At 42.9% G+C, this 288,358-nt stretch overlaps 1 protein-coding gene, 1 long non-coding RNA gene and 1 pseudogene across 4 annotated transcripts; 2 read left to right on the forward strand and 1 right to left on the reverse strand.

Moving 5' to 3' along the window:
• Positions 1-33,918: 33,918 nt before the first annotated feature.
• LOC111764436 (uncharacterized) lies at positions 33,919-160,725 on the reverse strand. 3 transcript variants are annotated; one of them, XR_011645833.1, is made up of 7 exons: positions 160,137-160,351; positions 159,605-159,691; positions 91,407-91,478; positions 66,415-66,596; positions 41,114-41,257; positions 40,585-40,737; positions 33,919-38,719 (listed from the first exon to the last, which is right to left on the reverse strand). It is a non-coding gene; the product is annotated as an uncharacterized lncRNA (long non-coding RNA). The 3 variants fall into 3 exon arrangements; XR_011645835.1 differs by lacking the exons at positions 91,407-91,478; positions 160,137-160,351 and adding an exon at positions 160,623-160,725; XR_011645834.1 differs by lacking the exon at positions 91,407-91,478 and having other exon boundaries at positions 160,189-160,363.
• A 41,912-nt stretch (positions 160,726-202,637) lies between these two features.
• On the forward strand, positions 202,638-202,790 carry LOC111764438 (U1 spliceosomal RNA; annotated as a pseudogene).
• Positions 202,791-237,133: 34,343 nt separating this feature from the next.
• On the forward strand, positions 237,134-251,142 carry RGCC (regulator of cell cycle). Its single transcript, XM_004459738.3, has 5 exons — positions 237,134-237,422; positions 237,905-238,090; positions 247,300-247,407; positions 249,464-249,526; positions 250,757-251,142. The coding sequence occupies exons 1-5, from the start codon at positions 237,374-237,376 to the stop codon at positions 250,762-250,764; spliced, it is 414 nt and encodes a 137-aa protein (XP_004459795.2). The 5' UTR covers positions 237,134-237,373; the 3' UTR covers positions 250,765-251,142.
• The last annotated feature ends 37,216 nt before the right edge of the window (positions 251,143-288,358 follow it).

The raw sequence follows: 288,358 nt of genomic DNA on the forward strand, positions 1-288,358 counted from the left end.
TGCTCTAGGGATTATACTTTAGCCTGCCAAATTTACTAATCAGTAGCTGAAGCTGGTATCCAGTCTTATCTTCCTACCCATTTTTGGGAAGTGGAGCTTCCAATTCTGGCTGCAGAATAGCTCCCGAGGTGGCTTGTGTCTCCAGGGGAGGATGGGCACCAGCCTCCAGGGCATGGGGTGCTCTACTTCTGAATCTTCTCTGCAGATGGGCAATCTCCTTCCTTCCATTCTTTCAAGGATGTTGCAGAATGCTCTTCTGGCTTCCTGGTGCACCCGAACAGGTGCTTTAGCTAGCGCTGTGTGATTACTAACTGCCCTGTGGCAGGAGCTGACTCTAGGAGCTCCTTACTCTGCTGCCATCTTGCTAGTTGTCCTTGAATTTTGGATATTTTATATATGGTTCTAAAGTTTCCTTTTACATTTTGTTGTTGTTTATGTTTCTTTGTTGAGAACTATCTTTTCTTTCATTCCAAGAGGATTTACCTTTCTCATTGAGCAGAGACTGATTTGTCGCATAATTCCTCCTGTGGTTCATTTGGGACTGTATTGGCTGATTGTTTTTTTCCCCTGAAGAATAGATGAGATTTTTTTAGTTTTTTTAATGTTGTGTTGTATAATTTAGGATGATATCTTGGTTGCGTGTGCTTATTATATAGTTAGAGACTTCTGAAAGATTGTTTTAGCTAGTTGGTGCCTTGCTATTCCATATGTATTTGAGTATCAACTTTTTCCATTCCTAAAAAAGGTTGCAGAGATTTTGGTAGGTATTGCATTTAATCTGTATATCACTTCAGATAGTACTGATATTGTAAGAATATTAAATCTGAAACAAGGACACGATATCTTGCCATTTATTTAGATCATCTTTAATTAATTAAAATTAATTAGGTCATAATTCAGGTCAAAATTAAGTGCTTTGCAGTTTTCAGTGTATGTCATTCATCTCTTTACTTAAATTTATTGTCAGGTATTTTATTCTTTTAGAGGCTATCGTGAATGGAAGTTTATAAAGATATTTTTTATTTTTTCAAATGTACTTAGGTTACAGAAAACGTTACACAAAAAATATGTGATTTCCAAATGCCCCCTTCCACACACCTCCCACCCTTCCCACATTAACAACTTCTTTCATTGATGTCATACATTCATTGCAATTGATGAACACATTTGGTGCATTGCCATGAAGCATGGATTATAGTTTACATTCTTTCTACTCACTCTCACTCAATTCTTTAGGATATATAGTGGACTGTATCTGTTTTTGCAGTGTCAGTAAAGACAATTCCATGTTCCAAAAATGCCCCCATATTATACCTCTTTTTCCCTTTCTCTGCCTTCAGCACCTCCAGCAGCCACTGTCTCCACATCAATGATATAATTTCTTCCATTGCTGGGATACCAGTAAGTCTATAGTAGAGTATTAGTAAGTCCACTCTCATCCATATTTTATTCCCCAATCCTGAGAATTCTGGGATGGGGATACCCACTCCACCTCTAATTGAGAGGAGGCTTCAATCCCATATGGCTGATGGATGGGACTCTCTTGCTTTCCATTGTAGACTCTTTCAGTTCCTTGGTATGGTGGTTTCCATCCCCACCTCCTTGTTAGTTATCCTGGGTGACACCAGTGACCTGCAGAGTAGGTGTTGCAGCTACTGGAATTGATGTTTAATGCCCATTTCAGAGAGTTCTTTCCTGGTATGGAAAAACAAAACTGATTTTTTTAGTGTTTATCTTATACCCTGCAACTTTTCTGAATTTATTTCCTCTAGTAGATTTCTTGTGGATTTTTTGGGATTTTCAATATGAATGATCATATCATCTGAGAATAGTGGTAGTTTTTGATTTCTGATTTGAATGCCTTTCTCTTTTTTTGATAACCCTGGCTAGAACTTCCGGTTTAATTTTGAATAGAAGTGGTAACAGTGGGCATCCTAGTCTTGTTCCTGGCCTCAGGTTTCATTCTTTCATTTCAAGCTTTCCTTGTTTCTCACATCAACTATGATGTTAGCTGTGAGTTTTTTGTATTTCCAATGTTGTGGTTGTTACCTTTCATTCCTATTTTTCTGAGCAATTTTATTATGAAATCATGGTAGATTTCATCAGAAGCCTTCTCTGTGCTATTGAAGTGATCATAGATTTTCCTCTCCATTCTTTTAATGTGGTGTTACTATAGTGACTGATTTTCTTAGGTTGGCTCACCACTGCATTCTGGGGATAAGTCACCCTTGGCCATGGGGTATAATCCTTATACTGTATGTAGTTTGATTTGATTTGCCAGTGCTCTGTTGGGAGTTTTTGCTTCTATATTCATATGGAAGTTGTTCTTTGTTTTCTTTTGATGAGTCTATCTGGTTTGGGTATCAGAACAATAGTAGCCTTATGGAATGAGTTTGGAAGAATTCCTACCTCTTCAGTTTTTTGGAAGAGTTTGGGAAGGATTGGCATTAATTCTTGTTTGACTGTTTGGTACAATTCTCCCTGAAGCCATCTGGACTTTGACCTTTCCTTGATGGGAGGTTTTTGATTATTTATTCACCCTCTTTGCTTTTATAGGTCTGTTAAGATCTTTTATATCTTCTTGAGTCAGAGCAGGATATTTTTATGTTTTAGGAATTTGTTCATGTCTTCTCGATTATCTAGTTTATTGACATATGAATGTTCACAGCATTCTCTTATAACCCTTTTAATTTCTGCCAGATGAGTGTTAATGTTCCCACTTTCGTTCCTTAAATAGTTATTTGCATCTTCTCTCATTTCTCTTTGTTTGTCTGGATAAAGGTTTGTCAATTTTATTCATCTTTTAAAGAACCAAATTTTGGTTTCATTGATCCTCTTAGTTGTTCTTCTGTGCTTTATCTCCCTTGTCTCCTTTCTAATCTTTATTATTTCCTTCCTTCTACTAATGTTAGGTTTAGTTTTCTATTATTTCCTCAAGATATGAAGTTAGGTAATTGATTAAATATCATTCTTCCTTAATGTAAGAATTTATAGTTATAAGTTTCCCAATGAGTCGTGCCTTGCTCCTTTCCATAGTTTTTTGGACTTTTTTTTTTCTTTTTCTCTAAGAATTTTCTGGTTTTGTTTTTAGGTGGATTTCAGAAAATTATCCCATTGTTTATTTTAAAATGGGTCATATAGTTTCTACTTAATTGTACAATTCCAGTTTTCTTTTTGTTGATTTTTATATAAATCCATTGGATTAGGAAAGGATTTTTTGTGATTTCTATCTTTTAATTTTTATTGTCTTGTGCCCTAACAGGTGTTCTATCCTGGAAATGATCCAGAAGATTTAGAAGAATGTGTAATCTACTTTTGTTTAGTGGTGTTCTATATATTTGTTTCTATATATTTGTTTATAGTATTGTTCACATCCTCAGTTTTCATTCTGAAACTCTGTCTTGATGCTTGACTCATTCTTTTTTTTAAAAGATTTATTTTATTTTTCTCCTCTTCTCCTCCACTGTCTGCTCTCTGTGTCTATTAGTGGTGTGTATTTTTGTGTCTGCTTACATTCTTGTCAGGCGGCACCGGGAGTCTGTGTTTCTTTTGATTGCATCATCTTGCTGCATCAGGTCTCCCTCGTGTGTGGTGGCACTCCTGGGTGGGCTGCGTTTTTCATGTGGGGTGGCTCTCCTTGAGGGGTGCACTCCTTGCACATGGGGTACCCCTACAGGAGGGACAGCCCTGCGTGGCATGTCACTCCTTACCCATGGCAGCACTGCACATGGGCCAGCTCACCACGTGGGCTGGAGGCCCTGGTTACAGAACTCTGTACCTCCTATATGGTAGGCAGATGCTCTATCAGTTAAGGCACATTCGCTTCCCTGATTGGTTCTTGAAAGTGGTGTTTTGAAGCCTCCAACTATTATTGTATAACATTTCTTCTTTCAGTTTGCCAAGCTTTCATGTATTTTGTGTTTCTGTGCATATATGTTGTTTATTGCTATACCTTCTGGTGGATTGACCCTTTTCTTAATATATAGTGTTGTCCATTTTCTTCTATTGTAGTTTTGGACTACAACATATTTTATTCTGGTAGTAGTTTAATCACCCCTGCTCTCTTCTAGTTACTCTTAGTATGTAATATTTTTTTTTCCTCTAAACTTTCAAACTATTTGTTTCTTTGGATCTAAAATGAGTATCTTTAAAATAACATAGGTGTTTGAAGTATTTTTTAAATATTTATTTTTATTTATTCTCTCCCCTTCCACCCCAGCTCCAGTTGACTTCTCTCTATGTTCGTTCCCTGTGTGTTTCTCTGTATCTGCTTCTATTCTTGTCAGTGATACCGGGAATCTGTGTCTCTTTTTTGTTGTTGTAGTTGTGTCTTCTTGCTGCATCAGCTCTTGGTGTGTGCAGTGCCACTCCTGGGCAGGCTGGACTTCCTTTCATGCTGGGCGGCTCTCCGTACAGGGTGTACTTCTTGCACATGGGGCTCCCCTATGCAGGGGACACCCCTGTGTGGCACAACAACTCCTTGTGCACATCAGCACTGCATGTAGGCCAGCTCCACATGGGTCAAAGAGGCCCTGGGTTTGAACCATGGACCTCCCATGTGGTAGGCAGACGCTCTATCCATTGAGCCAAGTCTGCTTCTCTGAAGTATTTTTAAAATACATTCTGCCAATATGTGTATTTCGATTGGTGAATTTAATCTATTTATTTTTTATTTTTTAAAAGATACTTAGATTACATAAATGATGTATAAAAACATAGGGGATTTCTGTATGCCCCATTCCCTACACCTCCTAAATTTTCTGACATTAACATCCTTCATCAGTGTGGTACTTTCATTTCAATTGATGAACACATTTTGGAGCATTGCCTCTTATCATGGATTATAGTTTACATTGTAATTTATATTCTCTCCCACACAATTTTATAGTTATGGGAAGATATATAATGGCCTGTATCTGTCATTGTTATGTCATTCAGGGCAATTCCTAAGTCCCAAGAATGCCCCCATATTACATCTGTTTTTCCCTCTCCTTTCCCTCAGAACCTCTAATGGCCACTGCCTTCACATCAATGATATAAATCTTCCATTGCTAGAATCACAATAAGTCTTTAGTAGGATACCAGTAAGTCTACTCTAGTCCATAGTTCATTCCCCCAGTGCTGAGGATTCTGGAATCGTGATGCTCATTCCAACTCTAATTGAGAGGGGGCTTTGCTCCCGTAGAGCAAGATGCATGAGAATATCTTGCTTACAGTTGTAGACTCTTTATGTTTCTTGGGATGGTTGTTGTGCCATCAACCCATCATTATTGTGCCATCATTTCCTAGTTAGTTGTGCTGGGTGAGTCCAATGAACTGTTGAGATTCAAAGCCCAGCTGGGACATGGACAGTCCAAAGACTGAAGTCTCTTGGATGTACACCTTATAATCTATTTATTTTGAGGCAAGTACTTTGAAAAGCAGGATTTATTTCGGCATTTTAAATTCATTCCTTATACATATTGTACTTTTCCCCCCTTATTTCCTCCATTCCTGCCTTCTTTTGTGTATAGTTGATCTTTTGTAGTGAAACAGTTTTTTCCCATTCTTATTTCTTTTTCTGTATATATTTTAGATATTTTATTTGTAGGGTTATGTTGGAGTTTATATTTAATGTCACAAATTGATAAGAATCCTCTTTGAATTGACTTGAACTTACCTTCAGTTTCAACAGTAATACTAAGAAACTAAAGGGAAGCAGATTTGGCCAAATGGTTAGGGTGTCTGCCTACCACATGGGAGGTCCAAGGTTCAAATCCAGGGCCTCCTGACCTGTGTGATGAGCTGGCCTGCACACAGTGCTGATGCATGCAAGGAGTGCTGTGACACACAGGGGTATCTGCCACATAGGGGAGCCCCATGGGCAAGGAGTGCACCTTGAAAGGAGAGCCAGCCACCCAGTGTGAAAAAAGTGAAGCCTGCCCAGGAATGGTGTCACATACATGGTGAGCTAACACAGCAAGATGACACAACAAAAAGAGACACAGATTCTGGGTGCTGCTGAAAAGAATACAAGCAGACACAGAGCACACAGTGAATGGACACAAAAAGCAGACAACTGGGGGAGGTGGGGAAGGAGAGGGAAATAAATTTTAAAAAATAAAAAAGGTAAACTAAAGTTAATTGTTAGATAAAATACTTTTAAACAAAATTAATTCAGAAATGAATTACATTTTAAGACATATAACTGAAAATGCCTTTAAAACTATTCATCCTGAAAATATATGTACATTTAATGGTAATGACTAGATTTTGGCAAGATGATGGCAGTTGTTCCATTTTAGAAAAATAACTTACTATAGGGTTAAAAAGCAATAATCAGATGTAGAATGAAAAGGACAGGTATAATAGAGACAGTGAGAACAAAGACCTATATTTAAGAGTGGGAAAATATGGAACCAGGAAATACCCAGAATTAAGCTGCCATATATTTGACCATTTTACAGAAACTACAGGAGAGACAGCCCTATGTGGTAGGGAAAGCTATTCTGAAATATAATACTGCCTACAAAAATTCAAGGGAAAAAAATCATATAAAATGACCAATAGAAAAAATACTCATGTCAATTGACATACAAAGGTAATAGAGAGCAAAAAAAAAAAAGGAATAAATGCAGAGTAACAGCATATAACAAAACGAAAAATCTTCATTTTGGTGTCCTTTATGGTGCAGTTTTTCAGAAAACAAGGCATAAGGCATTAAGAAAATGAAGCAAGATATGAAAAGACATCAGATAAGAAATGAAAAATGAAGGGACAAAAATGTGGAAAGAATATGGAAAAAAAAAGGAAAAATCATTTCAAAATGTAATGCAAGCTAGAAGAATCACAGTGAATGACAATGCCTCATAAGAAATAGAAATTGATGAGAAAAAATATTCCAGAAAAATAAAAAATTTTTGAAAGATTTGAGAAAAAGTGTCAAAAGCTCATGATAGGTATAGAAGAGCTAATATGTGAATAACTGCAGTGCATGAAAAGACAAAACCAAAGCAGAGACCTGAAACAAATTTAAAGGTATCATTTTTGTCTGTAAATAGAAGGAATGCTTTGAAGCTTCTTATTAAAAGTATATACTGGGAAACGGACTTGGCCCAGTGGTTAGGGCATCCGTCTACCACATGGGAGGTCTGTGGTTCAAACCCTGGGCCTCCTTGACCTGTGTGGAGCTGGCCCATGCGCAGTGCTGATGCGCACAAGGAGTGCCCTGCCATGCAAGGGTGTCCCCGCGTAGATGAGCCCCACACACAAGGAGTGCGCTCCGTAAGGAGAGCCACCCAGCGTGAAAGAAAGTGCAGCCTGCCCAGGAATGGGGCTGCCCACACGGAGAGCTGACACAGCCAGATGACGCAACAAAAAGAAACAGATTCCCGTGCCACTGACAACAACAGAAGTGGACAAAGAAACAAGACGCAGCAAATAGACACAGAGAACAGACAACTGGGGTGGGAGGGGAGAAAAATAAATAAATAAATCTTTTTTAAAAAGAATATACTGAGCAATGAATGAGAATAATATAATAACAATATATAGTCTAGTAGAATTAATAAGCTTTACAGAAAAAGAAACATCTTTTGTGCATTTAGCACAATAGATAGAAAATTAGATCCTCATCAAGGTTTTTGAAGATAATACATTGTGTCAGAAGAAAATGCTCCCATTTATTTTATACCCACAAAATTGATTTGCAAGTTTAAAAGACATGGAAGTCCAAGTTATACAATTAGGCCCTGGGTAATATTGTTCCCACATTCCCTTCCAGCTGAGTGAACAGAGTTCCGTAAAGGTAGTGTTTAGAAAGACACTGGCCTGAGGACAGATGCTAAGTATTACATTCACACTTGTTCCACTATGACTAAATGAGGGTTGTATGAGAGAGGGAGTGTCTTTGGTGAAAGCTGCTAGGGAGACAGACATAGAATAATTCAGGAAGTTCTAACTCTGTTTAGGGTGTATGATAAATGTTAAGAAAACTTGTAGGAGATAAATATTGTTTAATATAACAATACCTAACATTAAAAGTAAAGTCTCTTTCTAAACATCACTCTAAATCTATCAAACACAAAACCAGACTTTCACTAAATCAGCTGATTAGAGAATGGGTATAAGGGGTTGAGTACTGAGGCGTCTCTATTTCACTGGAATTATGCCTTTCAGTGTGCAAACACCAGCTCCTCTGAGGCTCCAACAAAGACCTTCAGTTCATGCATGGTCTTCGTAGCTGTTGATACTAGGATCTGGAACACAAACACAAGTTCCAGAATCTGGAAAGGCGCAGAGATGAATGGCAGAGGAAGCTGTACACGGTGACCGTGCACGCACCTACAGTGTCTTTCCCAAATTAAGGAGCCATTGAATGGATGGCCGAGCAACTTAGGGGCTTTCATGAAAAGGGTTTCTGCCCCCTGGGTAGAAGTTTACAGGGCATCTTTACCTCCTGTGCCTATTTTTACCAGCTAGTTCCTAGCTCCACTTGCATGTTCACATAACATGTTAATCGCAGTTACCTAGTGTTCCCCTCTGTTTTGCTGACTTTCCTGAAATGCCAAAAAGAAAGCTAGAAAAGCAGTGGATTGCATATGCTGTTGTTTCCCTTCCCCTCTTCTTCTGACCTGCTCCACATTTCTTCTTCTTTCTCTTCATCTCTTTTTTCTTCCCAAGTCTCTTATCTTGAATAATTTCCATAATAATTTTGGTTCCAGAATAATTTCTGAAACCAGACTTCTTCTGGAACAGTGTCAACAGCTGGGAGAGGGAGGGAAGAAAACATTTATGCATGTCCAAGTGACCCAGTACAGGAAAACACTTATGTGGCTGAGGAAAGTTTACAGGGAGGGGGCTGGTAGAGTTTGGGGGACAGGGCTGACCAGCCTCACTGGAGCTGTGGGTTCTGAGAGGAGCAGGGAGCCCTGGGCCCTGTGGTCCAGAGACTCTGTGCTGGGCCTGGTTCATTCCAGGAGACCAGGTCAGCAGGAGTGTGAGAGCCAGTGTGTGGAAGAAGCCAGGCAGTAGCCCCTCCACACAAGTCCTCCAGAAAGCCTGCCAGGCCTTGGGAAGTATTGAGGGGCAGCTGGACAGCAATCCCTCTCAACTGAGAACAAGTTCAGGTTTTATTCCTAATCCTTGGATTTGGGTTCTGGGTGTAGAGTGGAGGCTAGAAGTGTGTTCAAGGATATGCATCCCACTGCCCCTCTCCAGGACCCACACTCACACCCCCTCCCCTGCCCCCGCATTCCCAAGCACACCACTCAGACTTGCACACAGACAGTCCCCAGTCCCTGTACACAGAGTCCATGCCACCTAAGGGAACACTGATGCTTATAAGAATTAGTTCTTTACCTGGAAAATCTCTTTCTTTAACCATACCCCAATCCTCATTTCTTCCACGATATGGAAATGGAATGACTCTCCAGACAAAGCCAGGAAGAATGCTCTGATTTTCGTATGCAGATATTTCCTCAAGAGTGAGTGCTTCCAGAATATGTGCTGTTTTTGCTTCCACTTAGCATCATTCCCAATTACAGAAATGAAAACTCCATATTGGATCATGCAGTGTAGCGTTTGCTCAGGTACTTTGTTCCCTTGGTGCTTTAGAAGAACAGATGGGAAATGGTGGTGAAGTCAAAGGCCCTATAAGCAAGTGGAGGGACATCTGTGGCAGAGCACATGCTTTGCTTGAACATCAATCTCTCAAGTTCATTTTGCTTTGCAATTACAAATTCTTAATTTTGACCCCTACTGTGGAGTTTATAATGTGCTGCCTCTTGTGGATGCCCTTTTAAAGAAGAGGTCAGTTTGAAGAGGACCCCACTCGACACTTTCCTCTCCTGGGAAATTGTATATATTGAATATATTATACATAATTAGATTTCCTTATCTGAAGTCAGTGGAAAGAGAAAGAAACAAAAAAGGTAATATTTATATCTTAGACAAGGAATAGTGACCTCACCTCAGCATTAGAGGGGCCACCTCATCTTCTTGGTCTTTGGGAATCTCCACTATCATTTATTCCTTGGGAGCTTGGAGGACACAGAGTATCTGTGAGCACATTGGTGTTTAACCATGAATTACTGAGGGAGTATTCTGGCCTTGGGCAGGAGGGTAGAGTGGAGTTTGTGGACTAACAAGTACAGTCTGAGCTGCTGCTGGGCCATCCTTTTTACTGTAAAAAGAATAGAAACAACAGTAGAAGAAAAGAATGTAGTTAATGGCAACCTAAAGTAACTTGTAATAATCAGCCTACAAGTGGTTCTAAAATTCAATGACAAGTTCCCATGGTGCCTCCCATTTGTTCTGTATCTCACCTCAATTTCCAAAATTGCCAGTGTCCTCTTGATATCTTCCAGATCATTTCAAGCTCCATGGAGACACAAATGCTGACCCTGCAGATACCATATGTGCTATAGGAATTTCCCTAATGAATAATGACTTTGAATATCTTTTCATGTCCTTATTGGTAATTAATATAGCCTCTGGAGAATTATCTGTTCAAGTCCTTTGTCCATTTTTAGTTGGGTTGTTTTTCTTTTTGTTGTTGAGTTGTAGGTGTTCTTTTATACATACTGGCTATTTAAACCCATCCTGGAAGTAAGATTTGCATCTATTTCTGTGGGTTCTTTTCACTTTCTTGATAATGTCCTTGAATGACAAAACGTTTGACTTCTGATGAAGTTCAGTTCTATTTTTTGTCATTGGTGCACATAGAATTCTGTACCTCAGTTTTTCCACCTGAGGAGGAGGATAGTAAATCAACCATGACATTTGTCTATGAATGACATAATGTATGTAAAGTGTGTAGTGTAGATGCTCAGGAATGTTAATTAAAGGTCCAGTGTCTTGCCTGAGATCTCACAACTTCATATGACTCAGAGCTGGATTCACACCTGGGAGCAGAAACTCCAAGGTCAGTGCCCCATCCATGAAGCACAGCTGCTGTGCCAGTAAATGACCACTTTATTTTAATCCTTTCATAAATTGAAGTGTCTGTCAGAAATGATGTAGAGGGATGTGAGCCAGTGCCCTTATGGGGAAAACTGATGATAGGGTGGAAGGGTGTAGCTGTACAGTGGATGGGCATGACGGTGGTGCAGTGAGGCTATTGTGATGGGTGGTGCTGCTCTGCGAGGGGGTAGGGTGGGGGTGGGTTGCACTGTCCATGGAACAGATGAATGCTGGGGATTAGTTGTGTAGTGAATGGGTGTGACAGCAGTGCAGTGATGCTGTTGGGTTGGGTGGTGCTGGTTTGTGAGGGGTTGGGGAGGGGAGGGTGGGTTGGACTGTACATGGAACTGGGGGGAGGGTTGGGGGAGGGAGCAGGTGAACATGAGATTTGTGGGTATGTGGTTGAAACGACAACATTGAGAATGTTATTCTGGCAACTATGGAAGGGAGAGTTATTGGTTTAGGGTGTTGGGTGTGGGGAGCATGCAGGACAGGGCCCACCTGAGGCAGGCTTCTAGGGAGTGTGTGAGTGTTCATCCCATGTAGTATGTATTATCAGAGGGTGGAGACCCACATAATGAGAGGGAAGGGGTGGCCTCCTGGGGAGTCCTGCTGTGTTCTCAAATAGAGTGGCAGGAGTCTCTTGAGATGGCAGGCAGTGCTTAAATGGGAGGACAGGCCAGTATATGGAGCCCTCAGTGTTGTTGTAAGCAATTATGAATCTCCTTCTTTAAGGAGTGAAGCATGATGCTTGCTCAGGTCCCAAGGGGAGGGGAGAGAGGAATAAAATAGGTGGAAAACGGGGCATTTTTAGGGTGATGGAATTGTTCCACATGGTCTTTTTACTGTGATGGATACAGGCCTTGTTAAATGTCATCAAAATTTATAAAAGTGTAGGGTCCAAATTATAAACCATAATGTAAATCATTGACCGTGGTTAGTAGCAATGCTTCAGTATTTGTACATCAGTTGTAAAAAATGTACCATCCACATGTAAAATGTTATTGATAGGGGAAACAGGAAAAGGGGGAGGATATTGGGTATATGGGAATACCTAATATTCTCCACATGGCATTTCTATAACCTCAAGATTCTCTGAAGATACAATGAAGAAAATAAGACCCTAGGGGAATAAATGGAAGAAAATGTCACTGTACATACAAGACAACAGATCTTACAGTGAAGGAAGGCATAATGAAAAAATTTTTCAATTTTTTTCAATTTTTAAAAAATTGTTATTTGTTATTTTTTAAACTATCATTTCATTTTCTTATTAATTGTGTTTGGTTATTTCATTGGCTTCATTTTTTGAGGAAATGTTGGATCTAAGAAAGGCTCCAGCTGTGGCAGGGGAGGATCATTGGTGTGGGGTGTCAGTGATGGGGGATTCATGGGAAGAGGTTCACCTGGGGCATGTATGTGAGGCGTGTGGTCAGATGTTCATGGGCATTGTCACAGTGGGTGAAGAATCACACAATAACCGAGAGAACATTAAATTTCCAGTTCTGCCACATTCCCTAATGGGGCAGCAAGAATCCCCTGAGTATAGGGGCAGTGACTAGTAAAAGAGGATGGGCCACTGATGGGCCCTTGATATTGATGACTGTACTTATGAACCTTCGCTTTTGAAATTGAAACTGAGCTTAGTGTTATAGGCTGCCTAAGAGTTACCCCCCGAGAGCCTCCTTGTTGCTCAGGTATGGCCTCTCTCTAAGCCAAACTCAACATATAAATGCACTGTCTTCCCCCTGGCATGGGCCATAATGCCCAGGGATGAGGCTCCCTTACACCGAGGGATTACTGCCAAGCACCAAGTAGCAATGCAACTGGAAAAAGACATTGCCCGAAAGGGGGAAAGAGTAAAGACAAATGAGTTTATATGGTTAAGAGACTTCAAAGTGAGTGGGGAGATCATTCTAGAGGTTACACTTCTGCACATCCTAGTAGGATCTGATTGACTGCCACAGTAACTAATTGCCTCAAATAGCTGGGTTCCTGAGAGCTCTGGAGGCATCCAGACACTATAGGCTGGGTCTTCATCTGAGGAGTTGGCACTCCGCCATTTGGTCCTTCTTTGGAATTTATGCTCCCCAGTGTGAGAGGGTTGGACTCGGTTGTGGTTTTCAAACACATGGCTCTTCTGCCAATTGTATTTGAACCTATAGTTAGTAATAGAATTGATAGGTTTATGTCCAAGAGACATAGTTTTGCACTTTCTATGTGCCAGTTGGGCTCTGAAGCTCAAGAGATTTGCAACACCTACTCTCCTGTTCATTGGACTCACCAAGGACATGTGACAAGGAGATGAGAATGGACAACAGCCATCCCAAATAACAGACAGAGTCTGCAACTAGAAGATAGTCCCATCCGGCTACCCCTTGGGATCTAAGCCTCCTCTCAATTAGAGACAGACTGGGAATCACCATTCCAGAATCCTCACAATTGGGGAATGAATGATGGAGTACAGGAGACTTACTGTTATTCTGTTACAGACTTACTGTGATTCTAGTAATGGGAGAACTTTTATCATTGATGAGGAAGCAGTGGCCACCAGAGGTTCTGAGGGGAAGGAGAGGGAAAAATAGGTGTAATAAGGGGCCTTTTCAGAACACTGGAATTGTGCTCAATGATGTTGTAGTGTCAGGTACAAGCCTTTATATATCTTGTCATAACTTATAAAATTGTATGGGAGAGAATTTAAACTATAAACTAGGATCCCCACTTAGTGGCAGTGCTCCAACATGTGGTCATCAATTGTAATGAATGTACCACACTAATGAGGGATGTTGTTAATGTGGGCAAGTGTGAGAAGGGAAGGGAGTGGGGCATTTGGGAACTGGGAAAGGGAAAGATTTTCCTGAGCCCTTTAACCTTCCCAGCCCCTTGGGCCTTCTCTTTGCCAGAGCTCTGAGTGAGGGGCTTTCACTTTTTTTGGTCTTCATTCATTTTTCTAATATTACATTAAAAAAATATGAGGTCCCCATATACCCCTCACCCCCCTCACCCCACTCCTCACCCCATAAGCAACATTCTCCTTCATCATCATGAGACTTTCATTGCATTTGGTGAATACATCTCTGAGCATCGTTGCACCTCATGGTCAGTGGTTTGCATCATAGCCTACACTCTCCCACGTTCCATCCAGTGGGCCATGGGAGAACATACAATGTTCAGTAATTGTCCCTGCAGAACCACCCAGGACAGCTCCAAGTCCTGAAAATGCCTCCCCTTCACAACCAATCCAAGGTCCACAGGATGGAGGAATAGAATATGGATTAGAGTGGACTTACTGTTATTCTATTCATGAACTATCATGATTAGTAATCAAAGAAAATGTGGCATTGGTGTGGATAAAGTAGCCATGGTGGCTGCTGGGTGTGGGGAATGGGAGGAAGAGAGGAGATGAGAGCTGTGGCAGATTAAAACAGTCATCTAGGCTGTGGAATTAAAAACAGTTTGTCCTGTGGCTCCCCAATTTAAACCTTTCAATAGCCTTAAAATAAGGGTGGTTAATAATCCTATTAATGAATTTCAGGAAACAAATGAAAAGTCCTTGAAAGCTATGGAAGATCTTTTCTAAATTATGATTGAAACAAATTAAACAACTGTAATATATTCCAGAACCTAGTATTAGTATGCTTTTAAGATTACTCACAGTTTTAGAATTTTCTTAAACAAGAGAAGTTTTAAACCTTTTGTAAAGGAAGGAGAAAGAACATTCCTGGAATAAACTATAATGATTTCAATTTTATTTAACTTAGATGTAATCTCCCTACATGTATAGAATGCCAATTAAATAAATTAATATTATATTTATTGTCTTTAAGACAATGAAATTCTAAATTCATGTTTAATGGAATTAAGTTAAACGGAGGAAATGTGGAACTGCCCTCTCTTCAATGAATAAAGTAAACTTCATTGGCTGCTAATTGTAATTTTTAAAAAAGATTTATTTATTCCCCCCACCTTTTTGTTTTTGCACTCACATGTGCTTCCCATGTCTTTTCTTTAAGAGGCTCTGGGAACCGGTCCCAGAACCTCCGATGTGGGAGAGAGGCATTCACTTTCACAAGCCGCCTCATCTCTCCAGTCTGCTGCATCTCTCAGTGTCTCTCCTCTGTGTCTCACTTTGTTCTGTCACCTTGCTGCACCAGCTGTATGCAGCATGGGCTGTCAGCTCTCTGCCATGTGGGCCATCAGCTCTCCATGTCAACGGGCTTTCAGCTCTACAGTGCTCAGGCCAGTTTCCCTTTACCAGGAGACCTGGGTATTGAAGCTGTGGCTTCCAATATGGTAGATGGGAGCCTGGTCATTTGAGCTACATATGCATCCCTATTTGTAATTTAATAAGCCTATTTTAATGTGAAGTATCCATTCCATGTGGTTAAGGTAAATTATATGGAGTTTGGAAAAGCATCTTCTAAACTGAAGCATTTAAGTGACTAATTCCAGGAAACCATTATTAATTAGAACTGTACACTGATATTAATAATGGAGGGTAACTTCATAGCAGGGAAACCTATCAGAGGCCACCTCAATCTGCATGTTAAAGTGGTGGTATGGAAAGATAATCTTGATTGCTTTGGGAACCCTTAGTTGTCATAAAATACTGGAGAAAGTAGTTTCTCCTATACTGCTAAAGTATAGCAGTACCTGTTCATTTACATAACTTGGCAAAAGTAATATCATTTAACATGTTCTATATTATATTGGAAATATTTAGAAAGTATATAAAGATCAACAATACTGAAGTCTATCTCTTTTAAACTCTCTTGTGCATCCAAACCTGTCTGAAATACCCTGCATATTGCCTCTCCACTTGAGTTGTTGGCCAAGTTGGTCACTGACCTCTACAAAATACAGGTTTCTACCAGATCTCTGGTTGTGCTCCTGAAGTGGATGAAGAGTACATTGCAGCTTCAGACTCCTGCAGCTGCCAGTGACAAATTGATAATGGCCAGATGGACAACGGACATTGCCTCCATAGTGGCTCTGTTTCATAGGGACAAGGGGCACTGTGCACCAGACACATGAAACACTGGAGCCTTACCTTCCTAGTCTCTCTAGGAGCAACAGTGCTGCAGCACGCTGGCTGTGTGAAGGACTTACCATGTGGAGCAACAGTGATCAGAGTACTGTGAGTAGAAGTTAAATACAATTGGCATTATGGCGTGCTCCCATGGAGAGATAACATGTATGGTATTGCAAACCTGGAGCTTAGATCTATTAACTGCAGCTCAAAGAGGAGTTTGTGCATTGATTCATGCATTGATTAGTATTAAGTACTTACCTACATATTGATGAATATGATAATATCTCTTCAATTCTAGATCATATGCAGAAGGGTTTTGAGCATGTTAAAAATCTTGGTAAACGTAATTCATTTTATAAGTAGGTAAGGAATGTAGCTGTAAGGCAAACGAACGGCTCTCTTAAGTACCATCTTTATTTTCTTTGCCATGTGCTTGTCTTGCTGCCTATACTGTCTCTGTGAGTTTCTGTCTAGGGCAGTCCCTCTTCACATCTCCCCTAGCTGTCCAAAGCATAACCACTGCTGTAGGAACTGGGATTGAAGTTCACACTGAAACCTAGTAGGTCTACTACAATCTCTCCCTAGAGTTAACCAGCAGCATAAAAGAATTCAAGGAAGAATGCTGTTTCCATCAAGTTTGGGAGGAAGCAGCCTCTGAAGGTACCTGGCCTTTCTCACTCTTGTGGTCTAGTATGTCATGACTGCACCCCTTTTTCGGTCTTTTTGCCACCATCTTCTTTATCTCTTTATTGGGGCCATGGATTTTTAAAATTTGAATTAAGTTTATCTCTATGAATCAATGCCTTATTAACCATGTGGGGATTTCATCCAGTTCCAACCAGGATGCGGACCCATCTTCCCTCAAACACAATAGAAGAGCGAGAGAGGTTCATGCCCTGTCAGGCAGGGACTACTGCCCTAACCAGCAGGAAGCAACTACAGAAGAATGACCTTGGCCCCTCAGCACCCCTTTAAGAATAATGGCATGAACTCTCTGAGGAAGTTGAGACAGTTGAGCACAGGGAAATGAGGAGATGAGCCCCAACATGGTGAACAGACTATGTGGCCATGAGACCCTACTGAGTCCTTGACCTTGACTTTCAGGTTCCAGTTGGGACTCTTTCCTGGGCTGAGGGGAGGCCCTGCATATTCCAAAGAGTACTCAACTTTGGCCCCCGTTATTGGTGGGATAACCAATAGCAGCTTGGGCCCCTGCCGTTGGCATTAGTAAGGGGAGGAAAAATTAATAGCTTTGAAGGCTACCACACAAGCCAGAACCCACTTTCTCTGCGTAGAAGAGCCGACACCAGTATTGGTGCTTATTTCCATCCTCTCCATTTCTCAGCAAGTTCTCTTCTTTCTCCCATTTCTAAATAAAATCTTTTTCCTGGCCTAACTAAAAAAGAAAGAAAAAAAGAAAAAAGAGATATTCCACAATAGATGTTATAGATGCAGCTGTGAATAGGGTTTAGTGACTTCTGCAAATGACAGTCCACTTAGCAGCAGAATGTCCCCAGGGTACAGGAAGCCTGGATGTGCAATTCTGAAATCCCAGAATGTTACCCCTTTAGTAGGAGACCAACATTTTCATGGTTTCAATCCACACAATTCTGAGTAATGTACATGTTTTCAAGATGCTCAGTAAGAGAATCAAGGTATCTTGTGGCTGGCAGGATTTTTATGTGTAGATGGAAAAATTTAAAATATCAGTAAACAAAATTACATCTATTCTTTCTTGCTAGAGGTTATTTCAAAAATTAAGTGTTTAAATACAGTATGCACAAAAGTTACTGACGAGTTTTTGGACCATGTGATAGAGATAAGTTACTTTGGCAGATCTTTTGTATGCCTGATAATAGGATAACCAATTGTTGGTAAAATTGTAGGTCCTATTAAAATGACTCTGAACCTTTATGACTGGGAATGTATAGCACTAGAAATAAAGTTTTAAAAAAATCCAAAAATAACTGCCACCACTAAAACCCAACTAAAAGGCTAAGTAGAAAGAAAACTGAAATTCAAGTGCCTCATATGAATGATAAGAGACATTGAAAAGGCAGCACTAAAATATAATGAGAAACTAAAATTTAATTGTAATAGTCAAATACTCATAAATATAAAGTTAAGTTCAGAAATAAAATGTATTTGAAGACATGTAATTGAAAGCACCTGTAAAGATAATTAATTCTGAAAATATATACACATTTAAAGGTAGTACTAGACAAGATGGCAAATGTTCCCTTCCAAAATAAGAGTTTAAATAAGGGGTAATAATAATCAGATGGAGAAAGAAACTAGAGGACAGGTGCAGTGGAGAAAAGGAGTGTGAAGACCCATACTTAAGAGGATATGAAAAGATCTTGCTGGGGAAGGGGGGAAAAGAGTTTGATGTTGGCTATATGGGAGTCCCCTCTATTGTATATGTGACTTTACTGTGATCTAAAATTTTTTAAAGACAAAAAAAAAAAAAAAAAAGGGTGTAGGCACCAAGGAAGGAATGAAAGAGATTGCCTTGCCACTGTACATATCAATACCTGTTACAGTGATGAAAGGCAAATATCAAAACCAAAGTTTTATGATATTTTTCAGTTTTTAGTACCCCTGTTTTTACTTTATTTCAGTTTTTCTAAATTAATATGAATTTTGTTTCTAATCTTGAAACCTCTATTTCATTTTCGTACTGATCAAATTTGGCAATATATTATGCTTCATTTTGGAAGAAGTTTTGAATCACAGTGGGGTTCAATGATGGCAGGGGAGGAACACTGGTGTGGGGTGTCATTGATGGGGGGCACATGGTTGGGAGGGAGTTCTTCTGGGCATGTATATAGGGTATATAAAAATGTTTGGATATTCGTTGGGTATTGTCATAGTAGGTAGAGTTACAAACAACAACTGAGGGAGTGCTGAGTTCCCAGCTAGGGGAGCTCTGTCACATTCCCCAGCAGAACAGCAACAGTCCCCCTAGGGCATGGGCAAAGACCAGTGAAGAAGGATGGTCCAATGATGGGCCCTTGGTACTGATGACTATGCTTATGAGCCTCTGCGCTTGAAATTCCAACTAGGCCTAGAGCTGCAGGGTGCATAAGAGTTACTCCTGAGAGCCTCCTTGTTGCTTAAATGTGGCCTCTCTCTAAGCCAAACTCAGCATGTAAATGTACCTTGTCCCCAGCATGGGACATGACTCATGGGGATGAGCCTTCCTTGCACTGAGAAATTACTCTCAATCAGCAGCTGATGATGCAACTAGAAAAAGGCCTTGAATAAAGGGGGGAAATGGTAAAGATATGAGTTTATATGGGTAAGAGACTTAAAAATGAGTCAGGAGGTCATCAGAGGGGTTGCGCTTATGCACACCTCAGCAGGATCCCAGAGACAGCTAAAGTAGATAACAGCCCCAGGTAGTGGTGCTCCTGAGGGCTACAGAGGCACACATGTTCTACAGTCATGGCAGATGGCTCTGGTGTTCAATGCCTTGCCAGTGGACCCTACTTTGGAATTTGTGCCCCCGACTGTGATGGAGTTGGACTCACATGTGACCTCTCTACACATGCCTCATCTGTCACTTTTGCTGAACCCAGAGTTGGTGTATACTCAGTAGACTTGAATCTCTGGGCTGTCCATGTGCCAGCTGGGCCCTGAGTCTCAGCAGAGTTGTGGAACCTTACTCTCTGGTTTGTTGGACTTACCCAGATCAGCTAACAGGGAGGTGAGGATGGTGAACCACCACACCAGGGAACCAAGAGAATCTACAACTGCAAGCAGGAGAATTGCATCTGTCAGCCTTGTGGGACCTAAGCCCCCTCTCGATTTAGAGGTGGAGTGGACATCACTATCCCAGGGTCCACAGGATGGTGAAAAAAATATGGATTAGTGTGGACTTACTGGTATTCTACTGTAGAACAGTTGTGACTCTAGCAATGGAAGAAATGGTATCATTGATATGGAGACAGTGTAGAGGGGAGTTGCTGAGTACAGGGAGAGGGTGGAAGCGGTGTGATATGGGGGCATTTTCAGGACTTGGAGTTGTCCTGAATGATATTGCAGGGACAGATGCAGGACATTATATATCCTGCCATATCCCACTGAATGGACTGGGGGAGAGTGTAATCTTCAATGTAAACTACAATCCAGGCGGTATCGCAGTGCTCCAAGATGTATTCCCCAATGCAGTGAATGTGTCCCTGATGAAAGAGGTTGTTGATGTGGGAGGAGTGTGGTTGGGTGGGGTGTGGCATAATCAGAACCTCTTATTTTTTAAAAATTTTTATTTATTTACCCCCCCCCCCAAGTTGTCTGTTCTCTGTGTCTATTTGCTGCATCTTCTTTGTCCACTTCTGTTGTTGTCAGTGGCACAGGATTCTGTGTTTCTTTTTGTTGCATCATCATTTTTTGTCAGCTCTCCATGTATGCAGCACCATTCCTGGGCAGGCTGCACTTTTTTTTCACACTGGGCGGCTCTCCTTATGGGGTGCAGTCCTTGCTTGTCCGAAACCAGCGGGGGCAAGTCCAGGGCCCTGTGGGAAGAAGCAGGGGTAGGGACAGGAGTCGAGAGAAGAATGGAGGCAAGACAGAGTTCTGATCAAGCCTCATTTATTGGGGGTAGAACATGGGAATTTATACTGAGGGAAGGGAGCGTGTCCATAGGTGGTAGGCTGGTTTCGCGGGTGGCAGACGTCCAAGGAGGGGATTGGCTGAAAGTTCGTGCCGGGTCTGCAGAGTTTCACACCTTGCGCATGTGTGCTTGCTGTGGTCACCAGAGTTGTGGCGGGAAGGGGAGAACAAAGAAACAAGGAGGAAGAAGAAGAAGGAAATGGCAGGGCAGGGCTGTAGTAGTTATGAGATTCGCCATGTTGTTGGAGGCTGTAAATAGATTTCACAGCGGGTGGCTCCCCACACTTGCTCTTAGGGCTCCCCTATGCGGGGGAGACCCCTGTGTGGCATGGCACTCCTTCTGTGCATCAGCACTGCACATAGGCCAGCTCCACATGGGTCAAGGAGGCCTGGGGTTTGAACCGTGATCCTCCCAATGGTAGATGGATGCCCTAACCACTGGGCCAAGTCCGCTGCCCTCTTATTTTTTTTTAATTTTTAAATTTTTATTTGAAAATTTTTTTGAAGATACATAGATCACAATAAATGTTACATTAAAATATATAAGTGGCTCCCTTGTCTGAGGGACCATAGATATTGTGAGAATCATTTAAAGAAACTTCTGGTTGTAAAGGTGCACAATTCAAAATGAGTGGAGTAACTGTGAAGGTTAGGCTAATGTGTCAACTCGGCCAGGTAATTGTGCCCAGTTGTTTGGCCAAACAAGCACTGAGCTAGTTGTAATACAAGGACATTTATGGACTTTAGTCACCAGTGACTTTACTGCATAGATGGCTGATTGCATCTCCGTCAATCAAGGAGATTGTCATCAGCAATGAGTAGTGCTTTATCCAGTCAGCTGAATACCTTAAAAGAGGAAATGATTCCTGCATCCCGGGACAATTTCCCAGGTCCTGTTTGGACAACCACCGTCTCCCAGAAACTCGTCAAGAACCTTCATTGGACTTTCATCAGAGCCCTTGGTTTGCAGCCTGCCTGTGGAACCTGGACATGTGCATCCCCACAGTCATGTGAGAGACTCTTAGAAAATCTCTTACTATTGACAGATATCTCCTATTGATTCTGTTTCCCTAGAGAACCCTAATAGAGTAACTATGACTATCAAAAAGATGTCAGAATATTGAATTGTTACGTAGACTCACAGGTATTTTCAGTCTAAAATATGGTATATGTACTCTCAGATAATTGGATGTTAAGTGAAGGATTATTTCTAGAAACTGGTCAGAATTATGTTGAAGGAATACATTTTCTTCCACTATTTTCAGAAACAGAGAAACATTTTAAGAGAAAATATGCGTCCCCAAACTCCCAGAGCCATTTTTTCCCACATTTTTATTATGTAGTGCATTAAACTCATAAAATGTTGAACTTGAGGCAAGTTCCCTACATCAATTTTCCCATGAAAACTCTTTAAGGAAGACAATATTCAAGAAACATTCTAATCAATGCTATCCCAGTCAATATTTTTTATTATTTAAGCAAAATATTTTAAATTGTAATATACTAATTTGTTAAATTTTATTTCTTAAAGAATTATTTTTGTCATTTCTGTGTTTAGTTTTCATATCTAAGGATGAAACTTTTGAAATGTTCTTTGATCTTATCTGCCACAGTGACTTTAGTTCATAGTCTGTGATTCTTCTTAGACTTAAGTCTTCATGGTCCTACCATAACTATTTTTACCAGGATAAAGTAGAATGGTAGATCTAGTAACACATGATCTGACTTCTTTTTTATTTTTTTATTTTTTTATTTATTATTATTATTTTTTAAAGATTTATTTATTTTTATTTAATTTCCCCCCCCTCCCCTGGTTGTCTGTTCTTGGTGTCTATTTGCTGCGTCTTGTTTCTTTGTCCGCTTCTGTTGTTTCTTTGTCCACTTCTGTTGTCGTCAGCGGCACGGGAAGTGTGGGCGGCGCCATTCCTGGGCAGGCTGCTCTTTCTTTTCATGCTGGGCGGCTCTCCTCACGGGCGCACTCCTTGCGCGTGGGGCTCCCCCACGCGGGGGACACCCTTACGTGGCACGGCACTCCTTGCGCGCATCAGCACTGCACATGGGCCAGCTCCACACAGGTCAAGGAGGCCCGGGGTTTGAACCGCGGACCTCCCATATGGTAGACGGACGCCCTAACCACTGGGCCAAAGTCCGTTTCCCATGATCTGACTTCTAAACTTTTAAAATTGTGAATAGTTTTAAGTAGATTTATCTTTTACTGAATTCATTTTACATACAACAAATGGTCCAATTATTTTTGGTCACAGTTGGCACTTACAAGTATCTATAAGCTCTTTGTATGATGGTTTTCCATGGTATAAGCTTTTACTCATATATAAATATATCTCTGGCTTTGGAGAAAGGTGTGAGTCAGCAGTGGGACCAAAGAAAATGCCTCAAGCAGTTTAAACCACTGCTTGGTGTCATTTTGAAGTGACTTTGTACAAATCAAGCCTGTAGTCCTGGAATGTGGATGAGAGTTTCATAGGAACAAAAGGGATAAATCCTTTGCCTTTAGTAAGTTTTAATAAGGAAATTTCTTTGGACACCAAGTACCTTTCAGTATATAATGCTCACTGCTACTATAAATACCTATTTTTATATCACACTAAGACAACAATTTACTAAGAATAACATTTTCTAGTAAATGTTTTAAATACTTAATTGGGAAAAATGGCTAGATATGAGTCCTTCAAAGGTCTGCATATATCTTTTTATTTTTACCCCATTAATATTGGATTGTTCTATGTAATTCTTTATGTGTATGTCTCAGATGTACCTGGTTCATTTGGTATCATTAGAGGAGTGATGTACATTTGTTTTTTTTTTATATTTTAACTTTTACTCATGTTAGACATGTAGCATCAGGGTACCCAAATCCACATACATAGGTCATAAAATATTTAAAAATAAATAAATTCTTTCCAGTGAATGATATACACATCAGTTGTTTATGTTTATTTGTAACTCTTCATACAATGTGGGTTGAATACTTCAATTTCTATTTGTGATGCTTTGCATTTCTGATTGTTCAAGAGCATTCATTTTAGTCTATTTTAATCTGAGCTCTGCAAGCAGTTACCCCATTCAAAAGCAAGCCTCTCACTTGTCTTGAGAAGCACTGGAGAGAAACTTGAATGAAAAGGAAGACATGATTGTAAATTTGGAATGCTGGGATAGTATTTAGGGCCTGGTCCTAAATTTATTGCATGACTGTGAGCAACTCTCAACCTATAGGACAGCCAGACATTTTGCTTTTGCTTTTAAAATATTATATATAAGTGTGTGAAATGTAACTAGAGCTGAGTGAGGCAATAGGAGATAGTCAGATAAAGCTCTAGTGGTTTCTCTCCATACATTGGAAAGGATATTGGGAAAGAAGGAATCAGGTTAGCTCTTAAATGGTGTGGGATGTAGTGACATCACATGGAATCTATAGTCCATCTCTTGCAGTATCCGTGAAGACACTCCAGTTCTAATAGGAGAAATTGGGTTATACAGGCAGGCAGGATGGGGAGCTTCCCTCCTTCTCTGACTTCTATATGAACACAGGAGGCAAGTGTCACCAGACAGCCTGCCTCAGAACAGGCAGCAGAGTACACTGCTAGGGCTGGAGAGAAGAGTGAGCTCTTGTCAGTGTGCAGCCTTCTCAGTAGGGACAGGCTGCTGAGAGTTTAGGAATTCTTTCCAGGATTAGAAATGGAAAAAAAACAGATATAGTTGTTGTTTTGTCCTGTCACTAAGAAACTTTAAAAATTTTTAACTTGAGTGGTGGAACTTCCGCACAGATGACAATTATCAAATTTGGTATCCAAATTTTGGATGGGCAACCCCCATCCAAAAAAACCCAAAGAGAGTATATACAACTTCAAGCAAGACAATTCCTTCTATCTGCTGAATAAGATCTAAACCCCCTTTCACTCTTAAGCAGAGTCGATGTCACCCCCAATACCTCAAGACTGAGGGATAAACAAAGTGGGGAGTGCAACCATGGGCCACTGTAGATTTACTGCTCTTGTAGTTATTAGCATGTGTAACCGAAGAACTTGTAAAATCGATATAAAATAGTAGTTATCAAAGGTCATGAGAGGAGGAGTAGGGAAGAATAGATGGAACATGAAATTGCTTTAGCTGAAGCAGTTTTGTTAGTGTGGGTGCAGTGTCTCTAAAGGAGCTCCCAGATAGCCTTTTGACCTACACCCCATGGAGCCACCTGTTTGCCATTTCCTTCCTGGTGGGGAAATGCTTAACCCTGGTAGGATGGCATGTGGGTTTGCCAGTCAACCCCAGGATATGAGTGGGACAGGTTTTGGAATAAGGGCTAGGAAGAGACCCTGGGTTAAGCATGCCTTTCATTAACTACTTAGAAAATGAAGTTGACCAGGACCTTTTAACATGTTCAGTATCCCTCTGCATATGATCTAGAACAGAAATGTCTTGATATAATCATTAGGCATATAGGTACTGTGCTCATTACCAATTAATGCACCAACTAATGCATAAGTTTCTTTTTGAGTGCCAATTAAGAGGTCTAAGCTCCAGGTTTGCAATACCATACATGTTCTCTCTCCATGGGAGGAGGTCATAGTGTCAATTGCGTTTAGGTTCTACTTACATGACTCTGGTAATCATTGCTCCACTTGGTATGCCCTTCATCCAGCCAGCATGATGCAGCACCATTGACCCTAGAGAAGAGCTAGGAAGGCAGGCTCCAGTATTCCACCAGCCTGGTGCATAGTGCCCTTCAGCACCATGACACCGTGCCAGTCTGGAGGTGATATCATTGTACATCTCGCCATTTTGAGCCATCGTCAGCTGCAGCAAGAGTCTCAAACTCTCTCCCACTTTTCTCCATTAAGAAAATCTTTGATTAGTGTGGTACAGTGGTTCCAATTGTTGAACACATATTGAAGCATTGCTACTGAGTATGGACTATAGTTTACATTCTGTTCGACACAACTTTATAGGTTATGACAAAATGTGTAGAAGGCTGTATCTGTCATTGCAGTGTTATGCAGGACAATTCCAGTGTCCCAAAAATGCACCCATGTTGAACCTATTCTTCTCTTTCCCTCCCCCTTAGAACCTCTCATGGCCACTGCCTTTACAATGATCAAAGTAATTCCATTGCTAGAATAAAATAGCAATAAGTCTTTAATTGTATACTACTAAGTCTACTTTAGCCCATTGTTCACTCCCCAATCTAAGGGTTTGGGGATGGTGATGCCCACTCTTGTTTCTAATTGAGAGGGGCTTAGATCCCATGGGGCAGATGGATGGAACCATCTTGCTTGCAGATGCACACACTCTCTGTTCCTTGGGATGGGTGTTGTCCATCGTCATCTCCTTGTTAGTTGTCCTGGGTGAGTCCAGTGAACTGGCGAGTAGGTGTTGCAACTCTGCTTAGATTCAGGGCTCAGCCAGCACATGAACAGATCAAAGATTTAAGTCTCTGGAACATGTATTTAAAAGTATAGTGCTAATTTTAGTTTTATATTTTCAAAGAAATCCTTTAATTCTGAATTAGTGATATATTTTATTATCACACCCTTCTTTTGGTATAGTTGAAGGACCACACTTCTCTTATTCTATGTAATGTGATTTTTGTGGATGGTGTTTTGTTTTGTTTTGTTTTGGATGCTCAGAATGAGTTTAGAGGACCTGGAATTTTTCTTTTGGAAAACTTGTGGTAGAAGAAATTAGTATCCCTTGTCTACAATATTGAGCCTTAATATGATCCAGTCAATCTTTCTACATGCACTTGTAAGTTTTGGTCATCCATTTATCTATATCGACCTACATAATTTTTTTGGTGAAAATATTCCGTCGTTCTAATGAACTAAGAAGAGTCAAAACAGTGATTCAAAATCTCGTGTTTCTTCTTACTCTATCACATTGTTTCTCAAAGTGATTAGAAAGTCACAGACTTTCAAAGTCATAAAAAGCCTCTTCCACTGCTATGGCATAGATTCTTCCTGAATCGTTGCTTTCTCTTGATTTCTGCAGCCCCATTGTTCAGATCCTCTTGGACCCTTATTTCACCCTCCTTTACACTTCCTCCATATTCTCAGTTTAATATTAGTGGTTAAGGTTTTTTACTTTTGCTTTTTACCCCCTCCAGTCTTTTTCCCTTTGCAGACCTCTTATTTACCCACATTTACTTGTGCTTTGTATACACTTACCCGCAAGTCTGTAACATAAGCATTGGTTTTTTATCAATTTGTTTGAATCCAGCATCCACCCTTTTACTTTGGTAGCTTTTACATGAATGTCCCCTCCTTGGGTCTGATGTGTCTAAAAAGTAATTTCTTATCTTTCTGTGAAACCAACTGCTCTCTTGGAACTGATCTTGAATCTCACCTGGGATTGGAAACTCATATGTCATCCTTCACCTTATGCCCACCTTAAGAAATGCAGCATTTGCTTGAGTTCTGCAAATTCTGTCCTTTTAAAAAATTTTAGTACCACTTCATTGCCCCATGTATTAAGAGGTATTTATCTTTGCCTTCAAGATTTTTTTATTAGAGAGGTTGTAGATTTCCAGAAAGATGCAAAAGTGTTCCCATTTCCTGCCTCCATTTTAAACATTTTACATTAGTGTGGTACCTTTGTTACAATCAATGAGTAAATATTATTATCATTGTACTATTTTTTATAACCTTATTTCAAATTCAGAAAATTGTAACAGGAAAATGCAGCTCAACAAGTTATGGATTCATTCCTCCTAAAAAGTTCTTTCTCATCTTTATCTGCTCTAATTGCAAATTCTAACTCAGTTGTTCCTGTAGTGATCATAAAGATACAGAGATTAGTTACATGTCATAATTATGCAGTATTAATGAAAAAATAATGAAGAGAAAAACTGCTTAGTCCTATTCAGATTTCATAAAACCTGTTGCATATTCACAATGTCGTGTTACCATCACACTGTACATTAACAAAAGTAAGTGATCTTTTCACTTTCCAGTTTCTTCCTTCTTCAGTCTGTAACAGTTCTATTCAGTGTGGGCCATTTCCTCCTCATGACTTTCTTTAGTTAGTAGCTTTATCTGTGCATATTGGATCAAGTCCAAACAGACCTCCTTGGGCTTTTTCCTATTGTTTTGCAACTTGATTATTATAATCAAGCCTCCACTCCTTTAGTGGATATAAGACCGGTAGCAGATTCCAACATGCAATTAGAAAAACCCAAAACACCAGGGCTTTTCCCCAGTTTTTCTCCAGGACATTAGGACTCAAACCTATAAATAGCCCTTCCTATTAAAATCAAGCCTCCATTCCTTCAGTGGATGTGAGACCAGTACCAGATTCTAACATGCAGTTAGACAAACCCAAAACACCAGGGCTTTTTCCCAGTTTTTCTCCTTTTTCCAGACCTAGAGAGAATGGCTTCCCCCCAATTTTCTGGGGCTACTAGGGTTCTTTCGGGAGGTGATCAGCCTCCTCCTCCTAGCAATTAAAGCTAGGGCATTCCAGTCTGTGCTCAGCTGGGGAGTCTTACCTTCTTCCATGTTTGGAGTTCTCTTTCATTCTCAGAATCCTTCTCTTCAAACCTTCCATTGCCCTTGATTTTCATTGGGAAGATTCCGGTGGAGCCCACATCTTTTCTGGATTAAATTTAATCCAGGGGCGCCCAGACTTGGGGTTCACCCGAGTCCTCCCGGCTTCCTTGGGGAATTGGAAGGGGCAGCAAACTGCTACTATCTCTGGCCTTTGTTTGCAATCCTGGACAAGCCTCCATAAATGTTGTAGAATTTGAGAGAGGTTCAATTATTTGTGCATAGAGAGGCCAGGACTCAGGAATGATTTTGAGAAGGAAAAATGGTTTACTGACAGCCGACCGGACTCAGGAGCTTTCTGTTTTAATCCCAAGCCTGGAACAAGACTTTCGAGTTTCTTTTATACAGAGAGGAAAGTTTAAGTGGTCCCTTTGTTTCAGTTCTCAATAGGCTTGAATTAGCATATATATCTTCCACATCTTAGGTAAGCTTTTAGCATGGACTTCATACATTCTAGATAAGCCTTTAGCATATTTGGTTTGCGTTTCCCCTGAATATTTAGTTTATAGGCCTTGCATTGTTAAACTGTTTCCTGTGACTGGAGTCGTTGTCAGGGTCACCAAGGGCAGGACTGCAGCCTCTTACCGTTTCACACCCAAAAGTCAGACAGCTTAGGTCATCTCTGAAGAGACAAAGAGCCTCCCACCCATAGCCCACATCAACATCAAAGTATTGTTGTTGAGTTAGGATGTTGAATATAAGCCCCCTGTATCCACAAAACAATCACCTGAAAAATATACAGAGAAAGAATTGAGAAGGGACTAAAAATGGTTCACTTCATAAATCAGTATGAAAGTAGGCAATAATGAAAGAATTGAGGTATCAAAAAGATTGAAGACTTACAAAGCCAAGTGGCATAGCGATATTATACTTCAGAGAAGCTTTTAAGAATCATGTAGGAATTACCATTCTCTCCCATGAGGTGTCAGTGCCATGTGTACCTCCCAGACACCACCACCACGCTGAGTAAGAGGGAGACAGAGCACAGATTGCTGACTTGAAGAAAGGGTAGAAGACTTGCTTTCTTCATGCACAGCTTCACTCTCTACTTGTAAAGACAGGAAAAAGGAGGTCTTCCAGTGAGTTTTCTGGCTTGTGGAAGGGAGACAGCTACAACAGAGAACGTGGGCAAAACTGAAAGTAAGAAATGAAAGTAGGATGAAAGCAATCTTTCCCTCAGCATTATAGATGCCAATAATGTACCTTATTGTGCTTTAAGCAACAGAACATTTTCAGAGAGAACCATGCTATCACTTGAGTTGTAGATCACTTTGAGTCAGAGCGTATAGAGTTACAGAAAAAGAAATGGATATTTCCAATGTAGATATTCTGAGCTCTTTCAAAGCCAGATATCATTAAGGTTTTCAAACTAGAAATGTAGATGCCACTGTGGCATTGTAGGTTATAATTTCTGATAAGGAACTAGGAAGAGATAGAACCCACATAAACCCACAGTTCTGTGGGATCCTCTATAATTTTGTGACAAGTGTAGAGTGTTTCTGAGACCAGAAAGTGAGGAGAACCCCCCAAGAATGGCCACAGCCTGGATTCACCCATTTCTTGGATGACCTCACATGGAGCCATTGTGCAGGACCTGCTGGCCCCATAGAAGGCCCTGCAGCTGAGGCTCACGGTCCGCTTACCCAGGAAGCTGTTTTTGATGACCTGTGGGCTAGGACTGCTCTTCACTGGTTTATTATTTTTTTTATTCATTTTTAAAAAATATTACATTAAAAAAATATGAGGTCCCCATTCACCTCCACCACCCCCACCCCACCACTCCCCCCAGAGCAACACTCTCCCCCATCATCATGACACATCCATTACATTTGGTGAGTACATCTCTGGGCATCGCTGCACCTCATGGTCAATGGTCCACATCACAGCCCATACTCTCCCATGTTCCATCCAGTGGGCCCTGGGAGGATCTACAATATCCGGTAACTGTCCCTGTAGCACTCCCCAGGACAACACCAAGTCTCCAAAATGCCTCCACATCTGATCTCCTCCTCCCATTCCCTGCACCCAGCAGCCACCATGGCCACTTTTTCCACACCAATGCCACATTTTCTCGATTACTAACCACAATAGTTCATGAATAGAATATCAGTAAGTCCACTTGAACCCTTACTGTATTCCTCCTTCCTGTGGACCTTGGATTGGTTGTGGCCATGCCACATCTATGTCGAGTGGGGGCTTAGATTCCACATGGATACTGGATGCAATCCTCCTGCTTTCAGTTGTAGGCACTCTAGGCTCCACGGTGTGGTGGTTGACATTCTTCAACTCCACGTTAGCTGAGTGGGGTAAGTCCAATAAATCAGAGTGTAGGAACTGAAGTCTGTTGAGATTCAGGGCCTGGCTGTCATATTGTCAGTCCAGAGATTCAGATCCCCTAGATATATCTTAAACCCCAGCACCAACTACAATTCCAGTAAAGTAACAGGAAAGGCTTGTGAAAAGAGCTCACATCTGAGTCCAGCTCCATCACGCAGAAACAAAAACTCCAAAGAAGGGCCAACTGACATGGCAGTGAGCTCCATCTGCCTTGGCCATAAAACCTGTCGGTCTCTTTAGCCCTCAAAAGAACCAATACCTGGGGTTGTATCTACTTTATCTGTCTCTGAGACTCTGCTCAGGTGTGCATAAGGGCAATCCTTCTGACAACCTCCAGACTCTTTTTTAGAGACTCATAACCATATAAATTCATTTGTCCTTTCCATTTCCCCCTTAATTTAGGTCAAACAGCATTTTTAACTCCTGTTATTATATGTAGACAGGGATATTCTGGTGGTCCGCGTTGAACCTTTAATTCAAGGTCATTTTCTAGTTATGTCATCAGCTGGTACTTAGTAGTGATCCCTTGGCACCAGGGAGGCTCATCCCTGGGTGTCATGTCCCATGCTGGGGGGAAGGCAGTGCATTTACATGCCGAGTTTGGCTTCAAGACTGGCCACATTTGAGTAACATGGAGGCTGTCAGGAGGGAACTCCTAGGCACAGTGCTGCTCTAGGCCTTGTTCTTATTTCAGGTGTATAGGCTCACAAGCATAGTCATTAATATCAGGGCCTCACTGTTGGACCCTCATTCCTTCCTGGTCCTTACCATTGCACCTGGGGGACTGCCGCTGCCCCCCTAGGGACCATGACAGAGCCCCCCCCCCCGGCCAGGAACCCAGTACCCCCCCCAGCTGTTGTTTTTGTTTCCACTATGAGTATATCCAAACGTTTCCATGCACCCTGGACACATGCCCTGTATAACTCCCTGTCAACCATATATCCCATACCAGTATTCCTCTGCTGCCACTATTGAACCAATCTGTGATTCAAAACTTCCTGAAAAGTGAAGCCCAATATAATGTCAGGTTCGCTTACTAGTAAAATGGAATATAGCGATGAGTTTAAAGGTTAGATATAGAATACATATTGATTTGGAAAAATTCTACATCCTTTTTCTTTTCTTTTTTTCCTAATTATTGAGCTTCTCTTCACAAGAGCCTTAGATCACAGTAATTCATATAAACAATATACAGTACTCCCACATATCCATTATAAAACCTTTTCCCTTCCACAGCGATAATCTTTTAACTTATTCATATCATATTTACTGAAACTGATGTACAGATATTGAGACAATAGCTTTCAAAGAAGGTAACATTTGTGTTTACATTGTGGTTTATATTCAGGCTATACAGTTTTCTAAATTTTTTAGTTATCCTATGTCTTACATTATGATTTACATTAGTCTGTTGTCCCCTATATGTTTTTGGTGTAATATTACATGTTTTATACCCATCCTTGTGTACTCTTGTGAAACACTTCTTTTGCCCTCACATTTGCTTTGGTTCCATCTATTCAATATCTATTTCCCCCTCCCCTTGGGGCCCACAGTGACAGTCAATCTTCATTTCTTGAGGAGCCATGTTCAGAGATACTTGCAACAGTGTTGAGGGCTTGACTTGCTCAACTGCCCTAATGCCCTGGGAGCCACCATTTCTCTTGAGAGATACAGTTCCCTCTATTTGATGGCATTAGTCCTCCGCAGGATGTGGGTATACCTTTACTCTCATTATATGGGTCTCTACCCAATGGTATAACCCACTCTGGCAAAGTGAGCATTCACATATTCCCTCAGAGTCTGTCCTACATCAGATTATCCCCTTTGAGTATCTTAAACAGGTAATTTTCCTAATTATATTTTGAAAATGTTTTCTTAGCATTATACTCTCAACCAACACCTGACAATCTCCTATGTTTGTGTGTTGCCCCACCCTCCCCCCAATTTCCTGGGCAATGTTACCCATCCGCCCATCCCTAGCCCCCCACAATCCCACAAAGCCCCACCCAAAAGTAACCCTATGCCATTTTATCCTTTCCTTTTACATATACTTACCTCCAGCTTATCATAGATTTCACCCATGTAGATGTCAGCTTACATCCTTCCTCTACCCCCCAATTCCCTGTAAGCCTACCTTCCAGTCACTAGCTCTCTGAGGCAGCTTGGTTTACTTATTTCATATCATTGAGGTCATGTCGTATTTGTCCTTCAATGCCTGGGTTGCTTCACTCAAAATAAGGTTCTCAGGATTCACCCATGTTATCACGTGTGTTTGTAGTGTATTTGTTCTTAAAGCCGAGTAGTATTCCATTGTATGCATATACCACATTTTATTGATCCACTCATCTGTTGATGGGTATTTGGGTTGATTCCAACTTTTGGCAACAGTGAACAATGCTGCTATGAACATTGGTGTGCATATATTGGTTTGTGTCCTTGTTTGCAGTTCTGCTGGGTATATACCCAGCAGTGGAATTGCTGGGTCATATGGCAAATCTATGGTTAATTTTTTGAGAAACCGCCAAACTGTCCTCCAAAATGGTTGGATCCTTCTGCATTCCCACTTGAGGGCTTATGAGGAGACCCACCTCAAGAACAACCGGTTCATGAGAGCAGTAGGTAAGTTTGCCTTTTCTGTGATTATTTTAGCACTGCCTTGAGGACTGAGGAGGAGTCCCAACTTGAGTCCCAACTCAAGAAAGACGGGTTCCTAAAAAAGGAGTCTCACCTCAAGAATGACCAGTTCCTGAGAATAGTAGGTAAGTGTGCCTTTTCTGACTTTAGCACAGCCTTGAGGGCTGAGGAGACCCACCTCAAAAACAACAGGTTCCTGGGAACAATAGGTAAGGGTGCCTTTTCTGTGATTTTTTTAGCACTACCTTGAGGGCTAAGGAGGAGACCCACCTGAAGAACGAGGGGTTCCTGAGGACAGTAGGTAAATGTGCCCTTTCTGTGATTATTCCAGCACTGCCTTGAGGGTTAAGGAGGAGACCCATCTCAAGAACTATCGGTTCCTGAGAACAATAGGTTAAGGGTGCCTTTTCTGTGATTAATTTAGCACAACCTTGAGGGCTTATGAGGAGACCCACCTCAAGAACTATCGGTTCCTGAGAACAATAGGTAAGGGTGCCTTTTCTGTGATTAATTTAGCACAACCTTGAGGGCTTATTGCAGCGGCTTGCTCGGTCAGTAGAGGTGGGGTCTGTCTGCGGACGAGGGGTCGGTCCAGCTCGGGACGAGGGGTCGGTCCGGCAGCAGACGACGGGTCGGTCTCACAGGGGTTGCGCGGTTCAGCTGACGGGGTCGCCCGGCAAAGCCGCCAAAGAAGGGGTTGCCTGGAGAAGCAGGCGACGAACTGGGGACAAGGGAGGCCAGGCCCTTGTCAGGGGCTCTCAGGACTGGAGGGCGCACGGCAGAAGAACTACCGCGGAGACAAGGTAAACACACAAGTCCACTTTATTGAGGGAGAGGCAACAGTTTTATAGGGGCTGGGGAAGGCTGATTGGTCGAAGCCACGCCCTGTTCTGATTGGTTGCCGGAGAAAGGTCAGTGGGCGGTACTGGACAGGGGAGGGGTGGTGATTAGGGATTGGCTGTTGCTGTTGCTGGGGGAAGTGGCAGGGTTTAGTGATTGGTGGCTGCTGTTGCTGGGGTAGAGGGCAGACTTGGGTTTCCCGCCCACGCCTGGCTGTTGCTGCTGTTGGGGGGAGGGAAAAGGGCAGACTGGATTTTTCCGCCCTGCGCCTGCGCAGGGAGAAAGAAGAAGAAGGGTGCCGCCCCACAGGCACCGTGTGGCGCCATCCGGGAGGAGGGGCGGCCGCGGAAGCATGGCTGCCGAGAAGGGGAGACCCGAGGGCACTCTGTGCCCATGCCGAGCTCCCTTCAGGGGTGGCGGTGAGTCCGACCAGCCACCCTATTATGGGGGCAGGGGCTTGGCCTGCCGTGGCTGCTCCCCCGCCAGGCCAGCAAACCACACTTCAGCCGAGGGGTGACCGCAGCTTATGAGGAGACCCACCTCAAGAACTATCGGTTCCTGAGGACAGTAGGTAAGTCTGCCTTTTCTGTGATTATTTCAGCACTGCCTTGAGGGCTAAGGAGGAGACCCACCTCAAGAACTATAGGTTCCTGAGAACAATAGGTAAGGGTGCCTTTTCTGTGATTAATTTAGCACGACCTTGAGGGCTTATGAGGAGACCCACCTCAAGAAAGAACCGGTTTGTGAGAGCAGTAGGTAAGTGTGCCTTTTCTGTGATTATTTCAGCACTGCCTTGAGTGCTGAGGAGGAGTCCCAACTCAGGAAAGATGGGTTCCTGAAAAAGGAGTCTCACCTCAAGAATGACCAGTTCTTGAGAATACTAGGTAAGTGTGCCTTTTCTTTTTTAGCACAGCCTTGAGGGCTGAGGAGATGCACCTCAAAAACAACAGGTTCCTGACAACAGTAGGTAAGGGTGCCTTTTCTGTGATTATTTCAGCACTGCCTTGAGGGGTGAGGAGGAGACCCACCTCAAGAACAATCGGTTCCTGAGAACAATAGATAAGGGTGCCTTTTCTGTGATTAATTTAGCATGCATAACCTTGAGGGCTTATGAGGAGACCCACCTCAAGAACTATCCATTCCTGAGAACAATAGGTAAGGGTGCCTTTTCTGTGATTAATTTGTATGACCTTGAGGGCTTATGAGGAGACCCATCTCAAGAACAACCGGTTCATGAGAGCAGTAGGTAAGTGTGCCTTTTCTGTGATTATTTTAGCACTGCCTTGAGGGCTGAGGAGGAGTCCCACCTCAAGAAAGAGGGGTTCCTGAGAATAGCTAAATTTGCCTTTCTGTGATTATTTTAGCATTGCCTTGAGGGCTGAGGAGACCCGCCTCAAAAATAACGGGTCCTGAGAACAATAGGTAAGGAGGAGACCAACCGGAAGAAGGACCCGTTGCTGAGAACAATAGGTAAGTTTGCCTTTTCTTTGATTTTTTTTTAGCACTGCATGTACTCACGAGCCATGAGGTAGCTGTGAAAATTATACAGAAGCATGACGACCCCAGGTGCCTCTGCATGTGCTTGAGAGAGGTGAGCATAATGAAGAGCTTGAGCCATCCCAACATCACCCGACTCTTTGAAGTCTTTGAGAACACCGAGGAGCTCTATTTCATCATGGAGTACGCCCACGGACGTGATTTCCTTCACTACCTGGTGGCCCATGACCCTCTATTAGAAGCAGAAGCCCAAGCAAAATTTCGCGAAGTCTTATCTGCTGTCTAGTACTGTCAGCCGAAGTTTCTTTCACAAAGAGACTTTAAAGCAGCGAACCTCCTTTTGGATGCTGCTGGGAATGTGAAATTGCAAATTTCGCCTTGAGTAACACATTTGACATCAGCCAGCAGCTGAAAACCCTGTGCGGCACTCCGTGTTATACTGCCCCCGCAAATACTTAAGGGGCACACGTACGATGGGCTGGCCATGGATGTCTGGAGCCTAGGGGTGATTCTGTGCACCATGGTCAGCAGGAAGCACCCTTTTATTGCACAGAACTTCAAGCTCCTGCAGGAGCTAGTGCTCAGCAGGGAGGTATGCATCCCAGACCACCTGTCTGTGGACTGTAGGCATCTCCTCAAAAAGTGCCTGACAGTGGATCCCTGTAAGAGGTCAAGCCTTCCAGACATAATGACTGACCTGTGGTCAATACCTGTAATGAGCACACAGAATTGAGGCCATATGTGGAGCCCCTCCCAGCTTGCCAGGACCCCCACCAAACAGTAGCAATGGTAGCCATGGGCTACAAAGAGGAGGAGATACAGGCATCCTTGCAAGATGGTAGATATCATGAGATCATGGCCATCTATCTCTTGCTGGGCCACAGCAGATGGGAGCAGGAGACCTCCACCAGTGCCCCGCAGACCCAGACCCCTGCCAGGCCAGGAGTGGGTGAAGCCCACCTCTGTGCCCTCTCACCAGAGCCTGCCCCCTGCCCCGGTCCACCCGGCTGCATCCTCTCCTGCAGAGGACTAGCCTCAACCAGGCCTTCATGGATAAGGCTGGGAGAGCCAGCGCATGCCTGAGACAGGAGCCTCCAAGACGTCGGCTTCCTCCACAGGGCCCCTGGCCCTGCCTCATGTGCACCTACAGACCCGGATGGCCTGGGTGAAGCCCAGCCAGGCCGCCAAGCCCTGCCCCAAGGAGTGTCATCAGGAGGGTCCCCTGCTTGTCCCTGTGGTCACTGCCTCCTCCCACATCAGCAGCGGTAGGGAAGGAGGCTCTGAAGGAAGAACTTATCTGTCTGCTGTTGGCATGGGTGAAGCCATCCCCAGGGGAACACCCCAAGTCAGGAGTGAGCAGCAGAACTTGCCCTGCAGGGGGCGGCCCACCTCCCCTCCCCCCGACAGACAGGGCCAGCCAAGTACTTGGAGGAGATTCTGGACTTTCCTGAAGCATCACCTGTGCCTAGGGTGCACCTACAAGGAGCAGCACCAGGGAAGGAACAACCAAGTGGGCCCTCAGGGGGCCCTGCCATGGTCACAGGACCCAGAGTGGAGGATGAAGGTCACGATCTCCCTGGAGCCACAAGAGATAATGGGGGAGATCTGCCGGGTGCTTGATGCACTTGGCTGCGAGTGGGACCTGACGGGGCCCCATGGGCTGCTGTGCGTGTGTGGCACGCCGGGCCAGGAGGACTTCCTCCAGTGGAGGGTAGAGGTGTGCAGGCTGCCACATTGGGGCCTCCATGGCATGCAGGTCAAAAGGGTGTCTGGGAGCTCCAGGGCCTTTACAGACTTTGTGGCCAGACTAACAAAGCTGCTTCAGGTTTAAAGCGCTCCCAGGCTCCTGCTGGGAGACCAGGGGAGGGGGGTAGGTCCTCACTGCCCAGGCGACCATTACCCACACCCCCAGGCAGAACCCCAGAGGCTGCTGGTTGTGCCCTGGGCCTGCTCCCCTCTCCTGTCCCTCTCCCAGCCTGGTGGTGAGGCCCAGGGACTTCCCCTTGACCCCGCATATCCTGGGAGCCTGATAAAGCAGAAGCTCCTTAGGTACTGATAATGTTCTGCATGCTGTGGAGGTGCTGGGGTCCTCCTCACTGGACCCCCACTGCGAGCCCGCTGTGGCCTCTGCACACCCCCATCCTGCCCTATGTACATCCCCCAGTCCCATGTGGCTGTTGAGGTCCCACTCATGGCTGTGGGTGATTGTGTCTTGTATCTCCTCCGTGGCTCCATGGGGCTCCTGGTCTCCGTCCTCCATGGTAAGTTTACTGAGTGGACCATGGTTTCTCCCCTCGGTATTTGCTGAGGTTCAATGACCTCCTTCTGGCAAATTTGACCTCATATCTTCACTTAACCTTGAACAGGTTTCCTTTGGGTGTGTTCTGGTCTGGCTGTTGCTAGAACAGGAGGCTGGGGACACAATGCAGGGAAAATTTCCCTAGGTGCCTTGCTCCTGGAGCTGCAGTATGTGGACAGAGCTCTCTTGGACTTAGCTTGGCAAGATGTTTTGTTTTTGGACTCCATCTGTGCTGCTGCTGTGGGGTGGCGAGGCCACGAGGTCATGCTGCAGGGTTCCTGGTTCTTGGCCTCTCCATTGAGCATCTGTGGGGCCCAGTCCAGAGAGCCTGAGGGCTTTGGCCAGCTGTGCTTGAGCTGTCTTTGATTCCTGGTGCTGGCCATTGAGTCTGGGAGATGGCAGCAAAATAAGAAGTCCATTGTGAACCTGAAAGTAAAAAGCACATGGAGATGCTCCCACCTCTGGTGGTGAGAAGCAGAGGCAGTGACCAAAATGGAAACCATGGGAAGAGTCCAGGTTGCTCTCACTAGACTTTCGGTGGAGGAACAAGCTCATGCGCCACACGGAGCCGGAAAGGACAGTGGGAAGATGAGCAGGTGTGGACACAGCAGCTGTAGTTGGACCTGAACAACAGTTTCAGTTGCTGGGCACGAGTGCCACGTGTGCTGGAGGGCTTAGGGCGTGGAGGACGGAGGTCTGCAGTGCTGGGCGGGTCTCGGCAGGTCCACCTGCAGAGGAGATCCTCATCCACAAGGCCTTCCAAGCATCGGCTCCTAAGATCCAGGGGCTTCAGCTTCCAAAGGTGAAGGGAACCATCTGGGGGCCCAGAGGAGTGGCCTGCAGAGCCTCGCTGCCAGGGGGCCACTCGCCCCACCCACACTGCTGCAGAGACTGGCCTGTGTCCCCTGGGGCCCTGCACCCCTCTCCTGCCTTCTCCATCTTCCTCTTTGTAGGAGAGTGGAGTTCATCCTGGAGAAATAAAGAGAATTCAAATGAGAGCAGAGTCTGTTTACTCAAAGCTTACCCAAGAAGAGGGTCGATACCATCTCTAGTTTGGGCAGAGACCCCCAGGTAGGCAGGAGCATGGGAAGCATCACAGGGAGCAGCGAGAAGGCTCAGGGGGGCTCCCGATGCAGGTGGTGGGCGGTGAAGCTGGGGCGGCCACCTGAGAGGCATCTTATGTGACTGTTTGGGGAACTCATTTGGCTTCCCCTGGTAGGTCCTTCTTTGGGAGAATGGGTGACTTCCGCAGGGTGAACACAGGGAGGCTGGGTGTCATTGGCAAAATTCCTCCCCTCCGGGGCCTGATGCTTACAGAGGTTTTGGGGTCTCTCAGTTCTTTCCCTGCCCAGCAATTCCCTCTCCCACCCTGTCCTCTACAATGGTTCAAGGAAGTGGAGGAGGGGGAGATGCACCAGGGCTCTCTCACAAAACTGGCAGCACAGGGGGCTCCCTCTAAGGACAATAATATGCGTGACAAAAAATAAAATTCTGAGGTCCCCTTTCTCTGCAGCTCCAAGCAGGAAGTGGACACTGCATCCCTGGAGTCCTGCCCTGGTGATGGCATTCCCTGGTAGCCCTTGCAAAGCCCCCTTGGGCTTCTACACTCTCCTCCCTCCTTCCTCTCAAGCAAACCATCCCGTGGCCTGTCCCTCACCTCAGGACCCTGGGACCCATGCCTGGGCATCTGTACACCTGGCCTGGTGCAGATATGAGCAGGTGGGGCCAGCAGCTGCTCTAGGATGCAGAGGTGAGAGTGAGGGGTGCTGGTGACCCCCTGCACTGAACGCTGTCCCCTTCCCCAAGTCGGGCATGTCCTTCCGCAAGCTGCTGTAGGGTCCTGTCCTCCAAAGAGCCTGTGCTCCCACCTCCCCCAGCCCTCCAGGTGGAAAGAGGTGCTGCCCCAGGCCTGGAGAGAGCAGGGGCTGCAGGCTGCTGGGCCCCCAGTCCCCAGGAGGCTGCCCCGGGGGTCCTCTCCCTGGTGAGGGGACACAGGCTTCTCCCTCCAGGAGAGCCTCTGTGCAACAGCGCCCACCTGCTGCTGCTCTTCCCTCGGGGTGCCCTTGCTGTGATCCATGAAGCTCCTGTCACAGTGACTGCCCCCTCCCCACCTCCCTGGGCCGTCCCTCTGCTTCCTGCCTTCCCTCATGGACAGCGAGGTCCTGCCGTGGCTGAGGAAGAGGCGGGACCACGGGGCTCCAGCCTTCTCTCCTCAAGGCCCTTTCGGGAGCAGGTGTTTATGGGCACTTGGTAGACAGTACGTCCTGATTCATTTCTCCCCTCTACTGAACCTTCGAGATACTGGGGAAGGGGACCATACACAGCAGTGCTCCCACTCTCACCTGGACTGTGCTTTTTGGGAGGGCTTACTTATACATTTATGGAATCATGATGAATCCACAGTCACTCACCATTTTCCACCTCCCCTGGTCTCATTCCAGGTTCTAAGGATAGTCAAGACCTTGGGAATGTACAGGTGGCCTTGCCAATACTATCCCTCCTCTCCTACTCCCCTCTTGGGCCACCCCTCCCTCTCTTCTACTTTTTGTGATGACCTGAGGGTCCAGAAAGGCACAGCACTGCTCAAGAAGAGGTGAGGGCCAGCGGGACCCCAACAAGTTAGACCCTTCCTGTCCAGCTTCCCATCGTGCACTAGCTTCTCTGAGCAAATAAACCCCAAATCAGAATTTTGTGGGAGGAAAAACCATGGGGAGCATAGCAGGTTTTCACCAATAACTGACACAATGTGATGTATGTTTTAAGGGGATCCCTGCTTATAGAAAGTGGTGGGGGACAAGGGCAGAAGGAGGTGGAAACTGGGAACATTGCCATACCCAGGGTTGCTCGACTGGCCCCGTGTCACAGAAGCAGCGTGGAGCTGAGTGTGCACTGCTACCAGCTGCCCGACAATGCAGCTCCAGCAGGGCCCTCTGCCCCCCAGGTCAGGAAGGTCACACACTCTCTTCTTTCTATGCCTTCTCCCGACCCTGTTTCCAGGTAAGACCAGAAGATAAATTCAGAGAGGAGTCATGCCACAGCCCATGGAGCAATTCATCTGGTGAGGACCCCCACCCCACCCCACTAAGCACAAGACTCTATGGCTGTGCACAACACACCCCTCTGTGGAGATAGACACCATGCCCACCCATCACCACAGCTGCCCTGGGGATCGTCGGAATGAAGGGCCCAGGTCCCCAGCTGTCTGACTCCATGGATTCTGCTTCTGTGGCTGCATCTGATCATCGAATGCCCCTCACTGGGAGGAGTCTAGGAAGCAGGTGCCTGGCACTTTCAACCCCCATTTAGGTGAGGCATTCTCTGCCTCCCACTGTGGGCAACAAAGTTGGGAGATCCCAAACCTGCCTGGCCTTGCAGAGGCTGAGCAGCCGACATGTCACAGTGCCCGGAGGAGAAGTCTATCAGAGCAGAAGCAGTGAACGTCCTTTGATTATAAAATGAACAGTGTCTTCCTTTCGTGGCTCTAATCTATACTAACAGAAGGAAGTTCTGAAAGAAAAATAAGAAGTATTCCATTCTTTCATTCTGTGAATTAGCCTCCTGAGGGAACTATGAAAGACTATGATTAAAAAACTGTGATTTAAAAAAGCACTTGTTTAGATGCTTGTTTAAGAAATACTGTTAAAAGCATGATCAAATTTATGATAAACTGTAACCATATATACTTATATGCATACAGAGAAATTCATATATACATGTATGCATATTTGTAATGAGAAAGAATGAGGAAATGATAAAACCCCAAAAATATCATGACACCCTTATTTTATCAAATTGTACTTTGAGCTGAACTAAGTCTTAGAAATCACAGGTATTCAAAAAATTTAATTACCTTTTAGGTTACAGTTAGTTTATGATAAGTTTCTGTCATTCATGTTTGCATGGAATAAAAACCTATATGGGGGAAGTGGACTTGGCCCAGTGGTTAGGGCATCCGTCTACCACATGGGAGGTCCATGGTTCAAACCCCAGGCCTCCTTGACCCGTGTGGAGCTGGCCCATGCACAGTGCTGATGTGCGCAAGGAGTGCCATGCCACGCAGGGGTGTCCCCATGTAGGGGAGCCCCATGAACAAGGAGTGAGCCCCGTAAGGAGAGCCACCCAGCGCGAAAGAAAGTGCAGCCTGCCCAGGAATGGTGCCACACATACACGGAGAGCTGACACAGCAAAGATGACACAACAAAAAGAGACACAGATTCCCGGTGCCACTGATAAGGATAGAAGTGGTCACAGAAGAACAGACAGTAAATGGACACAGAGAGCAGACAAATGGGGGGGGGGAAGAGGAGAGAAATCTTTTTTAAAAACTATATGAATATGATTGGCACTTAATATCTGTTGGTTCTATGTTTTGAATTATACACTAAAATGTATATAGGTGAGGATATATATAAGTACAATAAGAGGGAAATGTCTGATAAAAACAAATGATTTTTGATTCAACTTTCTAATCTGCTGACAAAAGGTAAAAAAAGAAAAAATCTACATTTAAAAATTCACCTTGGTTTTGAAGGTTTACTTTTCTTCTAGTGTGTATGTGGGGCACAACCATGTTTGACAAAAACAAGATATACTTCTACTGTATGTGGAAAAATCATTTTTTAAGTTTAGTTAAGGCTGGTTCTATTCATTCCTTGAAAGTATACTTGGTTTGACAAAAAGTTAATGTTACTTGTAAAAGAAAGATCTTAAAAGTTAAGCAAATTTAATTTTTGTTTTTAAAGACTGTATTTATTTCTCCCCATCCCCTCATTGTTTGCACTTGCTGTATGCTGTTTTTAGGAGGCACCCAGAAGAACCCAGGACTGCTGACATGGGAGGGAGATGCGTAATCACTTAAGCCCCCTGCGTGCCCTGCCCTGTCATTTCTCTCATTATGTTTTTTCTTCTTGGTCTCTTGGGTCATCTTGTTGCATCAGGTTACCGCCCCTGCCCATCATACCAGCTCGCTGTCCTCTTTAGAATGCACTGGGAATCAAATCACCTAAGCCACATCTCTTCCCTTAACTAAATTTAAATATGAGGGCAAAAAATAAAGAAAATTATATATGGAATTACAAAATATTTTACAAGCATAAAATTTAGGCTCCACTAGGAATCTGAGTCCAGTGCTCTTTCCTCAATACACAACATATACACACAATATTATCCTCTAAGGGTTCTAGAACATTAGATTCAACAAGATATGAACACTAATGTAAGAATTTTATGAAACACTTCCCAAAAATCACTGAGAAATGAACATTGACATTTACCTCTGTTTTCTCACATAACTTAAATGATGATAAAGTGATTAATTTAAAGGACTGAACCACAAGGATCAACAGTGAGACAAGGAAAACAGAATAATAAAATATTGAAAGTAAAGTGTGGATTTAGGTCTAGTAACTTGTTAGGAAAAGTAGAGAACCCTAATCTGAGGCAGCAGTGGCAGAAGGACAGGCCCGCTCACCCGCTCATTTATGCTCTCATCCCTGCAGGGCTCAGCACTGCAGACATCAGAGACCTTGTGGTGGAACAGGTGTGGAAAAAGGCAGGTCAGGAGAGGGGGAGTCTGGAAAGAATGGTCAGGAGCCCATAGCTCCTGCCCACTGCAGAGGACTGGGCTTTACATTCCAGAGATGTGGATTCAGTGAAGCAGGCAGGGACCGGATGCCTCCCTGCCTGGCTGCTGGGCAATGTCTTAGCAGAGGTCCACCAGGAAATGGGTGAGAGGCTGGGCAAGACATTCGTCTACACCGGGTCATCATGCAGGGAGCAGGCACACCACACAGGTCAAAGGCACAGTGCAGGCAGAGGTGAGAATGGCTGCACAGCAGTCTCCACGCTCCAGGTCAAAACCAGCAAAGGCTTTAAATCTTTTTTAAAAAATGAAAGAACAGATGATTCAGAAGGCAGAAGAGCTGAAATCAGACAGACAAAAGAACACAGAGAAAAGAATGGAAGAACTGGAGCAAGAGCTCAAAAAATTGAATAACACAAAATGCAACAACATACATGCCATGGCTGTTCCAGAAGAAGAATATAAGGGAAAAGGAGCAGAAAGAGTATTTGAGGGAATAAGACCTGAAAATTTCCCAACTCTCATGAAAGAAATGAACTTACGTGTCCAGAAAGCACAGTGTACCCAATAAGAATAGATGTGAATACTTACTTCAAGACACATACTACTCAGCATGTCACATGTCAAAGATGAAGAGAAATTTCCAAGGGCAGCAATGGAGAAGCAAACCACCACATACAAGGTATGCCCAGTAAATTATATATGCAGAAAACTACATGGCAATGCTAAAATAAATCAATGAAGACCTAAACAAATGGAAAGACATTTCACGCTCCTTGGTTGGAAGACTAAATATGATGATGATGTCAATCCTACCCAACCTGATTGCGGTCACCCCTCGGGCTGAAGTGTGGTTTGCTGGCCTGGTGGGGGAGCAGCCGCGGCAGGCCAAGCCGCTGCCCCCATAATAGGGTGGCTGGTCGGACTCACTGCCACCCCTGAAGGGAGCTCAGCATGGGCAGAGTGCCCTCGGGTCTCCCCTTCTCGGCAGCCATGCTTCCGCGGCCGCCCCTCCTCCCGGATGGCACCACACGATGCCTGTGGGGCGGCACCCTTCTTCTTCTTTCTCCCTGCGCAGGCGCAGGGTGGAAAATTCCAGTCTGCCCTTTTCCCCTCCCCCGACAGCAGCAACAGCCAGGCATGGGCGGAAAAATCCAGTCTGCACTTTTCCCTCCCCCCCCCCCCCCCCCCCCCCGACAGCAGCAACAGACAGGCGTGAGTGGGAAACTCAAGTCTGCCCTCTACCCCAGCAACAGCAGCCACCAATCACTAAACCCTGCCACTTCCCCCAGCAACAGCAACAGCCAATCCCTAATCACCACCCCTCCCCCGTCCAGTACCGCCCAATGACCTTTCTCCGGCAACCAATCAGAACAGGGCGTGGCTTCAACCAATCAGCCTTCCCCAGCCCCTATAAAACTGTTGCCTCTCCCTCAATAAAGTTGGACTTGCGTGTTTACCTCGTCTCCGCGGTAGTTCTTCTGCCGTGCGCCCTCCAGTCCTGAGAGCCCCTGACAAGGGCCTGGCCTCCCTTGTCCCCAGTTCGTCGCCTGCTTCTCCAGGCAACCCCTTCGTTGCCAGCTTTGCCGGGCGACCCCGTCAGCCAAACCGCGCAACCCCTGTGAGACCGACCCCTCGTCTGCTGCCGGACCGACCCCTTGTCCCAAGTGGGACCGAGCCCTCGTCCCAAGCGGGACTGACCCCTCGTCCGCAGCCAGACCCCACCTCTACCGACCGAGCAAGCCGCCGCACCTGATCTACAGATTCAATGCAATACCAATCACAATTCCAACAACCTACTTTTACAGAAATAGAAAAGGCAAATACCAAATTCTTTTGGAAGGGAATAGCCAAAAGCATTCTAAAATAGAAGAGCCACGTGGGAGGAATTTCACTGCTTGAAACTGAAACTTATTACAAGGCTAGAGTCTTCAAAGGAGCATGGTTGTGTCATTGATCAGTGGAATAGATTGACAGTCCAGAAGTAAACCCTCACCTCTACAGCCAACTGGTTTTTGACAAACCTACAAAAGCCATGCTAAGGGGACAAAACAGTCTTTTCAACAAACGGTGCTGGGAAAACTTGGATATCCATAACCTGAAGAATGAAAGAGGACTCCTATCTCACTCCCTGTACAAGAATCAACTCAAAATGGATCACAGGCCTAAATATAAAAGCTAGGACCATAAAACTACTAGAAGAAAACGTAGGGCAGCATATTAGAGACCTTGCAGTGGATGCTTTTTCTTGGACCTTGCACCCGAAGCACACACAACAAAAGAAAAAATAGATAAATGGGAACTCCTCAAAATTAAATACTTTTAAACCTCACAGGACTTTGTAGAGAGCATGAAAGGCAACCATGTCAATGGAAGAAAATATTTGGCTATCATGTATCTGATAAGGGCTTAATATCCATGATATAACTCAACAATAAAAAGACAATGCAATTAAGAAATTGGAAAAAGCTTTAATACATATTTGTCCAAAGAGAAAGTATAAATGGATAGCAAAACAAAACAATACATGAAAAAACACTACCAATAGGGAAATGAAAATCAAAACTACAATGAGATATCATTTCACACCTATTAGAATGGCCACTATTAAAAAGACAGGAAAACAAGTGGAGAGGATGTGGAGAGATCGGGACACTGATTTATTCTTGGTGGGAATGTAGAATGGTACAGGCCACTGTGGAGGACTGTTTGCCAGTTCCTAAAGAAGTTGAATTTGCGATGTATCCCAGCAATACCACTACTGGGTATGTAGCCAGAACAACTGAAAGCAGATATTTGCACACCAATGTTCACAGCAGCATTATTCACAATTGCCAAAAGTTGGAAACAACCCAGATGTCATCAACTGATGAATGGATAAACAAACGTGCATTCACATAATGGAATATTATGCAGTGTAAGAATAAATGAATTGGGAGGAATTGTGGGAACAGGCCATTGGATTAGGGAGGTAAGACAGAGCTCTCATTAAAACAATGGGGACAGAGCCAAAAGCTGCCTTGAAGACAGCTTTGGGGTATGGCAGACCAGGACACTGCTTCACAACTCCCAGAAAAGGGGGCAACAGAAAGACAAAGAAGCCCAAACAACACACTGTGAGTTATTAAACCTCCCAGCAGCTGAGAAGAGCTCCCTCCCCCACCCCTGAAATATTAAGCAAGGATAAAACTCCTGGTGAATTGCATCTAACTGAGAGGAGAGCAGACGTCTTCCTCCCTGCCAGCTGCTTTGGGTATATAGAGAATGGGAAGGCACTCTGAGTCCTCTAGGAGGGTACTGGAGAGACAAAGAAGCCAAAAGAAAAATGTAAGATGCCCACCCCTGTGGCTGGGCAAACAGCCAAGGTGGAGCCAAGCTTCCTGGGAGGAATAGGGGTCTGGAGTGTGGTAAGTGGTTTCTTGGCCCCCTTTGAATATTGGAAGGGATACCAAATCGACAGGGAGAAGAGAGGGGGATCTTCTCAGGCAGACTGTCATGCCCAGCCACCCAGGTAGAGAGAGGAATTACATTAGAGAGGAGGGAGGAGACAGGTGCCTAATCAGCAGGACTCTGGCTAAAGTGTAAGGAATCAACCCTGCCCAAGGGAAAGGGGACTGACAGCCTTGTGAAAGGCTAACTACCTAAGGAGACAGGTTAGCTCACTGGAAGAAGTCCTACCTTAAATATACGAGGTCCCTGGTTTGAAACCCCAATGCATTACCAGGTATCCAGCTGAAACTTCATGACAGGGATCCTACAGACATTCCTTTTATAGTAGCTTTTCTTGATCACTCTCTCTTTTTATGTTCCTTTTAAATTTTTCCTTATTTAATTCACTATAACCTGGTTCAAAACTTGCAGAGGGCAGACTGCAGGCTAATTTAATGGTGAACACCAGCAGCCTGAGGGGATCTTTAGAGGTTTAAGAGGGAAGGCTGTTTTTCTCTGTTTTTTTTGTTTTTTGTTCTTTTACTTTCTTTCCCCTTTTTGAAATGTGTTGCTGCTGTGTTCTTTCTTGTTTGTTGTGTTTCTCCTTCACTTCCCTGTTTCTTTTTCATTTACTGAATTTTTTTTTAACCCTCACTATTTCTTTTCTCTCCTGCATCTTGCTGTCTTCTGTTTTCTGTTGTTCTTTCATTCCAATTCTTTTTGCTTGGTCTTCAATCTTTCCTGTTTTTCTCTTCTTTTCTGAGTTCTTTCTTTTTTACTTTTTTTATTTCTCTCTTTTGTTCCTTTCCTCTCCTCTCATCCCAGCCTTTGACTTCATCCTACATATTTTTCTCTATTCAGTTACTCATTTCATTGTTTCCATTCTACTTTTTTATTCTTTTTCCTTTGTACTTACTCATATTAATTACTCATTTTCCTAGGTCTTGTATGGTTCCTCTCTTACCTTTTACTATTTTCTATTATTTTTTTCTCTTCCTATCTCTTTCCTTTTCACTGGTCCTATTTTTTTCAAGGGAACATAGACAACAGCAAAGAAAGAGAGTAAGAATGAAATGTCAAAATGAACATAGACAACAGCAAAGAAAGAGAGTAAGAATGAAATGTCAAAATGAAACCTTACAACACACACAAACTACAAAATAAAAACCTAGAGAGGAGAGAGAACCTAATCAACTGAATAAATCCATCAAAATACACAGATGCCTAGATGACAACAAAAACTTAAAAGCCATCATAAGAAACAGGAAGACATGGCCCAGTGAAATGAACAAACTCAAATGCAGGAGGAAATGCAGAAATTGGAACAACAATCGGACATGTCCAAATAAGTATCATGAGCAGCTTAATGAAGGGAAGGAAGAGATTAAGGGTATTAAGAGGACACTGGGAAAACATACTGAAGAAATTGTAAATACATTAAATAGGTTACAGATATGATGGTGATGAATGACATAAGCCAAGCAATCACAAACACACTGGAAGCACATCAGATTTGAACAAGCAGAAGAAATGATCAATGATGTGGAACACAGTATATCTGAAATCAAGCAGATAGTAGAACAGATAGATAAAAAGATAGAAAAAATTCCAGTAGGGGTGTAGGAATTTGAATGACAACATGAAATGCACAAACATATGCATTATAGGCAACCCAGAGAGAGAAGAGGGAAAGGGGACAGAAGGAGTAGTGGAGGAAATGATGGCTGAAAACTTCCCAAATCTATTGAGGGAGACGGATGTACATGTCCAGGAAGTGCAGCGTGCCCCAACTAGTATACATCATAACAGTCCTACTCTAAGACATACACTTGTCAAATTGTCCAATGGTAAAGACAGCGAATATCTAAAGCAGCAAGAGAAAAGAGATCCATCACATACAAGGGAAGCTCAATAAGATGAAGTGCAAATTCTCATCTGAAACCGTGGGAGGCAAGAAGGCAGTAGTATGGCATAGTTAACATGCTAAAAGAAAAAAGCTGTCAGCCAAGAATACTTTAAACAGCAAAGCTGGCATTCAAAAATGAGAGTTCAAAATATTCACAGATCAACAGAAATTAAGACATTATGTCAATAAGAAACCTGCCTTTCAAGAAATACTAAAGGAGTTCTGCAGGTTGAAAGGAAAAAAACAAGAGAGAGAGAGATGGAGGAGAGTGTAAGAGCAATAATTTCTCATTTTAAAGAGAAATAAAAACAATATGTAGCATATATAAACCTAAAGAAAATATGGATAAGGTAAGTAATTCCTTGACAGTAATAAAATTAAACTTGAATGGATTAAATTCACCTGTCAAGAAACACAGATTGGCAGAATGGATAAGGAAATATGGCCTCTCAATACACTGTCTACAAGAAATGCACCTTAGACCCAGGGATGAAAGGAGACTGAAAGTGAATGGTTGGAAAACAATTTTACAAGCTAATAACCAAAGAACAGTGGGAGGAGCTATACTAATATCTGAGAATTAGACTTTAAATGCAAACTATTTTAAGAGACAAAGAAGGACACTATATATTTATAAAAGGGACACTCTATCAAGAACACAGGGACAATTACTGGCCATTGTATGTCCTCCCATGGCCCACTGGATGGAATGTGGGAGAGTGTGAGCTATAATGTGGACCACTGACCATGAGGTGCAACAATGCTCAGAGATGTATTCACCAAATGCAATGAATGTCTCATGATGATAGAGGAGAATGTTACTATGGGGGGTATTATGGGGAACTCATATTTTTTGAATGTAATATTTTAAAAATGAATAAAGACAAAAAAACAAACAAAGAACAATCATAAACATTTAGGTACCTAACCAGAGTGCATCAAAATACATGAGGTAAACACTGGAAAAACTACATGGAGAAATAGATGCCTCTACAATTATAGGGGGATTTTAAAATACACCATTATCACCATTAGACAGAACATCTTGACAGAGAATAAACAAAGACTTTGAATTATACATTAGTGGATCTGTACCCAATACACAATTACAGAACATTACACCCAAATACAGCGAGATATACATTCTTCTCAAGTACACATGGATCATTCTCCAGGCTAGACCACATGCTAGGTCACATAACAACTCTCAATGACTTCAGAAAGATCGAAGTTATACAAAAGCATTTCCCTGACCACAATGGAATGAAGGTGGAAATCAGTTAAGGGCAGAGAACCAGATCAGGCACAAAGATATACATTTTAAATGATATATTCTTAGACAAGCAGTGGGTCAAGGAGGAAATCACAAAAGAAATTAGTAACTACCTTGAAAGAATGAAAATGACAACACAATATATCAAAACCTATGGTTTTGCAGCAAAAGGTGTACCAAGAGGGAAATTCATAGCCATAAATGCCTATATTAAAAAAGAAGAAACCATATGTTGCAAAACAAAAGGAAAAAACCCGAGGTCTGAAAACCAGAGAATGGAGTTTGGACTTGATCCAATAAGCATAGATCAAGCTACCAACTAATGATTTTGGGCTAAAAGGGAAGTCATGAGGAGGAAATGGTCCACACTGAATAGAACTGTTACAGAGTGAAGAAGGAAGAAACTGGAAAGTGAAAAGATCACTTACTTTTGTTAATGTCCAGTGGTGATGGTAACACGACATTGTGAATATAATTAACACCAATGTATTACATATCTAAATGTGGATAAGAAGGGGAAATTTGCGGTGCTATATGTGTTGACAGAATAAAAATTAAAAGTAAACAACCATAAGACTACATAATACAGTGAACCCTAAAGGAAACTATGGACTATAGTTAATAGGACAATTACATAATTCACAATTGCTAAAAGATGGAAAAACCTAGCCATCCATCAATGAATGAACTGATAAACAAAATCTGGTATTTTCATACACGGGAATATTATTCAGAAGTAAGGAAAAATCAGTTGCAGAAGCAAAGACAATGTGGAGGAACATTGAGGATATTAGGTTGAGTAAAAGAACCAGACACAAAAGGGGAAACATTTTATGGCCTCACTAATATGATCTAAATACAATGAGTAGACTTATGGAGTTGGGACTATGAAATGAAGTTTGGTAGGAGATGGAATGTGGATGAAAAGGGGAAGATGATGCTGGGTATATATAGAATGCTTAATCAGGTAAAATGTAAATATATGGTAATGCTTGAACTTGATGGCAACACATTATAATGAATGTAATTAACACTGATGATTTATGAATGAGAATGTGGCCAAAAACAGTGTTTAGGAAAATTAAAGTTAGTTGGATTACAGCTGGAGGATAATATTGGGAATGTAGAACAATGATTTTGGCAGAAGATTGTGGTTAATAAGATAGATACATATTAAGAATGTGCTGATACAATGGAAAAATAGAAATTATTTGGAACTATAATTAAAAACTCCACTGTAATAATTTCCTAGCAAAAGCAAGGTTGATACTACATTAATGCTCAGGGTTTAAAAAAGACAGGAATTTGGTTTTGTGAAATCTGAATAGGACTAAGCAGTTTCTCTCTTCATTATTTTTTCATTAATACTGCATAATTATGACATGTAACTAACCTCTGTATCTTTATGATCACTACAGGAACTGAGTTAGAATTTGCAATTAGAGCAGATAAAGATGAGAAAGAACTTTTTAGGAGGAATGAATCCATAACTTGTTGAGCTGCATTTTCCTGTTACAATTTTCTGAATTTGAAATAAGGTTATAAAAAATAGTACAATGATAATAATATTTACTCATTCATTGTAACAAAGGTACCACACTAATGTAAAATGTTTAAAATGGAGGCAGGAAATGGGAACACTTTTGCATCTTTCTGGAAATCTACAACCTCTCTAATAAAAAAATCTTGAAGGCAAAGATAAATACCTCTTAATACATGGGGCAATGAAGTGGTACTAAAATTTTTTAAAAGGACAGAATTTGCAGAACTCAAGCAAATGCTGCATTTCTTAAGGTGGGCATAAGGTGAAGGATGACATATGAGTTTCCAATCCCAGGTGAGATTCAAGATCAGTTCCAAGAGAGCAGTTGGTTTCACAGAAAGATAAGAAATTACTTTTTAGACACATCAGACCCAAGGAGGGGACATTCATGTAAAAGCTACCAAAGTAAAAGGGTGGATGCTGGATTCAAACAAATTGATAAAAAACCAATGCTTATGTTACAGACTTGCGGGTAAGTGTATACAAAGCACAAGTAAATGTGGGTAAATAAGAGGTCTGCAAAGGGAAAAAGACTGGAGGGGGTAAAAAGCAAAAGTAAAAAACCTTAACCACTAATATTAAACTGAGAATATGGAGGAAGTGTAAAGGAGGGTGAAATAAGGGTCCAAGAGGATCTGAACAATGGGGCTGCAGAAATCAAGAGAAAGCAACGATTCAGGAAGAATCTATGCCATAGCAGTGGAAGAGGCTTTTTATGACTTTGAAAGTCTGTGACTTTCTAATCACTTTGAGAAACAATGTGATAGAGTAAGAAGAAACACGAGATTTTGAATCACTGTTTTGACTCTTCTTAGTTCATTAGAACGACGGAATATTTTCACCAAAAAAATTATGTAGGTCGATATAGATAAATGGATGACCAAAACTTACAAGTGCATGTAGAAAGATTGACTGGATCATATTAAGGCTCAATATTGTAGACAAGGGATACTAATTTCTTCTACCACAAGTTTTCCAAAAGAAAAATTCCAGGTCCTCTAAACTCATTCTGAGCATCCAAAACAAAACAAACACCATCCACAAAAATCACATTACATAGAATAAGAGAAGTGTGGTCCTTCAACTATACCAAAAGAAGGGTGTGATAATAAAATATATCACTAATTCAGAATTAAAAGGATTTCTTTGAAAATATAAAACTAAAATTAGCACTATACTTTTAAATACATGTTCCAGAGACTTAAATCTTTGATCTGTTCATGTGCTGGCTGAGCCCTGAATCTAAGCAGAGTTGCAACACCTACTCGCCAGTTCACTGGACTCACCCAGGACAACTAACAAGGAGATGACGATGGACAACACCCATCCCAAGGAACAGAGTGTGCAACTGCAAGCAAGATGGTTCCATCCATCTGCCCCATGGGATCTAAGCCCCTCTCAATTAGAAACAAGAGTGGGTATCGCCATCCCCAAATCCTCAAGATTGGGGAGTGAACAATGGACTAAAGTAGACTTAATAGTATACAATTAAAGACTTATTACTATTTTATTCTAGCAATGGAATTACTTTGATCATTGTAAAGGCAGCGGCCACCAGAGGTCCTGAGGGGGAGGGAAAGAGAAGAATAGGTTCAACATGGGTGCATTTTAGGGACATTGGAATTGTCCTGTATAACACTGCAATGACAGATACAGCCCTCTACACATTTTGTCATAACCTATAAAGTTGTGTCGAGCAGAATGTAAACTATAGTCCATGCTCAGTAGCAATGCTTCAATATGTGTTCAACAATAGGAACCACTGTACCACACCAATCAAAGATTTTCTTAATGGAGAAAAGTGGGGGAGAGTTTCACACTCTTGCTGCAGCCATTCTACTTTATCTTGGTAAAAATGGATATGGTAGGACCATGAAGACTTAAATTTAAGAAGAATCACAGAACTATGAACTAAAGTCACTGTGGCAGATAAGATCAAAGAACATTTCAAAAATTTTATCCTTGGATATGAAAACTAAACAGAAATGACAAAGAAAATTCTTTAAAAAGTAAGATTTAACATAAATTAGTGTATATTACAACTTTAAAATATTTTGCTTAAATAAAAAATATTGATTGGGATTGCATTGATTAGAATGTTTTTTGAATATTGTCTTCTTTAAAGAGTTTTCATGGGAAAATTGATGTAAGGAACTTGCCTCAATTTCAACGTTTTATGAGTTCAATACACTACACAAAATAAAAATGGGAGTTTTGGGACACGCATTTTCTCTTAAAATGCTTCTCTGTTTCTGAAAATAGTGGAAGAAAATGTATTCCTTCAACATAATTCTGACCAGTTTCTAGAAATAATCCTTCACTTAACATCCAATTATCTGAGAGTACATATACTATATTTTAGACGGAAAATACCTGTGAGTCTACATAACAATTCAATATTCTGACATCTTTCTGATAGTCATGGTTACTCTATTAGTCAGGGTTCTCTAGGGAAACAGAATCAATAGGAGATATGTCAATAGTAAGAGATTTTCTAAGAGTCTCTCACATGACCGTGAGGATGCACAAGTCCAGGTTCCACAGGCAGGCTGCAAACCAAGGGCTCTGATGAAAGTCCAATGAAGGTTCTTGATGAGTTTCCGGGAGACGGTGGTTGTCCAAACAGGACCTGGGAAATTCTCCCAGAATGCTGGAAACACTTCCCCTTTTAAGGTATTCAGCTGACTGGATAAAGCACTACTCATTGCTGATGACAATCTCCTTGACTGACGGAGATGCAATCAGCCATCTACGCAGTAAAGTCATTGGTGACTAAAGTCCATAAATGTCCTTGTATTACAATTAGCCCAGTGCTTGCTTGGCCAAAAACTGGGCACAATTACCTGGTCGAGTTGACACATTAGCCTAACCTTCACAGTTACTCCATTCATTTTTAATTGTGAGCTTTTACAACCAGAAGTTTCTTTCTAATGATTCTCACAATATCTATGGTCCCTCAGACAAGGGAGCCACTTATATATTTTAATGTAACATTTATTGTGATCTATGTATCTTCAAAAAAAATAAAATAAAATAAAAATTTAAAAATTAAAAAAAATAACAGGTTCTGAATACTCCACACCCCACTGTTTCCCACTCCTCCCACATCAACAACCTCTTTCATCATTGTGGCACATTCATTGCATTTGGTAAATACATCTTAGAACACTGCTATACCTCCTGGATTATAGTTTACATTGTAGTTTACACTCTCACCCAGTCCATTCAGTGGGTTATGACAGGATATATAATGTCCTGCATCTGTCCCTGCAATATCATTCAGGACAAATCCAAGTCCTGAAAATGCCGCCATATCACACCGCTTCCTCCCTCTCCCTGTACTCAGCAACTCCCCTCTACAGTCTCCACATCAATGATACCATTTCTTTCATCGCTAGAGTCACAACAGTTCTATAGTAGAATAACAGGAAGTCCACTCTAACCCATATTTTATTCCACCATTCTGTGGACTCTGGGATAGTGATGTACACTCCACCTCTAAATCAAGAGGGGGCTTAGATCCAAAATGGCTGATGAATGTGATTCTCCTGCTGGCAGGTGTAGATATTCTGTCCCCTGGTGTGTTATTTGACCATCGTCACTTACCTGTTAGCTGACCTGGGTAAGTCCAATGAACAAGAGAGTAGGTACTACAACTCTATTGAGGCTCAGGGCCCAGCTGGTACTTAGTCTAGAGATTCAAGTCTTCTGAGCATACACCAACCCCAGCACCAACCACAGGTTCAGTAAAAGTAAGAGAAGAGGCATGTGTGGAGAGGTCACATCTGAGTCCAACTCCGTCACACTCAGTGGCACAAATTCCAAAGTAGGGCCCACTGGCAAGGCACTGAACACCAGAGCCATCTGCCATGACCGTAGAACATGTGTGCCTCTGTAACCCTCAGGAGCACCATTACTTGGGGTTGTATCTTCTTTAGCTGTCTCTGGGATCCTGCTGAGGTGTGCATAAGTGCAACCCCTCTGATGACCTCCCAACTCATTTTGAAGTCTCTTAGTCATATAAACTCATTTGTCTTTACCCTTTCCCCCTTTTATTCAAGATCTTTTTCTAGTTGCATCACCAGCTGCTGCTTGGGAGTAATTCCTTGGCACAAGGAAGGCTCATCCCCATGAGTCATGTCGCATGCTGGGGGCAAGGTAACACATTTACATGCTGAGTTTGGCTGAGAGAGAGGCCACATTTGAGCAACATGGAGGATCTCGGGAGGTAACTCTTATGCACCCTGCAGCTCTAGGCCTAGTTGGAATTTCAAGCGTAGAGGCTCATAAGCATAGTCATCAGTACCAAGGGCCCATCATTGGACCATCCTTCTTCACTGGTCTTTCCCTATGCACTAGGGGGACTGTTGCTGTTCTGCTGGGGAATGTAACAGAGCTCCCCTAGCTGGGAACTCAGCACTCCCTCAGTTGTTGTTTGTAACTCTACCTACTAAGACAATACCCAATGAATACCCACACATTTTTATATACCCTATATACATGCCCAGAACTCCCTCCCAACCATGTGCCCCCATCAATGACACCCCACACCAGTGTTCCTCCTCTGCCACAGTTGAACTCCACTGTGATTCAAAACGTCTTCAAAAATGAAGCCTAATATATTACCAAATTCGATTAGTATGAAAATGAAATAGATTAATAATAGGTTTCAATATTAGAAACAAAATATATACTAATTTAGAAAAACTAAAGTAAAAAATAAATGGGTACCAAAAAATGAAAAATATCATAAACTTTTGGTTTTGATGTTTTGCCTTTTATCGCTGTAACAGATGTTGCCCTATACATACAATGTCAAGGCAATCTCTTCCATTCCTTCCTCTGTGCCTACACAATTTTTTAAATTTTTAATTTTGTCTTTAAAAAATTTAGATCACAGTAAAGTCACATATACAATAGAGGGGACTCCCATATAGCCAACATCAAACCCTTTTCCCCCCTTCCCCAGCAAGATCTTTTCATATCCTCTTAAGTATGGGTCTTCATACTCCTTTTCTCCACTGAACCTGTCCTTCTCTAGTCTCTTTCTCCATCTGATTATTGATTATTGCCCCTTACTTAAACTCTTATTTTGGAAGGGAACAACTGCCATCTTGTCTAGGTAATACCTTTAAATGTGTGTATATTTTCAGAATCAATTATCTTTAAAGGTGTTTTCAATTACATGTATTCAAATCCATTTTATTTCTGAACTTAAGCTTATATTTATGAGCATTTTACTCTTACAATTAAATTTTAGTTTCTCATTGTATTTTATTGCTGCATTTTCAATGATTCTTACCATTCATATGAGGCACTTGATTTCAGTTTTTTTTTTTTTTAAAAGATTTATTTATTTATTTAATTCCCCCCCCCTCCCCTGGTTGTCTGTTCTTGGTGTCTGTTTGCTGCGTCTTGTTTCTTTGTCCACTTCTGTTGTCGTCAGCGGCACAGGAAGTGTGGGCGGCGCCATTCCTGGGCAGGCTGCTCTTTCTTTTCACGCTGGGCGGCTCTCCTCACGGGCGCACTCCTTGCGCGTGGGGCTCCCCCACGCGGGGGACACCCCTGCGTGGCACGGCACTCCTTGCGCGCATCAGCACTGCGCATGGCCAGCTCCACACGGGTCAAGGAGGCCCGGGGCTTGAACCGCGGACCTCCCATGTGGTAGACGGACGCCCTAACCACTGGGCCAAAGTCCGTTTCCCCAGTTTTCTTTTTATTTAGCCTTTTAATTTGGATTTAGTGGTGGCAGTTATTTTTGGATTTTTTAAAAACTTTATTTCCAGTGCTATAGATTCCCAATCATATAGGTTCAGAGTCATTTTAATGGGACCTACAATTTTACCAACAATTGGTTTTCCTATTATCAGACATATAAAAGATCTGCCAAAGTAACTTATGTATATCACATGGTCTAAAAAGTCATCAGTAACTTTTGCGCATACTGTATTTAAACACTTTATTTTAGAAATAACCTCTAGCAAGAAAGAATAGATGTAATTTTGTTTACTGATCATTTAAATTTTTCCATCTACCCATAATAATCCTGCCAGCCACAAGACACCTTGATTCTCTTACTGAGCATCTTGTAAACATGGACATTACTAAGAATTGTGTGGATTGAAACCATGAAAATGTTGGTCTCCTACTAAAGGGGTAACATTCTGGGATTTCAGAATTGCACATCCAGGCTTCCTGTTCCCTGGGGACATTCTGCTGCTAAGTGGACTGTCATTTGCAGAAGTCACTAAACCCTATTCACAGGTGCATCTGTAGCATCTATTGTGGAATCTCTCTTTTTTCTTTCTTTCTTTCTTTTTTAGTTAGGCCAGGAAAAAGATTTTATTCAGTAATGGGAGAAAGAAGAGAACTTGCTGAGAAATGGAGGATGGAAATAAGCACCAGTACTGGTGTCGGCTCTTCTATGCAGAGCAAGTGAGCTCTGGCTTGTGTGGTAGCCTTCAAAGCTATTAATTTTTCCTCCCCTTACTAATGCTAATGACAGGGGCCCAAGCTGCTATTGGTTATCCCACCAATAACGGGGGCCAAAGTTGAGTACTCTTTGGAATATGCAGTGCCTCCCCTCAGCCCAGGAAAGAGTCCCAACTGGAACCTGAAAGTCAAGGTCAAGGACTCAGTAGGGTCTCATGGCCACATAGTCTGTTGGCCATGCTGGGGCTCATCTCCTCATTTTCTTGTACTCAACTGTCTTAACTCCCCCTCAGAGAGTTCATGCCATTATTCTTAAAGGGGTGCTGAGGGGCCAAGGTCATTCTTCTGTAGTTGCTTCCTGCTGGTTAGGGCAGTAGTCCCTGCCTGACAGGGCATGAACCTCTCTCGCTCTTCTATTGTGTTTGAGGGAAGATGGGTCCGCATCCTGGTTGGAACTGGATGAAATCCCCACATGGTTAATAAGGCATTGATTCATAGAGATAAACTTAATTCGAATTTTAAAAATCCATGGTCCCAATAAAGAGATAAAGAAGATGGTGGCAAAAAGACCGAAAAAGGGGTGCAGTCATGACACACTAGACCACAAGAGTGAGAAAGGCCAGGTACCTTCAGAGGCTGCTTCCTCCCAAACTTGATGGAAACAGCATTCTTCCTTGAATTCTTTTATGCTGCTGGTTAACTCTAGGGAGAGATTGTAGTAGACCTACTAGGTTTCGGTATGAACTTCAATCCCAGTTCCTACAGCAGTGGTTATGCTTTGGACAGCTAGGGGAGATGTGAAGAGGGCCTGCCCTAGACAGAAACTCACAGAGACAGTATAGGCAGCAAGACAAGCACATGGCAAAGAAAATAAAGATGGCACTTAAGAGAGCCATTCCTTTATCTTACAGCTACATTCCTTACCTACTTATAAAATGAATTAAGTTTACCAAGATTTTTAACATGTTCAAAACCCTTCTGCATATGATCTAGAATTGAAGAGATATTATCATATTCATCAATATGTAGGTAAGTACTTAATACTAATCAATGCACGAATCAATGCACAAATTCCTCTTTGAGCTGCAGTTAATAGACCTAAGCTCCAGGTTTGCAATACCATACATGTTATCTCTCCATGGGAGCAGGCCATAATGCCAATTGTGCTTAAGTTCTACTCATAGTACTCTGATCATTGTTGCTCCACATGGTAAATCCTTCACACAGCCAGCGTGCTGTAGCACTGTTGATCCTAGAGAGACTAGGAAGGTAAGGCTCCAGTGTTTCATGTGTCTGGTGCACAGTGCCCCTTGTCCCTATGAAACAGAGTCACTATGGAGGCAATGTCCATTGTATATCTCGCCATTATCAATCCATTGTTGGCTACTGCAGGAGTCTGAAGCTGCAATGTACTCTTCATCCACTTCAGGAGCACAACCAGAGATCTGGTAGAAACCTGTATTTTGTAGAGGTCAGTGACCAACTTGGCCAACAACTCAAATGGAGAAGCAACATGCAGGATATTTCAGCCAGGTTTGTATGCACAAGAGAGTTTAAAAGAGATAGACTTCAGTATTGTTGATCTTTATATACTTTCTAAATACTTTCAATATACTATAGAACATATTAAATGACATTACTTTTGCAACATATACGTAAATGAACAGGTATTTTACTTTAGCAGTATAGGAAAAACTACTTTCTCCAGTATTTATGAAAACTAAGGGTTCCCAACGCAATCAAAATGATCTTTCCATACCACCACTTTAACATGCAGATTGAGGTGGTCTCTGACAGGTTTCCCTGTTATGAAGTTACCCTTCATTACTAATATCAATTTACATTTCTAATTAATAATGCTTTCCTGAAATTAGTCATTTAAATGCTTCAGTTTAGAAGATGTTTTTCCATATTCCATATAATTTACCATAACCACATGGAATGGATATTTCACATTAAAACAAGCTTATTAAATTACAATTAGGGAGGCATATGTAGCTGAAGTGACCAGGTTCCCATCTACCAAATAGGAGGCCCCAGCTTCAATTCCCAGGTCTCCTGGTAAAGGCACACTGGCCTGAGCACCTTAGAGCTGAAAGCCCATTGACATGGAGAGCTGACAGCCCATGCTGCGCACAGCTGGTGCAGCAAGGTGACACAACAAAGTGAGACACAGAGGAGAGACACTGAGAGATGCAGCAGACTGGAGAGATGAGGCGGCTTGTGCAATTGAATGCCTCTCTCCCACATCGGAGGTCCTGGGATTGGTTCCTGGAGCCTCTTAAATAAAAGACATGGGAAGCAGATGAAAGTGCAAAAAAAAAAAAAAAAAAGGTGGGGGGAATAAATTGTTTTAAAAAAATTTAAATTAGCAATGAATGAAGTTTACTTTATTCATTAAAGAGAGGGCAGATCTACATTTCCTTCTTTAAACTTAATTCCATTAAACATGAATTTACAATTTCATTGTCTTAAAGACTTAATATATTAATTTACTTAATTGGCATTCTATAAATGTAGGGAGAGTACACCTAAGTTAAATAAAACTCAAGTTTTATTTAATAGTTTATTCCAGGAATGTTCTTTTTCCTTCCTTTACAGAAGGCTTAAAACTTCTATTCTTTAATAAAATTCTAAAACTGTGAATAATCTTTTTTTTGAAGATTTATTTCTCTTTCCTCCTGCCACGCCAGTTGTGTATTCTCTGTGTCTATTTGTTGCGTGTTCTTCTTTGTCCGCTGCTGCTGTCAGCGCCACAGCAATTTGTGTTTCTTTTTGTTGCGTCATCTTCTGTGTCAGCTCTCCGTGTGCGCAGCGCCATTCCTGTGCACGCTGCACATTCTTTCACACTGGGTGACTCTCCTTACAGGGTGCACTCCGTGTGCGTGGGGCTCCTCTACATGGGGGACACCATTGCATGGCAGGGCACTCCTTGCATGCATCAGCACTGCACATTGGCCAGCTCCACACGGGTCAAGGAGGCCCTGGGTTTGAACCGAGGACCTCCCATGTGGTAGATGGACACCCTAACCATTGGGCCAAGTCCGCTTCCAGTTAATAATCTTAAAAGCATATTGAATGTTAGGTTCTGGAATATATTACAATTGTTTAATTTGTTTCAATCATAATTTAGGAAAGATCTTCCATAGCTTTCAAGGACTTTTCATTTGCATCCTGAAATTCATTAATAGGATTATTAACCACTCTTATTTTAAGGCTATTGAAAGGTTTAAATTGGGGAACCACAGGACAAACTGATTTTTAATTCCACAGCCTAGATGATTGTTTTAATCTGCCACACCTAACCCCTCACTCAGAGCTCTGGCAAAGAAAAGGCCCAAGGGGCTGGGAAGGTTAAAGGGCTCAGGAAAACCTTTCCCTTTCCCAATTCCCAAATGCCCCACTCCCTTTCCTTCCCACACTTGCCCACATAAACAAGATCCCTCATTAGTGTGGCACATTCGTTACAACTGATGACCACACATTGGAGCGCTGCCACTAAGTGGGGATCATAGTTTACATTATAGTTTAAATTCTCTCCCATGCAATTTTATAAGTTATGACAAGATATATAAAGGCTTGTACCTGACACTACAACATCACTGAGCACAATTCCAGTGTCCTGAAAAGGCCCCTTATTACACCTATTTTTCCCTCTCCTTCCCCTCAGAATCTCTGGTGGCCACTGCTTCCTCATCAATGATAAAAGTTCTCCCATTACTAGAATTACAATAAGTCTGTAACAGAATAACAGTAGCAGTCTACTGTACTGCATCATTCATTCCCCAATTGTCAGGATTCTGGAATGGTGATTCCCAGTCTGTCTCTTATTGAGAGGAGGCTTAGATCACAAGGGGCAGGCAGATGGGACTATCTTCTAGTTGCAGACTCTGTCTGTTCTTTGGAATGGCTGTTGTCCATTCTCATCTCCTTGGCAGATGTCCTTGGTGAGTCCAATGAACAGGAGAGTAGGTGTTGCAAATCTCTTGGGTTTCGGAGCCCAACTGGCACATAGAAAGCCCAAAACTATATGTCTCCTGGACATAAACCTATCAATTCTATTACTAACTATAGGTTCAAATACAATTGGCAGACGAGCCATGTGTTTGGAAACCACAACTGAGTCCAACCCTGTCACGCTGGGGAGCATAAATTCCAAAGAAGGACCAAATGGCGGGGTGCCAAACTCCTCAGATGTAGACCCTGCCTATAGTGTCTGGATGTTTCCACAGCCCTCAGGAACCCAACTATTTGATGCAATTATTTACTGTGGCAGTCAATCAGATCCTACTAGGACGTTTGTTAGTGTAACCTCTAGAATGATCTCCCCACTCACTTTGAAGTCTCTTAACCATATAAACTCATTTGTCTTTACTCTTTCCCCCTTTCGGGCAATGTCTTTTTCCAGTTGCATTGCTACTTGGTGCTTGGTAGTAATCCCTCGGTGTAAGGGAGCCTCATCCCTGGGCATTATGGCCCATGCCAGGGGGAAGACAGTACATTTATATGTTGAGTTTGGCTAGAGAGAGGCTGCACTTGAGCAACAAGGAGGCTCTCAGGAGGTAACTCTTAGGCAGCCTATAACACTAAGCTCAGTTTCAATTTCAAAAGCGAAGGTTCATAAGTACAGTCATCAATATCAAGGGCCCATCAGTGGCCCATCCTCTTTTACTAGTCACTGCCCCTATACTCAGGGGATTCTTGCTGTCCCATTAGGGAATGTGGCAGAACTGGAAATTTAATGTTCTCTCGGTTATTGTGTGATTCTTCACCCACTGTGACAATGCCCATGAACATCTGACCACACGCCTCACATACATGCCCCAGGTGAACCTCTTCCCATGAATCCCCCATCATTGACACCCCACACCAATGATCCTCCCCTGCCACAGTTGGAACCCTTTTTAGATGCAATATTTCTTCAAAAAAAGAAGCCAATGAAATAACCGAACACAATTAATAAGAAAATAAAATGATAGTTTAAAAAATAACAAATGGGTAGCGGACTTGGCTCAGTGGATAGGGCATCCATCTAACACATAGGAGGTCCATGGTAAAAACTCCAGGACTCCTTGACCCGTGTGGAGCTGGCCCACGAACAGTGCTGATGCGTGCAAGGAGTGTCCTGCCATGTAGGGGAGTCCCCACATAGGGGAGCCCCATGCACAAGGAGTGCACCCAGTAAGGAGAGCCGCCCAGCATGAAAGAAAGTGCAGCCTGCCCAGGAATGGTGCCGCACACACGGAGAGCTGACACAGCAAGATGACACAACAAAAAGAAACACAGATTCCAGTGCTGCTGACAACAACAGAAATGGAAAAAAAGAACATGCAGCAAATGGACACAGAGAACAGACAACTGGGGCACGGGTGGGGGAAGGGGAGAGAAATAAAGAAAATCAATGTAAAAAAAATAAAAAAAATTTTTTAATTGAAAATTAAAAATTAAAAAAAATTTTCATTTTGCCTTTCATCACTATAAGATCTGTTGTCTTGTATGTACAGTGACATTTTCTTCCATTTATTCCCTTAGTGTCTTATTTTCATTGTATCTTCAGAGAATCTTTAGGTTATAGAAAAGCCATCTGGAGAATATTGGGTATTCCCATATACCCAATATCCTCCCCCTTTTCCTGTTTCCCCTATCAATAACATTTTACATGTGGATGGTACATTTGTTACAATTGATGTACAAATATTGAAGCATTGCTACTAACCACAGTCAATGATTTACATTATGGTTTATAATTTGGACCCTACACTTTTATAAATTTTGATGACATTTAACAAGGCCTGTATCCATCACTGTAAGACCATGTGGAACAATTCCATCACCCTAAAATGCCCCGTTTTCCACCTATTTTATTCCTCTCTCCCCTCCCCTTGGGACCTGAGCAAGCATCATGCTTCACTCCTTAAAGAAGGAGATTCATAATTGCTTACAACAACACTGAGGGCTCCATATACTGACCTGTCCTCCCATTTAAGCACTGCCTGCCATCTCAAGAGACTCCTGCCACTCTATTTGAGAACACAGCAGGACTCCCCAGGAGGCCACCCCTTCCCTCTCATTATGTGGGTCTCCACCCTCTGATAACACATACTACATGGGATGAACACTCACACACTCCCTAGAAGCCTGCCTCAGGTGGGCCCTGTCCTGCATGCTCCCCACACCCAACACCCTAAACCAATAACTCTCCCTTCCATATTTGCCAAAATAACATGCTCAATGTTGTCGTTTCAACCACATACCCACAAATCTCATGTTCACCTGCTCCCTCCCCCAACCCTCCCCCCAGTTCCATGTACAGTACAACCCACCCTCCCTTCTCCAACCCCTCACAAACCAGCACCACCCAACCCAACAGCATCACTGCACTGCTGTCACCCCCATTCACTACATGACTAATCCCCCAGAGTTCATCTGTTCCCTCCCCCAACCCTCACCCCAGTTCCATGGATAGTGCAACCCACCCCCACCCTACTCCTCGCAGAGCAGCACCACCCATCACAATAGCCTCACTGCACCACCGTCATGCCCATCCACTGCACAGCTACACCCTTCCACCCTATCATCAGTTTTCCCCATAAGGGCACTGGCTCACATCCCTCTACATCATTTCTGACAGACACTTCAATTTATGAAAGGATTAAAATAAAGTGGTCATTTACTGGCACAGCAGCTGTGCTTCATGGATAGGGCACTGACCTTGGAGTTTCTGCTCCCAGGCGTGAATCCAGCTCTGAGTCATATTAGGTTGTGAGATCTCAGGCAAGATACTGGACCTTTAATTAACCTTCCCCAGCATCTACACTACACACTTTACATACATTAAGTCAATCATAGACAAATGTCATGGTTGATTTACTATCCTCCTCCTCAGGTGGAAAAACTGAGGTACAGAATTCTATGTGCAACAATGACAAAAAATAGAAGTGAACTTCATCAGGAGTCAGAAATTTTGTCCTTCAAAGGACGTTATCAAGAAAGTGAAAAGAACCTACAGAAATAGATGCAAATCTTACTTCCAGGATGGGTTTAAATAGCCAGTATGTATAAAAGAACACCTACAACTCAACAACAAAAAGAAAAACAACCCAATTAAAAATGGACAAAGGACTTGAACAGATAATTCTCCAGAGGACATATTAATTACCAATAAGCATATGAAAAAATATTCAAAGTCATTACTCATTAGGGAAATTCCTATAGAACATATGGTATCGGCAGGGTTAGCATTTGTGTCTCCATAGAGCTTGAAATGATCTGGAAGATGTCAAGAAGACAATGGCAATTTTGGAAATTTAGGTGAGATATAGAACAAATGGGAGGCACCATGGGAACTTGTCATTGAAGTTTAGAAGCATTTGTAGGCTAATTATTACAAGTTACTTTATTATTTTTTTTTTAAAGATTTATTTATTTATTTAATTTCCCCCCCTCCCCCGGTTGTCTGTTCTTGGTGTCTATTTGCTGCGTCTTGTTTCTTTGTCCGCTTCTGTTGTCGTCAGCAGCACGGGAAGTGTGGGCGGCGCCATTCCTGGGCAGGCTGCTCTTTCTTTTCACGCTGGGCGGCTCTCCTCACGGGCGCACTCCTTGCGCGTGGGGCTCCCCCACGCGGGGGACACCCTGAGTGGCAGGGCACTCCTTGCGCGCATCAGCACTGCGCATGGCCAGCTCCACACGGGTCAAGGAGGCCCGGGGTTTGAACCGCGGACCTCCCATATGGTAGACGGACGCCCTAACCACTGGGCCAAAGTCCGTTTCCCACAAGATACTTTAGGTTGTCATTAACTATAATTCTTTTCTTCTATTTTTGTTTCTATTCTTAGAGTAAGAAGGATGGCCCAGCAGCAGCTCACACTGTACTTGTTAATCCACAAACTCCACTCTACCCTCCTGCCCAAGGACAGAATACTCCCTCAGTAATTCATGGCTAAACACCAATGTGCTCACAGATACTCTGTGTCCTCCGAGCTCCCAAGGAATAAATGATAGTGGAGATTCCCAAAGACCAAGAAGATGAGGTGGCCCCTCTAATGCTGAGGTGAGGTCACTATTCCTTGTCTAAGATATAAATATTACCTTTTTTGTTTCTTTCTCTTTCCACTGACTTCAGATAAGGAAATCTATGTATAATAGATAATAGAAGGAAATAATATAATAGAAGGAAATTTATGTATAATATATTCAATATATACAATTTCCCAGGAGAGGAAAGTGTCGACTGGGGTCCTCTTCAAACTGACCCCTTTTTTAAAAGGGCATCCACAAAAGGCAGCACATTATAAACTCCACGGTAGGGGTCTTGACCTCAGCAACCTTTTTTCCTCCACTGATTAAGAATTTTGTAATTGCAAAGCAAAACGGACTTGAGAGATTGATGTTCAAGCAAAGCATGTGCTCTGCCACAGATGTCCCTCCACTGGCTTATAGGGCCTTTGACTTCACCACCGTTTCCCATCTGTTTTTCTAAAGCACCAAGGGAACAAAGTACCTGAGCAAACGCTACACTGCATGATCCAATATGGAGTTTTCACTTCTGTAATTTGGAATGATGCTAAGTGGAAGCAAAAACAGCACATATTCTGGAAGCACTCACTCTTGAGGAAATATCTGCATAAGAAAATCAGAGCATTCTTCCTGGCTTTGTCTGGAGAATCATGCTGTTTCCATATCCTGGAAGAAATGAGGATTGGGGTATGGTTAAAGAAAGAGATTTTCCAGGTAAAGAACTAGTTCTTATAAGCATCAGTGTTCCCTTAGGTGGCGTGGACTCTGTGTACAGGGACTGGGGACTGTCTGTGTGCAAGTCTGAGTGGTGTGCTTGGGAATGCGGGGGCAGGGGAGGGGGTGTGAGTGTGTGTCCTGGAGAGGGGCAGGGGTATGCATATCCTTAAACACACTTCTAGCCTCCACTCTACATCTAGAACCCAAATCCAAGGATTAGGAATAAAACCTGAACTTGCTCTCAATTGAGAGGGATTGCTGTCCATCTGCCCCTCAACACTTCCCGAGGCCTGGCAGGCTTTCTGGAGGACTTGTGTGAAGGAGCTACTGCCTGGCTTCTTCCACACACTGGCTCTCACACTCCTGCTGACCTGGTCTCCTGGAATGAACCAGGCCCACCACAGAGTCTCTGGACCACAGGGCCCAGGGCTCCCTGCTCCTCTCAGAACCCACAGCTCCAGTGAGACAGGTCAGCCCTGTCCCCCAAACTCTACCAGCCCCCTCCCTGTGAACTTTCCTCAGCCACACAAGTGTTTTCCTGTACTGGGTCACTTGGACATGCATAAATGTTTTCTTCCCTCCCTCCCCCAGCTGCCGACACTGTTCCAGAACAAGTCTGGTTCCAGAAATTATTCTGGAACCAGAAATTATTCTGAAAATTATTCAAGAGAAGAGACTTGGGAAGAAAAAAAGAGATGAAGAGAAAGAAGAGAAAATGTGGAGTAGGTCAGAAGAAGAGGAAAGGGAAACAAGAGCATATGCAATCCACTGCTTTTTTAGCTTTTTTTTTTTTGGCATTTCAGGAAATTCAACAAAACAGAGGGGAACACTAGGTAACTGCGATTAACATTTTATGTGAACATGCAAGTGGAGCTAGGAACTAACTGGTAAAAATAGGCACAGGAGGTAAAGATGCCCTGTAAACTTCTACCCAGGGGGCAGAAACCCTTTTCATGAAAGCCCCTAAGTTGCTCGGCCATCCATTCAATGGCTCCTTAATTTGGGAAAGACACTGTAGGTGCGTGCACGGTCACCGTGTACAGCTTCCTCTGCCATTCATCTCTGCGCCTTTCCAGATTCTGGAACTTGTGTTTGTGTTCCAGATCCTAGTATCAACAGCTACGAAGACCATGCATGAACTGAAGGTCTTTGTTGGAGCCTCAGAGGAGCTGGTGTTTGCACACTGAAAGGCATAATTCCAGTGAAATAGAGATGCCTCAGTACTCAACCCCTTATACCCATTCTCTAATCAGCTGATTTAGTGAAAGTCTGGTTTTGTGTTTGATAGATTTAGAGTGATGTTTAGAAAGAGACTTTACTTTTAATGTTAGGTATTGTTATATTAAACAATATTTATCTCCTACAAGTTTTCTTAATATTTATCAAATACCCTAAAGAGAGTTAGAACTTCCTGAATTATCCTATGTCTGTCTCCCTAGCAGCTTTCATCAAAGACACTCCCTCTCTCATACAACCCTCATTTAGTCATAGTGGAACAAGTGTGAATGTAATACTTAGCATCTGTCCTCAGGCCAATGTCTTTCTAAACACTACCTTTACTGACCTCTGTTCACTCAGCTGGAAGGGAATGTGGGAACAGTATTACCCAGGGCCTAATTGTATAATTTGGACTTCCATGTCTTTTAAACTTGCAAATCAATTTTATGGGTATAAAATTAATGGCTGCATTTTCTTCTGACACAATGTATTGTCTTCAAAAACCTTGATGAGGATCTAATTTTCTATCTATTGTGCTAAATGCACAAACAATTTTTCTTTTTCTGTAAAGCCCATCAATTCTACTAGAGTATATATTATTATATTCATTCTCATTCATTGGTCGGTATATACTTTAAATAAGAAGTTTCAAAGCATTCCTTCTATTTACAGACAAAAATGATATCTTTAAATTTGTTTCAGGTCTCTGCTTTGGTTTTGTCTTTTCATGCACTCCATTTATTCACATATTGGCTCTTCTGTACCTATCATGAGCTTTTGACACTTTTTCTCAAATCTTTTAAAATTTTTTTATTTTTCTTGAATATTTTTTCTCTCATCAATTTCTATTTCTTATAAGGCATTATCATTCACTGTGTTTCTTCTAGCTTGCATTACATTTTGAAGTGATATTTCCTTTTCTCCCCCATATTCTTTCCACATTTTTGTCCCTTCATTTTTCATTTCTTATCTGATGTCTTTTCATATCTTGCTTCATTTTCTTAATGACTTATGCCTTGTTTTCTGAAAAACTACACCATAAAGTACACAGAAATGAAGAAGATTTTTCATTTTGTTATACACTGTTACTCTGCATTCATTCCTTTTTTTGCCCTCTATTACCTTTGTATGTCGACTGATGTATTTTTCTATTGGTCATTTTATGTGATTTTTTTTTCCTTCGAATTTTTGTAGGCAGTATTATGATTCAGAATAGCTTTCCCTACCTCATAGGGCTGTCTCTCCTGTAGTTTCTATAAAATGCTCAAATATATGGCAGCTTAATTCTGAGTATTTCCTGGTTCCATATTTTCCCACTCTTAAATATAGGTCTTTGCTCTCCCTGTCTCTATTGTACCTGTCCTATTCATTCTATATCTGATAATTGCTTTTTAACCCTATAGTAAGTTCTTTCTCTAAAATGGAACAACTGCCGTCACCTTGCCAAAATCTAGTCATTACCATTAAATGTGCATATATTTTCAGGATCAATTAGTTTTAAAGGCATTTTCAGTTATATGTCTTAAAATGTAATTCATTCCTGAATTAATTTTGTTTAAAAGTATTTTATCTAACAATTTAGTTTCTCTTTATTTTTTAAAATTTATTTCTCTCTCCTTCTCCGCCTCCCCCAGTTGTCTGCTTTTTGTGTCCATTCACTGTGTGTTCTGTATCCGCTTGTATTCTTTTCAGCAGCACCCAGAATCTGTCTCTCTTTTTGTTGTGTCATCTTGCTGTGTTAACTCGCTGTGTGGGTGACACCATTCCTGGGTAGGCTACACTTTTTTCACACTGGGTGGCTCTCCTTTCAAGGTGCACTCCTTGCCCATGGGGTTCTCCTATGTGGCAGACACTCCTGCATGCCACGGCACTCCTTGCGTGCATCAGCACTGCGTGCAGGCCAGCTCATCACACAGGTCAGGAGGCCCTGGATTTGAACCTTGGACCTCCCATGTGGTAGGCAGACACCCTAACCATTGGGCCAAATCTGCTTCCCTTTAGTTTCTTAGTATTACTGTTGAAACTGAAGGTAAGTTCAAGTCAATTCAAAGAGGATTATTATCAATTTGTGACATGAAATATAAACTCCAACATAACCCTACAAATAAAATATCTTAAAAATATACAGAAAAAGAAATAAAAATGAGGAAAACTGTTTCACTACAAAAGATCAACTATACACAAAGAAGGCAGGAATGGAGGAAATGAGGGGAAAAAAGTACAAAATATATAAGAAATGAATTTAAAATGCTGAAATAAATCCTGCTTTTCAAAGTAATTGCCTCAAAATAAATATATTATAAGGTGTACATCTGAGAGACTCTGGTCTTTGGACTGTCCATGTCCCAGCTGGGCTTTGAATCTCAATAGTTCATTGAACTAACCCAGCACAACTAACTAGGAAATGATGGCACAATAATGATGGGTTGATGGCACGATGACCATCCCAAGAAACATAAAGAGTCTACAACTGTAAGCAAGATATTCTCATGCATCTTGCTCTACGGGAGCAAAGCCCCCTCTCAATTAGAGGTGGAATGAGCATCACGATTCCAGAATCCTCAGTACTGGGGGAATGAACTATGGACTAATGTAGACTTACTAGTATCCTACTATACTTATTGTGATTCTAGCCTTGGAAGATTTATATCATTGATGTGAAGGCAGTGGCCATTAGAGGTTCTGAGGGAAAGGAGAGGGAAAAACAGATGTAATATGGGGGCATTCTTGGGACTTGGGAATTACCCTGAATAACATAGCAGTGACAGATACAGGACATTATATATCTACCCATAACTATAAAATTGTGTGGGAAAGAATATAAATTACAACGTAAACTATAATCCATGATTAGAGGCAATGCTCCGAACTGTGTTCATCAATTGCAATGAGTGTACCACACTGATGAAAGACGTTAATGTCAGAAAATTTAGGAGGTGTAGGGAATGGGGCATACATAAATCCCCTCTGTTTTTATACATCATTTATGTAATCTAAGTATCTTTAAAAAAATAAAAAATAAACAGATTAAACTCACCAATCAAAACATACATATTGGCAGAATGTATTTTAAAAATACTTCAGAGAAGCAGACTTGGCTCAATGGATAGTGCTTCTGCCTACCACATGGAGGTCCACAGTTCAAACATAGGGCCTCTTTGACCCATGTGGAGCTGGCCCTTGTGCAGTGCTGATTTGCACGAGGAGTGCCCTGCCACACTGGGGTGCACAGGGGAGCCCAATGTGCAAGAAGTGCATGCTGTAAGGAGAGCTGCCCAGCATGAAAGAAAGTCCAGCCTGCCCAGGAGTAGCACTGCACACACCAAGACCTGATGAGGCAAGAAGACACAACTACAACAACAAAAAAGAGACACAGATTCCTGGTGTCACTCGCAAGAATAAAAGCAGACACAGAGAAACACACAGGGAATGAACATAGAGAGCAGACAACTGGGGTGGGGGTGGGAGGGGAAATAAATAAAAATTAAAAAAAAACTTCAAACACCTATATTATTTTAAAGACACTCATTTTAGATCCAAAGAAACAAATAGTTTGAAAGTTTTGAGAAAAAAAATATTACATACTAAGAGTAACTTGAACAGAGCATGGGTGACTAAACTACTATCAGAATAAAATAACTTGTAGTCCAAACTACAACAGAAGAAAATGGACAACACTATATATTAAGAAAAAGGTCAGTCTACCAGAAGCTATAGCAATAAAAAACATATATGCACAGAGCGACAAAATATATGGAACACTGGCAAACTGAAAGAAGAAATAGTTATACAATAATAGTTGGAGACTTCAAAACACCAGTTTCAAGAATCAATCAGGGAAGTGGATGTGCCTTAACTGATAGAGCATCTGCCTACCATTTAGGAGGTCCAGGAGTGACATGCCACGCAGGGGTGTCCCTCATGTAGGGGTGTCCCATGTGCAAGGAGTGCATCCCTCAAGGACAGCCACCCCACATGAAAAACGAAGCCTACCCAGGAGTGCCACCACACATGAGGGAGACCTGATGCACCAAGATGATGCAACCAAAAGAGACAAAGATTCCCGGTGCCACCTGACAAGAATGCAAGCAGACACAAAAGTACACCACTAATGGACACAGAGAGCAGACAATGGAGGAGAAGGGGAGAAAAAGAAAATAAATCTTTAAAAAAAAATGAGGGAAACGGACTTTGGCCCAGTGGTTAGGGCATCCGTCTACCACATGGGAGGCCCGTGGTTCAAGCCCCGGGCCTCCTTGACCCGTGTGGAGCTGGCCCATGCACAGTGCTGATGCGCGCAAGGAGTGCCGTGCCACGCAGGGGTGTCCCCCGCGTAGGGAAGCCCCATGCGCAAGGAGTGCACCCATAAGGAGAGCCACCCAGCGCGAAGGAGGGAGCAGCCTGCCGAGGAATGGCACCGCCCACACTTCGCGAGCCGCTGACGACAACAGAAGCGGACAAAGCAAGAAGACGCAGCAAAAAGACACAGAAAACAGACAACCGGGGGAGGGGAGGGGAATTAAATAAATAAATAAAATAAATCTTTAAAAAAAGAAGAATGAGCCAATCATCAAGAAAGTTTCAAAATGGAAACTGAGGATGTGAACAATACTATAAACAAAATGCACCGAACATATATAGAACACCACTCGACAAGAGTAGATAACGCATTCTTCTAAAGTGTCCATGGATCACTTTCCAGGCTAGACCACCTGTTAGGGCACAAGACAATAAAAATTAAAAGATAGAAAGTACACAAAATCCTTTCCTACCACAATGGATTTATATAAAAATCAAGAGAAAGAAAACTGAAATTAAGTAGAAACTATATGACCCATTTAAAAATAACCAATGGGATAATTTTCTGAAATCCACCTACAAAGAAAACCTGAAAATTTTTAGAGAAATTTTTTTTTTAAAAGTCCAAAAAACTATGGAAAGGAGCAAGGCACGACTCACTGGGAAACTTATAACTATAAATTCTTACATTAAGGAAGAATGATATTTAATCAATTACCTAACTTCATATCTTGAGGAAGAGAAAATTAAACCTAACATTAGTAGGAGGAAAGAAATAATAAAGATTAGAAAGGACACAAGGGAGATAAAGCACAGAAGAACAACTGAGAGGATCAATGAAACCAAAATTTGGTTCTTTAAAAGGATGAATAAAATTGACAAACCTTTATCCAGACAAACAAAGAGAAATGAGAGAAGATGCAAATAAATATTTAAGGAATGAAAGTGGGAACATTAACACTCATCTGGCAGAAAGTAAAAGGGTTATAAGAGAATACTATGAACATTCATATATCAATAAACTAGATAATTGAGAAGACATGAACAAATTCCTAAAACATACAAATAACCTGCTCTGACTCAAGAAGATATAAAAGATCTCAACAGACCTATAAAAGCAAAGAGGGTGAATAAATAATCAAAAACTTCCCATCAAGGAAAGGTCAAAGTCCAGATGGCTTCAGGGAGAATTGTACCAAACAGTCAAACAAGAATTAATGCCAATCCTTCCCAAACTCTTCCAAAAAACTGAAGAGGTAGGAATTCTTCCTAACTCATTCCATAAGGCTACTATTGTTCTGATACCCAAACCAGATAGACACATCAAAGGAAAACAAAGAACAACTTCCATATGAATAGAGAAGCAAAAACTCCCAATAGAGCACGGGCAAATCAAATCAAACGACATATAGTATAAGGATTATACCCCATGGCCAAGGATGACTTATCCCCAGAATGCAGTGGTGGGCCAACCTAAGAAAATCAGTCACTATAGTAACACCACATTAAAAGAATGGAGGGAAAATCTATGATCACATCAATAGCACAGAGAAGGCTTCTGATGAAATCTACCACAATTTCATAATAAAATTGCTCAGAAAAATAGGAATGAAAGGTAACCACGACATGGTAAATGCAAAAACTCACAGCTAACATAGTAGTCAATGTGAGAAACAAGGAAAGCTTGCAATGAAAGAATGAAACCTGAGGTCAGGAACAAGACTAGGATGCCCACTGTTACCACTTCTATTCAAAATTAAACTGGAAGTTCTAACCAGGGTTATTAAGCAAAAAAAAGAGAAAGGCATTCAAATCAGAAATCAAAAACAATCACTATTCTCAGATGATATGATCCTTCATATTAAAAATCCCAAAAAATCCACAAGTAATCTATTAGAGGAAATAAATTCAGAAAATTTGCAAGGTATAAGATAAACACTAAAAAATATCAGTTTTGTTTTTCCATACCAGGAAAGAACTCTCTGAAATGGGCATTAAACATCAATTCCAGTAGCTGCAACACCTACTCTGTAGGTCACTGGTGTCACCCAGGATAACTAACAAGGAGGTGGGGATGGAAACCACCATACCAAGAAACCTAGAGTCAACAACTGCAAGCAAGTAAGTCCCATCCATCAGCCATATGGACTGAAGCCTCCTCTCAATTAGAGGTGGAGTAAGTATCCCCATCCCAGAATCCTCAGGATTGGGGAATAAAATATGGACGAGAGTGGACTTACTAATATTCTACTTAAACTTACTGGTATTCCAGGAATGGAAGAAATTATATCACTGATGTGGAGAAGGTGGCTGCTGGAGGTGCTGAAGGCAGAGAAAGGGAAAAAGAGGTGTAATATGGGGGCATTTTTGGAACATGGAATTGTCTATACAGACACTGCAAAAACAGATACAGGCCACTATATATCCTAAAGAATTGAGTGAGAGTGAGTAGAAAGAATTAAACAATAGAAATATAGTAGAAATTATTAAACTATAATCCATGCTTTGTGGCAATGCTCCAAATGTGTTCATCAATTGCAATGAATGCATGACATTAATGAAAGAAGTTGTTAATGTGGGGAAGGGTGGGAGGTGTGTGGAAGGGGGCATTTGGAAATCCCTTATATTTTTTGTGTAACATTTTCTGTAACCTAAGTACATTTGAAACAATAAAAAATATCTTTAAAACATTCCATTCACTATAGCCTCTAAAAGAATAAAATACCTGATAATTTAAATAAAGAGATGAATGATATATACAATGAAAATGGCAAAGCACTTAATTAAATTTCAGCTTAATTATAACCTAATTAATTTTAATTAATTAAAGATGATCTAAATAAATGGCAAGATATCATGTCCTTGTTTCAGATTTAATATTTTTACAAGATCAGTACTATCTGAAGTGATGTACAGATTAAATGCAATACCTACCAAAATCTCTGCAAATTTTTTTTAGGAATGGAAAAAGTTGATCCTCAAATTTTATGGAATAGCAAGGCACCAACTATCCAAAACAATCTTTCAGAAGTCTCTGTATAATAAGCACATGCAACCAAGACATCATCCCAAATTATAAAACATAACATAAAAAGAACTAGAAAAATCTAATCTATTCCACAGGGGGAAAAAACAATCAGCCAATACAGTCCCAAACGAACCACAGAAGGAATTATGTGACAAAGCAGTCTCTGCTCAATGAGAAAGGTAAATCCTCTTGGAATGAAAGAAAAGATAGTTCTCAACAAAGAAACATAAACAACAACAAAATGTAAAAGGAAACTTTAGAACTATATATAAAATATCCAAAATTCAAGGACAACTAGCAAGATGGCAGCAGAGTAAGGAGCTTCTAGAGTCAGCTCCTGCCACAGGGCAGTTAGTAATCACACAGCGCTAGCTAAAGCACCTGTTTGGGTGCGCCAGGAAGCCAGAAGAGCATTCTGCAACATCCTTGAAAGAATGGAAGGAAGGAGACTGCCCATCTGCAGAGAAGATTCAGAAGTAGAGCACCCCATGCCCTGGAGGCTGGTGCCCATCCTCCACTGGAGGCACAAGCCACCTAGGGAGCTATTCTGCAGCCAGAATTGGAAGCTACACTTCCCAAAAATGGATAGGAAGATAAGACTGGACACCAGCTTCAGCTACTGATTAGTAAATTCGGCAGGCTAAAGTATAATCCCTAGAGCAGCTAAAATTTGAACCTATCCAAGTCAGAAGATTTTGGTATCCACCATGTAAACTCCAACCCAGGCATGAGGAAGGCAGATGGACTGAAAATCCCAGTGCTGGTAGGGACCAACTTCTTTCCATCTAGATCAGATTGCAGTTCTAGCCCAAGCCCCAGCCCCACCTCCAGCAGGGAGAAAGTTAGGGGGACTTTTGCCAGCCTCTCTAGAAAAATACAGACCACACCGTGGATGTCAGTAATCATCCTACATTGGTGGTGCAAGCCATCTCAGGAGCTCTTCTGTGGCTGGAACTGCAAGCTCTATTTCCCAAAAACAAGGAAGGAAGAGATGCTTGGCCACCAATTGCAGCTACTAATTAGTAAATTAAGCAGGCTGAAGTACAACCCTAAAAACAGCTAAACTTTTAACATATCCAGGTCAGAAAGAGGCCAGTAGATACCATTTTGACTTTGCCCCCAGCAAGAGATGAAGCTGGGCTACCTGGAAATCACAGTGCGGGTAGAGACCAGCTTCTTTCACTCAGATTAGCCTGCAGGCCTAGCCTAGGCTTCAGCCCCACGCTAGCAGGGAGGAAGCAGGTGGGCCCTGCACCACCCTCTCCAGGTAACTGCAGGTACATTCAGTGAGGAGACTCAATAGTGGAAACTCTACTGGGACAACTATGGTCATTTTGGACATGCATGGCATAGATTACTGCCCATACCTGCAGCTCCATCCCCCCTAGGCAGGGGAGAAAAGGACTTGAGGCTTTATCAGTCACTCTGGGTGACTACAATGGATTTCTCTTCAGAAACCAGGGAGACAATAAAACAGTGGCCCAATATATTTAAGATACTACAAGAGAAAAACTTCCAGCCAAGGATCTTATTACCAGCAAGACTGTCTTTCAAAACTGAGGGTGAGATTAGAATATTCACAGATAAACAGAAACCAAGAGAATTTCTAACCAAGAGACAAGATTTTCAAGACATACTAAAGGGTATGCTAGACCCGGACAAGAAAAGACAGGAATGAGAGGCCTGGAAGAAAGTCTAGAAATGATTATATCAATAAAAGTAACTAAAAGAGGAAAAGAATGGTGAAAATAAAATATGGCAGATAAAACTCAACAAGTCAAGAAAAAACTTAACCAATGATGTAAGGCACTTGTATTCATAAAACTGCAACTCAATGTTAAAAAAAAATAAAAAAAGTTATAAATAACTGAAAGAATATTTCATGCTCATGCATTGGAAGACTAAATATCATTAAGATATCAATTCTACTCAAATTGATATACGGATTCAATGCAAGCCTGATGAAAATTCCACCGGAATTGTTTTTTAATTGAAAACACAATTATCAAATTTATTTGGAAGGGTAAGGGATCCTGAATAACCAGAAACATCTTGAAAAGGAAAAACAAACTCTCACCTCCAGACTTTAAATCACATTTCCTAGCTATAGTGGTTTAAAAAAGGCATGGTACTGCCATAAAGGCAGACACATAGACCAATGGAATCAATTTGATGGTTCAGAAACAGACCCTCACATGTATGGTCAAGCCTTTTTTGACTAGCCTATCAATCCCACACACCACGGGCAGAAGAGTCCATTCAACAAAAGGTGCTGAAAGAACTCGGTATCCATAGCCAAAAGAAGGAAAGAGGACCCCTATCTCACACCTTATCCCAAAATTAACTCAAAATGGACCAAAAACCTAAAAATAAAAGAACCATAAAACTTCTGGAAGAAATTGTAGGAAAGTATCTTCAAGATTTGGTGGTATGTGGTGGATTCTTAAAGAAGATAAGAGGAAGACTGAGATGGACTACAGATGCTTAATGTACATAGAAGTTTTAATTAGCTTTGTGGAAAGTGTGGATGGTACACACAGTGATGGATGGTACACACAGAGTGGATGGTAACACACAGTGATTAAAAGTTAGTTTATAAATGGGGATGTGGCTGAAAATGGTAGTCTAAATATGAAACGCCAGTAGACAGAACACTAAAGAATAATCTAGGAACTGAATAGTACAGTAAACCAAGAAGTGGATGAGAATTGTGTTTGATGGTACAGATGCAAGAGTGTCCCTTGTTAGCTAAAGCAAATGCACATTACTGTAAGGTGGTGGGAATGTGGAGCAGCATGGGAAAAATACAACTGGAGTGACCTATGGACTCTGGTTAGCAGTAATAATATAATATTATTGCATCTATGCCAAAGATATACTGTGCTGATAATGGGGCAGTATGGAAAATGTGTGCCAAATGTACACTATAGTCATGGGAACAATCAGATGATATTAACTTGTCTGTAACATGTTCAGAAAGAGGGGTGTTGTTTGGGAATTCTATACATGTGCCTGATTGTTTTATAAGTTTACAACTTCTGCCATAAAAATATAATTAAAAAATAATAGGGTGGGTTGTGGGAAAAATACACCAAATATAATATAAGGACAATAAGATTTTGACAATAACCTTTCATAATTTGTAAGAAACATCTCATAAAAATGCAAGGTGTTGGTGGAGGGTTGATGTATGGGACCCATGAATGATGTTACACGTTTGCTTTCTAACTTCACAATTGTTACCATACTTATTATTTATGAATGATCATATATAAATGATATAAAGATAGTAATAGAGGATTGGGGGAAATACTTTGGTTAGTAGTGATATTGTGACAATGCTCTTTAATCATTAGTTAAAAATGTTTAAGAATTCAAGGTATTGGTGATAGGGTGAATTATGAGAGTCCTGTAAAGAAAAACAAGGGCCAAGACTTGCCTTAGGTTTTAACAGGATCATTCTGGCAGCTAGGTAAGAGTGGACCACAGTGGCAAGTAAGTCTAAAGGCAGACCAGTTAGGGAGCTATCACAATAGTCCAGGCAAGTGATATGGTGACTTAGACAGAGCAGTAGCAGTTAGGGAAACCAGGTGGTCGGGTTCTACACGTAATTGAAGTAGTTGATGCTGGATTGCTGTGGGGTAAGAAAGCGACACAGTCCCAACTCTAAAAGAGAGAGGAATGAACAAACAGGAGGAATGCAACTATGGGCTAAAGTAGACTATTATTATCCTAATAATGGAAGAACTTGTAACACTGATATCAAGACAGTGGACACAAGAGGTTCTGAGGGGAGGGAGAGGGAAGAACAGGTGTAACATGGGGCATTTTTCAAACACTGGAATAATTTTGCATGATACTGCAATAACAGATACAAGTCATTATACATTTTCTCAAAACATGAAAATGTGCTGTGCAAAGTGTGAAACATAATGCAAGCGATACACCATGCTTAGCAGAAATGCTTCAATATGTGTTCATCCCATGAAACAAATGAACCACACTAATGAAGGATGATGTGCTTCAGGTACCCAGGGTTCAGCTATTGGATCATCTGAACCATTCCTCAACTTTTGACTGTTTTTCTTTAACATTCTCCATTTAATTTTTCAGTCCTTTCAGCTTTTCATCTTCTCTATCTATTTAAGCATTATCTTGTAACCCTATTTCTTAGAGATTATACTTCAGTTTTGAACTGTATTTCCATTTTTCTTATTTCTTCTCATTCACTTTTTGAGTTTTTAAAATTTATATCTTATCATGTATTATTTCATTTTCTTAATACCTGTTCTCTACTTTTCAGAAAGTATATTTCAGTACATAATATAGATCACGGCAAAGAGCTTTCATTCATTTTTTTGTGGATTACTCTGCACTTACTCCTTTTCTCCCTATATTACTTTGATACTTGAAAATAACACTGTTGGATATTTGGACCCGAAGGGTATCAGGAATGAAAGAAAGAGAGAAAAGAGAGGGAAACAAAGAGAGAAAGAAAGAGAGAGAGCTGGGATCAGGAGGTCTGCGAGTAATCACTCCTCAGACAACTTTATTTTCTGTATGTGGCATTATATATACTCCAACTATCAAGGTAACAAGCAGTGTAGATACACATTAACAAGACTCATAAATTAAAGAACTTATCTCAAAGTACAAAGATTTAGTATTCCTTTCAAACTACAAAGTGTGTTTGCTCATATTCTTCCCTGCCCCGGAGAGCTCTATCCTGCTGACTAGAAAGCCTTAATTGTTGCATTCCTATCTTAAAAGCATAGCCATGGCAACAAAACGTCTCCCTTTGTGAGACCACCATGCCTCAGTTTCCAACAAACAATGTTTTTTCTCTTGGTTTTCATATGATTATGAAAATAGCTTTCTAACAACACAGCTCTGTTTCTCTTTCTACATGTTTTATGAAACGTTTTAAAGTATGGAAGCTTTCTTCCTGATATTTTCAGATTCTATACTTCCACCACTCATCCAAAAAGGGTCTTCACTCAATTCATTACTTCTACCGCACCTTTTCTTGTCTACTTTCTCCATCTGACTGCTGAATGTTCCTTTTACATGCACTCCTCTCTTGAGAAACATTACCATGTTGCCATGGTGCATATATGTCTACGGATTTTCTCTATACATGTCTACAGTTTTTCAAAATGAATGATCTTTAAAAGTATATATTTATTCAAAAGCAATATGTATATGTTATTTCAGTAAGTTATACTGTAATTCATTTCTGAATTATCTTGTTTTTGTATATTTAATGTACTGTATTCCTACAATCATTAGATTTTAGTTTCTTATACTTTATGACTACAGTTACTAATTTTCTATTTAGTTTTAAATCAATCTATTTTCATACATATTTGGTGTTAGCAGACTTTAAAGCGTACTACAAAGCTACAGTGGTCAAAACTGCACAAGCTACAGTGGTCAAAATGGCACAAGAACAGACTTAATAACTAATGGAACTGAACTCAGAATTCTGATATAGATCATGGCATATACAATCATTGGATCCTCAGCAAAGCCACCAAGCCCACTCAACTGGGAGGGAATGGCCTCTTCAACAAATGGTGCTTTGAGACTGGATATAAAATCCAAAAGAATATCCATCTCACACCTTATACAGTAACTAACTAAAGATGGATCAAAGATCTAATTATAAGAGCCAAGACCATAAAGACCTTGGAAGGTAAGTAGGGAAGCTTCTGTAGGACCTTGTAATGGGAAATGTCTTCATGAACTTCAAACCCAAAGCATGAGAAACAAAAGAAAAAAATAGATAAATGGGACCTCCTCAAAATTAAAACATTTGCACCTGAAAGGAGTTTGTGACGAAAGTGAAAAGACAGCCTCAACAATGGTAGAATGTATTTCACAACCAAATATCTGATAGGAGCCCAATATCCAGCATATGTAAAGAAATCCTGTATCTGAAAAATAAAAACCCATTTAAAAAATGGACAAGTGATTAGAACAGACACTTCTCCAAAGAAGAAATACAAAAAGCTAAAAAGCATATGAAAAGATGCTCAACATCAGTAGCTATTAGGAAAATGCAAATCAAAACTACAACAAAATACCATCTTACTTCCATTAGACTGGTGGACATTAAAAAAATTAGAGGACTAAGGTGTTCGAGAGGATGCGGAGTAATGGACATCCTCATCTACTGCTGGTGGGAATGTAGAATGGCCCAGCCATTGTGGATGACAGTTTGGGATTTCCTCAAAAAGTAACTGTAGTTCTGGCATATGACCCATCAATTCCCCTGCTGGGTAGATAGCCAGAAGAACTGAAAACGAGGACAAGAACTGATTATGCACAGCAATGTTCACAGCAGCATTATTCACTATTGCCAAAATTGGAATCAACACAAATGCCCATTAAGAGATGAACGGATAATCAAAATGTAGTCTATACATACAGTGGAATATTATTCGACTATAAGAAGTAATATAGTACAACACATGGGATAACATGAATGAATCTGAACTGCCTTCTGTTGAGTGAAGCAAGCCAGGCATTGAAGGACAAATATTACATGACCTCTTTGATAAGAATTAAGCTAAGTGAGCCAACTCAGGGAGCTAGAGTCTGGAAGACAGGTTTACAGAAAATGGAAAGGGAGAGGAAGGTTGTGACTCAATGCCAATAGGAGTGAAATCTATGATAAGGTGTGAGTAGTTGTGCAGTGAAGGGATATGACAGGGGTGTAGGGATACTACTGGGTTGGGTGGTGCAAGCTTGACAGGGAGCTAGGGTAGGGGGGACGGGTTGGATGGTCCATGGAAATGGAGGAAGGGTAGGGAGAGGTAGCAGGTGACCACTGGGGATTGGCAGGTATGTGGTTGAAATTACAATGCTGAGAAAATTGTTTTGGCATCATGACAAGGAAGGGCTACTAGTTTAGGGTTCTGGATGGAGGTACATTTGGGACAGGGCACACCTGGGGCAGTCTTCTAGAGAAGGTGCAAGTGATGACGTTGGCATAGTGTGTTGGATCAGTGGAGGGAGACCCACATAATGAGTGGAAAGGAGTTGAACTCCCATACAGGGCAGTCTTGATATGTTCTCAAACACAGGGGAGGGTGAATCTGGAGAGTATGGGTGGTTCCTAATAGGGGAGGACAGAATACTGGTTCAAGTCATCAGCATTGTTGCAAGTATCTACAAATCTTGCCCTTCAAGGAGTAAAGCCTGGTTGTCACAGTGGGTCTGGAGGGGAGGGAGAGGGAGGAATGGGATCAATGGAAAAGTAGGCATTTTGGGGGCAAAGGAAGTGTTCTGCATGATCTTGCAATGAAGGATATAGGCCATGTTAAATTTCATCAAAAATGTATAAAAGTATATGGTCTAAAATAGAAATCATAATAGAAACCACTGACCATAATTTGCAGCTGTGTTTAATATTTGTACATCAGTTGTAGCAAATATACCATTCACATGTAAAAAAGGTTCTTAACAAGGAAAGGGGAAAAACAGGGGGATGTTGGGTACATGGGAGTCCCCTATATTCTGTATGTGACTTTGCTGTGACCTAAAACTTCTTTGAAGACAAAATGAAAAAAGTAAAATACTGGGGAAGTAATGAGAGAAAATGCACCTGTACATATAGGACAACAGATATTACAGTGATGAAAGGCAAAACTTAAACAATTTTTAAACTATTTTTCATTTTTTAAATATCCCTTTTTTAACCTTATTTTCGGTTTTCTTAAATAATTATGTATTTTATTTCTTATGCTTAAACCTTTTTGCTACTATTTCATTTTCCTATTAGGCAAATTTGAAAATATTCTTGGCCTCATTTTTGAAGAGGTTTTAGATCACAGAAGGGTTACAACTATGGTAGGGGAGGATCACTGGTGTGGGGTGTCCATGATGGGGGATACATGGGAGGAGGTTCACCTAGGGATATATACAAGGTATATAAATATGTTCAAATGTTCATGGGCCACTGGCACAGTGGGTAGAGATTCACACAACTGAAAGAATATTGAAGTGCTATCCTTGGGAGCTCTGCCACATTCTCTAATGCTACAGCAACAATTCCCCAAGGCACAATGACTCGTGAAAAAGGATGGTCCACTCATATACCCTTGAGATTGGTGACTACGCTTATGCACTTTTTGCTCTTAAATTTGGAACTTAGCCTAGTGATGTAGGGCACCTAAGAGTTACTTCCTGAGAGTCTCCATGTTACTCAAATGTGGCCTCTCCCTAAGCCAAACTCAGCATATAAATGCATTACCTTCTCTCCCAATGTGGGACATGACTACTAGGAATGAGCCTCCCTGACACTGAGGGATGAATACCAAGCACCAGCTGATGATGCAACTGGAAAAAGACATTGAACTAAAGGGGGAAAAGGTAAAGATACATCAGTTTAAATGGCTAAGAGGCTTCAAAGAAAGCCAGGAGGCCATCAGAGAGTAACACTTAAAAATGTCTCTGCAGGATCTCATAGATGCCAAAGCAGATACTACCATAAATAGTGGGACACCTAAGGGATCCAGAGACACCCAGCTCATGTGGGAAGATGAGCTTCAGAGATTGATGCCTGGCCACTGGGTCCTCCTTTGGAGTTTGTGCTCCTGAGTGTGACAGAGTTGGGCTCAAATGTGACTTCTCTACACGTCTCTTCTCTCTCTTTTATTTGAACCTATAATTGAAGCTGGAACTGGTAGGTGTACATCCAAAAGACTTGAATCTCTGGACTGTCCATGTGCCAGCTGGGCCCTGAGCCTCAGGGGAATTGTAACACCTACTCTCCAGTTCATGGCCTCAGCCAGGACAAATAAGAGGGAGGTGAGGATGGACAATCACTACACCAAGGAACTCAGAAAGTCTACAACTGCAAGCAAGAAAGTCCCATCTATCAGCCACATGGGATCAAAGTCCCCTCTCAGAGTAGGCATCACCATTCCAGAATCCTCAGGATTGGGGAATAAAATATAGATTAGTGTGGGCTTACTGGTGTTCTACTATAGACTTATTGTGGTTCTATCAATGGAAAAACTATCATCAATATGGAGACAATGGTCACTGGTGGTGCTGAAGTCAGGGAGAGGGAAAAAGAGGTATAATATGGGGGAATTTTCAGGACTTGGAATAGACCTGAATGACACTGCAGTGACAGATACAGGCTGTAGCAGTTTGATATTATGGATGAATTCCAAAAAGAAGTATTAGATTACGTTTGTAAACTGATCTTTTCCTCTGTGCATATTAGATTAGATTGGATTCATAGGTTTACTTGATTAGCTAATTATGTTAGACACTTGTGCCAGAAGGGCATTGAGTCCCCACCCTTTGCTGGGCAAGGGCACACAGATAAAAGGCATGGCAAAGGACAGAGTTAAGTGTTCTTAATGTTGTAGTTTTCATGTTGGCGTTTGATGCTGAAGCTGGAGCTCTGGGAAGCAAGAAACCCTGAACCCAGAGAGAAGGAATACCCTGCAAGGGAAGAAACCCAGTAAGTCTGAACCCTCGCAAACATCGGCAGCCATCGTGCTCCAACATGTGAATATAGACTTTGGTGAGGGAACTAACTTATGCTTTATGGTCTATCTGTAAGCTCCTACCCCAAATAAATACCCTTTGTTAAAAATCAACCAATATCTGGTATTTCACATCATTACCCCTTTGATTAATACACAGGCCATTATATATTCTGCCATAACCTACAGAATTGAGTGCAAAAGAGTGTAAATTGTAATACAAACTATAATCTGTGCATAGTTGTAATGCTTCAAAATCTGTTCATCAATTGTAATGAATGTAGCACACTAGTGCAAGAAATTGGTAATGTTGGGAACAGTGGGAGGTGTAGGGTGTAGGCATATGGGAATCTCATATTTTTTAATGTAACATTTTATGTAATCTAAGGATCTTTTAAAAATCAATTTAAAAAGGACACAAAGGCCTCTGAGCTGACTACCAAGTGGTATGCAGGGATCTACCATCTCCGGGAAGGGGAGAGAGAGGGACACAGCCTAAGGCTGACAGCTTCTGACCTACAGTTCTGGTCTGTTGTGTTCCACCAGCCCTTCAGGCTGAGTGGGACCACACTGTTGTCTATCTTGGGTCACTAAACAGGACTGGAGAAATCCAACATTCTCAATCTCCCTCTCTTATCGCTGGGACTGACTGTTGAGGCTGTATCTTCCCAGGAAACAGGAGAGAGAGGGACAAGATCTAAGGCTGACTTGGCTTTTGACACACAAATTTGGTCTGTTGTGTCCCATGGGTCCTTCCAGGCCAGGCAGACCTTGCCATTGCTTGCCTGGGGAAGCTGCAAGGGAGTAAAGAAATCTCACCCTTTCAAGCTCCTCTATGAAGAGGGACTGATTGTTGAAGATGCAGAAGGGAGTGGAATTATTTCTTACCCAGAAAATGGGAGGGGGCTGACAGAGAAGGCTAGAGACTTTTTTAAATAAGAAAGTTCAAATTACAAGGCTCTTAGCCTCTAGGCAGGACCCTTTCAAATTGATCCAGGCTGTGTTACAGCAAAAACACTCTAAATGGGCAATGAACAGAGAGGGCTGCCAAAGAGTGCCACCTGCTGGCAGAACTAGGTAGTGCATATGAGAAAATTAAAAAGAAATGAGGCATTTTCTGACCTTTATAGCTTTCCTCCCAAGGCCCTAGGAAGTAGGTCTGCAACCCACTACTGGGTGAAGAGCACACCTTTCAGCAACTAACAGGGACAACCCTAATGATCCAGGTTGAATCAAGAATCAAAGAGCAACAGTAACACACAGCCTCCTGCCACTAAATCCCAACAAAAGACAAAGAAATTGAACATCTGAGCAAACTACATACTAATCAGATGCCTAGACTTCAGCAAAAATGTACAAGCCAAAATAAGAAAATGGAAGACACAGCCCAGGAAAAGGAATATATCAAAGTCCCAGAGGAGATGCAGGATTTGAGAGAACTAATTAACGAGATGCGTACCAATTTCCAAAATTAAATTCATGAGTTGATAGACAATATGGCTAAAGAGATGAATGACATCAAAAAGACATTGAGCAAGCAAAAACAGAATTTGAAATGTGGAACAGAAAAGCAACAGAGCTCATGAGAATGAAAGACACAATAGGTGACATCAAAAACACATTAAAGGTCTACAACAATTTCAGGCAGACTTGAAAGGACAGAAGAAAGTATAAGTGATACCAAAGACAGAACAGCTGAAACTGAGAGAAAAGAACAGAGCAGGGAAAACAATGGAAAAAAAAATGAGCAGAGGCTCAGGGAGAAGAATGACAACAGAAAACAAAACAACATACATGTCATGGGACTTCCAGAAGGAGAAGAGAAGGGAAAAGGGTTAAAAAGAATATTTTAGGGAATAGCTAAAAATCTCCCAACGCTCACAAAAGAAATGACCCTACATGTCCAAGAAGCCCACCGTAACCTAATCAGAATAAATCCAAATAGACATAATCCAAAACATATATACATTCAGAATGTCAAATGTCAAAGACAAAGAGAAAATTCTGAGAGCAGCAAGGCAAGCAAACGCTCACATACAAGGGATGCCCAGTAATAGTGCGGATTTCTCATCAGAAACCATGCAGGTGAGAAGACAGTGGTAGGATGCAATTAGGAGACTGAAAGAGAAAAACTGCCAGCCAAGAATTCTGCACCCAGCAAAACTGTCCTCCAAATATGAAGGTGTGTATAAAATATTCACAAACAGAAACTAAGAGAGTTTGTAAAAAAGAATCCAAGTTGCAGGAAATAATAATGAAGTCATAAAGCCTGAAAGAAAGAGACAGAAGAGAGAGGTCCGGAGGAGAGTAGAGAAAAAAGAAGAGCAGAAAGGATAACCAAGAGAAAAAAGACAGACCAAAATATGACATGACACATGAAAAGCAAAGAATAAATTGTAGGAAGTAAACAATGCATTTACAGTCCTATCATCGATTGTTAATGGATTAAACGCACCAAACAAAAGATATAGATTGACAGGATGGATAATAAACACATGAGCCATCCATATGCTGCTTATAAGAGACCCACCTTTGACTCATGGATACAAACCAGCGATAAGTAAAAGGTTGGAAAAAGATACTCCATGCAAATAGCAACCAAAAAAGAGCAGGGATAGCTATACTATTATTGGACAAAACAGACTTGAAGTGAAAAATAGTTATGAGTCAGACAAGGCCATTATATATTAATAAAAAGGACAACCCACCAGGAAGATATATTTATGCACCTAACCAGGGTGCCCCAAAATACATAAGACAAACTCTGTCAAAACTGAAGGGAGAAACAGGCATCTCTACAATAATCACTGGAGGCTCTAATACACCACTCACATCATGAGACAGAACAACTGGACAGAAGATCAACAAGGAAACAGAGAACTTAAAGAACAATAAATGAGCTAGACCTAATAGACACACAGAATGCTGCATCCAAACGCAGCAGGTTATACATTCTTCTCACGTGCCCATGGATCCTTCACCAGGATACACCACATGTAGGGCACACTGCAGGTCTCGATACATATGAAAAGACTGAAGTTATACAAAGCACCTCCTTAGATCATAATGGAACAAAATTGGAAACCAATAATAGACAGGAAAAAGGTAACTTTGCAACTGTGTGGAGTCTAAACAACACACTCTTAAATGATCAGTGGATCAAAGAAGAAATTGCAAGTGAAATCAGTAAATGTATAGACAAATGAAAATGAGAACACAAATTACCAAAACTTACAGGATACAGCAAAGCCAGTCTTGAGAAGAAAATTTATAGTCCTAAATGCCTATATTAAAAAAGAAGAAAGAGCTAAACTCAAAGACTTAACTGAACATCTAGACAAATTGGAAAAAGAACAGCAAACCAATCCTCAAAGCAGGCAGAAGGAAAGAAATAATAAAGATTAGAGCAGAAATAAAAGAAATTGAGAACAACAACAACAAAAAGAAAATAGAGAAAATCAAAACCAAAAGCTGGTCCCTTTGAGAAGATCTGTAAAATGGACAAATTGCTAGCAAGATTAGCAAAGGAGAAAAACAGGCAAATAAATACAATCAGAAATGAAAGGAGGGAGGTAATGACTGACCCCACAGAAATAAAAAGAATCAAAAGACGATATACTATGAGAAACTGTATGCCAACAATGACAACCTAGAAATGGGCAAATTCCTAGAAAGGCACAACCAACCTACACTGACACTACAAGAAATACAAGAATTAACAAACCAACCAACCATCATCAAACACCTCCCAACAAGGAAAAGCTCAGGACCAGATGACTTCAGAGATGAATTCTACCAAGCATTTCAAAAAGAATGAACAACAATCCCATCTAAAGTCTTCCAAAATGATCAAGAGGGAAAATTACCCCACTCTTTTTATGAAGCCAACATCACCCTAATACCGAAGCCAGATAAAGACACTACACGGAAACAAAAGTACGTGCCGGGAAACGGACTTTGGCCCAGTGGTTAGGGTGTCCGTCTACCATATGGGAGGTCCGTGGTTCAAACCCCGGGCCTCCTTAACCCGTGTGGAGCTGGCCATGCGCAGCGCTGATGCGCGCAAGGAGTGCCCTGCCACGCAAGGGTATCCCCCACGCGGGGGAGCCCCACGCGCACTACGCAAGGGTGTCCCCCGCGTGGGGGAGCCCCATGCGCAAGGAGTGCGCCCGTGAGGAGAGCCGCCCAGCATGAAAAAGAAAGAGCAGCCTGCCCAGGAATGGCGCCGCCCACACTTCCCGTGCCACTGACGACAACAGAAGTGGACAAAGAAACAAGACGCAGCAAATAGACACCAAGAACAGACAACCAGGGGAGGGGGGGAAATTAAATAAATAAATAAATCTTTAAAAAAAAAAAAAAAAAAAGGTACATGCCAAACTTTGGTATGGTCTCATGTAATAATATTAGCCACCATTTACAGAATGGTTTCTATGTGTTAGACACTATGCTAATTACTTGACACGTGTAATCTCAGTTTATCCTATAGAGAAGGAAAATGTGATTTAGAGAAATGTAGTGATTTCCTAAGGATGCACCGTGTTACCTTAAGGAGCTGGAATTCAAAATGACGTTTTGAATTTTCAAAGCTCCCTGCTCTTAACCACTCACTATGCTTAAAAAAGTTGCTTATGAAAAACCCAAAGTCAGTCAGCAATTGCTTCCACCTCATTAAAAATTATTCGTAATTGGACTTGTTCAACATTTATTGAGCACTTACTAAATGTCTCATGCCCTGCAAGATTCTACAGATCTGACCACTGCCATCGGGAGGCTCAGAGTCTATCTGGAAAGATAGGAAATAGAAATGCTTTGCTTTGTTTATTGAACGAAGTAGAAAAAGGTGGCATACAAAATAACATTAATGCATTTTAACAAATAGTTTTCAAATCTGTTATACCTTGGAAGCTTTTCTTAACTGTCAGATATAACGACTCTATACACAGGTTCATGGAGGAATTGTGGATGTGAGTATTAAAATAAATGAAGCCAAGAGTTTCCAAAGAATTGAGCAAGTGGAGGACCAAGAATAGAAGAAAATATAAATTTAGGTTACCATGTTTATTATTAAAGGTTGAGTAGCTTTAATTTAGATGTTTACCTAAGCATTTATTTCATCTGAATTCCTCAGTCACATTTGTGATAATAATAAAGTAAATCATATGTTGTTTCCTCAAGGGAGTCATCCGGATTTCCAGCATGAAACAGAGCAACTGTATTTGCACAGCAGGATGTCCCAGAATACTTTAAAACTCACCTAGGAGAGCTAGGCCTTTTAACTATGTAATGTCTCCAACATACAATTAACATTTCTACCCTGAAAGGATCACAAACTAAGAAAGTCTCCTTTAACAAATTCTTTAGTCTTATTTCTCTGACTTCTTGGCATTTGAAACCAATTTAAAGTATTATGATATATTCTTGAATATTTTACAGCAGCCTTCCAATTTTGACTTTTTTTTCTCAATTTTGAAACTTTCTAATAAGCTCTAATGCACTTTGTATTACTACAGTGGTATGTGTAAATCCACACTTCCTGGGTTTAGGATGCTAGCTGTAAGTAGAAAGCCAGCTGTTAAATGTCGTGCCCTGGATCCTAGCATGTGATATGGAAACCAGGGTCAGCATGTCCTAGAAAAGTACTCAGAGCTGCCACAAAATTGTAGCCTTAAAGAAAATCATAGTTTCGGTACCTTAACTTTGGGCCAGTTTGCAATGAAATGGTGTCATATTTTCTCTGTTAAGAAAGCCGCAGATGCTGTATCCTGGCTGCAGGACTTACTACAACTCATTTCCAGTCAATTATGTGTAACTGGTTGCTTTCACCTGTGGAGTTGACTACACCTGAGGAAAACACCTCCATTTCCTGGACACCAGATTTGTGGAACCAGCTTCACTTTGTAGGGGGGCCAGTGTGTCCTCTCAGGGCTCACCCCAACCCGCCATGGTGCTCTCCGGCTCCTCACAGGCCTGGAGCCTGGGGCCTCCTGCTCCCAAGGCGTCTTCCTCCTCGCCCGCGGGGCCCAGGACCTGGGAGGCCCTGGGAGCCCAGGGGGCTCTGCCGGTTTCTCTTGGAGAAGGTGAAGGGCACGAGGGGGGGCCTCCGTCCGGTGCCACCGGAGGGCGCAGCAGAGCCCAAAGACGTGCACTGAGCTCTCCAGGCCCCGAGGGGGCGCTGCTGGGCGAGGCCGAGTAGGGGCCCTTCTGGAGGAGTCGAGCGGCTCTGCGGGGCTGCACGACCACCCGGGCCACGAGGACCGGCCTCTGTGCAGGACCAGGAGCCCAGGACTGTGTCCTCTGCAGCAAGGAAGCGGCTGTGGCGCTGCCAGCAGCTGGGGTGACCCAGGACCACGACCACCCCAGGGAGCAGAGGCTTTGGGGACCAGCCCAGGTGCTCCCAGGCACCAGCTGGCAGCCAGGGCTCCTCCCACTGCAGAGCAGAGGCTCCTCCCTCAGGCACCTTGCGCTCCAGGGCAGCTGCTCTCCCAGCACCCTTACCTTCCCGCAGGCTCATCCTTCCCCGCCCCCCCGCAGCCCTCCCCTCCAGGTGCCCCTGCATCTCTGACCCACCTCCGACCCTTGGAGACATGGACCTCCCAGGAAGGGCCCCCCTCCCCCCTGATCTGTCATCCTTGCCTGCCTGTGCTGGACCCCACGGTTCCTGTCCCCCTTCACTGTGATTGATCACCCTCTTGATGTCCTACAGACCTTATCTCCTTTCATCATGGAGGAAAGTTTAAGCCTTTGCAGAAAAACACTGGTTGTTCCTGAAGATAATTTCTAAAGAACAGATACAGAGAAGAGTTACATTTCACAAGACAATCATTCATTTCATTACCAAACTACCAATTTAATGCAAACCTAAAGCTGATTCCATGAGCGTCTATCCAAAGTACCATTTTATTCTTAGACTTCTACATAGAACGGTCTCAAGTAATGCCCGTGTTGGAGTCAACAGACTAAAAGACTCTGCTTTCCACCAGTCTTTCTTCTGTTTGATCAACCATAAATCAAAGCAAAAATACAGCTCCATAAAAATTACAACACTGACTTTTTTTGGAAATCTTAGTGCTCAGGAAGTGCCAAAAAGTTTTTATGTATTTCACCACATGTATTTGTTAGTTCAGTACAAATATATGATCTCCCAGACTATACTCAAATGCCCATCTCTCAAAAAGGACCTGGTTTTCTCGATTATTTAGACAATTCACTGCCTTCTTCAGGTAGGGAGGTGGAAAAGAGATGACTCCCTTCTGTGCTCCAGGAAAGTCACCCTCCTGTGGTTTATAAAGGATCGCTATCATAGCTGGCAAAATGTGTTCAGTCTGCAAGTACACACGTGCATACACACGTACACAAACACACAGACACAATCACACAGTTAACACTCTCATCAACACTTGACAAAGCAGAAAGCCTAAATACACTCAAAATTGAATTCTTTTTTTTTTTTTCCTTTTTTAAAAGTCAGTTTTATTGCTACATATTAGTAAAGCATACAATCCATCCAAAGTGTACAATCAGTGTTATTTAGTATAATCACTTAGTTGTGCATTCATCAATTCAACCATTTTAGAGCATTTTCATTATTCAAATAATAATAATAAAAAACAAAAAAACAGACCATCAAAACTCATCACCTCTCAATCTCTCTATGCTTCCCCTGCTATACATAGCTGCTATTCTGTTTCTGCCTTTCTAGTTTACTTGTATTTATATTTTGTATAGATTGAGTTAAGCAATATGTACTACCTTGTTTCTACTTCCTTTCTCTTAATATATTTCCTTTTTTAACCCTTACTGGATGCTTATTACTATATACTACTGTCCATAATTTGCTTTGGTTGAAATTTTACCTGATATTAACATCTTTTTTTTTTTTTTTTTTTTTATTAATTTTTTTATTTTTTATTGACTTTGTAATAATATTACATTAAAAATATATATGTGAGGTCCCATTCAACCCCACCCCCCCACCCCCCCTCTCCCCCCCCCAACAACACTCGTTCCCATCATCATGACACATCCATTGGATTTGGTAAGTACATCTTTGGGCACCTCTGCACCTCATATACATTGGTTCACATCATGGCCCATACTCTCCTCTATTCCATCATGTAGGCCCTGTGAGGATTTACAATGTCCGGTGATTACCTCTGAAGCACCATCCAGGGCAGCTCCATGTCCCGAAGACGCCTCCACCTCTCATCTCTTCCTGCCTTTCCCCATACCCTTTGTCCATTATGTCCACTTTTCCCAATCCAATGCCACCTCTTCTATGTGGACACTGGATTGGTTGTGTCCATTGCACCTTTTCAAAATTGAATTCTTAAGGAAAAATGACTTGAATCTAATTTTTAAAAACTTAAGCCTTCAATATTGAATCTACTCCATAAGATCATGTTTCCACTTAAAAAGTAGAAAAGTTAATTCAAGAGAAATGAAACAGAATAATGTGGTGTTTTAGTTTGACATAGAGCTCCCAACGGAAAGTACCAGAAATGGCTTGGCTTTTACAACTCATTTATTAGGGCAAACTCTTACAGTTCTGTGGTTGTGAAATAGCCAAATCAGAGCCATCAGAGACGCTTTCTCCCTAAATTCAGCTCCTGGTGACCCTGGCGCCCTGCCACGTGGAGGGACAAGACAGCAGCAGATCTCTGCCTGGTCCCTGCCTTCGCTCAAGGCTCACCGTTTCCCAGAGCTTGGCTGCGGGTACCAGGCATGTGGCTCATCTCTTCAGCCTTGAGCTGCTCCATGAGCCCCAGCCTCTTGGGGGCTTCAGGCTTCAGCTTCAGCTGCTAGTGATCCTCGAGGCCTCTCTCCCATGGCAGCGGCAAAATGGTGACTTTGTTTCTCTAAGTCTCCTCCCTGTGTCTCCATTTATGTAAGGCCCAGGAAGAGGGGGGAAACCAAACCTGGGTCATGCCTCACTGAGGGAGTCCCATCAAAATGAGCTGATCGAGTGACTTATTCAGGGTGAGAACCAAATCAAAGGCAATCAAAAGGTTTCACCACTTTTTGAATTAAAAAACATAAATTTTGGGGGGGAGTCACCAAATTCAAGCTGTCACATTTGGATATCACTCTCTTACTAAATAAGTTTACAAAAAACTAGAGAAAGCATATGTAGGGAAAATAAGCCAATAGAAGGAAAAATCCTACATTCACGGGCTTGCTCAGCACACTATTATTTCTAAGGAATAGCTCTTGGAAACAATGCAATGTCCAGGACTAGAAGCCTGTTTGACAGGTGGACTTCCACACAGCCCCATGTTTTAAGTGGCATCTTACTGCACACAGGGGCGATAGTCCTTAGTCCAGGGCATCACTGAATCTGCACCTCTGGACAGTAAACCCCAGTCTTCTGCAGTGGGCAGGAGCTATGGGCTGCTAACCATTCTATCCAGACTCCCCCTCTCCTGACCTGCCTTTCTCCTCGCCTGTTCCACCACAGGGTCCCTGATGTCTGCAGTGCTGAGCCCTGCAAGGATGAGAGCATAAATGAGCGGGCCTGTCCTTCTGCCGCTGCTGCCTCAGGTTAGGGTTCTCTACTTTTGCCAACATGTTACTAGTCCTAAGTCCACACTTCACTTTCAATATTTTATTATTGTTTTCCTTGTCTCACTGTTGATCCTTGAGGTTCAGTACTTTAAATTAATCACTTTATCATCATTTAAGTTATGTGAGAAAATAGAGGTAAATGTCAATGTTCATTTCTCAGTGATTATTGGGAAGTGTTGCATAAAATTCTTACATTAATGTTCATATCCTGTTGAATCTAATGTTCTAGAACCCTTAGAGGATAATATTGTGTGTATGTGTTGTGTATTGAGGAAAGAGCACTGGACTCACATTCCTAGTGGAGCCTAAATTTTATGCTTGTAAAATATTTGTAATCCCATATATAATTTTCCTTATTTTTTGACCTCATATTTAAATTTAGTTAAGGGAAGAGATGTGGCTCAGGCAATTGAGATTGCTCCCATCTGCCACATGGGAAGTCTGTGATTTGATTCCCAGTGCATTCTAAAGAGGATAGCGAGCTGGTATGATGGGCAGGGGCAGCGACCTGATGCAACAAGATGACACAAGAGACCAAGAAGAAAAAATATAATGAGACATGACAAGGCAGGACACACAGGGGGCTTAAGTGATTACACATCTCCCTCCCATATCAGCGGTCCTGGGTTCAGTTCCCAGTGCCTCCTAAAAACAGCATACTGCAAGTGCAAACAATGAGAGGGTGGGGAGAAATAAATACAATCTTTAAAAACAAAAATAAAAATTAAATTTGCTTAACTCTTAAGATCTTTTTGCAAGTAACATTAAATTTTTGTCAAACCAAGTGTGCTTTCAAGGAATGAATAGAACCAGCCTTAACTAAACTTAAAAATGATTTTTCCACATACAGTAGAAGTATATCCTCTTTTTGTCAAACATGGTTGTGCCCCACATACACACTAGAAGAAAAGTAAACCTTCAAAACTAAAAGTAAACCTTCAGCCATGGCAGGACCTCGCTGTCCATGAGGGAAGGCAGGAAGGAAGCAGAGGGACGGCCCAGGGAGGTGGGGAGGGGGCAGTCACTGTGACAGGAGCTGCATGGATCACAGCAAGGGCACCCCAAGGGAAGAGCAGCAGCAGGTGGGCGCTGTCACACAGAGGCTCTCCTGGAGGGAGAAGCCTGTGTCCCCTCACCAGGGAGAGGACCCCCGGGGCAGCCTCCTGGGGACTGGGGGCCCAGCAGCCTGCAGCCCCTGCTCTCTCTAGGCCTGGGGCAGCACCTCTTTCCACCTGGAGGGCTGGGGGAGGTGGGAGCACAGGCTCTTTGGAGGACAGACCCTACAGCAGCTTGCGGAAGAACATGCCCAACTTGGGGAAGGGGACAGCATTCAGTGCAGGGGGGGGGGGTCACCAGCACCCCTCACCATCACCTCTGCATCCTAGAGCAGCTGCCGGCCCCACCTGCTCAGATCTGCACCAGGCCAGGTGCACAGATGCCCAGGCATGGGTCCCAGGGTCCTGAGGTGAGGGACAGGCCACGGGATGGTTTGCTTGAGAGGAAGGAGGGAGGAGAGTGTAGAAGCCCAAGGGGGCTTTGCAAGGGCTACCAGGGAATGCCATCACCAGGGCAGGACTCCAGGGATGCAGTGTCCACTTCCTGCTTGGAGCTGCAGAGAAAGGGGACCTCCAGATTTTGTTTTTTATTGTTATGCATATTACTGTCGTTTAGAGGGAGCCCCATGTTGCCAGTTTTCTGAGAGAGACCTGTTGCACCTTCCCTTCCTCCACTTCCTTGGACCACTGTAGAGGACAGGGTGGGAGAGGGAGTTTCTGGGCAGGGAAAGAACTGAGAGACCCCAAAACCTCTGTAAGCATCAGACCCCAGAGGGGAGGAATTTTGCCAATGACACCTAGCCTCCCTGTGTTCACCCTGCGGAAGTCACCCATTCTCCCAAAGAAGGACCTACCAGGGGAAGCCAAATGAATTCCCCAAACAGTCACATAAGATGCCTCTCAGGTGGCCTCCCTCAGCTTCACTGCCCACCACCTGCATCGGGAGCCCCCCTGAGCCTTCTCGCTGCTCACTGTGATGCTTCCCATGCTCCTGCCTACCTGGGGGTCTCTGCCCAAACTAGAGATGGTATCGACCCTCTTCTTGGGCAAGCTTTGAGTAAACAGACACTGCTCTTCATTTGACTTCTCTTTATTTCTCCAGAATGGATTCCACTCTCCTACAAAGAGGAAAAGATGGAGAAGGCAGGAGAGGGGTGCAGGGCCCCAGGGGACACAGGCCAGTCCAGTCTCTGCAGCAGCGTGGGTGGGGCAAGTGGCCCCCTGGCAGCGAGGCTCTGCAGGCCACTCCTCTGGGCCCCCAGATGGTTCCCTTCACCTTTGGAAGCTGAAGCCCCTGGATCTTAGGAGCCGATGCTTGGAAGGCCTTGTGGATGAGGATCTCCTCTGCAGGTGGACCTGCCGAGACCCGCCCAGCACTGCAGACCTCCGTCCTCCACGCCCTAAGCCCTCCAGCACACGTGGCACTCGTGCCCAGCAACTGAAACTGTTGTTCAGGTCCAACTACAGCTGCTGTGTCCACACCTGCTCATCTTCCCACTGTCCTTTCCGGCTCCGTGTGGCGCATGAGCTTGTTCCTCCACCGAAAGTCTAGTGAGAGCAACCTGGACTCTTCCCATGGTTTCCATTTTGGTCACTGCCTCTGCTTCTCACCACCAGAGGTGGGAGCATCTCCATGTGCTTTTTACTTTCAGGTTCACAATGGACTTCTTGCTTTGTTGCCATCTCCCAGACTTACTGGCCAGCACCAGGAATCAAAGACAGCTCAAGCACAGCTGGCCAAAGCCCTCAGGCTCTCTGGACTGGGCCCCACAGATGCTCAATGGAGAGGCCAAGAACCAGGAACCCTGCAGAATGGCCTCGTGGCCTCACCACCCCACAGCAGCAGCACAGACGGAGTCCAAAAACAAACCATCTTCCCAAGCTAAGTCCAAGGGAGCTCTGTCCACATACGGCAGCTCCCACATTTCTCTGCATTGGGTCGCCAGCCTCTTGTTCTAGCAATAACCAGACCAGAACACACCCAAAGGGAGCCTGTTTAAGGTTGAGTGAAGATATGAGCAGGTCAAGTTTGCCAGAAGGAGGTCATTGAACCTCAGCAAATACTGAGGGGAGAAACCACAGTCCACTCAGTAGACTTACCATGGAGGACGGAGACCAGGAGCCCCATGGAGCCACAGAGGAGACACGGGAGACAATCACCCGCAGCCACCAGTGGGACCTCAGCAGCCAAAACATGCTGCTGTGGTGTGTGTCACATGGGGCTGGGGGATGTATGTAGGGCAGGATGGGGGTGTGCAGAGCCCACGGCGGGCTTGCAGTGGGGGTCCAGTGAGAAGGACCCCAGCACCTCCACGGCATGCAGAACATTACCAGTACCTAAGGAGCTTCTGTTTATCAGGCTCCCAGGACATGTGGGGTCAAGAGGTATCCCCTGGGCCTCACCACCAGCCTGGGAGAAGGACAGGAGAGGGGAGCAGGCACAGGGCACAACCAGCAGCCTCTGCCTGGGGTGTGGGCAGTGGTTGCCAGGGCAGTGAGGACCTGCCCCCATTCCCTGGTCTCCTAACAGGCGCCTGGGAGCACTTTAAACCTGAAGCTGCTTTGTGAATCTGGCCACAATGTCTCTAAAGGTCCCAGAGCTCCCAGACACCCTTTTGACCTGCATGCTGTGGAACCCCCGCTGTGGCAGACTGCACATCTCCACCCTCCACTGGAGGAAGTCCTCCTGGCCCAGCATGCCACACATACATGGTGCACAGAATCACCCCCAGGCTCCAGACGTCCACGGCCGGCCCATCGTACGAGTGCCCTTTAAGTATTTCAGGGGCAGTATAACAGGGAGTGCTGCACAGGGTTTTCAGCTACTGGCTGATGTCAAATGTGTTACTCAAGGCGAAATCGGCAATTTCACATTCCCAGCAGCATCCAAAAGGAGGTTCGTTGCTTTCAAGTCTCTGTGGGAAATAAACTTCTGGTGACAGTACTGGACAGCAGATAAGACTTTGCGAAATTTTCCTCGGGCTTCCTCTTCTAATAGAGGGCCATGGGCCACCAGGTAGTGAAAGAGATCACCTCCATGGGCATACTCCATGACGAGGTAGAGCTCCTCGGTGTTCTCAATGACTTCAAAGAGCCGGATGATATGGGATGGCTCAAGCTCTTCATTATGCTCACCTCTCTCGAGCACATGCAGAGGCTTCTTGTGTATCATTTCCATGGCTAAAAGCTTACCTAAGATGTGGAAGATATATATGCTAATTCAAGCCTATTGAGAACTGAAACAAAAGGACCATTTAACCTTTCCTCTCTGCATAAAAGAAACTCAACGAGTCTGGCCGGCCATCAGTAAACCATTTTTCCTTCTCAAAATCATTCCTGAGTCCTGGCCTCTCTATATGCAAATAATTGAACCTCTCTCAAATTCTAGAACGATGTGATAACAACTTAACTGCAACTGTTTATCAGTCAGGGTTTTCTATTCGTGTCCAAATTCCAAAGGGCAGACACTGTGTTTGTGAAGTACAACGGTGTAGTGGAGCCGATGAGATACACACATTATGCAAGTCTGCCATTATTCTTTGCCACCCCATTAGCATGTCGCATTCACAAGATCCCATGAGCACAAAATTACAATGACTCTATTATGGGGGGAAGTTCAGCAAGTCTCTGCTCTAAAAGGCCACACTTTTCTTTCAAACTAGAACTACTTCCAAAGCAGAAGGTAGAAAATGGGCTTCAAAGAAATACAAAACCACCAAGGATTCCTATCAGATCCTTGCTTCCTCCTGTAAGTTAACCTCTTACAGTGAAAATGATGACAAAAGGAAAGGGAGGAAATAGACTTGGCCCAATGAATAGGGCATCTGCCTACCACAACGGAGGTTCACAGTTCAAACCCCAGGCCTCCTTGACCTGTGTGGAGCTGGCCCATGCACAGCGCTGAGGTGCACAAGGAGTGCCCTGTCACGGAGGGGTGTCCCCATCACAGGGGAGCCCCATGCGCAAGGAGTGCACCCTGTAAGGAGAGCCACCCAGCGCGAAAGAAAGTGCAGCCTGCCTAGGAAGGGTGCCGCACACATGGAGAACTGACACAGCAAGATGACACAACAGAAAAAGAAACACAGATTCCTGGTGCTGCTAATAAGGATACAAGTGGTCACAGAAGAACACACAGTGAATGGACACAGAGAGCAGACAACGTGGGGGGGTGTTGGGAGGAAGGAGAGAAATAAATCTTTGAAAAAAAAAGGGAAGGGAAAGATAGGGCAACTAATAGTTCCTGTCCTTCTAGCCCTTCCTGATTAAGCAAAGGGGGAAGTATTGGTTAAATATGTACATATCAAAATGTAAAACAATTTGTGCTTCCAAAGACCTTGTCAAGAAGGTGAAAAGGCAGCCCACTGAATGGGAGAAAATATTTGGAAACCAAATATCCATTAAGGTTTCATTTCAATGCTATATAAAAAGATACTACAACTCAAAAATAAAACAGCAAGGAATCCAATTTAAAAATGGACAAAAGACTTAAATGGTCATTACTTGAAAGAGGAAATACAAATGCAAGAAAGCACATGAAAAAAATGTTCCATATCATGAGCCATTAGGGAAATGCAAATCAAAACTACAATGAGGTACAATCTCACACCTCATAGAATGGCCATTACTAAAAGAGAGAGAAAACAATAAGCGCTGGATAGGATGTGGAGAAATAGGAACACGCCTTCACTGTTGGTGGGATTGTAAAATGGTGCAGCCTCTGTGGGAGACAGTTTGGCAGTTCCTCAGGAAGCTAAATATGCAACTGCCATATGATCCAGCAATTCCTCTACTAAGAATATACCCAGAAGAACTAAAAACTGTGATGCAAACAGACAATTTCCACTGATGTTCATAGCAGCATGATTCCCAATTGCCAAAAGATGGAAACAACCCAAGTGGCCATCAACCAAAGAATGGATAAACGAAATGTCATATATTCATATCATGGAATACTAAGAAGAAATGAACTTGGGAGACATGAAAATATGGATGAAACTTGAGGACATTATAATGAGTAAAATCAGCCAGACACAGAAAGATACGTATTGTATGGTATTACTAATATGAACTAAATATGAAAAATAAACACAGGGAGTTAAAAACTAGAGTATACGTTAACAGGAGATAGGATGGGGGATGACGAGGGGTACTGATGCTTAATGGATGTAGACTTTTAATTAGCTTGCCTATAAAAGTGTGGAAATGGATAGAGTGGATGGTAACACATTATAGAGAGTGTAACTCACACAGCAAGTTTATAAATGGGATTGTGGTTAAAAGGGGGTAGTCTAGGGATGTAAATGTCAATTGAAAGATGTGCAGAGAATAATTAGGGTCTGAAATCATAGTGAACCCAGAGGTAGATGAGGATTGTGGTTAATCATACAAATACAAGAATGTTCTCCTATGAACTAAAGCAAAGGTACATCACAATTATAAAGTGGTAAGAATATGGTGATGCATGGAAAAACACAAAAAATGTAAATTATGGACTATAGTTAGCAATATTGTAATATTCCTGCATCATTGTGAAAGCAGATATTATATCTGGTTCCATAACAGGGGTGGTATGGGAATTTTCTTTTGAACTAGGGAAAATGCTCAAAAATTTACTGAGGTGATGAGTGTACAACTATGTTTTGACAGTGAGAGCCACTGAATGTACATTTTGGATATACTCTTTAAGGGATGGGACTATATTACACAGTGAACCATGTAGTGGAAGGTGGACTGTGGTTAGCACTACAAATATGAGAGAGTTCTCTCACGAACTATAACAAATGTACAATACTAATAGCTTATGCTAATGTGATATATAGAAAAAATATACCAAATGCACACTATGGATCATAGTAGTAAGAATCTGATGAAGTTCCTTCATAATCTATAACAAATACTCCACAACAATGTAAGTTGTTGACAGAGGTGTGATGTATAGAAATTCTGCACATTCATGCCTGATTGTTTTGCAAACTCACAACTTCTCTAATAAAAATATATATATATATGTTAATAAATAAAATAAAAAGAGTTGAGGGAAGCAGATGTGGCTCAAGCAACTGAGTTCTCACCTACCACATGGGAGGTCCTGGGATCGGTTCCTAAAGAAGGCAACCAAGACAGTGAGCTGATGTGATGGGCTGGCTTGGTGAGCTGATGCAACAAGAGACATAATGAGGGCAAACATAATGAGAGACACAACAAAAGTGGGAGTAGAGGTGACTCAAGTGGTTAGGCACATCCCTCCCACACAGGAGGTCCTGGATTCAGTTCCCATGACTCCTGAAAGGAAGATGAGAACAAAATAAACAGACACAGCAAGTGCAAACAAGGGGGTGGGGAGAAATAAATAAAAATAAATCTTTAAAAATAAACAGTTGAGGTAGTTTTGTTTAGATTTCCACTATTCTGGTAAGAACTAAATATATGCACAGTGAAATAGAGCTCTGAACCAAGAATTGTGTAACTTTCGTGATTCCACATACAAGATAAATACTCTTGTATTTGTCTTTATAAGTGACACTGCACAATATAAAGAGCAACAGTACAACTCATGGTAATCAAATTTAAAATTTTTCTTTAGTTAGAATGGTATTAAGTAGTAAGTAAAACATACCATGAAAAGTAGAGATACTGTGGGAGAAGGAAAAAAGCCTTATATTTTAAAATCTTTAATGTCAATTTTTCCTCCTTTTAGAACAACGGTCCTGCTATCACTTTTTACTGGGACCTGCTAATTACATAGGTGGCCTTTGGGTAAATCTGTGGTTTTCAATATATATATAGAGATAGAAATATATAGATGTAAACTTATCCACTTACATATATACATACGGATATAAACATACAGAGTATAAATATTCATATATTCCTTAGCTCTGTCTACTGAGAACTGTAAGCAGTGACAATCCAATAGCACTGAGCTCCCTATCACCTAGATCTTGCTATCTCAATACCAATCTCCACTAAAAGCACACATCCCTTTTAGAAAAATAGCTGGTTCCAGGCTGGGGCAGGGAAAGTACTTCTTGAGCCTTGAACACTTGGTTTTGCCATAAAATAATGAAGGAATTCGGTCAAGAGGACATAGACGACAGTCTGAAGTGGATTCCACTGATCAAATCTGAAACAGTTTGAGAATCAAAATATACAACGATAACCCCTTGCATATTATAGGAATTCATGAATCCATACCAAAAAAAATAAATGAATGGCTAATTTCAAAGTTTGATGAAGAGGAGGATATTTGCATGGTCTCTGTCTTAGTCGGTTAAAGGGGTGCTGATGCAAAATACCAGAAATTGGTTCATTTTTGTAACAGGTATTTATCTGGGGTAGGAGCTTACAGTTACCAGGCCATTAGGCATAAGTCACTTCCCTCACCAAATTCTATTTTCACATGTTGGAGCAAGATGGCTGCCGAAGTCTGCGAGGGTTCAGGCTTCCTGGGTTCCTCTGGGCTCAGCTCCTCTGTTAGCTCCACAAGGTCAGCTATAGACGATGAGGCTCTCTAGGCTTTGCCTCTCTCCCTGGGGCTCCAGCTTCAGCATCAAACTCCAACATCAAAACTCCAACATAAAAGTCCTCAACTCTGTCCTTCGCTATGCCTTTTATCTGTGAGCCCCCACCCACCAAAGGGTGGAGACTCAACACCCTACTGGCACAAGAATTTACATGATTATGTAATCAAGGAAACCTATGAATCCAATATAATCTAATATGCCCAGAGGAAAAGATCGGTTTACAAACATAATCCAATATTCTTTTGGAATTCATCAACAATATCAAACTGCTACAGTCTCAAAATAACTCCCACAAAATTCTTGTTAATTACAAAAAGGAAAAGAATAATGGGGGAGCCTGGCAGACACCTATGCAATCGAATGATGGAAGCAAACATCACCACTAATGGGGCAGGAGGCAATGATAAGAATACAGCACCACTTTGTGATTTTCCTGTCAGAGATGCATACCTTGATCTAATATAAGAAACAGAATCTCAACTCGGGGGGTATTCTCCAAATAGCTGGACTGTATTCTCCAAGGTACCAAGGTCATGGAATTCTAGAAATATTGTGGAACATGAGCAGCTTGAAAGGCACTAAGACCTGACAACTAAATACAACAGACAATGCTCTACTGCATCCTTTTGCTGAAAAGGACATTATTGGAACAATAATGCTGAAACTTGAATGCTTTCAGAATTGCAGATTATTAATTTGACAATGTTTCTTTCCAGATGTTGACTATTTTGGCCATGTATAAAAATGTCCTGATTTGTAGAAAATAGACATTGACAAGTTACTCTTAAATGAGCCTGGATAAATGAAGTCCCTGTACTGAAACTGCATCCTTTATGTCAATTTCACTGTTTCAAAATAGGAATAAAAAAGATTTACAAAATGAGAAAAGCATTAATTTTATTAAATTAACTATTACTGTTCCCATTGAACAAAGCAAAAGAAAGTACAGATGGGGAAGTAGGGTAGTAGTGCTACTTTAATTCTATTCAAAAACCTAAACCAGCTCTGCCTTTTACATAAATCTCAATTTTTAGTTTTGAGTACATTGAAGGGGAAAAAACTGTACACCTACTGCCATCTAATGGTCACAGGGAAGATATTTTTAGGGAAATAGTAAACACATTTTAAAATCTTCTCTGTGCAAACCTTTCTTAAACGGAGACCAGCGGTTTGAGCATATCATAAGATTTTCAACAAAGTGTCAATAATGGGGTGGTATATGGGAATCCTGTAATTTATGAATTATTGTTCTGTAAACCAAACATTTCTCTAGTAAAAAAAAAATTGGGAGTAAGTTCACACATATGAAGATATATCCTATTTTAAGTTTCACCCAGTGAAAGTCTATCAGGAAGCTTGGTTGGTTTTTTGCTTCTTTGCCTTTTGTTTATTTATTTTGGTTTTCTTTGTTTTGGCCACATACCAAGTTATCACAAAAGTAATGGCTTTAAACAACATCCAATTTTCACCCAGTAGGTTCCGTGGGCCAGAAGTCTGGGCAAGCTCAGCTGAATCCTGCGCTCAGGGTCTTACCAGGTAGAAATCCAGGGTCCACAAGGATGTTTTTTTCTGGAGATTCTAGGGAAAGTCCACTTCTAAGGCCATTCAGGAGGCTGGCAAATTCTATTCCTCAAGCTTTCCACATCTCCCTCCCTCTGCAGGGCAGCAGTGGCACCTGGGGTCCTTCTCGTGCTTCCAAGCTCCCTGGCTTCCTCTTTTCCCTGCTTCCCTGCATTAGGAGGCGCAGGTGATTATACTGGCCCTCGCCTCCTCTTTAGAATTTTAGGGCTGCAGCAGTTTAACTGACAACTGCCACTTCCCAACTGCCTGTCCTGCCTCCTGCCTTTCAGTCCACAGCGCCCTGTGTCTACGACCTCTGTCTGTGACCCCACCATGACCTCTACCCCCACTTTTGTTCTTGGCAATCCCCAACCATCTACTTGCTGCCAAATCCAGGGTCAAGTCTGGCCTAGTTCTCCTAATCTGGAGGCACCTGCCACCCTCTGTCACCCCTCCCAAGGCTGAGGCTCCCCTGGGGAAGGATCCACCTCCAGGGCCACTCATGTTACTGGCAGGATTCAGTTTCTACTGAGGGCCTGTGTCCTTTTCTGTTTTCAGGCACTGCCTCTGTTCTATTCTACGTGGGCCTCTGCACAGGGCAGCCCATAACACTGCAGCTTGTTTCCAAGATGAGGGATGGAGGGAGGGAGGGAGAGTAAGAGAAAGAAATAAAGATTGATAGAGACACATACATACAGAACAAAAGAACTAGCAGGACGAAAGTCTCAAATGTTTAAAAATATTGCATATCATGTCTTTGTCCATATTCTATTGATTAGAAGAGCCACTAATTCCTCACAAGGATGTGTATACCAGGAGGCAGAGATCCTTGGAAGCCATTTACTGGCTGCCCATCACATAAACAAAGAGGAGGAACTTAACCTGCTTTAAATGTCATGGGTAGCCACTGAAGTGTTTTAAGCCAGCATGAAGATACCTGCTTTTCATTGAATTTCAAGGCCATCGTGACGTAGACTGGAAAATGAAGCCAACAAGTGAAGTTGCATTCCCAAGATCACATCCACAGAAGCCAAACCTATTCTGGGTTGAACTTCCTGCTGCCTCCCATTCTTTCTTGTAATTCTTCCACCTCTGAGCTCATGTATTAGGTACCTGTGGCAGCATTCTATAAATTTTAGAGACTCTTGCATACACCCCTGCCAAATCCTCTAGGGAGTACATGGTAGAAGATCCTCAAGGTGCAGATGGGAAGGCGGTGGCAGTTTGATATTATTTATGAATTCCAAAAAGAAATATAGAGTATGTTTGTAAACTGGCCTTTTTCCACTGGGCATATAAACCTTTGATTAGAGTAGATTAGGTTCAGCTGAGATATCTGATTGAATTATATTAAGATTAGGGCTCTGATCGAAACATATCATTAGAGTGGGACTCAGCATTGACTCCCAGCCTCCTCGGGCTGATAAGACAGATTCTCAAAGGTAGTGGGCATGCAGGAGAAGATACACAGAGGATCCTGCAGCCCAGGAAAAGAGAGGACTCTGAGAGTTAGCAGCTGAAGAGAACAGAGCAGTAAGCCCAGATAGAAATGAGTTGAGGAAGAGAGGCAAGCCCTATGCCAGCCTCCAGCTGAGATCAGAAGCAGCTGGGACCACGAGCCTGAAGAGGAAGAGGGAGGCTGAGCCCTCACAGACACTGGCAGCCACCCTGCTCCAAAGCGGAGCAGCAGGCTTTGGTGAGAGAAGTAACATTCTCTTTATGGCCTTGTGACTGCAAGCCTCTACCCCAAATAAATGCCCCATAGAAAAGCCAGCAGAGTTCTGGGGCTTGGCCTCAGCACCCCTTTGGCTGATTAATAAAGATGAGGAGACTGGGAAGACCCAAGAGGCCCAGTCACTTTCCAGGGCCACACAACTGGGAGGACGGGAGTGAGGTCTGGCAGAGCTCCACCCCCTCAATACTGGGGTCTTGAACTTCCCAGGCCTTCCACTGCCTGTAGGGATGACTGAGTTGATGTAAGTGTAGGTCTTTCTGGATTTTGGCAGGAGACACCCCAAGATAACACAAGGTGATGCAGGGCAGGGCACTGGAGACCAGGTGGCAGTTGTGATCACCTGGGCACTCTCCCAGTTCTCCCTCCCAGCACGTGTGTGTGGCCTGGAGGATATTGGGTGGTCAGGCTCTGGCAGGAGCAGGTTCTCAGTGGGCTGGGGTCCTGGTGGGCCTCTATGTCCACACCCAGGGCATGGCTGGCAAAGTGGGAAGGGAGTGCTGGGATGGCTTCATCAACAGCTGTCACCTCCTTACCTCAAGGGCTGCATGTCTGTGAAGACAGAGTTCTCTTTCTAATCTGGGGAGATGAACATCATGTGATGGGTAGGCAGGGACTGATGCCTCCAGGCCTGGCTGCTGGGCACTGTCTTAGCAGAGCTCCCCCAGGAAATGGGTGAGAGGCTGGACAAGACAGTTGTCTACACTGGGTCATCATGCAGGGAGCAGGCACAGCACACTGCCCAAAGGGCCAGTGCAGGCAGAGGTGAGAGTAGCTGCACAGCAGTCTCCACACTCCGGGTCAAAACCAGTAAAGGCTTTAAATATTTTTTTTAAAAAAAGAAAGAATAGGTGATTCAGAAGGCAGAATAGAAGAGTTGAAATTAGAGAGACAAAAGAACACAGAGAGAAAAGAATGGAAGCACTAGAGCAAGAGCTCAAAAAACTGAATAACATGAAACACAACAACATACATGCCATGGCTGTTCCAGAAGGAGAACATAAGAGGAAAGGAGCAGAAAGAATATTTGAGGGAATAAGACCTGAAAATTTCCCAACTCTCATGAAAGAAATGAACTTACATGTCCAGAAAGCAGTGTATCCCAATAAGAATAGATGTGAATAGACTTACTCGAAGACACATACTACTCAGCATGTCAAAGATGAAGAGAAATTTCTGAGGGCAGCAATGGAGAAGCAAACCATCACATACAAGGTATGTCCAGTAAGTTATATATGCAGAAAACTACATGGCAGTGCTAAAATAACTCAATGAAGACCTAAACAAATGGAAAGACATTTCACACTCCTGGGTTAGAAGACTAAATATCATGATGATGTCAATCCTACCCAACCTGATCTATAGATTCAATGCAATACTGATCAAAATTCCAACAACCTACTTTTACAGAAATAGAAAAGGCAAATACCAACTTTTTTGGGAAGGGAATATCCAAAAGCACTCTAAAACAGAAGAGCCATATGGGAGGAATTTCACGCTTGACACTGAAACTTACTACAAGGCTACAGTCTTCAAAACACCATGGTATTGTCATCGATCAGTGGAATAGATTGACAGTTCAGAAATAAACCCTCACCTCTACAGTCAACTGGTTTTTGACAAACCTATCAAAGCCATGCTAAGGGGACAAAACAGTCTTCAACAAATGGTGCTGGGAAAACTTGGATATCCATAACCTGAAGAATGAAAGAGGACTCCTGTCTCACCCCCTGTACAAGAATCAACTCAAAATGGATCAAAGGCCTAAATATAAAAGCTAGAACCATAAAACTACTAGAAGAAAATGTAGGGCAGCATATTAGAGACCTTGCAGTGGATGCTTTTTCTTGGCACCGGAAGCACACACAACAAAAGAAAAAATAGATAAATAGGACCACCTCAAAATTAAATACTTTTAAACCTCACAGGACTTTGTAGAGAGCATGAAAGGCAACCACGTCAATGGAAGAAAATATTTGGCTATCACGTATCTGATAAGGGCTTAATATCCATGATATAACTCAACAATAAAAAGACAATGCAATTAAGAAATTGGAAAAAGCTTGAATACATATTTGTCCAAAGAGGAAGTATAAATGGAAAACAAAACAAAACAACACATGAAAAAATAGTCAACAACACTACCAATGGGGAAATGAAAATCAAAACTACAATGTGATAGCATTTCACACCTATTAGAATGGCCACTATTAAAAAGACAGGAAAACAAGTGGAGAGGATGTGGAGAGATCGGGACACTGATTTATTCTTGGTGGGAATGTAGAATGGTACAGGCCACTGTGGAGGACTGTTTGCCAGTTCCTAAAGAAGTTGAATTTGCCATGTATCCCAGCAATACCACTACTGGGTATGTAGCCAGAACAACTGAAAGCAGATATCTGCACACCAATGTTCAAAGCAGCATTATTCACAATTGCCAAAAGTTGGAAACAACCCAGATGTCATCAACTGATGAATGGATAAACAAACTAGTGCATTCACATAATGGAATATTATGCAGCTGTAAGAAGAAATGATTTGGGAGGAATTGTGGGAACAGGCCATTGGATTACGGAGGTAAGACAGAGCTCTCACTAAAACAATGGGGACAGAGCCAAAAGCTGCCTTAAAGACAGCTTTGGGGTATGGCAGACCAGGACACTGCTTCACAACTCCCAGAAAAGGGGGCAACAGAAAGACAAAGAAGCCCAAACAACACACTGTGAGTTATTAAACCTCCCAGCAGCTGAGAAGAGCTCCCTCCCCTACCCCTGAAATATTAAGCAAGGATAAAACTCCTGGTGAATTGCATCTAACTGAGAGGAGAGCAGACGTCTTCCTCCCTGTTAGCTGCTTTGGGTATATAGAGAATGGGAAGGCACTCTGAGTCCTCTAGGAGGGTACTGGAGAGACAAAGAAGCCAAAGGAAAACTGAGATGCTCACCCCTGTGGCTGGGCAAACAGCCGAGGTGGAGCCAACCTTTTGGGAAGAAGAGGGTTCTGGAGTGTGGGAAGTGGTTTCTTGGCAGTGAGTTTGGCCAGCTGAGCCCCCTTTGAATATTGGAAGGGATGCCATATCGACAGGGAGAAGGGAGGGGGATCTTCTCAGGCAGGATGTCATGCCCAGCCACCCAGGTAGAGAGAGGAATTACATTAGAGAGGAGGGAGGAGACAGGTGCCTAATCAGCAGGACTCTGGCTAAACTGCAAGGAATCAACCCTGCCCAAGGGAAAGGGAACAGACAGCCTTGTGAAAGGCTAACTACCTAAGGAGACAGGTTAGCTCACTGGAAGAAGTCCTACCTTAAATATACGAGGTCCCTGTTTTGAAACCCCACTGTGTTACCAGGCACCCAGCTGAAACTTCATGACAGGGATCCTACAGACATTCCTTTTATATTAGCTTTTCTTGGCTCTCTCTAAGTTCCTTTTAAGTTTTTCCTTATTTAATTCACTAAAACCTGGTTTGAAACTTGCAGAGGGCAGACTGCAGGCTTATTTAATGGTGAACACCAGCAGCCTGAAAAGATCCTTAGTGGTTTAAGAGGGAAGGCTGTTTTTCTCTGTTAGTTTTTGTTTTTTGTTCTTTTACTTTCTTCCTTTTTGAAATGTGTTGCTGCTGTGCTGTATCTTGTTTGTTGTGTTTCTCCTCCATTTCCCTGTTTCTTTTTCATTTACTGAGTTTTTTTAACCTACACTTTTCTTTTCTCCCCTGCATCTAGCTGTCTTTTGTTTTCTGTTCTTTCATTCCAATTCTTTTTGTTTGGTCTTCAATTTTTCCTGTTTTTATTTCTCCTTTTTTCTGACTTCTTTCTTATTTACTTTTTTATTTCTCTCTTTTCTTTATTCTTTTCCTCTCCTCTCATCCCAGCCTTTGACTTCATCCTACATATTTTTCTCTCTTCTGTTACTCATTTCATTGTTTCCATTCTACTTTTTCATTCTTTTTCCTCTGTACTTCTTACTGATGTTAATTACTCACTTTCCTAGGTCTTGCATGGTTTCTCTCTTACCTTTTACTATTATTATGACTATTATTCTTTTTCTCTTCCTATCTCTTTCCTTTTCACTGGTCCTATTTTTTTCAAGGGAACATAGACAACAGCAAAGAAAGAGAATAAGAATGAAATGTCAAAGTGAAACCTTACAACACACACACAAACTACAAAATAAAAACCTAGAGAGGAGAGAGAACCTAATCAACTGAATAAATCCATCAAAATACACAGATGCCTAGATGACAACAAAAACTTAAAAGCCATCATAAGAAACAGGAAGACATGGCCCAGTGAAATGAACAAACTAAAATGCAGGAGAGATGCAGAACATGGAACAACAATCAGACATGTCCAAATAAGTATCAAGAGCAGCTTAATGAAGGGAAGGAAGAGATTAAGGGTATTAAGAGGACACTGGGAAAATATACTGAAAAAATTGTAAATACACATTAAATAGATAATGGATATGATGGTGATGAATGACACAACCCAAGAAATCAAAAACACACTGGAAGCACATCAGATTTGAACAAGCAGAAGAAATGACCAATGACGTGGAACATAGTACATCTGAAATGAAGCGGATAGTAGAACAGACAGATAAAAAGATAGAAAAAAATCCAGTAAGGGTGTAGGAATTTGAATGACAACATGAAATGTTCAAACATATGCATTATAGGCATCCCAGAGAGAGAAGAGGAGGGAAAGGACACAGAAGTACTGGAGGAAATGATAGCTGAAAACTTCCCAAACTTATTGAGGGAGATGGATGTACATGTCCAGGAAGTGCAATACATGCCAACTAGTATAAATCATAACAGTCCTACTCTAAGACATACACGTGTCAAATTACCCAATGGTAAAGACAGAGAATACCTAAAGTAGCAAGAGAAAAGAGATCCATCACATACAAGGAAAGCCTGATAAGATGAAGTGCAAATTCTCACCTGAAACCATGGAGGCAAGAAGGCAGTAGTACGGCATAGTTATTAACATGCAAAAAGAAAAAAGCTGTAAGCCAAGAATACTTTAAACAGCAAAGCTGGCATTCAGAAATGAGGGAGAGTTCAAAATATTCACAGATAAACAGAAACTAAGACATTATGTCAATAAGAAACCTGCCTTTCAAGAAATACTAAAGAGAGTTCTGCAGGTTGAAAGGAAAAAACAGGAGAGGGAGAGTTGGAGGAGAGTGTAAGAGCAATAATTTCTCATTTTAAAGAGAAATAAAAATTATATGTAGCATATATAAACCTAAAGAAAATATGGATAATGTAAGTGAATCCTTGACAGTAATAAAATTGAACATGAATGGATTAAACTCACCCATCAAGAGACACAGATTGGCAGAATGGATAAGGAAATATGACTTCTCAATATGCTGTCTACAAGAAATGCACCTCAGACCCAGGGATGAAAGGAGGCTGAAAGTGAATGGTTGGAAAACACTTTTACAAGCAAATAATAGCCAGAAAACAGTGGGAGGAGCTATACTAATATCCAACAATTAGACTTTAAATGCAAATTACTGTAAGAGACAAAGAAGGACACTATGTATTAATAAAAGGGACACTCGATCAAGAACAAAGAACAATCATAAACATTTAGGCACCTAACCAGGGTGCATCAAAATACATGAGGCAAACACTGGAAAAACTAAGTGGAGAAATAGATGCCTCTACAATTAGAGTGGGGGATTTTAATACACCATTATCACCATTAGAGAGAACATCTTGACAGAGAATTAATAAAGAAACAAACACTTTGAATTATACATTAGTGGTTATGGACCCAATTCACAATTACAGAACATTACACACAAATACAGCGGGATATACATTCTTCTCGAGCACACAAGGATCATTCTCCAGGAGAGATCACATGCTACGTCACATAACAACTCTCAATGAATTCAGAAAGACTGAAGTTATACCAAAGCGTTTTCCTGACCACAATGGAATGAAGGTAGAAATCAGTTATGGGCAGAGAACCAGATCAGGCACAAAGACACACATTTTAAATGACACATTCTTAGACAAGCAGTGGGTCAAGAAGGAAATCACAAAAGAAATTAGTAACTACCTTGAAAGAATGAAAATGACAACACAATATATCAAAACCTATGGTTTTGCAGCAAAAGGTATACCAAGAGGGAAATTCATAGCCATAAATGCCTATTAAAAAAGAAGAAACTGTAAGTTGGAAAACAATAGGAAAAAACCCAAGGAGGTCTGAAAACCAGAGAATGGAGTTTGAACTTGATCCAATACACACAGATCAAGCTACTAACTAAAGATTTTGGGCTAAAAGGAAAGTCATGAGGAGGAAATGATCCACACTGAATAGAACTGTTACAGAGTGAAGAAGGAAGAAACTGGAAAAGTGAAAAGATCTTTTACTTTTGTTAATGTACAGTGGTGATGGTAGCATGACATTGTGAATATAATTAACACCACTGTATTACATATCTAAATGTGGATAGAAGGGGATATTTGCGGTGGTATATATGTTGACAGAATGAAAATTAAAAGTAAACAACCATAAAACTACACAATACAGTGAACCCTAAAGGAAATAATAGGCAATAATTAATAGGACAATTATATTATTCACAATTGCTAAAAGATGGAAAAACCTAAGTATCCATCAACCAATGAATTGATAAGCAAAATTTGGTATTTTCATAGAAGGGAATATTATTCAGAAGTAAGAAAAAATCAGTTGGGGAGGCAAGGACAATGTGGAGGAACACATTTTATGGCCTTCCTAATATGATCGAAATACAATGAGTAGACTTACGGAGTTGGGACTATGAAATGAAGTTTGGTGGGAGATGGAATGTGGATGAAAAGGGGAAGATGATGCTGGGTATATATAGAATGCTTAATCAGGTAAAATGCATATATGGTTAATGCTTGAACTTGATGGCAACACATTATAATAAATGTAACAAACACTGATGATTTATGAACAAGAATGTGGCCAAAAACAGTGTCTAGGAAAATTAAGGCTAGTTAGAGGAGAGTAGAAGAATAATATTGGGAATGTAGAACAATGATTTTGGCAGGAGATTGTGATAAACAAGATAGAGGAATGGACTTCTACTACATGTTAAGAAAGTGCTGATACAATGGAAAAATATAAATTATTTGGAACTATAATTAACACCATTGCGATGATTTTCTAGCAAAAGCAAGGTTAATACTACATTAATGCTCAGGATTAAAAAAAGACAGAAGTTTGGTTTTGTGAAATCTGAATAGGACTAAGCAGTTTTTCTCTTCATTATTTTTTCATTAATACTGCATAATTATGACATGTAACTAATCTCTGTATCTTTATGATCACTACAGGAACAACTGAGTTAGAATTTGCAATTAGAGCAGATAAAGATGAGAAAGAACGTTTTAGGAGGAATGTATCCATAACTTGTTGAGCTGCATTTTTCTGTCATATATTTCTGAATTTGAAATAAGGTTATAAAAAATAGTACAATGATAATATTTACTCACTGATTGTAACAAAGGTACCACACTAATGTAAATGTTTAAAATGGGGGCAGGAAATGGGAACACTTTAGGCATCTTTCTGGAAATCTACAACCTCTCTAATAAAAAAATCTTGAAGGCAAAAGATAAATACCTCTTAATACATGGGGCAATGAAGTGGTACTAAGAATTTTAAAAAGGACAGGATTTGCAGAATTCAAGCAAATGCTGCATTTTTTAAGCTGGGGATAAGGTGAAGGATGACAATCCCAGGTGAGATTCAAGATCAGTGCCAAAAGGGCAGTTGGTTTCACAGAAAGATAAGAAATTACTTTTTAGACACATTACATCAGACCCAAGGAGGGGACATTCATGTAAAAGCTACCAAAGAAAAAGGGTGGATGCTGGATTCAAACAAATTGATGAAAAACCAATGCTTATGTTACAGATTTGCGGGTAATTGTATACAAAGCACAAGTAAATGTGGGTAAATAGGAGGTCTGCAAAGGGAAAAAGACTGGAGGGGGTAAAAAGCAAAAGTAAAAAGCCTTAACCACTAATATTAAACTGAGAATATGGAGGAAGTGTAAAGGAGGGAGAAATTAGGGCCCAAGAGGATCGGAACAATGGGGCTGCAGAAATCAAGAGAAAGCAACGATTCAGGAAGAATCTATCTCAGAGCAATAGAAGAGGCTTTTTATGACTTTGAAAGTCTGTGACTTTCTAATCACTTTGAGAAACAATGTGATAGAATAAGAAGAAACATTGGATTTTGAATCACTGTTTTGACATCTTCTTAGTTCATTAGAATGACAGAATATTTTCACCAAAAAAATTCTGTAGGTCAATATAGATAAATGAGTGCATGTAGAAAGATTTACTGGGTCATATCAAGGCTCAATATTGTAGACAAGGGATACTAATTTCTTCTACCACAAGTTTTCCAAAAGAAAAATTCCAAGTCCTCTAAACTTATTCTAAGCATCCAAAACAAAACAAAACACCATCCACAAAAATCACATTACATAGAATAAGAGAAGTGTGGTCCTTCAACTATACCAAAAGAAGGGTGTCACAATAAAATATATCATTAATTCAGAATTAAAAGGATTTCTTTGAAAGTATAAATCTAAAATTAGCAATATACTTTTAAATACATGTTCCAGAGACTTAAATCTTTGGTCTGTTCATGTGCTGGCTGAGCCCTGAATCTCAGCAGAGTTGCAACACCTACTTGCCAGTTCACTGGACTCACCCAGGACAAGGAGATGATGATGGACAACACCCATCCCAAGGAACAGAGAGTGTGTGCAGCTGCAAGCAAGATGGTTCCATCCATCTGCCCCACGGGATCTAAGCCCCTCTCAATTAGAAACAAGAGTGCGCATCACCATCCCCAAATCCTCAAGATTGGGGAGTGAACAATGGACTAAAGTAGACTTAGTAGTATACAATTAAAGACTTATTGCTATTTTATTCTAGCAATGGATTTACTTTGATCATTGTAAAGGCAGTGGCCACCAGAGGTCCTGAGAGGGAGGGAAAGGGAAGAATAGGTTCAACATGGGTGCATTTTCAAGACATTGGAATTGTCCTACATAACACTGCAGTGACAGACACAGACAGCCCTCTACACATTTTGCCATAACCTATAAAGTTGTGTCGAGCAGAATGTAAACTATAGTCCATACTCAGTAGCAATGCTTCAACATGTGTTCAACAATTGGAACCAATGTCCCACACTAATCAAAGATTTTCTTAATGGAGAAAAGTGGGGAGAGTTTCAGACTATTGCTGGAGCCAACGATGACTCAAAATGGAGAGATGTACAATGATATCACCTCCAGACTGGCACAGTGTCATGGTGCTGAAGGACACTATGCACCAGGCTGGTGGAATACTGGAGCTACCTTCCTAGTTCTTCTCTAGGGTCAATGGTGCTGCATCATGCTGGCTGGATGAAGGGCATACCAAGTGGAGCAATGATTACCAGAGACATGTAAGTAGAACTTACACACAATTGGCACTATGGCCTCCTCCCATGGAGAGATAACATCTATGGTATTGCAAACCTGGAGCTTAGATCTATTAATTGCCACTCAAAAAGAAACGTATGCATTAGTTGGTGCATTAATTGGTATTAAGCGCAGTACCTATATGCCTAAAGATTATATCAAGACATTTCTGTTCTAGATCATATGCAGAGGGATACTGAACATGTTAAAAGGTCCTGGTCAATTTCATTTTCTAAGTAGTCAATGAAAGGCATGCTTAACCCAGGTCTCTTCCTAGCCCTTATTCCAAAACCTGTCCCACTCATATCCTGGGGTTGACTGGCAAACCCACATGCCATCCTACCAGGGTTAAGCATTTTCCCACCAGGAAGGAAATGGCAAACAGGTGGCTCCATGGGGTGTAGGTCAAAAGGCTATCTGGGAGCTCCTTTAGAGACACTGCACCCACACTAACAAAACTGCTTCAGCTAAAGCAATTTCATGTTCCATCTATTCTTCCCTACTCCTCCTCTCATGACCTTTGGTAACTACTATTTTATATCGATTTTATAAGTTCTTCAGTTACACATGCTAATAACTACAATAGCAATAAATCTACAGTGGCCCATGGTTGCACTCCCCGCTTGGTTTATCCCTCAGTCTTGAGGTATTGGGGATGACATCGACTCTGCTTAAGAATGAAAGGGGGTTTAGATCTTATTTGGCAGATAGAAGGAATTGTCTTGCTTGGACTTGTATATAATCTCTTTGGGTTTTTTTGGATGGGGGTTGTCCATCCAATATTTGGATACCAAATTTGATAACCGTCATCTATGCAGAAGTTCTACCACCCAAGTTAAAAATTTTTAAAGTTTCTTAGTGACAGGACAAAACAACACCTATATCTGGTTTTTTCCATTTCTAATCCTGGAAAGAATTCCTAAACTCTCAGCAGCCCATTCCTACTGAGAAGGCTGCACACTGACAGATGCTCACTCTGCTCTCCAGCCCTAGCAGTGTACTCTGCTGCCTGTTCTGAGGCAGGCTGTCTGGTGACACTTGCCTCCTGTGTTCATACAGAAGTCAGAGGAGGGAAGCTCCCCATCCTGCCTGCCTGTATAACCCAATTTCTCCTATTAGAACTGGAGTGTCTTCACGGATACTGCAAGAGATGGACTATAGATTCCCCATGTGATGTCACTACATCCCACACCATTTAAGAGCTAACCTGATTCCTTCTTTCCCAATATCCTTTCGATGTATGGAGAGAAACCACTAGAGCTTTATCTTCCTATCTCCTATTGCCTCACTCAGCTCTAGTTACATTTCACACACTTATATAATTATATATAATATTTTACAAGCAAGAGCAAATTGTCTGGCTGTCCTATAGGGTGAGAGTTGCTCACAGTCATGCAGTAAATTTAGGACCAGGCCCTAAATACTATCCCAGCATTCCAAACTTACAATCATGTCTTCCTTTTCATTCAAGTTTCTCTCCAGTGCTTCTCAAGACATGTGAGAGGCTTGCTTTTGAATGAGGTAAGCGCTTGCAGAGCTCTGATGAAAACAGACCAAAACGAATGCTCTTGAACAATCAGAAATGCAAAGAATCACAAAGAGAAATTGAAGTATTCAACCCACATTGTATGAAGAGTTACAAATAAACATAAACAACTGATGTGTATATCATGCACTGGAAGGAATTTATATATTTTCAAATATTTTATGACCTATGTATGCAGATTTGGGTACCCTGATGCTACATGCCTGAGTAAAAGTTAAAATATAAAAAAACAAATGGACATCACTGTCTAATGATACCAAATGAACCAGGCACATCTGAGACAGACACATAAAGAATTACATAGAAAAATCCAAAGTTAATGGGGTAAAAATAAAAAGATATATGCAGACCTTTAAGAGACTTATATCTAGCCATTTTTCCCAATTAAGTATTTAAAACATTTACTAGGAAATAAGTTATTCTTAGTAAACTGTTGTCTTAGTGTGATATAAAAATAGGTATTTATAGTAGCAGTATTATATACTAAAAGGTACTTGGTGTCCAAGGAAATTTCCTTATTAAAACTTATTAAAGGCAAAGGATTTATCCCTTTTGTTCCTATGAAACTCTGGTCCATGTTCCAGGGCTACAGGCTAGATTTGTACAAAGTCACTTCAAAATGACACCAAGCAGTGGTTTAAATTGCTTGAGGCATTTTCTTTGGTCCCACTCCTGACTCATACCTTCCTCCAAAGGCAGAGATGTATTTATATACGAGTAAAAGCTTATACCATGGAAAACCATTATACAAATAGCTTATAGATACTTGTAAGTGCCAACTGTGACCAAAAATAATTGGACCATTTGTAGTATGTAAAATGAATTCAGTAAAAGATAAATCTACTTAAAACTATTCAAAATTTTTAAAAGTTTAGAAGTCAGATCACGTGTTACTAGATCTACCATTCTATTTTATCCTGGTAAAAATAGTTATGGTAGGACCATGAATACTTAAATCTAAGAAAAATCACAGAACTATGAACTAAAGTCACTGTGGCAGATAAGATCAAAGAACATTTCAAAAGTTTTATCCTTAGATATGAAAACTAAACACAGAAATGACAAAAATAGTTCTTTAAGAAATATAATTTAACATAAATTAGTAATATTACAGCTTTAAAATATTTTGCTTAAATAATAAAAAATATTGACCGGGATCGCACTGATTAGAATGTTTCTTGACTATTGTCTTCTCTACAGAGTTTCCATGGGAAAATTGATGTAGGGAACTTGCCTCAATTTCAACATTTTATGAGTTTAACACACTACATAATAAAAAATGTGGGAAAAATGGCTCTGGAAGTTTTGGGACACATATTTTCTCTTAAAATATTTCTGTTTCTGAAAATAGTGGAATAAAATGTATTCCTGCAACATAATTCTGACCAGTTTCTACAAATAATCCTTCACTTAACGTCCAATTATCTGAGAGTACACATACCATGTTTTAGATAGAAAATACCTGTGAGTCTACATAACAATTCAATAGTCTGACATCTTTTTGATAGTCATGGTTACTCTGTTAGTCAGGGTTCTCTAGGGAAACAGAATAAATAGGAAATATCTGTCAATAGGAAGAGATTTTATAAGAGTCTCTCACATGACTGTGGGGATGCACAAGTCCAGGTTCCACAGGCAGGCTGCAAACCAAGGGCTCCGATGAAAGTCCAATGAAGGTTCTTGATGAGTTTCTGGGAGACAGTGGTTGTCCAAACGAGAGCTGGGAAATTGTCCCGGGATACAGGAATCACTTCCCCTCTTAAGGCATTCAGCAGACTGGATAAAGCATTACTCATTGCTGATGACAATCTCCTTGACTGACGGGGATGCAATCAGCCATCTATGCAGTAAAGTCACTAGTGACTAAAGTCCATAAATGTCCTTGTATTACAGCTAGCTCAGTGCTTGCTTGGTCAAACAACTGGGCACAATTACCTGGCCGAGTTGACATATTAGCCTAACCTTCACAGTTACTCCACTCATTCTGAATTGTGCACCTTTACATCCAGAAGTTTCTTTCTAATGATTCTCAACATATATATGGTCCCTCATAAATGGAAGCCACATATATTTTAGTGTAACATTTATTGTGATGTATGTATCTTAAAAAAAAACTCAAATATGAATTTAAAAAAATAAGAGGGCAGCAGAGTTGCCCCAGTGGTTAAGGGCATCCATCTACAACATGGGAGGTCCGCGGTTCAAACCCTGGGCCTCCTTGATCCATGTGGAGCTGGCCCATGCGCAGTGCTGATGCACGCAAGGAGTGCCATGCCACGCGGGGGTGTCCCCTGTGTAGATGAGCCCCACACGAAAGGAGTGCGCCCCGTAAGGAGAGCCACCCAGCACGAAACAAAGTGCAGCCTGCCCAGGAATGGTGCGGCACACACAGAGAGCTGACAGAACAAGATGATGCAACAAAAAGAAACACAGAGTCCTGTGCCACTGACAACAATAGAAGTGAACAAAGAAGATGCAGCAAATAGACACAGAGAACAGACAACCGGCGGGGGGGGGGAAATAAATCTTAAAAAAAAAATAAGAGGTTCTGATTATGCCACACCCCACCCAACCACACTCCTCCCACATCAACAACCTCTTTCATCAGGGACACATTCACTGCATTGGGGAATACATCTTGGAGCACTGCGATACCGCCTGGATTGTAGTTTACATTGAAGATTACACTCTCCCCCAGTCCATTCAGTGGGATATGGCAGGATATATAATGTCCTGCATCTGTCCCTGCAATATCATTCAGGAAAACTCAAGTCCTGAAAATGCCCCCATATCACACTGCTTCCACCCTCTCCCTGTACTCAGCAACTCCCCTCTACACTGTCTCCACATCAATGATACCATTTCTTCCATTGCTAGAGTCACAACTGTTCTACAATAGAATACCAGTAAGTCCACTCTAATCCATATTTTATTCCACCATCCTGTGGACCCTGGGATAGTGATGTCCACTCCACCTCTAAATCGAGAGGGGGCTTAGATCCCACAAGGCTGACAGATGCAATTCTCCTGCTTGCAGTTGTAGACTCTCTCGGTTCCCTGGTGTGGTGGTTCACCATCCTCACCTCCCTGTTAGCTGATCTGGGTAAGTCCAACAAACCGGAGAGTAAGGTGCCACAACTCTGCTGAGACTCAGGGCCCAGCTGGCACATGGACAGTCCAGAGATTCAAGTCTACTGAGTATACACCAACTCTGGGTTCAGCAAAAGTGACAGATGAGGCATGTGTAGAGAGGTCACATGTGAGTCCAACTCCATCACAGTCGGGGGCACAAATTCCAAAGTAGGGCCCACTGGCAAGGCACTGAACTCCAGAGCCATCTGCCATGACCGTAGAACATGTGTGCCTCTGTAGCCCTCAGGAGCACCGCTACCTGGGGCTGTTATCTACTTTAGCTGTCTCTGGGATCCTGCTGAGGTGTGCATAAGCACAACCCCTCTGATGACCTCCTGACTCATTTTGAAGTCTCTTAGCCATATAAACTCATTTGTCTTTACCATTTCCCCCCTTTATTCAAGGCCTTTTTCTAGTTGCATCACCAGCTGCTGCTTGGAGTAATTCCTCAGTGCAAGGAAGGCTCATCCCCAAGAATCATGTCCCACGCTGGGGGCAAGGTAACACATTTACATGCTCAGTTTGGCTTAGAGAGAGGCCACATTTAAGCAACAAGGAGGCTCTCAGGAGTAACTCTTATGCACCCTGAAGCTCTAGGCCTAGTTGGAATTTCAAGCGCAGAGGCTCATAAGCATAGTCATCAGTACCAAGGGCCCATCATTGGGTCATCTTTCTTCACTGGTCTTTGCCCGTGCACTAGGGGGACTGTTGCTGTTCTGCTGGGGAATGTGACAGAGCTCCCCTAGCTGGGAACTCAGCACTCCCTCAGTTGTTGTTTGTAACTCTACCTACTATGACAATACCCAACGAATATCCAAACATTTTTATATACCCTATATACATGCCCAGGAGAACTCCCTCCCAACCATGTGCCCCCCATCAATGACACCCCACACCAGTGTTCCTCCCCTGCCATCAATGAACCCCACTGTGATTCAAAACTTCTTCCAAAATGAAGCATAATATATTGCCAAATTTGATCAGTACAAAAATGAAATAGTAAGAGGTTTCAAGATTAGAAACAAAATTCATATTAATTTAGAAAAACTGAAATAAAGTAAAAAACAGGGGTACTAAAAACTGAAAAATATCATAAACATTTGGTTTTGATGTTTTGCTTTTATCACTGTAATAAGTGTTGCCTTGTAAGTACAGTGGCAAGGCAATCTCTTTCATTCCTGCCTTGGTGCCTATATCCTTTTTTTTTTTTAATTTCTAATTTTGTCTTCAAAAACATTTAGATCACAGTAAAGTCACATACACAATAGAGGGGACTCCCATATAGTCAACATCAAACCCTTTCCCCCCCTTCCCCAGCAACATCTTTTCATATCCTCTTAAGTATGGGTCTTCACACTCCTTTTCTCCACTGCACCTGTCCTTCTCTAGACTCTTTCTCCATCTGATTATTATTGTCCCTTACTTAAACTCTTATTTTGGAAGGGAACATTTGCCCTCTTGTCTAGGTACTACCTTTAAATGTGTATATATTTACAGAATCAATTTTCTTTAAAGGTGCTTTCAATTACATGTCTTCAAATACATTTTATTTCTGAACTTAAGCTTATGAGTATTTGACTCTTACAATTAAATTTTAGGTTCTTATTGTATTTTAGTGCTGCCTTCTCAATGACTTTCATCATTCCTATGAGGCACTTGAATTTCAGTTTACTTTTTATTTAGTCTTTTAGTTTGGTTTTAGTGGTGGCACTTATTTTTAGATTTTTTAAAAACTTTATTTCTAGTGCTATAGATTCCCAGTCATAAAGGTTCAAAGTCATTTTAATAGGACCTACAATTTTACCAACAATTGGTTTTCCTATTTTCGGGTATACAAAAGATCTGCCAAAGTAACTTATCTATATCACATGGTCCAAAAACTCATCCGTAATTTTTGCACATACTGTATTTAAACACTTTATTTTAGAAATAAACTCTAGCAAGAAAGAATAGATGTAATTTTGTTTACTGATATTTTAAATTTTTCCATCTACACATAAAAATCCTGCCAGCCACAAGATACCTTGATTCTCTTACTGAGCATCTTGAAAACATGTACATTACTCAGAATAGTGTGGATTCAAGCCATGAAAATGTTGGTCTCCTACTAAAGGGGTAACATTCTGGGATTTCAGAATTGCACATCCAGGCTTCCTGTACCCTGGGGACATTCTGCCGCTAAGTGGACTGTCATTTGCAGAAGTCACTAAACCCTATCCACAGCTGCATCTATAACATCTATTGTGGAATATCTCTTTTTTCTTTCTTTCTTTCTTTTTTAGTTAGGCCAGGAAAAAGATTTTATTTAGAAATGGGAGAAAGAAGAGAACTTGCTGAGAAATGGAGAGGATGGAAATAAGCACCAGTACTGGTGTCGGCTCTTCTATGCAGAGCAAGTGAGCTCTGGCTTGTGTGCTCACCTTCAATGCTATTAATTTTTCCTCCCCTTACTAATGCCAACGGCAGGGGCCCAAGCTGCTATTGGTTATCCCACCAATAACGGGGGCCAAAGTTGAGTACTCTTTGGAATATGCAGTGCCTCCCCTCAGCCCAGGAAAAGAGTCCCAACTGGAACCTGAAAGTCAAGGTCAAGGACTCAGTAGGGTCTCATGGCCACATAGTCTGTTGGCCATGTTGGGGCTCATCTCCTCATTTCCCTGTACTCAACTGTGTCAACTTCCTCAGAGAGTTCATGCCATTATTCTTAAAGGGGTGCTGAGGGGCCAAGGTCATTCTTCTGTAGTTGCTTCCTGCTGGTTAGGGCAGTAGTCCCTGCCTGACAGGGCATGAACCTCTCTCGCTCTTCTATTGTGTTTGAGGGAAGATGGGTCCGCATCCTGGTTGGAACTGGATGAAATCCCCACATGGTTAATAAGGCATTGATTCATAAGAAATAAACTTAATTCAAATTTTTAAAATCCATGGTCCCAATAAAGAGAAGATGGTGGCAAAAAGACCCAAAAAGGGGTGCAGTCATGACATACTAGACCACAAGAGTGAGAAAGGTCAGGTACCTTTAGAGGCTGCTTCCTCCCAAACTTGATGGAAACAGCATTCTTCCCTGAATTCTTTTATGCTGCTGGTTAACTCTAGGGAGAGACTGTAGTAGACCTACTAGGTTTCGGTATGAACTTCAATCCCAGTTCCTACAGCAGTGGTTATGCTTTGGACAGCTAGAAGAGGTGTGAAGAGGCACTGCCCTAGACAGAAACTCACAGAGACAGTATAGGCAGCAAGACAAGCACATGGCAAAGAAAATAAAGATGGCACTTAAGAGAGCCATTCCTTTATCTTACAGCTACATTCCTTACCTACTTATAAAATGAATTGTTTACCAAGATTTTTAACATGTTCAAAACCCTTCTGCATATGATCTAGAATTGAAGAGATATTATCATATTCATCAGTATGTAGGTAAGTACTTAATACTAATCAATGCACAATTCAATGCACAAATTCCTCTTTGAGCTGCAGTTAATAGATGTAAGCTCCAGATTTGTTATCTCTCCATGGGAGCACGCCATAATGCCAATTGTGTTTAAGTTCTACTCACAGTACTCTGATCACTGTTGCTCCACATGGTAAGTCCTTCACACAGCCAGCGGGCTACAGCACTGTTGATCCTAGAGAGAGACTAGGAAGGTAAGGCTCCAGTGTTTCATGTGTCTGGTGCACAGTGCCCTTTGACACTATGAAACAGAGCCACTATGGAGGCAATGTTCATTGTCCATCTGGCCATTATCAATCCGTCGCTGACTGCTGCAGGAGTCTGAAGCTGCAATGTACTCTTCATTCACTTCAGGAGCATAACCAGAGATGTGGTAGATATCCGTATTTTGTAGAGGTCAGTGACCAACTTGGCCAACAACTCAAATGGAGAGGCAACATGCAGGGTATTTCAGACAGGTTTGGATGCACAAGAGAGTTTAAAAGAGATAGACTTAAGTATTGTTGATCTTTATATACTTTCTAAATACTTCCAATATAATATAGAACATATTAAATGATATTACTTTTGCCAAGTTACGTAAATGAACAGGTATTTTACTTTAGCATTACAGGAGAAACTACTTTCTCCAGTATTTTATGACAACTAAGGGTTCCCAAAGCAATCCAGATTATCTTTCCATACCACCACTTTAACATGCAGATTGAGGTGGCCTCTGATAGGTTTCCCTGCTATGAAGATACCCTCCATTTTTAATATCAATGTACAGTTCTAATTAATAATGGTTTTCTGGAATTAGTCACTTAAATGCTTCAGTTTAGAAGATGCTTTTCCAAACTCCATATAATTTACCATAACCACATGGACTGGATACTTCACATTAAAACAAGCTTATTAAATTACAATTAGGGAGGCCTATGTAGCTCAAATGACCAGGCTCCCATCTACCATATAGGAGGCCCCAGCTTCAATTCCCAGGGCTCCTAGTAAAGCAAACTGGCCTGAGCACTGTAGAGCTGAAAGTCCATTGACATGGAGAGCTGACAGCCCATGCTGCGCACAGCTGGTGCAGCAAGGTGACACGACAAAGTGAGACACAGGAGAGACACTGAGAGATGCAGCAGACTGGAGAGATGAGGCAGCTTGTGAAAGTGAATGCCTCTCTCCCACATCGGAGGTTCTGCGATCGGTTCCCAGAGCCTCTTAAAGAAAAGACACGGGAAGCACATACGAGTGCAAAAACAAAAAGGTGGGGCAAATAAATAAATCTTAAAAAAATTACAATTAGCAGCCAATAAAGCTTACTTTATTCATTGAAGAGAGAACTACATTCCCTCCATTTAACTTAATTCCATTAAACATGAATTTAGAATTTCATTGTCTTAAAGACTTAATAAATATAATATTAATTTATTTAATTGGCATTCTATACATGTAGGGAGATTACATCTAAGTTAAATAAAATTGAAATCATTATAGTTTATTCCAGGAATGTTCTTTTTCCTTCCTTTACAAAAGGTTTAAAACTTCTCTTGTTTAATAAAATTCTAAAACTGTGAATAATCTTAAAAGCATACTGAATACTAGGTTCTAGAACATATTACAATTATTTAATTTGTTTCAATCATAATTTAGAAAAGATCTTCCATAGCTTTCAAGGACTTTTCATTTGCTTCCTCAAATTTGTTAATAGGATTATTAACCCCCCTTATTTTAAGGCTATTGAAAGGTTTAAATTGGGGAACCACAGGACAAACTGATTTTTAATTCCACAGCCTAGATGATTTTAATCTGCCACACCTCTCATCTCTTCTCTTCCCATTCCCCACACCCAGCAGCCACCATGGCTACTTTCTCTACACCAATGCCACATTTTCTTCAATTACTAATCAATCACTATAGCTCATGAATAGAATATCAGTAAGTCCACTCTAATCCATATTCTATTCCTCCATCCTGTGAACCTTGGATTGGTTGTGATGTGGGGGCATTTTCAGGACTTGGAGCTGTCCTGGGTGGTGCTGCAGGGACAATTACTGAACATTGTATGTCCTCCCATGGCCCACTGGATGGAACGTGGAAGAGTGTAGGCTATGATGTGGACCATTGACCATGAGGTGCAACGATGCTCAGAGATGTATTCACCAAATGCAATGAAAGTCTCATGATGATGGAGAAGAATGTTGCTTATGGGGGGAGGAGTGGGGTGTGGGGGTGGGGGGTATATGGGGACCTCATATTTTTTGAATATATTTTTTTAAATGAATAAAGACAAAAAAAATAGAAAAAAAAAATCTGCCACACCTAGCCCCTCACTCAGAAGGCCCAAGGGGCTGGGAAGGTTAAAGGGCTCAGGAAAATCTTTCCCTTTCCCAATTCCCAAATGCCCCACTCCCTTCCCTTCCCACACTTGCCCACATTAACAACATCCCTCATTAGTGTGGTACATTCGTTACAATTGATGATCACATATTGGAGCACTGCCACTAAGTGGGGATTATAGTTTACATTATAGTTTAAATTCTCTCCCATACAATTTTGTAAGTTATGTCAAGACATATAACAGCCTGCACCTGACACTGCAACATCATTAAGCACAATTCCAGTGTCCTGAAAAGGCCCCTTATTACACCTATTTTTTCCTCTCCCTCCCCTCAGAACCTCTGGTGGCCACTGCTTCCTCATCAATGATGAAAGTTCTCCCATTACTAGAATCACAGTAAGACTGTAACAGAATAACAGTAAATCTACTGTAGCCCATCATTCATTCCCCAATTATGAGGATTCCGGAATGGTGATGCCCAGTCTGTCTCTAATTGAGAGGAGGCTTAGATCCCAAGGAGCAGGCAGATGGGACTATCTTCTTCTAGTTGCAGACTGTCTGTTCTTTGGAATGGCTGTTGTCCATTCTCATCTCCTTGGCAGATGTCCTCGGAAATGAACAGGAGAGTAGGTGTTGCAAATCTCTTGAGTTTCAGAGCCCAACTGGCACACAGAAAGCCCAAAATTATGTCTCTTGGACATAAACCTATCAATTCTATTACTAACTATAGGTTCAAATACAATTGGCAGAAAAGCCATGGACTCGAAACCACAATCGAGTCCAACTCTGTCACGCTGGGGAGCATAAATTCCAAAGAAGGACCCAATGGTGGGGTGCCAAACTCCTCAGACGTTGACCCAGCCTATAGTGTCTGGATGCCTCCAGAGCTCTCAGGAACCCAGCTATTTGAGGCAATTAGTTACTGTGGCAGTCAAGCAGATCCTACTAGGACGTGCAGAAGTGTAACCTCTAGAATGATCTCCCCACTCACTTTGAAGTCTCTTAACCATATAAACTCATTTGTCTTTACTCTTTCCCCCTTTCGGGCAATGTCTTTTTCCAGTTGCATTGCTACTTGGTGCTTGGTAGTAATCCCTCCGTGTAAGGGAGCCTCATCCCTGGGCATTATGGCCCATGCCAGGGGGAAGACAGTGCATTTATATGTTGAGTTTGGCTTAGAGAGAGGCCATACCTGAGCAACAAGGAGGCCCTCAGCAGGTAACTCTTAGGCAGCCTATAACACTAAGCTCAGTTTCAATTTCAAAAGCGAAGGTTCATAAGTACAGTCATCAATATCAAGGGCCCATCAGTGGCCCATCCTCTTTTACTAGTCACTGCCCTTATACTCAAGGGATTCTTGCTGTCCCATTAGGGAATGAGGCAGAACTGGAAATTTAATGTTCTCTTGGTTATTGTGTGATTCTTCACCCACTGTGACAATGCCCATGAACATCTGACCACATGCCTCACATACATGCCCCAGGTGAACCTCTTCCCATGAATCCCCCATCACTGACACCCCACACCAATGATCCTCCCCTACCACAGTTGGAGCCTTTCTTAGATCCAACATTTCTTCAAAAAATGAAGCCAATGAAATAACCAAACATAATAAGAAAATGAGATGACAGTTTAAAAAACAAATAACAATTTTTTAAAAATTGAAAAAAATTAAATTTTTTCATTATGCCTTCGATCACTATAAGATCTGTTGTCCTGTATGTACAGTGACATTTTCTTCCATTTATTCCCTTAGTGTCTTATTTTCTTCATTGTATCTTCAGAGAATCTTTAGGTTATAGAAAAGCCATCTGGAGAATATTGGGTATTCCCATATACCCAATATCCTCCCCCTTTTCCTGTTTCCCCTATCAATAACATTTTACATGTGGATGGTACATTTGTTACAACTGATGTACAAATACTGAAGCATTGCTACTAACCACGGTCAATGATTTACATTATGGTTTATAATTTGGACCCTACACTTTTATAAATTTTGATGACATTTAACAAGGCCTGTATCCATCACTGTAAGACCATGTGGAACAATTCCATCACCCCAAAAATGCCCCATTTTCCACCTATTTTATTCCTCTCTCCCCTCCCCATGGGACCTGGCCAAGCATCATGCTTCACTCCTTAAAGAAGGAGATTCATAGTTAGTTACAACAACACTGAGGGTTCCATATACTGACCTGTCCTCCCATTTAAGCACTGCCTGCCATCTCAAGAGACTCCTGCCACTCTATTTGAGAACACAGCAGGATTCCCCAGGAGGCCACCCCTTCCCTCTCATTATGTGGGTCTCCACCCTCTGATAACACATACTACATGGGATGAACACTCACACACTCCCTAGAAGCCTGCCTCGGGTGCACCCTGTCCTGCATGCTCCCCACATCCAACACCCTAAACCAATAACTCTCCCTTCCATAGTTGCCAGAATAACATTCTCAATGTTGTCGTTTCAACCACATACCCACAAATGCCAATGTGTTCACCTGCTCCCTCCCCCAACCCTCCCCCCAGTTCCATGTACAGTACAACCCACCCTCCCCTCCCCAACCCCTCACAAACCACCCAACCCAACAGCATCACTGCACTGCTGTCACACCCATTCACTACACGACTAATCCCCGGAGTTCATCTGTTCCCTCCCCCAACCCTCACCCCAGTTCCATGAACAGTGCAACACACCCCCACCCCACCCCCTCGCAGACCAGCACCACCCATCACAATAGCCTCACTGCACCACCGTCAAGCCCATCCACTGTACAGCTACACCCTTCCACCCTATCATCAGTTTTCCCCATAAGGGTACTGGCTCACATCCCTCTACATCATTTCTGACAGACACTTCAATTTATGAAAGGATTAAAATAAAGTGGTCATTTACTGGCACAGCAGCTGTGCTTCATGGATGGGGCACTGACCTTGGAGTTTCTGCTCCCAGGTGTGAATCCAGCTTTGAGTCATATTAAGTTGTGAGATCTCAGGCAAGACATTGTGCCTTTAATTAACATTCCTGAGCATCTACACTACACACTTTACATACATTATGTCATTCATAGACAAATGTCATGGTTGATTTACTATCCTCCTCCTCAGGTGGAAAAACTGAGGTACAGAATTCTATGTGCAACAATGACAAAAAGTAGAACTGAACTTCATTAGAAGTCAGAAGGTTTGTCATTCAAAGGATGTTATCAAGAAAGTGAAAAAAACCTACAGAAATAGATGCAAATCTTACTTCCAGTATGGGTTTAAATAGCCAGTATGTATAAAAGAACACCTACAACTCAACAACAAAAAGAAAAACAACCCAATTAAAAAAGGGCAAAGGACTTGAACAGATAAATCTCCTGAGGATATATCAAATACCGATAAGCACAGGAAAAGATATTCAAAGTCATTATTCATTAGGTAAATTCCTATAGCACATATGGTATCTGCAGGGTCAGCATTTGTGACTCCATGGAGGTTGAAATGATCTGGAAGATGTCAAGAAGACACTGGCAATTCTGGAAATTTAGGTGAGATACGGAACAAATGGGAGGCACCATGGGAACTTGTCATTGAATTTTAGAACCATTTGTAGGCTGATTATTACAAGTTACTTTAGGTTGCCATTAAATACATTCTTTTCGCCTACTCTTGTTTCTATTCTTCTTACAGTAAGGATGGCCCAGCAGCAGCTCACACTGTACTTGTTAATCCACAAACTCTACTCTACCCTCCTGCCCAAGGCCAGAATACTCCCTCAGTAATTCATGGTTAAACACCAATGTGCTCACAGATATTCTGTGTCCTCTGAGCTCCCAAGGAATAAATGATAGTGGAGATTCCCAAAGACCAAGAAGATGAGGTGGCCCATCTAATGCTGAGGTGAGGTCACTATTCTTTGTCTAAGATATAAATATTACCTTTTTTGTTTCTTTCACTTTCCACTGACTTCAGATAAGGAAATCTAATTATGTATAATATATTCAATATATACAATTTCCCAGGAGAGGAAAGTGTCGAGTGGGGTCCTCTTCAAACTGACCCCTTCTTTAAAAGGGCATCCACAAAAGGCAGCACATTATAAACTCCACGGTAGGGGTCTTGACCTCAGCAACCTTTTTTTCCTCCACTGATTAAGAATTTTGTAATTGCAAAGCAAAATGGACTTGAGAGATTGATGTTCAAGCAAAGAATGTGCTCTGCCACAGATGTCCCTCCACTTGCTTATAGGGCCCTTTACTTCACCACCGTTTCCCATCTGTTCTTCTAAAGCACCAAGGGAACAAAGTACCTGAGCAAACGCTACACTGCATGATCCAATATGGAGTTTTCACTTCTGTAATTTGGAATAACGCTAAGGGGAAGCAAAAACAGCACATATTCTGGAAGCACTCACTCTTGAGGAAATATCTGCATAAGAAAATCAGAGCATTCTTCCTGGCTTTGTCTGGAGAATCATTCTGTTTCCATATCCTGGAAGAAATGAGGATTGAGGTATGGTTAAAGAAAGAGATTTTCCAGGTAAAGAACTAGTTCTTATAAGCATCAGTGTTCCCTTAGGTGGCGTGGACTCTGTGTACAGGGACTGCGGACCGTCTATGTGCAAGTCTGAGTGGTGTGCTTGGGAATGTGGGGGCAGGGGAGCGGGTGTGACTGTGGGTCCTGGAGAGGGGCAGTGAGATGCATATCCTTGAACACACTTCTAGCCTCCACTCTACACCCAGAACCCAAATCCAAGGATTAGGAATAAAACCTGAACTTGCTCTCAATTGAGAGGGACTGCTGTCCAGCTGCCCCTCAACACTTCCCAAGGCCTGGCAGGCTTTCTGGAGGACTTGTGTGAAGGGCTACTGCCTGGCTTCTTCCACACACTGGCTCTCACACTCCTGCTGACCTGGTCTCCTGGAATGAACCAGGCCCACCACAGAGTCTCTGGACCACAGGGCCCAGGGCTCCCTGATCCTCTCAGAACCCACAGCTCCAGTGAGACAGGCCAGCCCTGTCCCCCAAACTCTACCAGCCCCCCTCCCTGTGAACTTTCCTCAGGCCACACAAGTGTTTTCCTGCACTGGGTCACTCGGACATGCAAAAATGTTTTCTTCCCTCCCTCCCCCAGCTGCCGACACTGTTCCAGAACAAGTCTGGTTCCAGAAATTATTTTGTCCTGGCTCAAGAGAAGAGACTTGGGAAGAAAAAGATGAAGAGAAAGAAGAGGAAATGTGGAGCAGGTCAGAAGAAGAGGGGAAGGGAAACAAGTGCATATACAACCCACTGCTTTTCTAGCTTTCTTTTTGGCATTTCAGGAAAGTCAGCAAAAGAGAGGGGAACACTAGGTAACTGCGATTAACATTTTATGTGAACATGCAAGTGGAGCTAGGAACTAGCTGGTAAAAATAGGCACAGGAGGTAAAGATGCGCTGACAACTTCTACCCAGGGGGCAGAAACCCTTTTCATGAAAGCCCCTAAGTTGCTCGGCCATCCATTCAATGGCTCCTTAATTTGGGCAAGAGGGCAAGGAGGGTCACCGTGTACAGCTTCCTCTGCCATTAATCTCTGCACCATTCCAGATTCTGGAACTTCTATTTGTTTTCCAGATCCTAGTATCAACAGCTACGAAGACCACGCATGAACTGAAGGTCTTTGTTGGAGCCTCAGAGGAGCTGGTGTTTGCAGACTGGAAGGCATAATTCCAGTGAAATAGAGACGCCTCAGTACTCAACCCCTTATACCCATTCTCTAATCAGCTGATTTAGTGAAAGTCTGGTTTTGAGTTTGATAGATTTAGAGTGAAGGTTAGAAAGAGACTTTACTTTTAATGTTAGATATTATTATAGTAAACAATATTTATCTCCTACAAGTTGTTTTCCTTAATATTTATCAAGCACCCTAAAGAGAGTTAGAACTTCCTGAATTATCCTATGTCTGAATCCCTAGTAGCTTTCACCAAAGACACTCCCTCTCTCATACAACCCTCATTTAGTCATAGTGGAACAAGTGTAAATGTAATACTTAGCATCTGTCCTCAGGCCAGTGTCTTTCTAAACACTACCTTTACAGAACTCTGTTCACTCAGCTGGAACGGAATGTGGGAACAATATTACTCAGGGTCTAATTGCATAATGTGGACTTCCATGTCTTTTATACTTGAAAATCAATTTTGTTGGGTATAAAATTAATGGCTCCATTTTCTTCTGATACAATGTATTATCTTCAAAACCTTGATGAGGATCTAATTTTCTATCTACTGTGCTAAATGCACAAATGATTTTTCTTTTTCTGTAAAGCCCATCAATTCTACCAGACTATATATTGTCATTATATTCATTCTCATTCAGTGCTCGGTATGTACTTTTAGTAAGATGCTTCAAAGCATTCCTTCTATTTACAGACAAAAATGATACCTTTAAATTTATTTCAGGTCTCTGCTTTGGTTTTGTATTTTCATGCACTCCAGTTATTCATATATGGGCTCCTCTGTACCTATCATTAGCTTTTGACACTTTTTCTCAAATCTTCAAAAAAATTTTATTTTCTCTTGAATAAATTTTTTCTCTCATCAACTTCTATTTCTTATAACGCATTATCATTCACTGTGTTTCTTCTAGCTTGCATTACATTTTGAAGTGATTTTTCCTTTTTTTCCATATTCTTTACACATTTTTGTCCCTTCAATTTTTTATTTATCTGATGTCTTTTCATATCTTTTTATTTTAAACAATTTTTTTATAAAAGATTTATTTATTTATTTAATTCCCCTCCCTCCCCCGGTTATCTGTTTTCTGTGTCTATTTGCTGCGTCTTGTTTCTTTGCCCGCTTCTGTTGTCGTCAGCAGCACGGGAAGTGTGGACGGCGCCATTCCTGGGCAGGCTGCACTTTCTTTCATGCTGGGCGGCTCTCCTTATGGGGTGCACTCCTTGCATGTGGGGCTCCCCTACACGGGGGACACCCCTGCGTGGCAGGGCACTCCTTGCGCGCATCAGCACTGCCCATGGGGCAGCTGCACACGGGTCAAGGGGGCCTGGGGTTTGAACCACAGACCTCCCATGTGGTAGACGGACGCCGTAACCACTGGGCCAAGTCCGTTTCCCTCTTTTCATATCTTGCTTCATTTTCTTAATGCCTAACGCCTTCTTTTTTGAAAAACTACACCATAAAGGACACCGAAATGAAGATTTTTCATTTTGTTGTATGCTGTTACTCAGCATTTATTCCTTTTTTGCCCTCTATTACCTTTATATGTCAATTGATATGAGTATTTTTTCTATTGGTCATTTTATATAATTTTTTCCCTTGAATTTGTACGCATTATTATGATTCAGAACAGCTTTCCAAACCTTACAGAGCTGTCCCTCCTGTAGTTTCTGTAAAATGCTCAAAGACATGGCAGCTTAATTCTGGGTATTTCCTGGTTCCATATTTCTCCCACTCTTAAATATAGGCTTGTGTTCTCACTGTCTCCATTGTACCAGTCCTTTTCATTCTGCATCTGATTATTGCCTTTTAACCCAATACTAAGTTTTTTTCTAAAATGAACAACTGCCGTCATCTTGCCAAAATCTAGTCATAACCCTTAAATGTGCATATATTTTCAGGATCAATTAGTTTTGAAGGTGTTTTCAGGTATATGTCTTAAAGTATAATTCATTTCTGAATTTTGTTTCAAAGTATTTTATCTAATAATTAACTTTGAGTTTCTCTTCTTTTATTTTTTAAAATTTATTTCTCTCCCCTCCTCTGCCCCCCAGTTGTCTGCTTTTTGTGTCCATTTGCTGTGTGTTCTGTGTCTGCTTGTATTCTTGTCAGCGGCACCTGGAATTTGTGTCTCTTTTTGTTGCGTCATCTTGCTGCATCAGGTCTCTGTGTGTGTGGCACCATTCCTGGGCAGGTTGCACTTTTTTTCACACTGGGCGGCTCTCCTTTCAGGGCACACTCCTTGCCCATGGGGCTCCCCTACACGGCCGACACTCCTGCATGTCACGGCACTCCTTGACTACATCAGCACTGCATGTAGGCCAGCTCACCACATAGGTCAGGAGGCCCTGGATTTGAACCGTGGAACTCCCATATGGTAGGCAGACTCCCTAACCATTGGGCCAAATCTGTTTCCCTTTAGTTTCTTAATATTACTGTTGAAACTGAAGGTAAGTTCAAGTCAATTCAAAGAAGATTATTATCAATTTGTGATGTTAAATATAAACTCCAACATAACCCTACAAATAAAATATCTAAAAAATATACAGAAAAAGAAATAAGAATGGGAAAAAACTGTTTCATTACAAATGATCAACTATACACAAAAGAAGGCAGGAATGGAGGAAATAAGGGGGAAAAAGTACAATATGTATAAGGAATGAATTTAAAATGCCGAAATAAATCCTGCTTTTCAAAGTACTTGCCTCAAAATAAATAGATTATAAGGTGTACATCCAAGAGACTTAAGTCTTTGGACTGTCCATGTCCCAGCTGGGCTTTGAATCTCAACAGTTCATTGGACTCACCCAGCACAACTAACTAGGAAATGATGGCACAATAATGATGGGTTGATGGCACAACAACTATCCCAAGAACCATAAAGAGTCTACAACTGTAAGCAAGATATTCTCATGCATCTTGCTCTATGGGAGCAAAGCCCCCTCTCAATTAGAGTTGGAATGAGCATCACGATTCCAGAATCCTCAGCACTGGGGGAATGAACTATGGACTAGAGTAGACTTACTGGTATCCTACTAAAGACTTATTGTGATTCTAGCAATGGAAGATTTATATCATTGATGTGAAGGCAGTGGCCATTAGAGGTTCTGAGGGAAAGGAGAGGGAAAAACAGATGTAATATGGGGGCATTCTTGGGACTTGGGAATTGCCCTGAATGGCATTGCAATGACAGATACAGGCCATTATATATCTTCCCATAACTATATAATTGTGTGGGAAAGAATATAAATTACAATGTAAACTATAATCCATGATTAGAGTCATGGTCCAAAATGTGTTCATCAATTGTAACAAATGTACCACACTGATGAAGGATGTTAATGTTGGAAAATTTAGGAGGTGTAGGGAATGGGGCATACAGAAATCCCCTGTTTTTTATACATCATTAATGTAATCTAAGTATCTTTTAAAAAATAAAAAATAAAGAAATAGATTAAATTCACCAATCAAAATACACATATTGGCAGAATGTATTTTAAAAATACTTCAGAGAAGCTGACTTGGCTCAATGGATAGAGCATCCACCTACCACATGGGAGGTCCACAGTTCAAACCCAGGGCCTCTTGACCCGTGTGGAACTGGCCCATGTGCAGGGCTGATGCGCACAAGGAGGGCCGTGCTACGCAGGGGTGTCCCCTGCGTAGGGGAGCCCCATGTGCAAGAAGTGCACCCTGTAAGGAGAGCCACCCAGCATGAAAGCAAGTCCAGCCTGCCCAGGAGTGGCACTGCACACACCAAGAGCTGATGCAGCAAGATGACACAACAACAAAAAAGAGACACAAATTCCAGGTATCACTGACAAGAATAGACGCGGGCACGGGAACACACAGCGAATGAACATAGATAGTAGACAACTGGAGTGGGGGTGGGAGGGGAGAGAAGTAAGAAAAATAAATATTAAAAAAAATACTTCAAACACCTATGTTATTTTAAAGACACTCATTTTAGGTGCAAAGAAACAAATAGCTTGAAAGTTTTGAGAAGAAAAAATATTACATATTAAGAGAAACTAGAAGAGAACGGGGTGGCTAAACTATTATCAGAATAAAATAGCCTTGTAATCCAAAATTAAAACAAAAGAAAATGGAGGATACTATATATTAAGAAAAGGGTCAATCCACTAGAAGGTATAGCAACAAATAACATATATGCACAGAGCCACAAAATACATGAAACAACATTGGCAAACTGAAAGAAGAAATACTTATACAATAATAGTTGGAGACTTCAAAATACCAGTTTCAAGAATCAATCAGGGAAGCAGATGTGCCTTAACTGATAGGGCATCTGCCTACCATATAGGAGGTCCAGGGTTCTGTAACCAGGGCCTCCAGGCCCATGTGGTGAGCTGGCCCATGCACAGTGCTGCCACGGGCAAGGAGTGACATGCCACGCAGGGGTGTCCCTCATGTAGGTGTGCCCCATGCGCAAGAAGTGCACCCCTCAAGGAGAGTCACCCCACATGAAAAACGCAGCTCACCCAGGAGTGCTACCACATACAAGGGAGGCCTTGATGCAACAAGATGATGCAACCTAAAGAGATACAGATTCACCTGAGAAGAATTCAAGCAGACACAAAAGAACACACAGCTAATGGACACAGAGAACAGACAATGGAGGGGAAGGGGAGAGAAATAAAATAAATCTTTTAAAAAAAAGAATGAGTCAATCATCAAGACAGAGTTTCAGAATGGAAACTGAGGATGTGAAGAATACTATAAACAAAATGCACCTAACATATGTAGAACACCACTCAACAACAGTAGATTACACATTCTTCTAAAGTGTCCATGGATCATTTTCTCGGCTAGACCACCTGTTAGTGCACAAGACAATAAAAATTAAAAGATAGAAAGCACACAAAATCCTTTCCTACCATAATGTATTTATATAAAAATCAATACAAAGAAAACTGGAATTGTACAATAAAGTCGAAACTATATGACCCATTTTAAAATAACCAATGGGATAATTTTCTGAAATCCACCTACAAAGAAAACCTGAAAATTTTTAGGAAAAAAAAAAAAAGTCCAAAAAACTATGGAAAGGAGCAAGGCACTACTCACTGGGAAAATTATAACTATAAATTCTTACATTAAGGAAGAATGATATTTAATCAATTACCTAACTTCATATCTTGAGGAAAGAAGAGAAAACTAAACCTAACATTAGTAGGAGGAAGGAAATAATAAAGATTAGAAAGGACACAAGGGATATAAAGCACAGAAGAACAACTGAGAGGATCAATGAAACCAAAATTTGATTCTTTAAAAGATTAATAAAATTGACAAACCTTTATCCAGACAAAGAGAAATGAGAGAAGATGCAAATAACTATTTAAGGAATGAAAGTGGGGATTTTAACACTCATCTGGCAGAAATTAAAAGGGTTATAAGAAAATACTAGGGACTTCCGGCAAGATGGTGGCTGAGTGAGCTTGCCTTGCCGTCTCTCCTGGGAAGAGGCAGCTGGGCACCGCTGGAGGTTCTCCGGGACCAGGCTTTTTCAAGATTTTTTCAGGGCAGGAAGTGTCTGGACATCGATTTGGTGGGAAGGTAACGGAAAGGACTGGTCTATAAGATATAATTTGGGACTTTTCAGGAGGGGGAGGCAAGATGGCGGCTGAGTGAACTTCCCGGTTACTAGCTCCTGGGGGGAATCGGCTGGGAGGCGTCGGAGACTCTTTGGGACAGGCTGTTTCGGGATTTTTCCTGGTCCGGAGGTGTCTGGACATCGATTTGGAGGGAAGGTAACAGAGAGGATCCATCTGTGAAATATACACGGAGATCCCAGCTACGTGTGGAGGACTCCCTCCTTGGGTAGGCGGAGCCGAGGCAGCTAGCACCGCGCGGAGCCCCGGCGGGCGGCGGCCAGGGTAGCCTAGCTGGGCCGAGGTGGGCAGCGGGCGGGGGATACGAGCCACGCCGCGGCGGGCGGCGGGCGGGAGAGCCGAGCCGCGTTGTGCCCCGGCGGGCGGCGGGCGGCGGGCGAGGGAGCCGAGCCCAGCCAAGCCTAGCCGCGCTGCGGCGGGCGGCGGGCGGGAGAGCCGAGCCGCGCTGCGCCGCGCCGGGCGGGAAAGCGGAGCCCGGCCGAACCCAGCCGAGCCGCGGCGGGCGGCGGGCGGGGGACCGGAGCCCAGCTGAGCCCAGCCGAGCCTGGCGGCGGGGTGTCTGTTCTTTGCTTTATTTTTTATTTTTTATTTTTTTTATTTTTTTTTTGTTGTTGTTGTTCTTCTTGTTCTTTTTTATTTTTCAATCCTCTCTTTCTTGTCCCCAATATTCTTCTTATACTATTTTACCTTAACAATACAATAGGTCCTACAGGAAATACCTCACATTTGCTGGGTTTCCTCACCCTCCACTGCCTCATTTCTCTGTGAATAGATTTAGCCTGTCTACACTATCCCCTTTCCCCTACAACTTGATATCCTCCACCATCTGCTATCTCTCCTATATTCCATCTCCCTCTCTTTGATCCACAAAGTGTCTAACTCTTAATTTCTAATACCTTTGTTTAGTTTTCCATCTGGTATTCGTCCCTGAAACTATTACCTTTCTTTTCTCTTTCCCTCTCTCACAAAAACAATAGCCTCTTAGTACGTACCACATTCCTCCCATATTCAGTCGTCTACCTCATTATAGGTACTTTCCTACTACTATAACTCTACACAATTTACATGATCTAACCTCCATCCTCCCAGAACTCATATTGTTGCTTTGTAAACATATATCACCAATACTACTTCACACTTTTTCCTTCCTTACACAATTGACTTTCCCCAGCACTAATACTTTCCTTTAAAGTGAGCTTAACTAGCAATAAGAAATTGGAATAAGAAGAACAAAGTGACAAAGAGAAGATATAACACTTACGCAAAAACAACAGCTAATTAATCTCCAAGACTAGACAAAGAAGCTAAGGAACTGATTAAACCCGTCAAGAAAAAATGTTGACAAGACAGCAACAAAAATCTACAAACCAAACCAGTAATCAGGAAAACATGGCTGAATCCAATCAACAAACTGAAAATCAGGAAGTGGGGCAGGACTTCGCACAAGCAATGAAAGATCTCAGAACATTTATCACCGACAAATTTGATGAAGTAATGAAAGAGGTTAACAGCGTGAAGACAACACTTGGAGGGGAAATTGCAGACATGTGCAAAAAAATAACAGATATGATAGAAATGAACACCACAATTCAAGAAATCAAAAATACACTTGCAGCAAATATCAGCAGACTAGAAGAGGCAGAGCAGAGAATTAGTGATGTGGAAGACAGTGCATTGGAAATCAAACAGATAGTAGAAGTGGTCAATAAAAAGGTAGAAAAAATCCAGATAGGACTTAGGGACCTGAATGATAACGCAAAACGCTCAAACATACGTATTATAGGCATTCCAGAAGGAGAAGAGAAGGGAAAGGGGTCAGAAGGAGTGTTGCAGGAAATAATGAATGAAAACTTCCCAAATCTACTGAAAGAGACAGATGTACATATCCAAGAAGCACAGCGCACTCCACTGGTCATAAACCCCAACAGGCCCACCCCAAGACATATACTTGTCAAATTATCCAATGCTCAAGACAAAGAAAAAATTCTAAAAGCAGCAAGAGAAAAGAAAACCATCACATACAAGGGAAACTCCATAAGATTAAGTGCTGATTTCTCATCTGAAACGATGGAGGCAAGAAGGCAGTGGTATGATATAGTCAAGGTACTAAAGGAAAAAAATTTCCAACCAAGAATACTCTATCCAGCTAAACTAGCATTCAAAAATGATGGAGAGTTCAAAATATTCACAGATAAACAGAAACTCAAAGAGTATATCAACAAGAAACCTCCCCTTCAAGAAACTCTTAAGGGAATTCTGCAGGAAGAAAGGAAAAAACAGGACAGTCAGAGATGGAGGAGAGTGTAAAAGCAACAAGAAAGACAAAAATAGAAGGGGAAAATAAAATAATACAAACAAAATATAACAAACACAAATCCAACCAAAATATGGCTACCATAAATAACTCTCTAAACGTAATAACACTGAATGTCAATGGATTAAACTCACCTATCAAAAGATTCAGACTGGGACACTGGATAAGGAAATACGACCCATCTATATGCTGCCTACAAGAGACACATCTTAGACCCAGAGACTCATGGAGGTTGAAAGTGAATGGCTGGAAAACAATCATACAAGCAAACAACAACCAAAAAAAGGCAGGAGTAGCTATATTAATATCAGACAAAATAGACTTTAAATGCGAAACAATTGTGAGAGACAAAGAAGGATACTATATTTTAGTGAAAGGGACAATTTGTCAAGAAGATCGAACAATCTTAATATTTATGCTCCTAACAAGGGCGCCTCTAAATATGTGAGGCAAACGCTGGAAAAACTAAGTGAAAGAATAGATGCATCTACAATTATAGTAGGGGATTTTAATACACCACTATCAACTCTGGACAGAACATCTCAAAAGAGAATCACTAAAGAAACAAAACATTTGAACAGTATATTAGAAGAGCTGGATCTAATAGACATATATAGATCATTACACCCAAACACAGCAAGATATACATTTTTCTCAAGCGCACATGGAACATTCTCCAAGACTGACCATATGCTAGGCCACAAAGAAAGGCTTAATGAATTCAGAAAGATCGAAATCATACAAAACAATATCTCTGACCACAGTGGAGTCAAGCTGGAAATTTGCAAGGGACAGAGACCCAGACTTCACACGACAATTTGGAAATTAAACAGCACACTCTTAGAAAAACAGTGGGTCAAAGAGGAAATCTCAAAAGAAATCAATGACTACCTTGAAACAAATGATAATGATAACACAACATACCAAAATTTATGGGATGCAGCAAAAGCGGTACTGAGAGGGAAATTTATAGCCATAAATTCATATATCAAAAAACAAGAAAGAGCAGAAATTGAAGAATTAACTGCACATTAGAAGGAATTAGAAAAACAACAACAAAGTAACCCAACAGGAAGAAGAAGGAAGGAAATAACAAAGATAAGAGCAGAACTAAATGAAATAGAAAATAAGAAAGCACTTGAAAAAATAAACAAGACCAAGAGCTGGTTTTTTGAGAAGATCAACAAAATTGACAAACCTTTAGCGAGACTAACAAAGAAAAAAAGAGAAAAGATGCAAATACACAAAATAAGAAATGAAAAAGGTGATATCACCACTGACCCCACAGAAATAAAGACTATCATAAGAGGATACTTTGAAAAACTATATTCCAACAAAAATGACAATTTAGAGGAAATGGACAAATTCCTAGAAATACATAAGCAGCCCATACTGACGAAAGAAGAAATTGATGATCTTAACAAACCAATCACAAGCAAAGAGATAGAATCAGTCATTAAAAATCTCCCAACTAAGAAGAGCCCAGGGCCAGACGGCTTCACAGGTGAATTCTACAAAACATTCCGGAAAGAACTAACACCAATCCTGTTGAAACTATTCCAAAAAATCGAAACAGAAGGAACACTGCCTAATTCCTTCTATGATGCCAACATTACCCTAGTACCAAAGCCAAACAAAGACACCACAAGAAAGGAAAATTACAGACCAATTTCTCTAATGAACCTAGACGCAAAAATACTTAACAAAATACTTGCTAATCGTATTCAACAACACATTAAACGAATTATACACCATGACCAAGTGGGATTTATTCCAGGTATGCAAGGATGGTTCAACATAAGAAAATCAATCAATGTAATACACCATATAAACAGATTGAGAGAAAAAAACCACATGATTATATCTATAGATGCAGAAAAGGCATTTGACAAAATACAGCACCCCTTCCTGATAAAAACACTCCAAAAGATCGGAATACAAGGAAACTTTTTGAACATGATAAAGAGTATATATGAAAAACCTAAAGCCAATATTGTTTACAATGGCGAAATCCTGAAATCCTTCCCTCTAAAATCAGGAACAAGACAAGGATGCCCATTGTCTCCACTCCTATTTAACATTGTCTTGGAAGTACTTGCTCGAGCACTGAGGCAAGAACCAGATATAAAAGGCATTCAAATTGGAAAGGAAGAAGTCAAAATTTCATTATTTGCAGATGACATGATCCTATATATAGAAAACCCTGAGAGATCTACAACAAAGCTCCTAGAACTCATAAATGAGTTTAGCAAAGTCGCAGGTTATAAGATCAATGCTCAAAAATCAGTAGCATTTCTATGCACCAATAATGAGCAAGATCAGGAGGAAATCAAGAAACAAATACCATTCACAATAGTAAATAAAAAAATCAAATACTTAGGAATAAACTTAACTAAAGAGGTAAAAAACTTATACAACGAGAACTATACAAGATTGTTCAAGGAAATCAAAGAAGACCTAAATAAATGGAAGAATATTCCCTGTTCATGGATAGGAAGACTGAATATTATTAAGATGTCTATCCTACCAAAACTGATCTACACATTCAATGCAATCCCAATAAAAATCAACACAGCCTTCTTTCAGGAACTAGAAAAACTAACTATGAAATTTATTTGGAATAAAAAGAGGCCCCGAATAGCCAAAGACATATTGAAAAAGAAAAACGAAATAGGAGGAATCACACTTCCTGACTTCAAAACATACTACAAAGCTACAGTAGTGAAAACAGCATGGTACTGGCATAAGGAGAGACACACAGACCAATGGAATCGAATTGAAAGTTCAGATATAGAACCTCATGTATATAGCCGTATAATATTCGATAAAGCCACCAAACCCTCTCAACTGGGAGAGAATGGCCTATTCAACAAATGGTGCCTGGAGAACTGGATAGCCATATGTAGAAGAATGAAAGAGGATTACCATCTCACACCTTATACAAAGATCAACTCAAGATGGATCAAAGACCTAAATATAAGAGCCAAGACCATAAAGACCTTAGAAAGCAGTGTAGGGAAACATCTACAGGACCTTGTAATAGGAAATGGCTTCATGAATATCACACCAAAAGCACGAGCAGCAAAAGAACAAATAGATAAATGGGACTACCTCAAAATTAAAGCCTTCTACACCTCAAAGGAGTTTGTCAAGAAAGTAAAAAGGGAACCCACACAATGGGAGAAAATATTTGGCAACCATATATCTGATAAGAGACTTATAACTTGCATATATAAAGAACTCATATATCTCGAAAACAAAAAGATAAACAACCCATTTAAAAAATGGGAAAAAGATTTAAACAGACACTTCTCCAAAGAAGAAATACAAATGGCTAAAAAGCACATGAAAAAATGCTCCAAATCCCTAGCTATCAGGGAAATGCAAATCAAAACTACAATGAGATACCATCTTACTCCCATAAGATTGGCAGCTATGAAAAAAACGGTAGAATACAAATGCTGGAGAGGATGTGAAGAAAGGGGAACACTCATCCATTGCTGGTGGGAATGCAGAAGGATCCAACCATTCTGGAGGACAGTTTGGCAGTTTCTCAAAAAATTATCCATAGATTTGCCATATGACCCAGCAATACCACTGCTGGGTATATACCCATCAGATCTGAAAACAAGGACACAAACCGATATATGTACACCAATGTTCATAGCAGCATTGTTCACCATCGCCAAAAGTTGGAATCAATCCAAAAGTCCATCAACAGATGAGTGGATCAATAAAATGTGGTATATACACACAATGGAATACTACTCAGCTGTAAGAACCAATACACTACAATCGCACGTGATAACATGGATGAACCTTGAGAATCTTATGTTGAGTGAAGCAACCCAGGCATTGAAGGACAAATACTATATGACCTCAATGATATGAAATAAGTTAACTGCCTCAGAGAGCTAGAGTCTGGAAAAGTGGCTTACAGGAAATCGGGGGGTGGAGGAAGGATGTGAGTTAATGTCTGTAGGGGTGGAATCTGTGATGAGCTGGGGGTAAGTATGAGCACAAAGAAGGGACAAAATGGCGGCAAGGGGTTACCTTCGGGTGGGGTTTTCTGGGTTTGAGGGGGGCTGGGGATGGGAAGAGGGGTAATATTGTCCAAGAAATAGGTGGGAGGGAGGGGCAACATACGAATATGGGAGAGTGCCAGAAGTTCGTTGAGCACTAAATGTTGAGTAAAACGTATCAAAATATAAGTAGGAGGGTTACCTGGTTAGGACGCTCAGGGGGTATGGTCTGATGCGGGACGGACTCCGGAGGGAATAGCTGAAGGCTCATTTTGCCAAGGTGGGTTCTACCATTGGGTGGGGTGGACCCATATCCTGGGGAAGACTAATGCCGTCGAATAGAGAGAACTGTATCTCTCGTGAGAAAGGACGGCTCCCAGGGCATTAGATTGGCAGGTGTTGTGGGCCCTAAGGGGAGGGGAAAATGGACGTGCAATGGATGGAACAAAGGTAAATAAGGGGGCAAAAGAGGAGTTATGTGAGAGTACACGAGGATGAATATAAAACAGCTAATATTACACCAAAAACATACAGGGGACGACAGACTAATAATGAAAACCATAAGACAAAACATAGGATAACTAAAAAATTTAGAAAACTGTACAACCTAAAGTATGGACCACATAGTAAGCACAAATGTTACCTTGTTTGAAAACTATAGTTTCGGAATCTGTACATCAGTTTCAGGAAATATGATATGAATAAGTTAAAAGATTATTGCTGTGGAAGGCAAAAGGTTTTATGGTGGATCTGGGGAAATACTGTATATTGTATATATGAATTTTGGTGATCTAAGACTCTTCTGAAGCTGACATTATGTTGGGATTCACTTTACGGGAAGTTTTGGATCACAGAATGGTTCAACAATGGCAGCGGAGGAATACTGATATGGGATATTATTGACAGGATATATATGGTTGACAGGGAGTTATACAGGGCATATGCCCAGGGTATATGGTAATGTCTATATATACTCATAGTGGAAACAATTAAAAACAACAGCTGGGGGGGTACTGGGCTCCTGGCCGGGGGGTCACTGTTGTGGGCCCTGGGAGAGCAGCGGCAATCCTCCAGGTGCAACGGCAAGAACCAGGAAGGAAGGAGGGCCCAACAATGGGCTCTTGATACTAATGGCTATACTTTTGAGGCTTTGCACCTGCAATAAGAACAAGGCCTAGAGTAGCATTGTGCCTGGGGGTTTCCTCCTGACAGCCTTCATGTTACTCAAATGTGGCCACTCTCACAGCCAAACTCAGCGTGTAGATGTGATGCATTCCCCCCAGCGTGGGACACGACACCCGGGGATGAGCCTCCCTGGCACCGAGGGATCACTACCACATACCAGCTGAAGAAGCAACTAGAAAATGACCTTGAATTAAAGATTCAATGCGGAACAGCAGAATATACCTGTCTACATATAATAACATGACTTCGGGAAGCTGTTTGACCTAATGTAAGGGGGAAATGGAAAGGAGAAATGAGATTATAAGGCTGTGAGTCTCTAAAAAAGAGTCTGGAGGTTGTCAGAAGGAATAGCCCTATGTACAACTGAACAGAGTCTAAGAGACAGATAAGGTAGATACAACCCCAGGTATTGGTTCTTTTGAGGGATAAAGAGACCCACGGGTTCTATGGTCATGGCAGAAGGGGTTCACTGCCATGACAGATAGCCCTTCTTTGGAGCTGGTGTTTCTGCGTGATGGAATTGGACTCAGAGGGGATCTCTTTTCACAAGACTTGCATGCTACTTTATTGGAATTGTAGTTGGTGCTGGGTTTAAGATATATGTAGGGGATTTGAATCTCTGGACTGATAATATGACACCCAGGCCCAGAGCCTCAACAGACTTCAGCTCCTACACTTTGATTTATTGGACTTACTCCACTCAGCTAACATGGAGTTGAAGAAGGTCAACCACCACAACATGGAGCCTAGAGTGTCTACAACTGGAAGCGGGAGGAGTGCATCCAGTACCCATATGGAATCTAAGCCCTCACTTGACATAGATGTGCAATGGACACAACCAATCCAATGTCCACAGAGAAAATGTGGAATGAGTGTGGAAACGGTAGCCATGGTGGCTGCTGGGTGTGGGGAACGGGAGGAAGAGATGAGATGTGGAGGCGTTTTCGGGACGAGGAGATGTCCTGGATAGTGCTTCACGGACAATTACGGGACATTATAGATCCCCCCAGGGCCCACTGGATGGAACGTGAGAGAGTCTGGGCTATGATGTGGACCATTGACTATGGGGTGCAGTGATGCTCAGAGATGAACTTACCAGGTGCAATGGATGTGTCATGATGATGGGAGAGAGTGTTGCTGTGGGGGGAGTGGGGGGCGGGGGCGGTGGGGTTGAATGGGACCTCATATTTTTCATAATGTAATTTTAAAAAAATAATAATAATAATAAATAATTAAAAAATTAAATTAAATTAAATTAAAAAAAAAAAAAAACTTGGGGCACACATTGTGGAGCTTCTTGTAGTCCAGTATAATACCCTTGCATTTACTGTAAGCTGGGAAGGTGTGGGGGTTTCAGTAAAGAAAAACAAGGGCCAAGGCTTGCCTTAGGTTTTAACAGGATCACTCTGGCTGCTAGGTAAGAATGGACCACAGAGGCAAGTAGGTCAAAAGGCAGACCAGTTAGGGAGCTATCACAGTAGTCCAGGCAAGTGATATGGTGGATTAGACAGAGCAGTAGCAGTTAGGGAAACCAGGTGGTCGGGTTCTACACGTATGTGAAGTAGCTGTTACTGTATTGCTGTGGGGTAAGAAAGTGACAGTCCCAACTCCAAAAGATAGAGGAATGAACAAATAGGAGGAAGGCAACGATGGCTTAAGTAGACTGTTATTGTTCTAATAATGGAAGAACTTGTAACATTGATATAAAGACAGTGGACACAAGAGGTTCTGAGGGGAGGGAAAGGGAAGAATAGGCATAACATGGGGCATTTTTCAAACACTGGAATAATTTTGCATGATACTGCAATAACTGTCATCCTACATTTTCTCAAAACTTATAAAAATGTGCTGTGCAAAGTGTGAAACATAAAGCAAACTACAGACCATGCTTAACAGCAATGCTTCAATATGTGTTCATCCCATGAAACAAATGGACCACACTAATGAAGGATAATGTTCATGGTGGGGGGGAAATACATATATATATATGTGTATATATATATATATGTTTGATGAAACATCAAAATATTTTTGATGGAACATCTATATTTTTGATGGAACATCTATGGCAACTAAAGCTCCTTTAAAAGTAATGAAAACAAAATGCTTTTTAAAATTGTGACACTGAAGCAGAAGTATCAATGGAGTTGTGATGTTAGGCAAGAGAAAGACTGGGGTATCATCAAAACTTTTGATATTTGAAAACATGGAAACAGATTCTGAAGAGAGAGTGCATGAATGAGATCCACAAAAAATAAAAATGATACATGGCTCTTCACCAAATTTTAAAACTACAGATCTGAAAATAGAAACTATAAAGGCAAACTACAGACAGGGAATAATATTTGCAAACTTAACTGTGACAAAGAAAGAACACATACCTAGACTATCTGAAACTGATATCTGGAACAGGTATCTACAATATTGGGAATGGATGTGGCTCAAGCAGTTGAGTGCCTGCTTCCCACATGAGAGGTTCTGGGTTCAGATCCAAGCACTTGCTAAAATAAACAAAAACAAAAAACAAGCAAACAAAAAAATTTCAGGGGAGCCAATGTGGCATGGTGGTAGAGCACTGGCTTCCCACTAATGAGGTCCTGGGTTCAACCCCTGGGCCTAATAGCAAAAAAAAAAAAAAAAACAACACATTAAAAAACACAGATATCTAGAATAAATTAAAAGAATTTCCAAAATTCTCAAAATTCAACCATGAAAAACAATCCTGGGAAGTGGCTGTGGCTCAATTAGTTGGGCTCCCGTCTACCATATAGGAGGCCCTGGGTTCACATCCCAGGGCCTCCTTGTGAAGGCAGGCTCACCCACAGGTTGCGGATTGCCACCCGGCCCACAGGCACTGTGGAGAGCCAACCCAGCCAGGTGACGCAACAAAGGAAGGAGACAAGAAAAAAAAACACACACACAGAAGACTGTGCAGCGAATGGACACAGCAAGCAAGCTGCAAGGTGGAAGGGGAAATAAAAAATTAAAAAAATATATCCTATTAGAAAATGGGCACTATATATGCACAAACATTTCACCGTAGTAGATGACTGGATGGGAAATAAGTACAGGAAGAGATGCTGGATATAATTAGCCATTAGGGAAATGCAGACTACACCAATATAATATGTAACTACACACTATTAAAACAACTAAAACATAAGGTGACAATTCCAAATGCTGGTGAGAATGCAGAAAAACTCAGTCTCTCATACATTGCACGAGGAAATGTAAAATGGTAGTCACTCTGAAAACTAGTTAGCAGTTTCTTCTAAAACTAAACATAAACTTATCATATGGCCCAGCGAGTGCACTGCTGCACATTAATCACATAGATATGAAAACATATGCCCAAACTAAAGCCTTAGTTTGTTGTTTGAAAAGATCTAATGAAATTGATAAATCTCTAGCTAGGGTAACCAAACATAAAATAGAGAAGATAAAAATTACCAATACCAGGAATGGAAGAGGGGTCCTCACTACTGCTTCCACGGACATTAAAAGGATAATCAAACAAGACTATGAACATCCTTATGTCCAATAATTTGATAACTTAGATGTAATGACTCAAAAGTTCTTGAGAGGGAAGCAGACTTGGCGCAGTGGTTAGGGCATCCGTCTACCACATGGGAGGTCTGCAGTTCAAACCCCAGGCCTCCTTGACCCGTGTGGAGCTGGCCCACACGAAGTGCTGATGTACGCAAGGAGTGCCCTGCCACGCAGGGGTGTCCCCGCGTAGGGGGACACATGCAAGGAGTGCACCCCATAAGAAGAGCCGCCCAGCACAAAAGAAAGTGCAGCCTGCCCAGGAATGGCACCACACACGGAGAGCTGACACAACAAGATGACACAACGAAAAGAAACACAGATTCCCATGCCACTGACAACAGAAGCAGACAAAGAAGAACACGCAGCAACTGGACACAGAGAGCAAACAATGGGGGATTGAGGGGAAAGGGGAGAGAAATAAAATAAAAAATAAATCTTAAAAAAAAAAGAAATATTAAAGGAAGTTCTTTTGGATGAAAGGGAAAAAAGGAGAGAGGTGGAAGAGAGTATAAGAATAAAAAGAGAAGAAGAGAAATTAAAAACAACATATGGCATATATAAGCCTAACAAAATATGGCTAATATAAGTAATTCCCTTATAGTAATATCATTGAATGTTAAAGGCTTAAACTCTTCAGTCAAGACACACAGATAGGCAGAAGGATAAGGAAATATGAACCAGCCATATGCTGCCTACAATAAACTCATCAAGGACCCAGGGATGCAAGGAGACAGAAAGTAAATGGATGGAAAACAATTTTACATGCAAACAATAATCAGAAGAGGGTGAGAGTAGCTATACTAAAACCATACAAATACACTTTAAATGCAAAACTATTAGACAAAAAAATGACACTATATATTTAAAAAAGGAGAAATCTATCAAGAAGAAAGAATAATCATAAACATTTATGCACCGAACCAGGGAATCTCAAAATACATGAGACAAACAAGGGAAATAACTAAGTGGGGAAATACATGCCTCTATAATTACTCTGGGGAACTTTAATACACCATTATCACCATTAGGCAGAACATCTCAATGAGAATCAATAAAGAAGCAAAGACCCCAAATAATACATGAGAGAATCTGGACCTAACTGACATACACATAACATTACACTCTAATACTGTGCGATATACAATCTTTCTGAGAGCACATGGATCATTCTCCAGGATAGACCATATGCTAGGCCACAGAACAGCTCTCAATGAATTCAGAAAGATTGAAATTACACGAAGTAACTTATCTGACCACAACAGACTGAAGCTGGAAATCAGCAAGGGGCGAGAAGCAGATTAGGCACAAAGACATGGGAGTTAAACCATACACTCTTAGACAATCAGTGGATCAAAGAGAAAATTGCAAAGAAATCAGTAACTACCTTGAAATGAATGAAAAAATAACACAACATAGCATAACCTATGGGATGCAGCAAAAGCTGTACTGAGAGGAAAATTCACAGCCATAAACACTGCCATTAAAAAGAAGAAAGTGCTAAAATCAAAGACCTAACTGCACACCTGGAGGAATTAGAAAGAGAACAACAAACTAACCCCAAAGGAAGTACAATGGAGGAAATAACAAAGATTAGTGCAGAACTAAATAAAATTGAAAATAAGAAAACTACAAAAAACAAAACCAAAAGCTGGTTCTTAGAGATCAATAAAATTGACAAAGGAAATCACCACTGACCCCACAGAAATAAAGTGCATCATAAGAGGATACTTTGAAAAATTATATGCCAAAAAGAATAATTTAGAGGAAATGGGCAAATTCCTAGAAACATACAAGAAGCCTACACTGGTAAAAGAAGAAAAATGAACTCAACAGACCAATCACAGGTAAAGAGATAGAATCAGTCATCAAAAACCTCTCAACTAAGAAGAGTCCAGGACCTGACAGTTTCACATGTGAGTTCTACCAAACATTCCAGAAAGAACTAACACCAATCCCGCTTAAACTCTTCCAAAAAATAGAAGTAGAAGGAACATCACCTACCTCAGTCTAGGATGCCAACATTATCCTAATACCAAACCCAAACAAAGATGCTACAAGAAAAGAAAATTACAGACCAACCTCTAATGAACCAGATGCTAAAATTCTTAACAAAATACTTGCTAATCTTATTCAACAACACATCAAGCAAATTACACACCATGACCAAATGGGTTTCATCCTGGGTATGCAAGGAACATTAAACATAAGAAAATCAATCAGTAAAATACATCACGTAAAGAGATCAAAGGAAAAAAACCACATGATCATCTCTACAGAAGCAGGAAAAGCATTTGACAAAACACAAACTTTCCTGATTAAAACACTCCAAAAGATAGGAATAGAAGGAAACTTCCTCAACATAATATAAGGTATATATGAAAAACCCACAGCTAAATCATAGACAATTGTGAAATTCTAAAAGGTTTCCATCTAAGATTGGACAAAGAGAAGGATGCCCACTGTCACTGCTCTTATTTAACATTGTGTTACGAGGACTTGCATGAGCACTGAGGCCACAAAAAGATGTAAAAGCCATCAAAATTGGAACAGAAGAAGTAAAAGTTTCACTACTTACAGACGACATGATCCTATACATAGAAAGCCCTCAGAAACAAAGCTTCTAGAACTTAAAAATGAGTTCAGTAAAGTCAAAGGTTATAAGAACAATGCAAAAAAATAAGCAGCATTCCTCTATACCAATAACGAGCAATCTGATGAGGTAATCAAGAAAAAAATACCATTTACAATAGAAACTAAAACAATCAAATATCTAGGAATAATTTTAAAAAAGAAGCAAATGACATATGCAGACAACTACAAAGAACTGTTACAGGAAAACAAGGAAGATTTAAATAAATGGAAGAATATTCCCTGCTCATGGATAAGAAGACTAAATATCATTGAGATGTCTATCCTACCAAAACTAATCTACAGATTTAATGCAATCCCAATAAAAATCAACACAGCATTTTTTAATGAATTGGAAAGACTTACTATGAAATTTATTTGGAAGGGCAAGAGTCCCTCAATATTCAAAGACATATTGACAAAGTACAATGAAATTGGAGGAATCACACTACCTGACTTTAAAGCGTACTACAAAGCTACAGTGGTCAAAACTGCTTGGTACTGTGTGGCTGGGGCGGCTTGCACCCCGATGCTGACGGGGGGGTTTGGAGGGGTCAGACAAGACCGCAGTGGCGTCTGATGCTACGGCAGACAGCATCAGAGGGGCTCTCAGGCGTGGAGGACGCACGGCGAGGGGAGGAAGAATGCCGCGGAGACCAGGTCTGTGCGCAAGTCCGTTTTATTAAGGAAGTGCACTGGGTTATATAGAGAATGAGGAGGGCGCGGTAGAGCAGGAGGAGTGAGGGCTACAGGGCGGCTGGGGATAGGCAGAAGCTTGTGGGCGGTCTTGTGGTCTTGTGCCGTTAGCTGTTACTAGGGAAGTGGGCAGATTTCAGGTTATGGTACAACAGTACTGGCACAAGAACAGACATAATAACTAATGGAACTGAACTCAGAGTTCTGATATAGATCATGGCATATACAGTCATTGGCAAAGTCACCAAGCCCACTCAACTGGGAGAGAATGGCCTCTTCAACAAATGGTGCTTCGAGACTGTATATGAATATCCCAAAGAATACCCATCTCACACCTTATACAAAAACTAATTAAAGATGGATCAAAGATCTAATTATAAGAGCCAAGACCATAAAGACCTTGGAAGGTAAGTAGGGAAGCTTCTATAGGACCTTGTAATAGGAAATGTCTTCATGAACTTCAAACCCAAAGCATGAGAAACAAAAGAAAAAATAGATAAATGGGACCTCCTCAAAATTAAAACCATTTGCACCTGAAAGGAGTTTGTGATGAAAGTGAAAAGACAGCCTCAAAAATGGTAGAAAGTATTTCGTAACCAAATATCTGATAGAAGCCTAATATCCAGCATATGTAAAGAAATCCTGTACCTCAAAAATAAAAAGACAAACAACCCATTTAAAAAATGGACAAATGATTTGAACAGACACTTTTCCAAAGAAGAAATATGAAAGGCTAAAAAGCATATGAAAAGATGCTCAACATCACTAGCTATTAGAGAAATGCAAATCAAAACTCCAATGAGATGGGAAACGGACTTTGGCCCAGTGGTTAGGGCGTCCGTCTACCACATGGGAGGTCCGCGGTTCAAACCCCGGGCCTCCTTGACCCGTGTGGAGCTGGCCATGAGCAGTGCTGATGCGCGCAAGGAGTGCCGTGCCACGCAGGGGTGTCCCCCGCGTAGGGAAGCCCCACGCGCAAGGAGTGCGCCTGTGAGGAAAGCCGCCCAGCGTGAAAAGAAAGAGCAGCCTGCCCAGGAATGGTGCCGCCCACACTTCCCGTGCCGCTGACGACAACAGAAGCGGACAAAGAAACAAGATGCAGCAAATAGACACCAAGAACAGACAACCAGGAGAGGGGGGGAAATTAAATAAATAAATAAATCTTTAAAAAAAAAAAAAACTCCAATGAGATACCATCTTACTTCCATTACACTGGTGGACATTAAAAAAATCAGAGGATTAAGGTGTTGGAGAGGATGCGGAGTAATGGACACCCTCATCTACTGCTGGTGGGAATGTAGAATGGCCCAGCCATTGTGGATGACAGTTTGGGATTTCCTCAAAAACTAACTGTAGTTCTGTCATAAGACCCATCAATTCCACTGCTGGGTAAATACCCAGAAGAACTGAAAACAAAGACAAGAACTGCTTATGCACAACAACGTTCATAGCAGCATTATTCACTATTGCCAAAACTGGAATCAACCCAAATGCCCATTAAGAGATGAATGGATAATCAAAATGTAGTCTATACACACAATGGAATATTATTCGACTGTAAGCTGGAATACAGTACAACACATGGGATAACATGAATGAATCTGAAGGGCCTTTTGTTGAGTGAAGCAAGCCAGGCATTGAAGGACAAATATTACATGACCTCTTTGATAAGAATTAAGGGAAGTGAGCCAACTCAGGGAGCTAGAGTCTGGAAGGTAGGTTTATAGGAAATAGAAAGAGAGAAGAAGGTTAAGACCCAATGCCCATAGGGGTGAAATCTATAAGGTGTGAGTAGTTGTACAGTGAAGGGATATGACGGGGTGTACGGTTACTATTGGGTTGGGTGGTGCAAGCTTGACAGGGAGCTTGGGTAGGGAGGATGGGTTGGATGGTCCACAGAAATGGGGGAAGGGTTGGGGAAGGTAGCAGGTGAACACGGGATTGGCAGGTATGCGGTTGAAACTACAATGCTGAGAAAATTGTTTTGGCAATATGACAAGGAAGGGCTACTGGTTTAGGGTGTTGGATGGAGGTACATTTGGGACAGGGCACACCTGGGGCAGTCTTCTAGAGAAGGTGCAAGTGATGATGTTGGCATAGTGTGTTAGATCAGTGGAGGGAGACCCACATAATGAGTAGAAAGGAATTAAACTCCCATACAGGGGAGTCTTGATAAGCTCTCAAACACAGGGGAGGGTGTCCCTGGAGAGTATGGGTGGTTCCTAATAGGGGAGGACAGACTACTATGTCAAGCCATCAGCATTGTTGCAAGAATTATGAATCCTGTCCTTCAAGGAGTGAAGCCTGGTGGTCACAATGGGTCCTGAGGGGAGGGAGAGGGAGGAAAGGGATCAAAAGTATTTAGGGGGCAAAGGAAGTGTTCTGTATGATCTTGCAATGATGGATACAGGCCATGTTAAATTTCATCAGCAATGTATATAAGTATATGGTCTAAAATGTAAACCATAATAGAAACCACTGACCATAGTTTGCAGCTATGTTTTAATATTTTTACATCAGTTGTAATGAATGTACCATCCACATGTAAAAAAAGGTTCTTAACAAGGAAAGGGGAAAAAAGGGAGAATGTTGGGTATATGAGAGTCCCCTATATTCTGTATGTGACTTTACTGTGACCTAAAACTTCTTTGAAGACAAAATGAAAACGGTAAAATACTGGGGAAGTAATGGAAGAAAATTTAACTGTACATATAGGACAACATATATTACAGTGAGGAAAGGCAAAACAAACAATTTTTTAACTATTTTTCATTTTTTAAATACCCTTTTTTAACCTTATTTTAGTTTTAGTTTTCTTAAATTATTATGTATTTTATTTCTTATGTTTAAACCTTTCGTTATTACTTCATTTTCCTAGTAAGTGAATTTGAAAATATTCTTGGCTTCATTTCTGAAGTTTTAGATCACTGAAGGGTTACAACTATGGTACGGGAGGACCATTGGTGTGGGGTGTCCGTGATGGGGGATACATGGGAGGAAGTTCACCTGGGGATATATACAAGGTAGATAAATCTGTTCAAATGTTCATGGGGCATTGCCACAGTGGGTAGAGATTCACACAATAACTGAAAGAATATTGAAGTCCTATCCTTGGGAGCTCTGCCACATTCTCTAATGCTACAGCAACAATCCCCCAAGGAGCAATGACTAGTGAAAAAGGATGGTCCATTGATAAACTCTTGAGATTGATGACTATTCTTATGCGCTTTTTGCTCTTAAACTTGCAACTTAGCCTAGTGACGTAGGATACCTAAGAGTTACTTCCTGAGCGCCTCCATGTTACTCAAATGTGGCCTTTCCCTAAGCCAACTCAGCATATAAATGCATTACCTTCTCCCCCAAAGTGGGATATGACTCCCAGGAATGAGCCTCCCTGACACTGAGGGATTACTATCAAGCACCGGCTGATGATGCAACCGGAAAAGGACATGAACTAAAGGGGGAAAAGGTAAAGATACATGAGTTGATATGGCTAAGAGACTTCAAAGTAAGCCAGGAGGCCATCAGAGTTACACTTATAAATGTCTCTGCAGGATGTCAGACTGCCAAAACAGATGCTACCATGAATAATGGGACACCTGAGCGATCCAGAGACCCCCAGCTCATATGGTCAGGGCAGATAGCTCCAGAGACTGATGTCTGGACACTGGGTCCTCCTTTGGAGTTTGTGCTCCCAAGTGTAACAGAGTTGGACTCAAATGTGACTTTTCTACACATGCCTCTTCTATCTCTTTTATTTGAACCTATAGTTGATGCTGGAATCAGTAGGTTTACATCCAAATGACTTGAATCTCTGGACAGTTCATGTGTCAGCTGGGCCCTGAGCCTCAGTGGAGGTGTAATGGATAATAAACACATGAGCCATCAATATGCTCTGTACAAGAGACCCACCTTTGACTCATGGATACAAACCAGCAATAAGTAAAAGGTTGGAAAAAGATACTCCATGCAAATAGTAACCAAAAAAGAGCAGGGATAGCTATACTATTATTGGACAAAACAGACTTGAAGTGAAAAATAGTAATGAGTCAGACAAGGCCATTATATATTAGTAAAAAGGACAACCCACCAGGAAGATATATTTATGCACCTAACCAGGGTGCCCCAAAATGCATAAGACAAACTCTGTCAAAACTGAAGGGAGAAACAGGCATCTCTACAATAATCACTGGAGGCTCTAATACACCACTCACATCATGAGACAGAACAACTGGACAAAAGATAACAAGGAAACAGAGATCTTACAGAACAATAAATGAGTTAGACCTAACAGACACACAGAATGCTGCATCCAAACGCAGCAGGTTATACATTCTTCTCACGTGCCCATGGATCCTTCACCAGGATACACCACATGTAGGGCACACTGCAGGTCTCAATACATATGAAAAGATTGAAGTTATACAAAGCACCTTCTTAGATCATAATGGAACGAAATTAGAAATCAAGAAAAGACAGGAAAAAGGTAACTTTACAACTGTGTGGAGTCTAAACAACACACTCTTAAATGATCAGTGGATCAAAGAAGAAATTGCAAGTGAAATCAGTAAACGTATAGACAAATGAAAATGAGAACACAAATTACCAAAACTTACAGGATACAGCAAAGCCAGTCTTAAGAAGAAAATTTATAGTCCTAAATGCCTATATTAAAAAAGAAGAAAGAGCTAAACTCAAAGACTTAACTGAACATCTAGACAAATTGGAAAAAGAACAGCAAACCAATCCTAAAAGCAGGCAGAAGGAAAGAAATAATAAAGATTAGAGCAGAAATAAAAGAAATTGAGAACAACAACAACAAAAAGAAAATAGAGAAAATCAAAACCAAAAGCTGGTCCCTTTGAGAAGATCTGTAAAATGGACAAATTGCTAGCAAGATTAGCAAAGGAGAAAAACAGGCAAATAAATACAATCAGAAATGAAAGGAGGGAGGTAATGACTGACCCCACAGAAATAAAAAGAATCAAAAGACGATATACTATGAGAAACTGTATGCCAACAATGACAACCTAGAAATGGGCAAATTCCTAGAAAGGCACAACCAACCTACACTGACACTACAAGAAATACAAGAATTAACAAACCAACCAACCATCATCAAACACCTCCCAACAAGGAATAGCTCAAGACCAGATGACTTCAGACATGAATTCTACCAAGCATTTCAAAAAGAATTAACAACAATTCTGTTTAAACTCTTCCAACATGATGACGAGGAGGGAAAATTACCCCACTCTTTTTATGAAGCCAACATCACCCTAACACCAAAGCCAGATAAAGACACTACAAGGAAAGAAAAGTACAGACAAATCTCTTCAATGAACACAGAGATGCAAAAATTCTCCACAAAATATTGACAAATTGAATCCAGCAGCATTACCAAAGACTTACACATCACAACCAAGGGAGATTTGTTCCTGGTATGTAAGGCTAGCTCAAGATAAAAAAAAAAAAAAAAAAAAAAAAAAATCAACATAATACACATTTAAAAAATTGAAGGGAAAAAACACATGATGATCACAATAGACACAGGAAAGGCATTTGACAGAATCCAGCATTCTTTCTTGGTAAAAAACACTTCAAAAGGTATGAATAGAAGGAAAATGCCACAATAGGATAAAAGGCATATATGAAAAACCCACAGCCAACATGATACTCAGTGGGGAAATGTTGAAAGCTTTCCATCTAAGATCAGGAACAAGACAAGGATGCCCACTATCACCATTGCTATTCAACATCATACTACGAGTTCTAGCTAGAGCAATTAGAGAAGAAAAAAAATATTAAAGGCATCCAAATAGGAAGAGGGGACATAAAACTTGCACTATTTGCAGATGACATGATCCTATATTTAGAAAATTCTGAGATGTCTATAACAAAGCTACTTGAGCTAATTAATGAGTTCAGCACAGCAGTAGAATATAAGATCCACATGCAGAAATCAGTGTTCGTGCACAGTAGTACTGCACAATCTGAGGAGAAATCAGGGGGAAGATTCCATTTACAATAGCAACAAAAAGACTCAATATGTAGGGATCAACTTAGTCAAAGAAGTACAGGACCAATATGAGGAAAACTACAAAACAGTGGTAAAAGATATTTAAAATGACCTAAACAAATGGAATGACACTCTGTGTTCACGTATTCTAAGACTAAATATTGTGAAGATGTCAATCCAACCTAAACTGATTTTTTTTAAAGATTTATTTTATTTATTTCTCTCCCCTTTCCCCCCACCCCTATTGTCTGTTCTCTGTGTCTATTTGCTGCGTCTTGTCAGCTTCTATTGTTGTCAGCAGAAAGGCCACTATTAAAAAGTCAGAGAACTACAAATGTTCCAGAGGATGTGGAGTGATAGGAACACTTACTCACAATTGGTGAGAATGCAGAATGGTACAGCCACTGTGGGGGACTGTTGGGCAGTTCCTAAAGAAGTTGAACAGAGATTTGCCAGTGACCCAGCACTATCACTATTGGGTCTACACCCAGAACTGAAAGCAGTGAAACAAATACACATCTGCACACCCATGTTCATAGTAGTGCTATTCACGAGGTCAAAAGCTGGAAACAACCCAGATGTCCATCAACTGACAAATGGATAAACAAGCAGTGCTTTATTCCCACGATGGAATATTATACAGCTCTTAAGAAGAAATGGGCAAGTGGATTTGGCCCAACGGATAGGGCATCCGCCTACTTCATGGGAGGTCCAAGGTTCAAACCCAGGGCCTCCTGATCCGTGTGATGAGCTGGCCCACGCACAGTGCTGATTTTCACAAGAAGTGCCATGCCATGCAGAGGTGCCCCCCCGCGTTGGGGAGCCCCATGCGCAAGGAGTGCACCCCATAAGGAGAGCCACCCAGCATGAAAAAAGCACAGCCTGCCCAGGAATGGCGCCACACACACCGAGAGCCCATGCAGCAAGATGACGAAATAAAACGAGACACAGTTTCTGGGTGTCGCTGACAAAAATACAAGCGGACACAAGAAGAACACACAGTGAATGGACACAAAGAGCAGACAACTTGTGGTGGGGTGGGGAAGGGGGGAGAAATAAATAAAAAATAAATCTTTTTTAAAAAAAGGAGAAATGAAGTAAAAAAACATTTGACAATGTCAGTGAACCTGGAGAACATTATACTGAGTGAAGCAAGCCAAACACAAAAGGACAAATACAGTAAATACAGCATTACTGTGAACTAAATATATTGTATAACATATTGTATGATTCCATTTATATAAAATGTAAATATAAATCAATTTATAGGGGGGGAAAAAAGTATTTGTGAAAGAATAGCCAAAAATGGGAGCTGTGAACAGTAGGGGAAGCACAGATGGAGAAGTGATGGATCTACTTTATTATTATTGAAATTTTAAAAATGCTCTAATAAGATTGAGATGATGAATGCACAACTATATGATGATGCCAAATACCACTGATTGTGCGGTGAACTGTATGCTTTGTTTGTTGATACGTATCGATAAAAATGATTTGTTAAAAAAAAATGACAAACAGTACTTAAAAACGGGAAACTATGTAAAATAACACTTTCACCAGAGAACAAACATTCAATTCTTTTCATCACTAGGGAAACACAAATTAAAATCTGCTACGACTTATCATATAGACATACTAAAATGGCTAAAATCAAGAAAATACCAACTGTTAACGAAGATGTGGAAAACCTGGAGCCCTCATACATTTCCAGTGAGAATGCCACATGGTGCTGCCACTTTGGGAAATATTTTGTCAGTTTCTTAAAAATATAAACTTACATCATTGTTCCTAGTTCCACTCGGAGATATCTATCCAAGACAACTTACTGTACCATGATTCCCACAGCAAGTCCACGGCCGCCAAAACTGGAAAAAAATACAAATGCCTATCACCCGGGGCTTGGAAGAGAGAAGGTGGTACATGGTAACTAGCGCTGCAGCTCCAACTAGATAATTTCATTCAACTAACTTTCACAGAATAAACAAGTTACCCGTGTCTGGAAAAATGCCAAAGACAGAAGCAGGCCCCAAGCCCCCCGCCCACGCCCCCCCACCAAGGGAGCCCCCACATCCTGGGCCCCAAACCGCACAGAAAGGGGAGGACCGGCGGGGCCGCCGCACACAACCGTCCAGCGAGCGGGAGCTTGGGCGGCCGCGGGCCGGGCGCGCCCTCAGCGCCGCGCGGGGACGGCCGCTCGCCCGCTTTTCCGCGCCGCCGGCGGCCCCGCAGCCCCGCGCCCCCCCCGCCCGCAGGCCCGCGGGCGCTCCCCGCCGCCCGCCCCGCCGCCGCCAGGTGGGGCCGCACACACACCGGCCGCCGAGCCGGCGCAGGCGGGCGTCTGAGGAGGGGCCGCGCGCTCCACCTGAGGGTTCCCGGCCCGCGCTCGCTGCCCTCTCGCCCGCGGGCCAGACACGCCCTGCGCTCGGGGAGCCCCGCGCAGCGCCTCGGCCTGGCCCGAGCACCAGGTCAGCGGTTGGAGCCAAACGCCCGACGCTCCGAAACTTGCCGCAGCCGCGCCGCGTGCTGGGCGGGGCCTCGGGGGGCGGGGCCTCGGGGGCGGGGCCTCGGGGGGCGGGGCCTCGGGGGGCGGGGCCTCGGGGGCGGGGCCTCGGGGGGCGGGGCTTAGCGGCCAGGGGCGGGGCTGAGCGGTGGGGAACGGCAGAGCGGCCCCGAGCGCGGCTGAGCGCCCGGCCACTCCCTTGCCAGGAGCCCCACCCCCGCCGCGGGCCGAGGTGGACCCGCGCGTACTTGGGGCTCCTGCGCGCTCGCGTCCCACGCGGCTTCGGGGACCCCTACCTGCGTTCTCCAGGAGGAGTGTCTCCACCCCGCGACCCGGCCACGCAGCTCCCCATGGCCAGGAGTGGGGACGCCTCCGGAGAAGAGCCGCCCGCCCCCCCTGTTGTGTGATGAATGTTCTTCTGCATCACAGAAGCCTGAAGCTCAGGGTGCAGCGCAATAAAGGGCAGCAGGGGGTGCGCTGGTGGGGGAGCGGGGAGTCTCCTCGTAAGCAGATGGTTACTGACTCCTTTTCAACTAACAGGTCATGATTCCAGGACCCAAGATGATAAAAATAGTTAAAATGGGCAGAATTCTTGTCGTTTCTCAAGATACACAGGAATTTTAAAGCGGAAAATCTTAAAGGGAAATTAAAATCTATGAAATGCTATGGTTATAAGTGAATTGACACTTGGAATATTTTAGAGCAATACTTGGGACAAACCGTCAGTAATTCATCTTTTAGGACTCATGTAATCACTCCAAACAGATTATTCCTGTAATGTCAAAAAACTATCATATAAATGGAAACTTTTTTAAAAAGTTTTATTTAATTGCCTTTTTGTAAAGCTACCTTGATGACAAAAAAAATGTTACATTTAAAAATATGAGGCTCCTGCACCCCCACCCCCACCATACTATGCAAATAAAGAGAGACAGAACCATGATTAATGGTTGGCAGGGATTGAGGGGAGTGGGGAAGGTGGAGGAACTCCTTTTGGGTCTATGAGGTTTCCTTTGGGGTGGATAAAAATGTTCTGAAATTAAATAAATTTGATGCACAACATAGTGAATGTACTAAATGCCACAGAATGTACTGTTAAAATTGTTAATTTTATGTTATGTCACTTTCACCTAACAAAAAAATATATAGATAATGTGAAGTGGAGGAAAAAGAAACTCTCATAATCAGAATGCTCTTTGGTGCTTGAAAGCAACACTTTCTACTATATCTCTCACCTGCATAGTTCTGAGTTGTCACCTGCTGATAGGAGGGTTCCATGCCATGCCAAAGGAGAAGGTGTGCCTACATTGGAAAGGAGCCACAAAAATCCTGGCTGGTTCCTGTTCAAGGAATAGGTTTCTCTAGTTCTAAAAATGGCTAAAAGCTAGGGTATTAAGTTAAACCAGTATTGTCAACACAGACATACTCCAGAGTGAATTAGGAGGAAAATGGAATTTTGCAATTGAGCAAGTCTCTTGCTAGTCTTCATCACTAGAACCAATTAAATCATTTTTCTTCCCTGCTCTAGTACAGAACCTGGTCAGAGGGTTTTTTCCCCAGCTCCTTAAGCTTCCCCTGTTCTACTAGTGCCTTTGCAGGATTCTCTCTGACCACATGAACCTTCCCTGCCATTCTTTCTGTCCCATTTCTCCCCTCCTCCCTCCTGTTCCTCCTTCCCCTCCTCCTCCTCCTCCCCCTCCTCCTGCAGCTCCTCCTCCCCCTCCCCCTCCCCCTCCTCCTCCTTCTCCTGCCTCTTCTCTCTCTTCTCTCAGGCTTTTCTAAACCACAAGAGGCAGTGGCCTCCTTTCCATTGTCATAGAACCCTCAAATCCCAAAGAACTGCAGAATCATTCATCAACGTTTGCAAGTTTTTTCTTTTACTTGTGTAGAGGACATGATCTTTTTTGGTTACTGTTAGCATGGAGTATCTTTTTCAAAGATTTCACTTTCAGGCAGTTTTTATCCCTGGATCTAAGGTGAGTCTCTTGTAGGCAGCACATGGATGGCTCATGTTTTTCCATCCATTTGTGTCAGCCTATATCTTTTTTTAAGATTTATTTTATTTCTATCCCTTTCCCCCTCCATTGTCTGCTCTCTGCGTCCATTTCTGTGCATTCTTCTGTATCTGCTTGCATTATCTGGTGGCACTGGGAAACTGTCTCTTTTTTTGTTGCATCCTCTTGCTGTGTCAGCTCTCTGTGTGCAGCACCACTCCTGGGCGAGCTGCACTTTTTTTTCACATGGGGTGGCTCTCCTTGTGGGGTGCACTCCTTGCAGGTGGGGCACCCCTATGCGGGGGCACCCCTGACATGGCAGGGCACTCCTTGAGTATGGCAGCACTGCGCGTGGGCCAGCTTACCACACAGGCCAGGAGGCCCTGGAGATTGAGCCCTGGACCCTCCTTGTGGTAGATGGATGCGTTAGCAGTTGAGCCATGTCTGCTTCCCAGCCTATATCTTTTGATTGGGGAGTTTAATCCATTCATATTCAATGATATTATGGTAAATGCATTATTCACTTCTATCACTTTATTCTTTGGTTTTCATATGTCCTGTCTTGTTTCTGTCTATATTTTTACTCTTTTGATTATCCTTTCTGCTATTCTTTCTTCTATAATCTCCTCCAGGCCTCTGCCTCCTGTCTTCTTCTGTCAGATTGTAAGGCTTCCTTTAATATTTCCTGCAAAATGGAATCATTTTTATGAATTCTCTTAATTTCTGTTTTCTTTGCACTTTAAACTCACCTTCGTATTTGAAGGCCAATTTTGCTGGATAAAGAATTCTCAGGTGGCAGTTTTTCTCTTTTAATATCCTAATTATATCATGTCATTGTCTTCTTTTCTCCAAGTTCTGATGAGAAATCCACAATAAATCTTTCTGGGCAACGACTGTATGTGATAGTTTGCTTCTCCATTGCTGCTGTCAGAATTTTCTCTTTGTCTTTGACATTTGACAGTTGGAGTAGTCCTATTAGACCTACTATGAATATGAATAGGCCTATTGGAGTAGGTCTATTCACATTTATTCTGATTGGGGTACACTGTGCTTCCTGGACCTGCAAGGTCATTACTTTCATGAGGGTTGGGAAATTTTCAGCTCTTATTACCTCAGATAGTCTTTCTGCCCCTTTCCCTTCTCTTCCCCTTCTGGAACTCCCATGATATGCATGTGGTTGTGTTTTCTCTTATCACTCATCTCCCTGAGCCCTTGCTCAATTTTTCACATTCTTTTCTCTTTCTATTCTCTTCTCTCTTCCATTTCTGCTGTTCTGTCTTCTGCATCACTTATTGTTTCTTCTATCATTTCAAACTTGCTGTTGTATGCCTCTAATGTTTTTTGTTGTTTTTTTTTGTTTGTTTCCTATTTAGGAGGTACTGGCGATTGAACCCAGGACCTTGTGAATTGTAAGCAGATGCCCAACCACTCAGCTACATCTGCTCTGCAGTGAGAGTTCATCTTTTCATTTGTTTGTTTTTAGAAGATGCCAGGGATCAAACCTGGGACCTCGTACATGGGAAGTAGATCCTCAACCTCTTGAGCTACAACCGCTGCTCTCTAATTTGTTTTTTATCCCACTATTGTGTCTTTCATTCCCATGAGTTATGTTACTTTTCTATTCAGGTTTTCAAATTCTTCTTTGTGCTCACTTGGTGTCTTCTTGATATCTTTTATCTTTTCATCCATATCATCTTTCAGCCCATTAATTTGATTTTGGAAGTTTGTGTGCATCTCCTTGGTTAGTTGTCTGAAGTCCTGTGTATCTTCTGGGGACTTTGATAGTTTCCTTTTCTTGAGTCATTTCTTCTCTATTCTCAGAGTGACTTGTAACTTTTGCTGATGTCTAGGCATCTGATTTGGATGGTGAGTTTACTCAGACGCTCACTTTCCTTTCATAGGGATTTAGTGGCAGGAAGCTGTGTGTTATTGGTGTCCTTGATTCTTGGTTTAACTTGTTCTGGGTCTTTAGGATTGTCCCTGTTAGTTGCTCAGATCTGGGCCCTGAGCAGAGTAATGTGTTGCAGACCTGCTTCTGAGGTCCTTGGGAAGGGAGACTGTAAAGACTGGAAAATGCCTGTCTGGCTAATTTACGTGTGTTCCCCACATGTTTTTCCATGGTCCACCAGCAGATGGCACTCTTTGTCAGCCCTTCAGTTCAAAGCCTGGTCAGAGAACCACCAGACCAGATCACTGTGATAGAGGATCCTGCCTGGAGGCTGAAAGCCTCCTAATTCAAACAATCAGTCCTGCTCAATAGACAGGATGATTGAGAGAGTCAGATCGCCTTAATCCTGGATCTCTTTAGTCCCCTGCTGGCTCCCCCAGGCAAACAATGGCAGGACCCATGCAGGCTGCAGGAGCTCAAGGGCACAGCAGACCAAAGGTATGGGTCAAAAGCAGGGTCAGCCTCAGGCTGTGTTACTCTCTCCTCACTTCTCCTGGGAGGTGGATCCCCCTTTGTAGCCAGTGGCCCTGAGGCCTGAGAATTCAAAGTGTCTATATGGTAGGGTGGATACTGGCAGCTGCAGCATGTACTCACAGTTTTGCCATCATGGTTCTTTTGCATTGCCCCTCTCTCTCCTGGGTGGTGTCCAGCCTTCCCTTGGGGTCCTGAACCCAAAAAGCTTTCTTTCCAGGCAATTTCTGCCTGTCCTCTAGCTATTTTTCTGCAAGAAAAGAGTCCTCTGTCTTGCTAGTCTGCCATCTTCCCAGAAGAATCATTATAAAGTAATGGAAGACATTTGAGTTCAAAAGATTTCAATAAAGATAATAATAATGCATATGTATTTGGACTAATTCTACCCCATCTTTCCATAATGGTTTTTTACTATAGGAAAAAAATACATATTTATAGAAATAATTATGAAATTCTCTTGAAACTAAAGCACTAAAGAAGTTAAAGCCATAGAGAAGGCAAAAGTAAACATTCTCACAAAGAGAGTTAATACAATATTGTATTAAATTTGACTGAATTTCTTAGTGTTCAGAGCAAAATGAGAATTGTGGACATTTGAAATACTGATTTCTAAAGTGGTTTTTCACTTAATGATTTTTTGATTGCTTTCTGGGTCCCATTGGAAAGGTGAGTGGTCAGAGGGTATCATTGGTGTTGGGGATTGCATAATGTCCCCCACAAAAGGAATGCTCAGGTTCCAACCCCTGGTCTGTGGGTGTGAACGCTTTTGTAAATAGGAACTTTGAATATATGGACCTCAATCCAGTGTGACTGAAGGTCCTTATAAGCAAAGGAAATTGGATGTGGAAAGGAAGCGCTGGGAGCAGCCTAAAGCTGGAAGACAAGGGAACCCAGAAGAGAAAGGAGAAGATGCAGCCACATGCATCAGCACAAGACAGAAAAGCCAGAGAGCACCAAGATTGCTGGTGAGTTCTAAGTGCTGACTCTGGGAGGAAGCAAGCCTTCTAGCCTCTGAAACCTTGAGTCTGTAAATCCCTGCTGGTAAGCCAACCCATTATATGGAATCTGTTAGAGCAGGTAGGAAATTAACATAGGAGTCATGAAGGAAACTGAGAGTACACAGTTCTGACCCTCAGCCCCTTCCATCAGGGCAGCCCTGCTTTTCTCAGTTTTGTTAAATAGTTTCTCAGGCCAAAAAGCAATGACATATTTGCTTTTCACAGAGAAGAAAAAATACCATTCTTAAGAAAAAGTTTTCCTGATGCAAGAATGCTGAAAGTGGTAGCTTTTACAGGGATAATTAAATAACATATAACTGTTATTAGAGACAATGAATAAAAAAGAACAATAATAAAAAAGATAATATTTTAGCAAATAAGAACCCTTTCTTGGTAAATAAAAAACAAAAGTATAATTATAAAGTATCACTTGATAAAGACATTTTGGCAGGAGGTTAAGCTCTGGCCCAGGTATGTAATATTTTAGTGGTCAGTGGAAAATGAAGAAGCCAATATATATGACTTATGTCAGGGGTTCTGCACCTTTCAATTATTGAATTCATTACAGTCTCCCAACAGAAAGTGTTGGTCTTTACTGTACATGAAAATCTTGTAGGAAACATATTTAAAATACTATTTTCTATACCTTATACCCAGATATATTAATCTGTGATTTAGTGTGGAGAACCAGAAATCTGCATTTTATAAAAATATATTAGTTTTCTTGATTAGGTACATGAACATAATGAAAAATATCTGTCTGAAATAATCTCACGATTGCTTCTGTCCCTTCAGCCTAGTTTACTCTGCCACTCTTACAAATTATTATTATGAATTTCTTAACTCTATCCAGAAAGTTTTTCCTAATGTAACAATTCATTTTAAACACAGCCCTTTTTTCCTACTATTATATGTATTGGGTGTTTGAATTGTACCACATTGATTGCCTTCCTTTTCCTATATATTGTCATTTCCTTTTCCTGTGTTTTCCGTGGGATTAAAATGCAACATCCTAAATAATAAAATCACATTTCATTTGATACCAACTTAACTTTCATGACATGTACATATACTTTACCTATACCTCTACAAACAGAGAGGGAGATTTCATAACAATAAAAGGATCAACCTAACGGAAAGATATGACACCTGTAAATATATGTTAATTTAACACCTAAGGATCAATTTAATACTTAAAGTAAAAAAAAAAAAAAATTAACACCTATCTGAGGGATAGCCCTGTCAAGGAGGAGGGGGAAAGCTTGCTGTCTGTTGATCTGCCAAACTCAGGTCCTTGCACTATGCTCCAAAATTCAGAGCACTTATCCTGGTTATTTTAATCATATGTTTACAAAGTTTGGCTCACCAAGAGCGTGTTCTCCCCCTGAATGTACAGCATATCTAGTTGATTTCCAATGATTGTTTTGGAGTGTACGAACAAATGAATGGCTGAATGAATGGGTGGCTCACCAGGCAGAGGTGAAGAAGTAGGAGAGTAGAGCATATTGTTGGAACTTTAGGTTTGCCCAAATGCTTTCAGTAACATTTCCCAAACTGAATGCCTTCAGATGTTAGTAGCTATTCAGTGAAAAACAGGAGTTCAGCACTCAAACTGTATCTTCTCTGTTCCTCATTTGGATATCCCCAATGCCCTTTACTGTGTTTATTTTTTTTAATATACTTTTAAATTTTAAAAAAAGATACTTAGACTACATAAACATTACAAAAAATATAGAGGGGATTCTGATATGTCCCACTCCCAACCCTTTCCACATTTTCCCACATTAACAACATCTTCCATTAGTGTGATATATTTCTTAAATTGATGAACACATTTTGCAGCATTGCCACTAACGTGTATTATAGTTTACATTATAGTTTACACTCTCTGCCCATCACTGTGTTTAAGTCCATTTCCCCATGTTCACAAACTTATTAGACCAGAACTTTATTAATATCTGGAAGAAGTGCTCCTTGGAACACGTTAGAATATGCTGACCTTTAGCATAAGAGAATTCTGTTGGGTGGTTCACAGATGAGTCATAGAGGTGGATTGTGGCCAGTTTGGAGATTTCTATTCTAAAATGCTGGAAGGATTTCAATTTTATTATGCAAACTATATAAATATTTGAATGGTTTTAGATAAGAAATATTTTGAATTTTATACATGTCGTAGCCGCAGTGTAGAAGATAAATTTGAAGGAGGCTGGACCAGAAGCGGAAAACATTTTTGGAAGATTGTAACAATAATCCAGGCTATCGGTGATGAAATACTGGCGGCAGACTTGGCCCAGTAGTTAGGGCGTCTGTCTACCACATGGGAGGTCCGCGGTTCAAACCCTGGGCCTCCTTGACCCGTGTGGAGCTGGCCCACGCGCAGTGCTGATGCGCGCAAGGAGTGCCTCCCATAAGGAGAGCTGCCCAGCGCAAAAGAAACTGCAGCCTGCCCAGGAATGGTGCTGCACAGGAGAACAACAAAAAGACACAGATTCCTGTGCCACTGACAACTTGGACAGCAAATAGACACAGAGAACAGACAACCGGGGTCGGGGGGAAGGGGAGAGAAATGAATAAATAAATCTCTTTTAAAAAGTGATGAAATACTGGACTAAGTCTACAGTGAGAAATGGGGAGGTGGGATGGAATTGAGAAGATATATTTAGGAAGTAGTACTGACACATCTTCAGACTAATCGTATTTAAGAATGATAGAATGGGAAATATAAAGGAAATCATCTGGTTTCTGGCTTAGAGAATTGGGCAGGGAGTGGTGACATTCAGACTGAAAAAGAAAATGGTGTAGAGCTGTGGGGTAACAGCCTTAGTTTGAGTAATCTATGAAAGACAAGTGAGAAATTCACATGTGGGACTCAGGAATGAGATCTGGTCTAGATATGAAAAGTTAAGAGTCTTGGCATCCTGTTTGAAACAATAGGTTTGGATGTGGTCACTGAAATAGACTAGGGCGAATGAGAAGGAAAGTGAGAAGAAGATTGAACCTTGTGGAGCATCAACATGTAAACAGTTAACAGAGGAAGAGGACACTGAGATGTACGAAAGAAAATTAGCAGGGAGCCCCAAGCCTGGTGAAGCCAAGAAAGCAGAAGGGGAAGACATAATCAAATCTGTAAAACTGCTGAAAAATCAGGAAGGAAAGTTCAAGAATGATTAAAAAAAAAAAAAAGAGTGGCCTTTGCATGTGAGAATTTGAATGTAATTGGAATACCCATAGGAGAGCTGTTCCACTGGAGTGGTTGGCTAGGGTTCAGCAGGTTCAAAAACACAGAGGGCTGAAATAGAGATGTCCCTCTGGAGAGGGACTGCATGGGACTGTTTCTAAGGAGCTTAGCTCTGAAAGGAGACCCAGAGGAGTCTGCATTGGGGTCTTCAGGGAAGCTGTCCTGATGTCACCAGGGAAGACTGTCATTGGGCTGTCGTGGGGGAGACCAGCAAGGCTCTATACAACAGGGCTCTCTAGCTTTGCTCTTTGTATAAATAGAAAATGCTAGTTGCCCTGTGCATTAATGAAAGGGACTTGGCTAATGCCAGGCATAGGAGACCAGTCCCTGTGCTCCGGCCTCTCTGAGCCCCACCAGGGCCTACAGCAAGCCCAGAGGATCAAGCGGTGCCCTGACATCACCCCTCCCCTGCATAGAGCATGTCAGGACACAATGGTGGGCGCCATGCCAATAGAGGGCTCCTGTACCCACAGCCTGGTGGGCTCATTCTCCTAAGTGTTTCTTTCTGCCCTTGGGAAGCAGGATCCTGCCGCAGGCATCACAGGAAACTACCCCTCCCCCCACCATGGGTTCCCCTTTCCTCAAGGCAAGCAGGGGCACTGGACTTCTGCAGCATCTCACCAAATTGACCTGCATGACAGTCAGAGAATCTTGGGAGAAATCTGTTGGGACTGGCAGTGTCTGAAAATGTAATGGGTTTTCTGAGAGACATTGGTCCCCCTCTAATCCAAGTCTTCCTGGATGGGGGTCTCTCCTGAGGTGACTGATGACTGAGTCTCCTTCCCCATGTGGCCCTGCCCTCTCAGCACTTGCTTCCCCTGGCTGCTGTCAGAAGGGGGTCTCCGGGGAGCATCCTTCTTACAGCTGAATTGGCCACCTCTTATTTTATTAAACCACATGGAAAGTACAAGTGTTGGAAAGGATGTGGAGGAAAAGGAACCCTCATCCTCTGCTGGTAGCAATGCAAAATGGTGTAGCCACCGTGGATGACAGATTGATGGCTCCTCCAAAAGCAAAGTATAGAATTATCATACGACCTGGCAATTGGACTACTAGGTATATACCCCCAAAGAACTGAAAGCAGCATCTCAAAAAGATATCTGGACACCGATGTTCATAGCAGCACTATTCACAATTGCCAAATGATGGAAGCAACACAAGTTTCCGTCAATAGATGAATGGATAAATAAAATGTATAACAGTATAGACATACAATGGAATATTGTTCTGCTGTACAAAGGAATGAATTCATGATACATGTGACAATATGGATGAACTTGGAAGACGTCCTATTGAGTGAAATAAACCAGACACAAAGGACAAGTATTGTAGTCTCACTTTTTTGAAATATCTAGAATAAATAATCTCCTAGCATCAGAATGTAGAGTATTCATTCCTGCGGTGTGTATACAGAATGAGAAGTAAAGGCTTAAAATCGACAGCATTCCTATTTGGAATGATGGAAACATTTTGGCAAGTTGTGCTGCTCCATCAAGGTGACAGACCCTCATTAAGAAAAAGACCCCCTACCAAGTTCATCTAACTTCTGGTACTATAACTAAAGTACAGGATGTTGAACTATGGACCCACATTTCTCAACTAAGAAAGGCCCAGCCAGAGTCCTGGAATTTTTCTAACTCTGGAAACCTGAAGAAACTCAAACTAGTTGCCACAGTGTTTTTGTATTTGTTTATCTTGCAATAATGTGAGAGACAAGATGGCAAGAATATTTCTGTTTGTTCAACTGTCTATTTACCTCTCTAGCAGATGGACCAGTGCCTAACTCATATTATGGTGCTGAGATTTGAGTAACTACTTAATATCATCTCTTTTCCCCACTGCAATTCAGATCTTAAAGGAAGACAAAATGACAGTTCAGCAGATATCTGAATTTTTAATTTGACAACTTTTGGAGCAATTTGTTTAGGTGTATGCAAAGAGGTCCCTAACACCGTACCCCATCAACAAGCAGACGTGGCCTTATCATGCATTACGTAGCCCTAACTGAGCAGCTTCTTTCTCTTAATATGAATTTGTGATGCATCCATGTCCTTCTGTGGCAGGATAACACTTTCCTCTTTACTGCTGAGTAACTATATGGACATAGCTGTGCCACAGTTTGGTTATCCATTCACCTAGTGAAGGACATCTTGGTTTCTCCTAGCTTGTGGCTATTGCAACTAAAAATTGCTATAAATATATCAGTGCTGGTTTTTCTTATGTGGACATTAGTTGTCAAACAAACTTGGGTACATGCCTAGGAGTGTGATTAATGAGTCACATGCTGAGATAGGTTTACCTTAGTAATCATGCTAAAATGTCTTCCAAAGTGGCTGTGCCATTTGCATTCCCTCCAGCAAGGAAGGAGAGTTCCTGTTGTCCCACATCATTGCTGGCAGTTGGACTGTCTGTTCTTTGGATGTTAGCCATTCCAGTGGGAGGGTAGGATCTCTCATTGTTGTTTGAAGTTACTTTTCAATAATGGCAAATGATGTTAAGTGTCTTTATGTGTGCTTATTTGCCAACTATATACCTAATTTGGTGAGGGGTCTGTTCAGTCATTTTCCAATTTCTTAGTTGTGTGGTTTGTTTTCTTTTTATTGAGCTCTATAGGCCTTTTGTATATTTTGGTACAAAATATATGTGTTTTACAAAACTTTCTCCCAGTGCAGGATTGAGGTCTTTTCATTCAATTAACAGTGTCTTCCACATAGTAGATTTTTAATTTTTCAAATGAAGTCCCATTACCATTGTTTTCTTTTTATGACTCTTTCTTTAGATGTTGCATTTAAAAACTCATCAGCAAACACAAGGTCATTTTTCTGTTGGAACCACACTTTTTTTTTTTTAATCATTTTGCTTCTTAGACATTAACATATAAACTACTTTAGGTGAATTTGTGTGTAAGGTGTAAAGTTTATGTCTTTATTTTCAATAAGGCCATCAGTTGTTCCATTTCCATATTTTGAAAGGAATATGTTCACTTGAGCATATTTTAATGGGTCTACATATGGGCTCTATTTTCCCCCCCATTTTTCTGTGTACCAAAGTCAAACTCTATTAATTATTGTAGATTTATAATAAGAATTGGAACCAGGCGATATGGACTGCTCAGTTTTGTTTTCTTAAACATTTTGCATGCTCTTTTCGGAGTAGAAAAAGTTCAAAAATATATACAAAATATTTTCTATGATTTTGTTAAGATCTTAAAAATATTGTCTCTACCCACCATGAAACAGGAATATTTCTCCATTTACTTAACTATTTACTACTTGCAAGTTTTTATAGGTTATGGGAGAAAAATATGTACTTATTTTCTTAGGTTTGAGCAAAGGAATTTATTATGTGGTTTTACAACTAGAAATGTATTTGTTTTTTATTTCATTGTTCACTGCAGGGAAGGAGAAATCTATTGATTTTTGTATACTTACCTAGTACTTTGCTTCTTGTTATCTCCATGCAGTCTCATCAAGGCACTGGATAGTTAGCTCCATTTTGTTTGAACTTCCAAATTTATAGCAAATTAATAAAAATTTAATTTCTGAGATTCTGTTGGTAGCCTGAAGGGGGCGCGTGTGCACAGCTGAACAGTGAGCACAAGCAGTTCCTCTCCTGCACCCTGGCTGCCAGGAGAGGTGCCTGAGGATCATTTTTTTAAAATTATCTTATTTTAAAGTTAAGAGACCACACAAAACATTACATTAAAAAACATTACATATACCCCACACCCCAACCCCATCAATTTTTTATTGTATTTTTTGAAGATACTTAGATCATAAAAAATTTACATTAAAAAAATATGAGGTTCCCTATACCCCCATCCCACCTCACCCCACTCCTCCCACCTCGACCACCTCTTTCATCATGTGGCACAGTCACTGCATTTGGTGAATACAGTTTGGAGCACTGCTGCACCACATGGATAATGGTTTACACTGTAGTTTACACTCTCCCCCAGTCCATTCAGTGGGTTATGGCAGGACATACACTGTCCGGCATCTGTCCCTGCAATACCATTTAGGACAACTGAGCCATCATTTTGACCCAGCTGAACCTCAGACCCAGTGGAGAAGGCCTCCCTGTGGGCCCTGAGGCCTGGTTGTCCTGTCCCATGTGGACAAGCGCTTCATTCTGCAGGACTGTCCTGGGAAGCTCCGGGGGCCATGGGACAACTCTTGCCCTGTCTGTAGTGAGTCAGAAGCTTCATCCATAAGTTCTCATTCAGGTTAATTCCTAAAATCGCTTCCCAGGTCCCCCTCCTTGAATGTGTCTCATCAACAGTTTGTGGATTTCAGGTAACAAATCTTGCACCTCCTTGGTTAAATTTCTTCCTAAATATTTTATTCTTTCTGCTGCTCTTGTAAGAGAAATGGCTTTATTAACTCTCTTTTCAGATTGTTAGCTTCAATGTTATAGAAATACAACAGACTTCTGTGCAACTTTCTGACATTATTAGCTGTAACAGTATTTTGTGAGTCCTAGAGGGATTCTTATATATAAATCCTGTCCTTTCTAAATAGAGATAGTTTTGTTCTTTCCAATTTGGGGCCTTTACCTCCTTTTTCTTGCCTAATTGCTCTGGCTAGGACATCCTAGAGTGAGGAATAGCAGTGGCAAAAGCAGCATCATGGGTTGGGCCTTGATGTTGGCAAAACTCACAGGCTTTTACCATCAAGAATGACACTAGTTACGTTGTCCTCGTTTTGCTGGCTTGTTTCTTTGTATTTCATTATGAAAAGGTATTGGATTGTGTCGGATGATTTATCTGCAGCAAATGGCATGGCCACAGTATTCCTTTTTTTCCCTTCCCTTCCCCCTCCCCCAACCCTGCTGTTTTTGCTGTGTCCCTGTGCTGTGTGATCTTCTGTATCTATTTCTCTTTTTGTCTTCTCTTCCCTTTTTTCTCCTCTAGGATTCCCATCCTGGGGACCTCTGCTGTGGAGAGAGGTCCCTGTCACTTGAGCCACGGAAATTCCTGGTTTCTGTTATGTCTCACCCTGACTCTCCCCTTGTTTCTCTTTTGCTGTGTCATCATCTTGCTTCATGTCTCCCTTGCATAGGAACTGGCTTGCTGCCGGGGACTTGATATGCCACACGGGCACTCAGCTCAGTGCGCGGTCACTTGGCTCGACACATGGACACTGGCCTGCCGCACAGGCATGCTTTTTTTCCTTTTACCTGGAGGCCCCAGGGATGGAACCCAGGTCCTCCCATATGGTAGGCGGAAGCCCAATCACTTGAGCCACATCCACTTCCCCACAGTATTCATTTCTTGTTGAAATAATGTTGTTTGTTACTTTGCATCTTAATTCCATTTTATTTTTTTTAAGATTTATTTATATCTCTCCCTCCTGCCCCCACCCCAGTTGTCTGTTCTCTGTGTCTATTCGCTGTGTCTTCTTTGTCCGCTTCTGTTGTTGTCAGTGGCTCCGGAATCTGTGTTTCTTTTTGTTGCGTCATCTTGTTGTGTCAGCTCTCTGTGTGTGTGGTGCCACTCCTGGGCAGGCTGCACTTTCTTTTGCCCTGGGTTCTGGTCAAGTCAAGAACTGGCTATTTAAAAAACTCATCATGTCCCTACCCACGTGGTTAGTATTTCTTTTGACTTGTATACAGCAGTCAGTTGCTCTCCCACTTCTCCCCAAATCCTCCATCCCCACTAATTCCTGTGTCTTCTCCTAAACCCAGGAAGCAGTGTCCTTGGTGCTTGCAGGGCCTGAGCTTATCGATAGGTCCGTGCTGGGCCCTGCTCCCTCACTGGAAGAGGGTCTCCCTCTCGTCTCTCCAGGGAGGGCTTGGTTTAGAGGGGGCCAAACCCTCAGTCTCAAGCTCTTGAGCAGCTGCTGGAGTGAGCACTACAGCTGGCTCTAGAGATGCCTCTGAACTTTGAGGTTCCTTCGACCCAGAAGCTGCCCCTGGAGCTGGAGCTGGTGGCAGCGGTGCTGCTGCAGGGAAGTCCAGCTCCAGGTCTGCCCATAGGTCTGGCTCTGGACCTGGTGCTGGAGCTAAAGAGGAGAAACATTCACCCCACGATGGCCATCCCTCTGCCTTTCTAAGCACAGAACACCCCACAGCCTTGAGCAGCCAAACACCCCCAGGGACCGCCCCAGGCTGCAGCCTCCGGAAGTGTGGTCTGGGCTTCCTCTCTCTTAGCTCCTGGACAACAGCAGCTTCTGAGGCTCTTCCTGGGTCCTGCCCCCCAGTCTCCCCATCCCCTGCCCAGCTCCCTCATGCTGTGTTATTCTGACAACCATGTTTGGTTTTCCCCCCCACTGATGATAATCTCCCGATAGGGGGGAAGAAAGCCTTGCTCAGCCCTAATGCAGCTGAGTCCCCTGCCTGGATTGGTGAGTGGGCCACTCCCCAAACCTTCCTTTTGGGACCATGATCGTGGGGTGGAGAGGACTGGGTGGGCAAACAGAGCCGGGAGTGGGCTCTGGAGGGGATGGGCTCTCAAGGGCTGGCCCTGAGACCCCTTTCTCCCCTTCTCCCCAGGGTGCCAGGGCCCCACCCAGAGCTCCCCTCCCCACCTGTCCTGCAGGGGCAAGGCCCAGAGCCCCACCCTGGAGAAAGGGGTTTTCCCAGCCCTCCTGAGCACATCCCCCAGTGCACCCCGACTTCCTTTCATGCTGTCATGGAGATAGCTGTGTACGAGGCCTTTGCATTTATAAGCTTACTGGTGGCTACTTGAGTCTTTTAAGTTGCTATTGTAAGTGGATTTTTCTTTCCTGACTGGTACCTCAGATTGCACATTTTTAGAGTAAAAATCTACTGATTTTTATGTTTTGATCTTCTATCCTGCCACTTTACTAAACTTGTTTACAAGTTCTTAACAGCTTTGTTATAATTTTTAAATTTTTTCAGCTTTGTATATACAGTATCATGTCATTGGCAAATAGTGAAAGTTTTATTTCTTTTTCAATTTGGGTGACTTTTATTTCTTTTTCTTGGCTAAATGCTTGCAAGTACTTCTAATAAAAATGTTAAATTAAAGCAGTGGCAGTGGACACCCTAGTTTTGTTCCAGATCTTAGAGGAAAAGTCTTTTTCATTTCACCATTGAATATGATGTTAATTGTGGGTTTTTCATATATAGCCTTCATCATGTCTAGGAAGTTTCCTTCTATTCCTGTAATTCCAAGTGTTTTTTATCCAAAAAGGATGCTGTGCCTTGTCAAATGCTTTTTCTGTGACAATAAAGATGATCATGTAGTTTTTTCTATGGATCTGCATCTGTGGTCTATTAATTTGATTAATTTTCTTACATTAAAACAACCTTGCATACTAGGGATAAAATCGACTTGATCATATGAAGAGGAAGTGGCTCAAGTGATAGAGCTTTCACCTACTATATGGAGGACCTGGGGAAGATCCCTGGGGCCTCCTGGTGAAAAAGAATAAGAGAAAACGTGCCCATGTGGCAATCCAGTGCCAGAGCAAGTGCCTGCGTGGTGAGCCAGTGCCCACACAAGTGCCCGCAGGAGTGCCCACGTGGTGAGCCAGTGCCTGGCACACGTGAGTCATGCAGCAAGATGATACATCAGAAGAGAGACAAGGGGAGAGTCAAGGAGAAATGCAACACAAACCAGGAACTGAGGCAGTGCAATTGACAGGGGACCTCTCTACTCATCAGAGGTCTCCAGGATAGAATCCTAGAGGAGAAAGATGAGAAGAGAGGACAACACAGACAGCAAAAAAACAAAACAAAACAAAACAAAAAACCCAGCAGGGTGAGAGGAGGGGAAGGGGGAACATAAGTAAATAAATAAACGTTTTTTAAAAATCCACTTGATCATGGCGTGTAGTTTGTTTGATGTGTTGTTGAATAGTATTATTAATGTTTATTTGAGGATTTTAGCTCATTAGAGAGATTGATCTGTAGTTGTCTTTCCTTGTGGTGTCTTTATGTTGCTTTGGTATTAGAGTAATTTTGGCATCAAAGAACGAGCTAGGTAATGCTCCTCCACTTCAAGTTTTGGGAAGGGTTTAAGCAGAATAGGTTTTAGATTTTCCTGGAATGATGGTAGAATTCACCCAGGAAGTCACTGGTGCTGGGCTTTTCTGAGTTGGGGTGATTTTTTTATGACTAATTCAATTTTGGTCTCTTGATTTCTTCTATTTATTCTTTCATCAGTGTAGGATGCTTGTGTGTTTCTAGAAATTTGTCCATTTCATCTAAGTTATCCATCTTATTGGCATACAGTTTTTCAAAGTATCCTCTTTAATGATACTCTTTAATTCCGTGGGATCAGTGGTGATATCCCTCTCTTGTTTTTTATTTTATTTATTTGCATCCTCTCTCATTTTTCTTTGTTCATCTAGAAGGTCAATTTTATTAATCTTCTCAAAGAACCTGATTTTGGCTATTTTTTCTAGTGCTTTTTTTTTTGTTTTTTTGTTTTTTTTTTTTTTTTGCTTTTAACTCTCAATTTCATTTTGTTCTGCTCTATTTCCTACTTTCTTCCTCCTTTGGGATGTTTGTTCTTTTTCTAGTTCGTATAAATATTTTAAGACGTAAATATGCAATCGGTTCCTATAAAGGAAAACATATCACTAAAACGAGAACCCAGAAGCTTTAATGTGGACCAGTTCCCTGTGAAAGAGCACCACTGTCTGCATGCGGTAGGACAGCACCCACGCCTGGAGCACTGCACGGCTCCTACACATCGTAGAGCAGGGGCGCCCGCTGCTTGCTGAGGCAGCTGTTGTAGTTGTGCCCACCTCCAACTGCTCATATTATTCATGATGTGAGGCTGATAATCAGATTATGGCTCCTTTTTAAAATTAATTACTTGATTTTGCATGAATTTTTCTTCTAGCACATGCCAATACCATTTTTTTCCTTTATTAGAGAAGGTGTGTGTTTACAGACCAATCTTGCATGAAATAGAGGAGTCCCATATACCACCCTATTGTTAACAGCTTGCATTGATATGCAGCATTTGTTATAGCTGAGGAAAACAGATTTATAATTGTACTGTTAACTATAGCCCATGGTTTACCTTAAGCTTCACTTTCTGTGGAGTGCAGTTCCATGTTTGTTTTTTTAATTTGTTACCATAGATACAATCTAACAATTCCCCTTTAGTTGCATTCAGATATATATACTTCAGTGCTTTTAATTATGACCACAAGGTAATGCTCCCATCAGCACCATGTATTACCAAGTATTTCTACCATTCCAATTAGGAACTCTGTACACTTTTAGTCTTGACATTCCATTCCCTATCACTGCCCTATCTGCTATTCTAGATTCTGACTCTATAAGTTTGCTTGTTCTGATGGTTTCCTATCAGTGAGAACCTACAATATTTGCCCTTTTGTGCCTGGCTATTTCACTCAACAAGATGTGTTTAAGTTTCATCCATGCTATTGCAAGTGTCAGAACTTCATTCATGTTTACAACTTAAAACTATTCCATCATAAGGAAGTGGATGTGGCTCAAGTGATTGTGCTCCATCTACCATATGAGAGGTCCTGGGTTCACTTCTCAGGGCCTCCTAGTGAAGGTGAGTTGCCCTGTGTGGTGGAGCTGGCCCATGTGGAGAGATGACACAACAAGATGACACAATAACAGGATCAGCAGAAAAAAAAGTAGACACAGAGGAAAAGACAATGAGAGACAAAACCAGGAAGCTGGGGTGGATCAAGCAATTGAATGTCTCTCTCCCACATCGGAGGTCCTGGGATTGGTTCCCGGTGCCTCCTAAAGAAAAGATGAGAAGAGAGGACAAGCTGAGCAGACAGACATAGAAGAATGTGCAGCAAATGGACACAGAGAGCTGGAAACCAGAGCAAGTGGGGGGCTTAAAAATAATGATAATAAATCTTGAAAAAATATTCCATTGAATGTATATATTTTGTTTATCCATTCATCAGTTGATGTGCACATTGGTTGCTTCCATCTTTTGGCAATTGGGAATAATGCTGCTATGCATAGCAGTGTGCAAATATCTCTTTGGGTCCCTACTTTCAAATATTTTGGGTATTTCCTTAGTGAGGGCCGCGACCCGTGCAGTGCAGTTGTAGCTGAACAGGGTCTGTGCAGTTGCGAGGAGGGGATGAGAGGGAGAAGAAATGAAAGACACGAAATAGCAGGGACCAGGTGGACCGTGAGGAGATTGCAGGAGCTTGCAGCTACCCCAGGCACCCAGTTTAATCAGGCATGTCATTTTACACCTTAAGGGACATCAGCACATTCAGCAGTTCTCACGGGAAGCTCTTGTTTCCAGGTCACTACAAATACAACAGTTCTTCTTCTTCTCAATAGCCCTCTGGTAACCATTCTCCTAGAATTCTTATCCACATGCAGCATACTTTGTTCAGCACATAACCCTGCCCAGGGGTGCCTCCTTCTTTATCTACATTGTTCTTATGAACTTCGGAGGCTGCTTTGCAGGTTTCCACACAAGGGAGTTTGAGGGATCATATGTTAATTCTATACTTAACTTTATGAGGAACTGTCAAACTGTCTCCCACAGTGGCTGTACCATTTTATAATCCCACCAGCATTGAATGAGTATTCCTATTGCTCTGCAACCTCTCAAACATGTGTAATTTTGTTTTTAATAGCAGTCACTCTAATAGGTGTGAGAGGATGTATGTCACTGCAGTTTTGATTTGCATTTCCCTATATTTAATGATGTTCACCATCTTTTTATGTGTATTGTAGCCATTTTTATATGTTCTTTGGAAAGATGTCAATTCTTTTCCCTGTTTTATCATTTTTGTTGGTGTCCTTTGTTGTTAAGTCAAAGGTTTGTTTATAAATTCTAAATATTAAAATTTTATCAAATATGTGTGTTGGAGAAAAATGGCATTCACTGGGACATGGAGACTGATCGACCATGGGCAGAAAAAGAGTTTATTGAGAAGCTCTCCCAACGGAGGGGTCTGAAGAACAGACTCACTCCCCCCACCAGCATGGTGGGGTCTGAAGAGAGACTTCAGCCACTCCTGGAAGGGGGGCCTTGAATTCATACATAACTTTCCTAGGTGGGGAAGTGATAGTTAGTGGGAGGGGGCTGAGGGTCTGAGCGAGGTGCAGGGACCAATAGGGGCTTTAGAGGTGAAAATTTTCCTGATAATGAGTAGGGAGTTCAGGGTCTCTTGGAATGCTGCAGGGGCACAGGTTTCTTTTCATCCGTAGGGTTTTAAAGGGTTTCTTTGTTTCCCTCTGATATGTAAACACTGAAGGTTTCTGTCTCCCTCTGACATGCAGGTAGAGTAATAAAGGTCTCCATCTCCCTCTGACAGGCAGGGGTGAAGGTCTCTATGTCCCTCTAGTCCTGTCTCTATGAGGTTCCATTGTTTAACCTGTCGGGAAGTGCCCTCAGACATGGGGGACGGGGTGCCTTTTCCCCAATGCATATCAGGGGAAACTGAGCTACATCTTGTTAATTTTTGCAAACCTCTAACAATGTGGTTTCCAAATAGTTTTCCCCAATGTGTAAGTTGTTGTCATTTCATTTCCATGATAAAATCATTCGAGGGCTAAAAATTTAAACTTTTATGAGGCCCCATTTACCTATTTTTTCCTTCGTTGCTTGTGCTTTATGTGTAAAGTCTAAGACACCATCGCTTAACACAAGGTCTTGAAGATGCTTCTCTACATTTCCTTTCAGGAGTTTGATATATCTGAGTTTTACAATTAGGTCTTTCATCCATTTTGAGTTGATTTTTGTATGACGTATGAGGTAGCAGTCATCCTTTTTTTTCTTTTTTTGCAAATGGAGACCCAATTTTCCCTGCACCATCTGTTGAAGAAACTATTCTTTCATAACTGAGTAACTGAGTGGTCTCTGCCCCCTTGTCAAAAAGGTTGGCCATAAATGGGAGGGTTTGTTTCTGACATCTCAATTTGAGTCTGTTGATCTTTATGTCTGTCTTTGGGAATATCATGTTCTTTTCTGTTTGTTTGTTTTTTAAACAAATCTATTTTATTGACACATATTAATAAAGCATATAATTCACCCAAAGTGTATAATCAGAGGTATTTGGTATAAGCACATAGTTGTTCATTCATCACCTCAATCATCATTAGAACATTTTCACTATTTCAATGATAATAATAACAAACAAAACCCAGACATATAGAAGAAAATTCATCACCTCTGGATCTCTCTATGCCTCCTCTGCTGTACTAGCTGCTGATTCTGTCTATTCTTGCACAATTCTTATTAAGCAGTTTTACAGAGATGTAAAATATATATTACAGAGATGTAAAACATACCACAAAAATCTGTAGAAGTTTCATTACTCCAAAAAGAAAAACAACTTTTCAAAGAAGGTTGTTGGTGTTGATTGGGAATTTGTTGATTCTGTAAATTGCTCTGTGTATGACTGACATCTTAACAATATTTTGTCTTCTACTACATGAACACAGAATGTTTATCTATTTACTTAGGTCTTCTTTGATTTCTTTTTAGCAGTGTCTTGTATTTTTCTGTATAAAATTCCTTTTTTCCTTGGTAAGATATATTCTTAGATATTTCCTCAGTGAGTAAAAGGTTTTCTGTTTGCATCTGTCCTGAGGAGGGGGCTTTGCCATGTGTTCTCTGAGAAGACTGTTCTTAGGGAGCACAAACATTTCATTCTCTGCACTGTTCCCCTGGGGTTTATTCTTAACTTTCTCATGGAAAGTTTAAGCAAGACTTAAGCAACTTTCCAATCAAGGCATGCTGTAGTTTCTTTTCTGATTCAGGGTTGTTTTCATGTAAAATTCTGATAGGTTCAGAGAGAGTGGGCAAGCATATACAGTTGGGACACAAATATACAAAAGATTGTATTTTCCAGTTGGCTAAATTGGGGACAGGCTGGTGCCAGATGAGCCATATGGAAGCGCACGGAGAAAGGGACCGTGGGTGGCCCTGTTTACATGTTTTCATCAGTTTTTAATGTGCAATAATTCCTCCAACATTAATGTAGTGAAAAGTATTTAAAACTGAGTAGTTTATGGAATTTAAAATAAAACAATATTTTAAGTATGAAATTTTTTATGTAACAATTCCAGGATTTAGTTTAATATTTCTTGAATTTAGGAAAATGGACATTTCGAAAGCATTTTCTAATTTTACTATATGTTCACCTTATTTTCAATTGGCATAATTGCAGCATTTAACAATTCTCAATCACCAGTAATGGTGTTAAATAAGGTTGTTGTTGTTTTTTACTTCTAACACATATTTATGTATTAATAAGTTTTGATTCATGTACCTTCTGTGATGGTTAAGCTATTGTGTCAACTCAGCCAGGTGTTTGTGCCCAGTTGCTTGGTCAAGCAAGCAGTGGGCTGAGTGTAATACAAGGACACTTATGGACTTCAGTCACCATTGACTTTACTGCAGTGGTAAGTCATAGCTGGCTGGTTATAATTACATCAGTCAGGGAGATTGCCATCAGCAGTGAGTGACGCTTAACCCAATCAGTGGAATGCCTTAAAGGGGGAGTGATTCCAGCATTGAGAGAGAATTCCCCAGCTTGTCTTTGGACAGCCAACGTTTCACAGAACTCCTCAAGAACCTTCACTGGACTTCCATTGCAGCCCCTGGGTGTAGCCTGCCTGCAGAACCTGGACTTGTGCCTCCCCATGGCTGCGTGAGAGGCTCATAAAATCACACACTATTGACAGGTATCTCTTGTTGAGTCTGTTTCCCTAAAGAACCCTGACTAATATGCTTTCCTAAAATGTCTTCCCCAGCTTCCCCTTCTTTAATATATTTCAGCAATGGTTTGTCATTTTCAAGTCACAAATCTTCCACCTCCTTGGTTAAATTTCTTCCTGAGTATTTTGTTCTTTTGATGCTTTTGTTAAAGAAATTGCTTTTTAAATTTCCTTTTCATATTGTTTGTTGCTGTGGTATAGAAATAAAAGAAAATTTTGCGCAACTTTACTGAAAATGCTTATTAGCTGTAAAAGTATTTTTGTGAATTCTAGAGGATTTTTTATGTATAAATCATGTCATCTGCAAGTAGCAGTAGTTTTACTTCTTCCTTTCCCATTTGGATGTCTATTCTGTTTTTCTTGCCTAGTTGCTGTGGCTGTTATATCCAGGAAAATTATCAATAGCAGTGATGAAAGAGATCATCTATGGTTTGTTTCTTATTCCATAGGGAAACCTTTTAGTCTTTTCCAATGGGTAGAAAGCTAAATATGTATTCCTGATTTTGTTTGCATATTTGTTTGTTTTTAAGCACAAATGCTTATTGGATTTTGTCAAATAATTTTTCTGTGGCAAGAGACATGATCATATCTTTGTTTTGTTTTCTTTGAATTAATGGTATGTTATTTTGTATTTTAATAGACTATTTTATAAGAAGTTTTTTACAGATAAATCATGCATAAAGTACAGAATCCCCATGTATCTCTCACAGACACACAGACTTCCTTATACTTAACACTGCATTAATGTGGTAATTTTTAAAAAATTGATGAAACCCTGTGATAAGATTTATATGTTTAATTGTAATTCATAGTTTATGTTAGGATTCACTGTTTTTGTTGTACAATTCTATGATTTTTTAATCCTTTTCTTCTGGTAGCATATATACAATCTAACAAGTTCCATTTTAACCACTTTCCAATATACAATTCAGTGCTGTTATTTACATTCACAATATTGTCACTACATCTGCCACCCAAATTTTCCCATCACCCCAAACAGAAAATCTATACCAATTTAGAATTACCCCATTCCCTATACCCACCCTGACCCAGGCAACCTGGATTTTAATTTCCTACAATAGAATTTATTTTTCAGAGCAGTTTTAGGTCTCTGGAAAAAGTATGCAGAAAGTATAGTTACTTCCAATACCCCCCTCTTCATCCTCTGCCCACAGTTGTCTTTTTTATTCACATCTTGCTTTAGTGTGGTACATTTTTTTACAGTTGATGAATCAATATTGATCCATTTTTGTCAATGAAACTTCATAGGTTATGTTAGAGTTTACTCTGGATTGTGTAGTTGTATGGCTTTTGACAAATGTGTAAGGTCGTATGTTCATTATAGTACCATATGATCAGTTCACTCACCTAAAACTGCCAGTGCTCCACCAACTCACCCTTCCCTCCCTCCCCCAGAAACCCTGGCTACCTTGAACTTTTTATTGATTCTATGGTATTGCCTCTTCCAGAATATCATATAGTTGGAATTAGATGGTATGTAGGCTTTTCTAGACTGGCTTCTTTCACATAGTCATATGCCTTCAAGATTTCTCTATGCATTTTCATGCCTTGATAGCTAATTTGTTTTTGTTTTTAAAGATCTCTTTAATCACCCTATTTTTTGCACTCGCTGTCTGCCTTCTCTGTCCATTTTTGCTATATGTTCTTCTGTGTTTGCTTCTCTTCTCTTTAGGCAGCACTGGGAACTGATCCTGGAGCCTTCCTGAGTGGGACAGAGGTGATCATTCTCTTGCACACCTCCGTTCCCTGGTCCGCTGTGTCTCTTATTGTCCTGTGTGTCTCTTTTTATTGTGTCATCTTGCTGTGACAGCACTCCATGCAGGCCAGCCCTCCATGTGGTCCAGCACTCCGTGTGAGCCAGCACTTCATGTGGGCCAGCACTCCATGTGGACTAGCACTACTGCACAGACCAGCACTCCATGTGGACTAGCACTCCATGTGGACTAGCACTACTGCACAGGCCAGCACTCTGCATGGGCCAGTACTATTGTACAGGCCAGGACTCCATGCAGGCCGGCACTCCACATGGGCTAGCATGCCATGTGGGCCAGTACTCTGCATGGGCCAGCTTCCCACTCAGGCCAGCATCCCTTCACCAGGAGTCTCTGAGATTAAACGGGATTAGACGGGAGCCCAATTGCTTGAGCCACATCAGCTTCTTGCTAATTTGTTTTGACCACTGGAAAATACTCATTCTATGGACGTATCATGCATTGTTTATCCATGCACCTCTTGAATGGCATATTGATTACTTCCAATTTTTGACAATTATGAACATGCTGTTATAAACAATTTGTGCAGGTTTTTTGTGTGGATGTACATTTTCAAGAAATTTGTATGAATAGTTAGCCATATCAGTGCTGGATTGTGTGGCAAGCCTATGTTTAGCTTTACAAAACTGGCAGACTCTCTTTGAAAATGTTCTGTTTTGTTTTATCACAAGCAATGAATGAGAGTTACTGTTGCTCCACGTCTGCACCAGCATTTGCAGTTGTCAGCTTTTGGGTTTCTAACCATTCAAACAGTTGTGTAGTGGTATCTAACTTTTAAAATTTTGTATTTCCCTAAATACCCACATCCTAAAGACGGTGCAAATCCTTTTGTATGCTTCTATGTCATCTGCGTATCTTTTTTGGTGAGGGGTTTGTACAGATCTTTGGCCCGTTTTAATTTGGTTGTTTTTTTTATTGTTGAGTTTTAAATGTTCCTTGTATATTTTGGATATAAATACTTTATCAGACATGTGGATTGCATATGCTTCCTCCCACTCTGTAGTTTATCTTTTTATTTTCTTAATAGTGTCTTTTGCAGAATACCGTTTTTAAATTTTTTAATGAAGTCCAACCTAACTTTATTTTTTCTTTCAATATATCATGCTTTCAGTATTCTGCATAAAATGTCATTGCTAAACCCAATGCCACCTATAATTACTCTTTTAAAAATTGTATATTTTTGCATTTTATTTTTAAATAATGATGTATTTTGAGTTTGTCTTAAAGAAATTGTATAGTATATGTCTATATTATTTTTGCATTTGGTTGTTCAGTTTTTCCAGCTTCATTTCTTGGAAAGTCTGTCCTTACATCTTTGAATTGCCTTTGCTCCTTTGTCATAGATTAGTTAACTGCTCACTATCTACATATGGAGGATATACTTCTTTTCTCTCTATTCTGTTCCAATTATCTGCCAGTCTATTGTTTCACCATGACCACACTGTTTTAATCACAACAGCTTTTTAGTTTAGTTTAGTTTTGTTTGGAATGCAGTATATTTTTAAACACAGTGAAAGCCACCTGGCAGTTAACTTGACAAGTTAACAGAGCTTAAGATTTACCAGGTCATATCAACACTCACAGTCTTTTTACCCACATGAGAGCTATATGTGGTAGTGTTTACCTGGAATGTGTATACATTTACAGAGGCAAGAAACCTTTGGAAATTCAGATTTAAAGGAGCTGAAAACAGGAACTGGGTGTCCAAGGGTGGTGTAGTTGTGATTTGGAGATACTCTACTTCCTCCAAAGTTTGTGTACTTCCCGAAAGTTGAGCCATTAGGAATCCACCAAGCAGCTGTGGCACTTGTAAGAGCTTGGCTCCTAATCTTGCAGGCTTTCCGAAGCTCCAGAAGAGGAATATGAACTCTCTAATGTTGCCAAAGAATGAAACCCTTCATGTGCCCACTGTGGGTGTCAGAGGAAGACTGGCATCTGGATAGAAAAGTCATCTGGGAGGCTCCTGGCTTCAATGTCTCTGCCACGGAGGGCAGCTGGGGTAGTGAGGGAAGGGGGAAGGGAGAGAGAGAAAGGGCGGGAAGGAAGATAAAATGAACACTATGTGCTTACAGAGAGGATCACTCACTGTCAGCATTCTGTTTCCACCCATTTCCATTACATGAAGAATCTGGGTGATTCTACCAGGAAGAAAGACTTGCACATGGGGCACCAGCACTACAGCAAATTCACATGAGCAAAACCTTCCATAACATTCTCTAGAACTGGCAAGGCAGTCCTTGGGCAGGCAACTTGGCTCAATCTGATACCCTGAGACTCGTGTCCCTCAGGAAATTAGCATGAGGTTTGTTTAGTGGTTAATTACTTTTTATTATTGAATTATATTGCAAAGGCTTAAGTAGTATGTCTGCAATTAAATCGAGACAAAATGATTTGTATTTACATCAAGGACACATTTACTGTAGTGGCTTAAAAGACACACAGACAAAAGACCAAGAATGTGTTTTTAAAAATAAAGACTACATGTTTTATCTGGATCCACTTTTGCTATTTTGGACTGCACTATTCCTCTTAAAGAACTAACACATTCATGTTAAATCTGATTTATATTCCCACATTAAAAAATTTCAATACAGCTTCTCACAATTTCTAAATTAAAAACAAAAGGGAAATGGTTTATAAACAAAGTAAATCTGCTGTTATCCTACAGTGGAAAGGTTGAGTAAAACATGGCCCCTCCATGGTGCACCTCAAGGGAACACATTTACTCAGAGGCAAGCATTTGTGATCTGGGAGTAAGTTTCCCACTTCCTCTGCAGGCCCAGATCTTCAAGTGTTTGTCTCAATTGCAAAGTAAGTGAAAATGTCTGCAAAACATGTATAAGTCAAAAATCAAAACAGGGCTAATGAAAATCAAAATTCTATGCCAGTCTAAATATATATCTTCAGCTTTTTCCTTTTTTATTGCAAATGGTACTTAAAAATAACTTACATTTTTAGTGTTTTATGTTCAATAAGTTTGAAACTCAAATGAATAAGTTTAAAAATTTTATATTTCACTTGATTCTATTGAAATTTCAATTACCTACTACTTTACTTACCCGACTCACACATGAGGTAATTTTCAGCTAAAAAAATTCCACCACAAAGATAAAACTAACTGGTTCAAGTGTATGCAAAATCCTAATGCCCTACTCATGTTCTGAGTGTAGAACTTTTACAATTGTGTACCCAAGAAAAATCCAAATGGAACATAAGAACAGTGTTTAAAGTTTCTAACTTCTAAACACACACATCTATCTAAAAAGTATTTTGGTACCAAATTGTACGGAATTAATGTTTTATAGTAAATAAAGAGGACACATTTCCAGTAGTGCTTGATAGCCAGCTGTCCGTTTCCAAAACACTATACTTTTGCAGTAAAATATCCCTGCTAGAAATCAACTGTGTTTAAATAGATCTTAACAGAAGTAAGATGTTCATGGTACTAGAAATCTTTTAAAAAGTGAGTTCAATCGGGCTACAATAACATTGACATGAATAAAAATTACAGGAGAGGTTACTGCTGTACTTTTCCCCATAACCACTATCAAACTTTGTTTAAATTGTGCAACCCCAAATTATTCATGTTTTCTCTTGCTGAATTTCATTCTCTTTCACAGAGAAGGAATCCTAAGATCTGTTCTTTAAGAATTCAAGATTTTGAAATGCTTAGGTTCGCATTATACTACCATGTTTTGCCTGTCTTGTTTTCCAAATACACAGAATATAATTTTTCTCAAAAAAATGAAATAAGATGTCCATGTGGAAAAAAAAAAGCTTTCAAAAAGTTCCAGAGCTAAAAAAGTTTATTCATATGGCCACAAAGTGAAATCTAGTTTAAAGTCCAAAACATTTAAATTAAGTCCATTTCTGGTTTTGTTTTCTTTTCAAAGGAAACTGTAAAATAATCACATTATTTTAGTTCTTGCATCAACAAGTGTACACAAATGTTTTTATACAGTTAAAATTAGGAGACCAAGCTCAGTGTGCCAAAGATATAGCATTCAGCTGATTGTGCCGAGTTCACAGAAAGACATTTAGAGATTTCTTAGAGAACTGACCTGGTTCCCGGTTGTTCCTACAACAGAGGCAGGATCCACTCCATATTTCAGAGTTGCTCTGTGACAGCTGGATCATCTCCATCTTCTCATCTGGGTTCATCAGTTTTCTTTGCGCTTTCCTGGCAAGGTGGGTCCGCTTAGTCCCACAGCGGCTGCCCCAGCCAGGCCGGGAAGGGCTCGCCCTGTGGCTGCTGCTGGCGCCAGCAGGAGCGCGGCCGGGTGTGCACGGAGGCTGCAGGTGGAGCTCACTTGCACCTGTCTGCGCCGCTCCCCGGGAGGTTCACCTTGGGGGTCAGCTCACTCCTCGACGTCTCTTTCACGGGCACCAGGGTCTCCAGTAACCCGGGTCTCGCAGGAGGCCCCTCTCTCGCAGTCCACCCGCGGCTCCGGCACCTTGCTCTACTGCGCCTGCGCCGCTGGGCTCCTCTGCAGGTCCTAACTCGTGGTCCCGGGGGGCGGCGGAGCGTCCTGGGGCGGCAGGGCCGAGCGCCCCCAGCCCTGGCAGCCCAGCAATCCCCGACTCGGCCAGCTCCACCCTGCACCCCAGCCGCTGGTGGGCCGAGCTGAGGAGCCCAAGGTGCTGTTCAGTGCTTGATCTTCCTGCGCGGACCCTGCTGAGTTCCTGGGAGCCTCCTGCTCCTCCCGCTCACGACCCTGCAGACAAGCTGCGGGGTTGCTGTGCGGCAGGTTCAGGGGTTTGCAGACGAATTCAAGTAAGTCCTGTAGGGTCCTGTGGAATCTTTGATATCAGGATGAGGGTGGCCTCAGGCAAGGAGTTAGGAAATTCTCTCACCTTCTCTTTTTATATTTGGAAGAGTTTGAAAACTATTCTGTTAGTTATTCTGTATGTTTTTAGTGTAATTGACCAGGGAAGCCATCTGGTCCTGGACTCTTCTGGGTGGGGAAATTTTTGATGATCGTTCAATCTCTTGTTAGAGCTCTGATCTTATTTTCTATTTATTCTTCAGTCCGTTTTGGTAGTTGAATGCTTCCAGGAAGTTGTCTGTTTTACCTAAGTTATCCAGTTTGTTGTGCTATTGTTCATCATATTCTTTTATGAACTTTTATTCCTCTAAATTCTGTAGCTTGAGTGTAGTTCATAATTTTCGCTGAGTTGTGAATATTCCAATTTCCCTCTCTCTTTGGCAGGAAGTTCAGGTGCGGCGTGTGTGGCGCGGGAGGAGGTTCTGCCCAGCTCTGCTGGGCTCGGCTCGGTCGGGTTCCGCTGGGTTGGGCTGGGCTGGGCTGGGCTGGGCTGGGTTCGGCCCTATTGGTCTCCGCCCTATTGAAATCGACTCGCGCGGGCTCGTCCTCGCTGGGCTCGGCTGGGCTGGATTCGGCAGGACTCAGTTTGGCTGCGCTCGTCAGCTCAGCTGGGCTCAGATCTGCTGAGCTGGACCTGACTCGGCTGGGCTCGGCTGGGCTCGACTTGGCTCGGTTGGGCTGGGCTGGGCTTGCCTGACCATGGCTCGTTTGGACTGCTCTGGGCTCAGGTGTGCTTGGTTGGCCTGGTTGGGCTCCTCTGGCTCGATGGAGCTGGTTTCAGCTGGGCTCGCCTGGGCTGGGCTCGCCTGGGCTGGGCTCGGTGGGACTCCACTCGCCCTGGCTCACCTCGGCCGGCGGACCTGGCTCCCCTGCGCTGGGCTGGGCTGGGCTCCGTTAGGGCTCCCCCCCGCCCGGCCCCAGGTGCAGTGGGCGGGGCCCTGAAGCCTGGGCACCCGAGCCTGGTCATGCAGGTTTGGAAGGATAAACCAAGTTGATGCTTAGAGAGGGCTTTGACCTAAGCTTAACAAACTGTGTTGACTTCCTTTTCTTACTATTATGTCTTTAGGTCAAGAAGTTCTTTCTGAGTCCCAGATGTGAAAATTCTTGTTCAGAAGTAGGAAGACAGAAAAGTCGGTATAAAAATTGGTCAAGTATGTATTACTTTAAGTAGTGATAAAATTTTACAAAGCACAGATAATGGCACAATCCTGGAAAGACAGAGAATTGCTGAAAATATTTAAATTTTATGAAGAGTGCCAAAGTTTTGCAAGTTATTATTACCAGAAAGAAAAATCCTAATAAGAGCAATAGCCTAACAAGATATATGAAGGCATTACTAATATTTAATTGATAAATTTCAATCTTCAAAAATCTGAATGTCATTAAAATATTTAGAAGATAATTCTCAAAAGAAAAGATGCCATCATTTAAGATAGATGCTCCACGAAGTGTTTTCATGATTTAGATTTAAAGCATGAAAATAATTTTGATAAAATGTAAAAAGGAATACTCAAAATTAATGTAATTGCCAACAAACGAACAGGGAAAAAAATAGAATATGTACCGTTCTCTAGAGAAAATGCCCTCTTGATGAGAACTCCCTGTGATTGGTGTTTGTTAAGTTCTGTTAGGAGAGCTATTTGACCTGAGAAAAGAAACCTCCCAGTATTCACGGATTTGGACTTTGTGGTCAGCCTTTCCCTCTCACTGTCCAGTCCTCAGCAGTCTTTGCTCAGTGAGCTCTGAAATGGTTTGGCTCAGTCAGCCTGGATGGCTGTGAGTGCATCGGCTTTGAAACTGACTTTAAAAAAATATATATTTATTTTTTATTTTTATTTCTCTCCCCTTTTCCACCCAACCCCCCCCCACCCTGGTTGTCTGGTCTCTGTATCCATTTGCTGCATGTTCTTCTTTGTCCACTTCTGTTGTTGTCAGTGGCACGGGAATCCGTGTTTCTTTTTGTTGCATCATCTTGTTTGTGTGCCACGCCAGTCCTGGGCAGGCTGCACTTCCTTTCGAGCTGGCTGGCTCTCCTTACGGGGAGCACTCCTTGCACGTGGGGCTCCCCTACGCGGGGGATACCCCTGCATGGCACGGCACTCCTTGCGCGCATCAGCACTGCACGTGGGCCAGCTCCACACCGGTCAGGGAGGCCTGGGGCTTGAACCGCGGACCTCCCATGTGGTAGACGGATGCCCTAACCACTGGGCCAAGTCTGCTTCCCTGAAACTAACTCTTTAAGCCAAATCTGCACCCAAGTAACTGCCCAGCATTGCCTGGTTTAACACTGACTCTTTTTTCCCCCAGCACTGACCGCTGTATGACTTCTTCAGCACAGAGCACCAAAGGGCCCGGGAAGAGATGCCCTCCTCGCCAGTCCCCCGAGGAGGTCCACGGCTCAGGTCAGGCTGTTGGATGCAGCTCTCCACACACAGCTTTGCTTTGGAGAGGCAGGACGTCCAGTGGGATGCCCCTGAGGAGGAAGCAGGTACCACGTAACCTCTGTGCAGTTCCCACTGGGAACTGGGAAGCCACTGGGGCTTCTGTTCCGTGTTTGGTCTCAAGGTGTGCTCAGGCTGTTCCATTAGACCTACACCCTCCCAGGGTTCTAGAATGGAGACACGAAGCCTCTGCACACCAAGGTGAGGGGGGGAGATAAGGCTGAGAAATGACCCCCGAGGACGTCGCTGACTTGCCCGCACAGCTAGACACTGAAAGAGCTGTTTAATCTCTCCTTCCCTGGAGTTCATTAACAGTCTCATTCACCATATTACAACTACTTGCTAATTATGGGAAAGAAAAGTCTTGAGTCAGTGTATTAGCCAGCCAAAGGGGTGCTGATGTGAAATACCAGAAATTGGTTGGTTTATATACAGGTATTTATTTGGGATAGAAGCTCACAGATACCAGGCCATAAAGCATAAGCTACATCCCTCACCAGTCTATTTTCATGTGTTGGAGGAAGATGGCTGCTGACAGCTGTGAGGGTTCAGGCTTCCTGGGTTCCTCCCTTCCAGGGTCTTGCTTCTCTCTGGATTCAAGATTCCTCTCTTCCCAGGGCTTGCTTCTTCCTGGGCTCAGGTTTCCTCTCTTCCTGGGGCTGGCTTCTCTTCCTCTGTGAGCTGACTTCCCAGGGCTCCAGCTTAAGCCTTCAGCATCAAACTCCAATATCAAAACTCCAACTTCAGAAACCCTCAACTCTGTCCTTTGCCATGCCTTTTATCTGTGAGTCCCCACCACTTGGTGGGTGGGGACTCAATGCCCTAATGATGTGACCCAATCAAAGGTGTAATCATAATCATGCCCAGGTACAGACCAGACAACAAACATAATCCAATATCTATTTTTGGAATTCATGACCATATCAAACTGCTACAATCAGTATGTGGCTATTTGAGGTTATTGATAAATCTCCAAAAAGGAAAGATTATATTTGTAAACTAATCTATTCCTGTGGGTATGAAACACTTTGATTTTCTTAAATTCTGCTAAAATGTCATTTGATTAGATTATCAGTTAAGGTTAGGGTTTTTCCCAAAACGATTTTATTGATACATAATAAGTATAAATCCATTCGAAGTTTATAATCAGTGGTAGTCAGGGTAATCACGTAGTTGTCCATTTATCACTTCAATCATTAAAGAGCATTTTCATTACTCCAATAATAATAACCCAAAAAATAAACAAACCAAAAAACACCTCCCAATCTCTCTATGCTTCCCTGGCCATATATAGCTGTTATTCTGTTTATGTCTCTCTACTTACTAGTATTTATATTTTGTTAGTTTAAAATGTGCAATATCCCCTGTATTCATATTTCACATGAGGTTTCACTCTGTTGTACAGCCCAATGTTACAGTTTTTAACTTTCCTTCTAGTAATATACATGACCTTGGAATTACTCTTTTACCACTGTGATACCCGTATCTGCTCGTTACAAACACTATGATGTGCTGTCACAATTTCTATTCACTTCTAAAGATTTACAACCTTTATACCAAGTCTGCACATTTTAACCCTTAACTTTTATTTTCTCTACCCTCTTTCTATTTTCTGGTGACCTATATTCTAATTGTTAACTCCAAGACTTTACACAGTTTATCCAGTCCTTTTGTGTATGTGTCTTTTCATTTTTTTACTTTTTAAAAGATACTTTGATTACATAAATGTTAGAAAGAATATATAGGGGATTCTCATATGCCCTGCTCCCCACACCTCCCACCTTTTTCCCACATTAGCAACATCTTTCATTAGTGTGGTACATTGATTGCAATTGAAAACACATTTTGGAGCATTACCACTAAGCATGAATTATAGTTTGAATGATAGTTTGCACTTTTCTCCCACTCAATTCTGTAGCTTATGGTAAGATATATAATGGCCTGTGTCTGTCATTGTAATGTCATGCAGGCTGATTCCCAAGTCTCGAAGATGCCCTCATAGTACACCTGTTTTCCCGTCTCTCTACTCTCAGTACCTCCAGTGGCCACTGCCTCCACATCAATATTTCCTCCATTGCTAGAATTACAGAAGGCCTAGAGTAGAATAGTAGTAAGTCTACTTTAGTCCATAGTTCATTCCCTAATCCTGAGGATTCTGGGATGGTGATGCCCACTCCACCTTTATTTGAGGGGGGTGCTTCAATCCCATACAGCCAATGGCTGGAACTCTCTTGCTTGCAGTTGTAGGCACTCTTGATTTCTTGGTATGTTGGTTCTCCTTCATTTTCTCTCTGTTACTTGTTCTGGGTCAGTCCAATGAAATGGAGAGGAGGTGTTGCAACTCCTTTAAGATTCAGGGCTAGGCTGGCACATAGACAGCCCAGAGATTTATGTCTCTTAGAGGTATACCTACCAACTTCAGTACTAATTATAAGTTCAAACAGAAGGACAGAGGAGCCATGTGTAGGGAAACCACAAGGGAGTCTGACTCTGTCACACTGGGGAGCATAAATCTCAAAGTAGGGCCCACTGGCAAGGGCCCAGGCTCCTGAACTATCTGCTCTGACTACAGTGTCTGGATGTCTCCAGAGCCCTCAGGAGCCCCGCTCTTTCGGCTGTATCTACTTTGGCAGTCAATGTGATCATGCTGAGATGTGCATAAAGGTTACCTCTGGAGTTCCCTCCCAACTCATTTTGAAGTCTCTTAACCATATTAACTCATTTGTCTTTACCCATTCCCCCATTTGGTCAAGGCCTTTTTTCCCCAGTTGCATTGTTTGTTGGTACTTGGTAGCAATCCCTTGGTGCCAGGGAGTCTCAACCCCAGGAGTCGTTTCCCTTGGAGAATTTATTGCATTTATATGCTGAGTTTTGGCATAGAGAGGGGCCGCATTTGAGCAACAAGGAGGCTCCCCATAGGTAACTCTTAAGCATCCTACAACACTATGCCAAGTTTTAATTTCAGGAGCAAAGCTTCGTAATCACAGTCATCAGTATCAATGGCCCATCAATGGACCATCCTCCTCCACTAGTCATTGCCCATGTACTTGCGGCTCCACTGGAGAATGTGGCAGAATCCCTAGCATGGGCAATTAATATTCTTTTGGTTATTGTGTGAATCTCCAGCCACTGTGGCCATGCCCCGTGAACCTTTGAACACATTTCTATGCCTTATCTTTATGCCCAGTGAACCTCCTCCCATATATCCCCATCACTTACACCCTGCCCCACTGATCCTCACCTGCCACAGTTGTAACCCTTCTGTGATCCAAAACTTCTCCAGAATGAACCCAATAAAGTAGCCAAATACAATTAATAAGAAAATGAAATAATAATTGCGGTCACCCCTCGGGCTGAAGTGTGGTTTGCTGGCCTGGCGGGGGAGCGGCCGCGGTAGGTCAAGCCACTGCCCCCATAATAGGGTGGCTGGTCGAACTCACCGCCACCCCTGAAGGAAGCTCGGCATGGGCGCAGAGTGCCCTCGGGTCTCCCCTTCTCGGCAGCCATGCTTCCGCGGCCGCCCCTCCTCCCGGATGGCGCCACACGATGCCTGTAGGGCGGCACCCTTCTTCTTCTTTCTCCCTGCGCAGGCGCAGGGCGGAAAATTCCAGTCTGCCCTTTTCCCCTCCCCCGACAGCAGCAACAGCCAGGCGTGGGCGGAAAAATCCAGTCTGCCCTTTTCCCTCCCCCCGACAGCAGCAACAGCCAGGCATGGGCGGGAAACTCAAGTCTGCCCTCCACCCCAGCAACAGCAGCCACCAATCCCTAAACCCTGCCACTTCCCCCAGCAACAGCGACAGCCAATCCCTAACCACCACCCCTCCCCCGTCCAGTACCACCCACTGACCTTTCACCGGCAACCAATCAGAACAGGGCATGGCTTCGACCAATCAGCCTTCCCCAGCCCCTATAAAACTGTTGCCTCTCCCTCAGTAAAGTGGACTTGCGTGTTTACCTTGTCTTCGCGGTAGTTCTTCTGCCGTGCGCCCTCCAGTCCTGAGAGCCCCCGACAAGGGCCTGGCCTCCCTTGTCCCCAGTTCGTCACCTGCTTTTCCGGGCAACCCCTTCGTCGCCGGCTTCTCCAGGCGACCCCTTCGTCGCCGGCTTCGCCGGGCGACCCCGTCAGCCGAACCGCGCAACCCCTTGTGAGACCGATCCCTCGTCTGCTGCCGGACCGACCCCTCGTCCCAAATGGGACCGACCCCTCGTCCCAAGCGGGACTGACCCCTCGTCCAGAGCTGGACCGACCCCTCGTCCGCAGCCAGACCCCACCTCTACCGACCGAGCAAGCCGCCGCAAATAATGATAGTTTTAAACAAAGGAAATAAAATTCAGAAAAATTTTAAACACTAAAAATAAAATTGAAAATTGGGATTTAAAAAATAATGAAAAATATTTAAGAAATTTTTTTGACATTTTGCCATTCATCACTGTAAGATCTGTTGTCCCATATGTACACTGACATTTTCTTCCATTTTTACCACAATGTCTTACTGTTTTTCATTTTGTCTTCAGAGTAAAGTCACATAAAAAATACAGGGGATCCCATTTACCCTACATCCTCCCTGTTTCCCCCTTCCATATTAATCTTTTCACATGTGGATGATACATTTCTTACAACTGATGAACGTAGCTGCTAACCATGGTCAATAGTTTACATTATGGTTTACATTTTTGACTGTACACTTTTATACATTTTGATGAAATTTAACGTGGCCTGTATTCATCATTGCGAGATTATTTAGAATTCTTCCTTTACCCACAAAATATCCCCTGTTCCATCTCTTCTATTCCTCCCTCCCCTTCCTCTTACAGCACACAGTGACCACCAGGCTTGACTCCTTGAAGGAGAAGATTCGTAATTGTTTGCAGCAACACTGAGGGCTTGACAGACTGGTCTGTCCTCCCCTGTTAGGCACCACCCATGCTCTTGAGAGACTCCCATTCCTCTATTTGCGAACATAGCAGACTTCCCCAGGATGGGAGTCCAACTCCTTCCCACTCTTTATGTGAGTTTCCACTCACTGGTACAACACATTATCGCAAAATGATCACACACACTCCCTAGAAGCCTGCCCCAAGTTCACCCTGACCTGAATGCCTCCCCGTCGAAGACCCTAAAACAGTAATGCTTTCTAGTTGTGTCACCAAAAGAGCTTTCCCAACAGAGTAGTTTCAACTCTGTACCTGCAGATCCCCAGTGTTCACCTGTTCCCTCACCCAATCCTCTCCCCAGTTCCATGGACCATTCAAATTGCCCTCCCTACCCTACTTCCTGTCAAACTTGTACCGCCCAATCCATTAGTGTCACTACACCCCTGTCATAGCCCTTCAGCTCACAAGTGCACATTTCCACCTGTTTTATCCTAGGTTTTATCCTTGTAGGCATTGTCTCACAACCTTCTTCTCCCTTTCTATTTCTTGTACACCTATCTTCCAGACCCTAGCTCCGTGAGTCTGCTCAATTTGCTTAATTCTTATCAGTGAGGTCCTTCAGTACCTGGCTTGCTTCAATCAACATAGGCAGCCTACCCAATGGGAGAAAATATTTGGTAATCATATATCTGATAGGAGCCTAATATTCAGCATAGTAAAGAAATCCTACACCTTGAAAATAAAAAGACAAACAACCCAATTAAAAAATGGGCAAGTGATTTGTACAGACACTTCTCCAAAGAAGAAATACAAATGGCTAAAAAGCACATAAAAAGGTGTTCAACATCACTAGCTATTAGGGAAATGCAAATCAAAACTGAAATGAGGTAGCATCTTATACCCATTAGACTGGCAGCTATTAAAAAACTGGGGACTACAAGTGGTGGAGAAGGTGTGGATGAACAGGAAACCTGGTGCACTGCTGGTCGGAATGTAGAATGCTGCAGTGATTGTAGAGGGCAGTTTGGCAGTTCCTCACAAAACTAACTATAGGTCTGGCATATGATCCAGCAATTCCACAGTTGGGTATATACCCAGAAGAATTGAAAGCGAGGACATGAAAAGATAAACACACACCAATATATATAGCAGCACTGTTCACTATCGCCAAAAGATGGAATCAACCCAAATGCCCACCAACAGATGAATGGATAAACAAAATGTGGAATATGCATACAATGGAATATCACTCATTTGAAAGAAGGAAGACAGTAACAACACATGGGATAACATAGATGAATCTTAAGGACCTTATATTTAGTTCTTATAGTGCAATCATACACTATTTGTCTTTTTGTGTCTGGCTTGCTTTAGTCAAAATCATGTCTTATAGGTTCATCCATGTTGTCATATGCTTCATGACTTCATTTTTTCTTATTGCTGCATAATATTCCATTTATATATACACCACAGTTTGTCCATTCATCAGTTGATTGACACATAGATTGTTTCCAACTTTTGGCAATCATGAATAAAGCCACTAAGAACATCAGCAGGTACATGTCTCTTTGTGTCACTGCTCTCTGTTCTTCTGGGCATGTAGCTAGTAATGGTATTGCCAGGTTACATGGCAAGTCTATGTTCAACTTCCTTAGGAACTGCCGGGCAGTCCCCCACAGCTGTAGTACCATTCTACATTCCACCAACAGTGAATAAGGGTCCTAACACTCCACATCCAGACCTCTGACTTTTTAATAGTATCCATTCTAATAGGTGTGAGATGATCCCCATTATAGTTTTTTAACAAATCAATTTCATTGATACATATTACTAAAGCATAAATGAATCCAAAGTATTCATCAGGGGTACTTGGTATAAACACGTAGTTGTGCACTCATCACTTCAGTTATTTTTAGAGCAGTTTCATTATTCCAATAATAATAGTAATAATAATAATAAAAAGAAAAGAAAAAATCTCAGCACCTCTCAATCTCTCTATGCTTACCCTGCTGTACATAGCTCCTATTCTTTGTCATTTTTTCTAGGTTGTTTTTATTTATCTTTTGTAAAAACAGTTTTATAAATGCAATATCACCCATATTTGTGTTTTACATGAGGTTTACTATCTTACACAGTCCCAGGTTACAGTTTTTAGCTTTCCTTCTAGTACATGACCTTGGACTTACCCTTTCAACCACTGTCAAACCCATATAAGAGCTCTGGTAGTTACAGACACTATGATGTGCTCTCACTGTTTCTATTTTTTTCCTAAGATTGTAAATCTCATTTTTCCATTCTCTATCTTCATTCTATTTTCTGGTGACCTGTATTCCAATTATTAACTCCTTGAGTTTACACAATATATTTAGTTTGTAATAGCATAATCATAGAGTATTTTTCCTTTTATGTCTGGCATGCTTTACTCAAAATAATGTCCTCCACGTTCATCCATGTTGTCATATTCTTAACAACTTCATTTCTTCTTACAGCTGCATAACATTCCTTCCTGTGCACACACTGCAAATGTTAATCCATTCATCAGCTGATGGACATGTGGGTTGTTTCCTACTTCTGGCAATTGTAAAAATGCTGATATGATCATTGGTGTGCAGACATCTGTTACTCTGCCCTCAGTTCTTCTGGGTATATAGCTAGTAATGACGTTGTCAAGTCACATGGCAAGTCTGTATTCAACTTCCTTAGGAACTGCCAAACAGTCCTCCACAGTGGCTGTACCATTCTACATTCCCACCAACAGTGAAAAAGCATCACTCTCTCTTTACATCTTCTCCAGCATTTCCCATTTTTTGAGTTTTTATGGCGGCAATCTAATAAGCGTGAAATGATATCTCATTTTAGTTTTAATTTGCATTTCCTGAATCACTAGTGATGTTGAACATTTATTCATGTGTTTCTTTGCCATTTGTATTTCTTCTTCAGATAGTTATCTTTCAAGTCATTTGCCCATTTTTTAATTGTTTAGCTTGTTTTTTTAAAAAAATAACAGTGGTGACAGTAGGCTTCCTAGTCTTGTTGTAGATCTCAGCGGGAAAGCTTTGTCCTTCCCCTTGAGTTCAATGGTAGCTGTATGTTTTACATATATACGCTTTACCATATTGAGAAAGCTTCCTTCTCTTCCCATCTTTGGAGTGTTTTTACTAAGAAAGGGTGCTGTATTTTGTGAAATACCTTTTCTGCATCAATCAAGAAGATGATGTGATTTTTCTTCTTCAACTTACCAATATGACTTATTACACCAATTGATTTTATTCTGTTGAACCACCCTTCCATACCTGGGATTAAACCTGCTTGATTGTGGTGTATAATTCTTTGAATGTACTTTTGGGACTTTGTTTGCAAGTATTTTGTTGAGGATTTTTGCATTGCTATTCATTAGAGAAATTGGCCTGGAATTTTAAAAATTTTTTAGTATCTTTATCTAGTTTTGCTCTTAGGGTGATGTTGGTTTCATGGAATGAGGTTGGTAGTATTCTTTCCTTCTCAAGTGTTTTCAAAGAGCTTGAGTAAGGTTGGTATTAGATCATCTTTGAATGGTTGGTAGAATTCACCTGTGAAGGCATCTGTTCCCAGGCCTTTCATCCTTTGGAGGTTTTTGATGACTGTTTCAGTCTCTTACAATGTGTTGTGCTCTTCCAGTTCTTCCAGGATCAGTGTAGGTGATTCATGTGTTTCTAGGAAATTATCCATCTCCTCAACATTGTCTGGTTTTTTCATGTACAGTTGTTCATAATAGTCTATTATTATCTCTCTTATTTCTGCAGGATCAGTAGTAATTTTACTCTCTCATTTCTGATTATATTTATTTGTGTCTTCTCTCTTATATCTTCGTCAGTCTAGCTAAGGGTTTCTTGATTTTGTTGATCTTCTCAAAAACCAACTTTTGGTTTTGTTATTTCTCTGTATTGTTTCTTTGTTCTCAATTTCATTTATTTCTGCTCTGATCTTTACTATTTCTTTCCTTCAGCTTGGTTTGGCATAAGTTCGCTGTTCTTTTTCTATTTCCTCCAGGTGTGCAGTTAAATCTTCAATTTAAAACTGCCTACTTTTTAAATCTAACACTGCGTTTGCAGTGTTCCACAAGTTTTGATATGTTGTGTTCTCATTTCATTCCTCTGAAGATATTTGCTGAATACTCTTGCACTTTCTTCTTTGACCCACTGATTATTTAAGAGTGTGTTGTTTAATCTCCAAATAATTATGAATTTCCCTTTTTCCATTCCTTATTGATGTCCAGGTTCACCCTGTTATTATCAGAGAAAGTGTTTTATATAATTTAAGTCTTTCTAAATTTATTGAGACTTGTCTTGTGACCCAACACATGGTCTCTCTTGGAGAAGGATCAATGAGCACTTGAAAAGTAAAGTATACCCTGCTGTTTGGGGATGCAGTGCTTCATAGATGTTTGTTAGGTCTAGTTCATTTATATTATTCTCATTCTCTTTCTTTATCCTCTATCCTGTTGTCCTATCCAATACTGAGAGTGGTGTATTGTAGTCTCCAACTATTACTATAGAGGCATCTATTTCTCCCTTCAGTTTTACCAGTGTGTTCCTCATGTATCTTTGGTCACTCAGGTTAGGTGCATAAATATTTAGTATAGCTATTTCTTCTTGGTGAATTGCCTCTTTTAAAATATATAATGACCTTCTTCATTATTTATAACGGTTTTGACCTTGAAGTCTATGTGTCCAATACTAATATTACTACTCGAGTCTCTTTTGGTTACTATTTGCATGAAATATCTTTTTCCAACTTTTTACATTTAACCTGGTTGTGACCTTATATCCGAAGTGGGTCTTTTGTAGAAAACATATAGATGGCTCATATTTTTAAATTCATTCTATCAGTCTATGTCTTTGGATTGGTGAGTTTAAGCCATTAACGTTTAATGTTATTACTATAAAGGCATTACTTACTTCATCTATTTTGTCCTTTGTTTCTCTCATCATATCACTCTATTGTCTATCTTTTTACCCTTTCATTTACCCTTCCGAACAATCTTCATTTCTGTACTCTTCTCCAAATCTCACCCTTGTTTTTTCCTTGCAGCCTGCAACATTCCCACTAGTATCTCTTATAATTCTGCTCTTTCAGTAATGTATTCCATCAATTTTTATTTGTCTGTGAAGACATTGAACTCACCCTCATTTTTGAAATACAGTTTTGCCAGATATAGAATTCTTCTCTTCTTCATGGTTTCTGATGTGGGTGTGGCACTTAATCTTATCAAGTATCCTTTGTACATTTTGTTTTGCTTTTCTCTTGATGCTTTCAGAATCCTCTATCTCTGATATTTGCCATTCTGAATATTGGGTGTCTCAGGGTAGGTGGGTTTGGATTTATTCTGTTTGGGGTGCATTTTCCTTCTTGGATATTAATATTTCTCTCTTTCATAAGGGTTGGGAAGTTTTAAATCATTATTTCCTCAAATATTCTTTCTCTCCCATTTCTAGTCTCTTTTCCTACTGGAGCACTGCTAGTGTGTATAGACATTTGCCATTTTCATTCAGTTTGATGAGTCTCAGTTTCATTTTTTCCATTCTCTTCACTTTCTGTTCTCCTGACTTTTCCAGGTCAGATGTTCTGATTTTGAAATCACTAATTCTGTCTTAGAGCAATCAAAATCTGCTCATATGTGTCACTTATGTATTTTTAATCTCATCCATCATGTCTTTAATTCCCATGAGGTCTATTACTTTTCTTTGCAGGCTTTCAAATTGCTCTTTATGATCACTCAGTATCTTTGTAATATCCTTTATTTCTTTAGTCATATTTTCTTTAAATTCTTTGAATTGATTTAGGAGAGCTGTGTCATTATCACATATGAATTGTCTTAAATCCTGTATCTCTTCCAGTCATTTGGTTTGTTTCTTTGGGCCATCTTTTCCTGTTTCCTACTATGGCTTGTGATTATTTGCTGATGTCTAGTCATCTGAATATGTTGGTGAATTTACTCTGATGGCCAAATTCTGTCTTCCTTTTTTTTTTTCCCCCACTGCTCTTTTTGGTATTTGTTTCAACTTGTTCTAAATTCTTAAAATTACCCCATACTTACCTAGCAGGAGAGATACAAAGATCATGAAGGTGGTTTTTCCCAGGGTGAGGTCTATCCATTGTACTCTGGATGTGCGATGTCTCCAAGTATGAGAAAATATCCTGCCTAATTTGTGGTAGTGGGAGACTGCATTTGTGTTCTCCCATTTTTTAAAAAATCACCCAGCTTAAGTTATCCAAGTCAGACCAGGGACTCACCAATGAGGTGTAGATTTTCACCCAGGGGTTAGGATACATAGGATACAGAAAGAACCAGAAACTTTTTCCCATGCAATTTTCAGATGTGTCATAAGATGGTGCTCAACAGCACACATTTCCATGGAGGTGTTTCAGTCTTTGCTTTCCTGTTTTTCGGTCTGCACAGAGTTGAGATTCTTATTGGGCTCTGCAGGCCAAATTCACTCACAAAAAGTCACCATACCTGCCCTTCCATTTTGCCTTCAAAGAGCTGAAAGGGAGGAAGATGGCTGTTCCCCTCTTAGTCAGCTGCAATGAACCAGGGGTTTTACCCCAGCTCAATATCTTTGAGGTGGGGAGGGGACCCAGCCCAGACAACGCAGGGATTTGGTAACTGACATTTGTTGTTTTGGGTTCTTCCTCCTTCTGTCTCTTACCCTCCTTGGACTTGTGTAGCACTGTACTGGTTTGCTGACCCCAAAGCAGTTCCCCCAGATAGCTTTTGGCTTTTTCTCCATTGTTTTTGTCAGAAGATTGAGACTTGCCTGCCTAATCTAATACCATTTTCCCACAATTCCCTCTCATTATAGTTTTGATTTTAATTTCCCTAATCACAAATGATGTTGAGCAGCAGTATTTCATGTGTTTTTTCCTCCATTTGTATTTCTTCTTTGGAAAATTCTCCTTTTAAGTCTTTTGCCCATTTTTAAAATCTGGTAGTTTTTATTGTTTAGCTGCATGATCTTTTATATCATGGATATTAAATCCTTATTTGATATGTGATTGCCAAATATTTTCTCTGATTGACTTGCCTGCCTTTTCAGCCTTTTCATAAAGTTCTTTGAGGTACAGAAATATTTAATTTTGAGAGGTCCCATTTATCTATATTTTCCTTTGTTGCTTGTGCTTTGCATGTAAGGTTTAGGAAATCACCACCCACCACAAGATCTTGAAGATGTTTCTCTACAACATCTTCTAGGATTTTTATGGTTGTTGGTTTTATATTTAGGCCCTTGATACAAAAATTGAGTTAATTTTTCTATAAGGTGTGAGATAGGGGTCACCTTTCTTTCTTTTGAATATGTCTATAATATTCCTAATACCATTCATTGAATAGATTGTTCTGGTCCACCTGGGAAGATTTGACATCCTTGTCAAAAATCACTTGACTGTAGCTGTGAGGATCTATTTCTGAGGTCTTTATTCAGTTCCATTGGTCAATCTACCTTTCTTTATGCTGACACTGACTACTATATATCTCTTGAAGTACTACCTCATGGATGTTTTCTTTCTTAAATAACACAAAATGCCTGTAGGAAAGAATCTGTAATTCAGCCAATACTATTCTTGAGCTGCTCTTTTGACCAAAACTGGTATAAAACATGATACCTCTTATATTTTTAAAGGTAACATTTTTTTTTATGATCTATGTATCTTTAAAAAAAAGACAATTTAATCAAGAAAAAAACTTTTTATTTAAAAAAAAGATGACATTGACATACATGATTTCTACTCCGCATCAGTCAATGACTGGGAGAGTAAATGTCAGTAAAAATATGTTATAATGAATGAATAGATCATACTTTGATGTTAGAAAAATAAATTTTTGTGAGGCCAGTGTAGACACCAGTATTGGATTTGAATATTCAAGAAAATCTTCCAAATTATTAACACCTAAGCCAGGAATTGAATGACATTCATGTTAGATTTTATCTTTTTAAAAGTTTTATTCTTTGTGATCTACACACTCCATCCATAAAGTACAATGCATGGCTCTCAGCATAATCACATAGTTTTGCATTTATCACCACAATGAATTTAGAATACTTTCATTACTCCAAAAAAAAAGCTATTGTATTCTTTATTCCCCGTTAATGCTCTTTAGCATTGTTAAGGTACGTTTGTTACAGTTGATGAAAATATTACAACATTGCTGTTAACTATAGTCAAAATTTGCATTGTTAGTATTTTTCCCATATACTACCCTATTATTAGCACCTTGTATGAGTGACATACATTTATTATAATTCATGAAAGAACAGTTTTGTATTTGTATTATTAAGTACATTCATCATCCACAACAGGATTCATTATGTTATATAGTACCAAGTTCATTCTCTAGTTTCCATCTGATGACATATAAAACTGTAAACTTCCCCTTCCTACCACAATCACACCCATATAATAATAATAATAATTTGCTACCATTACATGTATCAATTTTAAAACCTTTACAATCAACCTTATTAAAATGTCTGCACACATTAAGCATCAGTTCCCCATTATCTATCCTCATTGTGTATCCTGGTAACTTATGCTCTAGATCTTAGCTCCATAAGTTTATTTATTAGTTTATATTAGGGAGACCATAAGAGGTTTGTCCTTTTGCATCTGACTTATTTCATTCAACATGATGTCCTCAGGATTCATCCATGTTGTTGCATACACCAGGACTTCATTGCTTCACCCGTGTCCCTCCCAGTCCTCTGGAAACCACCCACTTCATGATCCATGCAGTGCCTGCTCTTTTATATACACTTGCCCTACATCATTTTGGTTGTCCCACTTGGGATTTCAAGAATTATCACTCCCTCAAGCCTGACTTTTAGATATTTCCCCCATACATTTGGATATCATTCATGCAAATTAAAACCTATTTCATGAAGGAGTTAATAAGTTCAAGAATGTATTCATTTGGAGAGATCAATGTCACCCATCTTCCAAGTCTATCCCTGAAAATATCATGCATTAGAAATTAGCAGAAATACATAGATTATTATGTTGTGCCAAGAGACACAATCCTTGTAGGACAAAGGCTCAGACAATATAGGATGGATGGGTGTAAGAGTATATCTGGTTGCCCATCTGATCTTTTAAGAAAATGCTTACTGAAAACCTCTCCTATATTTATCAACATTGCTGCAACATCCTTCTATTTGTATATAAATATACATAAGTGTAAAAGCATTACTCATTTATACACTATACATTTGGCCCTTAAATTTCTTTAATAATTAAATGTATTCAAAGGACAAAAATGTTAATGTGTCATAAATGAAGTAAGCACCCACTTTTACCTTAAGTCTGGAAAACGAAAAGATTTACATAGATTTCCTTATTTTATTGTCACAATAATCCTGTAGATTATGTTTGTTCCCCCCCCCCACCAGTTGTCTGCTCTCTGTGTCCATTCGCTGTGTGTTCTTCAGTGAGTGCTTCTATCCTTATCAGCGGCACCGGGAATCAGTGTTTCTTTTTGTTGTGTCATCTTGTTGTGTCAGCTCTCTGTGTGTGGGGCACCATTCCTGGGCAGGCTGCACTTTCTTTCGTGCTGGGTGGCTCTCCTTATGGGGTGCACTCCTTGCACGTGGGGCTCCCCTATGCGGGGGATACCCCTGCGTGGGATGGCACTCCTTGTATGCAGCACTGCACATGGGCCAGCTCCACACGGGTCAAGGAGGCCCGGGGTTTGAACCCCAGATCTCCCATGTGGTAGGTAGGACGCCCTAACCACTGGGCCAAGTCCACTTCCCTAGATTATGTTTTTTTGTAAACAATTTCACAAAGGTTATAATTAGAAGTTCGGTAAATTTTAATAACATGACCAAATTACATGTCTAGAAGATTACACAGCTAGATTTTGAATGCCGCTTTGCCTGTGTGCCAAGCTTATATTCCTGGTACATTATTCACCACACCCAGGCTTTACCTGGACTGTCCCATCTCACATCATTCATCAGAGGCCACACCCTGTGGTCACAACCACCTCCCTTTCGGCTTGTTCACAGGAATCTCCTCATGCCTTCATGCCTCTTGCCAAACATCAGCCTCTGACCTCTGTCTTTAATGTCTAGTTTAATCCAATTACACATTTCTACATTACAAATCCAATATTTAATCTCTCATGTCCCTCATACTAACTACTGCCTCTAGTGATCAAGACCTAAATACCTGCATTTTTCCATGATTGCCTCTGACACCTCATGAGATTAGGATATTGTTCCTGGTATAAACACAAACTCACTACTCCTGGTGACTATCAAATATATCTGGCACCTCTAGTGTCTTGATAATTAAATTATTGCTCTGGTCCCTGTAAATACATGAAGTCTTCTCCATGACTTTTGATTGTGCTTATTCTAACATAATGCCTCACTTTTAATGGATAGAATATCCTTCTAATAAGCAGACGGACCATCAATTTTCAAATTACCCTTTCATAGCATACCATCTTCAAATATTCCTTGCAATCATTCACATTGGTTACACCTTCTCTCCTATTAAATCAAAAAGTCATGTTACCTCTGGCTGAGACCAATGTCTCCACTCAACTCTCCCTCTCCTGATTTTTTTTCTTTCTATAGAATTGATTTTAAGTTGAATCTCCTAAACCAGAAACTGCTCCCTCTCCTCACAATCATCTCACCATTGAAGCTCATTCCATCTGTTCCATCGTTAAACAAAAACCTCCTCTTAACCTATTTCTCCCCAAGTTCCTGATCTCCTGTCCTTCCCTTCACAAACTCTCAGTGCAGTTACCAGTTCCTCACCCCACTCACCCTTTGACTAACAGAGACCAACAATGATTCCTCAAAGGAGAGCTGGCTAATGTCAACATGGATCTCTCCATACATAAATCCTTACTTGGAACCAAAGATGAATTGAACCATGACCTAGTTTTGGAACTTCTTTTCCTTGCTTTCTCTGAAATGCTGTTTTTCTGACTGTTTTCAAACTACTCTCATCATGCCTAAGAATTATTCAAGCAACAGACTAAATCCTAGCACCCTTTCTTCTCCTTTTTAATAAACTATCCTTACTTCCTCCAAAATTTATTCAATTACTTTTCATTTCTTCCATTGCTCTTTCTAAGATGAAAGTGGCAAAACAATTATCTGGAATCCTTTTCTGAGCTGTCATTGCTACTTGCTTAATTACATGCACTTAATATGGAACACTTCTCCGAACATAAACTCTCTCCTAAAATATAAATACTACACCTCAAAAAAAAAAAAACACAAAAAACCACACCTTCTCTACTCTTGGTTAAGGTCTCCACCAGGCATAGAGACTGATACTTTGCAAGCCCTCTCAAACCTACAAAAGACAACTAAACAATGCTATTCTGTCTACACTAATCACTTTTTCACCATTAATTTCCACACCATTCCACAAACACTACCTTCCCCCAAACTCATTTTCTTTCAGTCTTAATTGAAATGAGAATTCCTCAGATATCCTTTCACTGAACTGCCCCAATGATAGCCCTTACGTTCTCTTCCCCCTAGACTTAATTAAAACTCTAATGTTCCTGTCTGTCTGTCTGTCTGTTTGTAGGTGTTGTGTATATTCTGGCTCCCTTACTGATCTGATCACAGAAAAATCAAAACTTAATACTGAGATGAGACAAGATTCCCTTTGACCATCACATATGCATTGTAAATGAGGAGCAATATGCTCACAGCTACCTAGCCTGTCCTCAGAAGACCTACCCAAGGTACCTATAGTTGGATTAAACAGTTTTATTTTGATAAGAATTCATCTAAAAACATAAAAGAAACCCTGGTGAAAATTACCCTAGTACTCAAAGAACCAAAATAGATTGGATAAATCAAAGATCTCAAGTCTTCATTATTGATACTGTCCCTATACTTGAGACTACAGCTTCTTTTGCTAGAATAAAACAGTTTCAATGCTGAATTCTCCTCCTGTGCATGTGACAAATTCTTCAGTCATAGAATCCAAAGAATGTATCCTGATGGACTTGGATGCCAATCAAGATAAATCTAATCAAGATGTTTATCTTTTTTATGTTTTTAAATCATGTCATTTTTATTGATACCTATTAATAAAGCATACAGTTTATCTAGAATATACTAGCAATGATATTTGGTAAAATCACCTAGTTATGTATTTATCAGTTCAGGCATTATTAGAGCATTTTGATTATTTCAATAATAATAATAAAAAACAGACAAACAAAAAAGTCTTCACTTCTCAATCTCTCTATGAATCCCTGAGCTGTACCTAGCTGCTATTTCTGGCTCTTCTTGTACAATTATTTATTTATTCACATACCATTATATCTATCCAAAGGGTAATCAATGACTATAATCACAATGTTGTGCATTCATCACCACAAAAAAATCTTAGGACAATTTCATTACTCAAAAAAAAACTCCACACCACCCTTCAGTCCTTCCCCAACCCTACTTAACCACTATCTAATTTTATCTGTATAAATTGATTTATATCTACATTTTATATAAATGAAATCATACAAGATGTGGTACCTTTGTGTCTAATCTTTACGTCACATAATGTGGGTTTTTTTTTTTTGGTCTGATATTAACATCTCATAGTATTAACATATGTTTGTCCACTTTCAAAGCAAGATGGTCTTATATATGCAAATTCACCCACAGTCATATTTCACATGTGCTTTTCTTGTGCTGTACAGTCCTGTGTTACAGGTTTAGCTTTCCTTTTAGTGATATACATGACCTTAGACATTGATCTAAAGCAATTTCATACCCACTTAATAGCACAGTTAGTTAATAACATGCTGTTGGGCTTTTACCTTTTCTCCTCATTTGCAAAGATTAACATATTTTCTGTTGACCCATTTTCAAGTGATTTAACTCTATGGGATTACACACTATATTTAGATCATAGTAGAACACTCACACAGTATTTCTCCTTTTGTGTCTGGCTTGCTTCATTCAACATAATGTCCTCCAGTTTCATTCATGTTGTCATATATTTTAGGACTTCATTTCTTCTTAAAGCTGCAAGTATTCCACTGTGTGAATACACCACAGTTTGTTTATCCATTCATTGGTTGATGGACACCTGAATGGTTTCCAACTTTTGGCAACCGTGAATAATTCCACAACGACCATCAGTGTGCAGATGTCTGTTCCTGTCCATGCTCTCAGTTCTTCTAGGTATATACCCAGTAGTGGTACTTTGCTGTGAAGGAAATATACCAGAAATGGGCTGGCTTTCACAAGCTGACAGTACCGAGGCTGGGAAAGTGTCCTGATCAAGGCCTCAGAAAGCTCTGCCCCAGGCCAGCACTGGGAAGCTCTTCTCCTACGGGCTGGCTAGGCGATCCCAGCTCTGCCCGTCTCTGCCTTCTCCGGGCTCCGCTGCTTTCCGTTTCTGGTATTCTTTCTGCTCTGGTGGTTTCCTTGCTCCTGTGGCTTTCCCCCAGATTCTGTTAATTTCCTTTTACTAGCAGAACCCGGCAGAATTCTCCCTCCACTCTATAGTTCCCTGATGCAGCTAGTCTCCTCATGGAAACTTCTAGAGAAAAACATCTGCTTGCTCTGCAGTCCACCCTAACCTCCATAAACGTCACTCACGGTCTCCATCTTCAACCACAAAGGAGAGGTTTCCATTCGGTCTTCCTCGTTCTCTCTGCAGCGTTGGATGGGGCTGACCACGTTGGCAGGTTCCTTCATGGTCTTGGTGCTGTCGTTACACAGGAAGTAGAGTCATCGCTTCATACTCTAGAAAACTCACCCCATCAGCTGTCAACGAAAGGGGACTAAAAGGGGGAGAATCATCCTCTACTTTCCTTTTATTCCATTTCCTTTCCAGAGAAATGTTTTGTGTGTATCTTTCCAGAGCGTGTTCTGTTCCTTTCTGCTTCTGTTATCTATCATCGTCTATCTATCTAATCCACAGTAGCCAATGCAGTAGCCCTAGTTACAGGTTGTTTACTGAAGACTTGAAATGTGGCTGTGACTGAGGAATTGGATCTTAAATGATGTTCAGTTTTAATTTTAATTTAAATAGCCACAGGTGGCTAGTGGCTACCATATTAGAAAGTAAAATCTGGGAAGCGGATGTGGCTCAAACGATGAGGCCTCTGCCTACCATATGGGAGGACCCAGGTTCCATCCCTGGGGCCTCCTGGTGAAAAAGGAGAGAAAGTGTGCCTGTGTGGTGAGCCAGTGCCCGCATGGTAAGCCAAGTGCCCACATGGTGAGCCAGTGCTTGTGTGGTGAGCTGAGTGTCCACACAGCAAGTGGAGTGCCCGCGTGGTGAGCCAGTGCCCACGTGGTGAGCCGAGTGCCTGCGTGGTGAGCTGAGTGTCCACACCGCAAGTTGAGTACCCGCGTGGTGAGCCAGTGCCTGTGTGGTGAACCAGTGCCCGCGTGGTGAGCCAGTGCCCACGTGGTGAGCCGAGTGCCTACACAAGTGAGTCACGTAGCAAGATGATGACACAACAAAAGGGAGAGTCAGGGTGAAGAAACCAGGAACTGAGGTGGCACAGCTGACAGGGAACCTCTCTCCACATCAGAGGCCTCCAGGATTGAATCCCAGTGAATCCTAGAGGGAGAAAAAATGAGAAGACACAAAAGAGAAATAGATACAGAAGATCACAGAGCAAATAGACACAGCAAAAACAACAGGGCGGGGAAGCGGCTGTGGCTCAATCAGTTGGGCTCCCGTCTACCATATGGGAGGCCCTGGGTTCACGTCCTGGGGCTTTCTTGTGAAGGCAGGCTCGTCCGCAAGCACCACGGAGCACCGCCCGGCCTGCAAGTGCAGCGGAGAGCCGACTCAGCAAGGAGATGCAACAAAAAGGGAGAAGCAAAAACGTAGAAGAGCGCACAGCAAACGGACACAGAGAGCAGACAGCAAACAAGCTGCAAGGGGAGGGATTTTAACAAAAATACAGAGAAGAACACACAGCAAATGGACACAGAGCAGATAGCAAGTAAGCCACGGGGCAGGGAGGGGGGTGTTAAAAAAAACAGTGGCGTGGGGGAGGGGGAACCGGAGGGAGAAGGGAGAATAAATAAATCTTTTAAAAAAAGTAAAATCTGTCTAATAGTTCTTCCCAGAAGGGGCACCTTTCTGCAATTCATCTGCCCAGATAAATGCCTATTTTAAATGTTGCAGGGAAGTTAGTGTGCGTGAAGCAGCCTACATATTTGAGTACTTGACACATTATTTAGTTGATGGTAAACCCTTGAAGGTCACCAACCCAGTCTGTCTTGAGTTTGAAGTACAGGGCCTAGCATAAAGTAAGTATTCATAGATATCGGTTGCATGGATGAATGCTGACAGCTCCGTACTTTGCCCTAGATTCCTCACTTGTTCCTAACAATTGCACTGTGGGAGAGCATTATCATCATCCTCATTTTACATGACAGTATACTGATAGGATAGAAGCTTTCATCTGCATCGCACAGCTTTTCAGTAACAAGATCCAAAACCATTTCTTTTTTTAAAGATTTATTTCTTTCTTTCACCCTTCCCCCTACTTGGTTTTTGCACTCGTTGTCTGCTCTTTGTATCTGTTCGTTTTGTGCTCTCTGTGTCTACTCATCTTCCTTTTAGGCGGCTCTGGGAACCAAACCCAGGACCTCCCATAGGGAAGGGAGGTGCCTCACACTTGAGCCATCTCCGCTCTCTGCTTGTGTCTCTCATTGTGTTTCCTCCTTGTGCCAGCTCGCTATCTTGCTTGTCTTCTTCAGGAGGCACCAGGAACCGAACCTAGGACCTCTCGTGTGGTAGGCAAGCGCCCAACTTCTTGAGCCACATCTGGTTCCCACAAACCCATTTTAAATTGAGTGTTCCTTCCTCTCTGTCCTCATGACTGTAATTGTGTAATATGTTACTCAGTTGTCAGAACTTGTATCCATTTAAAGTCTTGTCCCCTCAACAAAGGACAGGACCCAGACTAACCCCATAGCAGGTACTTATATTTACTCCCTGACTTGCATTCATTTCCCATTTAATGCACTTAACATGTAGTTCAGGGCAATAATTGCCTTTTTGTAACTTTGAAGTGTGTGGTTAGTTCATTGTTTCCCCACTAGAGGGCGAACTATCCAATTCATTTACTTTTCTGATTTCGTAAGACTTAAAAAAAAAAAAAACAACTTCGTATTTCCTGGCCTGAGTTGTTTTTGGTGTTTTAATTGTCCTAGGGGAATTAGATTGTTGGCATGTTTTAAAACTGTATTCATTTCCTCTTTGTGTAGTACATAAATTTCTGATTCAGTATGTCCTGATACCTTCAGTAGAGATTAAAAATCCTGGATGCAGCTGTCATTCATTGCAAAACCCATTGCTCAGCCAGTTTGTCTGAGTGGTGGAGTTTTGTATTGGAGAGCACCCTGATTGCAGAGTGGGAAAAAATGGGCACTGGGCCCCCTTTACCCGGCCGGTAGAACAAGGAGAGTTATCCGGGGGGCCCGGGACGCTGTATTCTCAACTAGAAGGCTCTGGGACTGTCGGGGTCCGCGCCACAGGCATATACTCGTTTGGCTTCCCTGGCCCAGAACGAGGCCCCAAGAGCACAGGGCTGGTGCCTCAGCAGCCCCTTCCTGCAGAGTAAACCTGGCACTAGGGAAACGGACTTGGCCCAGTGGTTAGGGCGTCCGTCTACCACATGGGAGGTCCGCGGTTCAAACCCCAGGTCTCCTTAACCCGTGTGGAGCTGGCCCATGTGCAGTGCTGATGCGCGCAAGGAGTGCTCTGCCATGCAGGGTGTCCCCCGCGTAGGGGAGCCCCACGCGCAAGGAGTGCACCCGTAAGGAGAGCCACCCAGCACGAAAGAAAGTGCAGCCTGCCCAGGAATGGCGCCGCCCACACGGAGACTTGACACAGCAAGATGATGCGACAAAAGAAACACAGATTCCCGTGCCACTGACAACAACAGAAGAGGACAAAAAAACAAGACGCAGCAAATAGACACAGAGAACAGACAAAGGGGGGCCGGGGGGGGGGGAATAAATAAATTAATAAATCTTAAAAGAAAATACTTTAGGAAGAATAATCTTAATTGCATTTTAAAATACAATTTTGTACATCTGTATACACGATAATCCATTACGCAATTAAAAAATATTTATTATGGAAAATTTCAAATTTCAAATATACCCGAAAGTGAAAAGTAGGACAATGAATAACCTGTGCCTATCTCCCAGCTTCAAATGAGTGAAATGAATTGGCGAAGGGTGGAAAAAGGGACCCAGGGCCATCCCACTTGGTGCTGGCAGTTGCCAGGCTTGTCTCATCTCTCCCCTCCTCTCCCTGCTCCCTTTGCTTAAGTGACGTTCCGATGTCCTGCCCTCTCACCTGGCTTTTCTCCCCTGCGGAACTGCCGTGCCATTACCACACCACGTGGAATGTTTTCACAGTCAATCCTGCGTGATACAGGAGATGACATGAACCTTTAAAAGCCCAGGTGCTTCCACTGGCAACATTCCCCACCCCCACCCCCGCCCCAAGCAGAAATAAGAATAGGTTTATTTTGGTTCTTGAGAAAATAAGCAGGAAAAAAAATTTTAAAGTCATTTTTGTCTGATCGTGGAGACTTCCGTTATCAGAAAGTTTACCTTTTGCATGGATATACCGACAAATACATAATTAACTGTTACAGGCAATCTTGTAAAGACACCTTCATGGATACAGGATGGTTCCAAGTATAAATTTTCCATCTAAGTCACTACAGAGGGACAACCAGGTCGAAGTTCTTCTGGACATTTTCAGACCCACGTTGGCCCCCTGCCCCGCCCAGGTTCCTTGCGTCACTGTCATGCCAGAGGTACAAAGAAGTACTTCCCACGGCGTGGGGGCCAGGCTTAGGTGGCACAGGGACCTGGCCCCAAATCCTGTCAAATCACTTCGTGAGACTCCTGATTCCTTGCTAGCTCCCTCTTTTAATTGCTCAAATGATGGCATCTCAGTTTGGAGCTAGTGCATCGCTGCTACCTCCCTAACACTTGCTGAGCTCCCTAAGGAGGCCTTAGTAGTCACCCCGCCTCTCCCCAGAATCTCATGGTGTTGCTTTCTTTTTTTTTTTTTTTAAAGATTTATTTATTTATTTAATTCCCCCCCTCCCCTGGTTGTCTGTTCTTGGTGTCTATTTGCTGCGTCTTGTTGCTTTGTCCACTTCTGTTGTCGTCAGCGGCACGGGAAGTGTGGGCGGCGCCATTCCTGGGCAGGCTGCTCTTTCTTTTCGCGCTGGGCGGCTTTCCTCACAGGCGCACTCCTTGCGCGTGGGGCTCCCCCACGCGGGGGACACCCTTGCGTGGCACGGCACTCCTTGCGCGCATCAGCGCTGCGCATGGCCAGCTCCACACGGGTCAAGGAGGCCCGGGGCTTGAACCGCGGACCTCCCATATGGTAGACGGACGCCCTAACCACTGGGCCAAAGTCCGTTTCCCTGCTTTCTTTTCTTAGTATGAATGTTTATGTTCTTTTTGTGGCATTTATAATAATGTTATAAAGTTCTCTTTTAAAATAATCTCTTTATATGAGAAAGATTAATTGATTTTAGGAAAGGAAAATATGTAAAGGTTCAAGTTCAACAGAAGTACTGGGACAACTGGATAGCCACATGGAAAAGAGTGAAGTTAGAACCCCTCCTCACACCACACACAAAAAATAATGGATCATTAACCCATGGTAAGAGCTAAAACGATAAAGGAATTAGGAGAAAACAGGTGTAAAATCCTTATTTTTTTTTTAAAGATTTGTTTTTATTTATTTCTCTCCCCTTCCCCCCAGTCCCCCAGTTGTCTGCTCTCTATGTCCATTTGCTGTGTGTTCTTCTGTGTCTACTTGGATTCTTGTCAGTGACATCCAGAATCTGTGTCTCATTTTGTTGTGTCATCTTGCTGCATCAGCTTTCAATGTGGGCGGCGCCATTCCTGGGCAGGCTGCACTTTCTTTCTTGCTTGGCGCCTCTCCTTATGGGGCGCACTCCTTGTGCGTGGGGCTTCCTGACGCAGGGGACAGCCCTGCGTGGCATGGCACTCCTTGTACGCGTTAGCACTGCGCATGGGCCAGCTCACCGCACAGGTCAGGAGGCCCTGGGTTTGAACCATGACCTCCCATGTGGCAGGCAGAAACTCTATCCTTTGAGCCAAGTCTGCTTCCCCAAGTATAAATCCTTGAGACCTTGAATGAGGCAAGGCTTCTTAGATATGATACCAAAAACACAAGCAGCAACAGGAAAAATAAACTGCACTTCATCAAAATTAAAATTTTTGTGTTGCAAACAAAACCATTAATAAAATAAAAAGACAACCTACAGAATTGGAGAAAATATTTGTAAATTATATGTCCGATAAAGAACTTGTACTCAGAGTAAGTATATAAAGAACTCTTAAAACTTAATTAAAAAAAAAAAGAAATAGCCCAATTAAATATGGGCAAAGGGCTTGAATAGACATTTCTCCGAAGAAGATATGTAAATGACCAAAAACACATGAAAATATGCTCAGTATCATTAGTCCATCAGGGAAATACAAATTAAAGCCACAATGAGATACTATTTCATCCCCACTGGGAGGGCTATCATAAAAAACATAATATCAAGTTTTGGTAAAGTTGCAATGAAATTGGAACCCTTATACTTTGCTGGTGGTAATACCGAGTGGTGCAACCACTTTGGAAATAGTTTGGCAGTTCTTCAATTTGTTGAACATAGAGTTACCACATAACCTAGTAGTTCTACTCATAGGTACATCCCCAAAAGATTAAAAACATATGTCGTGAAGTGGATGTGGCTCGAGAGACAGGGCTTCCACCTACCATATAAGAAGACACAGGTTCGATCCCTGGGGCCTCCTGCTGAAAAAAGAAGAAGAGAAAAGTGTGCCCATGCAGTGAGCCAGTGGCCCTGCAGTGAGCCAGTGGCCCTGCAGTGAGCCAGTGGCCCTGTAGTGAGCCAGTGGCCCTGCAGTGAGCCAGTGGCCCTGCAGTGAGCCAGTGCCGGCAGGAGTGAGTCACGCAGCAGGATGATGGTGCAATGAAAGAGACGATGAGGGGAGTCAAGGTGAAGTGCAGCAGAAACCAGGAACTGAGGTGGCACAATTGACAGGGAACATCAGAGGTGCCCAGGATCGAATCCCAGTGAATCCTAGGGGAGAAAAAATGAGAAGAGAAGACAAAAAGAGAAATAGATAAAGAAGATCACACAGTGAATGGACACAGACAGCAAAAATAGCAGGGTGGGGGGGAGGGGGAGGGGGATAAATAAATAAATTTATCTTTAAAAAAACCCACAAAAACATGTGTCCACATAAAACCTTGTTCATGAATATTTATAGCAGCATTATTCATAATACCCCAAAAGAAGAAACAGCAAAAATGTCCATCAACTGATCAATGGATAAATAAAATATGGCGTTTTTATATAATGGGGTATTATTGGGTAATAAAAAGGAACAAAATACTGATACATGCTACAGCACGGATGAACCTTGAAAACATGATGTTAAGTGAAATATGCCAGTCACAAAAGACCACATATTTTATGATTTAGTTTATCTGAAATGTCCAGAATAGGCAAATCCATAGAGACATAAAGGAGATTAGAGGTGGCGGCTGGGGCAGTGGGCTATGCTGGGAAGTGACTGCTGTCGGGTACAGGATTTCTTTTGGGGAGGATGGAAATGTTCTGGAATTAGACAGTGGTGGTGGTTGCACAACTCTGTGAAAATATTTAAAAACATCGAATTGCACACTTAGGGTATATTATATGGTAGTGAATTACATCTCACTGAAATTGCTGGGAAAAAAAAAAGCACCAGTAGTTAGTGGATATGAAAAAGTCTGTGAAGAAGGTAACACAAATGTCGGAAGCCCCGAACATTCCTCAGAGAATCTTGTGTACCTCTGTGGAGACAAACTGTCTGTACACGTTTCCTTTTTATTCTTGCTGTGTTATTCATGGTCACAAGCAAACCAGTCCAATTTGCACCTCGCCTGGTAGCAGCATTACTCAACCCGATTAAAAATATAAGAGCAAAATAAGGGTTGGCTGATGAAAATAGGAGGTCGAGACGCTGACGAATGCTAAAGAAGAAATCTAAAATACACGTTGGATCGCTGCCTGGAAGTAGGGAGGAAATTTACCTCATGAGGGAGGTTTATTTGTCACCCAGCCTGCTGCGACTTTCCGTCCGTCAACGATTTTGATCTGCTTCTCTTCTGCGGACAAGCAGAGGCAGTTGGGGCTGGCAGCACCACCAGCACCCTCAGTTATCTCTGAAAATTAACGTGCCTCAGATATTTTGGCGAGTTGGTAACAACGTATTTCTGAGTAGCCACGGTTCATTCTCTCTCTGACTCAAAGAAAAAATTCTTTTTAAGAGTTCACACAGGTTCTATTTATAAGAGCCATTTGCATAATTAATAAAGCCTTTATTAAGTGGTGAATCTTTCTTGGGGTGCCTGCTGGGACCTGCATCCATATTCTTTGAGAACTACTGGTCTGGGGCAGGTTAGGCCAATCAGATGCTCTTTGCTGGGAATCTGGGATTTGAACTTGGAGGTTCATTTGCTCCCTAAAATGCTTTTAGAATGAATTCAAACATTTTTCATTGTAAGCCTATAGAATTGCAAATGATTTTTTTTCTTGGGCTCCATAAATAATTAATATTTATGGAATTATATTATGGAATAAATAATATTTCTTAATACTTAAATATTTAATTTTTAAAATAAAATGCTTGCTTCATTCCTTTGCATGTGTCCAGTGAAATCTAAATTCAACACCCACCATCCATAATTGAAAAAAAAAAGAGAGAGAGGAAGAAGGTCTTTTATTAACAGCAGGACATTTTTTTTTTCCAGGACATTTTATATCATTCTTTTTTCCTCTTTAAACCTGTGTTTCCATTCCAATTCCTCCGTCTTATTATTTTTTTTAAAGGTTTATTTTTCTTTATTTCTCCCCGCCCCCTTGTTGTTTGCACTTGCAGTGTCTGTTCATTGTCCTTGTCTCTTTAGGAGGCACTGGGAGCCAAACCCAGGACCTCTGATGTGGGAGGGAGGTGCCTAATCGCTTGAGCCACCGCCACTCCCTGGTTTGTTGTGTTTCTCATTATGCTTTTCCTCCCCGTGTCTCTTGTTGTGTTATCTTGTTATGTCATCTTGTTGCGTCACCTTGTTGCATCAGCTTGCCACGCCTGCGGGTCGTGTCAGCTCGCTGTCTTCTTTAGGAAGCACTGGGACCCTCTGCTCTCTGCCTTGTTTTGGTCTCTCATTATGGTTTTTCTTCTTGTGTTTCTTGTTGTGTCAGCTTGCTGCACCTGCCTGTCATGCCAGGTTGGTATCTTCTTTAGATACCAAGGCACTGGGCACTGGAATCCCAACCAGTGACCTCCCATGTGGTAGGTGGGAGCCCAGTCACTTGAGCCACATCCACTTCTCCCCCCATCTTATAAATTTATTGTGCTGTTATAATTCTCCTCAACAAAAATACTTTTGTAAGTTGAAATCAGAAAATAAAAAATTTGGCGACTCTAACTAAGTGTGTTAAAAACAAGTTAAACATGTTACATATTTTCATAAGCATTCAACATAAAAAGTAAAATTTTATTGGCTTTTTAAACTCTTAGGTCATGTATTCAGTAATAGTTATTACCTACTGATGAATATCACTTATTCCTATTTATCCCCATTTTAAAATAGATATATATTTGGATTAACTTTGCTCAAATAACTAATCAGAAGAGACTGGAAGTAATTTGTATACCAATTCTTTGAAATTCTTTTCAGCTTTATGCCAAAAATAACCTAGTGTTCCCCATCAAGTGTTATTTTCATTATCGATCAGTGGGCAACTCTATTAGCTTCTTCTTCAATTTTTTTTCCATAGTAAAATTACGTATTTTTAAAAAATGTGTCCTACTACTATTTAAAAAAAAAAATCCCTATACCTTCATATTTCATTAGAATAGTCACTTGAATTTGCCCTGAAAATAATATTCTTTCTTCCCTTCTCCAGTATAGGGTCTTGTATGCTTCACCATCAAGGCAGCTTTTATCTTCTTTGCCCACAATTCTAATTACATTTCAGGGGGTTATGATCTCTCCCAGAATCCCGTTCATTTATTGTATTTAGGATTAAATGCTTGGGTACAGTTCAGTCATGGGCACAGGTTTGGATCATTAAAATCTTCTTCAATTTTGATAAAAGCAACGGAGTGGAGACTACCTGACTTGCCAAGGTATTTGCTACTCAGCAGCAGCTACTGTGATGGCCCCACCCACATTCCCTCTGCACCAGGCATTTCTTTTTTTTCCCTATGATCGCTTTTTTTTTTTAAATGTTACATTCAAAAAATATAAGAGGTTCCCATATACCCCCCACTCCCCTCACCCCACTCCTCCCACATCAACCACCTCTTTCATCATTGGGGCACATTCATTGCATTTGGTGAATACATTTTGGGGCACTGCTGTAATGCATGGATGATAGTTTACATTGTAGTTTACACTCTCCCCTAGTCCATTCAGTAGGTTATGACAGGATATATAATGTCCAGCATCTCTCCCTGCAATATCATTTAGGACAACTCCAAGTCCCCAAAATGCCCCCACATCACATCTCTTCTTTCCTCTCCCTGCCCTCAGCAACTACCGTGGCCACTTTCTCCACATCAATGCTACAATTTCTTCCTTTACTAGTCACAGTAGTTCCATAGTAAAATATCAGTAAGTCCACTCTAAATCATGTTTTATTCCTCCATCCTGTGAACCCTGGGATGGTGATGTCCACTCCACCTCTAGATCAAGAGGGGATTTAGATTCCACGTGGATGATGGATGCAATTCTCCTGCTTGCAGTTGTAGGCACTCTCGGTGCCCTGGTGTGGTGGTTGACCATCTTCACCTCCCTGTTAGCTGGCCTGGGTAAGTCCAATGAACCAGAGGGTAGGAGTTGCAAGTCTGCTGAGGCTCAGGGCCCAGTTGGCACATGGACAGTCCAGAGAGTCAGGCCTCCTGAGCATACACCAACCCTAGCGCCAACCACGGTTCAGTAAAAGTGACAGAAGAGGCATGTGTAGAAAGGTCACATCTGAGTCCAACTCCATCACACTCAGGAACACAAATTCCAAAGTAGGGCCAACTGACACAGCACTGAATTCCAGAGCCATTTGTCAGGACTATAGAACCTGTGTGTCTCCGTAGCCCTCAGGAGAACCATTACCTGGGGTTGTATCTACTTTGGCTGTCTCTGGCATCCTGCTGAGGCATGCATAAGCATGACCCCTCTGATGACCTCCCTACACTTTTTTGAAGACTCTTAGACATATAAACTCAATTTTCTTTGTCATTTCCCCCTTTTATTCAAGGTCAAAAAGCAGTTTTTAACACATGATCCTACATGTAAGCTGAGATATTCTGCTGATCTGAGTTGACTCTTTTATTCAAGGTCTTTTTCTAGTTACATCACCAGTTGTACTTGGTAGTAATCCCTCAACACCAGGGAGGCTCATTCCTGGAGGTCATGTCCCATGCTGTGGGGAAGGTAATGCATTTACATGCTGAGTTTGTCTTAGAGAGTGGCCACATTTGAGCACCATGGAGGCTCTCAGGCACCCTGCATCTCTAGTCCTAGTTCATATTTCAGACCCACAGTTTCATAAGCATAGTCATCAGTATCAAGGGCTCATTGTTGGACAATCCTTCTTTGTTGGTCTTTGCCATTGCAGTTGGGGGATTGTTGCTGATCCATTGGTGAATGTGATAGAGCTTCCCTGGCTAGGAACTCAGCACTCCCTCAGTTGTCATTTATAACTGTAACTCCTGTGAAAATACCCAACAAATATCCAAACATTTTTATGTACCCTATGCACATGCCCTGGAGAACTCCCTCCCAACCCTGGGCCCCCCATCAATAACACCCCACACCAGTGTTCCTCCCCTGCCATAGTTGAACCTCTCTGTGGTCCAAAACTTCTTAAAAAATGAACCTAATCTGTTGCCAAATTCAATTAATAGGAAAATGAAATACAGTTGATGGTTTTAAAGATTAGAAATAGAATACATACTAATTTAGAAAAACTAAAATAAAGTAAAAATAAATTGGGATATTAAAAAATGAAAAATATTATAAAGCTTTGTTTTTGACATTTTGCCTTTCATCACTGCAATATGCACCAGGCATTTCATGACCTGCTGACAGTGCCTGTTTTCTGGACACCAGCCTATAGGCTTTCATGTTTCCTGCTGTAATGAACGGTGCTGTGGTGCACATTCTCACCCACCACACTCCCTCCTGGTGGACATGTGCCAGTCATCTTTGGTATATAGGCAGGAATGAATTGCTGGGCCAGCCATAGGGTGTGCGAATGCTCCACTTTGCAAGCTAGACTGTTTTCCAAAGCAGCTGTAGCTCTTTACACTCTTGCCTGCAATGCATGAGAGATAGCTTGTTGCTCTAGCCCTCTAGCACTTCTAGACTTCTTATTTTTCGCTAATTGAATGGTCATCTAGTATCTCATTGTTGTCTTGATTTGCATTTTCTGGATTATTTATGAGGATTCAAAAGAATGGAGATTATCCAAATGATTATCCATATGAAATGTTAAATCAGATTCCTCTCTCACTTCAGACATGCAAATCAACTCCAGCTGGAAAATGTAGAAAGCAAAACTTTTATAACTTTTACAAGAAAAATAGGTAAATATCTTCTGATCAGAGGGTAGGGAAGATTTCTTAAACATTAGACATGAAAAAGTCTACTATAATATAGAAATTTGATGAACTTGACTACACTAAAATTAAAAACTTCTGTTCATCCAAAGACTCATTAAAGAAGGTGAAAAGATAAGCTACAATCTGAGAGATGATGTGTTGTTATACTCATCTCACAGATAGCAAAAAAAGAATCTGTATTGAGAATATTTAAAGAACTCCCACAAAGGAACACAACCCATTAAAAAACAGGCAAAAGACAGAAAAAGAGGAAACATAAAGCCAGTGCTCACATGGAGAGATGCTCAATTTCCTTAGTTTTGAAAAGCATCTTTTGAAGAACAGGATACTTTAAATGTCATGCTATGATGGCTTTCCTGTCCCAAGTTAAGAGAAAATAAGGGAAGCAGATGTGGCTCAACTGATCAAGCATCTGCCTACCATATAGAAGGTCCAGGGTTCGATACCCAGGGCCTCCTGGCCCATGTGGTGAGCCGACCTGTGTGCGGTGCTACCATGCACAAGGAGTGAAGTGCAATGCAGGGGTGCTCCCACCTAGGGGTACACCACATGCAAGGAGTACGTCCCACAAGGAGAGCTGCCGCACATGGAAAAAGCGCAGCCCACCCAGGAGTGGCACTGCACACAGAGCTGATGCAGCAAGATGACTCAGCAGAAAGAGACACGGATTCCTGGTGCTGCCTGACAAGAATGCAAGCGGACACAAAAGAACACACAGCAAATGGACACAGAGAGCAGACAACTGGGGGGGGGGCGGGGAGAGAAATAAAAAAAAGAAATAAACCCTTACATTTTAAAAAAAAGAGAGAAAATAAGCATGTATTAAATCAAATGCAAACTTAAACCCTATTCACTATCCCAGGAAAAGTTACCTAATTAAAGGAAAGTTGAAAATGTACAAATGTGTTTTAGACATACTGTCTGATTTTAATTTTTCCTGGACCTCACACATTGTTGGCACTCAACAATCGTCAGGCCGTTGGCTGATGCCCTGTGCCTGAGTTCTGGTAAGGCTACTGAGTTCTGTCAGACTCCGAGCATGTGCTTTTAAGACGTGAGTAAACATGATAAAACATGATCTTCTTTCTCTGTACTCTGCCCTTGGCTGTAAGAATAAAGCATCCATTTGAAGGAAGAAATCAGGTTTAATCTCAAAGGCATAATATAGCTATATAGAGCCCAGACCCTTGTGGTTGAAAACAAAGTACTTAGTCCACATTGCTATGGCAAATCAATGCAAAAAAGGAAGGGAATGCTTCTAGGCCACTGCACATACTGATCTCGAAATCGAATGAATGTGCTTATATGCAACAGCTGAGGGGCCCTTAGAGAGCCATGGTTTAATAAAAGTGACATGGCAGAGGGCCGTTGTTTTTCTTATCATCAGATTGTTAAATGTCAGCTCATCAGATTTAATTTATAACTTTTTAAATTCAAGGAAAAAAGCTCAAATTATTAATATTTCTAAAGGTTGGCTGATACGAGAATGTGGTCCAACAGACATTTTTTTAAAGTATCTTTGCTTTCTGGAAACAACAAGATAGTCCAGACTCAAAATGATTCTTTTTTCCTTCCCTAAAAGACATCCAATTGGGTACACTCCAAGGAGTCCTTTTTCCATTTAGTGAAACTAGAGAACAAAAGCCTAGTGCTAGCAAAGCTGATGTGTAGGTATGGGTGATACTCTAAAGAAGAGCTGCTGATGTTGGACTTGATTCAATGAGAGAGCTTAAGGTTTTTGACTCATATTGATTTTTTTTTCATTTATCATACTAAGTTCCTATATTTTCTTTACTTATAGCATGGCGTTTTATTGACTACCATGGGAGTTTGGAGTGATGTACCCCTAGAAAAACATGTTCTTAAACTTACTCTATTCCTGTGGGTCTGGACTCATTGTAAGTAGGAGCTTTTTTTTTTTTTAAGATTTATTTATTTATTTAATTTCCCCCCCTCCCCTGGTTGTCTGTTCTTGGTGTCTGTTTGCTGCGTCTTGTTTCTTTGTCCGCTTCTGTTGTCGTCAGCGGCACGGAAGTGTGGGCGGTGCCATTCCTGGGCAGGCTGCTCTTTCTTTTCACGATGGGCGGCTTTTCCTCACAGGCGCACTCCTGGCGTGTGGGGCTCCCCCACGCGGGGGACACCCTTGCGTGGCACGGCACTCCTTGCGCGCATCAGCACTGCGCATGGCCAGCTCCACACGGGTCAAGGAGGCCCGGGGTTTGAACCGCGGACCTCCCATATGGTAGACGGACGCCCTAACCACTGGGCCAAAGTCCGTTTCCCTGTAAGTAGGAGCTTTTGATGAGGTCACTGCAGTTAAGGTGTGACCCACCTCAATCAGGATGCGTCCTTTTTTTTTAACGGAAAAGTAAAAAATTAAGTTTACTATAAGATACGTATCTTCACATAGAGCAATAGCAAACAATCCAATCTAGAAGTTTAAATAAACATAAATGACTTTAAAACTAACAATATATATGAAGCTCAAGCATCTGCCTTGGATAACTTATACACTGCATCTGATAGTTTACGTAGGGCAATCATTCTTAAGGCAGAAAAATCTAATTTTACATATAATGACATGATTCTTATATCCAAGGATCAAACTGGGAGTTGACTTGAGCAGACAGCTTCCTTGTAAAGGAGGACTTACCTGGGGGACAGTTTCATTTGCAGTGTAAGTTATATGTAGGAGACATGCATTTGACAAACATAAAAAGACAAATTTTAAGACACACAAATGTGATTTTCAACAAGAGGTCAATGAGACTAGGCATTCTATTCAGGAGATGAAACTACTCCTCTAACAAACCAATAATAAACTCTGACAAACTCCTGATGTGGTCCCTAAAAAAGTCTGAAATGTCAAAGAATTACCTTTTGGAGTATGTTACTTTAGACTCTGGTTTTTAAAGTTTAGTAGAAAAGGTAGCCTGAATAGTTAAAAGCAGTTTAATGTCAACTCACACCGCTACTTAAAGGCTACCACTTAAGATATTTCCACTTTATCCACAAAATTCTGTGCAGGGAGAAAATCAATAGGTATTAAAATTAAAATGCCCCCCCCCCCCTCCGCCAAGACATGTGCAAAACCACTTGTCAGTCATTGCAAGAACAGGATGGGTCCTGAGCCTCTTACTGGAGTCCTTTAGAAGCCCGTGAAATTCAGACAGTGAGAGAGAAAGGCACTGGACGCATGAAGCCGGAGGTTTCACCTCCGGAAGGGAGGGAGAGTCCAGGTAAGGCTGCCAGGTGCATTGCCATGTGACAGAGGAGCTCAGGACTAAGCATCACTGGCCCCGGAATGTCAGTCGTGAGGAAGAAAGCATCACCTTGGTGATGACTTGATTGGATTCTCTTAGCCTCAAAACTGTAAGCCAATAAGATCTCTGCTGTTTAAGCCAGCCCATTGCATGGCATTTGCTTTGGCAGCCAGGAAACCATTCTAAAACAACCACTGAATTTTCTATGTGGACAACATAGAGCTTATTTTCATTGTTTCTTTTTCATGCAAAGTTACCCAAATTCTTAAAGGTAAAAAAAGTTTAGTAAAAAAAAGTTATTAAGTTAGACTACATTTTCTTCTCAAAGGTCCTCCTTTTGAGGAGTGTTTCAAGAGGATGAAAGCATCATTTAGGGAGAGATGGGGGTTGCTTGACAATAAGTTTCTCTCCCCTACTCTGAGCCAAGTGTGGCAGGCAGGACGTGGCCACAGCATTCCTTCCATAGCCTGCGGAACCTCTATAGCTCATCTTTAAAAAAACAAACAAACAAATATATATATATATATATATATATATATACTTTTTATTTTTATTTTAAATTTTTAAGGATACTTAGGTGGCATAAATGTTACATTAAAAATATAGGGGATTCCCTGTATTCCCTGCTCCCTACCCCTCCCACATTTTCCCACATTAACAACATCCTCATTAGTGTGTTAATTTGTTAAAATTGATAAGCGCATTTTGGAACATTGCCACTAAGTGTGGATTATAGTTTACACTCTCTTTCATATGTTTTTGTAAGTTATGACAAGATATATAATGGCCTGTATCTGTCATTGCAATGTCATTCAGGACAATTCCCAAGTTCCAAAAATGCCCCCAAATTTCACCTATTTTTCCCTCTCCCTCCCCTCAGAACCTCCAGTGGCCATGCCTCCACATCAATGATACAATTTCTTTCATTGCTAAAATCACAAAGAATCTATAGTAGAATAACAGTAAGTCTACTCTAGTCCAGTGTTCATTCTCCAATCCTGAGGATTCTGGGATGGTGTATTAGTCAGCCAAAGGGATGCTGATGCAAAATACCAGAAATCAGTTGGTATTTATTTGGGGTAGAAGCTGGCAGTTACCAGGCCATAAAGCATAAGATATTTCGCTCACCAAAGTCTTTTGCCATGTGTTGGAGCAAGATGTGTGCCAACATCTGCAAGGGTTCAGGCTTCCTGGGTTCCTGTCTTCCCAGGGCTTGCTTCTCTTTCCTCACAACCAAGCTCCTCTGTGTGCTTACTTCCCAGGGCTCCAGCTCAAGACTCCAGCATTAAAACTTCAACTCTGTCCTTTGCCATGTCTTTTATCTGTGAGTCCCCACCCACCAAGGGGCTGGGACTCAACACTCTACTGATGTGGCTCAATCAAAGGACCACTCATAATTTAATCATGCCCCAGTACAGACCAGTTTACAAGCATAATCCAATATTTCTTTTTGGAATTCATCAATGATACCGAACTGCTACAGATGGTGATGACCACTCTGCCTCTAATTGACAGGGGGTTTAGATCCCATGGGGCAGATGGATGGAGCTATCTTGCTTGCATTTGCAGAATCTCTCTATTCCTTGAGATGGTCGTTGTCCATCATCATCTCCTTGTTAGATGTCCTGGATGAGTTTAATGAACTGGAGGGTAGGTGCTGCAACTATGCTGAGATTCAAGGCCCAAATGGTACATGGACAGCCCAAAGATTTAAGTCTCTTGGACGTTGAAAACATATTATTGCCTTATTCTTATTTCTTTGTAATTATTAGGTCATCTAGAAATTTTCTTTACCAGGAGATTCTGATAAAAAGTGCTGCTTGGAAGGGAATTTTGCATTTCTTTCTGCTTCTCTCCCCACACACGATGCCAGCTGTGTGACAGCCTAGGTTATGTGTTTGTCCATTCGTTCCAATTTGTGTGGTAGAAAAATGACATCATCCCACTACGCAGTCAGTGCCTTGGGATTTTACAAAACAGGAGAGCCACTGTCCAGTCCTCAGAAAGCTTTGATTTACTGCTTCACACCTAGAGTAACGCCCCCTTCCCACTCAGAAACACACCAGATGTTCATGGAAATTAACCCTGGGTAGTAGAGGCAGGGCAGGGGAGGACAAATAATGGTCCAATGAGAACTGGACCCATTCTGGAGAGTTTTGATTTCTTCATATCTTTTTTTTTCTCAAAAGGTGGTAAATTTAATCTTCTGCATTATAAGTTAGTTTTATTGTATTCTAATAATACTGGGCAATGCATTTGAGCTAGGTGATCTTTATCCGAGAAACAATTGGAAGGGTTGACTAAGCCCTTTATAAAGTAATGAAGCACAGGAGTTAACCATCCACTATGGGGCAAGGGAGAAATTAGCATTTGCTTTGAATTCTTACAAAGCCCATCTTCACAATTAGGAGTGCCAGAGATGTACAACAGTGCAGAGAAATGCTGCTAGAAACTTGCAGAGAAAGAGAAGAATGGACTTCGCAGAAAGGAGAGCCAGAGTCAAATTTGCCAGAAAAATGACTCCCTGCTGATTTTTGGAGACTCGGGCAACCTTTCTGAGCCTCTGCTTCTTAGTCTTCTAAGGATGGTAAAAATGTGCTCCTCCTTAATTCACTGACAAAGTAGAGCTAAATGTATGAAACAGATTTGAGTTTCCGAAAGACAATGGAAAAATAAAGTGTTAGCATATGCTTATTTTTATTTGCTAGCACATTTGTAAATAAATTTGTAAAAGTAAACATTTTGATTTGTAGAAGACTTAACAGCTTATAAAGGATTTTTGCATGTGTCACCTTGTTTAAATCTCTCCAAATTCGAAGAAGCCATGCTTTTTCTGATGTTATACATAAGGAAACTGAGGCTCAGAAAGCTTCCAGGTCGTGCTCACGGGCACAGAGCTAGTTCAAGGGCAGAGCGGAGGTCTTCCACTGCTATTTCACCAAGGCCTCCTGCCAGGAACCAACTGCGTCTTTGTCCTTACTGCATAACACACACTAGAGAAATGTGTGGTCTTCATTCATTCCTTTCTCAAATGCACAGTCAGCACCAGGCACTAGTGAACAACAACGGTCACACATTTCACAATTCGCAAAGCTGGTGTGGGGTGCAGAAGGGTGCTGGCTCATTTTTAGCACTTTGAAATGCTATTTTCCTCCATGACATTAGGATGCCACGGCAGGCGACTGAGCGGTAGAAGCCCTTGTTCGTCCTCCAGCTTGAGCTCCGTTGTGGCCGGAGCCCCTCGGAACTCGCCGGCTGTTGTCAGCAGGATGAGATGGCCGTGGCTGGACTGTGGGCGGTGGCTCTGCTGGGAACTGGTCGGGGGCAGCATTGCTGGGGCCAGCAGAGATTTCAGGATGGACCTACGTCCAGACGGTGAATTCTGAGGAAAGCTCTTGCCTCTTTTTGCTCCCCAGATGGTGGCAGCAGAAAGTTGTAGAACCTGCTGCAGAGAAAATCCTGTTTCAATGCAACCCGGGACCAGCTGTGGGATGTTTTAGTTGAAATCACATCAAAGTGTTTTTCTTTAAGAGTTAAAAAGTTACACACATACCTACCAGATGAGCCAGCCTTTCTATTCTTTGTTTCAAGAGAAACGAAATCATATGCCCATACAGAGCTTGTAGCTGTATGTTCATAGCAGCTTTATCAGTAACAGCTTAAAATTGGAAACAATCCAAATGTCCACTAACAGGCAAATGGGTAATTGTTACATCCATGCAGTGGAATATTATTCAGCAATAAAAATTATTGATATATGCAATGACATGGATGAATCTCAAAATAGTTATGCTCAGTGAAAGAAGCCAGACAAAAAAGAGAGTATATACCGTATGAATCTATTTAAATAAAATCTTAAAAAAGGCAAACAAATATATATGACAGGAAATGGATCAGTGGTTGCCTGGAAACAGGGAAGGGACAGAGGTAAGACGGAAGATTATATTGGGTGTAAGGAGAACTTTGGGGATGGTAGATGTTCTCATTCTTGCATATGTATGTCAAAGCTTACCTCTTTAAATCTGTGCATTTTTGTATGTCAGTTATGCGGAGATAAAGCCATTAAAAAAATCACATTGACGGAAGCAGATTTGGCTCAACTGATAGAGCGTCTGCCTACCACATGGGAGGTCCAGGGTTCAAACTCAGGACCTCCTGACCCATGTGATCAGCTGGCCCACATGCAGTGCTGATGTGCGCACAGAGTGCCATGCCATGCAGGGGTGTCCCCTGCATAGGGGAGCCCCATGTGCAAGGAGTGCACCCCATAAGGAAAGCCACCCTGCACAAAAAAAAGTGCAGCCTGCCCAGGAGTGGTGCCTCACACACGGAGAGCTGACACAGCAAGATGATGCAACAAAGAGACACAGATTGCCGGTGCCACTGACAAGAATACAAGTGGACACAGAAGAACACATAGCAAATGGACACAGAGAGCAGACAACTGGGTGGGGGGGAGGGAGAGAAATAAATAAAGAACAAATCTTTAAAAAAAATCACATCGAAGTGTTTTCCTTTCTTTAAGAGGTCCGTCGCCTTCTCTTTCGTGACTCCATTTATTCAGTTTTCACAGTCTCACCTGGGCCTTCCAAATGAGGACCCTTAGCTCTGGAATGTTCTCCTGAGATTCATTCCTTTGCTTATTATAAATTGCTGGTGGTCTCTGTTTGGAAGTAGGCACAGTCAGGGCTTAGGGAAGCAGTGGGGGTGGGACGTGGAAACGGGGAGTCAGCCAGACATGGAGGGAAGCCTGGTCACCCATTAGCTGGGATGCTAGAGGCAGGTTCTTGCTTTCTGAGCTTCAGTTTCATTTGTAAAATTCAGATTCCAATATGGATGTCATGAGAACACAAGGAGAGGAAGTTGAAGCTTGGGAGATGAGCCAGGCACCAGGTGCTCCCTTCCTGCCTTCAGACTGTCAGGGACACTTACATTAGGTGTATTTTTTCCCCATATACTGCCCTATTATTTCCACTTGTATTAGTATTGTACATTTGTTATAATTCATGAAAGAACATTCTTATACTTGAACTCTTAACTATAGTCCATCATCTACAATAAGGGTCAGTGTTGTACAGTCCTATGTTTTATCTTTTAATTTTTATTCTTATAATATATGCATCCTAAAATTTACTTTTAACAACATTATCTATACGGTTCAGCGCTGTTGATTACACTCACCATAATGGGTTACCATCACCACCACCCATTTCCAAACATTTACCATCCACCTAAATGTAAATCTGTGCCTCAAATCTCCATCCTCTAACCCCAGTCATTCCTCTGGTAAGCTATATTCTAGATTCTAACTCTATGAGTTTGCTCAATATAATTATTTCTTAACAGTGAAATCATACAATATTTGTTCTTTTATATCTGACTTACTTCAGTCAATATAATGTCCTCAAGGTTTACCCATGTGGTTCTATGCATCAGGACTTCACTCCTTTTCACAGTTGAATAATATTCCATTGTATGTGTGTACCATATTTTGTTTATCTCTTCATTGGTTGGTGGGCACTTGGGTTGCTTCCGTTTTTGGCAACTGTGAATAATACTGCTATGAATATCAGTGTGCAAATATCTGTTGTTGTCCCTGCTTTCAGTCCTTCTGGGAATATATATATACACCTAGTATCAGGATTGTCAGATCATATGGTAATTGTATATTTAGTTTGCTGAGGAACTACCAAACACTTGCAGTTTTCTGTTTTTTTAATAGTGGCTATTCTAGTAGATGTGAAATGATATCTCATTGTGGTTTTGACTTGCATTTCCCTCATAGCTAGTGATGTTGAGCATCTTTTTGTGTGCTTTTTAGCCATTTGTATTTCCTCCTTGGAAAGATATCTTTTCAAGTCTTTTGCCCATTTTTCTAATTGGGTCATCTGTCTTTTTATTGCTTGGGTTATAGCATTTCTTTATACATTCTGTATATTAAACCCTTATTAGAAATGTAATTTCCAAGTATTCTCCCCCATTTAGTAGGTTGTCTTTTCACTTTCTTGACAAAGTCCTTTGATGCACAAAAGTTTTTAATTTTGAGGAGGTCCCATTTATCTATTTTTTCTTTCATTGCTTGTGCTTTTGTTGTTAAATCTAAGAAACCATTGCCTACCACAAAGATCTTGAAGATGCTTCCCTAGTTTTCTTCTAGGAGTTTTTTAGTCCTGGTTCTTTTGTTTGGTTTTTGATAAATTTTGAGTTAATTTTTATGTATGGTGTGAGACAGGGGTCCTCTTTCTTTCTTTTGGATATGGATATCCAGTTCTCCCATCACCAATTCTTGAAGACACTATTCTTTCCCAGTTGACTGGACTTGACATCCTTGTCAAAAATCAATTGGCCATGGATGTGAGGGTCTATTTCTGAACTGTTGATTCAATCCCATTGGTCTTTATGCCAGTACCATGCTGTTTTGACCACTGTAGCTTTGTAAGATGCTTAAGGAAGTGTGAGTCCTCCACCTTTGTTCTTCTTTTTAAAGATGATTTTAGCAATTCAGGGCCCCTTATCCTTCCAAATAAATTTGACAGTTGGCCTTCCCTGAGAATCAGGATCTTTTATTCATAACCTTTATTCAATTTCTCTTTTCAACAACAAACACACAACTCTTATAAGTCAACAACAAAAAGACAACTCAAGTAAAAATGGGCACAGGTCTTTAATAGACATTTCTTCAAAAGATACATACACAAAAGCAAAAAAAAAAAAAGATATATACGAATAGCCAATAAGCATATGAAAAGGTGCTCAAATCATTATCTTTAGGCATTTGCCTCCTTGCAATATTGTTCTCTCTCTCCCCCCTGAACATTTTAGAGCAGATTGTATACATTATACTCATTAAACATATAATACTTCCATGTACAGCTCCTATGAACAAGGATTTTCACTTGCACAATTACCTTAAAAGCATTTATAAATTTAAAGAAACTTAACATTGATATAAAACTTAACATTCTATGTTCCACTTTTTTCTTATGTTCCAGTAATGTCCTTTTGGGCCTTTTTGCCTCCATTCTTAGATCCTATCCAATATTGTGTATTGCATTTAATTGTTATTATCTCTTTAGTTTCTCTTTCTCTTTTTTAAATTGTGGAAACATATACAACATAAATCTTCCCATCCCAGCCCCTCCTGAGTATACCATTCTATGGGATTAATCACATTCACAATGTTGCAATACCCTACCACCACCTATTACTATAACTTTCCCTTCATCCAAAGAGAAATGTTATTCTCATTTTGCATTACCTCCCCATTGCCCCTACCTCCAGCCATGGTAACCTGTACTCTACTTTCTGTCTCTGTGAGTTTGCATCTTCTCTGATATTTTCTTTGTGGTTGCCATGGGGCTTAATTTAATATCCTAAATCTATAACAATCTCATTTGCTTTGCTACCACCTTAACTTCAGTGGCATGCATAAATTGTTCCTTCAGCCCTCCAGTCCCCTACCTCGATGTAGTTCTCTGTGGTCTAGGTATGTTTATGTGGTTCTGCGTAGTTGATGTGGTCTATGCAGCTAAGCCAGTGTGAGTACACTCTTTTAGAGCTTATCCATTCAATGAGTTTAGAGAATAATTCCAGGTCAATATGTAAGGGCCTCTGTGGTCTTTTCTGCACATGTGTATTGTCTTGGGCATGTGCGTGTGGCCCTAGGAATTCCCGTTTATAGGGATACAAATGTTCCTCTTCCCTAGGAAACAGTTTCCTCAGGGTCCCAGGCACTATACTGCATGTCCCTCGACCAGGCAGCCACTTGACTGCTCCCCCGGAGCATTTTGTGACCTTCCTTAAATCTGCAGGGCAAATCCTGGTACAGCAGAATCCCTCAGGCACCACCAGACAGACTGGGCCAGGTGTGTAGACATGCTCCCCATGCGTGCGCGGGGCTTAATCTGCTCTCTCCAGAACCAGGACCAAGGAGCTGTGCTGGGAGCACGGGCTGGCTCCATGCTGAGCCAGCGAAGGGCCAGCCAGGACACTGAGAGGTCCTGAGGCCTTTGAAGAGCCCTTGCCTTGATGCAGTGCTCACCCAGTTACTGCAGTGCTTTATTTTCTGGAGCTTTGAGAAAGATGTTTCTGCCAAGTGCTTGTTGTTCAAAGCTTCTGAGGGGGCATGGAGCCCAGAAGCGTCTCACTCCATCTTCACTTGCTTAGGCTTAGGGGAGATTCATGATGAGATTTTTCTCAGGAAGGAATACATTCAAATAAAGCAAAAATCCCCCAATGGTAAATGTATTTCATTTCCTCTCATGAAGGTATGGGTAGTCGAGGGTTGGCTCGTATGCAGGTCTAGGATTTCTTTCTGGTTTTTTTTTGCTGCCATCCTTAGTAAGTGGCTTCCACCTCCTGGTCTGAGGACTAGTCTCCCGTCAGCCTTTCATCCAGCAGGAAGGAGTGGTGAGGGTGCCTGCCCCCTTCTGTTAAGGATATGATCCAGAGGCTGTTTTTTTAAAAAAAATAGTTTTATACTCCCCCTCTCCCCGAGATGGCTCCCTCATCTGTCTGCTCATTGTCTCTGCTCATTGTATCCACTCATTGTCTGCTCGTAGTCTTTAGGAAGTGTGGGGATCTGAACCTGGGTCCTCCCATGTGGGAGGTGCGTGCCCAACTGCTTGAGCCACATCTGCTCCTGATCCAGAGGTTTTATAGGACACCCCTGCTGACTGCTTGTTGTCCAGAATGTAGTCACATGTCCACTTCTAGCTGCAAGGGAGGTGGGGAAATACAGACTTTACTGCAGGAATCCCTGGGCCCATGACATAAGATCCCATATCAGGGGAAAGCTAGAAGTTTCTTCCACAGGGAATTGGTAGAGAAACACCAGGTGGAGAAGTCCTAAGGATGCTTGGATACAAGAGACTTGAGAGGGAAAAGTCTAAAAGAAAAGATTTGAAAGCTTATAAATGTTAAGTAGACTTTTGTAAATTAAAACCACCACAAAAAGAAAAGAACCATGGTAAGATATCCATACACACTCAACAGAATGGTTGATATGAAAAAGTTCAGCAATATCATGTGTTGGCACAAATATGAAGCAACTGAAACTCTCAGGTATCGCCACTTTCGAAGACTGTTTGGCAGTGTCTTCACAAGTTAAACATATTCCTATCCCGTGATTCTGAATTCCGCTTCCAGATAGAGACCCAAGAGAAGCAAGTACATATGTGCACCCAAAGACATGGACAAGGATATTCACAGCAGTGTTGATTTTTATTATCCAATGACCAGAAATAATCCAACAGTATGGTTTATTCTGCTCCTAGACATATATCCTGGAGACTCTTAAGCATGTAACACAAGAACCAGATACAGCTCTATTTAAATAGAAAGAAAGGAAAAAGGAAACAAATATCCATCAACAGGATGATGGATTAATACAACTGAAATAACATGACTAAATCCCACAGACATTACATTTAACAGAAAAGTCAGGCATAAAAGAATGCATATGGCATGATTTTGGTTAAGGAGTTCTGGAACAGGCCACCTCATTCTGACAGAAATCAGAATATGAGTTGCCTATGGGGAGGCATTGACTGGGAGGTGGGATAGGGACCCTTCTGGGGTGATGAAATGAATTATATTTGGATGGTAATTCCCAGGTATATACATATGTAAAAAGTTATCAAACTGTAAACTTAAGGTTTGCATACTTTAGTCTGTTATATGTCAAAAACATCTGAAGCAAATGGCAAAATGTTGACATTTTAATTCTGGGTGGTGGATATGAAATGTTATTACCTAATTACCAATACTTTCCTATATAGTAAAAATTAGGTTTATAATTGGAAAGAGGGTGAGAGAGCAGCAGTCCTCCTAACCAAAGTGAAACCTTCTGAGGGGGGTGACACATGGAGTTGGGGCCACTTGCCCAGTCATCTCCCCTCTCCATAACTCTTGGGCCAATTGAATGAAGATGACAGCACCAATCAGCCAACCAAAATGGCCTCTCCTGGAGGGGCACAAGGCTCTCATCACTCTCTCAGTAAACTGGTTTGGTTGCTAGAAAGTGGGGCTTTGTTGGTGCACCTGGAGATCAGCTTGACTGTTTACTGAGAGGGTCCCAGGGCTATCAACCAGACCTGGGTTGGGGTGTCCACTGCCCTGGGGGGGGGGGGGGGGATTGGAGGGGAGTACGTTAGGAAGGCAGCTTCTTGGCCTCAGTTCCCAGCTGGCTATTGCCATTTAACTCAGGGTCTCGCCAGTGTGGGCCTTGGGTAAGTCTAAGAGAATGACAGAGGAAGAGAGAAAACAGAGTTAAAAGGGGGGGTGAAAAAAACATTTTTTTTTTTAAATAAAAGGGGAATGGGGAAAAGAGGAAGAGCAAAAGAGAGAAAATGAAGATGCAGGTCCCTTGCCCGGTTTCCGCAAGGGCCTGGGTACTTCGCAGTCCGCCCTGCTCTCCGCGCACGCGTCGTCGGGTGCGACCGTGCAGGACCGAGGGCGTGGATGCCGACGAGGGCGGCTCCGAAACCAAGTGGACCTGCTCTTCCATCGCCGTTACCTGACTGACGAGCTACCCAGCCGCTCCCTGCCTCCGTGTCCTCACCTGGGAAGCAGGGGCAATGGTGCTAGCTCTCGGGGCAAGGAATAGCGCCTGCATCCTCCTAACTGCCAGGAGGCGCCCGAGGAGCCGGGCTGGGCGCGCCCTGCTCCCCCGGGCTTTGTGCGGGCGAGCGCCCGGGCAGCGCGGGCCAGCAGAGCTTCCCGCCAGGACGACACGGGGAACGTCAAGCGTGGCCACTGCGGTTGAGGGGTTGCCCTTTTCCCTTTCACTCACGTTTAACGGCTTTAAACTGAAACACCCGGCGACCGTCCTGCTGCGCAGAGGCGCGTCGTTCGCAGCCACGACCGCCGCGCGCCCCGGCCGCCGCCGCCGCGCGCGCCGAGGCCAGCCCGCGAGTGTGGACACCGCGAGGCGTCCCGCTCAACTCGCTGCGTCTACGCAGCCATTTCTTGCCCCGCACAAACTCGTCTGGAATGAAGACGGGCTTGGTGGGAACGCCCGGGACTGCGGTGCGGGCTCCCACCTTCCGAGAGGGGCGTCACCGCGCGGACTCCACCGACGTGTCCCTCTCGGCTGCCACCTTCCCACTGCGGCCTCCCACGGCCTCGTCAGTCCCTCGGGCGGAATGGAATGCGGCGCCCGCAAGCTCGGCCCACGTCTCCCGCACGCGGCTGGGCCTTCCTGCCACCGCCGCGCGGCTCCTTTATGCTCCCGGCGACCCCGGGAGGCTCAGCGTTTTTCCGTCCATGTCACAGAGGAGGAAACTGAGGCTCACGGAGATTCAAGGCACACAGCGGGGAGCCGCGGGGCTCTGGTGACCCCGAACAGTGGCCCAGACACTTCCGTGGGTCGGGCTTTCAGGGCGCGCGGGGCCAGCGGCGGGTAAATATTTGGGGCTGTCACCCGGGCTCCGGCGACTTGTCGTCCCTGCGGCGGCTCCTGGCGGGCGTGTGGCGGGGGCGGCGCCTTGGGGACAGGCTGGCAAGGTCCGGGCCGCCCCGCCCCGCCCCGCCCCCGCCCGCGGCTATAAGAAGGTGTGGCCGCGGGGCTGGGAGAAGAGCCGCGGGGCTGCGGGTCGGGGAGCGCGCGTCCGGGCGTGCGGGGCGTGCGGCGAGCACCCAGGCAGAGGCAGAGCCGGGCGGGAGGGCACCCGGGCAGAGGCAGAGCCGGGCGGGAGGGCTAGCCCCGCAGCCCCACAGCCGGCCCCAGTGCACGAGCGGGCTCGGATCCCGGGCCCGGTCCCCCGCAGCACCTCCGCCCCGCGCGCGCGGACTCGAGCGCGCCCCATGAAGCCGCCCGCCGCCGAGGGCAGCCCCGCGGCCGCCGCCGCCGCAGGTGAGTGTGGGGCCCCGAAGTCCCCTACAGCCGCGGCCCCGCAGGGGGCGTGGGGCGTGAGAAGAGGGGTCGTGCACCCCACCTCCCCCTTCTCACCCGCGGGGCCCTGCCCCCGGGTCGCGCGGCGCGGGCGGGCCCAGCCCCTCCCCGTCTCGCCGCCCTTCCCACGCGGGACGGGGACACGTCACGGGCACAGCCTGACTCAGTCTTCCCACCGTCCCCGGGGGAACGAGCGTGGGCACGAGGCCCCGACCGCGCGCGGGAAGAGTTTCTCAGCAGCCGCAGCCCCCCGGGGCCCAGCGGCTTTGTCGGAAAAGGGGCTTGGTGACAAGGGCCTGCAGGCGGGGGCTGGGAGATGAGAAGGCGGGCGGCCCCCGCGTGCTGTCCCTGGGCAAGCGCGTGGTGACCGGTGTCCTCGGGAAGGGTGGCGGTCCCCGCCGGGCCCCGTCCCCATCACCCGAGCCCGCCGTCCCTGCCCGCAGCCCCGGCCTTGGACTCGGCAGCTGCCGCGGACCTGACGGACGCGCTGTGCGAGTTCGACGCGGTGCTGGCGGACTTCGCGTCGCCCTTCCACGAGCGCCACTTCCACTACGAGGAGCACCTGGAGCGCATGAAGCGCCTCAGCTGCGCCAGCGTCAGCGACAGCAGCGGCTTCAGCGACTCCGAGAGTAAGTAAGGCCCCTTATCCAGCCAGCGGATCCGGAGTTCTTCCGGCTCCGGGTTCTCCACCCCTCGAGGGCGCTCCAGGTTCTGCCTCAGTTTGCAAATCTGTGAACAGAGGGCGTGGGCCCAGCGGAAGCTCGGGAAGCTGTAGGACCCGGGAGTGGGGGCAATGGAAGGCCCTTGGAGGGCAGCTGGCCCACCTGTCGCCTTGCGGGTGTCAGGTAAGAGGGGCTAAGCGGCTTGGCCCGACGCACAACCAGACGACCCCTGGGGACACGGGCCAGGCCTTTCCACCGCCGCCTCCCTCCTCTCCCCGCCCCTCTCCTTGCAGTAAAACTTTCCAGAGGATGTGGAGCAAGTGCCACAGGAGCGGGTATGGGGAGCCGTGGGGGGCTGACCGCAGGAGGGCACAATATTGAGACATTTGTGAAACCAGGCAAGATTTCGTAAACTGCCAGTTTCTGGGATTTTTGAAATAACTTTTTGCACTTTCTTTGGGCCCTGGACTCTCAAGAGCCAAAATGCTGCTCCACTGCACGCAGTTTTGAAACAGTCCCTGGCACTGCTGAATTCAAGTGTTCCTTGGAAGCAGGACCACTACAGGGGTGACCCCTGCCCCACCTGGAGGGGGACCCAGAGAGTAGGGGGGCATGGACGTAGGCATGACCTTTCTCATAATCAAAACCCCCTTTGTCCTAAACAACCTTGAAATAAAAGACACCCCTCCCCCCCAGTCAAATTTCCCTTAAGGATGATGGACACATCCCGGTTTAGGTGTCAAACAGTATGATTACTGGTTTTCAGATCCCGGGTGACTGATTTTTAAAGAGAAATTTAAACTCTACTGGGTTATTCTTGAGATTTTAATCCCTTACATGGGTTCCAAGCTTGAATGTCATTCTCTTTGCTCCCCTTGGCTCTGACAGTAAAAGCAGTGCCCTTTTCTTCTGGTTCTCTCCTTTTGAAAGCTGGAGCTCTCCCTTGTCACTGGGTAAGATTCAGTCCTAGACTTGAACATGGGCTGTCCTCTGGAAAAGGGATAAAGGGCATTTACCACCCTGTTCAGGAACTGAGCCAGGCACTTGAGCACCAGCGTGAGTCTCCTTGGCAGCCCTGCCGGAGGGTGAGACTGAGTTGCAGCTTTTGGGGTGAAAGGGAATGAAATTGTGTGCTGATTTTCCGTTTTGAATTTTTGGATGTTGTTGCTAGTGACCAAGCCACTTATTAAATCCTTAACACTAATTTACTCTTTCAACTTGCTTTCAAGGGGAAGTCTTCAGTTTTTGGAAAGAGATCTCAATATCTGTGGCCAAACTTTAATATGTCTCCTTCTCCTGGGGCACGGAGCAAGTTATTCATAAAAAACCAATTCTTTCCCACACCGGAAGGAAATCTGGGACTGTCTGTCCAGTGCTGCTCTTTTGCAAAGAACAGCTCCTTTAGAAGCCACAGCACGTCCAGCTAGAATACAGCATGAGTTTGCCTATTCCTGGGGGATGGTGGCTTCAACTGAGTGGGATTTCAGATCTGGAATCCCTTTTCAGGAGCCTCAAAGGGAAGGCATGAGAAACACATTCTTAACATTCGAGGGGGCAGATATTTGGGTTAGAGTGTGTAATTTTCTCAGGGCATGTGTGTGTGTGTATTTTGCAGTCAGTTTTTGTTAACTGTTAACTTTAACAACCTAGCCCTTAGAATGGTTAGAGAAGTGATGGAGAGAGGCCTGGTCAGGATACAAAGAAGGCTCAGATGACATTGCTCTTTGCTCTAAGTGTGTAGTTTGTCTCCCACAAGACTGGTTAGAAATAGTCTTGGCAGGAGCTGTGTGTATCAAATATGTGTATCTTAATTGCTGCCAAGAATTAAGCACAGACATCCGTTATACTCATTTGTCTGTTTAATGTTTCCCTGTGGAAGAGAATGCTGGAGAGAGGTAGATCCTTCTGGAATTTAGCTCTCCCAAAGGGAGAATGGTAACAGCAGCTCACTTTCACCAACCCCTTCCTGTGATTGCGGTTTTTATTACTCATTAGCTCTCATGATGATTGCCATCTTCTCTGTGCTTCGAGTGTATTTCCCATGATCTCTGTCACAACCCTAAGAGGTGGACGCTGTTGTCCCCATTTTTCTGGTAAAACGGCAGAACCGCATGGACTCTCTCTAAGGCCTACTGCCATGGACTGATGGCTGGAATGGGAACCAGTCCTCAGGAGGAGACCGAAGTCCCATCTGAGTCTCACCACGCATCTGTTAAGTGTTGTGGTTGTGGCTGTGTTTGACTGTTGTCTCTTCAAGGCAGTGGTCATACAGGGTGGTCAGCAGAGCCCGGGCTTGAGCCCTTTCGGGACTTTGTGGAATGAGTGAGCCTCAGTTTCTCTAGCTATGAAAGGGAAAGGATGCTATTTAACAGTGCTGTTGGAAAGATCCACAAGCTCAGGATTAGAAAGAAAATTTTTCTCCATCGAATGCTTGCAAGACATCATTAAAATGCACACACCGAGCTATAGAGAATAGATCTTCGAGCCAGTTTCCTGCATGAAAATGTTCTGTATGTATGTATGCTACCTTTTTTTTGAAGTACTGGGCATTGAACCTGGGACCTTGTATGTGGGAAATAGATGCTCAACAACTGAGCAGTACCTGCTGCCTTTACCTTGGGTTTTGCTCTAACATTCACAGCTCTACTGCTTTGAAGACCTACTTTACAAGGTAGACCAATACAGTGTTCACATTTTTCCTTTTTTTTTTAGCATTCGCATTTTTTGAAGAACCCTTCCTTTTCACTTAAAAAAATGTTTTTATAGATTGTTTGCATTGCAATAGATATTCTTTCTTCTACCCAAAAGAGGAAATTAGCTTAGATAGGGAAGAAGAATGGATATTTAATAAGGAAATAACTTTTTCCTGTTCACGCTTATAGGAGGCCTCCTAAAAAGTGAAGAGGATCAAAATAATTGCAGTATAATGGCACATTTTGATTGTTGATCAAAATAGAAACTGCTTCTTTCCTATAGGTGGACTGTCTTCAGCTTTCAACAGGTTATATCAGGCACTTTAGTGGGAGTAATTTGAATTTCGACAGAAAAAGGGCAATGCACTTAGGAACTAGGACAGGGGTTTTCAAACTTGATCCTCAGAGGTGCCCTGGGAATTGTGAAAATCTCTGGTTTGAGTTTATTTTTAAAAATATATTGCTTTATTCGTTTTTTTGGCCTAAACATGGTTGAATTTAATAGGGAGGGAGATGGATTTTTTTAAGTCTAACAGTTAGTAAACACCGATAAGTTTTGTGAACATACAGAGGCTTTTTAGGGATTTGAGAGATATATAGAGTATTTCTTTTTGTGATTTCTGAAATTTGAGTTCATGGGTTATTAGAGGATAAACATCATTAATTATGAAATCTGAACACATGCACAGTGCTTGATTAGCAAAATTCTAACTAGAATGTCCTTGTTCAATATTATTGATACTGTATCCTTCCTATAAGACCAGGTTAAATCTTGCCCCCTTTTCCCAGCCTTCTTTAGTATCAGCACCCTACCCCCAAACAGATGAACTCTCTCCTTCCTACTAACCGCAGTCTCTTAGTGCAGTCTACCTCTGCTGTCTTTATTTTTCACTTCTCTTATTATATACTCCTTGAGGTCATAGTAAAAGTGCTGACAATATTTGGGAATGAATAAAAAACAAATACGACAGCAATTGGTAATATTTAATTTGGCTGCAGGGTTTCATGGAAGCAGTGCCCCATCCTGGTGACTCCTAGATGCCAGCTTGAGACACCCTCTTCGAGTTTGCCTGATTTATGGTATAATGCTACAGTCAGCAAATTACAGGCTACCGTGGCCAAGAATGGTTTTCACATTTTTAAATAGTTGAAAGCTATCAGAAGAAGGATAATATTTTGTGCCATGCATATGGTATCCAAATTTCAGTATCCATAATAAAGGTTTTTTTTGGGAACACACGAATTGCTTTTGTCAGTGTTTTCAAAACCACAAAAACCCACCATGATCTCCCAAATGTGTTCAATGAAATTTTAACTCACTTTATACCAAATTTTAATCAGTGTTTTAATTTATGTTTCCACTGATTTACTTTATGCAATTACAGGTTTATAACATTGACTCGAACTTAAAGGGTAGTATGAACTCGTATTATTTATGTGTTGGGGTTTTCACATACCTTTTGTCCCATGAGGGGGAAGTGTTTTGCTACTTAATAGAAAAGGTCTGAAGTCTAGCTGGTGTGCGCCGGAGGGCTATCAGGAAACTGCAGGACAACGTTAGGGAATCAGGAGGTGGCTTTTCTGGCACAGGCCAGACCAGGAGTGTCTGCATGTCCCTATCAAGACAATGCACCCTGGAGCAGGGAGGTAGCATATCAGTGGCTGGTCTGGGTCAGGAGCCGCGGAGACTAGAACCTGAACTTGTTCAAGCTGTGGGAGGCAGAGGCCAGGTGAGAGCCCTGGTACCGGCCAGGAATCCCAAGGGGAAACAGGCACTCTTACTCCACAAGCATCAGTGAGGTGTCAGGAGGGACGGAGCCATTCCAGAAGGCGAGCTGGGGCAGCGGCGGGGAAACGGAGAAATGAGGCTCTTCCTTATTCTATCCGGCTCTTTGTGAGACTGTCGTAATTTAGATTTTGAAGATGAAACCCTCCCATCCCTACTCCCCACCCCATTCCCTGTGGCAAAAGGGAAAACAGGAGGGAAGCTTTCCTTTTCTCCGTTAATTACTGTAGTTTGCTTGCCTTAGACGTGTGGGGTTGTTCTATATTTACAGGAACTCTGGGCAAGACTTACAGTCTGTGGTTTCCTTTCCTCTGGAGTAGCACAAGTCAGCGCTAACCCTAAATTACCTTTTCTTCCCACCCCCAAACGGAAAAAAAAGCACACTTACCTTTCAAACAAGCCTCTCTTTTTGCGGCTGAGTTTCTCAAGCTCTGTAGATGCTCCTAAGTCAGGTGGTTGTGTATTTACTATGCTGACATTTCTTCTGATGATAACTTAGATAACTCGTCTCTGCATTTGAGATCCTGCCTTCAGCACACTGTGAGATGCTTACAAGATGGGGTTTCAGAGCTGCTTGAAGTAGAGGCTGTAAGGCCTTAAAATATCTAGCCTTCCCACCTGCAGAGGCTCCCCAAATTGTGGCAGTTAAGAACCCTGCAGACCCCTAACCTAGCAGCACCTGGCACCCAGGGTGAGGCAACACATTCACATGCTATCAGCCAGCGACACGCCACTGTCATTTCATCAGACCAACTGGCTGTTATTTTGCAAGGAATAGAGTGCTAGGGGAGTAAAAAGAACAGGAAATTGGGCCTTGCTCCCCTTTTCCTTGACCACCACACCTAGCACCAGATCTTGTGCGTGGAAGGTGCTTAATGAAAGTCCATGGAATGAAATTTCATTGGGAAGTTCTGGGGCTCTGGAGCTTGGGAGCTTGGTGAGGTCTGTGTTAATACTCTATTATTGCGAGTTTCTCTCTATAGATGACTTTCTCATCATAATTTTGCCACTGTCTGAAGCAGAGAAGAAAGCCTGACCCAGAGCCTTGATTCTTTTAAATTCTCTCTGTTGACCTTTCTTCTCCTGGACACACAGTTCTCCATTTTGCCAGGAACTTCAGAATAAAGTATTTAAAACCAGAGGTACCTGCACACGTGGGGCTCCTGGTTCTTGCTCCCCATGGCCAAGAGGGCCGAGGCTCAGGTGGGAGCTGCGCGCAGCTCTCTGAGGGCCTCTCGTGCTACGTGCCCCCTCCACAGTGGTGGCTCCTGCTGGGGCGGTGGCTCTGGGACTCCTGAGGTGGCTTTCTTCATCTTTCCTCATTGACAAGAATGACCCGCGTAGAATGCCACCCCAGGAAGAAATGAAGTGAACCCTGGGTAGGTTTGGCTCAAGGCTGGTGTCATGTTTCAGAGCCCTGGAGGCGGGTCCTTCCCACACAGTGTGCACTGGACCTCACAGGAAAGTGGAGGAGCCGGTGGGTGAGCGAGTGTGTGTGAGTGTGCCTGTGAGCCAGGGTGTGAAAGAGACGGGGAGCGAGCACGTGCTATGCTGATGTGCCTGTGTTTACGTGTATAGATGCTATAACTCGTATTTTTTCCTCCTCCTCTGTCATGGTGGGAGTAGCATGAGTTTTTAGCAGTAGGAAGCAACTTCTGATTATTTTAATGGTTTGGTCTGCAAACATTTATCAGCTAAGGAAAATTCAGTTTGTCTATATATTTTCTGAGTTTGAGGAAAATCCTTGCACCGGGAAGGTATTTCGCATGCAACCAGGCTGTAAAGGATGAGAGTAAGCCATGGTGATCTGCCGGTGCTATGGCTCCTTCTCCACAGAGTATCCCCAAACCACAAGGGATTACTTTTTCCCTCCTCTCCTTTTTATTTTTATTTATTTGTATTTTTTAGAATAGCCTCTTCCATGTCGAGATCATTGCTCCCCTGACAACTCAAAAGCTTTTGGTCTGCTTGACCATGAGGCAAACAAATTGTGATTTTTCTTCTCCTCCCAAGGGTTGAGTCCATGTGGGCATAAAACCACTGGACAGTGGGGGAAGAACAGAGGTGGAGCCCAAAGCCCTGGGAAGGGCGCCTGGGGCGGGGGTGGGTAGGATGAGGGTGGTGGTGATAATGGCTCTTCAGGGCTGGCTGCTTCTGGGAGATAGAGGCCAGGGGTGTGGCCACTGAGGGCTGGGCCTGGCGCTCTGGGGGGGCGCAGAGTAGGGGTGAGGCTCTTGGGTGTCCTTCAGAGCTGAGGAGAATGTTCCAAGGATCACACATTCCTTCTTTCCAGCTCAGGAGGCCAGGCGCAAGGCTGTCTTCCCTAGGACCCTCTGTGGTTTTCCTGCCCCTAAATTTGATATTATCTCCCAACAGACTTCCCAAGTTAGATGAGGGACAGTTCTCCTGGCCCTTGCTTGGTGATCAGTGGTAATACTCTTTGTAGGTCTGCAAGGGACATGACGACTTTCCTGTATGAATGGCAACGACTTTCCCCTGAGGAAATCTCTAGGGGTGGGCTCAGCTGATGAACCAAGTAGAAGGGTTTCCCAAATCAAATTCCACAGAATACATGTGTCCCGAGTAATATTGGCAGAGGTGCCACACAAAAGAAGTATCCTGTGATTAAGTCACCTTGGGAATTAGGGTGAACTGGTTTCTTTATTACAAGACTTCTCAGGGACTTTAAAGTAGAAGTATATGATGGGACTCTCTTAAGAGATTTAGGCACTCACAGAGCTTTTCTTTTCAAGGGACCAGTATTCTGAGGAATGTGTTTTTAGGAAAACATAAGCTTCAAGGGCAGAGTCTTGGATCTCAGTAGGAGTTCATCATAAAGCCCTCAAGGATGGTTGTGGATCGTGATCTTTTAGGTGACCTGGGATGGACCGCTGAAGGATGGGTCTTCTGGGTATGTCTGGAAATTGAGAGTCTGTAGACCAGGAAGACAAGCTGGTAGCTGGTGCTACCTGGTCAGGGGAGAGTGGAAGGAAAGGAAGGGGACTGAGAAGTTGTGGCAGCCTTTATGGATGGAAGCTGTATTCTCTTGGGACTAGAAACCTTGCTTCTGAAAACTCTGAATCTTTTTGTACAGTGCCTATCTTTTGCAACTGTTCAAGTCCATTTTGAGTTAAGGGGACCAAAGAGAGATGTTTTTGCCTTTTCTTGAACTGGAAGTAATTGGATTAAAGTGAGAGAATCCCAAAGAGGAGACGCAGCCAGGGGAGGCCCGCGTCGCTCAGCTGCCCTTTCTCACCTGAAGAGCCTTTCAAGAGCGCATCTGTGCCACAGGCTTGGCTGGCGTTTTGTTTTGTCTTCCCCAGGAAGGCCCTTCCATCACAGGGCCACATCCTGCTTCCGCTGCCTGCTCTGCCTTTGTGCCTTTGAGTCGGAGTTACCTAGCCGGCAGCTCCTGTCTGTGTTCAGTCTCGTAGCTGGGTGGGCAGCAGCTGGGGGGATTCCCTCCCCTTTGGTGGGCCTTCCCAGGATTTCAGAGCTGGAGGGGACTCTAAGGATCATTTAATGCCCCTCCCTATTTTATTGTATGGAAGCTGAGGCCCACAGATACTAATTATCTTGTTTAAGTGTTTAAAGTACTTAGTGGCTGAGCTGATTCTCTGGCTTCTGGAACATTTGCCTTGCCATGTCTCTGGGTTTTTTTAGGGGGTGTGAGAATGGAGGAAACCACAAAATCACTCCGGGTATCTGTAAAACACTGACCCTCCAGGAGAAGACCTCTTTGTCATTGGCCCTTTGTCTAGCTTATCCCTAGTGTGAAGGATTGGCGTTTGTTGCCTTGGAAAATCATGGCAAAGATGCACCTGCTCCCACGAACGAGGAGGGGGGCCCAACCTTGTTTGTTTTTTTTTAAGGTGCAAGGGCCGGGACCAGAAATTGGACCCGGGACCTCGTAAGTGTGAAGCTGGCGCTCAACCACGAACCACATTAGCTCCCCTGAGTTAGTTTTTCTCTTTGTTTACTTGCTGTTGTTGTTGTTTTAGGAGGCACTGGGGACTGAACCAGAAACTCCCCATGTGGAAAGCTGGCGCTCAACTGCTTGAGCCACATCCATTCCCCAACCTTGTTTTTGTATCTTAGGGATTTCAGAGGACATCAGGGACATGATACATGAAAGATGATTCTTCATGTTCAAAATCCCCAACCCAGAAAAATAAAGAAAACAAAAAATTATTTAAAAAAACAAAACAAAAACCACAAATTAAAACAAAGGAAAAAGAAAAAAAAAAGCACAATTAAAATCCCCAGCTGACCCCAATCGGCCAGACGTTGGATTGGCTGTCGCTCAGGCACTTGGTCCGTGGGTCCTGTTTGTTGGTGGGGCAGGCTTGGTGGTGGCGATGGCCCTCGCCCCCTCCTCTTTAAGGGGCCTTTGGTGTGCACGATTGGAGACGCTCACACGTAAACCTGTGCACATTCCTCCGTCTCAAATCGCTTTTGGGAATAATATAAAATGTGGAAATCGACCATTTTTAAAAATTATATTTTGATTCTTCATAATTCTATTATTAGTGCTTTCTTGTGTTTTTCATCTTCAAAAAATTATCGAGTATATCATTCATACATATGGACCTTTACTATAGGTTTATACCCTTTGCTTTGGTCGGAGATAAGCTACGAGTTATCAATAGACCGTAGACTAAAAACATGTTTAATGAGTGCGTTTTCTTCCCTGAAAGGTGCCGATTCCCTGTACAGGAACAGCTTCAGCTTCAGTGATGAAAAACTGAATTCTCCTACAAACTCGACCCCAGCTCTGCTCTCTCCCACCGTCGGGCCTCGGAAGGGTAAGTTGGAGTGTGGGCTTTTGGCTGTTGGGTTCCCCTCCCACTCTCAGTCTCATCTCTCTTCCCCTTTGGCCCTATCCAATCTTTTCCAAATATGCAAAACAATAAATAGTACAGCACAGTGTGAAGCGGAATTCGTCATTTCTCAGGATTTCCATCCTGCATGTGACAATTAGATACTCGGGGAGCAGGAAACCCAAGTGCACAGAGAGAAAGAAAACTTGGAGGCTGGAGACCTGCTTCCTCTCCTGCGGCAGGGTCAAGGCTGAGCGCCAGGTGACAGCATTCCTCATGCCTGCCTGAGTCTAGAATTTAAAGCTCAGCAGTTAGACTTCGCAGAAGGTGGGACTGTTTTTATTGCCTTAACTATGTAATCAGTGTTTTCACATTACCAAGTTAGCAATTAAATGGGGTCTTCATTAGGAGATGATTTCCCACAATTCAAAATAGCAGCCCTAGCCTGTCTCCGCTGTGATATTTATAGACCGAAAAAGTTTTTAAAGACAGAGGAGCAGTTTCTTATTTTTTGGAACTAATAGGGTGTCTCCAGTGAGAGAGCTGAATGTTCTGTGATATTGGACCAGTGCCCTTTTGAAAACAAAGCAATTTTTTTCCCCTTAGGAAAAGTTACACTTGCTGAAAATAGTTGCAGAATGCAATAAAAATGGAACAGAGTTGAAAAAATATGAAGATTCTATCACTTTTCCAACTCTGGCGTTAAGACAGAACCTTTTCAAAAGAGCCGTTTTAGAACTCTCTTCTCAACAGAGCAACGTTATCAGCCACTGGGGACTGTGCTGTTCCCAGCCCTTGGTCTGTAACGGATCTGTTGCGATCAGAGCGACAGAGCCGTCTAGAAAGTGGCTTAGAATGTGCCCAGATTTGCTACCTGATCCTAAAGAGGCAGTAATTAAAGAGGGGAAAAAGCCTCAGATGGCAAATTGACTGTGAAAGCTCAGAACAAGGAACCATTTATAACTAGCAGGAGTTGATTAATAAATATATCCAGTAATGCATTTCAGGGAAGGCATGTGTGATGAGTTCTATAGAGAAAAATAAGGATGTTTCTCAGGAAATAGAAGAAAATCAGCACAGGGATTCATTACCTTGCCTTGGCACGTGATGGAGGATAATGTCCTGTACCCAGGCTTGTGTCATATTTTGACAAGGGACAGTCAAAAACTGGCTATTCGTTCAGTTTATACTGGAGGGACTCTGACGGCTGCAGGGACAGCATAGAAGAAGGTGCCGCAGGAATATCAGAATCTGGGTGTCCCTTCCCTACAGTGCCATGCTTACTTGTAGTTTTGACTGATCACTCAAATCTTAGCACAATCATGCACACATACAACAAACACCAATTTTTTAATCTACTTCCCCTCCCCACAGCAAACTACTCCTTTACTTTTTTTTTAACAAATCAATTATATTTTTAAAACAAATCAATTTTATTGATACATATTAATAAAGCATAAGATTTATCCAAAGTATACAGTCAGTGGTCTTTGGTATAATCACATAGTTGTGCATTCATCATTTCAATCACTATTTGAGCATTTTCATTATTTCAGTAATAATAATAGAGAAAAAACAGACAAACAAGAAAATTCACCTCTCAATCTTGCTACTTCCTTTTGCTTATTTGTTTGTTTAAGAGGTACTGGGGATTGAACCTGGGACCTTGTACATGGGAAGCAGGTGCTCAGAGCACTGAGCTACCCCCATTCCCCACTCCTTTCCTTTGAAGGCAGTGAAGGAAGATTCTTTTTCCAGGTTTCTTGGGTGGGGGTTGTGGGGTTGGGTGGGGGATATAGAAATGAATGAAACACTAAGAGAAACATTGAAGCTCGTCTTCACAGTCAGTTTCTGAGTGTGCTGTGGCTAGACAATGGAGCAGACACTCAGAGTTGGTGCAGGTTGCCATTCGGAAGTCTGAGGATGAAGAGATGTAAAATGGCGTCATGTAGTCATGAGGAAAAAACCCACCATGTGTCTGCAGCTGCTGGCGTCATCTGTCTTTGATATGGGAAACTGAACTCCATCTCCTGTTTTATAGCCAAACTGGGAGACACAAAAGAACTAGAAGACTTTATTGCTGATCTTGACAGAACATTAGCAAGTAAGTACATGGCTGGTATTAAAAAATTAACCAGAAAACCAACAGACACCTCTGATAAAACGCTATAATGTTTACAGGCTTGCCTGGGGGCAGGAAGTTACATCATAAGGCTTCTTTAGGTTTAGAAACTGGACCCCAGCGGCTTGGCAGGAAATGCTAAGGATAAGCTTGCATTCAAGTAGTCCTTGTGCCCTTCCAAACGGTGAGCACAGGCCACCAAGCAAACAATGGTGGTTTGTTTGAGAAATGGAGAGAAAAGTAGTAGCTAGAACAAGGCTAGAACTTTTCCATTATGAAGACCTGCCAGGCTTTTCAGTGAAGAAATGAGCTGAATGACCACACAAGGTTTCCGCCTACAGGCCAGAGGGGCCCATTGGCACGGGCCACATTAGATCCAAGGGCTCGGTGAGGTCTATCTTCTAAAGGGGTGAGTCCCAAAAAGGAAGTTGGCTTGTGGAGACCCTCCAACCAAAGACCCATGCCAATTACTGAAAGGCGTCCATGAAATACTCAATGCCTTGTATCCCACTTCAGAATTACACTGATGGTTTCCCATTTTGTGTAACCAAAAATGTATTCTGGGAACTGAAGACATCAGATCTTAATTGCAATAGGGTCTAGAGGAAGCGACCCTGAGAATCCCTCTGTAGACCCCATAGAGCCGGAAGGACCAGCTCGAGCTCCGGGTTGGACATTTCAGCAGCTCTCCTCAGGCGGGGGCCTTGTTCGGTCCCAGAGAGGGCTGAAGGATTCTGAGCCAAAACCCTGAATTTTTCAGGGAAGTTCTTGATTTCCCCTAAGGAGTATTTTATGTGATAGTCTGCTAAATAACCAGGTGGGAATCTGAAAAATTAGACCCAAAGTCGGTGGTTTAGAAATAATGCTATTTCAGACTGGTCCAAATATTAGGTTAGAAAGTCCTTGTGTCATCTCTATTTACTTGAAGATTTTACTGTCTATTTTCTTACATGCCCTCCCATCCCACATCAGAAGACTAAGGCCTGTTTTGACAGAGATTATTGTAATTGCAGCCCAATTTGTGTTCGACCCATGGAACAAGCTTGCCTCCTTCATGGGAGGTGCAGATGGCTGTCCAGTCTTGCCGGCTAAACAGACGTACTTACTTGGGAAGGCTGCCATTAAATTTGGTGCTTTGATGCACGTCATCTGGTTAAGCGTAGACGTTTTAAATTAGTGTGAATGGATAACTTACTTATCTCCTCTTCACAGGTATGTGAAACAAGGAGAAGTTCTGGGTCCTTCTTTGCCAAAAGAGAGACTTCAGGAAGCGCTGAGGACTTGGTAAAATCAGCAACTAGAATCTACTGCAGGAGAGGCCAGAGGTGAAAGCTCACCTGCCACCAGGCTGTTCTCAGGCTCAGCCCTCATTTTCATCTCTTGGCAATTTAGACAGCGCAACTGATTTGTTTACCTGCTTGCAGCGTATTAGAACCGATGACCCGTGCTAATGTTGTATTTTCTCTTAAAACATAGCTTTCCTATAATTTAAAATGCTCTTATGAAAATATTTGTAATTAATTATATATAGTTGGAGACAGTAATAGGCTTTTCCCATTATAATATATTTTTGTATGCAAATAAAATTTGAACTGGAATCTGTATTTTGTAAGTTTCCTTTTTTCACCCCTCTATTTCTTTCAATATATTTACATTCAAATAATATTCTGATGGAAGCAGCATGCCTCGACTCCTACTAAAACCCTGGATGCTACCTAATTGCTCTAGGTAACAGTTAGAGATGGTAACTTAAGAAACTGCTCCTGTGAAGCTCCTTCAATGGTCCAGGAATATGGTTAGTGGGAAATTTGAATTTGAGGATTGTGGTTTTGATGGACGTAAGGTTTTTATCTCTGTCTTCCTCCTCCTATCTTGGTACATTTCAGGTGCCATGGACTCTCTCCTTGCTTCCAGGAAAGTACTAGTACTCAAAATCCAGGACTTGATATATGAGGGAACGTTGGGCAATTGAAAGATTGAACGGTGATGGTGCTTTTATAAGCTCTGTGAGCCAAGGAAGATTGGATGGTGCTGGCTTTGACGCTACAGTTGAGGTGGCTCAGGGAGCCAGGGGTTCAGAAAGGTGGGCATTGCAGAGAGGTTGGTATATGATCCCCCACCTGCCTTTTATGGGGGAGAGCAGAGTATGAAAGCAGGATAGTTTGTAATTTTAGCCACATTTTTCTATATTAAAAACTCCTCTAAAATAACCATGCATTACTTTCATAATTTAAAAAAAAAAAAGGTTATTTAAAAATTCCATTCCTTATAGTCCTAAAGGACATAAATCCAAAAAGTAAATACTTAGAATCATTTTTTTTTTAAAGATTTATTTTTTTATTTATTTCTCTCCCCTTCGCCCCCACCCCGGTTGTCTGTTCTCTGTGTCTATTTGCTGCTGTCTTCTTTGCTTCTGTTGTCTGCGGCACGGGAATCTGTGTTTCTTTTTGTTGCGTCATCTTGTTGTGTCAGCTCTCCGTGTGTGCGGTGCCATTCCTGGGCAGGCTGCACTTTCTTTCGCGCTGGGTGGCTCTCCTTGCAGGGTGCACTCTTTGCGCGTGGGGCTCCCCTACGCAGGGGACACCCTCGCGTGGCACGGCACTCCTTGCGCGCATCAGCACTGCCCATGGGCCAGCTCCACACGGGTCAAGGAGGCCCGGGGTTTGAACCGCGGGCCTCCCATGTGGTAGGCGGATGCCCTAACCACTGGGCCAAGTCCACCGCTTACTTAGGATCATTTTATATCTTAGAAGCATCTAATAAATTTTAGGGTTTGGGGACCCTTATATCTTTTTCTTCTTCCTAAAATCCTGGTTGGGCCCAAATATTTTCATATTTTTTTGAAATAGAATTCACATGCCATAAAATTCACCCTTTTACAATTCATCAGTTTTTGGTATATTCACAGAGTTGTGCAACCACCACCACTATCTAATTCCAGAACATTTTCATCATCCTCAAAAGAAATCCTGTATCCATTAGCGGTTTACTCCCCAGCTGCTCGCAACCACTAATCTGCTTTCTGTGTCTGTGGATATACATATCTCATACATTATGTGGCCTGTGTTTAGCTTTTTTCACTTAGCATAATATCATTTAAGGTTCATCCATGTTGTAGCATGTATCAGTACTTCATTCCTTTTTATGGCAAAATAATATTCCACTGTACAGATATACCACATTTTGTTTATCCATTCATTGGTCAGGGGACATGGGTTGTTTCCACTTACTGACTCTTATGAATTATGATGCAAGGACATTCACATTAAAGTTTTTGTGTGGACATATGTCTTCATTTCTCTAGGAGTGGACTTGTTGGGTCATATTATAATTCTATGTTCGGCTTTTTGAACGGTGACTTTTCCACAGTGGCCGTACCATTTTACATTTCCAGCAGTGTTTGAGAGTTCTAATTTCTTCACATCTTCACCAACATTTGATATATATATTTTTAAAGATTTATTTGTCCCCCCCCCCCGCCTGCCGTTGTCTGCTCTCTGTGTCCATTCACTGTGTGTTCTTCTGTGTCCGCTTGCATTCTTGTCAGGCGTCACTGTGAAACTGTGTCTCTTTTTGTTGCATCATCTTGCTACGTCAGCTCTCCATGTGTGCGGCACCATTCCTGGGTGGGTTGCACTTTTTTTTGCACGGGGCAGCTTTCCTTATGGGGTGCACTCCTTGCACGTAAGGCACCCCTATGCAGGGGGTACCCCTAAGCGGCATGGCACTCCTTGCGCGCAGCAGCACTGCACGTGGGCCAGCTCACCACACAGGCCAGGAGGCCCTGGGTACTGAATCCTGGGCCTCCTGTATGGTGGGTGGACACTCTATTAGTTGAGCCACATCTGCTTCTCACCAACATTTGCTATTATCTGTCTTTTTGATTATTGCATCCTAGGGAGTATCAAGTGATATCTCATTGTGGTTTTGATTTGCTTTCCCTTTTCATGTGCTTACTGGCCATTTGAATATCTTTGGAGAAATGTCTTTTGTACATCTGTAAATGGGTTAGTTGTCTTTTGTTGTTGAGTTCTTTATATATTCTGGATACGGCCTAGTATCCAATATATGGTTTGCAATGGTTTTTTCCCCATTCTGTAGATTGTACTTTCACTTTCTTGATAATGGCCTTTGGTGCACAAAAATTTTAAATTTTGTCTAAGTCCAATTTATCTATTTTTTTTCTTTTTTGCTCATATTTTTGGTGTCATAGCTAAGAATCTGTTGTCTAATCCAAATCATGAAGATTTGCTCCTATGGTTTCTTCTAAGAGTTTTTAAAAAATATTTTTTTTTACTTTAGCTCTTACATTAGCTATATGATGTATTTTGAGTTAATTTTTGTATATGGTATAAGTGAGGGGTCAAGTTTCATATTTTGCATGTGAATAGCCAGCTGTCCCAGTGCCTTTTTGTTGAAGAGACTATTTTTTCCCCATTGAATGGTCTTGGCACTTTTCTTAAATGTCAATTGGTCACAGATGTATGGGATTCTTTCTGGAATCTATCTGAATTCTATTCCATTGGTCCATATGTTTATCCTTATGCCAGTACCATACTGTTTTGACTTCTGTAGCTTTGTAGTAAGTTTTGAAATCAGGAAGTATGAGTCCTCCAACTTTCTTCTTCTTCATCAAGATTGTTTTGGCTATTCAGGTCCCCCTGCAATTCCATATGAATCTGAGGATCAGCTTTTTTCATTTCTATATTTTTAAAAAAGCCCTCAGGATTTTGATAGGGATCAACTGGATTTGTAGATTGCTTTGCGTAGCATTGCTGGGGAAGTCATGGACATAGGCTCAGTGGCGTCACCCAGCCCTTACCTACTGCCCCCTCCCCACCCCCATTGTGCACTGCTTCCATTCTACAGCCTGGGGGAGAGGTTAAGTCTAATGAAGAGGCCCGACTAGACCTTAAACTTGGAAACCAGAAACAAGCAGCCCCAGATGCCAATCAAGGCAGGAATTCTCAGTGTCAGGGCCGCCTTCCCTCCGGGTAGATAAATACCACACTCGGTATAGATTTGTCTCTTTTTGCCAATGTGAAATGGGGTGTGTGGCATTGCTGTCTAAGGACCTGGATCCAAGAAGTTTTGGCCACCCCAGGAGACTGACCACAATGGGATTTCTTTCCCTCTCCTTTGGACTCTTTGTAGTGTGTAAGTAATAAAGGGGTCATTTGCTGAAAGTTTCTGTTGTGCCCTGAGCCATTAACATCTTGCTCCACAAGCAGTAGAATCTTAACAATATTAAGTTTTCCAGTCCATGAACATGGAATATCTTTCCATTATTTAAGTCTTCCTTAAACTCTTTCAGTAATGATCTGTGGTTTTACAGTTGATTTTTGTTTATTGATCTTGTATTCTGCAATCTTGCTCTACTTGTTTGCTGTTGCTGGTGGGTTGGGTTTGTTTTTTTTTAAAGTGTGGACTCTATATACAACATTATATCACCTGCAAATAGAAATAATTTTACTTCTTCCTTTCCAATCTGAACGTCTTTAATTTCTTCTTCTTGCCTTATTGCTCTGACTAGAACTTCTAGTAAAATGTTGAATAGAAGTGGTAAGAGTGGACATCCTTATCTTGTTCCTGATCTTAGGAAGAAAGCTTCCAATCTTTCACTATTAAGTAAGCTGTTAGCTGTGGAAATGTTTTCTCTTTTAATCAAGGTGTCCTTGACTTGTTTTCTAAACATATTTTTTGCATTACCTGGCACTGGTTCTTCTTCACATCCGGGAACCTTTACCTGCTTTGGATAAATCATTTTTATTTCAGGACACCAGTGACTGTCATTGTTACTATGACTTTTGTTCCTAGCCTCTTCCAGAATTTGAGGATTTTCCTGCATTTGGCAGCTCTTTTTTACTGGTCTTTTGGAATCTGGACTCCCAAGGTTAAAAGGTAGGGTATGAAGTTTGTGGCCTGTTTTGAGGATGAGGTCAGTGATTTGGGGGAAAGAAGTAGATTCCTTTACATGAGTTTCAGAAGGTGGCATTAGTTTGTGCTTTTAAGCCTCTGTTGAATGAATTCCTGGGGACAAGCAAGTAGTGGGCTTAGTGAAAGCTTGGGATCCAGAAAAAATTGAAGAAAGAGTTCTCAGTCTTTCCCAAGGTGCATTTCAAGGAGCACAGTCTTAATTTTTTTTTTTTTTTTGAGGTACCCAGGCTGGGGATTGAAACTGGACCTCATATGTGGGAAGCTGGTGCTCAACCACTGGGTCACATTGGCTCCCCTGAGTTGTTTTTTGTTTGTTTGTTTGATTGTTTTATTTTTTTAAATTTTGGCAGGCACTGGGAACCGAACCCGGGACTTCCCATGTGGGAAGCAGGCACTAAACTGCTTTAGCCATATCTGCAACCCGCTAAGCTGTTTTGAAAAATAGGTATTAAGGTCATGCAGGCTTGAAAAATGCTGCATGCTCTCCCCCACATAGAGATTCATTTTGCACATTAGTGCATGAATTACTTGGGGCTCAGTCCGAGTTGCTGAAATAGAGAACCCCATATATAGTGGCTTAAACAAAATGGAAATTTCTTTCTCACCGACAGTCCAGGCACTAAGGTGAGCAGTACCGGGCTGGCAGGGGGCTCTCTAGTCCAAAGTGGCTACTCCTGCTCTTGTCATCCCACTTATATCCCAGCCAGCAGAAAAGGGGATGGGCAAGTCAAGCAGAGGCTTATTTCTTTCAGTGACATAAAGGGAAGAGACCCAAGTTGCTTCTACTCATAACTAGCTGGCCGTTCCTGCTGCAAGGCATGCTGGGGGAAATTCTCTCCCTGGACAGAGACGTGATGAGTGGAAAGCTGAGAAGTCTGTCCTTAAATAAAGAGAGGACAGCTGTCCATCTCTGCCACAGCACGTGGATGGCTTTGAGAAATCCTGCAGTCAAGACCCCTGGTCCCGCCTCCTCTTTTTGTGTGTGGGAAAGCTATCAGTAATCAACAGTGTTCCTTGGAGCACACCTTGGGAAATGCCATGGTAGGTAGCCTCATTCCAGTGTGTCTATTGCACCCCAGCTCCTTCAGGACCTGAGAGCAGCAAAACAACCTGCTTGAGTGCTGACTGGAGAGTGCCAGCCAGTGGGCTCTTCCAGAACAGAAGACTGGGTACTGTGCGTGCAGAGCTGGTGGGACAGGCATAGTATACTTGTTTTTTCAAAAATTATTTATTATTTATTCCCCTCCCCACCACCACCTCGTTGTCTGCTCCCTGCGCCCACTCGCTGTGCATTCTTCTGTGTCTGCTCGTTCATCTCTTTAGGCGGCACCAGGAACTGATCCTGGTACCTTCCAGAGTGGGAGGGAGGTGCTCAATCTCTTGAGCCGCCTCAGCTCCCTGATCTGCAGTGTCTCTTATTGTCTCTCCTCTGTGTCTCTTCTCGTTGTGTCATCTTGCTGCGCCAGCTCTCCTCTGGGCCAGCACTCCTGCTTGGGCCAGCACTCTGCTCAGGCTACCTTGCTGCACGGGCCAGCTTGCCCTCACTAGGAGGCCCTGGGAATCGAACCCTGGACCTCCCATATGGTAGAGAGGAGCCCAATTACTTGAGCCACTTCTGCTTCCCAGAATAGTATGGTTTTAAGTTTGGGAATTCTCTAACTTCTGGAAGAAAGAGCTAAACAAAACAAAGAAAAAATACTGCACACACCCACATGGGAGAGGATCTAGTGTCAGCTCAAATACTCATACACCAGCCAGGCTCCGGGCTGGGCCGAGGAAACGCTGGGTCTCTCTTCCCTGTGGGATTATGACCGAGCCTCCGATCTAATCTGTGCCCTGTGTGAGAAGGCCCATCTGAGCAGGTGCTGGTGGGCTGAGGCCACAGGAATACCCATCCGGGCATGGGATGGGGGAAAGGGGAGAATGTATGGGTTTTCAAGCTGGACTAGGTTCGAATCCCAGCTTGGCCACTTAGTGGCTGGGTGACTTTGGGCAAGTTCCTTTACCTCTGAAACAGGCGTGTGAGTTCCTGTCTCCCAGGGTTGCTGTGATGATCAAATAGTAACACGAAAGTGTCTAGCCCACCTTCTCCTTGTACCACAAGGACACCGGGCTCCAGTACCCAAAGCAGAGGGCAGTTCTAACCCGGATATTCCTTATCTGAGAAGAAGCCGGGTAGGTCTGGTCTGATGAGGCCAGAGGGCGCCAGGCAGGGAGAGAGCACTGGACAAAGGGCTGGAGCCCATCCTCGCCCCAGGACCCCCGTTCCTAGGTCCCTTCCCCTTCCTGGGCCTCTGAGGAAAGTGCCCAGGTCACTAGGTGACCTTGGGGTCCCTCCAGCCCCAGCAGGGACTGGTTGGGTGGGCCCTGCCCGCCCCCTCTGCCTCATAGCTCTCCTCTGAAAGGCAGACAGGATTTTTCTTGTTTTTTCAGTATGTGTTTCTTCCACACCTTTCTCCAAAATGTTTTCCTGTGTTGATTTATTTGGCGGTGAAGGTCTGTGGTCAGAGACACCAAACAGGAAATGACTGTCGTAGCTGCTGTCTGCAAGGTTTGTACTCTTATTATTTTTAAACTATTTTTTTTTTAAGGCTTTCTCCTGTACAACTCACCTTCTCCGTATTGCCCGGTATTGATTTAAACACAGGAGGGAGTAGAAGCGGGCAGGAAAGGGTAGCACATTTTTAGAAGGGAACGTTGTCCTTCAAGTTCAAAGTTTGCTGACGTTAAAGACGGTGGCTGTTCCAGGGGCAGCCGAGTAAGGCGGCCCCTCCCACCCCAGGGCCCTCGCGGGAATGCTCACTCTGTTTCATTCCTCCAGCTCATTCTCCTTCAGGATCTGCTCAAGCAAACGGAAGCCTCCCCTGGGGCCAGGTCGAGGCTGGGCTTGTGGGTGCTATGCTCTTAGGGAACCCTTTCCTTAAGTGCGCTGGTCTTGGTTTGCGATGACGTGTTCATTCGTGTGATTTGCTGTGGTGGTTGTTAACAGACGCCTCTTCCCGCTACCCACTGGACCGTAAGCCCCGAGAGGGCAGGTGCATCTTGGTTTTGCCTGCCGCTGTACCCCGGCGCCCAGCACGACGCTGGCCGCGTAGTGCCCGCTCACCCCGTATTCGTTGAAGGAGCCAAGCCCGTCACGTCCGGCACAGCCCAGGCAGACTGGACACGACAAAGCGTCTGTGGGTCTCTCATTTGCCCTGTCCCCACCCTGGATCACTCCCTCATCCACTTATCTGCCTCCCCTTCCCTGGGCCTTGCATCCTTCACATCAGAAAAACTGATCCAGGACCAAGACAGAGGCGCATAAGAGCCCTTTCCCCAGCTACTTAACATTTACCAGAGGAGAGGCGGGGCCTCTGAGGACGCAGAGAACTTTGAGACTCAAAGAAATGAATCTCTAATGGTGGAACTTCAGGCACCCTCACTGGCATTGGGCGAAGAGGCAGACTTCCATGTGGCTCCAGGGACACATCTGCAGGCTGAGCGGACCCTGCTCCCAACCCTTCCCAAGAACCTGATGATTCTGAAGTCAGCCAAGTCTTCCGAAGCCCGCAATGAACAGAACCCCGCGCCAGCACGCCGTGTGCGCGCGTGTGTGTTGTGAGCTAGTCCGAAGCACCGGAAGACAAACACTTGGCCCTGATTTGGGAGGATGTGGTGGGGGCTGGTCGCTGTCCTGCCAGTCGCGGCCCGCCTGCCTCCAGGGACCGCGAGGGCGCTCACACGCCCCCTCCGGCGGGCTTGCGTTTGTTTGTCAGGTTGCAAAGCAGCTTGCGCGTGTCGCACAGCGCGCGGGGAGAGCCCAGGTGCTCCCGGAGGCGCGTGACCCGCTGTCCTCGGCCCAGGGCCCAGAGGGGTCAGAGCTGGGTTGTGCGTTCTGCGCCAAAGGAAGGCCCCGGGAAGGGCAGGGCCGGAGCACGACCCCGCGTGGCGACGGGGGCTGGGGCTGCGCGGGCGGGGCGGGGCCGCAGGCAGTGACCTTGCCGGGACCGAAGGTCAAAGAGCGGGCGCGACCCGGGGCTGCCCCGGGCGGGGCGGAGCGGGCCTCGGTTCTGGGTAGCGAGCGGGGAAGTTGGGAAACAGGGCGGATGAGCCAGGCAGGTTTCTGGGAGATGAGCGCATTCGAGCAAAAGGAAACTGAAAGCCAGAGGGAGCCCAGGGTCGTTCTGGAAAGGGGGTGGGGGGCGGCTGCGGGCACCTGGCGCCGCGCCCCAGCTCCGCCCCGACGGGCTGGATCTCCTTGGGGCCCATTTTAGAGGCGAGAAAACCGAGGGCGAGGAATCAAGGGACCCAATGTTTGCCTCTCTCGGACCAAAGTGTTTCAGGAAGGCCAAACGAGAGGCGTAAATGTACCGTGACCCCCAAACCCGGAGGAGAAGTCTCGTGATCTCGGAGGGTGGGAGATTAGCCCCCTCTAGGAGGACGTTCCCGCCAGCTGCTTGTGCCGCCGGCGAAAGGCTGCGCCGGGCGGGGAGGCCCGGGGTAGGGGAGCGCTGCGAGGAGGAAAATATTTGGGGAGGGAGGCCTCCGCATCTGCACAAGCCCATTGTGATAAGATTAGAGCAGCCGGTGGCGAAACAGGTTAGAGCTGGGGTGGAGCGTGTCCCTGGCCCACGGGGACAATGAACTCGGGATCCTTTTCTGGCTTTTCCATCTTGATGGAGAAAGCGCAGAGATTGCTTCTCCTTGGCAGGCTGCGGAGCGGAGTTTTCCAAGGCCCGCCAGACTGTGCCCATGTTTGTAGTTGGTGATCTGGCGTGAACGTTCTGCCTCTTCCATCCAGCCAATTCCCCAGGGCCAGACTCCTTCTCCTGCTGTATTGAGTTTTGTTTTTAAAGTTGTTCCCGCTGGGACGAAAGAGAGCCGGAAGCTTTAACATTATCAGAAAGGAAGGATTAGCATTTTCTCCTGATAATTAAGGCTCGGTGCTAGACAATCCTACTTTTTCTCTTCAGATGATGGATACCTGGCCTGTGCTTCTCTCCTCAGAGCTTAGACACTTGTTTTCTCGTTTCTCACTTGGCTGCACATTCAAGAGAGACACAGAGAATGCAGGGCGGGTCTGAGGGGAGGTGCAAGGGACTGGAAAATAAAACCCCTCATCCCAAAAGCCTGGGGCACTTAGTCTGGGGAACAAAAGACTGAATGGCAATTTAATGCTGCTCAAGAAAGCCTGATTCCCACTTCGCCAATGATGGAGCGAGACACATAAGCTACAGCACAAGAAATGGAAGTTAGGCTCGTTGCCTGGTGAGTATGCGGGAGGGTTGGGATTAGGTTTCTGCTATTTTTGTTTGTTTTCATTTTTAAAGGCTAGATTATCGCGAGTCTGAAAGGTGGGAGGTAGACCCTGTCTGAGGCAGGGTGGATGAGAGACCTCTTAAGGCATTTCCTGTGCGGGGGCTGTTTCTCCAGGTCTCTGCCCTCGTGAGAGCCTCACCTCTTGAGCTGTTTGTTCTACCTTAGTGAACTCAATTCCACTTGGCAGGTCAAGCTGCAGGAGCTGGTGCCTCTGTACACAGTCAACAGGCTGAAAATGAGAACATGCTGTGAGCCGCGCCTAAAGTCACCATTTCAGCTGCTTCTCATCTACGCATTGGAATGAGGTGACCGTCACACGAAACACGCCCTTTCCAGGGTAGCACGATAGCCTCACGGGTCACCCTGGGGTTTCCAGAGGCAAAGGCATTCCGTTCTGAGATTGAAACAGATGAGCCTAGCATTTAAGGAGCATGAGATAATCTCCAAAGACGGCCGCTTAGAGAGGGATATTTCTGTGAATGTGCTATCAAGCAGATCCATTCTGGAACTTTTAAAGAGAAGCCCTGAAAGACCTCCTACGGCACAAGTCTACCACCAGTTACCAACAGAACACATGCCGGGCACTTCAGGTTGTTGCATTCTCCGCGGCCCTAGGAGTCAGGCCGAGTTTAAGGACCAAGAATCAGGCTGCCTCATGCTGGTGGAGGGCGGCAGGTCCAGAGCACGCGTGGGCTCCTCAGGGCGAAACCCACGCCCCTCCTGTCACACCAGCTGGCCCCAAAGACGGAGCTGGGTTAGCGGACCTCCTGCTGCCCAGGGTTTATAGGTTGGCTTCCTTGGGATTTTGATCTGGCCGAAGTCTCACAGAGTTTGCCTTCTCTCCATAAAACCCAGGGTTTTCACTCATTTCCCAGCCAATGCCTGACAATCTCAGATATGACCCGGTGAACCTCAGTGTTGCTGAGGCTAACACATGACTTTTGGAGAAGGGGGTGATGGGCAAAGCTCCAGGGCTCCCCTTGGTTTCCTAGGCTGGGTCCTGGGGATATGTGGAAAAGAAGAAGAGAAGTTGCCTGGAGTCGAAGAAGAAGCTTCTTCAGGAGTCGAACAACATGGCCGGCTCATCTGACAGCCACCCACACTTCTGCCAGGACCGGGCTGTCACATACTGTCTCCTCCGTAGGCCATGAGTGGTTCAAAGGTGTGGCACAAGGCGGAGAGACGCTTGGCTGAATTGAGTGGAAGGGCGCTTGTGTCAGAGGCAGCTAAGAGATGCTTCTTGGACCCTCTTGGCTCCAATGCTTAAAGTTCCACAGTTGGAAAATGAAGTTGATAGCTGCCCATTTAAAAACTCACTGGGTGTATGTCAATATGGCTGAACTAGGAGTTAGGAGAGCTGGAGTCAAATCTGGCTCTGTTATTTTTTAGTTCAATGATTTGGGGCAAGTTATTTAATCCATCTAAGCATCTGTTATGGCATAAAATAGATGTTCTAATCAATCCAAGTTTTATTAAAAGAAATAAATGACATAGCGTAGTTGAGAAGGCAAATGAGAAATCCAAGGTTGGTAATTTTTTCTTCTATGGAAAAGATATAGAGAATAGATCCAGCCATCCTGGCAGGCCCAGGGATTTCTTTCTTTTTTTTTTTCTAAGTGAACAAATCACAAATACACACCTTTATAACCACCATCCAAAGCAAGATACAGGATGTGATCAGCACTACAGGAGACTCCCTTGAGGTCCTTGACCAAGGGTAACTATAGATTGGATTTTTCTGTTTCCTAACTTGGGATTTTACCCAAAATGTCTTCCTGCTTGGTCCCACTCCAGTATGCTCCCCCCCCCCTTCCCTTGCCCTCCAATTCTGCTGTGCCCACTGGTTTCTCCCCCAAGAAGAAGTTACTCTGGAAGCCTGGTAGACAGAAGGCCAGCTCAGAGCCGACAGGCGGTGGAGGGAGCCCCAAACTGCTCGCCAACCCCCGGAACCCTCCTCACTTCTCCCTGCCCCCCAGGTTCCACAGCCCTCTGTTGCCGCCTTTGCCCTCTCCCAGCAACCTGTGTGCTTCCTCCAGCCACGGACCACATCCTATCCCTTCTCTATCCCTTTGTCCCTGGCATCCGGTAGGTGTTTGTGAAACCTGACAGAGCTGTAGGGTTCAGCATAGGACAGGACTTCAAATCTGGCAGGTACCCAAACATCCCCTCTGATTCAGAAATTCCAAGGACATGCAGATAGATTTCCGATATGGGCATTGATTTATAAAGTTTGTAGAGGAGAAATGAGTGGGTGTGGGCGTGGCGGAAGCTTTGAGGGCTTGCTCCCCTTTTGGGTGCTAAGACAGTGGGGCGCCTGGAGCTCAAGCCCTGTGCCAGCAGCACCACCTGCCCGGCAGCTCCTCAGAGGCGTTAAAGGAGAAGAGAAGCAGGCCTGAATTCTTCTGAGGCCTTGCACATGTGTTACTTGCACAACTTCGTGGATGTTTCACTGGGAGAACCAGTCTCCCTGCTCTCCAGCACACTGCGAGCCTTACCATGAGAATGACATCTGAGCACGTCGCCAGCGCCCACTTAAAACCCTTCCACACTTCCCTATTGACTTAAGGAGAGATTTTTCTTTTTAAACAACATACCATACCATACCATACCATACCATACCATACCATACCATACCATACCATACCATACCATGATCATGCACCATGGCGTTCCTGTGTTGAAAGCGTGCGACTCTGTGGCTGTTAGTATGTTCAGAGCTGTGCAATCGTTGCCAGGACCTTTCCATCACCCCCAGAAGGAACCCCACACCCCCATTCCTCCCTCTTCCCAACCCCTGGCAACCACTCTTCTACTTTCTGTCTCTATGGATTTGCCTGGTCTGGATATTGCATACAAATGCAATCATAAAAGAGGTGGTTTTGTGTGTCTGGTTTCTTTCACTCAGCATAATGTCTTTAAGATTCTTCCACGTTGTAGCCTGTATCAGCATTTCATTCATTTTTATGGCAGATCAATATCCCCTTGTATGGAGAGCCACACTCTGTTAATCCCTTCGTCGGTCGGTGGACACTGGCGCTGATGCCACTGCTTGCCCGTAGTGAATAACGTTGCTATGGATAATCGTGCACAGGCTTTTGTGGGGCCGTATGTTTTCATTTCACTTGGGTGTGCCTACGAGTGGAATGGCTGGGCCCGATAATACTTTAGGACAGATTTAAATCCCTGCCTGAGACCAGGGCCCTGCCCATTCCAGACCCTGCAGCAGGCTCCCACCGGGCCCCGGGCAGCCCCCGCTCTTCTCTCTTGCCATGGCAGACAACCGGGGCACCTCTCAGCCTGAGCCTTCTGGATGGCCTGCGCCTCCTGGCCTAAGGACCGCCCTCTTCTAACCTCTGCACTTGGACAGCTCCTTCAAGACACTATCCAGGCCTCTCCTGACAGAGGGAGGAGAGAGAGGCCAAAGAAACACCATCCTGTGCTAATACGCGTGTGTGAGTGGCCGCAAGTCCAGACTGCCCTGCCGTGGTGTGCACCTGCCGCTGACTCAACAGCCACAGGGCTTTTCCCAGCTTCCCTTGTGTCTTCTTGCACCCAGAAGTGGCCACATGTTCATTCTTGCCAGCATGATGTGAGTAGAACTGACGCACGTCTCTCTGAGAGAGGTCTTTTAAGAGGGTGTTTCTCCGTTCTCTCTCTTCCCTCTACAGGTTGGAGGCAGGGGACCCTGAGGCTGTAAGGGATGGCAGGTCTACGAGCTGGAAGGAGCCCCAGGCCCACAGACGAGTGAGAAATAAACTCCAGGGTCGTAAGCCTCTGAAAGATCAGGTTCATTTCTTAAAGCAGCCAGTGTTTCCCTAATACAAGACACATAATTGAAAATGAGAATTTTTTCCCCCATTAATTGCAGTCAGACATAATTCATATTTTCTAGAAACAAATGAACATGCACTGATATTTGCTTCCTGTGATGGTCCTCTTTGGGGAAAGGTCCTCTATGCCAAGTCCTGACAATTTTTTCACCTGTCAAACGTGTTCCCCAAAGCATGCTCAGCAGAGCTGGCCAGTTGGGAGGGAGCATGGATTGCTGGGGAGCAGGGATGTGTCTTCTACACCAATGACTCTCTCCCACCAATTCACAGCTCTCCCCTCCCTGAACACGGCTTTCTTGTCTAACATATAAGGTGGGACCACGTTTTCTGTTCTGGATGAAATGCACTCTCATACACCGTCTCGTGGAGACCTAGGTGAATGAAAGCATCCCCTGCTGCCCTGGCCACCCGGTTCTTCCCTTGAAGCCCACCTCTGGGTGTTGCACGCTCCCCTTCATGAGCGTGGAAAAACAAGGAAGATTCCACATGGAGGCACAAGAAGGAATTACCACTTGCGATGCAGAGCCAAGCTTCCCAACTCCCGCTCAGAGGCTCTGCTCTTTGCCTGCAGTTCTCTTTCGTATAGCAGCTTCTTCTACAGTTCTCTTCAGGCTCTAGACCTCCTTCCTGAGCAGCACTGTCTCGTCTCTGTCCCCCCCTCTCCAGGAAGTCCTCCAGCCTCCTCCACAGTTCGGGACCTCGCCCGAACTCGACCTCGCCACAGTTCGGGACCTCATTCATTTTTCTTAAATAAAGCATCAGTATATCCAATTTTATTCCCTCCCACCCCCTACCCCCACCTCCAGTAACACAAATAATCTTCCTTTGGCTTCACCCTCCTTAGATAAAGTAAGGTCAGGAGATTATAAATAACCGTGAGTTTGTTTGTATATCAGAGCAGGAACTCAACAAATGCCTGTTTTCTTCCTTTTTGCCTTTTTAAAGCTCAAAGCATCTGCCACAGTGTAAACACGCCACACCTTCTTATTGAGTCGAATCAAGGGAGCTTGGAAATATATTGAATTTGCCAAAAGAAGGCACGATTTATTTTGAAGGTGGGATTGTGATGACAACTAATGTTTTAAGCAGTCACATGGAAGGGTTTAAGTCTACATACCCAATGATGCAGAAGGAAAGAGCCGTCCTGTGCCACGTGGCCGCAGCGAACAGATACCAACAGGTGTTCCTGGCTCATCGCTGGATGATCGTTTCACGTTGGAGTTCACTGACCACAGACACCTGCGTTTTTGCATGTTCTCGTTCAGCCCTCAAACCACCCCCTGCTAGTGTTTGGTTACCAAGGGGTGGTTAACTCCAGAGTGGTCCAAACACTTTCCTTTGACCTCCAAGAGGGGTGATACGGACTTCATTGAATTAGATTTTTCTATTTACAACCGAGATCACATCTACATACTATTTTGCTAGTCTACATGGGTACATTATTTCCAAATGAGTTTAAGACTTATGACAAATGGGCTCAATCATACAAAAACACACACATTCATAGGAATTGTTTTAAAACAGTGGTGGATACATATTCCTCCTGTAAGCAGCTTTGGTTAAAAACCACTACTTTCAAAGATCAGTCTCTGATTTTGAAGGTGAACCAAGATACACACCATATGATTCTAAAGTCTGTTTTATCCATTTTGTACAATTGCTATCTTACTGGACTACAGTATATATATTTTTAAAGGACACTGATTAGGGGGCACCAACTGGTGTTAAGTTCAGAGAACTGGCTTCCTCCCCCTCCCCACCAAAAACCTTTGGCCAAGAATTTTGCATTGTAAGGACTGAAATGGTCTTCCAACATACAGATGTGACATTCAAGACCCATGGTTGTTGGTCCTTAAGAGTTCAGGAGGATTGGGTATTTGCCAGCTGGAGATGTACAGTCTCCACATCAAATTACTACAGCACCTATATGCTGAGCATTTACCATGTGGCAGACACCGTACCAAGCACTTTTGTAAGTTATCTCATAAAATCTACCTAGTAGTCCTATGGGGTAGCTACTATTCTTGCTTCCATTTTACCTATGAGGAACCTGAGGGGTTCAGCTATTTGGGTCAGGTCACAGGGGAAATAGGTGAGAGACAGGATTCCAATCCAGGTGTGCCTGACTCCAAAGTCCCATGCTCTTCTCCATCATGTTTCACAGAAAAAGTTGGAAATCCTGACATTTATGAGTGACATGAGACTAGTGTTGGCTGCTACTCTGGGCACCAAGCCAGGCAGCTGGGCTGGTTCAAGTCCTTATCGAACATTCAGTTCCTCTTTGAAAGTGGACTTGAAGATGGAAAAACAAAACAAAACCCTTCCAGCTGCATTCAGCATATTTAATGCCACCGGTGGATGCTTTCCTTTTGTGCGTCACACGTAAGGGGTGTGCTTAGCATTGGCAGAGTTTCCAAAGCTCCCATTTCGGAGGAACCTAACTACATATAGCTCAGGCTTCAGCCTCCAGGAAAGACCAGAGAAATGACTTTCTGGCCTTGCTTTCTTATCACTACGACAGGATCTGGGGATACAGGGACTGGACGGCCTGGAGGCCCTGCTCAGACCATCTTAGAAGGCTTCAGTCTCTGGTTTTCTGAGGGCGGAGAAAAGCCAAGGTTTCTGTCTCACTGCTGGAATGATGCCCATTAACCCACTGACTATTCTTGCCTCTCTGGCCAGGGTCTTTGGCTCCAGTCTCTCTTCTGGAGATGAGTTAGAGAAGGGCCCAAGGACTGAGTGTGGGGGCTTTGAAGGTAGGGTTTCAAGAGAGGTGTTGAGAACGGAACCAGGAGCAGGGGCCATTGATGACTAGACTTTGACTGAGGAGACTGCTCTTCATAAATTAATTTCCATCTTCTGTGTTTGTATTTTCTTTGTTTTTCCTTCCTTACAGTAGGTTGATTTATTGGCCCTAATTCTTCACTCCTCCCTGTGTTCATATCCCCTTCCAAGTGACTTTGCAGTCCTTACACTAGAGAAGGGAGCAGACATATTTGTTCCTTGACTTTGGGCTTGCCACACAACTTGTTTTGGCCAACAGGCTGTTAGAAGACATGTAAGTAGAAACTTGACGTGTCTTTGCATGTTTGGGCTTATTTTTCCTGCATTTACTGTTATCATGAGAAGAACATACCTAGTTCGTCCACTGGTCTAAGGAGGATAAGAGACAAATGGAGTTGATCTGGTTCCAACTTAAAGCTTAGAGCTGCCCAGCCAAGCTCAGCCTGGACAGATTGCCTCCAACCAATACATAAACACATGATCAAAATACATGCTTATTAATGTGTGCCATTGAGATTCTGTGGTTGTTTGTTGTGCAGCAATAGCTGGCTGTTACCTGATTAAAAGTTCCCTTAGATTCACCACAAGGATTTCTTTGCTGAATTTATAAGTAAAATCATTTCCCAAAGTTTAATTTGGATCTCTGCTTGGGTCTAGTTCCTTCCAAATCCAGAAGACCATCTCCAAATCCTGAGACGAGCTGGGGCAAGTCTAGGAAGGAAGAGTGTTGGCCTCCGCTGCGGCACTGCAGGCGGGTCACTGCAGGCGAGTCGCTGCCGGGGATCGGGCCTACGCCACGGCCTGACCGGGGCGGCAGCGGGCGGCTCAAGGCTTGGGGGACGCGCGGTTCGATGGAGGAAAAACCACGGAGACGAGGTCTATGCGCAGGTCTGATTTTATTCGGGAAGTACATGGGGTTTTATAGTGTCATGGAGGCGGGGAGGTTGTGGGAGGGGCATGTCCGCGGGGCAGCTGAGGATTGGCTGCAGAGGCAAGGGCGGACCTGCAGTTTATGACGTAAGCCATTGATGGCAGAGGGGGTTGTTTCCGAGGTTGTGCCGGGGCGGATACGGGATGAGGGCGGTTGAAATGAGGCGGGGAGAACAGCGATCGGCTGGGAGGGGGAAGATAACAGTGGCTGGGAGGAGGGGCGGAGGGAGGCAGCAGCACAAACTGCTGCTGAGAAGGGCCATAATACGGGGAGGTTACGAGGAACAGGCGGGCAAAGTATAAGGAAGCGAAAGGCAGGGTGGGAGCAGGGGACAATTGCTCCCTCTTTCAAAAATAAGAACCATTGGCGGCTTTGAAGAAGGCGCAGATTTTGCAGGATTGACATTTTGTAGGGAGGAAAGATGAGGGGGGTGAGAGGAGGGGAAATAGGAGAGAAAGGAATGAGGAGGGGCTACCGGCAGGGGGCGTGGGGGCACGAGGGGGGCGTGAGCAGAGGGGAGGGCGGCTGAAACGCCCGATTCCCCATGCGGAGGGCAGAGAACCCGTACCCGCAGCTCGAGGTGGCCACGATGGGCCCTATCGATGGCCGCCTCCTGCCACCTCCGTGAGCCACACCTGGGCGTGCCAGGCCTCCTCGGGAAGGGGATGGCTTTGGGAGAGGACTAGGACAGCTGTGCGAGGGGAATAGGGATGGAGACATTTGGCAACGACGAGGAGACAGGAAGGGCGAGGGGGTCGCAGCTTTCTGGGAGGAAGTCGCAGTTGGGGGAGTACATGGTGGGGAAGGTGGGGGAGTGAGGGGAGAGAAAGAGGAAACCAGGCGGTTGAAGAAGGGCGGCCCAAAGGGGCGTGGCCTGGGCTGAGGAGGCTAAGGAGAGCATAATGATGAGAAGGTGTAGGAGGGGGGGTGGTAGGAGGGCGCGGGGCAGGGGAGGCGCGAGCACGACGGAGAAGCTGGAGAATTTGCTGCTTGATGGAGGCATCTTCGAGGGAGAGACGGCTCAAGCGGCGGACAAGAAGACGACGTCGACGTCTCTCGCGGCGGGAGAGAGCTGGCGTGGTCCCTGCGGGTGATGGCGCAGGAGGGGCAGACTCAGGCGGGCTGGACTGGGCGACTGGAGGCGTCATCTGCAATGACAAGAGGAGAAAAACCTCACGGGGGGGGTGAGGTGCGGAGAGGGGCCATCATTATGGCAGGGGGGAATCATCAGGGGGAAGGGGGTCGGGAGGTGGAAGGTCGGCAGGGCCGTGTGGAGTGAAGGGCTTAACAAGACGAGCAGGGATCCAGACAGGCTGGGGTGCAGATTCCGGGAAGACGCAGGCAAATCCTCGCCCTTGGGTGAGAAGGGGCGCTGGTCCGGTCCACTTGCTAGTGAGCGGGTCACGCCAGAGGACGAGAGGGGCCGGAGTGGGTCGGTAAGAGGGCCCCCAGTGCTTGTGGACGGGCGAAAGCCCCTCAGAGTCAAAGGTCATCAGGTTGTGCTGGATGAGCACTTGCGTGACTGTTTCACGTGGGGTGAGGCGGGGTTGAGTCTCTCTAGTCTTCTGGACGAGGATCTTGAGGGTTTGGTGAATTCTTTCAACAAGTCCTTGGCCTTGCGGGTTGTATGCGATGCCGAAGTGGTGGGTGATGTTGTAGAGCTTCACAAACTCGGCAAAGGCGGCGCTGCGGTAGGCGGGGCCATTATCTGTCTTTATGTCCCAAGGGACTCCCATGAAGAGGATGGCTTCCCGGAGCACTTGAGTGGCATACTTGGCAGACTCTCCCGGGAGGGCGACGGCGTAGCAGAGGTGCGAAAACGTATCGATGGCAACATGAAGAAACTTCCATCGGCCAAAGGAAGCGACATGTGTGACATCTAATTGCCACCTAGAGTTGGGCCGCAATCCGCGCGGGTTGACACCCTGGGGCTGGAGTGGCCCCAGGGGCAGCAAAGGTGCGCAGGAGCGGCACACACGCACCAGATGTTTGCATGTCTCGATGGGAAGTTCTGGGAGGAGTCGATGGAGGGCGGGCGCACCAAGATGGAAGCGCGCATGCAAAGTCTTTGCCTGGTTGATAATGTCTCCTACGGCAGCTGCGGGGCTGAGGGCATTGATGGAAGCACCTTGGGCGGCCTGGTCAGCGAGATGGTTGCCGTGAGCCAAGGGGCCTGGGAGGCCTGAGTGGCTCCTAACATGGGCAATGAACCAGAGTTGTCGCCGCCTCTCTAAGAGGAGTTGAAGGTCAGCTAAGGCCAGGTTGATGTCCCGGTTGCCGATGCTAGCAGGCGGCAGGAAGGCCGCAAAGGCAAGGATACGAGAGACCTGCAGGCAGTAGAGACTGTCCGTGAAGATATTTACTGGCTGGTCCTGGAGGTATTGGAGAGCCAGAGTGACGGCTTTCAATTCGGCCACTTGGACAGAGCTGCTATGTCGGCGGGTGTGGCAGAGGGGTTGTGTGGAGTTTGGCTTGTAGAGGACTATAGCAAGGCAGTGCTTGGAGGCATCAGTGAAGGCGATGGCGGCGTTGGGGAGTGGCTTGGAGGACGGGAACGGGAAATGGTCAGGAGCTGCGACGGGGAGCGTGCTGAGGCCTTGTATGAGGCGGTGCTGGGGGAAGTGATTATCGAATGGGCCGGAGAATAGGAGGAACAGTGCCTGCATATCTATGGAGTCCTTTAGCAAGTGAGTGACCTGCTGAGTTGTAAGGGGCCAAATGATGACATCTGGATGACGCCCGTAATGGTGGGTGGAGCGCTCAACAAGGGCGATGGCGAGCTGCGCGAACAGGACGGATTGGGGGGTGATTTTGCGAAGCTTGCTTTTGGCTAAATGGACCCACAGGAGTGGACCGTCCTGCCAGATGAGGCCAGTGGGGGTCCCACGGGTGGGAAGGACAAGTCCTGCAAATGGCTTGTCTGGGTCTATTCGCTGGAGCAAGCAGTCCATTAGGGCAGAGTTGACACAGCTCAGGGCGCACTCTGCTTCATACGACAGGGTGACCCTCTTTGTGGGTGCCTGTGATGGTGGGCCAGTGGTCTGAAGGAGCTGGAACAGAGGCTGCAGCTGATGTGTGGTGACTGGCAGCGACGGGCGCAGCCAGTTGAGCTGGCCACAAAGCTGTTGGAGATCATGGAGCGTCATGGTTTTGGGGACGTTTATAAGCGGCGCCATGGGCGTGACCGTTTCCGAGATTTCAAAGCCCAAGAATTGAAACGGTGGGTGGAAAACGGCTTTCTCTATGTTGATCTGAAGACCGATATCTTTCAGATTGGAGAGAAGACTGGCAACTATAGCTTGCAGTTTTGGCTCGCTCGGATGGGCTACAAGGATGTCATCCATGTAATGCACGATAGTGGCCTCAGAGGTTAAGGGCTCAATAGCAGTAGCCACAAACAGCTGGCAGATGGCAGGGCTGTTCTTCATGCCTTGGGGGAGGACTTTCCACTGATACCGTTTGGCAGGCCGGTGGTGGTTGGGCTGGGGAACAGTAAAGGCGAACCGTGGGCGGTCATCCAGATGCAGGGGGATAGAGAAGAAGCAGTCCTTGATGTCGAGGACTGCCACATACCAATCTCGCGGGAAGGCTGACGGGTGAGGCATGCCGGGCTGAGGAGAGCCCATGGGTTTGATGTGCTTGTTAACCTCTCGCAGGTCGTGGAGGAGGCGTGGCTTGCCAGATTTTTTGATGATGAAAAAAATGGGAGTATTGTATGGACTGGTGGAGGGCTCAACATGGCCAGCACGGAGCTGCTCTTCCACGAGGTCCTGAAGAATAGCTAGTTTCGGGGCAGTCATAGGCCATTGCTCCACCCAAATGGGTTCCTCTGTGTCCCATTGCAGAGGAACGGGTGCTGGAGGTCGAACGCGAGCAACGGCCAAAACTATTGGGGGGGCAGCGATGGCTGCGAAGTAAAAAGAACGGCGCCTGACTGGTGAAGAATGTCGTGCCCCCAAAGGACTTGCTTGATATCCCTGAGAACCAGGGGACGGAAGAACCCTGACCGTCCATCGGTGTCATGCCAGGCAAGATCTTCAGCCGCCTGTTGCGAGGAGGACTGGCCTGTGGCGCCTACGATGACGGGTCCGGCTGTGAGTGGGAAGTCACGAGCTTGGGAGAGTGGGATGCAGGAGATTTCGGCGCCGGTGTCAAGAAGGCCGTCCATCCACTTTCCATTGACCTTGATGGTGAGGCGCAGCTGCGAAGCGGGCGACATGGGAACGGACCAGTGGATGCCTACGGGCGGGGCTGGCGCGGGGCGATTGGAGCCTCTTGATGGCGGGGCTGAGGCTTGCCCCGCTGCCCGTTTAAAGGCTGTCTCGGAACACGGCAATCGCGAGCCCAATGATACCCTTTTCCACAGCGCGGGCAGGGGGTGGAGGGCGGCCGGGCGGCAGGAACAGGGCGCGGTGGTGGCACCATAGGCTGGACTATGGGTTGCGGTGGAGCCGGAAGGTTGGGGCACTCGCGAGCGAAGTGGCCCAATTCGCCGCAGCGGAAGCAGGTGTTGGTTGTTTGGACTGCCGCGACAATAGCCGCTGCAAGCGCAGATGCTTGCCCAGAAACTCCGGAGCATGCGAGGACCCAGTCTTGGAGCGGCTTGTCACGAAGGGGACGAATGATGGCTTTGCAAGCTGGGTTAGCCCCCTCCTGCAGGATGTCTTTAACGAAGGACTCGCGGGCTGCATTGCCGACCACTCGCCTCTCTGCAGCGGCCTGCACACGAGCTACGAACTCATTAAACGGCTCCTCGGGTTTTTGGAAAAGCTTCACGAGGGGCTCTGGGGCGGCCGCGGCGCACGAACGGAAGGCTCGAAAAACACAGTCACGGAGCTGGATGAAAAACCCAGGCGGGGTGGCAGTGTAGGCGCTGGGATCGCCGTAAGGGCCGAACCCGAGAAATGCGTTTGCAGGGTAATGCACACCCTGACGAGCATTGTCGGCAATCTGATTGTCGATCAGGACACCGAGATGGGCTCGCCAGTCAATGAATTGCCCGGGGGAGAGAACCGCTCGGGCTAGAGAGATCCAGTCGTAAGGGATGCAGCGAGGGATGGTCATACGCTCGAGAAGGTCTTGGGCATGAGGGCTGGCAAGGCCATCCTCTTTTATCGCGTTGCGGAGCATTTGGATGTCTTTGGGAGAGAAGGGCACCCACGCTTGTGGGCTCTGCGGAGTGCGAGCGGGATTGAGGGGGAACATCTGAGCCAGAGGCGGAGTGGGGGAGGTGAGAAAGGCGGTGTCGTACGCTGGTGGAGGAGGATTCCCGATGCTCCCGCTATTGCTGGGGCAGGCGGGAGGTGAAGCGGGCCATGGAGGTGAGGCATGGGCGGTGCCACCGGGCGCCGGCCAGGAGGGCGCAGCGGCAACGGTGTTCCTGATTGGCCAAGATGGCGGCACGGTGACGTCACGCCTGACATCACTTCTGGCCTCGGGCCAAGATGGAGGAGTGGCCACGTCATTTCCAGGTACAGGCCAAGATGGCACCGGAGGCTCTGCCGGTTTAGCCGGAAATGGCGATCGGCAGGCATCCGGGACGGGACCGGATGGAGACAAGACAGGAAGAGGTGGGTAAAGGCGGGAAGAGGGCGCCGAGGAAGAAGAAGGAGGAGGTGCGCCATGTTGGCATTGTTTGCAGGACGCGGTGGGGGGGGGAGAAGGCGGGGGGTCGCCATGTTGGTTGGGGTCCGGATCGGAGGCTGTGGGGGGATCCAGTTCGAGCGCGGCCTCTAGCTGGGCGGACAGAGAACGAGCATCGTCGTCTCCATCAGGATCGCAGGTGAGAGGGTGGCTAGGCTCACAGGCGAGAGCGGAGGCAGGGGAGGGCACACCTTGGAGACAGGCGCGGATAGCGACGAGGGTCGGGATAAGGCCGGGGGGAAACTGCTTGCGATCGTGCTCCATAGCGGACGTCACCCGCTGAATTAAACGTTCGTAGGTCTCTGGGCTCCAGAGAGCACAGGTGACGAGCCAAGGGTTAAAGGGTAGGAGAAGGTCCCAATACCGCTGTAGCTGACAGAGAGAGACCTTCACGTGGTGAGTCTCTAAGAGGGCAGCGAGCAGGCGGACTTGAGGAACCTGACGGGATGAGAGGGAGGCCCCCATCGCGGCAGAGGGCTCAGGAGGGGGGTGAAGGGAGCAACGCCGGAGAGTCCCTACCTTGAGCGGCGGCACGGGAGGACGGCGATGGGTCCCGTGCGAGGGGTCAGCAGCGGGCTGGCCAGACAAGGGGCCGTAGCTGGGGTCCCTGTTCGGGCGCCACCTGTTGGCCTCCGCTGCGGCACTGCAGGCAGGTTGCTGCAGGCGAGTCGCTGCCGGGCATCGGGCCTACGCCACGGCCGGACCGGGGCGGCAGCGGGCGGCTCAAGGCTTGGGGGACGCGCGGTTCGATGGAGGAAAAACCACGGAGACGAGGTCTATGTGCAGGTCTGATTTTATTCGGGAAGTACATGGGGTTTTATAGTGTCATGGAGGCGGGGAGGTTGTGGGAGGGGCAAGTCCGCGGGGCAGCTGAGGATTGGCTGCAGAGGCAAGGGCGGACCTGCGGTTTATGACGTAAGCCATTGATGGCAGAGGGGGTTGTTTCCGAGGTTGTGCCGGGGCGGATACGGGATGAGGGCGGTTGAAATGAGGCGGGGAGAACAGCGATCGGCTGGGAGGGGGAAGATAACAGTGGCTGGGAGGAGGGGCGGAGGGAGGCAGCAGCACAAACTGCTGCTGAGAAGGGCCATAATACAGGGAGGTTACGAGGAACAGGCGGGCAAAGTATAAGGAAGCGAAAGGCAGGGTGGGAGCAGGGACAGAAGAGGACTTAGCAGATGCTAATCATAGCCAAATAAGACTCTGTGGAATTTTGGATAAAGACGTTGTTGTGAAATGAATTTCCCTAATTTATCTGAGTCTTTGCTTGAGAGGGAAGTTTTGATACTTGCCTGGAATTTATGCAATGTGAAATATGAGACTGTGGAGAGTCCACATGAACTCAAGACTATAAAGAAACCTGATGTGATCAAGTCCATCTCCCTTCTTTCATGAATGATCATATTCTTAAAATAGTACTTTTGTTTTGATTATGAAAGAAACACATACCCATTTTGGAAAATGTGGGAAAAAATAAAGAAAAAACAATCCTCTATAATCCTACTACCCAAAGATGATTACAATGGACATTTTGGAATTTCTCTTGTGTTTTTTTAAAGTGGATTTTATTCTGCCTTTTTTTTTTAATGCATAGCATTATATCTTAAATTTTTTTTCATTTGTTAAAGATTCTTTGAAAACACCAGTTTTGATGAATGCTACTCTTTTCTAAGATGGTTGTCCCATAATTTGTGCTACCAATCTCCTAATGCTGGTGATTTAATTATTTCCAATTTTTAACGAATGTAAATAACGTTTAAATACTTATTTTCATGTATATTTCCTGTTATTTTTAATTATCTTCTTAGAATAGATTCTCAGAAATACAAAATGAAAATTTTAATACTCAGGATGTAATTTGTGAAGGAATTATACCAATTTATACTCTTATCAGCTGTGCGAGAGTTTTTGTTTCCCTTCTCCATGGTGTGCTTTGAATGCACTTTAAAAATAGTTGCTTTTAAAGTGAACTTTAAAAAAAATAGTATCTCACTTTAATCTGTGTTTCTTTGAACTATGTCTGCTCCAGTCCTGTTCCTGCCCCATGCAACCACTTTAGCTGGATCCACTTTAATTCCATGCCCAGGAACCTCTAGCGGATCCTTGATTTTGCCTGGCAACCTAACTACATTTCTCACCCTCCAAAAATACTGTTTCACACTTTTTCTTCTTTCTCCATATTCCTTGTCCTTCCTTACTCTCACTCCTCACACTCACTCCATATTTCATTGAGAAAGTAGAGGCAAACAGAGTAGAGCTACCACCTGCTCCCTCACCATGTGCCATCTTGCTTGTATTTGTGCCCATTTCATGTCACTAGACTTACTCTGAGGTCAGCCCTTCTGAGTGATAGAACTAATCCTCTCTGGTCTACCTAAGGATTTTGCTCTGGTTATTCTCTCCTCTCCTGGATTATTCCTGTTAGCAAACAAACTTGCTCTAGCATCTCCCATCTTAAAAGCAAACATATTTTGTCATAACCTACAAAATTGTGTGGGATAGAGTATAAACTATAATGTAAACTGTGGTCCATGGTTAGAAGCAATGCTTTAAAATGTGTTCATCAATTGTAACAAATGTACTGCGCTAATGAAGGATGTTGTTAATGTGGGAAAGTGTGTGAGGGGGAAGGAGTGGGACATATGGGAATCCCTTATATATATATATTTTAACATTTATGTGCTCTAAAGCTCCTTTAAAAATAAAAAAAAATTAATCAAAACGCAGCCCAAACATCCATTGACCCCAGATCTCTCCCCAGCTACTGCCTCATTTACTCCTTTGTAGTAAAAGCTCTCAAAAGAGTTGTCTTTACTCACTGTCTCTGCTTCTGTTCCTTGACCATATTCAAATAAGTCTTGAGTCCTGCCCAGACAACTAACATCATGATCACCTCCTATTGCCAAATGCCAGTGCATCTTCTTGACCTCCAGCGGCATTTGACGCAGTTGGTGATTTCTGCACACTTACTTAAACCTAGCTTCGCAAACACTGCTTGTTCTCCTTCTGCCTGCTAGTGGTGCTTTCTCAGCCTCATTGCTATTTCTCTGTAGCGCCCTGATCTCTTAGGGTTGGAGACCACAAGGCTCAGTCCTTGCATCTCTTCTTAACTCTATCCACACTCAGTTCCCTTTGGGCCAGCTGCCATGGATATGCTGATGACTGTAAGGTTCATCTCTTCAGCTTTGTCTCAGCCTGAACGCTAGACTCAGGTATTTAACTGCCTGCTTGACATTGCCAGTTGACTGTTGGGATGGTTTGAAATTCTTTAATGAATCCCCAAATGAAAAGGTTATGCTTTAGAACTAATCCTTTCCTGCAGCTGTGAGATCCTTTCAAATTGAAATTGGATTGTATCAGTGAGGTGTGACTCAAATTGAGTCTCCATCCTCTTGATATACATGGAGACACAGAGGAGAAGGGCGCTCTTCCATATTTGATCCAGCCATGTGAGAGAGAAAGGAAGCTGCTATATTTGATCCTGCATTGTGACAGAAAGGACTCCAGTTTTGCCCACAGCTGAGCTCCAAGGAGAGAAGCCCCTGAGAGGATCAAAGAGCTAAGACCCAGGGAGAGGTGAGCAATATACCTAATGGCTTGCAGCTGAATTCAGGAAGAAAGTGAAGCAGCTGAGCCTGATAGAGGAGGCCCAGAAAGAGACAAACCCTATGCCTGGTTGCCCTCAGCTGAGCTCCAGGAAATGGTAGACTCTGGAGGAGAAGGCAGAGATTGGCGGTCATCTTGCTTCACCACATGGCAACTGACTTTAGTGAGAAAGCATCTCTGATGGTGCCTTGATTTGGACTTTTCTGTCATCTTTTTTTTTTAAGATTTATTTTTTAAAAATTTATTTCTCTTCCCTTTCCTGCCCGCCCCCCCTCCCCCCATTGTCTGCTTTCTGGGTCCATTCGTGGTTTACGTCCGCCTACACTGTTGGCAGTGGCACCCAGAATCTGTGTCTCTTTTTGTTGTGTCATCTTGCTGCATCAGCTCTTTGTGTGCGTGGTGCCACACCTGGGCAGGCTGCACTTTTATTGCACAGGGCGCTTCTCCTTGAGGGGTGCGCTCCTTGCACATGGGGCTCCTCTATGTGGAGGACACCCCTGCATGGCAGGGCACTCCTTGCGCACATCAGCACTGCGCATGGGCCAGCTCACCACACGGGCCAGGAGGCCCTGGGTTTGAACCGTGGACCTCCTATGTGGTAGGTGAATGCTCTATCAGTTGAGCCAAATCCATTTCCCTGTAATCTTTTCCCTAAATAAATTTCCCATTATAAAAGCTAACCCATTTCTGGTACACTTTGTATTGGCAGCCCTGTGGCAAACTAAAACAACTATCTAACAGGATCTCAAAATTAACCTGCCCTACCATAAACTCCTGATTTCATTCCAATCCTAAATGTGCATTCTTCCTCTGGCAAACTACCTCCTTCCACTTGTTAAAGCCAAAATCCTTGGAGTTAATGCTGATTCTTCTCTTTTGTACTTTCAGGAAATCCTACTGGCTCTGTCTTCAAATTGTAACCAGAAATCCACCTCTCACTGCCTCCAACACTATCACTCTGGTCCAAGCCGCCATCTCTCCTCACCTAGATTATTGCAAAGCTAAAATCAAATCACATCAGGCCTCTGACCAGGACCCTCCAATGGCTTCCCTTGCCACCAAGAATGTCGAGGACCCAGCCTACAAGACCCACAAGCTCCAGGCCCATCCCCCCTGACTTCTTCTCCTCCCCCAACCCCCTTGCTCATTGAGCTCCAGCCCCATGGGTCTCCTTGCTGCTCCTCAAACCAGCACAGCAGGTGCCCACCTCAGGGCCTTTGCATTCATGTCATGGCCTTTGGGCTCACTGCACCCTCTGCCTGGGATGCTGTTCCCAGCTGTCTCATGGCTTTAAGCCTCCTTTCTCTCAGGTGTTGGTCTTGCTGCAGAGAGGGTCACTTCAGAGAGACCTTGGCAAGAGAGGAGCAAATGCTAATTAGAAGATAGACCAGAAGATGTTCTGGTTATGGGACTGCAAGAGAAATAGCCTCATTGACTGGGGGCTATTTATGAAGAACACATACTTGCTCCATGATGGAAGGACTCAGCTTTCAACACCTCTTCCCCCCAGAAAGAGCAAAATCAGCTTAGGAGGGGAGCTGGCAAGGAGGAGCTTTCCTTTCCCAACGCTCCATTTCTCCCCCTCTTCCTCACTCTCCACCCATGGACCTTGGAGGCAGTCTCAGATGATGGTTAGCAAGATGGGGAAGGAGGAGTGAAATTGGAAAAAGGGTGAGGGAAAAAGAGAAAAAGCCACCCATATCTCCTTTCTATACTGTAAGTTTTCTGCCCACAACAAGCTTGAGCTGGGAAGAAGGGCAGTAATTGGGACTTTCTGTGAAGTTAGAACTTTGACTATTACATGGAACTGGACATTCTAATTTCCTGCCACAGGGCCTCGTATTACCCAAAAATGGGCAGAAAAGTCCTGAGGACTGCTTGAGTTTTCACCCCGGTCAGGGAAGAACTAGCCCAACAGGGCGTTATAAAGGGAGGTTGACTTATGCTATCCATCCTGGAGGAGCCTCATTCTATGTACATATTTAAAACATCCAGCACATGATATTCCATCAACAAAAGGGATTTACCTTCCCTGCCTCTGCTAGGGGTTGGTTTTTCAATCTGGTCCAAAACAAGCACATTGTATCAGTATGTTAAGAGTAAAAATGTCAGGAATCCAGCTAAAGGTGAGTTCCAGTTTTCTTTTTGTCTTGGTTTCCAAGAAATGAGTCAAAAAGCTGGAGTAAAAAATTTCCTATGAGTGGCCCCAGGGTCCTCTGACCAGCAGGCAGGAGATAAGAAAGAAGCAGAAAGAAGCAAGGGACGATGAGGCAACAAGGTGAAGAACTGTAACAAAGCAACAAATAAACAAACAAAATGTAGGTGATGTGGAATTGTAACATGGCACTAACATTACTTCAGGATACCCATTTACGGTTTTTATTTTCTTGGCATTTAGTCTGTGTAGGTGTTCTCTTTGGTTATTGATTTATTTTGTTGAGGTTATATTCCCATGAGAAATACTGCAGGTGTTAGACTGAGAATTGGGTAAGTAAAGGCTGGGAACTGTGAGAGGATTGTAGGCTCTGCAGATGGGGCAATTTTACCACATGCTGTAGATAATGCCAGCGTGAAAACTCTTTTCCCTGCCAAATGGCATCATGTTTCTGTAAAGTAAGGGTGACATGACCTTTGCTGGTAAGATCCTTGTGACAGTTTGAGATAATTTTTGTGATTCCCAAAAAAGAGAAGGACTGTGTTTGTAAATGGGTCTGTTCCTCTGGGTGTGATGCCCTTTGATTGTATTAGATTTGGGAGGGGCCTCTGATTAAATTTACCTGAAAAAATCAATTCACAGCTTCTGATTGGGCTACATCAATAAGGTGTAGCTTCGGTTGAGACCCCGCCCCCTTTGGCTTATATAAATGGACACTCACTCAAGAAGACACACAGAGGAAGATATGGGAAGAGAGAGAGTCCACAGAAAGGAAAGGAGAGAACTTGGTCATTTTGGTCCTGCCATGTGACAGAAAAGAGAAGGCTCACGTAGCTAAAGCCCCAGGAAGAGAGATGAGCACTTTGCCAGCCTAGAGCTGAGATTGGAAGAAGCTAGGGCCATGGAGCCTTAAGGAAAAGAAGGAAGGAGAGACCAGGCAGAGATGGCCTGCCATCTTGCTTCAATAGTGACAGCTGACTTTGGTGAGAAAGCAGCCTTGAGTTGGACTCTTTTAACTAAGTTTTTACCCCCCCAAAATACCCTTTATAAAAGCCAACAGATTTCTGGTTCTTTGCATCAGCACCCTTTTGACTGACTAATACAATCCTTAAAGAAAAAAATTAGATGAATTGGCCTTCATCAAAATTAAAACGTTCTGCTCATCAAAAGACATTGCTAAGAGAATCATATATATATCTACAAATAATATATTTGAAAAACACTTGGGTCCAGAATATGTAAAGAACTCAAAAGTCAATAGTAAGTAAAGAAATAACCTAATAAAAGTGGGGAAAAGATTTGAATGGACCCTTCATCAGATAAGGTATCTTGATGACATAAGGTGATCAGCATCACTAGTCATTTGGGAAATGCAAATTAAAACCAATGAGATATTTGTTAGAATAACTAAAATTTTTTTAGAAAGCCTGGCCATACCAAGTATTGGCAAGGATGCAGAGGAAGTGGAACAGGCATACATTGCTGGGGAGAGTATAAAATGATAAGCCACTTTGGAAAAATGAGTTGGCAGTTTATGAAAAAGTTCAACATCCAACTACCATATATGACCCCACCATTCTAGGTATTTTCCCAAGAGAAATGAAAGCATGTATATACAAAGATTTGTATGTAGGGGGGTGGGGTTGAATGGGACCTCACATATATATTTTTAATGTAATATTATTACAAAGTCAATAAAAAATAAAAAAATTAAAAAAAAAACAAAAACAAAAACAAAAAAAAAACACAAAGATTTGTATGTAAACACTTATGGCAGATTTATTTGTAATAGTAAATACTGGATATGGCCCAAATGTCCATTTTCTCCTCATCCTTGTCAACACTGATTATTTTCTCTCTTTTTTTATTATAGCCACCTGGATAGGTATGAGGCTGTGTCTTATTTCCTTAATGAATCATGATGTTAAGCATATTGCCATTTGCATACTTTCTTTGGAGCAATGTCTATTCAAATCCTTTGCCATTTTTAATCAGGTTATTTGTCTTTTTTGTTGTTCAGTAGTAAGGGTACTTTATATTTTCTGGATATGAAAACTTTATCAAATAGATGATTTGCAAATATTTTCTCCCATTCTCTTGTTTGTACTTTCAATTTTTGGATAGAGTCCTTTGAAGCATAAGTCTTTAATTTTGATGATGCCCAATTTTTTTTTTCTTTTGTTGCTTGTGCTTTTGGTGTAAAGTCTGAGAACCCACTACCTAATACAATATTATGAAGATTTACACCTATGTTCTCTTCTAAGAGTTTCATAGTTTTAGGTCTTACATTTAGGTCTTTGATCCATTTTCAGTTCATTTTTGAATATGGTGTGAGGTGGGGAGATATATTCTTTATCTTAATTAGGGTGGTGGTTTCACAGGTGTTTATATATGCTAAAACTTATAAAATTATATGTGTATATATGTACATGTAAATTATATCTCAATAAGTCTGTTAAAAAGAGTGATTTTATGATATAAAGTAATGCATTTTTTAAACTAATTTTATTGATACATATTAATAAAGCATAAATCCATCCAAAGTGTACAATCACTGGTATTTGGTATAATCACATAGTTGTGTGTTCATTGCTTCAATCCTTTTTACAGCATTTTCATTGTTTCAGTAATAATAATATTTAAAAAAAACAACAAAAAAACTCATTACCTTTCAATCTCTCTGTGCTTCTCCTGCCATACATAACTGCTATTCTGTTTCCTTCTCTCTAGGTTATTTATATTTATATTTTGTAAAAATAGTCTTATATATACAATATCACCTGTGTTTTTATTTTACATGAGTCCCATGTTATATTTCTTAGCTTTTCTTCCAGTAATACAGAAATTTTAGAAATATGGAGAGGTGCAAAGAAATAAAAATCACCTATAGCCCCACTATCAACTGTTAACATTTTGCTGCTTTTGTATTTTATTTCAGTCTTTTGTCTATTTTATTTTAAAGGTATTTATCGAATTTTCATATTTTTCAAGGAAAATGAACATTTTTGTTAACATTTATTTAAATGTTAAATACTTAAAATAAAATACAAATTTTAACTAATGTTTAATTAAACATAAAAATAATTAAAAATAAAGATCAAATATGAGACGAGAGGGCTGGGAGGATCCCAGTGGGAAAAGTCTCATTTTATTCCTTTTGTACTGTTTAATTTTGTTTTACAATGCACATCTTTAAAAAAAATGTTGAGCTCCTTTAAAAAATATATTCTTGGGAAAACTACAATTGGAAAACTACAATTGGGAAAACTACAATCTTGGGAAAACTACAATTCTGACCTACAGACTGTGGTTAATAGCAATACTATAATATTCTTGCATCAATGCCAAGCATACTGTGTTGATAATGGAGGTGTATGGAAAAGTGTGCCAAATGTATGCTATGGCCATGATTGGGGGTAATAGTCTGATGGTACTGTCTCATAATCTGTCTCATAATCTGTAACAAATGTTCCACCAGGGTGTGGAGTTGTACGGGAAATCTGCACATCTGCGTGATTATTTTGCAAGTCCACAATATCTGTAACAAAAATATATTAAAAAAAAATAGTATGGGTTGGGGGGAAAATACAACAAATGTAAGATAAGGACCATAGTTGGTAGTACTATTTTGATGATGCTCTTGCATAATTTATAACAAATGTTTCACAACAATGCCAAGAGTTGATGGGGGGTGATGTATGAGACCCTGTGTGATGTTATGTATGTTTATTTTGTAAATTCACAGTCTTTACTATACACTTGGCCTCCCAGTGGCCCCAACTCATGTTGAGCTTCTCCCCCCACTGCCAACCTTGGAGGCCCAGGAACGATTTTGTTAAGGAGGTAGGAGCTGGGTTGATCCATTTTTCAGTCCTCTGGCCAAGGGCGGAGCCTGTTAGGTGGAGTGCCAGTGAGAGGGTGCTGGGGCTGGGGGCGCCCTTCTGAAGCACGGGGTACAGCCTGGAAGGTACTGCTGCGGGCGGGGGTGGAGGGAGCCTCAAAAAGCTGGAGTGAGCTTAAGAACCCCGAGATCTCCAGCGCGCGGGGCTGAAAACAAGAACAGACCAGACCAGCGACGTCAGTGAGGGTCAGCATGGGGTTTACATAATAATAATAATTAATAATGAGTAAGGCTTAATTGAGTGTTTATGTGCTAGAATCCATTCTAAGTGCTTCACGTATGTTAGCTCAGTTGATGGATTGGGGTCCATCACACTCCCATTTTATGGGGAAACTGAGGCACAGAAGGGTTAAGTAACTAGCCTACTGTGCAGATAGCGGCAAGGCCAGGACTTGCGCTCAGGTGGTCTGGCACTATCCTGCCTCTCAAGGATGAGGAAGATGACGGTGGTGGCCCCAACCTGCCCAGCAGCCAGCATGCATACGGCGCTCCTCCTGTATGGGGTACTGAGTCTGGCCATGCATTCGACAGTATTTACAGAGCTCCTGGGCATTCAGCTGTGGGCAAGGCCAACAAAAGCTCTGTGCCCTTGGGGCTTTATTCTCAGAGACAATAAATAAATAATTAGGATGTGGCTCAAGAGGTTGAGTGCCTGGTTCCCTCATGGCAGGTCCTGGTTTGGTTCCTGGTGCCTCCTAAAAACAAAACAAAACAAACACAAGCAAACAAACAGAAAAACCAACTCAGGGGAGCCAAAGTGGCCCAGTGGTTGAGTGCTGGCTTCTCACATATGAGGTCCAGGGTTCAATCCCCAGCCCCCATACCTCAGAATAAAAAAAAAGACAGACAGAAAACTAGATCAAAAATAATTTCAAAGAGTGACACATGCTATGGAAAAAATTAAAACGGACGAATGTGCTAGAGGCTGGCAAGGAGAAGGTCTCCATAAAGACTCACTAAGGAATGACTGTGAGGGAGCAGTGGTGGCTTAGCTGTCAGCAGGAATGCCTCCTCTTAGTAAGGCAAGCCCTAACCAGCTGGCCTTCAAAACATATCCATTCTGAGGGTGGTCTTGCTAGGCTAGCCACATCAAAGTAATTTCCTTCATGCAGTTTCCTTCCTTCCTTCCCTCCCTCCCTTTCTCTTTTAATCCATGACCGTGGAATGTCTTGCGATTATTTAGGTCTTTTATTTTATTTTTTTCAGCAGTTTTCTTTTTTTTGGGGGGGCGGGGGTGGTTTAAGTGTACAAATCCTTCACCCAATTGACTGAGTGTACTCTGAGATGTTTCTTCTTTTAGACCTGTTGTTTTTTAATTAATTAATTTTTAATGTTACATTAAAAAATACGAGGTCCCCATATACCCCCCACCCTCCTCACCCCACTCCTCCCATAACCACAACCTCCTCCATCATCATGGGACATTCATTGCACTTGGTGAATACATCTCTGAGCACTGCTGCACCACACGGTCAATGGTCCACATTACAGTTTACACTCTCCCCCCGTTCACCCAGTGGGCCATGGTACTGTAGTAACTGTCCCGTCAGCACCACCCAGGACACCTCCAAGTCCTGAAAATGCCCCCACATCACATCTCTTCTTCCCATTCCCACCCTCAGCAGCTACCATGTCTACTTTCTCCATCTCAGTGTTACATTTACTTCCACTACTAATCACATTAGTTCCAGAATAGAGTATCAGTAAGTCCATTCTAATCCATACTCTATTCCTCCATTCTGTGGACCCTGGGATGGCTATGTCCACTCCATCCCTCATTGAGAGGGTACCTCAACTCCACTTGGACAATGGATGCAATTCTCCTGTTTGCAGTTGTAGGCACTCTTGGCTCCCTGGTGTGGTGGTTGGCCTTCTTCACCTCCCTATTAGCTGGCTGGGGTAAGTCCAATAAACCAGAGGGTAGGAGTTGCAAGACTGTTGAGGCTCAGGGCCTGGCTATCACATGGACAGTCCAGAGATTCAGGTCCCCCAAGTATACCCTAAGTAAACCCCAGCGCCAACCACAGGTCTGGTAAAAGTGACAGGAGAGGCTTGTGAACAAAGATCACACCTGAGTCCAGCTCCATCACACTCAGGACCACAAACTCCAAAGTAGGGCCAACTGACATGGCACTGAAGTCCATCTGCCATGACCATAGAACCTGTGGGTCTCTGTAGCCCTCAGAAGAACCAATACCTGGGGTTGTATCTACTTTATCTGTCTCTGGGACTCTGCTGAGGTGTGCATAAAGGTGACCCCTCTGATGACCTCCCGGCTCGTTTTTGGAGACTCATAGCCATATAAACTCACTTGTCCTTTCCATTCCCCCCTCTTATTCAGGGTCAAAAAGCATTTTTAACTCCTGATATTACATGTAGGCTGAGATATTCTGCTGGTCTGAGTTGACCCTTTTATTCAAGGTCATTCTCCAGCCACATCATCAGCTGGTACTTGGTAGTAATCCCTCAGTGCCAGGGAGGCTCATCCCCGGGAGTCATGTCCAACACTGGGGGGAATTTACATGCTGAGTTTGGCTTCAAGACTGGCCACATTTGAGCAACATGGAGGCTCTCAGGAGGTAACTCTTAGGCACTCTGCAGCTGTAGGCCTAGTTCTTATTTCAGGCCCACAGGCTCATAAGCATGGTCATTAGCATGCTGTTGGACCATCCTTCCTTGTTGGTCTTAGCCATTACATTAAGAGGATTGTTGCTGCTCCATTGGGGAATGTGACAGAGCTCCCCCAGCCAGGAACTCAGCACTCCCCTAGCCATCATTCCTAACTGTAACCATTATGAAAATATCCAAACATTTTTATGCACCCCGCACATATGCCCTGGAGAACTCCCTCCCAACCATGCGCTCCTCACCAATAACACCCCACACCAATATTCCTCCCCCACCACCATCGAACCCCTCTGTGGTCCAAAACCTCCCTAAAAATGAAGCCCAATATATTGCCAGTTTCCATTAATAGTAAAATGGGATATAGTGATGGGTTTAGAGGTTAGATATAGAATACATACTAATTTAGAAAAATTAAAGTAAAAATAAATTGGGGTATCAAAAAATTAAAAATGCAAAAGCTTTGTTTTTGATGTTTTGCCTTCCATCACTGCAATAAGTGTTGCCCTGTATGCACACTGGCAAGGCAACTTATTCCATCTCTTCCTCAGGGTCTACGTCCTTTCTTTTTCTTTTCTTTTCTTTTCTTTTTTTTAAAGATTTATTTATTTATTTAATTTCCCCCCCTCCCCTGGTTGTCTGTTCTTGGTTCTATTTGCTGCGTCTTGTTTCTTTGTCAGCTTCTGTTGTCGTCAGCGGCACGGGAAGTGTGGGCGGCGCCATTCCTGGGCAGGCTGCTCTTTCTTTTCATGCTGGGCGGCTTTCCTCACGGGTGCACTCCTTGCACGTGGGGCTCCCCCACGCGGGGGACACCCTTGCGTGGCACGGCACTCCTTGCGCGCATCAACACTGCGCATGGCCAGCTCCACACGGGTCAAGGAGGCCCGGGGTTTGAACCGCGGACCTCCCATATGGTAGACGGACGCCCTAACCACTGGGCCAAAGTCCGTTTCCCATTCTTTTCTTTTCTTTTCACTTCTAATTATTAAGCTTGTCTTCACAAAAGTTTTAGACCACGGTAATTCATATATACAATATACTCCCACATATTCAACATCATACTCTTTGTCCCTTGCCCAGCAATAATCTTTTTATATGTTCATACTATATTTACTGCAACTGATGTACAGATATTGAGACAATAGCTTTCAAACAAGGTTACACTTGGGTTTGCATTGTGGTCTATATTTTAGACTATACAATTTTCTAAATTTTTAGTTATCTTATGTTTTACATTATGAGTTACATTTTAGCCTATAGGCCCCTATACATTTTTGGATGTAATTTAACATGTCCTATATCCATCCTTGCATAATCTTGTGGAACACTTCCATTGCCCCACAGTTACACTGATTCCACCTATTCAGTACCTTTTCCCCCCTCCCCTCAGGGCCCACAGTGACAATCATTCTTCATTGCCTGAAGGGCCATTTCAGAGATACTTGCAACAATGTTGAGGACTTGACATGCTCGACTGCCCTAATGCATTGAGAGCCACCATTTCTCTCGAGATTTACAATTCCCTCTATTGGAGAACATCAGTCTTCCCCAAGATGTAGGTATGCCTTCACTCTTGTATGGTTTCTATCCAATGATATAACCCACTATGACAATATGAGCATTCACACACCCCCTAGAAGCCTGTCCTATGTCAGATTCTTCCCTTTAAGCATCTTAAACAGGTAACCTTCCTTATATTTTTGAAAAAGTTTTCTCAACATAGACCTGTTATTGTAAATTGAATTGTTTTAAATGTCCTTTTTGAGTTTTGCATTTTTGTTTTGAGTTTTTTATCCTGCACTTTTTCTGAATTTGTAGCTTTGTGGTTCATTCTTTGGGAACCTATTTATAGGCTCATGTCATCTATGATTAGCGTTAACTTTATTTCTTCCTTTCTAATTTGGATGGCAATATATTATTTTTTTCTTTCCCAATTACTCTGACTGGACTTTCATACAATGTTGAATAGCATTGATGAAAGCAGGCATCCTTGTCTTGTTCCTGATCTTAGTGGGAAAATTTTCCATCTTTCACAACTGGTTATGATGCTATTGTTTTTTTATAAATGTCTTCTGTAGTATTGAGGAAGTTAACTTCTGTT

The sequence above is a fragment of the Dasypus novemcinctus genome, chromosome 15 (genome assembly GCF_030445035.2).
Source record: "Dasypus novemcinctus isolate mDasNov1 chromosome 15, mDasNov1.1.hap2, whole genome shotgun sequence".
Taxonomy (NCBI): domain Eukaryota; kingdom Metazoa; phylum Chordata; class Mammalia; order Cingulata; family Dasypodidae; genus Dasypus; species Dasypus novemcinctus.

Coding starts and splice junctions, on each gene's coding strand:
- RGCC (XM_004459738.3), top strand. CDS start 237,374: ATGAAGCCGCCCGCCGCCGAGGGCAGCCCCGCGGCCGCCGCCGCCGCA. Junction 237,423..237,904: donor CGCGGCCGCCGCCGCCGCAG/GTGAGTGTGGGG, acceptor CCCTGCCCGCAG/CCCCGGCCTTGGACTCGGCA. Junction 238,091..247,299: donor CGGCTTCAGCGACTCCGAGA/GTAAGTAAGGCC, acceptor CTTCCCTGAAAG/GTGCCGATTCCCTGTACAGG.